A 288,358-nucleotide genomic window follows, 5' to 3' on the forward strand; every position below is an offset into this window, starting at 1 on the left:
TTCTGCATACAGGTCTTTTGTCTCCCTAGGTAGGTTTATTCCTTGGTATTTTATTCTTTTTGTTGTAGTGGTAAATGGGAGTGTTTCCTTAATTTGTCTTTCAGATTTTTCATCATCAGTGGATAGCTATTTAAAAAACCTTTTTTTATTGAAGTAGAGTTGATTTACAACATTGTGCCGATCATTGCTGCACAGCAAAGTGACGTAAACTCTTTTGGCTTAAAGTGTGTCCTTATCATTTTCAAATCTCCACCTCCCTTTATGCTATTTGAACCTAATTTAAAATAACTTCTCTTTTGGAATGAACAGACTAGGTAGGTTTTAATGAATGATGTAACTTTTTTTTTTTGAGTTTCCATATTACACAACTGATCACATCACTGTGCTATTTTATAGTTGACTCTATAAACACTACTTTTGTGAGGTTTTTGTGGGTTTCTTTTTTGTGTTCTGTCAGATCTTGACATCAAGATCAGTGATTTTTCAGCCTCTGTATAGCCGTATAATCCCGTTATACCATGATTTAATTACACAGACTGTTTTAACTGTGGGTGAAATTATTATGATTTTCATTATTATACCAAAAATCTGACAAAGAATAATTTTCCTATAGCAGCTAGGTTGGGTTCTGTTCCCCTACTGGAGTCATAAAGGACCCTCTAGTCCAACTAGACACTTTGGACTTGCATTGTGTTCAAATTTTCTTTTTTTTTTTAATTTATTTTTTTTATTTATGTCTGTGTTACGTCTTCGTTGCTGTGCACAGGCTGTCTCTAGTTGTGGTAAGCGGGGGCTACTCCTCATTGGGGTGCGCGGGCTTCTTGTTGCAGTGGCTTCTCTTGTTGTGGAGCACGGGCTCTAGGAGTGTGGGCTTCAGTAGTTGTGGCTTGCAGGCTGAGTTGCTCCACAGCATGTGGGATCTTCCCAGACCAGGGCTCGAACCCATGTCCCCTGCATTGGCAGGCAGATTCTTAACCACTGTGCCACCAGGGAAGTCCCGCATTGTGTTCAAGTTTAATTACTGGGTTTAAATTGTCTTTTTTTAAGACTGGGCCTACGCTAAAATATCAATAACATGATTGGGTAAACAGGGGACTATCTAATCATCTGATCGTTACTTTAAGAGTTTGGCAATTGTTTCCACTAAAATGACTGATTTTTGGACAGGTTATTTTAGAGTCAGCCTGACTCGGCCCGTGTGACCCTTCTAACTCCAGGACTCTAACTGCTCTCCTAATGGGATGCCAGTAATGCCTTGGGCACACCACCTGCCCCAGCATCAGCTGCTGTTCAAATGGCTCTGTGCTCCCAGACGCTGCACCAGGTAAATTACTAGCTTCGTGTTCACAAGGTGCTGCTCTGTACGAGCCAATACCAGCACCTGGAGGCTTGTACAGATGCTGCTGCAAAATGTTGGAAATCCCACGTAAAAGTAGCACTTTCCTTTTTTTCATTTTTTAATGCGTGTGTGTAAACCTCTAACAGTCTACTACCTCTTAGGGTTTGAAACCCTAAAGACAAACAATATTTCTTTGCCCAATTTACCATGCCTTATAAACTTAGTGGGGAGGCAGACCCAGGAATTAAAGATAACATATGAAGTTACATACAATGTCATGTAACAGTGAATTGCAGGACTCACTGGAATTGCTCGGAACACGGGATGTCGTGCATTCCAAACTCTGCTAAACCAGGAGGCTTAGAGAGACTGTACTGGAATTCAGGGGTGCAAGATCCATGATTATACCATAAAGATAAGACAACTTTTGACTTGTAAACTACTTAGCAGTCTGGTTCGCTCCATTCAGTTCAAAGCAATTCAATTCCATTCTGTTTCATTCAATTCAATTTAGTGGATCCATTTTCATGGGTGTTTATGGCCCACTGTTTCTGTGCCGGGCACTGAGGGGGATACAAAGAAATGTAGAGCTAGGGAAACCTCTGCTGGTGCTGGTACCACTCCAAATCTACACCCCCTTCTTCTCCACCCTGCTCTGCACCCTGGAAACCTGGTTTAGATGGACCACGTCACTGTACTTCCTTGTCCTGTGGCCTTGGATTTGTTCAGGCAATGGAAGACACCAACAGGAGATGGGGGTGGAGAGGAGGGAGAAGTTCAGGTGTTCATTCCCTGACTCCCTGCTGAATTGCAGGTTCATATCAGCTTTGCTTCTGATCAGGTATCCTTCTCTGTGCAGCCCTATCTCTGAGTAGATCCTGACCGAGGCTCCCTCCTGTTCCCCTTTGTGCCTTGGGGTGGTAAGTGCTTCCTTAGGTACATATCTTAGGGTGCTGTTCCACCCTTGCTGCTTTCCTTAGGCTGTGCCCACAGTTTGGAAAAAATACACCTTTTATTCAGTTCTTTTTGATTATTCAGCTTGTGTCCTGCAGAGGACCATGCCAGATACCCTTAAGCAGCCTTCAATCCAAGTTTAGGAATTCGTTTATAGTCAAATCCTCATTATGTATTTATTATTCTGGGTTAGGTGACTAGGTGCTAGGTCTTGAGGATATAAACTCCTGTAAATATGGCAGATGCAATTCTAACTCTCAGCAGAACTACGGCCTACGAGAGAGCACAGAAATTAAATCAGTGATCGCAAAATAGTATAATGAGTGTATGACAGGTGATGGAAGGGTCCACGGGGCCCTTGCCCTGTCTCAGGAGGGGGACCTCCCTGAGGGATTGTAATAGATTAGACTGCAATCTGAAGAATGGGCAGACACTGATTAGGTGAAGGGGGAGGCGGATGTGATAGGACTGGGCGTGGCTGAGCGTACATTGGAAAAAGGGAACACGTGTGTGGAGACCTAATGGGGAGAGTATGGCTAGTTGGAGATGGGTAAACATTCAGTGTAGCTAAGATGGGACAAGAAGTGGAGGACCAAATGAAGGCAGACACTAAGGAGAGACCAGATGCCATTTCACAGCCCCGTGAGGAGCTTTGGAGCTTACCCTCAGGGTGTGGGAAATCACTCAAAGGTTTTTAAGCAGTTGGGTGTGGGTTTTAGAAGGAGTCCTTGGGCTGCAGGGTGGAGAATGAGTTGGAGGAGAGTGGGAGGCAGGGAGCTGGAGGGCGAGAGCTCATGGGGACAGGAATGAAGAGAAATTGAGGTGTCCAGAGGCATTTAGTTGCCTGCTCTGTATTCTAACTCTTTCTCCACTCCCCATGATGGGTAAGCCCCGGAGACCTCTATCCTGAATGGCTTAGTTGCTCGGATAGAAGCCTCAGAAACAAAAGGCTCTGGGAACATCAGAGTGGCGGAGAGGAGAAAGGGTGCAGAAGAAGTGGGTGCACGGGCGGGTCTTGCAAAGCAGGGAGCCATGTGAAGATGGCTCTGCGGGTTCCACCAGTGGAGCCTCCTGGGCTCCTTGCCCCTCAGAGAGGAAAAGCTGGGTCCATATGAAGGAGAGCAGCTGGTATCCCAGGAGCCACCACGTCCTTTCCCACCTCAACCTAGAAAGAGCAAGTGCAGACCACGGCCCCCTCTCCATCTGAGGGCCTCTAAGCTGGGGCATTGCCTGGGGTTGGAGCTGGAGAGAGCCCCAAAGCAGAGAACAGACTCTGTTTTAAAATGAAAAGACTGAGTTTCCAAATCACTGAAAGAATCCAGAAATTATGGACTCTGCCTAGGGTATCAACATGGGAGGGAAAAGGGAGATTTGACAAAATAAGATAAGAATGAAATGGTTTCTTATTTATGCCCCATTGAGTTTAAAATTCTCAATAAACACACACACGAATACATACAAACTTAAATGTGCAAAATTAAAAAAATCATTTATGTGTATGTATATATATATATACGTGTGTGTATGTATAGCAATATATGTGTTTATATGTATGTACATACACACACATTGTCCTGTAGATACTCACTGTAAAAATTTGGAAAATATAGACATGTATAAACAAAGAAGATGAAAATTATCCTACCACCTAATAACTGCCTTGTGTTTTATCATATAAATGTAATGTATTTTTAAAACACTTCCCCACTGAGACAAGTTATAATGACATTTCTTAAGGTGTTTGTTACATATTATTAAAGTCTTTGCTACAGAATTACTCAGTGCATTCAGTGTTGTAATAGTATTGATACAACTAAAAAACTTTTGTCAATGTGGTGTGTGAAAATAGAAACTCATAGTTTATTTAGTTTGTATTTCTTTTATTATTAGAGAACCTGTATTTTTAAATTAGATGTATTCTTCCCCATCTATTACTTCTGTGATTTGACTGTACGACTGTTGACTATATTTTTATATTGAAGTGTTGATTAATTAATTTTTCTTTTAGAAGAAATATGTATATACTAAGACTATTTATCTTGCATAATGTATTTTGGAAATATTTTTCCTGTTTGTCTTTGGATTCAATTCATAGTACTTTTTGTGCTACAGATGTTTTTAATTGGTATGCAGTCAAATATATCAATAATGTCCTTTAAGATGCTTCCTTTGTTTAGCTTAGAAAGGCTTTCCCCACCCTGAGATCAGAAAAATCTTGCCTATATTTTATTCTACTTGGTTATTGCTTCATGTTTAAACATTGAACTCTTGAATCTACCTTGAATTTATGTTGATATATGTTCAGTGGCAGAAATGTACCCCTCCCTCCCATAGTTAAACTGTTTATTATCAAGTAACGTTTATTAAAAGTGTTTTCTGATTTAAGTCCATTAAGGGTATGTTTCTTCCCCCATTGTAGAGGATGGATATGATGTGGGGTAAAGAACATAGACTTGGCATTCCAAACGATCTGGTGTTGCATCATCTTGTTTTTCTAATTTGTTAGCTGAGACACAAGACAATTTACTTGAAATTCTCATTTACTTCATAGTGTTAAATAAGCCTAATAGTATCCCAGATGGCTATGGAGAGGATTCAGTGAGATAAGGGGTCTATAATACTTCATTAGTAAGTGTTAAAGCATTTGGTTTTATGCTTTTGTGTGTTGTTTACTTAAAAGCATTCTGGGCTGGAGCCAGAAAATCTGAGGACATTTACAATGCCATTCTTTTTCTAAGCACCTCATTTCACTTTTTTCTGTGTTCAATAGCTATTTATGTCACAGAGTTGGAGAGCTGTTTGTTTTATTTTAGTCTCAGTTGAGAATGATTCTCTCTTTCTCTATCCCTCTCCACACACACACACACACACACACACATACACACACACATGCACGTGTATATATGAATGCGTACTTATATATATGCACATGCTCTGTGTGTGTGTGTGTGTGTATGTGTGTGTGTGTGTGTAGAGAGAGAGTTCTTTAAAGCCTGGGAAGTACCGCACAAATATAATGTACATTTACAAAGATTTCCTTGAAGATTGGAAGCATAGACCATCTTTAGAGACCAGTTACATCCTTGAGTTGGCTTTATTAAACTGAGAAAAAAATGAACCTATTATGCAGCTGCTTGGTTTCAAGTATCAGAAACTGACTCTGGTTAACTGATGCAAAGAAGGAATTTATTGGAAGGATGTGGAATTACTCGTGGAACAGAAGGGGGGCTGATGAACAGGACAACAGCGTGTGTCTGTGTGTGCTGGGGGCAGTAGAAGGTGGATAAGTGGACTCTTTAGAGCAGGAACTGATAATGTGTCTTCCCCTAAACAGTCCTCTTCCTCAAGAAAAAAAATCTGTGTTCAGTTTTTCTAATCATGCTGCTGAAGAGTAAAATTTGGGGGCAGGAGGGTATGTGGCCCCAGCTTATGTCACGTGCTCACCCATTGGTTAGAGGTGGGCAGGGTGATTCGTTGCCAGTTGCCAGTCTGTGTCTAGAGAGGGTAGAGGGAACTCCTTAAAAGCCTATTGAGGTGACATTCGTATAAGAAGAAGGATATGATTATTGGGTAGCCTACATACAGTAAATGTCACAAAGTACCCTCAGGCCTGTTTTCCTGCTCTAGCTTTAGGCTGGCCCAACAGAGAGAAGCAATCAGGAGAGGAGACCTAGAATAGAAGCCAAGAAGCTCTTAACCTATAGCTTATCTAATGAAGTTCCAGCCCTAGGATGTAGCCAGCATTGCCCTTGACCCTGACTCAACAACACACTGCCTCTTCAAGAAGGTAGAGTATGGGTAGAGGGATCTGTGATGCTGATGCTGTGAGGCCCATGAGGTCCGAGCTGAAGGAAGGTTGGATGTTGGGATACTGTAGCCTAGGAGCATGGCTGCAAGCAAGTGTCAGATTCCCCACAGCTGAGAAATGGCAGAGAGGGAACACAGTTGATTGCTGTCTTAGTCTTAAGACTCAAGACTTTTCTGCTTCAGCATAATTAAATCTCCTTAAGTCTGTTTCTAAAGAGAAGAAAAGAAATGGAAACAGGAATTCATAAGGCTGCACCTTTCCCCCTGTGCGTATTCCCCCGGGAAGGTGATCCATTAGAAACAGAGGCAGACATGCCAAGAGCAATAAAGGGGCAGGCTCTGTGGGCTAAGCAGACTGTAGTTAAAGGCTTTCCCTGAGATTCCTGCTCATTCATTAATTCTAGCCTTGGAAGTGGGCCAAGCCGTGTGGTTTCACCACAGCAAGGGGCAAGATCCTAATGATTAAATGCTCTTTGTTGCCTTGCATTTCACTTTTTCTGGTAATGCACTTTGAAGAATGGAAAATTGAGTTTTCAATACTTGGTTGTTTGTTGAAGCTAAATCTAGAGGTAATTGAAGCCAGTTGAAAGCTCAGGGGAACAGCCAAGGTAAAGCTTTGAGCACAGAGGAGGCTGGAGGACTCAAGTTTGGTGCCTCAGTGTGTCATGCTATCGCCTTCTGTGCCATTTTCCCCTCTTTCTTGTGTTGGAAACTGTAGTGAAATTCGTGTTTGGAGAATCAGGTTATTCATTGGAGAATAAATTCCTTTCAACATTCTCTTTGGATAAATACTTTTTTTTTTTTTTTTTTTTTTTTTTTTGCGGTACGCGGGCCCCCCACCGCCGCGGCCCCTCCCGTCGCGGAGCACAGGCTCCGGGTGCGCAGGCTCAGCGGCCATGGCTCACGGGCCCAGCCGCTCCGCGGCATGCGGGATCTTCCCGGACCGGGGCACGAACCCGCGGCCCCTGCGTCGGCAGGCGGACTCTCAACCACTGCGCCACCAGGGAAGCCCTGGATAAATACTTTAGTGTGTACAGAAGACATAGGACCAGAGTAATAAGAAATAGTTTCTCAATGGACAGTCAAGTGTCATCATTCTTTGCTTAAAAATCTTAAGCAACTAGAGTATGCTTTTTACTTTTTCTGGATAGCTGACCAGACCTTAATTTAATTAAATTTGCATTCCTATTTGATCTCCAGGAGCACATGAGGGTCATCTTGAGGAGATAAAATGCTTCTGTTTGATGTGGTCCAAGTAGATCAATAATTTGAGTATATGCAACACTTGGACTAGTGCTTGGCACTGAGTAGGTGATCTAAAAATACTAACTAAATGAATGAATAAGTTATGTTTCTTTTCTTAAACAACCCATAAACACCGAGGAAAAATTCATTCAAACAATGGTGTGACTGAATAAGTCATTAAAATCTTTTAGTCTGGTCACCTTGTTAAAACAACGTTCTGATCTTCAGACTGTTTGGTTGTGTATGGAAGAGAGTGTGTGTATTTGTAGGTGAGAGATTATTGCTTATTTAGACCAAAGAGCCAGCCAGCAAGGGGTCTAGTTCCTACACGAATACCTACTGCAAGAAAAATGTCCCTGCTTTCAACGTCTTTAGGTTGGCTTTGGCACTTGATTCAACTTGATATCTGGCTAGGAGGGGAAGGAAAACTCTTTGGCAATGGCAGGACATTTCAGGGGAAAAGCTAGGCTTCTCTATTTTGCTCTTCATTCAATAGCTACATTTTGAATGTTTATAACACACAAACCAATATATTCGACATCCCAGCCAGGAACCTACAGTAGATGTAGTTACCATTCAATACACACATACCTAGTTTTATTGTGTTTCACAGATATTGCGTTTTTTACAAATTAAGTGTTTGTGGCAACCCTGAGTTGTCAGACGATGGTTAACTTCCTTTAGCAATAAATTGTTTTAAATTAAGGTACGTACATTTTTTTTTTAGACACAATGCTATTGCACACTTAACAGACTACTATAGTGGAAACGTAACTTTTATATGCACTGGGAAACCAAAAAATTCATGTGACTTGCTTTATTGTAATATTCGCTTTATTGTGGTGGTCTGGAACCAAACTTGAAACATCTCTGTAGTGTGCCTATATATTCTTTGTAGACAGCTTTATTGAGATGTAATTTACATACCATACAATTCACCTGTTTTAAGTGTATAATTCAATGGTTTTTAGTGTGCTTACAGAGTTACGCAGCCATCATCACAATAGAATTTTGGAATATTTTCATTACCCCAAAAGAAACCTCGCACCAGTTTACACCTCATCTCCCCGCCACTAGTTCTTGGCAACCACTAATCTGTAGATACTTCCAATATCTGTAGACTTGCCTATTCTGGATATTCCATACAAATGGAATCACACATGTACATACTGCCACATATAAAATAGATAACCAACAAGGACCTACTGTATAGCACAGGGAACTCTACTCAATATTTTGTAATAAGCTATAAGGGAAAATAATATGAAAAAGAATATATATAAAACCTTTATATATGTAACTGAATCACTGTGCTGTACACCTGAAACTAACATGACATTGTAAATCAACTACTCTTCAGTTAAAAGAAAATGGAATCATACAATATGTGGTCTTTTGTGTCTGGTTTCTTTCACTTAGCATACAGTTTTTGAGGTCCATCCATGTTATAGAATGTATTAGTACTTCATTTCTTTTTATTGCTGAATAGTATTTGATGGTGTTTATCCATTCATCGGTTGATGGACATTTGGGTTGTTTTCATATTTTGGATATTATGACTCAAGCTCCTACAGACATTTGTGTACATGTTTTTGTGTGGACATATGTTTTCATTTTGGAGGGAGTATTTACCTAGCAGGAGAGTTGCTGGATCACATAGCAATCCTATAGTTAACTTTTTGAGGGACTGCCAAACTGTTTTCCATAGTGATTGCATCATTTTACGTTTACATTGACCATGTCTTTATTTGAAGAAAAAATGAGAATCCGTTACAAGGCTTAAAGGATTTCTGTACTCACCGAAGACTTATTATGTTTATAAAATGTTTAGCACAGTGTCTGTCACATCAGATTTAATCCTCATAGTAAACCTATAAAAGTGGTATTGTTAGAAAGCTCATTTAAAGATAAGAATGCTGAGCAGTGGAGAAGTTCAGTGACTTGCCCAAGGCCACACAGAATGCGGGATTCTTAATATTTGTCTATCTGGCTCCAAAACTAAGCTTTTAACAACTGTACTATAAAGCCTTTTTCCCTCTTTTAGTTCTGGAGGTACAAATTAGCCTCACACTAATCACATGCTGGGTGAACAGGATAAACCTATTTGGGGGGATATACTTTCTGGAGCCATGGGCCACCCTCGTGATATAGGATGAGAGGCAGATTCTACCCACAGGTTGATCATCATACTGTAGTGATTGATGGGCTCAAGATATTAGAAAGAGGAAATTTCTGTCTGATCCATTATGCAGGCCCTAAATCTAAGAAAACGAACGGGAAAATAAAATGCCTTCTTACCTTACACAATCCAGGGAGTGTTTACCAAGCACTATGCTGAGTGATCACATCGGTTACCCTCAGTCCTTTAATCTCCACAGCAACACTCTAAGGCAGGCGCTGGATTTGTCCCCATTCTACAGATTGGGAAATACTGGCTTAGAGAAAGTAAATCCCTTTGCCCTTGTTGCACAGCTAGCGGGAGTGACAGAACTGGAATTTAAGCGTATGCAACTTGGCTCCAATGCCTGGGCTTGTAAGCACAATGACATGAAATCCTTTCAGAAGCAGCAACCCCTGTGAAATTTACTCTGATATGAGGCTCCACTGTAAAAAATTGGTCTGTGGTTACTTTGAAAATAGAGGTTTTTAAATCTATGTCCAGTAAATGTAATTTTAGTTTTCAACTTCAAAGTAGTATATGAATAGAATTATAGCTTTTTATTCTTGACAGATGTCACCATTTGATGGTAAACTTTTAGGGAGAAATGTTGTGTTCCAAAACCTGCAAGGACATTAAATCTTTGGGTCAAAAGCCAAAAACCTTTTTCTCTCCGTAGGGTGTTTTATTGTGGAATGCCTGGATAACCCACAGCAAGGATTATCTAGAAAGTGAGATAATCTAGAGACAGCATCGTACAGGCCAAAGTAACAGCCCATAGGTTGTCTTGCCAGCAAAGGCTGGCATCCTGGGGGACAGCTCAATTCTGCTCCTGGGATAACTGGTAGAAGACATCCTTTGAGGCTGATCTCAGAACTTGGCTTTAGGGTTGCACGCAGAGTTGGAAGGGTCCTGGGAAGTTGTCAGGATCAGGGACTGGGTGGGGGCAGGTTCTGATCAAACACACACTCTAAAGGGTGTTATTATAAAGCCCATTTAAAGATAAGAATGTTGAGCAGTGGAGAAGTTCAGTGACTTGCCCAAGGTCACACAGAACAAGCTGTTTGATCCTTCTGGGTCATGTTTTGTCTATCAAATAATAGGACTCACTTCATAGAGTTGTTTTGAGGATGAAGTGATTTGAAACATGGACAGCATGGGGCAATACTGAGCTCTTGGCTGGCTCTGTGATTACCAGTGTTTAGAAGCATGGACTCTGGAGACAGACAGACCTGGATTGGAATCATGCCTTTGGTACTTACTTTTTGTCTAGGGAAGACTGAAGACACAAATATTTGTGCTTCCATTCCATAGGACAGAATTATGCACAGGAGGTGGCTGCCCAGCCAGGGTCTACATTCCCCATTTCTCCCTGGAGTTAAGAGTGATCACATGTCTAAATTCTAGACTATGGAAAATTAGCAGAAGGGATGTGCACCACTTTCAAGTCTGGCCCACTAAATCTCCCAAAAGTACCCTTCTTTTTTTTTTTTTTTTTTTTTTTGGCGGTACGCAGACCTCTCACTGTTGTGGCCTCTCCTGTTGCGGAGCACAGGCTCCGGATGCACAGCCTCAGCGGCCATGGCTCATGGGCCCAGCTGCTCTGCGGCATGTGGGATCTTCCCGGACCGGGGCACAAACCCGTGTCCCCTGCATCGGCAGATGGACTCTCAACCACTGCACCACCAGGAAAGCCCTCCCACGTACCCTTCTAAATCCTCTTTCTCCTCCCTATTTTATTAGAATATACATGTTGACAGAGCTTCTGGCAACCTGTGTCTCTGCCTTCCTGTTCGCCTACTTAGTATTATTATGTAAGCAAGAGTGAAACTTCTCTTGTGTTTGTGACATTACACAATTTCGAGTTTATTTGTTAGAGCAGTTACACTTGACATGTAACTTGGTTACACTTAGAGTTGGAGGAGGTTATCAAGAGGATGAGACTGCTGGTTGACCAGAGAGCTGGACCCGGGCAATCAGAGGCTCCTCACCCCTTCTCTGTCCTTGAAATATACATTCCACCCATAGTTCCCATAACTGGAGCCATTTCAGGGACTGAGCCTAGAGAGAGTTTAGGTATCGGGACCATCTGCCTGGTATATGTGACTGAAACTGGTTAAGGCCTCTCTCTCTATAAATAAACTTTTAAGATTTTGGAAGGCGGGTGCTGAGATCTACGCATCTTGTAGCCACCCAAGACGAGCCTTGTATGTAGGTTCCCTTGATTATTACACCTGCCACGTACCAATCTGGAGGGCTCTGTCTCTTTCTTTGGTCTCCCTTTGCCCTCCGTATATGGGGTCACTTTCAGATTTTACCCAGGAAGCTCCCAAGGTTGTGAACCAGCAATTGAATTCCTTCAGCCGGGAGACAAGAAATGGGTCTTGGGATAGATGCACCCACAGGGAAAATCCCGAGTTGGCCATCAACCTCTATGTGGGGAGGGGTGGCCAGTATGTCAGATGTTTGTGGACCACTGAGCAGGTATTGGGATGTCCCAAAAATGTTGGCTGGTTTGATGTGCTTGTTTGAGGAACTTCAAGAAGTTCTTTGCAGGAAGGCAAAGAAGGGAAATGCCTGGCTGGGCGGTGGGCTGACCTCCACTGTGGGCAGTTTTGTGGCCACTGATGCCCAACTAGAGGCTGAAGATCTTGTGAGAAGGTTGGAAGAAAAGCTGAGGTTGGAGAAGGACCTGCAGTGTCCAGCGCTCTGCTAGCTTTGGGCTGGCAGACAAGGTGGGAGAACAGGCTGATAAGTCAGAGACCTCGGTGTGCCAATTTGCAAAGCTAGGAGGGCGAAAGCCGCTCGGATTAAGATCTGAGCCCTTGTGACACAGCCTGATTGGGATGCCAGGAGGTGGAATTCCTGGGAAAGTGAGGAGAACAAAGGGGAAGATGCTGTGCTGGCCCCAGGCCATCTGATTTCTAACACAAAGGAAAGGAAAAGCACAGCAACAACCGTGCCAGCCAACAGGGCAGTCCCTAATTCAGGAAGTGTTCATGATGAGAGAATATACTCCCGCTGAGCTTATCGGCTTAGCTGCCAAGTTCCAGCAAAAGGCCAGGGAAAGCATCCAGGCATGGTTAGTGCAGTTAAGGGATACACTTGATATGTGACCTCGGGCAATTATTTATCTTTTCTGAACTTCAATCTGTAAATAGAGGGTAACTATACTTGTTTTGCAATTTTGTTGTAAGGATTAAATGAGATCAAATATAGAATTTTCAGCATGGTAAGGTTATTATTACTATTATTATTTGTATCCAAATTACATCCAAGAGCTGAAGTGTTAGAAGCCATTTAACAGTCCATTTACATGGCTGCTGTAAAAATTCTTTTTCTCTCAATTGTGTGCTGGTCCAGAGCTCTGAAGGAACAATGGAGGGAAAGTGTAACTATCCCTGTTATCATTGTTACCCAGATTGAGATCCTTTCTGCCTAGAATCTGAATTCTATGAGGGATTGGGTCTTGTCTCTCTTCCACAGCAGCTAGCTGAGTTTCTGGCATAAAGCAGGTGATTAACAAATGTTTCTTCAGCTTTCTTTATTTTCTAGTATTTATTGAGTATTTACTGTGTTCCCACCACCATACGTGTGTTCCATTTTCTTGCATTATCTTCAAACATAGCATCTCATGTGAGCCTCACAGCAATGCTGTAAAGTGAGCTGTATTGTTTTCCTATTACAGAGCTATAAAGTAATAAGGCATTGAGCAGTTAAGTTACATGTGGGTCACATAGCAATGATGGAAGAATTAGGATGTGATTCTAGGTAATCTGGCTTCAGAGTCACTCTTCTGCCTCTTGTAGATAAATAATGTAATATTTAGCTTATTGAGTACATATCATGTAAACGCTAAACTCCCTACATGTGTAAACTCATTTCATACTCATTGCAAGAACTGTACATTAGGTGAAATTGGGTTATTAAAAAATGCAAAAGGATGCCTTAGTGTGTGTGGTCTTTGCAAAAATACCCACATCAGAGGAAAAAATCTACCCACGAAAATTGGATAATCATATGGAGAAGAAAACTGGCTGTGCATCCTTTTACGAGAACTCTTAAATTCTCATTCATTCCTTCATCGTTGAATGAGCACCTACTGTGTGTCAGGCGCTGAACTAGATGCTGAAGATACAACAAGGAAGAAGTCAGTCCCTGACCTGAAGGTCTTTTCTTTCTAGTGGGAGAGGGACACATATACACCTAGTGAACCTAAAGCATATCTGAGCCAGAGCCAGCCGAATTCCTTATGCCAGAACAGGTGGACTTAACATGGCCAGTTTGCACCATCAGAAGCAGCCTAGTAGGAGGTAACCACTGTGCTTATACATAAAATGGATGATTTATGAGTGTTTTTTGTTGTTGTTGGGGGCAGGGAAGCAAGAAAAACAAATGTGATTTACAAGTATTTGTTGGGTTCACTTATTTTAACATTTCCCATATGCTCAGAAGACAGCATACATGGAATATATTTTCTTGGTTACATACTGAAGGCTCTGGCAGGTTTTCCTATTTACTCCTTGTTATGATGTCTGCTAATATTTGTTATATGTTTGTGCAAAAACTGACAACAACAAAACACATACACACAAGGATGACAATTCAAGTGGTTTCTAATCCACATTTTTCTGGAAGTATATTTGCTATAAGGAAGTAAATTAATTCTGTAGGATTAAAAGTTACAGACCACTAAGGTCTGTAGCACTGCTAATAAGATCTTTGATTTCTAGAGCACTTTGGAGCCCCTCAAGGCTTGCTGTGTACTTGTTCATCTCCTGCCCCATATAATGATTTTGGGAAGTTTGCAAAGCAAATAAAATTATGTTCATTTTCAAGGAAACAAAATCTCAGAGAAGCTAAATTACTTGTCTCAGATCAGATTAATAGTAAGTTGCAGAATCACGATTTGAACCAAAATCTTTCTATACAACTTTGTTCTGATGCTGCAGTTATATTGATTTGAATTATGGCCAGAAACCAGTGTTTTAATAATTGTCATCTATTTTTGTATCAAAAATTTTACGATTTTAAAAAATATTCCTCCTAGACAAATGATGCTTTGGGTATTTAAACAGATCCTGCAAGGACATTAAAATTTTTTTTTCCTGCTTCCTACCCATCTATCAATTAAAAAATTGATGCTTTCCTTAGTCTTTTCTGGAAATTATGTAAAAAGATTTTCTGGGTGAGTTCACCCAGTTTGCCCAGCTCTTGGCAAGGATTAGGTGTTTCAGACCCATCTACACCTCAGCAGCCCAGCAGTTTGACTGAAACAAACATGGGCAGCTCAGGGTAGGTCCTTCTGTTCTCCACCATGACAGCCATGATTGTACCTTGCTGACAGCTCCCCTGTGGATCTTGTTAGTGGGGGTCTGTGCTTGTTCATTGCTTGGCAAGGCACAAGAACAATCTTTCTAATCTTGGCATTGAGTTCTCCAGGAGAGCTGCATGAATATTTATAACCCATCCACCCAAGTTCCTAAGAGGGTAAATATTATGTTAAGTTTTCTTAGCGCACGGGTGCACACACACACACACACACACACACACACACACACAACACACATACGTGCTACTAAAGAGGGGCAGGAGGGAACTTTAGGAAGTGATGGACGTGTTTATGGCCTTATTGCTTTCATGGGTATATATTTATCCCCAAACTCGTCATGTTGTATAAATTAAATACGTACAGATCTTTACATGTCAATTGTACCTCTCAATAAAGTGGTTTTAAAAAATTAAAAAAAAAAAGAAATACGTGCACTCTTGGCAATTCTTTTTCATTTTCAAAGAAAATGCACTGCAGTGCATTTTCCATCTGCAGTGTCTTCCATCTGTCTCCTTTCTATCTGTAGCCTGGAGCCCCAACTTCTTACCCTTGGACGTTATTAACTATTTCCTGATAGTTTTCCCTGTCTCTGGTCCGTTTCTTCTCTGATCCATTTGCCACATTACAACTGGAGTTATTTTTCTCTCTGGAATCCTAGAACTGATTATATAATTCTCCTACTTAAAAACCTTGGAAGGTTTAGTATATCCAAATCAAGATAAAGTCCAAATTTAAGGAATTCAGGCTCCCAGGACACCCCAGTAATTGACCTTAAATGACCTTTCTGGGTTCATCACCACCACGTCACCTACAGCACTCTGCATTCTAATCACTGTAGCTTTCCTGCCTCTCCTCTATCAAAGCCAACATTCTCACATCACAAATTTTTTCTTGTGTTGTTTCCCAGCCGAGAATGCTTTTGGTCACCCTCTCTCCCTATAAAAATGTCTTCACTCATTTAAAGTCCAGTTTAACTACTTCCTATTGTCAGTTGCTTACCCTGATTATCCTTTAGAATTACATGTCTATACGATAAGTTGTTACTTGTGCAGATGTTTAACATAAGTTCTTTGTTGCTTTATCAGGTAACTAACTTGTGTCTATGTCATCCACTAGATTATGAGGGCTGGCTTTCATAGACATGAGTTGCACAGTACCCCGTGTTTAGAAGGACCTCACACTTAGTTGAATGCTATGTTATCACCATCTTGAAAATCTTAAAAATTTTCCAACAAGTGGTCCTGCATTTTCATTTTGCACCGAGTTCTGCAAATATTGTAAGTGGTGCTGTCCATATGGAGAAGGGCTATTTCAGATTCATCTTTATCTGTACCAGCATTATGCCTTTCTCCTAGTTGCTGCCTATTTTAAAATGCTTGTTGGAAAAACCATGGAAATGAGTAGTCAAGTAACTTGCTTAATTAAAACATGTCAAAGCAGAAAATAGGCTTTGAACCCATCCGAGAAGGCTGGCTATCAAGGGAAATAAGATTTCCCAAGGTCTAGTCTCTATGGCATTAAGTTCCAAGGATTTTCCAAAAACCACATTTACTACTTATTAGGGAGCAACATATTTCTACCGGAAGCAAATAACAGGCTTCAGAATGAAGCTACCTCTGGGACTGCCCAGTGAAGCTCTGAGGCATGGGATTGGAATCACTTGTAAAGATGGGAGGCAATGATTTTCCTTCCAAAAGCTCACATGTTGTGAGAGATTCTTGGCATTCTTCTTGTAGTAGCTAGCCACACATTTGGCCAAACTAGCCCACACATTTGGTTTCCTAAGGAATCATCTTTTGACTGTTTCTAGACCAAGTTGCTTCAGGGAGATGGAATAGAATTATTCCTAGAAAGGATTGCCTCTGGGTGAGGATGAGTATGAAGTATAGGAAGCAGGAGATAGAAATCTGTAAAAAGAACAACCATTTTATTTCTAAACAGCATAAACATTCCTCTCAGTCATGTCTAAATTACTATCCCCAAGATGAACACAAGGATTTCCCTTTGCCTTTCAGAGTATTTGAAATTTAATGTTCTTGCTGTCAAGAAAAGGGAATTAGTTTTTTTTTTTTTTTTTTTTTTTGCGGTACGCGGGCCTCTCACTGTTGTGGCCTCTCCCGTTGCGGAGCACAGGCTCCGGATGCGCAGGCTCAGCGGCCATGGCTCACGGGCCCAGCCGCTCCGCGGCATGTGGGATCTTCCCGGACCGGGGCACGAACCCGCGTCCCCTGCATCGGCAGGCGGACTCTCAACCACTGCGCCACCAGGGAAGCCGGGAATTAGTTTTTAAAAGCAATTGCTAATAATTCCGGGTGGTTCTTTAAGAGACTATAAAGATGGTGATTTTTTTCAAAAAAGGGAAAAAAACTAGACTGTTTGGAGGGATACAGAGATTTTGTGTTGCGGTCTGGGGGAAGGAGGCACTGTTCAGGAGAGCAAATGGGATCCTGTGATACAGTGGTGGGAAGCAACCATAGACAATATGTAAATGAATGAACGTGACTATTTTTTAATTAAGCTTTATTTACAAAAACTGATGGCAGCCTGGATTTGGCCCTTGGGCTGACTCCTGCTCTAGAACAACTGACAATGATACACTGGGAAAAGCTGTACAGAAGTGCTTCTTTTAATAATGATCATAAGAACAAGGATCTCAAATGGCCACATCACCAGTAGAATGGTTACATATGTTGTTTTATATTCAATCGGTGGAATGCTAGATAGCAGTGAAAAGAAGTGATCTCCAGCCACATACATCAATGTGAACTAATTCTAGACACAGCGTGGAACAAGTGCAGTAAGGCACACATAACATTATTCTACAGTTCAGAGCAGGTAAGCCGACTATAAGTGTATTTAGGGATACATATAGGGGTGGGGAAACTATAGAGGAAAGGAAGGGAATGATTAAGAGAGGCTTTGAGTTACCACCACGGAGGAAGGGAATATGAGAATGGGTCAAATTCTAGAAGCTTCAAGAGTACTGTTCAGATGTATAAACTGATGTGTATAAAATTGATGACTAGTAAGAACCTGCTGTATAAAAAAATAAATAAAATTAAATTAAAAAATGAAAAAAAAGAAGGTGGACTTTCTTCTAGTCTTAGGTAGAGTCAAACCTTTTCAAATCTCATGTTTCAGACTCTTCTGATAGAGGACGATAAACTGTCTTTTACACACAGGTAGTTCAAGTGCAGTCGCATGGTACAAAATAATTAATACATAAAGTCTGAATTCAGAATCAGAGACTGAAGTGTTATCATTCCTTCATCACTCAATCTATCTCCTAAATCAGTGATTTAAACCCTCAAATCACATAGGCTTCCGTGGTGGCACAGTGGTTAAGAATCTGCCGGCTGATGCAGAAGACACGGGTTCGAGCCCTGGTCCGCGAAGTTCCCGCATGCTGCGGAGCAACTAAGTCCGTGCGCCACAACTACTGCGCCAGCGCTCTACAGCCCGCGAGCTACGACTACTGACCACCCCACCCCCCCACAAAAAAAAAAAAAAAAGAAAGAGTATTGATCAGTTCCATTTCTTAAGCTGGGAGGTTGAACAGAAATTTATTTTTTTCCTTTAAGAACCAGGGCTCTTCCTCCTTCCTCCCCTTCCACCTCCCGGGCTACGGCGGGCGAAGGCTGAGTGCTGCTGTATTTTGTCCCACGAGGCGACCCGTTCTCCCGCGGAGGTTGCGCGAGGCTGCAGCGGCCGCCATAGCGGCCGTGGCGACGGAGACAGTGGAGCGGTGACAGCAGGCCTGGCCGCCCACCTGCCCCACCCTGTCGCCGGGGGCGGGGAAGAAGCAGACACCTTTAAAAATGCACTTTTGGGTAGATATATAGTTTAAGATAAAGTAGGGCTAAGTACACTCATCCCTTGGCCGGCGGGGGATTGGTTTCAGGACCCTTCACAGGTACCCAAATCCGAGCATGCTCAAGTCCCTTATATGCAATGACACAGTACAGAAGGCGCTCTTTATCTGCTGGTTCTGCAACTGAGGATACGGGGTGCTGACTGTAACTTTTTGGAGGCTTTTTAACTAGGAAGTGGCAGAACTGGGATTTGAACTTTGGTCTGTTTGGCTCCAAAGCTCAAAATCGTTCTACTCGCTCCTCATGTGCCTGGGTTTCAGCCAGTATTATTTTATTGTAGTCCTTGCACTTAATCACTTCTTTATATCTACCGAGATACTACGAAACAGATTTGTACAGTCTCCATTTCTACCCGAATCAGTGAAGCCTGTCAAGTTAATTGGTTGTGACACTCAGCTTCCAGAATGTGTAATTATCAGCTGTATTGAGTGGGAAGCTCAGATGACAGTTAATAGTACATGTAGACGGAAATCTGTGTGTTGCAGTAACTGAAGAATGAGCCAAGAATGTAACATTAATCAAAACGTCCATATAGTGTACCAGAAAGTTTCTATGTGGAAATGCAAGCCAGAGCGTTTCTATATCTATAAACATTCCTATTTATAATTCACAATTAATCTCGGTGCATCTTGTTCTCCTTTGAACTGCAGATATGGAAGACCAGTATATCCAACTGGGCACAGATGGAAAAATATCCCTATCCCAGCTTCACAATGAAACCAGTTTTTGTGCTTGACACCTGCAGCAGCTGATAGGTGAGTGTGGCTGGTCAGTCAGCTAAGCAACTTTTCAAATACGAGCAGCCAAAGCTCTGGAAATAGCATCAGGCACTTGATAATGTGTCAGGAGTTCTTGTACCACGTGCAGTGGGTGGAATTTTGCAGCTAGACAACTAGAGTTTGTGTTCTGGTTTTGCCACTTGAAAGATACGTGCTCTTGAGCAAATGACTTCACCTGAGTCTGTATTCTCAGTGGTAAAAATTTGTAAAATAGCTCATAGTTTTAATCCTGGCTGCTCGTTAGAAGTTTTTTTAAAAACCACCCAGACAATGAATGGTTTCATCTGCCCTGGACCAATGACCAGTTTGGGGAGAAGAGGAGAGTCCTGGGTATTGGCATTTTTGGAAAGCTCAATAAATTTTATAAAGTGGATCAGAACTTCTGCCTTATGGATGGCTGTGTGACTCCTACCCTGGAAGAGAGGACCTTACAAAAGTGTCTGTGTTGTTTCTCTCCTTTATGATGGGAAAGTGACATCCAGAGAGGTGAAGTGACTCAGCCAGTGTCCAAGCCAGTTAAGTAGCAGAACCAACGCTAGACCAAAGGTCTCCTAACCTGTAGCCTTATTATACTCATTAGAGAGATGCTGGATCTTCAAGCTAAAAACACCAATGAAACAGTATACCTTCTCACTTTCAAAAATGTCTGGTTTGGGTGATAAATTATATGTTACTTATATGTTAAAAAATGCATTATAGGCAAACAAGTAAAACATACTAAGTGCTTGTGTTTGTGCATATGTATGTGTGTGTGTGTATTTGGGAAGTACTAGCAGTGAGAAATAGGACTTGAGAAGTTTTGAAGAGAACTGGTGTATATTAGTCAGCTTGGGCTGCCATAACAAAGTACCATAGATTGTGTAGCTTAAATAACAAATATTTATTTCTAACAGTTCTGGAGGCCGGGAAGTCCAAGATCAAGGTGCAAGCAGGTAGTTTCATTCTGAGGCCTCTTCTCTGGGCTTGTAGATGGGCATTGTCCCTCTCTGTGCTCATATGCCCTCTTTATTTGTGGGAGTGTGGAGAGGGAGAGAAAGCAAGCTTTCTCGTGTCTCTTATAAGGGTAGTAATCCCATCGTGGATGCCTCACCCTCATGACCTCATCTAATTAGGTACTGATTCCGTCTTGCAGGCCCCACCTCATGACCTCATGCAACCCTAATTACCACCCAAAGGCCCCATCTGCAAATACCATTATGTTGGGAGTTAGGGCTTCAATATATGAGTTTTGTGGGGGGGGGGCACAAACATTCAGTCCATAAGAAATAGTATGTAAATCTCCTTATTTTCAGAGTGGTTTGCTAGACCAAAAATTATGTCTATTATCCTGGTCCATGGAATATTATAAAAAATCCTATGTTAGTGATTCTCAATCTTGGATGTAAATTAGAATAACCTGGGAGCTTTTAAATAGTGCTAATCCTCAACACCTCTTCTCCCAATAACTGAATCAGAATCTTGGAAGAGGGTTGGGGACCAGGGTTGAGGGTTACAGCCGAGGTTGGGAACCACTGATCTCTGGGCAGCTGGGCCCTGGAGTAGAAGGAGGTAGTCAGTGACTTGTCACCTAGTGACAAGAAGGAAGTGAGACTCATATGCCATAAATGTCTGAATAGAAGGGGAGAAGTTTCTCCAAAATCATCCCTCCTAAAAGAGGAAGGATTATGTTCCAGTCCTTACAAAGTTTCTCATGTTATTGGGCACTCTCTCATTTGCTGTGTTCTGTGCGATGTTGGTTTTACATCTGTCTTAACGCTATGCAAATTCAGTGGCTTGGGATTGCTTTATATTTAGACATATATGATTTATATTATCACCAGACTTTCCTTTCTGTTCACCACACTCCTTAACTGACACATTAGCAGGTTATGTACCGGTCCACAGACTTTCAGGACCTTGAGCAAGTTACTTCTCCTCCCCGGGCTTCAGTTCTTCTCCTCTCAAAAAATGAGGGCATTGAGCAAGACTAAGGAATTGATAAAATTATAGAAGCCCCCAATCGTAGTAACTCTAACTGTACCCTTTTATCTCTTCCACACACATGCCTCAGGCACACCATTTATATCATTTTATTTTTTCTTTATGTTTGCCATTGTTCACTGTGGAAGGCTGTATTTTATTCAAAATACTTGCTGCCCCTCCTTGGGGGCAATTATACTTTCTCACCCTACTGAACTCAGGAATGGATATGAGACCTTGCTTTAGCCAATGAAAGGTGGGCAGAAGTGACATGCATCATTTCTGAACAGAAACTTTTAAGAGCCAGCTTGTGTGTGTTTTTGCAACATCTCTTTTTTTCTTTGCCAGGAAATCATCAATAACCCAGATAGGAAAAGTGACACATGATTTATTGTCCAAACCAGGCATTTTTGAAAGTGAGAAGATGAACTCTTGAGAGTGAAAAGATATGCTATTAATAATTACTCTGGGACATAGACATAAGCTAGGACTGTGTTGGATAAACTGGAATGTGGAGTCCAGATAGAGGCTGCTTTGTCAGCTTAGTTTCTGGAGAGAAGATGGCAGGGAGCAGGGCCAGAGCCGGCCATAATGGACACACATGAGAGAGAAATCGCCCTCTGTAAGTCAGTAGGATTTTGGGGTCCATTGTTACTACAGCACAGCTCAGCCAACTGGTAACAGAAGTTTAATCAATACAGCTGATTGATGCAGAAAACTCATTGAAAAGTGGCCTTCTGTTGGCCTGAGTAACTGGGTCATTCAAGTGACTGCTGAACACTAAAGATATGTTCAGAGGTTTCTGGAGTTACTGGCAGCTTCTTCCAATTTAAAACAAGGAAAGCTATCCCCTACTGTCTAAGTGGGCCTTGTTATTATGTCCTGGACAGACCAAATTTGAGAGTACCTGCATCACCCAAAATATCATTCCCAGGGATTTCTTTTGTAAACATTGATGTTGATTCATTTGACCAGTTTACTCTGGCCAGAGCTGATAGAATCAGGGTAGAGACTCAAGTGTGAGCAATCTGCAGGCTGGCCAGCAGCCTACTTAGTGGCATTGTGTAAATGCTTTGCTAATCAGACAAGATGTTACCACTGGAGTGTTCAGATCCTCCCTGGAAAATATCTGACCTAGATACATGAGGAGATAATGTAATGAGTTTGCAGAAGTTGAAAGTCACACAGAAAAAGGGGCAAAGGATATAATTGAGCCATGCTAACAGTGGTTAATAGAGCATGGTTTAGCAAACTTGGGCTGCTGAAAATACAAGCAATTTACTTGACTACTAGAGATGTTGCTAAGTGAAATCTATGTATATCCTGATCTTGGTGAGGCCGTCATGGTGGTTCTTCCTGGGTTCCCATGAAACTTGACTTCGCCTCTTCCTTGCTCTCCCTAATGCTGGTAGCACAGATAAGATCCTCGTCAGTCTTCCTTCTATGCGTCCTTTCAGTGCCATCCCTTCCCCTTTCCAAAATATGAACCAGTATGTCCCTGTTCTTGAAACCACAAAATGTTCTAACACAGGCCAGAAAGGACAACAAAGGCTAATTACAAATATCGTAATTGACAATAGCAAAACCACACATGTAAAGTTAAAATTCCTGTCTATTTTGAGAGTGGAGCTTCTGGGTCCAACTCGGCAAGAACCTTGCACCATTTGCCTTCCCCTAAATGAAAGTGCTTTGCATTGGAATGGACTTTTACTTTGTCTGAATTTTGTTTTGTTTTGTTTTGAGGGGTTGGCTCGAATCTCCTCATAAAAAAAGTATTTCCTCTTACTTCATGTGGTTTGTCCCACATCCAGAGAGTATCCTTTTATATTGTTTCTGAGCCAATATTTCTTTTTCTTATGTCTTTAAAGCTGTTGCTTAGAAATGCTGTGGCTCTTTCCTCCTGGCCTCAGTTAGGAAAGGGATTCTTGTACCCTAGAACTTCATTAGCATGTGAATTAACTCTTGCAGCTCACAGAGGCTTAGGTCATTGGTTAGCTTGTTGATCTCTTTCAAGCCCTATAGAATGTTAGAATAGGAAGTGATGTCAGAGATCCTTGGGTTTAAGAGTACTGAGGAGGAAAATTACACCTTTACAGCAACATGGCTAGTGAACGGCATAGATGGAGTAACGCTCAGGTGTATGGATTATTAATGCAGTGCTCTTTCTCCAAATCAGATTCTTACTCTCCTTTGCAACTTTTACATTTGTTTAATTCATTCATTCGTGCTATATGTACTTTCTTTCAGATACCTTTTCTAATCTTCATAAAAGCTATATATGCCAGGTAGAGTGCCAAGCACTGGGGTTACAAAGATAAAGATAACACAACTTTTACTCTGAGGAACGGCAGGAATTGAAAAATAGATATCACAATTCAACGTATCAAGTGCTGTGGGAACTCAGAGTAGAAATCAACCAACTGGGCTGCTGGGAGTGGGAAAAAAGAGCTTTTGTAGAGGAAGTTACATTTAGCAGTATTTTGAAGAATGTGTAAGAGATTGACAGATGGGGTAGGATTGGGAAGAGGACGGAAGAGCAGCTTGTACAAAGGATCGTGAAAGGAATGGTGCTGATGTCAGGTTGGCAGAAGTATAGACTGTGATAAGAGAAGTGAGCTAGATGCACTTGGAAAAGAAGGTCAAGAGGGTGTCAGGCCTGACCTGTCATTTAAGGAGTTTGGAGTTTATTCTACAGGAAATATAGATGAGAGATCCCTAAACAGGAGAGAGGAGAGGTAGAAACAGAGGGGCCAGTTGGGAAGATGGTACATACAATTAAAAGGTAAAAAGTTCCAGCTCTCCTAAACTACCCGTGGTAGGTAAGGTTTGAGGCAGGGGGCTAAACTCAATCAACCTTGAAACAATGTATTATGGGTTGAAGGGGAGAAGAGGATGAAAGATAACTGACGATATGAATTTTGGGGACCTGTGTGGATGATGGCAGCACACTGTGAAAAAAAAGGAGTGGAAAGAGCAACAAAGTTTGGGGCAAAAATGATCAGAGGTTTAGATCTGTCCTAAAGGAGGTGATGCTGAAGTGGTAGTTATAATTATTTGATTCTCATTTGCTGAAAAGGATCAAAATAAGATCTGGATTGAAGGAAGCAGAAATTAACATTTTAGTTTTGGTTCTAAATTTAAAAGGAGAGAAATAAAGATACTTGAGTGTTCTTCCAAATTTCCCAGGTTAGGTCACATAAAAAGGAAGGAGAAAAGGAATTTAGGGCAGTTTGTACAGTGGCTAAGCATAGGAAAGGACCTTAGCTTAAAAACTGCATGGTCTTTAAGTTAATCACCTCTCTGCAATACATTCCAGGCCGGTGATGAGGATTAGTAGAGACATCAGAAAGGAAAGTGTCCTAGACAACATAGGCTCTGCTCCATTGTGGTAAACAGACAAACAAAACCCAAACTGCAGTGGTTTAAGATAACCAATGTTTTCTTTCACTTAATAACTTTATGAAAAAGGTAGATCATCTTCATTTTGTAGAAAAAGAAACAGACTTGTTCAAGAGCATATAAGAGGGAGAGCTCTGAGATCTCTCATACTCCAAAGGCTGGGTATTCTCTTTCCATTCCATTGTGCAGAAATGCCTCTCACAAGGAGGACACCCCCAGTCCCAGACTATGTGCTCCTGGCCAGAATGGAGCTCTGAAGCTGAAATATCTACACTATTTTCTTTGTGTTTCCTAACTGTGAAGTTCTTCCCTGGGCAGAGAGGGAGGAGAGAATTTATCTCCCACCTCCTCTGTCTGATTGCTTCCCAAGGAGGAGGGCAGGGTAGGCCAGTGTCCACAGAGTTGACAGGGTAAGTTGACATATTTGGGTTTAAATCCTGATTCTAGCTGCTTGTCAGCTGTGTGGACCTAGATAAGATACTTAACATCTCTGTGTCTCACTTTCCTTGGCCTCTGTAATGGGAGTACTAATGGTATTTATTTCAAATGTTTATTGTGAGGATTAAATGAAATAATACACCTAGAGGCCTTAGCACATTGCTTAATGTATAGTAAATAATCTGTTCATATTTGCCACTATTATGATGACTGTTTTAGAAACTCTTGACCTCTTGCTTTCCATTTCTGTACATGATGATTTCCACAAACCATTGACCAGAGAATGCTGAATTGCAGACAGTTCAGCTTATATTTATAAGTGTTTTTTTGGAAAAAGGTGGTCTTGTGGGTATGGAGTATGAAAATGTTCTGTGTGGATGGGTGAATTCCAATCATACTTATGTTTACTCTAAAGTCACAGAGTTGGTTATATGGAATCCATGAGTCTTAATTAGAGGTGTGAAGAAGGATGTGGATTTTTGTGTGTGTATTTTTTATGGAGGTATAAACTACATTTCGTAAACTGAACAAATCTTAAGTTACAACTTGATTAGCTTTTACCTAAAGTGAACGTATTCGTGTAATACTCAAGTGATACTCCCGATATAAACAGAGAATGTTGCCCATACCACAGAATATCCCCGTGCATCTCCTGGTCAGCCCCTTCCTCCACCAAAGGTAACCACTCTGTTGGCTTCTATTGCCCTAGATTAGTTTTTCCCCTCTTTGAACTTTATAAAAAAGGAATCATGGAACATGTATTTTTGATCACTATTATGCTTGTGAAGTTCATCCATGCCATTGTGTATAGCAGTAGTTTATTCCTTTTTATTGTTGTTTGATGCTCTATCATATGAATCTACCACCATGATTTTATTTTCCAATGTTTATGAGCTTTTGCATTGTTTTCTCATTTTTGGCTACTACAATGACTCCTTTGAATATTCTTAAATATACCCTTTTCTCTTATGTGGACACATTCCTTTCTATTAGGAATATACCCTGGAGAGGAATTGCTGGGTCATGAATATGTGTGTCTATTCAGGTTTAGTAGATAGCATCGAATAGTTTCTAAAGTAGTGACAATTTTCACTCCCACCAGTGAGATAGGAGAGTTCCAGTTTCCTATACTCTCTAACACTGATCCATTCCATTGTTACTGTTAAATTTTAGCCATTTTAATGGGTATGTAGGACTTTTTGACTGTGATTTGAATCAGCAGTTCTCTAATGCCTTGTGATGTTGAGCATCTTTTCATGTGCTTATTGGAATTTAGATTTCCTCGTTTGTGAACTATCAAAGTTTTTTACCTATTTAAAAAACTTGGGTTGTCCTTTCCTATTAATATAAAGTAGATTTCAAAAAAAAATCTGAATTTAAGTTCTTTGTCAGATTTATGTAATGCAGATATATTTTTGTAGCTTTTTCACTGTCTTAGTGATATCTTTTGATGAACAGAAGTTCTTAATTTTACTAAAGTTCAATTTTCAATCTTTCCCTTTGTGATAGTGTTCAGTTGTCCTGTTTTGTATGCTGGATATTAGACACTTGTGAAACAGCTACGGCTGCTGATGGGTGATTGGAATAAAAGGGAAGAGAGGAAAATGTTTGATTAAACTGAAGGGAGTGAGAATATACTTTTGAAGCCAGAGGGGAAGAACATCACAAAGACCAGAGGGGTCACGATTTGGGGTCAGGGAGATACAGTAGAACAGGACAACCTTGAAGAGACTGTAGAGGTTCCACATGGGCAAGGATATGATTACTCCTTTATTTTGCCAAAGAGAGACATTTTCTAAGACTTTAAGACAAGACCCTGGATAGAGTCCAGAGTTATGGTTTGATTTTTCTCTTTATTTTTATACTTGTGCCCAATCTATGGCAAGGTGGTACAGTGCTGATTCAAAGCTTCTGAAGTCTGAGAGGTTGCATGTGGTGTAAAACCAAACCTAAATTGCTTTCAGGATCCAATGAATTAGCGGAGGTCATGTTTTCATGCATTATATGCTTAGTAAATGCCTCTTCCTTTCCTTGTACATAATTATATTAACTTAAGTAATAGCATGGGGGTGATTTAGTATTGTGATTGGGCGAAAGCCAAAATAAGGTTTTTGTTTTTTTGTTTTGTGCGTGTGTGTGTGTTCTTCTTCTTTGTTTAATTTAAAGCATGGACCATAGTTTCCCTTTTATTTTAAAAAAGAATCTCACATTTATTTAATTAGTATTACTAATTAGTATTACTAATTTTACATGTGTCACCTAGGTGCTTTCACATAGGTTATCTCATTTAATCTCCACAATAAAGGGTGTGTTATTGTCACCATTTTACAAATGGGAAAGTAGAGGCTAAGAGAGATGAAATCATTTGCCCAAGAATGCTTGACTAGTAAGATATTTAAGAATTCAGATTTAAGCTGTATTTTTATAATGAAAGTCCCTGTCACAGTTTTGAATTTTAGGATTAAGAATTATTCACTTTAAGGGAGGGTGGGAGAGAGACGCAAGAGGGAGAGGATACGGGGATATATGTATACACATAGCGGATTCACTTTGTTATACAGCAGAAATGAACACACTGTAAAGCAATTATACTCCAATAAAGATGTTAAAAAAAAGAATTATTCACTAAAATAGGCCTCTATTTTATTTTTATTTATGAATAACAACTTATATTTTCAATTATTTGAATATTCTAGTACCATTAATAAATTATTTTTGTTGTATTTCATAGGCTCCAGAATACAAGCATGAATGTGAAATAGAGCTTCACTGTATAAAATGTAGGAAGAATAACTTTTAAACATATGCTGAACTCAATGGTAACCATATATCCATGGATAGGTAACTTTTTAGGAAGACGTATCATGATAATAGGGGAAATTCTGGAAGAGTTCTTATACCTTGCTTGGAACATCAACTCAATAGGGAGAAATGTAATACACTAGTAGGTCAAGTGTCGTTCTATAATTACAGGGACACATATAGTCCCAGTGGTCCCAGGGCTGACTTTTCCCTAAAAAAAGTAGTTGGGCTGGATTTTGGTTGTCAACTTTGCACTGCTGTCACTCACTTCTAAGTTTTTCTCTGCATTCAAGAAGCATATTTGAGCAAGATTTCTTTACAAGATAGTTATGAGTTAGGATTTCCCAATGATAGGTATTTGAACAATACTTGGAAGGTACAGAGAAAGGAAGTCTGTTATTCTCAGGAGATTACTGAAACTTCGCACTCATGATGGCATCTCAGACATCTCTTTCAGCTCCTATTTTGTGGCTTGGATGACCAGAAATGGTAGCTTTTCAGACTTCTCTGCAAGCTACCATTTTACTCTTTGGTGGCCAGATGTGGAGGCATCTCCGATTTTCCCATGAGCTTCCACTTCAAGGACACTGTAGGCAAACACAATAGTTTTCTGATTTCCCTGGGCCCTAGCATCTCTACTTGTGCTTGTGCATTAGTAACTCTATGTCCACTATTTTGAACAAGCCTCTGTTTTACTGCACTGCATTTCAAAGCACTCAACTAAGAGGTTGAGTCCTCAGCTAAAATTCTCAGTTGCTGACTTATGGTGATTTAACTAAGCTATTCAGCCTCTGTACCTCATTTTCCTTAATTGTTAAATGGGATTCAATAATGCCTACCTTAAAAAGTAGTTCTACAGGGAGACCTTCAAGATGGCAGATGAGTAAGATGTAGAGATCGCCTTCCTACCCACAAATACATCAAAAATACATCTACATGTGGAACAACTCCTACAGGACACCTACTGAACACTGGCGGAAGACCTCAGACTTCCCAAAATATATATATATATATTTTTCCTTTTTCTCTTTTTGAGAGTGTGTATGTGTATGCTTCTTTGTGTGATTTTGTCTGTATAGCTTTGCTTTTACCATTTGTCCTAGGGTTCTGTCTGTCCATTTTTTTTTTTTTAGTATAATTTTTAGCTCTTGTTATCATTGGTGGATTTGTTTTTTGGTTTGGTTGCACTCTTCTTTCTTTTTTATTACTTTTTAATTTTTAATAATTTTTATTTTAATAACTTTCTTTTTCACTTATTTTTTTCTTTCTTTTTTCTTTTTTCCTCCCTTTTTTTCTGAGCCGTGTGGCTGATGGGTCTTGGCACTCCGGCTGGGTGTCAGGCCTGGGCCTCCGAGGTGGGAGAGCTGAGTTCAGGACATTGGTCCACAAGAGACCTCCCAGGTCCATGTAATATCAAATGGCGAAAGTTCACTCAGAGATCTCCATCTCAAGCTAAGACCCAGCTCCACTCAACAACCAGCAAGCTACAGTGCTGGACACCCCATGCCAAACAACTAGCGACAGGAACACAACCCCACCCATCAGCAGAGAGGCTACCTAAAATCATAATAAGGTCACAGAGACCCCAAAACACACTACCAGACGTGGTCCTGCCCACCAGAAAGACAAGATCCAGCCTCATCCACCAGAACACAGGCACTAGTCCCCTCCACCAGGAAGCCTACAGAACCCACTAAACCAACCTAAGCCACTGGGGGCAAACACCAAAAATAACAGGAACTACGAACCTGCAGGCTGCGAAAAGGAGACCCCAAACACAGTAAATTAAGCAAAATGAGAAGACAGAGAAACACACAGCAGATGAAGGAGCAAGGTAAAAACCCACCAGACCAAACAAATGAAGAGGAAATAGGGAGTCTACCTGAAAAAGAATTCAGGGTAATGAGAGTAAAGATGATACAAAATATTGGAAATAGAATGGAGAAAATACAGGAAACGTTTAACAAGGACCTAGAAGAACTGAAGAGCAAACAAACAATGATGAACAATACAATAAATGAAATTTAAAATTCTCTAGAAGGAATCAATAGTGGAATAACTGAGGCAGAAGAACGGATAAGTGATCTAGAAGATAAAATAGTGGAAATAACTACCGCAGAGCAGAAAAAAGAATGAAAAGAATTGAGGACAGTCTCAGAGACCTCTGGGACAAGATTAAATGCACTAACATTTGAATTACAGGGGTCCCAGAAGAAGAGAAAAAGAAAGGGACTTAGAAAATATTTGAAGAGATTATAGTTGAAAACTTCCCTAATATGGGAAAGGAAATAGTCAATCAAGTCCAGGAAGCACAGAGAGTCTCATACAGGATAAATCCAAGGGGAAACACATCAAGACACATATTAATCAAACTATCAAAAATTAAGTACAAAGAAAAAAATATTAAAAGCAGCAAGGGAAAAACAACAAATAACATACAGGGTAATGACCATAAGTTTAACCGTTGATCTTTCAGCAGGAACTCTGCAAGCCAGAAGGGAGTGGCAGGACATAGTTAAACTGATGAAAGGGAAAAACCTACAACCAAGATTACTCTACCCAGGAAGGACTTCATTCAGATTTGACGGAGAAATTAAAACGTTTACAGACAAGCAAAAGCCAAGAGAGCTCAGCACCACCAAACCAGCTTTACAACAAATGCTAAAGGAACTTCTCTAGGCAGGAAACACAAGAGAAGGAAAAGACCTACAGTGACAAACCCAAAACAATTAAGAAAATGGTAATAGGAAGTACATATTGATAATTACCTTAAATGTAAATGGATTAAATGCTCCAAAAAAAGACATAGACTGGCTGAATGGATACAGAAACAAGACCCATATGTATGCTGTCTACTGGAGACCCATTTCAGACGTAGGGACACATACAGACTGAAAGTGAGGGGATGGAAAAAGATATTCCATGCAAATGGAAATCAAAAGAAAGCTGTAGTAGCAATTCTCGTATCAGACAAAATATTCTTTAAAGTAAAGACTATTACAAGAGACAAAGAAGGACACTACATAATGATCAAGGGATCAATCCAAGAAGAAGATATAACAATTGTAAATATTTATGCACCCAACATAGGAGCACCTTAGTACATAAGGCAAATGCTAACAGCCATAAAAGGGGAAATCACAGTAACACAATAATATTAGGGGACTTTAACATCCCACTTTCACCAATGGACAGATCAACCTAAATGAAAGTAAATATGGAAACACAAGCTTTAAATGACACATGAAACAAGGTGGACTTTATTGATATTTATAGGACATCCCATCCAAAAACAACAGAATACATTTTCTTTTCAAGTGCTTATGGAACAATCTCCAGGATAGATCATATCTTGGGTCACAAATCAAGCCTTGGTAAATTTAAGAAAATTGACATATCAAGTATCTTTTCTGACCACAACGCTATGAGACTAGATACCAATTACAGGAAAAAAACTGTAAAAAATACAAACAGTTGGAAGCTAAACAACACACTACTAAATAACCAAGAGATCATTGAATAAATCAAAGAGGAAATAAAAAAAAAAGTACCCAGAAACAAATGACATTGAAAACACGATGACCCAAAACCTATGGGATGCAGCAAAAGCAGTTCTAAGAGGGAACTTTATAGCAGTACAATCCTACCTCAAGAAACAAGAAACAACTCAAATAAACAACCTAACCTTGCACCTAAAGCAATAGAGATAGAAGAACGGAAAAAAAACCCCCAAAGTTAGCAGAAGGAAAGAAATCATAAAGATCAGATCAGAAATAAATGAAAAAGAAATGAAGGAAACGATAGCAAAGATCAGTAAAACTAAAACCTGGTTCTTTGAGAAGATAAACAAAATTGATAAACCATTAGCCAGACTTATCAAGAAGAAAAGGGAGAAGACTCAAATCAATAGAATTAGAAACGAACAAGGAGAAGTAACAACTGACACTGCTGAAATACAAAGGATCATGAGAGATTACTGCAAGCAGCTATATGGCAATAAAATGGAAAACCTGGAAGAAATGGACAAATTCTTAGAAAAGCACAACTTTCTGAGACTGAACCAGGAAGAAATAGAAAATATAAACAGACCAATCACAAGCAGTGAAATTGAGACAGTGATTAAAAATCTTCCAACAAACAAACGCCCAGGACCAGATGGCTTTACAGGTGAATTCTATCAAACATTTAGAGAAGAGCTAACACCTATCCTTCTCAAACTCTTCCAAAAAATAGCAGAGGGAGGAATACTCCCAAATTCATTCTGTGAGGCCACCATCACCCTGATACCAAAACCAGACAAAGATGTCACAAAGAAAGAAGACTACAGGCCAGTTTCACTGATGAACATAGAGGCAAAAATCCTCAACAAAATACTAGCAAACAGAATGCAACAGCACATTAAAAGGATCATACACCATGATCAAGTGGGGTTTATCCCAGGAATGCAAGGATTCTTCAATATATGCAAATCAATCAATGTGATAAACCATATTAACAAATTGAAGGAGAAAAACCATATGATCACCTCAATAGATGCAGAAAAAGCTTTTGACAAAATTCAACACCCATTTATGATAAAAACCCTCCAGAAAGTAGGCATAGAGGGAACGTACCTCAACATAATACAGGACATATATGACGAACCCACAGCCAACATAGTTCTCAATGGTGAAAAACTGAAAGAATTTCCTCTAAGATCAGGAACAAGACAAGGCTGTCCAGTCTTACCACTATTCTTCAAATAGTGTTTGAAGTGTTGGAAGTTTTAGCCACAGCAATCAGAGAAGAAAAAGAAATAAAAGGAAACCAAATCGGGAAAGAGGAAGTAAAACTGTCACTGTTTGCAGATGACATGATACTATACATAGAGAATCTTAAAGATGCTACCAGAAATCTCCTAGAGCTAATCAATGAATTTGGTAAAGTAGCAGGATACAAAATTAATGCACAGAAATCTTGCATTCCTGTACACTAATGATGAAAAATCTGAAAGAGAAATTAAGGAAACACTCCCATTACCATTGCAACAAAAAGAATAAAATACCTAGGAATAAATCTACCTAAGGAGAGAAAACACCTGTATGCAGAAAACTATAAGACACTGATGAAAGAAATTAAAGATGATACAAACAGATGGAGAGATACACCATACTCTCGGATTGGAAGAATCAACATTGTGAAACTGACTCTACTACCCAAAGCAATTTACAGATTCAATGCAATCTCTATCAAACTACCAGTGGCATTTTTCACAGAACTAGAGCAAAAATTTCACAATTTGTATAGAAACACAAAAGACCCCAAATAGCCAAAGCTATCTTGATAAAGAAAAATGGAGCTGGAGCAATCAGGCTCCCTAACATCAGACAATACTACAAAGCTACAGTAATCAAGACAGTATGGTACTGGCTCAGAAACAGAAATATAGATCAATGGAGCAGGATAGAAAGCCCAAAGATAAACTCATACATATATGGTCACCTTATTTTTGATAAAGGAGGCAAGAATATAAAATGGAAAAAAGACAGCCTTTTCAGTAAGTGGTGCTGGGAAAACTGGACAGCTACATGTAAAAGAGCGAAATTAGACCACTACCTAGCACCATACACAAAAATAAACTCAAAATGGATTAAACACCTAAATGTAAGTCCAGACAGTATAAAACTTTTAGAGGAAAACATAGCAAGAACACTCTTGGACATAAATCACAGCAAGATCCTTTTTGACCCACCTCCTCGAGAAAGGGAAATAAAAACGAAAATAAACAAATGGGAACTAATGAAACTTCAAAGCTTTTGCACAGCAAAGGAAATCATAAGACGAAAAAAGAACCCTCAGAATAGGAGAAAATATTTGCAAATGAAGCAGCTGATAAAGGATTTATCTCCAAAATTTTCAAGCAGCTCATGCAACTCAATATCAAAAAAACAAACAACCCAATACCAAAATGGGCAGACCTAAATAGACATTTCTTCAAAGAAGATATACAGATGGCCAACAAACACATGAAAGGATGCTCAACGTCACTAATCATTAGAGAAATGCAAATCAAAACTACAATGAGGTATCACCTCATACCAGTCAGAATGGCCATCATCAAAAAATCTACAAACAGTAAACACTGGATAGGGTGTGGAGAAAAGGGAACCCTCTTGCACTGTTGGTGGCAATGTAAATTGATACAGCCACTATGGAGAACAGTATGGATGTTCCTTAAAAGTCTAAAAAGAGAACTACCATATGACTTAGCAATCCCACTACTGGGCACATACCCTGAGAAAACCATAATTCAAAAAGAGTCATGTACCACAATGTTCATTGCAGCTCTGTTTCCAAGAGCTAGGATATGGAAGCAACCAAAGTGTCCATCGACTCTTGAATGGATAAAGAAGATGTGGCACATATATACAATGGAATATTACTCAGCCATAAAAAGAAACGAAATTGAGTTCTTTGTAATGAGGTGGATCGACCGAGAGACTGTCATACGGAGTGAAGTAAGCCAGAAAGAGAAAAATAAATACCGTATGCTAACACATATATATGGAATCTAAAAAAACAAAAATGGTTCTGAAGATCCTAGGGGCAGGACAGGAATAAAGATGCAGATGTAGAGAATGGACTTGAGGACACAGGGAGGGGGAATGGTAAGCTGGGACGAAGTGAGAGAGTGGCATGGACTTATATATACTACCAAATGTAAAATAGATAGCTAGTGGAAAGGAGCTGCATAGCACAGGGAGATCAGCCCCATGCTTTGTTACCACCTAGAGGGGTGGGATAGGGAGGGTGGGAGGGAGACGCAAGAGGGAGTGGATATGGGGATATATGTATACATATAGCTGATTCACTTTGTTATACAGCAGAAATGAACACACCATTGTAAAACAATTACATTCCAGTAAAGATGTAAAAAAAAAAAAAAAGCTACTGCTTAGAAAAAAAAATGTATCAAGATGGTAATTGTCTATGTTCAAGAAGAAGCTACTTAATAAAGTACAGTAAAAACAAACAAACAAAAAAGTTCCACATTTGTTTATTCTTTCATTTCCTTTTTCATGCACATATGCATTCATTCAGTCACCCACAACCAAAGGATGAATGATGTCCTTTCACAGCATTGCCATCAAATTACAACTTGGTCAAACTCCTTAATGTAATGCTTAATGATTGTTTGTGGTCTAACAGGTTTAGGGTTGCATTCAACATGCTTTTCCATATTTTCAGCTTCTGCCATTCATATCCTTTTGTCTATTGTGTATTTTTTTAAACCCAGCGTTCCTTGTTCTGTGTTTTATTTAGATAAGTTGTATTTAGAGAATTAGTCCTCTTTAACTCTCAGTCTATATCATGTGGGCAGAGTTGACCCTATCCTTGGACTCCAGCCATAAGTACATGGCTCAATCCTGACCAGTCAGAGCAATGGCTGCATGATCTTGGCCACAGTGATTGGTTCAGGGATGGGCAAATGACACAGGCGGGGACAATAAGAGGAAATCCACAGACTTACGAGCTAGAATTATTGGAAAAGAGGTTTCTTTACTCACCAGGCTTGCTAAGTTTATAGAATATAAGTTTGAAGCTGCTTGAAACCCATTTTGCTAGCTCCAAATGGGAACCTATCTGAGAATGCAGCCAAATACAGAGGAATGCTGAAGCAAGGCTGGAGAGACAAGCAATATCTTAATGATATTTTTTGAGGCGTTGGGTCCAGTGATTCTTAAAGTTGGGCACATCTCTTAAATATATCACTTACAAGAGGCAATCATTGTTTCAGCCAGTTTGAGAAAGCTTTCTGTTACTTGAAACTGAATGAGTTAAAACCGGTGGGCTTGTCTTCGTGAACACTGGGATGTCCCATTTCTTCTCATTTCAAGGTCTTGTTTTTTTTTACCATAACACTTAGGAACTCAGTGTCCACTGATGTCACTATGCTGTGCCCCCTGTTATGGTTACTACTGGCTCTATCGGTGGAAAAGCTCTACCTGAATGATTATCAGCAAAACATGTATTTATCATGTATGTTCCTGACTGAAGTTGGTGAGAGGCATGTTTATAAAATTAGACTTAAAATGCACAAGACTTACCCAGTCTATAACTTGATTTAGCCAATTTCAAATCCTTGCTCAATTGCCTATTTAATGTTCAAATCCTTGAAAATAAAAGCCATCAACTGTTGGGCACCACGTACAATCTGTTGTGCAATCTGTTGTCCTGCGATGGCACTTCTTACCTTTCAGTTTGTAACTGGGTATTTAACATGCAGTCAGAGTCTCAGTTCATCTGTTCATTTATTCAACATTCGCTAAATGCCAAGTTGGTACACTGGGGACACGTAGTGGTAACCCATAGTGCTTGCCCATATGGGGCTAATGTTCTGGTTATAGCCTCTTGCTTTCAGAGTCTCATGCAGCAGGTGTATCTCTCTGTGTGTATGTGTGTTGCAATGTGAAAATTTATATTTTTGGCAGGGATTGGCAGGACATTGGCAATTGGAAGGACAATGGCATTGGCATTGGCATTCATTTAAATAATCACAGTCATCTTAAAGCTCCAGGACTCTGGTCAGTGAAAGGGCTGCAGAATAGATACTGAGAATCTTCTTTTTGTTGCAGTAGCTTTGTCACCAGGATCTCTGTCTCTGCCTTTCATAGAGGGAGTATTGCCTAGTTCTTAAGAATGCAGCCTTCCATAACAGGCTGGATTCAGCTCTCAGATCCACTACTGTGTATACCTAGGCAAATTTACCTAACCCTGGCAACTCTCAGCTTTTGCCTTTGCAGAATGAGATAACATGTCTACTTATTTGGGTAGCTGTAAGGATTAAGTGAGGTAATGCATCTAAGCACTTTGCACTGTGTCTGGTAATAGTCAATTCCAGCTAAATGACAGCTATTGCCTTATTCCTACCATTCTTATTATTTGACTAGGAAGGTACTAGTCTGCTTGTCCTTCAAGAACCAGCTTAAATGCTCTGTCATTTTTAAGGAAGTTAGTTGTATAATTCTTCATCATTCATTCTGGTCTTACCTTTATTATAGTGGATATAATGATTTTTCCATAAATTTTTCTGTTTTCTTCACAAAACAGGTACAATGTCTTTGTTATCACTTTAACACCAATACTTGAAATTGTGTACAACTTATGGTAGACATTCATTTAGTTTTAAATGTAATGGACACTTAATTTACTTTGAAAGGATGGCTGTGACTCTGTTGTGCATGGACCTGTGTGGGTCAAGGGCAGAAGCAGGAGACAAGTTAGATTACTGCACAGATCCAAGGAGAAGTGATGTTGGCACAGCTGGTGGTGGAGGTAGAAAAAACTGGTTGTGTTCTGGATATGCTTTGGAACTGGAGCTACATATTTGGAAGAAGAAGAATGAGAATAACAAAAAAATAAGAATAGTAAGACATTAAAGAAAAAAGCCTTCCTGTTCTGTGATGACTAATTCAAAGAATGAGTTTTGTTTGATGGTAAATTGATATGGCCTGTAGATGGCTCCATTTTCCTAAAGAAACTTCAGGATTCTTTGTGTGTGTGTTCTAGAGTATTTCAGTGCTGCTGCATGTTTGGTTTTCCCAGACTGATATTATGGCTTCACTGTAAATTAATAAGCAGTTTTGACTTTCTTTGTTCAGATAGAATTATGTATATTGGCTCACATATTTAACGTAAATTCTTCATTTTTGAGCCACTATTTAAGAACCACTAAGAAACTTGAGAAGCCAGGGAAACCTTGTATAGGTTGCTTACTTTAATGGGTTTCAAAATGTTTTCATTTACTCATTCATTCACTTATTTATTGAATGACTTCTGTGTCATTCCAGGCACAATGTTAGAGGCAGTGAAAAATATTACTATGAATAAAAATATATTTTCTGTCCATCTATTATGCTTTCAATAAAAGCACCAAGATACATGTTTTTAGGTAACATTTATTAAACATACACCATGTGGAAAAAAAAAAACCATACACCATGTGTAAGGCACATTATCTTAGCACTTTGAATGCATCCTTTCATTGAAATCTTCAAAACAACCCTATGAGGTAAATGTTGTCCACATTTTACAGATGAAAAAACTGAGGAACAGAGAGATTAAGTAACCTGGTGAAGTTCAACCTGGGAACTTTATTGTGGAAACCAGTCCTGATTTACCTGCCTCTGAGTCATTCTCTCTAAGGTTGTGCAGACCTGCAAAGTCTGAGTAGCAGGGGTAGCTCCTCTGATCAATCCTCACAGAAGCCTGACTCCCTTCTGTCCTTCTTTATTCCTTTGCATTCACCTCAAGTCCTACTTCTTTTGTAAAACTATTCCAGATTATGTGAGTTTTTCGCCCTTCTCTGAGCTCTTCTGAGCTACTACTGCACAGACGCAGAAGAGTCTCTTTATTTGTGGCATGTGTGTCTAACAGAACAATGGAGAATGAGTCAAATCATTGAAACTTCCAAGTGGCAGATGGGCTTTTCTGTAATTTGGGAGTGTCCTCTTGGGAGACGAAAGGGAGGCCTCGGTGTAGAGGGAACTCTTCCTAATGAGCTGACAGCTTCAGGGTGTCAAACTAAAAATCAGCTCAGGAGAAGGTTCCTACCTAGTCATTAGCATTGCTTCTCTCTGTGGTTTTTACTCCTTTTTCCTCTCTTGGCTCCTATTCTGACCTAATGAGTAATGGTAATAGAGACTGCTGATTCTCCATCACTATACATCCCTCTTCTTCTTTAGTAATAGAACACCGCAGTCTTAGCTAGACACATGGCTACACAAGTAGCAGCTACATATTCCCACTATCCTTGCAACCCCGTGTGGCCATGTGAGTAAGTCCAGTCCAATCTGATGAACATAGAAAGTATATATTTCTGTGCTTATCATTAATATGAATGTGTCTATGCTGCCTTTACCCATTTCCTTCTTTCTGTCACTTGGGAGGTGATGAGAAGTAGAATGGTCACTTTTAGACCTAGAGTTGAAAGTTGCATGTCGAAATGTCAAAGCTGCCTGATTGAAGGACTGGACTGCTATGTAAGAGACAAATGAACTTGACTCTTGCTCAAGCACTGTATTTTGGGTCTCACGTAATTGAGTTTGTTTTCTACAATGAATATAGAAATCGATACTTAAAACTGGGCCACTGTCCTGACATTTAGCTTAACATTTGATCTTAAGGAGTGGGGCACACACGGTAAGCTAGAAAGCTGGTGATCTGTGTTATGCTTTAGTAAAACGTTTGATAGAATTCTCATCTGCAATACCTTGGAAGGCAGACCATGTGCCAACAGAGTCTTTATCTAGCTAAATTTGTCGGAAAAATTACACTGTTGATGTGTGCTGGCTTCTTTTTGCTACATTTAGCAAAGTTCTATAAGAGAGAGTTGAAGTTGGGCTAGTTATTAGGGGTTGTCCTGATGAAACCAGATTTACAGGGGTGGGCCTCAAGCCTTTAACACTTCCCTATCATTACATGTTATTCAGAAACTGGCAGACAACCCAGTGCCAAAGATCAGATAAACAGTATCGACTACCCACCTAAACCCACTGTTTCAAATCATCTCAAGGTAGAAACAATTATACTGAGAGCAAGAGAGATGGGAGGGAAACTTCTGGCTGTGGTTACTTACACAGGAACTAACTGGAAACAAATAGGTCAAATGCCTACAAAGATTATGAGGGAATATTACTACCAAAGAAACCAGCCTGGTCTGAAAAAGCCTGTGATTCTTTGATGAAGAGGCTCCCAAACACACACAGTCTGTAGGTGGGATTGGGGCTAGTGTAGAAATAGAAGTTCTTATAATGTATGCCATTTAAAATTTATAAATCTAGCTAACAAAAATATTAAATAGTGCTTTTTCTATTCTCTTACCTTGAAAAACATATCTTCATAATGACCTGGATATCCAAGTCAGAACTTAGAACCTGAAACTCACTTGGAGCTTCACTGCAACAGTACATGGGTAGCCACCCCATGGACCACAGTGCGTTCCCCACTCTTCCAAGTCTTATTTCTGTCCTGCATCACAGGGCCTTGTAAGCACATGTAGATGTTCTGTTCCTTATGCCTGCATCCAAGACCCATACACAACCCTTGTCTCTTCCACCACCAGAAGTAGCTTAAATGCTTAGCAAATTACCATTAATGGTATTCACGTGGCACACATTTCTGAGTAATGTCTCAGGACTACTTACTATACTTGGTTTCTTCTTCTTTCTCTCCTCCATTCTACTTCGTCCTTGTTATTACCATTACAGCCATCAGCAGCAAAAAGTGCATTTGTTCTCCAAGGAGGTATACACATTTATCATACAAATTTTGTTTATACGTCTTTTGCATCACAAAAATTTATTTCCGCATCTCTGAAATCTATGAGTTTCTTGAATACAGGGCTGATATGGGTGTATTCATGCCAGAATTTTGCAGGATCAACTATCTTTTCTTACACAAAGTATTCAGTGAGTACTAGTTGATAGTACATGAAAGAATGAATGAATGCATGAATGAATGAATGTGTCTTCATATTGCTGGCTCTATGCAATAAATTGGAAACTTATGAAGGCTTCTAGGGTTTCGCATCTAAGAGAGATTACACTAAACATTGGATAACTAGATTAAAGTAGAAGGTTTAGAAATGTGTCATCCATGCAAAGACCTGAAAAATGGGCAGCCCTGTTTATATTTCAAATTGCCCAGAAATATTTGGTTTTGCTTCAGTTCTAGGAAGGGCTCAGGTTTGGAGTGAGGTCACATTTTTATCAGCAACAGTTCACTTAATATTGCTTATACAAGCTTTCTAAAGCAATGACTAGAGCATATGTTTAGATTTTCCCAAGTGTTTGGACTAAAGAAACCATATATATGTTAGTGTAGTGATTCTCAGTAGTTATTCCAGAGGCTCATAAGGTAAGAGGATCACATTGTATGGTTTAGTAACACTGAAACCTTTCCATGCCACTGTCATTTTATCTTTGTTCTCTTAGAAAAACTCAGAATGGTACAAAACATATCTTTATTTTCACATTTCCAACTTTCTTTACACACATATACTGAAACCATCTGTCTAAATTGTGGCAAAATCTGCCAGCTCCAGATTGGCCTCATTAGTCATCTGAGAACACATAAACAGAGGAATTATGGAAAAATAAATAGATCTTGGATAGATCATCCTGGTCTGGGAAGGTTTTTCTCATCATCAGCATCATTGCCAGACATGAAAAGGCACAGGTTTGCATCTTTAAAACATTTGGAGGAGTTTTTGCTCTAGAAAGTGGATAAAAATTTCTTAGTGACCCACTTGATATCCTTTATCATATGACCAAGTCACTTCAGCTATGAACCAAAGGGAAAAGTAACATCTAAAGGAATTGGCAAGGTCTTTCAGAGCGAAACTCTATGAATGTTGTTCTAATAGAGAGGAATATATCTAAGAGGTGAGAGATAAGGAGAGTGTGAGAGTGCATGAAAGTAAATTTTGGACATTATCATCAAAGGTAGTGTTTTTCTAAGCTAGTCATAAGCTCACCTCCCCAGATGTTTGCATGTGCTCCTACCAGCCATCTCTTCTCTATGAACAGTAGTAGTTTAATTGTGAAATTGAACTGTCAGAAATATATATTGTACAATTGAATCTCTGCCACAGTAGGAAGTCTGGTCATCTGTATTTTCCTTGGGACTAACGGAGCCCAAGGAACTAATAGACATCATCAGGAAGATGTCCTAAGTAGGGAGAAGACTGCTAACATGGTATAAAATGAGGGGGAATTTTCTCCTTAATCTACAACAAAAACAGCAACAAAAAAATCCCTATCACCGGGCTTCCCTGGTGGCGCAGTGGTTGAGAGTCCGCCTGCCGATGCAGGGGACACGGGTCTGTGCCCCGGTCAGGGAAGATCCCACATGCCTCGGAGCACCTGGGCCCGTGAGCCATGGCCGCTGAGCCTGCGCGTCCGGAGCCTGTGCTCAGCAACGAGAGAGGCCACGACAGTGAGAGGCCCGCGTACTGCAAAAAAAAAAAAAAAAAAAAAAAAAAAAAAAAAGTCTTTATTAGTCAGGATATTTTATATTATAGTGTGTTTAAATCTCAGTGACTTAATGGATTATAGGTTTATTTTTCACTCAAGGTTCAATGAAAATCAAATAGTTTCCCTTCAAAAAGCCCCGAGGGGTCCATGCTCCTGTTTTGTGATGTTGACATCTTCAGCGCATGCTGTTGCTGGGGCAGGGGACAACAAACTACAGCGTAATACGCTGCACTTGGAGGCACCGTGAATCTAAGCCCTTAGATTCCACCTACCTACAGGGAGGCTGGGAGATATAGTTCTGTTTCATGTCCAGAAAGTGAAAGTAGGATTAGTGAATATCTAGCTGGTTTCTGCTACAAAGACTGTTGGATTTATGGTAGATTGGAAGCATAGGCATAACATTTTCCAGCTCTTTTTATTAAGAGATGAAGGCTATAACCCTACTCTCTCAACCCAGGCTAACCTTGGTGTCTTGCTTTTACCAGTAGAATGTAGTTGAAGCGGTGTTTGCTATTTCCAGAATCTAGCTTTCCAGAGGTCTTGTCACTTCTGTCTTTGTTCTCTTGGAATGCTGTCTTGGGACTTCCATGTAAGGATGTAGTCTACTGGACAACGAGAGACCACAGGCAGGAAAATCAAGTCACTCCAGCCAACAATGAGCATCAATTGTCATACATGAGTGAGGCCAACTTGAACCTTCAAACCCAGCTGACTCTTCCTGAAGGCAACTGCATGAGTCATCCAGGTAGAAGGAGAGGATAAGCTGCATAGCGAATGAACAGAATCGTGATAAACAATAAATCATCGTTTCAAGTCACTGAGTTGGGAATGATTTCTTTTTTTCTTTTTTTTTTTTTTTGCGGTACGCGGGCATCTCACTGTTGTGGCCTCTCCCGTTGTGGAGCACAGGCTCCGGACGCACAGGCTCAGCTGCCATGGCTCACGGGCCCAGCCGCTCCGCGGCATGTGGGATCCTCCCAAACCAGGGCACGAACCCGTGTCCCCCGCATCGGCAAGCGGACTCTCAACCACTGCGCCACCAGGGAAGCCCGGGGATGATTTCTTATTGTAACATTAGACAACTGATACAGGTTTAAATTTTTTCAGATTAAAATTTTCCACCTTTGTAAACCTCAAGCTAATGGCTTATAAAAGATCCCACTTTAATGTCATTTCTGGCATTTCTAATGTGTGTGTGATTTCATGATTGTATATGTCTTAGGCTGGGTTCCCCCAGAAGCCGACCCTGAGGAAAGGATGTGGGTGTGAGTTGTTTATTTGGGAGCACTAGTGGGTGAGTGGGAAGTGATACAAGGAAAAGAAGGAAGCCAATGCAGGCATATTATTGAACTTGTTATTACTAGACAATTAGGTCTCAATTCTGTAGCAGAACTCTGGTGGATAGAGTAGATCTTACCTCAGAGTTATCCCAACAGAGAGGTGAGGAGCTGAGGTATCTATCCACCAAATCCCATCAATTTTTGATAGAGGGCTTTTAGGGGGTGAGGAGAGTGTCTTAACTCCTCAGTACTTCTGGTCTGCTGTGCCTTGTGCACTGGCTGAGTGGGCTCTTGTGATTAGAGAAGGCCTTCATGGGAAGAGTTACAGGGCTCCTGTTTAGAAAAATTCGAGTTGCCCTTTTTTGAAGTATGAATGCTTATGGCATTTGGGTGGGGTACCAACAGTAACGTTTGAATTTATTGTCAATATCTGAATATTATAAATATTAATATCTAAATATATTGTTTTTATTTCAAGTAGTAAATTGTCAAGCTAGATATAACTTGCAGTGAAAAATCTCCTTAAGTGTTCTTCTTGTTAAAATTTTAAAAGTCCAGTGAAATATAAATGTATATTCATCATTAGAAAACTAAAATGCTGCAAGTAAATTGTGATGATTTTCAAGTGTGTTAATTTTATGAAAAAAAATGATTAAGAACTTTAAAAGAGTTAAAAAGTAAAATATTGGAATTTAATATGAACATTGAGAGTGTTTGGACTGGATAACTTGGAAAGGATACTATTTTTGAATCAAAAATGTATGTAATATTTAAATAATACAAAACCAAATAATAGATCATGTGATATCATATTCTGAAACTATCTGAAATTATCAAGTGTATTAGTGTCCTTAATGTTAAACAATGAACTGCTGAGAACTTCATTTAATTTTTAGCTACTTTCATGTATGGATTTTATGAAAGAATATCTTGGAATAATTCACAAATAAAAATAGACTATCGAGTGTCCTTGCCCCTGTGGTGAGCCACAGCTGCCCCCCGCCTCTGCGGGAGACCCTCCAACACTAGCGGCCATGTGGCTAACAGGATCTTGGTGCTCTGGCTGGGTGTCAGCCTGAGCCTCTGAGGTGGGAGAGCCGAATTCAAGACATTGGACCACCAGAGACCTCCCAGCCCCACATAATATCAATTGGTGAGAGCTCCCCCAGAGATCTCCATCTCAACGCTAAGACCCAGCTCCACTCAATGACCAGCAAGCTACAGTGCTGGACACCCCATGCCAAACAACTAGCAAGACAGGAACACGACCGCACCTATTAGCAGAGAGGCTGCCTAAAATCATAAGTTCACAGACACCCCAAAACACACCACTGGAGGTGGTCCTGCCCACTAGAAAGACAAGATCCAGCCTCATCCACCAGAACACAGGCACTAGTCCCCTCCACCAGGAAGCCTACACAGGCCACTGAACCAACCTTAACCACTGGGGGCAGACACCAAAAACAATGGGAACTACGAACCTGCAGGCTGTGAAAAGGAGACCCCAAACACAGTAAGTTAAGCAAAATGAGAAGACAGAGAAATACACAGCAGTTGAAGGAGCAAGGTAAAAACCACCAGACCAAACAAATGAAGAGGAAATAGGCAGTCTACCTGAAAAAGAATTCAGAATAATGAGAGTAAAGATGATACAAAATATTGGAAATAGAATGGAGAAAATACAAGAAACGTTTAACAAGGACCTAGAAGAACTGAAGAGCAAACAAACAATGATGAACAACACAATAAATGAAATTTAAAATTCTCTAGAAGGAATCAATAGTGGAATAACTGAGGCAGAAGAACGGATAAGTGACCTGAAAGATAAAATAGTGGAAATAACTGCCATGGAGCAGAATAAAGAAAAAAGAATGAAAAGAATTGAGGACAGTTTCAGAGATCTCTGGGACAACATTAAATGCACCAACATTCAAATTATAGGGGTCCCATAAGAAGAAGAGAAAAAGAAAGGGTCTGAGAAAATATTTGAAGAGATTATAGTTGAAAACTTCCCGAATATAGGAAAGGAAATGGTCAGTTAAGTCCAGGAAGCACAGAGAGTCCCGTACAGGATAAATCCAAGGGGAAACACATCAAGACACATGTTAATCAAACTATCAAAAATTAAATACAAAGGAAAAATATTGAAAACAGCAAGGGAAAAGCAACAAATAACATACAAGGGAATGCCCATAAGGTTAACAGCTGATCTTTTAGCAGAAACTCTGCAAGCCAGAAGGGAGTGGCAGGACATATTTAAAGTGATGAAAGGGATAAACCTACAATCAAGATTACTCTACCCAGCAAGGATCTCATTCAGATTCGATGGAAAAATTAAAATGTTTACAGACAAGCAAAAGCTAAGAGAATTCAGCACCACCAAACCAGCTTTACAACAAATGCTAAAGGAACTTCTCTAGGCAAGGAAACACAAGAGATGGAAAAGACCTACAATAACAAACCCAAAACAATTAAGAAAATGGTAATAGGGACATACATATCAATAATTACCTCAAATGTAAATGGATTAAATGCTCCCACTAAAAGACATAGACTGGATGAATGGATACAAAAACAAGACCCATATATATGCTGTCTACAAGTGACCCCCTTCAGACGTAGGGACACATACAGACTGAAAGTGAGGGGATGGAAAAAGATATTCCATGCAAATAGAAATAAAAAAAAAACTGTAGTAGCAATTCTCATATCAGACAAAATATTCTTTAAAGTAAAGACTATTATAAGAGACAAAGAAGGACACTACTTAATGATGAAGGGATCAGTCTAAGAAGAAGATATAACAATTGTAAATATTTATGCACCCAACATAGGAGCACCTTAGTACATAAGGCAAATGCTAACAGCCATAAAAGGGGAAATCAACAGTAACACAATAGTAGTAGGGGACTTTAACACCCCACTTTAACCAATGGACAGATCATCCAAAATGAAAATAAATAAGGAAACACAAGCTTTAAATGACACATTAAATAAGATGGACTTAATTGATATTTATAGGACATTCCATCCAAAAACAACAGAATACACTTTCTTCTCAAGTGCTCATGGAAGATTCTCCAGGATAGATCATATCTTGGGTCACAAATCAAGCCTTGGTAAATTTAAGAAAATTGAAATCGTATCAAGTATCTTTTCCGACCACAATGCTATGACACTAGATATCATAAACATAAACCATGATCAAGTGGGGTTTATCCCAGGAATGCAAGCATTCTTCAATATGCACAAATCAATCAGTGTGATAGACCATATTAATAAATTGAAGGATAAAAACCATATGATCATCTCAATAGATGCAGAAAAAGCTTTTGACAAAATTCAACACCCATTTATGATAAAAACCCTCCAGAAAGTAGACACAGAAGGAACTTACCTCAACGTAATAAAGGCCATATATGACAAACTCATGGCCAACATCGTTCTCAATGGTGAAAAACTGAAACCATTTCCACTAAGATCAGGAGGAAGACAAGGTTGCCCACTCTCACCACTGTTATTCAACATAGTTTTGGAAGTTTTAGCCATGGCAATCAGAGAAGGAAAAGAAAGAAAAGAATCTAAATCGTAAAAGAAGTAGTAAAACCGTCACTGTTTGCAGATGACATGATACTAAACATAGAGAATCCTAAAGATGCTACCAGAAAACTACTAGAGCTAATCAATGAATTTGGTAAAGTAGCAGGATACAAAATTAATGCACAGAAATGTCTTGCATTCCTATACACTAATGATGAAAAATCTGAAAGGGAAGTTAAGGAAACACTCCCATTTACCACTGCAACAAAAAGAATAAAATACCTAGGGATAAACCTACCTAAGGTGACAAAAGACCTGTATGCAGAAAGTGATAAGACACTGATGAAAGAAATTAAAGATGATACCAACAGATGGAGAGATATACCATGTTCTTGGATTGGAAGAATCAACGTTGTGAAAATGACTATACTCCCCAAAGCAATCTACAGATTCAATGCAATCCCTGTCAAACTACCAATGGCATTTTTCACAGGACTAGAACAAAAAATTTCACAATTTGTATGGAAACACAAAAGACCCCGAATAGCCAAAGCAATCTTGAGAAAGAAAAACAGAGCTGGAGGAATCAGGCTCCCTGAGTTCAGACAATACTACAAAGCTACAGTAATCAAGACAGTATGGTACTGGCACAAAAACAGAAATATAGATCAATGGAACAGGATAGAAAGGCCAAAGATAAACTCATGCGCATATGGTCACCTTATTTTTGATAAAGGAGGCAAGAATATACAATGGAGAAAAGACAGCCTCTTCAATAAGTGGTGCTGGGAAAACTGGATAGCTACATGTAAAAGAATGAAATTAGGACACTTCCTAACACCATACACAAAAATAAACTCAAAATGGATTAACGACCTAAATGTAAGTCCAGACAGTATAAAACTCTTAGAGGAAAACATAGCAAGAACACTCTTGGACATAAATCACAGCAAGATCTTTTTTGACCCATTTCCTAGAGTAATGGATATAAAAACAAAAATAAACAAATGGGACCTAATGAAACTTAAAGGCTTTTGCACAGCAAAGGAAACCATAAACAAGACAAAAAGAGAACCCTCAGAATGGGAGAAAATATTTGCAAACGAAACAACTGTCAAAAGATTAATCTCCAAAATATACAGACAACTCTTGGAACTCAATATCAAAAATACAAACAACCCAATCCAGAAATGGGCAGAAGACCTAAATAGACATTTCTCCAAAGAAGATATACAGATGGCCAACAAACACATGAAAGGATGCTCAACGTCACTAATCATTAGAGAAATGCAAATCAAAACTACAATGAGGTATTACCTCACACCAGTCAGAATGGCCATCATCAAAAAAAATATACAAACAGTAAATGCTGGATAGGGTGTGGAGAAAAGGGAACCCTCTTGCACTGTTGGTGGGAATGTAAATTGATACAGCCACTATGGAGAATAGTATGGAGGTTCCTTAAAAATCTAAAAAGAGAACTACCATACAACTTAGCAATCCCACTACTGGGCACATAACCTGAGAAAACCATAATTCAAAAAGAGTCATGTACCACAATGTTCATTGAAGCTCTATTTACAATAGCCAGAATATGGAAGCAACCTAAGCGTCCATCGACAGATGAATGGGTAAAGAAGATGTGGCACATATATTCAATGGAATATTACTCAGCCATAAAAAGAAATGAAATTGAGTTATTTGTAGAGGGGTGGATGGACCTAGAGTCTGTCATACAGAGTGAAGTCAGGAAGAGAAAAACAAATACCATATGCTAACACATATATATTGAATCTAAAAAATAATGGTTCTGAAGAACCTAGGGGCAGGACAGAAATAAAGACAGAGATGTAGAGAATAGACTTGAGGACACGGGGAAGGGTAAGGTTAAGCTGGGATGAAGTGAGAGAGTGGCATTGACATTTATACTCTACCAAATGTAAAATAGATAGCTAGTGGGAAGCAGCTGCATAGCACAGGGAGGTCAGCTCGGGGCTTTGTGACCACCTAGAGAGGTGGCATAGAGAGGGTGGGAGGGAGACACAAGAGGGAGGGGATATGGGGGTACATGTATACGTATAGCTGATTCACTTTGTTATACAGCAGAAACTAACACAACATTGTAAAGCAATTACACTCCAATAAAGATGTTAAAAAAAAAAAGACTATCAACCTAACTATCTAAAATTTTTAAGAGTTGGAAAGACCTCAAACTCATTTGTAAAACATCTAGGATATACATCTTTGATCCAAAAATAATAAAAATTTCAAAGGCAGGAAGAAAACCTTCTTTATTTCATGAAATTCTAACAGTCCATTGATATATAAATGTAGATTCATTATTGTAAAAGTAAAACCTGCAAGTGTTAGAGGAAAAGGGTTATAACAAAACACATATGAAAACACATTTTGTTCACTCAACTCAAACTTCAAAACAACAGGCTTCACAAGAATGCTTTTAGAAAATTTCTTATTGTTTTGAGTCCATGGAGGATTTATTTTGGTTATGATGGAGAGGAAGAAAAGCTTAATCACTCTGTGGCAACTTACCATTAGCAGCACTCTGTACCTCAGAGCCAGCCAAATCGCTCCCCTCCCCAAGGCAACTGAAACTGCACTTCTATTTTGTTTTTCTAAAGTGCCTTCAGTAACCGTGGGTGCAGTCAGGCAGCTGACAGGGCTGAGAAATCATTTTTCCTGTACTGTAATGTCAAATCCATAACCTTGGCCACCACTACAATGTGTAATAATCAAATGGTAATAATGACAAGGAAAAATTTATATCACATTTCAGATTTATTTCTGTATTCCAGAGGTTCCTTCTGTGATGGTGATTCAGCTCTCGTTCGGCTGTGGTGCAATATTGATTTTAACTCTTTGCCCTTTGGCACTCAGGCAAAAAGTATTTTCCACACAGCTCTACTCTATGTGTGCATGTGTGTGCATGTGTTTTGCAACAGCAAGCATTTATTCTCTTGGTACATGTTGGCAACTACAAGTTAACTGATGTGGCTTCACTTAGCTTCCCAGTCTGTCTAATGTTACCCCAGGTTAAAGGAGTAGTTCTGATGTGGGACGTGTAGGTGCTTGTCCTTGTCCTCATAGTTCTGAAGACCACAGTTCAACATCAAGGTGTTGGCAGGTTTGGTTTCTTCTGGAGCCATTCTCCTTTGTTTGTGGACGTCCACCTTCTCACTGTATCCTCACGTGGTTTCTTCTCTGTGAGAGCATGTCCACAAAGAATGTCTCTTTGTATGTCCAAATATCTCTTCTTGTAAGGACATCAGTCAGATTGGTTTAGGGCCCACCCAAACAGCCTCATTTTAACTTAGTCACCTCTTTAAAGGCTTCATCTCCAAATACAGTCACATTCTTTTTTTTTTTTTTTTTTTTTGCGGTACGTGGGCCTCTCACTGTTGTGGCCTCTCCCGTTGCAGAGCACAGGCTCCCAACGCGCAGGCTCAGTGGCCATGGCTCACGGGCCCAGCCGCTCCGCGGCATGTGGGATCTTCCCGGACCGGGGCACGAACCCGTGTCCCCTGCATCGGCAGGCGGACTCTCAACCACTGCGCCACCAGGGAAGCCCTATAGTCACATTCTTAAGTACTAGGGGTTAGGGCTTCAACATATGAATTTTTAGGGGATGGAATTCAGCCTGTGACGTTCTTACAGTTTCCCCTAGGACTTGGCATAGGTCACATCTGCTCAGATGCCATTGGTCAGAGCAAGTCACATGATAATGGTTGGAAATGTAATCCTCTGAGGATTATTGTAATTTCCAAGATCACCTTGGGATTTTCCAGGATGGGTCTGTAGATTTGTTGCAAAGGGTCTTTTACTTCGTGTTTAAACAAATATTTTCTGTATACCACATTAGTAACACAAGTTTCATGCAAATTGTTAGTAATTACAAAATAATTCAAGCATCAGAAGCATATAAAAAATAACACAAGACACCATCTGGTGCCTACTATCCAGACTTAACACTGTATCATATTTGCTCTAGATCCCTCCCCGCTTATCTTAAGATGTGATGGGGGGTTAGAGGATGAGAGAGGAGGAGGGAGGGAGATGCCTTGGCTCAATTCTTAGTCTTTGGCCTAGAGTCTGATCACTTCCAGTTATCAAGGGCTAGATGTCCTCTATTCAACTCACCTGTTTTTTTTTATTTTTATTCTAAGACCAAATTAATTCTTTTAAGAGCTGACTTTTCCTTCTCCTTGGATAATTTATTTTGCCCTGGAACTTCTTCCCCAACCATCCTGCCTGGGAAGACTTAAGGAGGAACAAAAGAGTACCCTTAAGTGTAGATGCTGGTCCTATTTCAGGTGGAGCGGTATCTGAAAGCAGAGTGTGAATGTTAACTATATCTTATGTATTTATAATGTATATAAAATAACGATAAATTGCAATGTAACAACAGTTCTAATGTGTTTAATGTTTATCACTTCATGTGTGTTTCTGCAATATATGTATCATCTAATTTTAGTTATGTAATTGTGTCTTTTTAATTTCCACAAATATTATAAAATATATCTATTCTTCTTCCTCTTCTCCATCCTCTTCCTCTCCTCCAACTTCCCCTTCCTCTCCCACTTTGCCCTTCTCCTTCTCCTCCCCCTCCTCTTCCTCTCCTCCTCCTTCTCTTTTCCCCTCTCCCCCTCCCCTCCCTCTTGCTCTCCTTCTCCTTCACCACCTTCCTCTTCCTCTTCTTCCCCTCCTCCTCCTCCTTCATTAACCAGCACAGCAATGTTAACATCCATCCATTGGATCGTGACCTTTTCCACATTATATATATCTATTCTCCCAGTGACAGACAAACTGATAATCTCCAACTCCCTGCCTCCACCACAATTCCACAATGAGCATCCTCATTGCAGTCCCATTTAGGTGACAATGTCTTTGGGATATAGATCTGAGAGTGGAAATTCTGAGTCACAGGGGAAGTGTCTATGCAATTGACTAAGTTGCACCAGCGTTCATCCGGAATGGCTGCACTAGCCTTTCTTTTACACTAGCAGGGTTCAGGCACTCCTGTATCCCACCATCCCTTGCCATTAGTCAGCTTTCTAATATTTGTTAGTCTACTGTGTGTTTGGTTACTGTCAAAAATCCATTGTTTTTAAGGGAGAGTTTCATGAACATAAAGCAAAAAGAAAGTCATTAAAAAGGAAAAGCATGGCAAAGCGCCATTGTTTTTCTAAGTATCTTAAACATACAATTTATAAGTTAGCTGATGGTCATAAATTAATAATAAATTAATAAATTTATTTTGAATTGATAACTAAAGTGAAACATTTTCTTACAGAAAGTAAATATGGAATCAATAAATTGGTTAGACAATGAGGACTGACTTTGCCAGTTAGGTTATGTAGTGGATAGTTTCCATAAACTGAATGGGTTCAATTTGTAGTGCCAAGGTTTTGAGGAAAATATATTTAAGCCACATGATAAGACAAAATTATTTTATTAAAAATTAGTATTGCCAAAAGTGTATTGAAAATAGCAATATTTTGATTTTCTCAAACGTTTCTGAGGATATTGGGTTAAACAAGGTGCCGCTGTGTGAAAGACCAAGAGTCATTTAATAAGACTTGGTAAAACCTTTTTGGTATATTTCCCAGAAACTGAGAAAGTGAATGGCTTTCATGACTGGATAACAAATCATTTCACAGGTCAGGTACTTTCCAGTTCTTGGCTTTCAACAAAACTGAAGGAGGAAATAACTAAGTTGTCAGTTGAGAGACTATTAAAAATAATTTTAGGTGATAGATCACTACATGAATTTTGGCATATACCTTGGAGGAAATCCAAAGAAATGGGTGATATGTAATAGAAAAGCTCTTGCATACCATTCAGTTTATTGTAAGAACAAATTTTCTCAAAATTTACGTCTATAAAAATGAAAAATAAGAATAGACACGGTACTGAAAACTGTCTTATTCTAGAGACATCCATGGAGACATGAGCTAATTGCAAAAAACAACCTTTTTAAGAGATAAACTTCCAAAAATTTATCTTTTGGTTTAATGAGTTTCAAAATTTTAATTTTTTTTGTTTAATTGTGGACTAGTGATAATTATAATTATGACAGGATTCAAACAAAATTGGTTAGTATTCAAGCATTAAATCTTTGTTTTAAATTTATATAAAAGATTTTGTTGTAGAGTATGAAACGTATGACAAGTATGATAAAGTAATAACCTCTTAAGCATAAAAGTATATTATCCTAGGGTACTGTGTGTGTGTGTGTGTGTGTGTGTGTGTGTGTGTGTGTGACAAGGGGAATGGGAAATAGGTTCAAGGAGATCAAAGGGAAAAGAAATGAGATAAAATTCCTAACTGTTAAGGAAGAGATTTCATATATGTTTTAAACATATGATAGCAAGTATCTATCATTATGATATTAGATTTACTGGACACATTTTAAAAGGTAATATAACCATATTATTTCTAAATAGCAATATTTACAATATACCAAAAATCACAGACATGGTTCCTATTTAAACTTTTGATTTCAAAGAATTGAGACATTAACTTAAATTTTGTGCCTTTGGGGAAGAATGTAAGTAACACATTTTGAAGACCACCAGGCTAATTCACACAGGTGGCGGGAAGCAGAAAGGGCATTTAAAGTTAGATTTTTGACTCCAGGTTGCAGTATTTTGTATCTGTTATAATTCAATGAAAGGAAGATCATATGGCTGTAGGAAGCAGCTTTGTTTTAGTTATTTTGTTTTTTCACCAACAAACTCAGAACTTGAAGACAGGCAAGAGTGGAATCAACATGCCCAGAGATCTTGGGAAAGACTGTCAGAGTCACAAATTATACATGCATGCTTCTGCCTAGTACAGTGCTTGCCGCATATGACTAAGTATTAATAAAAGTTTGTTGAATGAATGGATAAGTATAGAGTCTAGGGCTTTTTCCATTAATTAATAAAATTTCCTTAAAGACAAGGGTTTCAGTTTGTGATTGTGTTTTTAGGTCTCGGATCAACTCAAGGATTACTACAAAACTTGTATTAAGTTTCAGTAATGACAAAAATATACCCCAAACAAATAACAACAACAACAAATCCCTGACACCTTTCTTCCAGACTGGTGCCTATTTTTAAACCCAATCTTATATCAGAATTAAAGGTAGTAACTTTAGTGAATAATCTAAATGACTAAGTATGAGCTATGTCCACCCTATATTCAGAACAGGGTCAACTCAGTCCTTAAATAATACAAGGTAGTTTATACCTAATTGACAAGAGAACGTTGCAACCAACTCTTGTTTGTTTGTAGTAAGTGGAAATGGGCTAGAAGTGATTGAAATCAGTTCATAACCTCAAAATAATTTAAACCATATGCCTGTGTATTTATGATTCCTTATCCTTCACTTCTTTTTACTCTTCCACTTTTTCTTTTCTAAGCCAAAAGAAAAGGGTTGAATTTTAGCTACTTTAATTTTCAGAACCTTTTTTGGAATTAGGAACGTTTAGAACAGAAATGGATTTACCGTGAAGATACTGAAACTTACACTTTAGGCCCCTCATTTAATGGGATGTTTTCAAGCTCCTGGGAGGATCCCTGGCAATATTTTCACATGGTTATCTATATTTGATATATGTTATATAATATATATTTAATATATACACATATATATAATATGAAAAAAGTAAGATACATTTAACTGGAGTTTTGATTTTAATGGGCTAGATTTATGTGATTGGCAGTCTCTTCCAGCTATTGTTAAATTATTGCTAGCCATCTCATAATAGGAATGGTTTTCAGGAATATTCCGACCAGCCATTTTTCTGATTCACTCAAAGGTGCCAGAAATAATGTTGCATTAGATATGTATCTATAGCATCTGGCTTGGGTGTATGTGGATAGTAAAGAAGATGCAAAGTCTCAAATATATGGAGTCAGAAGCTGGTCTGTGGAAGATTAGTCTGAATCTTACAGCTTGTATAAAAAAGACACTGGTTAGATGTTCCCCCAAATTTGACAACATATTAAATGTTTACATAAAGTTATTAACAATGGGTTGTGAAACTGAAAGAAACTTTTCTAAATAATAAACTGAACAACACAAATTATGATCAGCCCTGCTAGAGGAAAGACTGAATTGCCTTTCTCTTCTATCTGTAGAGAATAATATTACAAAATTATAGGCAAATGAAGAGTCAGTCAAGACTATGCAGCTAAAATATGTAAGGAGATAAGTAATACAGGGATGTACCAGGCAATTATTATTTAAAATATTATTTCAGTTTTCTCTATTTTTGTGATGTCTATGGTATTTGTCATCCTTTTAAAATTAGTAATTTGTTGTTATTCCTTACTATAAATAAATGTTTTTTTATATCTAACTTTGTGTTCATAATTTTGAATTTATTTTCTTGTAAAGAGTCCTTAAATTGTATACACTTCAGACCTCATAAAACCTAGATTTGTCCCTGGACTTAGGTATTATTTGGTGCAAGACTCTTATTATATAGACAAAAATACAGGTTTCGAGATAATTTCTTACTTTTTGGAATCACCTGTTAAGGACAGGATTTAACAACAACCCAGATCCCTGGGCAGTGAGTCAAATCTCTCACTATCCATTTATAGATAGAATAATTTAAGTTTTTTTGTATATATGAATCTATACCTAGAATTTTAGCTGAGAAAACGTATTGTAGAGCTAAACTCTAGGACTCAAAGTCTGCTATAAATACAGAGATTGTGCAGAAAAAAACATGTAAGCACTTGTGCATGCATTTCTTAGAGAAAAAGGCATTTGTCAAAGTGGCTAGAAATGAGGAGGGAACCACTTTGGGGTCTGCCACTTCTTACCAGAAAGTCCCAGAAATCTTGGCCAGGAAACTGAAATTTAGAGATGCAAATCCAAATGACGTGCAATAGTATTGTTGAATAAAGCATGAAAGAACCGGATAATGTGAGACTCATTTGTTACTGATTAAAGTGACATGGACTGTATTCATATTCCCTAAGGCTGAATTCTCTCTGAATCATACACAAGGGAAACCAGAGGATGTTTGCAATCTTGGAGAGTGAGAGGGAAGTTCATTAACGCAGGTCTGTCATTGGCAGTCTCACCACAAATGTGGTCTAGAAATCTCTTTTAATTATATTCTGTAACTGTCTCTGCACAACTAAAATAAATGTATATTTAGGGACCTCCAATTACTAACAGTGTGCAGAAGGCAAACAAAATATTGGTTTTGTTTTCTAACAAGACAGATACTTTGAATGTGAAAAGCAAATAAATCAGACTTTCTCATACTGATGAAGACTAACTGGACCATAATAGAGTTTAAACCCATAAGTAGGAGTGATTTACTGAGAAGGCTTACAGTAGCTGTCCCAAGGATATTAGACTGCCATTAAAGACATGCTTTCCAGGCTAAGCTGACTTTATAGTAGGGTACTATACAGCCTTCTCAAATTTCAAAGGCAATTTGAAAGCACATTTAGATGCTAGGTCAGACGGAGCCCCTGACGGAGGAAGAGCTGTCTAACATTTATTCCTTGTCTTTGAACTCAGGGGAAAAACTGGGTGTTCACTCTGTTTCTGTTGCTTTAAAGGCAACTGGTCCCTCCAAGCATCTCCACGTATCAAGTGTTCTCTTGGTATCGAGAAGTCTCCTCTCCCATCCTCAGTTTGAACTTTTGTAAGAACTCCTGACTTTGTTTGAACTCCTAGAATCCTCTGTCCTCAGTAGAGAAATGAGAACAGTGAAAAGGAAAATAAAGCAAATCCTAGTAGAGGTGGTTAAAAAATTACACTGATAAGGATTTATACCACGGAGTGGAAGCTACAAATTGGCTGGCTGTGGGCGAATCAAGATGGTGGATGTATTGTTTGGTTTGCATATGATTTTTAAGAAAAATTTGAACCCATATTTAAAAATCTTGAATTAGACATAAAAAAGTGGATTTTCGATTTCTTCAGAAATATTTGGGCATTAGGCACACTTTCATAAGTAATCTGGCCCCTCGTAACTGCAGTTGCTAACTCGGGTCAGACTTGCAAGAGCCCGTGAGGGGAAAGGGAGAGAGAACTGCGGGAAGTTCATTAGCTACCTACCCTGGCAGGGATTTGAAATGGGTATTCTCACAGCCCCTATACCATCCTGGCAGTTTAATTTTCCCATGTCCAACTGTTTCCTTATTTCCCAAGCCATTGTTGGCATTGTATTTGCTTCTTTTGTTTCAAGCCTTAGAACTTTAAGTCCATGGTAACTATGTTCTTTTGTTCTTTAAGCTATGAAAAGCTATAACAGGAACAAAAAAGAACAATGACACAGTAATAAACATTCAAAGATCCAAGGGTTATATTTATATTGTGATGAAAACTAATATTATCGTCATTGACAGATTTAGACTCATATTCATTTATTTAACAAATATTGAATACTTACTATGTACCAGGCATGTAGAACACACGTGAGGACTCTCAAGTTACCCCTCGGAGTACCTCTAGCCTGTTGGTTTGGAGAAATACCGAAGTAATAGACTTTACCAAGATAAAAGAATAAGGCTGTAGTATTTCTTTTTCAAATATGTCAATACCTAAACGATTTTGCTACCAAAACATCTTCCATGAATATAGACAGTTTTTTCTTTCCTCTCAGCTGAGAGGTGTCCTGACTCCAGTGGGCCATTTTTGTGCTGGGCACTTCCCTGGCTGGTGATGACATGCAATTTTATTTCCTTTCCTTGTTTTCCAGGGAACAGTTTCCTTCCTTGTATCACTTTACGTCCCTTCTTAGGTACTGGCTTTGTTTTCAGCCCTTCCACATCTTTCCACATTATACCAAATAATGGGCAGCTGATGGGAGCTAGGCTGTATTAAGGTTGATGGGTGGTCCCATGTTGGGGGGGAGATCTCTGGGACATCCTGATATTTACAACCATGGCATCAATCAATCCACACGGTGCCAGCATTGTGGGAAACAGAGAAGAAAGATGTCATGACTCTGTTCTTGAATCCAGCTGGGACAGAAAGAAACTTCACATCTTGCAAGTTACCTAGCATGTCCTAATTATCACGTCAAATTCTAAATGCATTTCAACTTCTAAATATGAATTTTAAGCCCAGAAATTATTCAAAATATGGAGTTTCATTTAATGTTCATTGTTTTCCCTCTTCCCGGCTGGAGCCCAGTTGTGTCTGGCAGCTTGCATTGGGAGTGAGGGTGTGGTCACTCTCTTCTTCACCTTTACTCCACTAACTAGCTACTACTCTTGCCCATCTAAATAAGGAATGTAGGCAGGGAGGAGGAGACAAAGAAACTGAATTAATTCTTGAATTGTGCTGTCAGAATATAACTTTGCCCTCTCTGGCCTTGCAGATCTATGAAGCTCACTTTCTCTCTGTGTCTCTGTCTGTCTGTCTCTCATCTTCCTAAAATCTTCCAGCTGCAGCTCCTCCATTCTAAGGGCAATGCCCATTCTGTGGTTGCATCCTTACAGTCCTTGGTTCTTCAGAGGACCTCGTGACCGGTACTTTCACTTTTGGAAGCCAGATATTCTTTCTAGAAGACTGTCTTGGGCAGAACTTTAAAAAAGGCTCTAGGCTCATTTTCTCTTCCTCAAAGCCACGGTCCACGGAAAGCATGCAGTACTTTCAGACCACCTCTCAAAGGGAAGTGCAATTTCTTTTCAGATGCACCTGACCAAAGCTTAGCTGGTAATGTAGCTTGCCCACTCACCTCTCCTGCCCTCCTGCTTTCCGGGCAGGAGTCAGATTTCAACCTACTATGCCTACCAAACTCATCTGAAGCTCTACAAGGAGACCTGGTGAGGCTTCTCTTGCTAGGCGAAAGGCGCAATGGTGGCCCCCATGTGATTCAGAGATGGTGGCAACTCTGTTTAAAGCCTTTCTCTTTACTCTCTCGAACTTTTACATACTCAATTTGGGACAGGTATCATTATGCATACAGGGACCAAAGTTTGCGAAACCAGTCTAGAACACTAACGTTGGCAGTTTCTGTTTTAGTCTGGCACTTTGGAATGCTGTATTTGTTTATCTTGGTGTTTCCGTTGAAATACCAATGATGTTATTCTGTTATGCTACCTATAAAGCATTTGATGTGCTAGTAGTCTCTTCTCAGTTTCTCATTTGTAATTTTGGTATAATAATATCAGCTTTGTGAGGAATCGATAAATAATATATGGGAAGCACCAGCCACAGTATCTAGCACACGGTAGCAATTTAATAAAAGTTAGTTCCCTTCATCCCACTCTTCCACCCTTCCCCACTTAAATAAAAAGGCATTGTATTTTGTTATACTGAAGAGAAGTTTGGGGCCAAAGTCATTTTACAAAAATAGTCAAAATTGACCTCTGACTCATGACTCAGTGATACCTTTCCAACAGATTTGTCTTTTAAAAAATATTTAGTGTGTGGCTATATAGTGTCAGGTATAGTGATGGGTGTCTTTTCTAAAAGCAATGTTGGTTAGTAATTATCAACAGAATGCAATGAAGATTTCAGCACAGAAGTGAGAATCTGAGCACAATAAACCTAATTTTTTTCAACCTATTTTGTTGTTTCCACCAAATCACAAATTTATTTTTAATCACATGAATAGTCACAACACTACTCAGTTGACGGTAGGAAGTAGAATTCTATTTTATGCAGACTGGAAAAATTGATATTCATAAATATTTATGAAGAATAGTAGGAGCTTTTTTCCCATTTCTGTTATATCTGAGTCTCTTTTTCCTAGTATTACTAGGGGTGAATATTTTCATGACAATCTCTTTCATGATCTAAAACTGAATAATAGCACATGAATTGCTACTTGTTTTTTCTTTTTGTATAACTACAAACATAGATTTTGTTATACTCTAAGGAAGGCAAGAATTATTCTGTTTTGGAGGAGTGTACACTTTTATATTTATATCCAGAATAGGCAAAAAAAAAAAAAAAAAGAGAGATGGAACAGCTGTTTCATTGTTTTTTCTCAATCATTTACTGTGTAAGTCCTGGCTTTTTCACTATCTCCTTTTAGTTTCCAAAAGCATATAACCTTCTTATTTGCCTGTTTCCTTTTTGTTTCTTTATGTTGCATTTTGATGTGGTCAAGCTAATGAATTACAAATGAAGTTCACACACACACAAAATTTATTGCCCCCAAAGAGTATTTATTTCAGATTGAGAATTGAGACACATCAATAAATACCTACTTTTCTCCCTTTGCGGTTGTTTAAGAACTCATTGCTTCTTCTCTGTTGCATTTAATTTTAGTATAAAGAATAATGGCTTGCATTCTAAGACTGAAGGCTTCTCCAACCTGTTCTTGGTTCTAGACAGTTTTTCAGTTTAATTTAAGGGTGGTTTAATCCTTCTACTTCAGCACTGCAGAATCAAGAACTTGTAAGCTGACTGATTTGAAAAGGATAGATTTCAAAATATGTTGAGGATACATATCCTCACTTGACTAGAAAACCCAAAGTTGAAGAAATTTAAATAGAGAGAAGATCAACAAAGGGAACATGAAATGTGTCTATATGTTGGTAAAATATAGTCAATTTAGTCAATACTTTGAGTCAAGCCGGATGTTTGATTGACTAAAATAAATAAAATATTTTTTGCATTATAAAAACAAAGTTTAACTTAGGTTATAAAAAGACAGTTCAGTATGATACTATTCATGGAATAACCAGAGCAACTGGTTAATTTTTTTTCTTTTGTGGTGGGGGATGGGGGAGGAAGATGAAGAGGCATTAATTCATTTGCAGTTCAATACAATGTGACAATTTTTTATTGAATACCTATTGTATTCTACACCTTTTGCTAATCACTGAAATTGAGCAATGTTTAAATCAAATAATTTATGACTGAATTTTATAGTTTCAAACAAATTGATTTTGTTTTAAAAGAGCAAAGGAATTCTGTCGCCTGGGACAGAGATATTAGGTACAAAATCACCCTGTGACCCACTCTACTCCATCCAAACTCATACGGCTGTTCTCACATAATTCAGATTCACTGAGCAACTAGAATCTATTATGTCACCTTTCTCTCCCTGTTGAGAGAAATGCTGGCCTGAGTGTGTTCTCGCTGGACAGCCCATATGAGGTGACATTGTGTAGGAGAGTTTATTATTTTAGGTTGATGCCAATAGTTAAATCCATAATTAAGCATTGATGGACCTACACTTAAGGAGGAAGCTGGATTTTGCTCCTTTCCTGTTTCCAAACATTCAAGGTCATTTAATAGTCTACAGTCTAAAGATGCACATCCAAATGCGTCTTTTCTCCCCTAAAGGCATCACGGTAATCTGATCTTTCCTGAGAACATTTTTCATTCATCACTTTCTATAGGCTCCCCTGCCGCATTGGAACAAAATGTGTGGCTACTGTTGTGGCCGAGGCAGAGCCGTTTAACCTTTGAGGAAATGCGTATCCTGTTCCGTAACATCTGTTCTACTCCGTACAGAACTGTTTTCTTTTATCTGTAGACACTCTTGGAGTACTTATTAGAGACAAAAGATAATAGTGCTACTCTGGATTTACGGAGATGATTCAATCTGACCCCTGCTCTGTTAGAGTTCATAATGTAATACGTATGTGGAGATCTGCAAACAAATAAAACAATACAAGCAAATAGAAATAGACACTCTAAGAGGGGTACACAGTGCTTTGAGAGTGATGAATTACCCCACAGGAATGAGAAAATCTCCCTACACAGGTAGTATTTGAGGTTGTTTTTGAAGGATGATAGAGTTTCTTTTTTATTCCCTCCAATTTCCTGTGTGTGCAGGTGTGGAAGGCATTGACCAGGTGGAAGGCATTTCTGGTGGTAGGCTGAACAAAAGTGTTCAGGAGTAAGGTGCCACTGACGACCCTTTTCAGAAGTCATATGTGTCAGAAAGGCAGGGAGGATGAGAGGATTTAGTTGGGAATGAGTCTAGAAAGGTAGATTGGGACCACATGGTGATGGATTTTTCTGGAGTCAGTGGATAGTTCTTAAATATGGAAGAAAGGTATCTGCCCTGGCAGCAGCCTAAAAATTGGATTAGATTGTTGAGGAACTAGAGGCAGGAAAACCATGGTATTAGTCCTTGGAAGAGGTGATGAGGGCTTTAATTAGAGGAGAATGAATGAAAGCAAGAGAGATGTGTGAGCCAATGGAGTGTAAGTATGTGTATAAAGTAGTTATCCAGAAATAGTCAAGAAATTGAGACTATCCAATCCTGTAATGAAGTTCCTCTCCTTGAATCTCTACCTATGAGAGTGGTGGAGGGTGTCATGTTCAGGAGACCTTGTTTACACTGGGAATATGAATCATTCTCCTGTTATGTACAAATTATAACAAAATGAATATTTTTCTGTTATATATAAATATATATCTGATATATATTGGATATCTACTAGCAAACAACAGGGTTATCTCTGGCTAGTTTAATTAAAAAGACAGGAATTTATTAAAGCCCATTTAGAAGTTATAGAGACATGGACTCCGAAGCTGTGAAACAAGGCATGATGTAGAACAACGTGGCAGGATCTTCTCAGGGTCACTGCTGTCCATCTCCTTTCACTCCGGACAGAATGCAGGACATCCCATCAACTGCCATTTCTGAAGAACTAAATGTTTCTGTTCCAAGTTTGCTAAAAATCAATTTCCCTGAATGAAGCTCCTGTAGATTGTTGCTTCATTCTAAATTCAAGTCTCATACAGTTGTATCAGGACATAAGTCACCTGTTTGCATTTGCACTGAAAGGATGTGTTCTAAATTCTACCCCAGCAGAGCAGGATTCATAATGTGGGAAGTGATTAAAATATAGGGAGGCTGTTCAAAATATATAATACTATTACGTATGAATGATGCACAAATGAAATATTATTATATATTAGTAATTCACAAGTGAAATATATCTACTACATACACCAGGATTACTCATTGTAATGCAAATGTAATGCAATGCGCATTTTTTACTTCTGAAAAAATTGAAGTGGCATTTGTATGCATATCATATTAAATGTAATAGCTTTCCTATATATTACTGATCAGTTTTTGTTAGGTTAGACTGTGATAAAAATGACTCAAAAATCTCATTGTCTTAAAACAACCAGGTTTTCTTTATTACTCGTGTTACATAACCTTTATGTGTCATCTGTAATTCTATTACTGCTCACTTTGAGATGGTTGTGATTCTGGTCCACGTGTTTCTCCATTGGTTGATCCAGGCTAAGGACATGCCAGTATCTTGGACATGATGTTTCCATGGAAGGGGGAAAAGAGAAAAAAAAAAGAACCATATAATCGCTCTAAAAGTTTCTGCTTGGATGTGGCACACATCACTGCTAATTTCATTGGTTAAAAAAAAAAATGGAATTGTTAAACCTCATACCATCTGGGTAGGAAAATATAATATTTTTATGGAAAGGATAGTGAATACTTGGCCATAATAGTAAACTATTTCAGTTCTCCTTCATCTTGTCAAACAGTTGTTTCCCAGACTTACTTGAAAAACATTGACCCTGTCTATCAGGTATATCCACCAGATTTGCACCCAATCACACCAACTGGCCTAATCTAGGATATTGCAGTAATCTGTGCATCAGATTTTAATGTGAATCTCTTTGTGACCCATGAACAGAAAAAAGTATTTTTCTGACCCCACCTTTGTGAGCTACGTATAAAGGCATATTTGGGAAAGGAACAAATGGGAAGTATACAGTAATCACTGTTCCATAACAATTCTGAAATCGTACAGGGCAGACAATCAGAGGCCTCCTGTGAAATGGATTTTTTAAAAACCATTTTTTTAAGATCCAGATTCTGCTTCTTGAAATTAGTTCATCAGTCCATTGTTCTGCTTGACTCTGGCTCCACTTACTAGAAGATTCCTCTTTTTCCACTCTTTTTTCTTGCCCATATTTGAGGAAGGAATTGGGGAAAATGCCTTCCCTAGGGGCTTAATAGGTTTCTCATTCTACATTTGTTTATAGAAGGTGGAAGTGGCAAATGTCAGTTTAAGCCTCAAATGGTAGTCTCTTTTAATCTAAGTTGTTGGTCTCTTAGAATTACAACTCTTCTTATCTATTTTATTCCAAGAACCCACACACAAAATTCTTTTTGAAACATATCTCTATACCTCTTTAGACATGCTTATAGGTAACTCAAGCCTATGACATTTCCAGGGGAGAACCACAGCTTTCATCTCTTTTCTCTGAGTCATTTTATCTGCCTGAAACATCTTAACAGGAACTATTTTAATGAATTGAGGGGTTATATATATGGGCATAGTTTTCTCACTCTTGTATTGGACATATTGCCATGACTAATGACATTCATTAGTCTTTGTTTCTCAAAGTATTTCTCAAATTGCTCTTATGCTAGTAGATGAGAAACAGTTTCATATTACAACTCTTCTAACTGGCCAGTTGTTATTGACTTCTTTCTTTTTTCTGGTAGTTCTCTGTCAAATGCAACTTATAGCAATTACTTACATAAATCTAGCATTCTGTTTCTTACTCTCTTTTCTTAAAGCCACAGATCATTTGATACATTATTTTCCATTATTGCAAACAGTTTATCACTACATAATATGGGTCATCATTTTTCCAGCCTTCAGTAAATTTCTTTTTCATTCATTCCTTAAGCAACCAATACCCTCTATTTTAGCTTTCTTGTCATGGAAATACCTTACTTAAGAGCTTTTTGTATTGGTCAGCTTTTTCTAGGTTGTGCTGCTATAACAAACAATCCCCAAATATCAGTGGCTTACCACAATAAATATTTATTTCCCACATATACCAAAAGAACTTTGGGTTGTCAGTATCTCGGGTATAGATGCATCTGTAGTTGTCTGTCTCAATTATAGATGCTTTGCAAGTGTTTCCTTCAGAGTTCCAGAATTGAAAGAGAAATTCTAAATTAATCTTAAGGAGGTGGAAAAAAGAACAATGATGAGATTACCTGATGGCTCTTAAAGTTTCTGCTTGGAAGCAGCTTATGTTACTTTCACATTTCTTTTGCCAAAGTAAGTGAAATGATCAAGTCTGTCGGTCATAAGGCAGAAGTAGATAATCCTTTCATAGAGAAGACAGTGAATACATAAAAATAATGTAATCCACCACATATATCAACCTTCTAATACTGACTTTTTATTTCTTTGTTTGGGCATATTAATTTTTCTTGTAAAAAAAATCAATTGAGATAGAAGGGTTAATTTAAGTAAATATATATCAGGATCTCTCTGAAAAAAAAGTACCTATACTTGATAACAGTGTATAATATAAAAAAATATGAATCTGATTCTCACAAGCCTTATAAAATTATTCAGAAAGGATTGGTCAACAATGTCAAACTTTTTGAGAAATATGGTGTTATTTGAAAAATGAATTCTCTCCAAGTGTAACTACATAGAAGTATTAATAATAAAATGATGTAATTATAATAGCTAATATCTCTTGAGTGTATACTGCTCCAGATGCTGTCTTTCATTTCATTTCAACTTTATTTAAATGAGAAAACTAAAGTTTGACCCAGTCATGCAGCTAGAAGGCAAAGAACAAGAATATGATGTCAATCCTATCTGACTTAAGAGACCAGTTCCTAATCATTAGGTTTGGATATACAAGTTGCATATATGTACCCTTATTTCATATACATTTCAAATCCAAATTTAAAAGTGATATTAAATGAAGTGATCAGTAGTGGATTCTGCTTGGTTAGGGTGTAATTCATCTGGTGGGAAACTTTTGAACCCATGCTAATAGCTGAAATTCCTATACTCTGGGTAAGGAAGGAACTAAAAATAGAGGCAAACATTAAAATAAGTCTTCAGACCTTACCTAAAAAATTATCATCCAAAGAACTGAATATGAAAATTCTGCCTACTCCTGGGAGGTGCTACAGGGTGAAAATATGATGGTCTTAAAACCAGAGCTACATTCTCATGGTCACATCTAATGCTGCTCTAGAGAAATACACATGGAGCATTTGCCAATGGTCTCAAGTCTGGGACTCATGCTTTGTTCAAATTGAACCTTCTGTTAACAGAAGATGAGTGAGTCATTTTTGCATACAGATGCTATTGCACGATAATTTGCATCTGTGACACTCTGGCTTATGATGATTTAATAGAAAATGGAATCCTAGGGATTCTGTATAATATCTGTTCTCAGCCAGGTAGAAATGCCTCCAGGAAAGTCTTAGCTTCCTCTAAGCCTTAACTGATCCTGAGACCCAAAATAGGAGAACTCAAGAGGCAGGAAACAACATTAAAGGGGTCTTGTGAACAAGCTTTGTCGGCCCTCTTTATTATGTCTTAGCTGGCTGCTTTGCTCGAGTAAGTTGAAATTTCCTTATAAGGCCAGTTACAGTTTATCATTTGCCTGTTAATCCAGACCTGTGAGCCTTGGAGGGAATGGATTGGAAGGGATTCCTTCCCCCACCCCCAGCTTTATTGATATATAATTGAAAAATAGAATTGTAATATATTTAAAGTATACAAGGTGATGATTTGATACACACACACACACACACACACACACATTATGAAATGATTCCCATAATCAAGCTAATTAACACATCCATCACCTCACACAGTTACTTTTTTTTGTTTTTGTTTTTGATGGGAACATTTAAGATCTACTCTCTTAACAGATTTCAGGTATACAATGCAGTATTATCAATACAGTCAGCATGTTATATATTAGATTCTCATAACTTATTCACCTTATAACTAAAAGTTTGTGCCCTTTGACCATCCTCTCCCCACTTTTGCTACCCCACAGCCCCTGGTAACTACCATTTTACTCTCTACTTCTATGAGTTTGACTTCTTTTTTGATTCTACATGTAAGTGATACCATATAGTATTTGCCTATGTCTGTCTTTTTTCACTTAGAATAATGCCCTCAAGTTTCATCCATGTTGTCACAAATAGCAGAATTTCCTTATTTTTTAAGGCTGAATAATATTCCACTATCTATCTATCATCTATCTATCTATCTATGTATCTATCTATCCTATCTATATGTTTACATTGAAAAAAAAACCCATTAATCCATCAATGGACATTTAGGTTGTTTCTGTATCTTGGCTATTGTGAATAATGCTGAAATGACGGTGGGAGTGCAAGTATATCTTCAAGATAGGGATTTTGTGTCCTTTGGATAAATGTGCAGAAGTAGGATTGCTGGATCATATGGTAGTTCTATTTTTAATTTTTTGAGGAACCTCCATACTATTTTCATAAGGTGGGGATTCCCTTTGATTAGCTGCCATATGGTCAGTGGGATCAGGCAAAAGCCAACTAAGTTGTATTAAAAAAATCTGTAGTCCATCTCAGCTACCTTTGTGTGTGTGTGTGTGTGTGTGTGTGTGTGTGTCTTTGAGACACGGAGTATTCTGTGACATTTTGAAGACAGTAAGATTGACAGGTGGTCTTAGATTACTTAGATTATTTGGTTGGATATCAGTAGCCTTAACTCCTTCTGTCAGCCATTTAACTTGAATCTGACATAGCCATAGACTCTGTAGTATTTTAGGGATTTCCAAAGCAAAACATTGAGACACATTCCTTCTTTGCATTAAATCCTAATTTCTGCCTACATATGTTAGAAATAAAAACAGGCAATCAAGTTCAACCCTCAGCACAGTGCATATACAGCCCCTCGATATCTGACATAGCAGGTAGGAAGAAGGTGAAACATGGATTCAGTGTTTGGGACCCAGATGTTGGGCTGTCTGTTTCCAGCTGGGTAAGTATGGGCTCTGCCAGCTGGGCTAGAATGCAAGGCTTTGTTGCATTGATTCTGAGTTTCCGTCTGGGGGAAAACGCTTTCCTTTTTGGTTCTTCAGACTGTTAACAGATGCCCTGGAGCTTTGTAGGGAACCTATTCATTTTTCCTGTTTTAATAACTCAATTATACTTACAGTTTAAAAAATCAGATTGATCCTGAGAAAGCGTTCTCATTGGTATGAAAATCAGTGTTTCCTTTCTGCCTCTCTCCCAGTTTTGTCCTCTCCAGACACAACATCTTTCAAGTATTTTAACTGATTCTTTAGTATTTTCCTTTGTATCTCTATATAATTTGCTTATATTACTTCTTGAAGTTTTAGTTTTAAGAATTAGTGGCTGATTTTCCCACCATGGAAGATAAGGACTTAGCTTTATTTCCTCCCCCTGCGTTCTTTTTTTTTTGCGGTACGCGGGCCTCTCACTGTTGTGGCCTCTCCCGTTGTGGAGCACAGGCTCCAGACACGCAGGCTCAGCGGCCATGGCTCACAGGCCCAGCCACTCCGCGGCATGTGGGATCTTCCTGGACCGGGTCACGGACCCGTGTCCCCTGCATCGGCAGGCGGACTCTCAACCACTGTGCCACCAGGGAAGCCCTCCCCCTGCATTCTTTATACATGTACTTTCTCTGCCTTCCTATCTACCAACCTCTTAATATATTTATTTTAGTCAATTCAGTCGTTAATATTTACATTTTATGACGTGAAATTAATACTCAGACTGAACTTGGATTTGATATCCTCTGTGTGTTCCATAATATGTACATAATTTTAGGAACCATCTAAAGTGAGGGATCAAGGCATAATTTTCTGCATTATAGTCTATGGTAACTTTTTTACCCCCTCTGAACAGCTTTATGTTTTTTCTGAAGGTTTTTTGTTTGTTTATGCATTTGATAGTTTTTTATCTACCCAACACAGTGCAACGCCAAATTAAACACTGGTGTTCTACCAGTTTGCACTGTTAATGGAGTTTCTTCCAGAGCATTCTTTCTGTTCTATTCTGGACTGGTTGTCTGTCCCTCAGCCTGATTCATAGCTCTCTTCATTTTTCATTGTCCCTCAGTGGTTTCCTTCATTTCCTCCCTGTGTTGGATCTTTTACCTGTAGTGGTCATCTTAACTCATTCTTTATCCCTAAGTTGATCACTCCCAGATGTGTCTCTGACCCATTCTCACCTCACAGGGTTGACTGCAAGATTAGAAAAGCTTATTTGTTTATTGGGTAGATCTCTGGATCTCCCTAAGACCTTTTTGATGGGGTTAACATATACTTTACTTCATCCTCCTCTTTTTAGAAAGATACCTATGTTCAAAAATGTACCTGATGTTCTTCACATAAAGACTCTTTATCCCTTCTTGAAAATAAACCTCCAAAGTTTGGCTAGTCCCCAGATTTGTGAAATTAGGGACAAGATCTGGATATCTTTCCTCAAATTGACTTTCTATCAACCGTCTTTATTATGCCACCCCCTTTCTTCTCCCTTTGGGAACTGTTAGTAGTTCCTAGCCTTTAGGGAATTCTGGGCAAGTCAAGTGGAGCTTTCCCCAGTTGTCTATTAATGTTTAGTTTTCTTGAATTCACTAAGGCATTTACTGCTAATATATCTACTTTCCATCTTCTAATATTTTATTATCATTTTCTCCTCTGTTATTTCTCCTCGTCCTTGTGGATTTATGCATTTAAAAAAAACCCTTTACTGGCATTTTATTGGGGTTATGGAAGAGAACAAGAGTAGATAAGTATATTCATTTTCCATTTTTTTTTGCTAGAGACCCATCATATTTACATATTTTAAATATACTCTTTTTCAATCAAAACAACTAAAACAAAACATTAAAATCTGTCTGCCTTATCTCTCATCAGACAACCAACTTCAAACCTGAACTGCTGCAGAACCACAAAGGAAGTCCTTTCTTAAGATATTTGTTAGACTTGAAATATTTCTTGTGTCAGTACAAGATGTTAATCATCTCAAACTACATGTTCTTAATAATCAAGATTGTTAAATGACCTCTGAAAATAATCACTTGGGGAGGCATTACAAAATATTCTGCCAGAGGCATACTAGCCATTTAAAAAGAGATTTTCCTGTATTCCTTGGAGAAAAGGGATGTCATGTGTCATATATTATATGGTGCTGAAGATGTGGGGTGGATTTTTCTGTGGGGAAGTGAGTGCCATAACACTGGAAGTACTCAAAGAGAGGCTGAGTAACATCTATCAGATACTCCAATTTTTTGTTTGTTTGTTTGTTTTTGTTTTTAATATTTTTGGCTGCGCAGCATGTGGGTTCTTAGTTCCCCAACCAGGGATCGAACCTACACCCCTTGCAGTGGAAGTGTGGAGTCTTACCGCTGGACTGCCAGGGAAGTCCACTCCAATGTTTTTATATGAGATTAGAATAAGAAAAGTTTAAAATCTCTTCCTGCATCTATGCATGTGAGACTCTGATTTTTGGTGAGAATTTCTCTTAAATTTGCATCCTTAAACATTGGCTTCGTTATGGTGTGATGACCTTATGCTGTGGTTGGAGGAAACAACTAGTCTTAGATGCTTGGTTCCATGTGAGCCAGTTCTGTGTCCATTTTATGTACTACTCTGTCCCTAGTGGCTAACATTTGTGATTGCACATATGATGCTCAAGAAATATTTAAAGAAAGAGAGAAGAGGGGGAGAGGAGGGGAGGGGAGGGGAGGGGAAAGGAATTAAAGAGAAGAGCTCAGAATGCTAAAGCATTCCAGAAAAACAGCAGCAGTGACAACAGTAGTGGTGAGTTGTAGTGTTTTATTATAATTTCAACTGAAGGTAGGGTCATTCCAAGAGAGAAGGTCATGAGGCCCAACATCAACTTTAGCAAGTCCAGTGAGGGCTTTCTTCCTGGGTTCTCCTTCTCCCACCTAAAAAGTTTTAGTCCATATTGAGATGTTGAGATGGAATAGCAGTCTAATCCCAACATTACCACTGTGCTTAGATTTTAGAGCCTTTTTACCTAGCCCTCTATTTTATAGATAAGATAATTGAAGCTCAAAGAGTTTACGTGACTTGGTCAGATAAACCAGGGCTCAGAAGTTGAGTACAATAGGTCATTTGTTCCCGTATCATGAAATTTTTCTAGTTTTGTCTCCATTGTCTTTTAAAGACAATTTTGCAGGAAAAAAGAATTAAAGACTCCTCAAGATAGTCTGAGGGCTCTGTGAAACACTGACTTGTTAATGATGGTGGTAGTGATGGGAATAAAGCTTATGAGAGTTTCCTTTGTGTTCTGTTGTGATGTGATTACTTTAAGCAACAGCTGGCAGTTGCTCTTCTGCCTGGAGCCCTGGAGCCTTTATAAATCATGCCGTCTTCTTCTTGGAGAAGTTAGAGTTGGGACTTTCAGGCCAATGACTGTTCTAAGTTTGAGGGGAGATTCTGTGAAGAGGAAGGGGAAATCCTTTTCTTTCACAGAATAAATCAGTACCTGGCAACGACATATTTTAGATAACTTCTTCCCCTGTCTTTTGAAGACTAAGTCAGTGTGTACCCATGTATCCACATAGGAGTAGGAGAAGAGGTGAGAATGATTGAGAAAAAGGTGATTTGGGCTTTTAAGAATGACTTTGATAATGATGTCTATATAGGAGATTTTATAGTTAATATAATATACCTGGGAATGTTGTTATCCCATAACATTCCCAGACATTTTATAGGGTGTCTTAATCAATAAAAGAACTCCAGATTTTTGAGAACTTTAAAGTCTCTTAAATAGCCTAAATTTGACAAAACTCTGAATGTTATTTGTTCTGAATGTTAATTGGAGCTTCAAAATTTTAAGCAATTATATTTGGGTTTCCCCTGAGTTTCCCAAAGACTTGCAAAACTTGTCTGCATCAAGTTATGGCAAAATAAGACTTTGGCTTCAATAAGCTAAACCAGGAAATCCCCATGATACATTATTTCATTGTTTGTATTTACTGTGTCGTCTTTGTGTGAAAGTTCCCTTTATTTATCAAGTGTTAATTGAGAGGATTTTATTGCTGTTAAATTGTCCGTGACCCATAGTAAATGTTAAATAAAATATTGCTCTTGACTTTTTGTAGAGTATCCAGTTTGATCAATCTGGGTAGTTTCTTTTAAGGCTGTTTTTTCTTCCTGCTTTCCATATCTTGACCAAGAACATCATTTTTTTCCCATTTCTCGAAGTTGGAAATTAAACTCTTGTTTCATCTACATCTGGTTGCTTTTTAAATCTTGTTATTTCTTTCCTAAATAAAGGTGCCTTATTAATTCCCTCCCTTTTAACTCCTTTGTTTCTGTTCTTGTTTAAATCCTCATCTACTCAAGCCTAGGCTATTTGATAGTATCTTAATCACAGCCTGCATTTAGGCTTTTCTACTCCGTCATCTCTATGTCTCATAACACTGTGATTGTGTGTGAGGAAGTGCTGTAGATCACAGTGGCTATAAGAGCATCACTTGAGCCTCAGTTCAGCTGTATTCTCCTGGCAAATTATTTAATCTCTCTGTGCCTCTGTTTCATAATCTCTAAAATGGAGGTAATAATAGTGAATGCCTCCAATATTGTTAGGATAATTAACATGACTTCATACATACAGTACCCAGGATGTCATAAATGCTCATTGTATGTTAGCTGTTATTATCGCTTTTCAATACCTGTCCCACCATGTTTTTTTTTCCCAGCATTTTTAACCTTGAATTTATTTAATGAGCATCAACTATGTGACAGGGACTCTGTTAAGCATATGTGTATTGTTTCATTCATGTATTGCTCTTTTAAAAATGTTTTTATTTATTATTATTATTATTTAAAACATCTTTATTGGAGTATAATTGTTTTACAATGGTGTGTTAGTTTCTGCTTTATAACAAAATGAATCAGCTATATATAACATATATCCCCATATCTCCTCCCTCTTGCGTCTGCCTCCCACCCTCCCTATCCCAGCCCTCTAGGCGGTCACAAAGCACCGAGCTGATTTCCCTGTGCTATGCGGCTGCTTCCCACTATCTATTTTACACTTGGTAGTATATATTAGTCATATGGCTATTATTATCCTCAAATTGCAGATTAGGAATTGATGCTTCAGAAAGTTAAATCACAAGCTCAAAGTCCCAGAGCTGGCAAGGGATACATTTACGATTGGGATACAGATCTCCTTGACTCCAGAGCCTGTGCACCTACCTAACAGGTTGCTCTACCTCTACATGTAAGCTTTGGTCAATCACTTAACCTATCCATTGGTAAAACGGCCATAATATTGTCTTCAACAGAGGATTGTGTGGAAATTAAATAAAATGTTTATTCCAAAACCTGTCAAATAATAGTTCCTCAATAACTATTGTTACTATTGTTATACACTATTACTATTGTTACTTCAATGTTTTCAGTAATAGAAGTAAACTATCTGTAATATTAAACATTATATTAATTAGTCTTCTTTTTCAAATTTTTCTTAATCACATCAATTTATTATTCTAGCTTAATTTTAAAATTATTTCAACAAGCTACATGTCCCCTCTAAAAAATTTCATTGTTTGTTTGCCCAGAATTAGGTTTAGACCACAAACTAATTTTAGAAGAGGTGACTTCTTCATAGCAGTTTTCTTATCAAGAAACATGGAATGTCTTGAAATAATAAGAAGTGTTTTTAATTCTTTTGTTCTTTTATGACCTCAATAAAATTTTAGAGATATCTTTATTATAGGCTCTGTATATTTTCTTAATATTTTTGTATTTTATGCTTTGATTCATATTAAAAGTGCTATCTTTGCTTCATTTTCTTTAGCTTTTGTCATCTTTACTATTTTTGTGTATGTTACTTCGGTAGTCTACCATTTTCTTCTGCTCTGGAACTGTACAAGTAAGGAGTTAAACGATTCAAGTGTTTCACTGTACTTGTATAGAATGCTTCATTTATTTTTAAAAGTGTGTGTTATATACTCATTTTTTTTGTACATTTATGTGTACTCATCCACCAGGTCACATGCTGCTCTCTTTATTTGGCTGATTAGGATGTACATGTCTGAATATGACATTGAAAGGCAAATTTTTGCAAAATTTGGCTTTGGTTTAATAAATCCAGGAAACTGGATTTCTCTGATTGGATACTGGGAAGGCTCTGTGAAGGTGGTAAGCTTTGAAGTACTGATAGACTTTAATGAAGAATATTTAACGATTATGTTAAGAAGGGATAGGCTAGAAGTATAAATATTTTATGTGGTTAAACTCATGCCTTAGGGAAAAGATGGAAAATAGGGTTCTTGTGTCAACCCAGGACAACTGATCGAGAGTATCTTGTGTACTGTGTTGTGAAGGATTCTGGGGTGAAGCCTGAGCTCTATGAACAAGATGTCAAATTTGGGCTCTAGAGGAAGGAGTTTTGGCTTATTTGCCACATATTACTGTCAGTAATTTCTAGGAATTGATTGAAAACTGTAAGCAAGTTCCCTGGGGATAAACTAAATTATGGGAGTCCAGAGGAGGAAAAAGGTGGTTCATAAAGAGGAAACAAGTTAACCACATATCAGGGAAAAAAATTTCCCTATGGTACTATTTTGCCTAAACTGGCAAATACATTTCTAATATTGGTGGTATTTGTTGGTAGTATGATTAATTTTGCCACTCAGACCCTGCTCTTCTCTTATGGCTAATATTCTGTTGGTAATAGTATATTTTCCTCCTCCTCTGTGTCTCTCAGGCCTGTTGTGTAGCAGAGCACTGCCTGGCAGTGGCATATTCTGCATATGTTATGAGGTGGAGACTTAGAGCCATTTTAAATTAACTTGTTCTTCAGGGCTTGCCCCAAGTTTAGGTCTCTGAAATGGGAGATTTCTCTTCCACATAAACTTGGTGACATTGTTCTTTCCTTAAATTCTGAAAGTCAGACTTTCATTTCCTCTTTAGAGTTGAAATTTGCTGACTGAGAAGAAAATCTTATGTCTGAGAATTCTAGGAATTGATTTGATAACTCAGGCTCTGGGTGTCTGATAAGAATCTATGCAGTAATGAGATAATTTTCAAATTCGTATTTTCCATGGGAAAATGTTTTTCTCTCACGTAACTTTTCAAAATGATTCCCCCCAAAATTCTTAATGTTATGTATGAGATTTTTGTTTGTTTTGTGCTTTTAAAATATAGTTTGTTCATGGTAAAATTAGTGTATAGAAGATATTTCCAGGATATGTTAAGATGGAAAATTATGTTTGGTTTCTTCTTCCAAAAATTGTGTTTGAAAAGAATATTTTGAAGGAAATGAGTATTTTTCAGTTTGTTTTGTATGCCAGTCTCTGTGATTATATAATTCAAGAGAAGAGTGTATGGTAGGTTCCCAGTAAATGTCAATGGATAAAGAATGAATTGCTTTTTCACTAGTATTAGCCATCCAAATGTTGGAACATTTTCTAGTATTTCCATCATAGCTGAGCTTTTTGTTTTGTTTTTTAGTGTTAAAAACTAAGCTTTTATTTATTTTTATTTTACTTATTTATTTTATTTTTTATTGGGGTATAGTTGTTTTACAGTGTTGTATTAGTTTCTACTGTACAGCAAAGTGGAGTTCCCTGTGCTATACAGCAGGTTCTCATTAGTTATCTATTTTATACATATTAGTATATATATGTCAATCCCAATCTCCCAGTTCACCCCTTCCCCCTTTTCCCCCTTGGTGTCAATACATTTGTTGTCTACATCTGTATCTCTATTTCTCCCTTGCAGACTAGTTCATCTGTACCATTTTTTCTTTTTTCTTTCTTGATTCCCATGATGGAGAGGATGAGCTAGCAGTCGGAGTGAGAAAATATGGCTAAAGCGTTGCCAGGGATCTGAGAAGATCTTCAAGATTTTCTCCTGGCTGGTCCTAGATGATAAGCCTAAGGGGACATGCTTAGCTCGAATCTTAAGGCAAGGTGGAAACCTTGTAGAAGACATACTCATCACACAGTCAAGGCTTAGAGAGAGACTCAGGGAGGGTGATTACTGGTCCTGTTTTGGCAGCCACCATGAGACAAATGGACATTTCCAGACTCAGCTTGCCTGGCATCAACATGTGGTTTAAAATTAAATACTATATTTGTATTTTGTATCCTAAGATATTTGAAAGTATGAGGTTTAAGGGGTTTTTCTGAGACAGAGTAAAGAGTAAGAAGGGATGGTGGCACAGTCTTGATGGTTCTGTATAAACTGGGTGACAATATAATTTATCACACAAAGCAGGATACTTCTGAGAATGAAAGGGCTTATTATTAATAATTATGCCTGGAAAACAGGTGGAAACCTAAACTTTTCTGGACATAGCTGGACATGTGGTCACCCTGTGTATCACAGGTTGTTCTCAGTACTGGGAAAATAAATGCTAGATTTGGCTTCTTCTTCCACATCTCCATGGAGACCACTCCCTTAATGCACTCCAGTGTGTTATTTGTGGTTAAAACACTGGACATTTTTCAGCAGTAATCTTTAAAAAATGATTTATGATAGTGTTTCCTTAGTTTTTTGGCATCAGGATCTCTTTACACTTCAAAATTTTTTGACAACCTCAAAAAACTTTTATTTATGTGGTTTATACCTATTGATGTTTACCATATTAGAAATTAAAACAGAGAAACTTAAAAATATTTATTCATACATTTAAAGATAACAATTAGACTTCTAATTTTGTGAGGATGGAATACACATACTTTTCCCTATCTCTCCCACTAAGTACAACTGAAAACCCTGTGCATTATATATAAACTGTACACAAGAAGGCTGAAAGTTGAAGAGAAGTCTGACTAGCTTGGTACCTCAGAATCCAAGGAACAACATGGTGGTGTGTTTCCTGGGTTTTCTTTTTGCTTCGTACAGATTCTGGATACCAGAGAAGCCAGCAACCTAGAAATGCCAGTGGACACAGACACACACACACACAACCCAACTCTAATAGAAACCTGTTCTCTTTAGCCAAAAGACCAAGAAAGGGATAACCTAACAAGATGAAAAACTGTCACAAATAATTAAATATGAAATAGATGATTTAAATAGCACTATAACTATTAAGGAAATTGAATTCATAATTAAAAACCTCCTAGGATAGAAATTTCAAGGCCCAGATGGTTTCGCTGGAGTAAATGGATGTCCATAGGGAAAAAAATGAACCTCAACCTATACCTCACACCTGATACAAAAGTTTACTTAAAATGGATGAAATTTAAATGTAAAATGTAAATTATAAAACTTTTAGAAGATAACAGGAAAAATCGTTGGGATCTAAGGTTTGGTGAAGAGTTTTTAGACATAAACATATAAAGCATGATCCATAAAAGGAAAATAATCAATAAACTGGCTTCATCAAAATTGAAACATTTTTTGCTCTGAGAAAGACCTTATTAAGAGGATAAAAAGATAAACCATAGATCTAGAGAAAATATTTGCAAACCACATGGCCAGGAAAGGATTTATCGTTAGGATATATAAAAAACTTTAAACTCAACATTAAAACATCCCCAACACAATCTCAGTAGAAAATGAACAAAAGATATGAAGAGCTTTTTCACCAAAGTGGATATAGAGATGGTGAATAAGTAGTTGAAAAGATATTCATCATCACTAGCCATTAGGGAAATGTGAGTTAACACCATGATGATGAGATATCATTACGTACCTGTTAGAACAGAGGAAAAAAAAAACAGTGACAATACCAAATTTTGCCTAGGATGCAGAGAACCTGGATTTCTTATATGTTGCTAGCGAGACTGTAAAATGCTACAAGCGTTCTGGAAAATAGTAAAGCCATTTCATAAAATCTAAACCTATACTTACCATAGGACTCAGCAATTGAACTCCTAGGCATTTATTCCAGAAAAATGAAAACCTATGTTTCCAGAAAAACTCATGCACATAGTGATCACACATGGCATCTCTTGCCTCTCAGTACTCCCAGCCCCAGCTTAACTCCAAGAGAGTTACATGCAAATTTCCAGTGGTTTGACTCTAACCTAAATGTGCTTTGTCGTGATTTTCTTCCCACAGTTATGGTGTTCTTGTTGCTTTGAATAGGGTTCTCTTCAGGTGAGGCTGGGTTATTAGAAAACAAGGAATGATTAGGAGTCTGAATTATTGAGGGAGAGAAGATGAAATTAGAAACAATGGTATGTTCCTCCCATTTTCACACAAAATGATGAGGAGGAAAATTGTACCTTTGTCGTTCTACTGTTCCTTTTAATATCTCTTTCTTTTCTGCTGTTATGTCCCTGCTCCAAACCAGTTATGCAGCCTGTATTCCATTCCCCTGGAGGGGCCAGCTGAGTGCTCTCGGGGGATATTTGCATTTCAGTAGGGGTATCCTAAAGAATGGAAAACTTTAAGACTCAAGTAAATTAATTTCTAAGGATGGAATTTCAAGCTAATGGAGAAGAAGGTTCGGAACAAGGAGAATTACCCAACCCAACCCTACTAGCCTAGTGTGTAGCCGATCCATTCCTTCTAAAAATATGAAAACTTTTGCTCCTACACCCATTTCAGTAATCCTACAGAGTTGCCTCACTGGCAAGGAATAATTTATCTGAGGGAGAACAGACAAATCTTCTTGGGCCAGAAGACAGGTTAAGTGAAATAAAATTCTTTGAACCTCGAAAGAATGGTAACAATTTAAAAGTAGAATGTAAGACAGTTTCAACACAGAGTCAAGTTAGTTTAGGATCAGCATACTGTTGTAGTGGGTACTTTTAAGTCACATAAGTTTTGAGGAGTGTGTCCATGTTCAAGTTTAGTATCTTGGCAGGTCTCCTTCCACTTGGCAGACCATTCACTCACACACAGAGGAGAAAGAGCAGTGCAAATCAGCATGGGAAGCATGGCCACCTGTTTGCAGGGATGTGTGGGGAATCAGCAGCCCAGTAAACAGTTTTACTTCAAAGAGACATTTGCTAAGTAGGTGTGCTGACCCTTTGCTTTGTGCTTCGATGACCACTAATTAAAGCTTTTCTTTTCCAGACTCAGTAAGAGTACTCAGCATTTTGTTGCCAAATTTTTTGAGACCTCTGGTCATTAAGCCTTCACTAGCAATCTGTTCTAGCCCTGAAAGTTTAGCCCCATTGCAAATGGATTGTGACGTTAATAGTCAACATGCCTGGATGAAGAATGGGCCATGTCCATTCTTATTGGAAAGATTTGGGAAATTTCCCTGAGAATTGTGTATGGTTTGCACTTATTTCTCTAACTCTGAATTGTTGTTTTTCCAAATGTTGCCAAATCTTCTAGTAATGCCTTTCACCTGTGCAATTAAGGAGATTAAAACTGACAGCACTTTTCTTGTTGAATTAATGATGGGTTTTAATTTGTTCAGTTTTAAAAAATATAATAACCACCTTCTTACGCAAGAACAGTATCAGAAACAATTGTATGATTAAATCAAGCAGAAATGCAAGAGAACAGGTGGAAAAATATCAATATGATATTATGATTATAATGGTTTGTGTTTTTATTGTCTCATATTCTTAATTTGGCATTCAAGACTCACATAAATCCAGCCCTAATTTATTTTTCTGATGTCATCCCCTGATATTTCGTAACACATATTTTTTACTTTAAACTAATTTGTTGAGTTTCTTTTAACTTTTTCAATATTTTCTTCTCCTTATCTTTCCATATGCTCTGCCCTTTCTGCATTTAATATAATACCCTCCTTCTTTCTTACCAAGTCTAGGAAATCCTTCCTATTTCCCAGTACTCAGCAACAATGCCCCTTCTTGGATTCCACCATTGGACATAGCCTCTTTCTCCTTTGAACTCCTTTATTCTTACTACATGTATGGAAGCAGGTTCATTTTGTTATTGGTAATTGTGTATAAGCCTGTTTTTTACTTAAGAATTGAAGCAATAAGGATATGCAAAATACTCAAGGGAGAATGTGTAGATGGAGAAAGAAGAAAGCTGAAAATGGATTTCTAGAACACACCAATGAAAGCATTTAGAATTAGCTCACACGCTCCCCTTTCACTATTTGTTCTCTCTCCGTTTAGTGTATGGACAAATATTCACCTTTCTTTTGTCTATCTCAATGGACCACTTAAGCTAGTTGTTATGTATTAATCTTGTCTATGTTCCTAAAGCAAGGACTTTCTACAAGTGAGCCCCAAACTGGTGACTGTTAGGGTGGTCCCATTTCTCGAAAATTGTCTTATTTTCTAAACGTGCTTTTCTTTAAGATACAAATACATAATACATGGGGACACATGCATGCACTGACCTTGTTCTCTCACACTACTGGCCATTTTGATTAATGAAATGAGAGGGTATATCATCAGTTTTTATACAAATGGCTTCATATTTTTTCATTTTAATTTTCTCTTCTTTCCCTCTACCTTCTTTTTCTTCCACAAACTAGTTAAGGAAAAGGATTTTATATAGAGAGATGTCTATTTTAGGGTCACTATGGCCTCAACTCAGGATAGTCCTGACTTTGTGATGAAGACTAATTCTGACAAAATTGAGTCATAGTATTACTGAGCAATGAATGCAACCGGCAGCCAGAGAAAGGGTAAGAGCAGGAGTGGAAAAGACAATTTACCATAAAGATAAAGTGTTTATTTATTTCACTTGGGTAAACAGCAGAGGTAGGGAAAAAATGACCCCTTCAAAATAAAAATAATTCTTTATTGTAATAAAAGTAATAGACTTATCAAAAAATAGTTTAATACTATCAACTATTATTCTTACCATGGTTAACATCTTGTCTGTTGTGCTGTATTATACAAATTTAATCTCTGCATACAATTTGAAACTATTTCTGTTAATATGTTGAGAATAAACCATAATATACCAGGAAAATCTTAGTATATCATAAATGTCAATAAATATAGGAGCATATAAATATTTGTGATAGCTGCATATTTCATTGAATGAACTATAAACTGTACTGTAATTTATATAACTAGTGCTCTATTAATGTACTCTAGTTTACTAATTTTTCTATATTTTAAACAATGCTATAATGAACATCTCATGTTCATTTTTTTTTTTCCTTTGTGGTACCTTTTGAGATAAGAAGTATGATTACACTCATTTTACAGATGGGGAAACTGAGACCCACATAGCTATTGGGTTAAAAAAAAAAAAAGCCATATTGAAATCCTGAATATCTGGCCCGAACCTTTTATTTTTTTTTTGCGGTACGCGGGCCTCTCACTGTTGTGGCCTCTCCGCTGCGGAGCACAGGCTCCGGACGCTCAGGCTCAGCGGCCATGGCTCACGGGCCTAGCCGCGCTGCGGCGGCGTGTGGGATCTTCCCGGACCGGGGCACGAACCCGTGTCCCCTGCATCGGCAGGCGGACTCTCAACCACTGCGCCACCAGGGAAGCCCTCATGTTCATTTTGTTTAACTTGTCTGTCTTAAGATAATTTTTAGAAATTGACTTGATGTGTCTCAGAATATGCACATTGAAATGTTGCTATATAAACATACAATGGAATAGTATTCAGCCTTAGAAAACAAGGAAAATTTGCAATATGCTACAGTGTGAATGAACCTGAGGATATTATGGTAGGTGAAATAAGCTAGTCGCAAAAAGACAAATACTGTATGATTCCACTTACATGAGGTACCTGGAATAGTCAAATTCATAGAAATACAAAGTAGAATGATGGTTGCCAGGGGCTGGGAGAAAGGGGAAATGAGGAGTTGTTGTTTAATAGGTATAGAGTTTTAATTTTAGTTATGCAAGATAAAGTTCTGTGGATTGGTGACCCAACAATGTGAATATTCTTAACACTACTGAGCTGTACACTTAGAAATGGTTAAGATAGTAGATTTTATGCTACATGTGTTTTACCACAACTTAAAAAATTAACAAGCTGAAAGGCTTAAAAAACCTGTACCCCTCCATATCTCTAAAGAGTCATTTTCTTCATACTTGATTTATTAATTTAGATGTCACCTAGAGACTTCTAATAATGTTGGATAAAGATTTTCACTCTTACACCCCACTGCCCCTCTCTATTCTATCATGATACTTATTTTATAATTTTTCTTAAATCCATATTTAGTTTTCATTATTATGATTGAGTAAAAATCAAACACTGCTAAATTATGTATTGTATATGAATATATTTACATTCCTGAACAAGTCTGTTTTTCTGGGATTGCCTCTGTTTTCTTCCCTCCCTCCCTTCCTCCCTCCCTCCTTCCGTCCATCCGTTCCTTCCTTCCCTCTCTCCTTTCTTCCTCCCTCCCTTCATTCCTTCTTTCCTTCCTTCCTTCTTTCTTTCCTGTCTGTCATCTAAGTCCTCCACTTTCCTCTCGATTATCCATCTTGCAGTCCTCAGTCCTTCTGCTCTAGGCTGGGCCATTTGTTACCTGTGACTGCTGCACAATGTGGAGAATGGCAGTCAGTCCTGCACAAACCTGTTGAGGAGCCATGTACGTGATGCCCCAGAATTGTCTGCAGAAGGGATAGAGAAGGAAAAATGTATCCACTGATTCCTCAGTGATCTTCAGTGGTCAGGATTTGCCTCATGGGTTGTTAATCTCCTCACATTTCCTCAATATATGTATATGAGTGCTGGGTAGATTCCTCACACCAGAGTATCAGACAAGCTCTGGGAAGGAAATTGAAATATGTGGTGCAGCTGAGGTAAGGTGTGGTCAAGGTACATGTATGTACATGTTGCATTGTTCAAAACTAGTTACTTCAGCATTGACTGGAATCAAAGGCTGGGCACACAAGAGGCGTACAATACAGGCCACCCCTTGTACATTCATTAAGTTCAGTCTGTCACAGGACTTCAAGGTAGCAGCTGGCTATAATCTCCGTAAGACTTAACAGAGGAGGTTAGAGGAACAAGCTACTTTATTCCTACTCCTAAGTGACCAGGTGATAGTCTCAGCCGTAAGGTTTTCCAGTCCTACATCTTTGATCCAAGAGTTAGGACCTCTAACCCAGTGGAGTCCAAGTTCGTGGGGCTGGGAAGCAAAAATTCTGCAGGTGGGTGACTGAGGCTGATAGGGAGAGAGGCCAATCCTACTTCCACTCTTGGACTTCCAGACTCACGTATTCTAATGACTAAGAAACAGTAGGCTATATCTGCCTTTGGTTTAGTGTACATCCCGCATCCTGGATGATGCTGCACCTGAGCCCACGTCTTGGTTGAGTTTAGTAGGCCATTCCATTGTTCTGTTAGGCAACCGCTTTTGAGTAAGGAGGTATAAAGTAGGTCCAGTAGTCACATGCCTTACTGTCATACTACTTCGGCAGAAAAAATAAGCATTTTGTTTTGAGGAAATGTGGTGGGATTCCATGTTGGAAATCAGGCATCCCGTGTAGGTCTCTTTCTTGATTTTACTGCTTTGTATTATTATTATTATTATTTTTAACATCTTTATTAGAGTATAATTGCTTTACAATGTTGTGTTAGTTTCTGCTGTATAACAAAGTGAATCAGCTATATGTGTACGTATATCCCCATATCTCTTCCCGCTTGCGTCTCCCCCCCACCCTCCCTATCCCATCCCTCTAGGTGGTCACAAAGCACCAAGTTGATCTCCCTGTGCTATGCAGCTGCTTCCCACTAGCTATCTATTTTACATTTGGTAGTGTATATATGTCCATGCTGTTCTCTCACTTCGTCCCAACTTACCCTTCCCCCTCCCGGTGTCCTTAAGTCCATTCTCTACGTCTGTGTCTTTATTCCTGTCCTGCCCCTAGGTTCATCAGAACCATTTTTTTTTTTTTTTTAGATTCCATATATATGTGTTAGCATACGGTATTTGTTTTTCTCTTTCTGACTTACTTCACTCTGTATTGACAGACTCTAGGTCCATCCACCTCACTACAAATAACTCAATTTCATTGCTTTTTATCTGCCTTGTATTATTAATCAACTTTTTGAATAACTTCCTGAGAAAAGTTCTGTGGGAGGCAATTTTTTGGAGCATATCTAAAAAGGTCTTTATTCAGATTTCACCATTGAACGATACTTTGATTTTAGAATTCTCAAAATCACATTGGCTTTAGAATATTAAAGTTCAAAGAAAAATGTCTTCTAGGCAATATTTCTTTGAGAAGTTTATGCCATTCTGATACCTTTGTATGTGACCTTTCTGTTTAAAATTTTTTTCTAAATTTCTGATGTTCTGAAGTTTCAAGATGATATACTTTAGTATGGATTCCTTTTTTCCTAAAAATTTGGTGGACTCTATATTTTGGGAAATGTACTTGCATAATTTATTTGATATTTCATTTTTGGAGTCTTGTTAGTTGGATATTGGATTTTCTGGATTGATCCTTGAATTGTCCTTTCTTTCCTATTTTTGATATTTTCATCATTTTATTCTACTCTCTGGAATATTTACTTGTCATTGTCTTCTGTCCTTTTTGCTGAATTTAAGTTTTGATCATTTTTTTTTTAGTTTTCCAGGCTAATTCTTATTCTCTGATTATTAATTTTTTGATATAATATTCTTACTTTTGGATCCACTTTTTCTTATCTCATTTTTAGATGTTTTGCCCTAGCATTGTCTTTGTTTTCCTCAACTTCCTTTTAACATTTCATTTTCAGCCTTTCTCATGTCAAAGGCTTTTCTCAACAGTTTGGTAATCCTTGGCTATTCATTCGTTTTTTAAAGTAAATTTTATTTTATAATATAATTTTACAGTGTTACGAAATCCATTCGTTTGTTCATTCATTCATCCATTCAACAAATAGCTATTACATGTTCTCTATATACTATGAATAGTTCGAAGTGTTGGAAATACCACTGTATTGTGGTATAAGAATAGCTGTCTGTTCTTACAAGAGTGAGGCATTAAAATGTGAGTGACAATTAGGCTGATTGAATGGTAGGGGTATCAGTGGTGAATTTGGCTATTTCTCTTTGGAACTGCCCCCATCTCCTCCAGCAAACATCAGTATCACTAGGCCTTCCCTAAGGAATGGTTCAACTTTTCTAAAGACACTTCCTCCAGTCTTTTGCCAGTGAGCTATGGGGGTTGAGTGATGATAAGTTTGATACCTAGGTGGGAGCTGGTTGTCTCACTGTTCAATATGTAGTCTTTCATTATTTTCCTTTTAAAAATCTAGGTCCTCACCTTTACTCTCCTCTCTGTCTTGTGTTCCCAAGTTTAGGGTCTATCTGGTTCAATTATTCCACATATTATAACCCCCATATCCTTCCAGTTGGACTCAACTCCTTGGGGTGAGGTTGGAGAATTTTGGTATATAATTTCTATTTTTGCAGATTTTCAAACTTGTTTTTTTCTGTTATATATATCTGGTGCCTTACATCTCAGAATTTCTCCAGGATTATGTAGGCAAGCAGTTGACGTCTCATCTGTATCCCCACCTAGGCCCTTATATTTGACCTTTTTCTGATCTTCCAAGTTGTTTGCCATATCTCCATCACCTTATCCATTAATAGTTCATCAAAGAAATAGCTTGTGTTTTTCTTTCTTGTTCTCTTTATTTTGCATTGATGGGTGGAAGGATATAATGTTTAGAAATGTCTTTATCCTGCTACCTTTAGACCAGAAGTCCTATAAGCCTCTCTCCATTTCTCTCTGTAGCTCCTGCTAGCATGTGACTCTGTGAGGGAGTTTGTGTCGCCAGAGCTTGACCCATAGTAGATTTTATTAATGTTTTCTAAGCTGAGTGACTTAGATCTTGAGACATATGTAATAGTCCACTAAGTAGGGAGTAGGGTCTTGGGAAAAAGGTTGTTTTAGAAAGAAAAAACAGCATGTTGAAAGGAAGAATGAAAAGGAGAGCACAGTGCATTTTTGCAATTACAAGGAACATTTTGTGCTTGCACCTTAAAGTACGTTTATAGGTATAGCAAAAATAAACTATGTCTTTCTGAAGGTTACCTTGTCATGAATGCCATGTGTGGTAGAAAGAATTCTGAGATGACCTCAAAGATTCCACCTTCTGCTGTACTATCCTCTTTCCTTGATTGTTGGCAGGACCTATGAATAAGATGGGATATCATTCTTGTGCTACACTGTGTGGCAAAGGTAAAGGGAGTTGCAGATGTAATTAAGATCTCTAATCAGTTGACTTTAAGCTAATTAAGAAAGAGATTATCTTAGATGGGCCTGACTCAATCAGGTGAACTCTTAACATAGGTCAGAAAGATTCCAAGTGAAAAAGATTCTCTTGCTGGCCTTGAAGAAGTAAGTTGCCCTGTTGTGATAGTATCACATAACTAGCAACTGAAGGCAGCCTCTAGGAGCAGAGTGACTCCCTCAGCTGACAGCCAGCAAGAAAAAGGGGATCTCACATGTACAGCCACAAGGAACTGGATTCTGCTACTAACCTGAATGAGCTTGGAAGAAGACCATGAGCCCCAAATGAAAACTCAACCTAGCCAACACCTTGATTTCAGCCTTGTGAGACTAAGCAGAGAACCCAGTGACACTGCGCCCAGCCTTCTGACCTATTGAAACTGCAAGATAGTAAATGTATGATGTTTTTATTTGTTTGTGTTAACTGGTCATACAGCAATAGAAAATTAAAACACTGTGCTAAATGCTTGATATGGACAATTTTTGACTATGACTACTAGAGAACTTTTTATTCCTAATTCAGGTAAGAAAAAAAAAGCAAGCTTCATCATGTACAAAAGAATTTACTCTAGAAATATGCTCAGAAAATCTCAGGCTTAATTCTGAAGGTGGAATTTGAGAAGATGCTAAGTTAAATTGCTTCAAATAATAAGGGAACATTAATATTAGCTCTGGAAGCCCTGGCTATAAGAATTTGAGGACTCGAGAAGGAAGAAGAGGTTTCTGGAGATGGAGTAAACAATGACTTCTGCACATGGCAGAGGACTCAGGCATATGGGAGATGAGCTGTAAGAGGGGCCTAGCTGGGAAATGCCCAGTGGACTTTAGGAATAGTGAAGTCTGATATCAATATTTCACTGTTTCCTGTTTAGTGTTATAATTTTTCTGTTATTCCTAATATTTGGCAAATTCTGTTTTGCACTTAAAAAAGTAAATGTGGTCTAGATTTGAGTTCATACATGCATTTCATATATATATATATATGAGTGTGTGTGTATGTGTGTGTGTACATATATATATATATATATATATATATATATATATATATATATATGTATATGCTTTCGAGAGTAGACCACCATGATGTGTTAGAAGTTTGGCCTCACAAGTCAAACACATTTCCAGCTCTCCTCAAATATCCTATACTCATGATCATCTGAACACATATGGTTGGGAATATAAAAGTCAACTTATTGAAAACAGCCTCATTGCAAACCACATTGCATAGAATGAGCTCTGATATAAATTGACCACCCTTTATGTAGATGCCTCGCATACAATAAAACTTCATTAACTTCAAATACCAAGCACCAGAATATTAAGGCACTCTGAATAGAAAGAGAATGAGTGGATCTGGTCATCTGGCGAGTAACAATTTTTTGCATTGCATTAGACATAGCTTGCAACAAATTACCATTCGATTAATGAGATTTAACGCTGGCTGTGTGGCTATGTTTGTGTGTGTGGAGGGACCATGAAAAATGAGCAGATTTTTCTGTCTGTCTGGGGCAAGAGGAATGAAGCTGATCACAGCAGGGTCTATGAACTCTGTTTAACTTACAGGAGTTGTGCTTTCAAGGCCAGCCAGTCAGGCTTGGACTGTCCTCTGTGGATCTAGCGCAAGCTGCTTCATGGCAGTATGTATTAAATTAAGATCAGCTCCAAGAAAAAAAAATACAAATATAAAATCCTTGTGTGAGGTTGAATCTGCAAGCAGAGTATTTAACAATTTAAAGGCGAGGTGTGATGATGAGGTAATATCACCTGCAGGGGTTTCATATGAGCACCAAATATTCAGAAAACGTTGGAACATTGTCCATAGTGACATGAGTCTTTCATCCAGTCATTTGTACCATGTAGAAAAAGCCTGGAACTGTCAGAGATTGATTTCATTTAAAGATATTATTTTGAGAATGATTGATAAGGAGTAAAATGGGAATAATGCATTCAGTGGAATAGAAATGTAAGAAAAGTTTGTGCATTTTTGAATGATGAGGTCAAATAAATGAGATTTGACTAGGAAACATGGTTTTAGCTGTAGCACTGTAGGTAAACAAACTACAGTGTTTTCCTATGACATGAAAGCAAGACTTCTGATGGCAAGGACAGCCTCCAATATTTCCAAGAACCTCAACTAATAGCCAGCATTTAGTGAGTGCCTTCTGTATACTATGCATTTTACATTCCTTATTCCACTTAATCCTCACAACAACCATCTGAGATGGAAACTTTCACCAGCCCCATTTCAAACAGGAGTCAACTGAGAGTAATAGTCACATATAATTAGGTAAAAGTGGGAATCAAATCTCAGTAGTGAAGTCAAGAGCACTGTTTTTAATCACTACTTATTGCTTCCTCCCAAGAAAGTATGTGGCAGTTTGCAAACACTCTGCCGACTGAAAAAAATGCACAACCTAAAGGTTGAGAATTATGTTTTATTTGGTGGATTTTCTGAGAACTTAAGCCGGGAAGACAGCCTCTCAGATCGCTCTGAGGGACTGCTTCGAAGAGGTAAGGGAGAAGCCAGTGTATACAAGGGTTTTTGCAACAAAAACCAGGTAGTCAGAACATCAAAATATTACTGTTTATTAAAGAAAATCAGACATCTGAAGTTAGTGGATGTAGTGCTTTTCTATGTATGGGGAGATGCAAGAGTTTGGGCTCAGTGAAATCATTCCTTTGATATGCACCTAAACTATCTAGTGCCAGTATCCTGTTCTTTCACATCCTGCGTCCCCTCAGGGGACACTGTTGGAGGTGGCTGCAGTGGTTGATGGCTTGATGACCACAACATCCTTTGTTTGCTGATATGGCAGGAGGCATTCTTAGTTCCCAACCCTATTGCTGACTTTCCATGTTAGGGTAAAAATTGCTGAAGCATCTCAGATTTTTGCGATGCAAATGGAATGGGGTGACTGTTGACTTGGTGATGGATTATTTTTGTCTGTGATTAAAAAAAAAAAGGCAAAGTATCTGCACTCTTAGGTCTCATAGTTGGTGCACTAAGTGCAATTGTCTAAGGTGCTGTTGTCCAATTGCCCATGATCATCTTTTTTTACCCAACTGTGTTCAAGAAACCCAGTCCACCGTCAAAGCTGCACTCCTGCTACCGGGAGCAGTAAATGAGGCAGCAACCTCCTTGCCACAGGACTTCATTTTACCTCTTTCTCTTGGTACTTCATTCTTTTGACATTATTTTAATGATAGAGTTTTCTATCAAGGGTGGTTTTCCCTAGGTATTTGACATTCAGAAAAACATGTCTAATTCTTAGTCAGATGTAGTCTTAATGGAAAGGTGGTAGTGGAGTTGATTATTGATAGGACTGCCTAATATGAAAAGTAATTTGATCATTCAATCAGCTCCAAAATCAGGGGCTTCCAGAAAGTCATTGAAGTACATTTACATCTCCATGGCACCTAGAGGTGAGCAGAGACCACATACTAGGTACCATAGGGCAAGTAATAGGAATATTTGCATTAAAATCTTCTGACTACTTTGAGAGTCAATTGAGTAGGGTAATAGGTATCTAAAAGGATCTACACATGTAAGATCTAGAAATAAAATTTGAAGAACACCAAAAGTCACTCAAATTTAGGATAAATTCACTGCCATCTCCATCTAATCTTCCATGTCATTCTGACAATTTCAACTTGCCAAGTGGCCATACCAACAAGCTCTGAAATGGTATGACCCTAGGTGAGTTGAGACAGAGTAAACAGAGCTGGTGCTGAGCTATTTCCACATATTACCTCTGCTTAGAGAAGTAAATCTCATTGGCTGCCGAGTTCTGTGTACATGATCTGAAAGCTCCATAGCAGGGAGGAGCCTGAAATAAAAACAGAGCTCCCCCACATTATTCATCACTATAGATTCGGGCCTCCTTGTTGGAAGAAAACTTTGGAGATCTTAAGAGTGGAGAACTATGAATAAAAAGTCCCAGATCAAAGGGTAGAAACATTTATAGCCATGAATACTTTTAAGTAATCCATAAAACAGCCTTTACATCATACATGTTGCTTAATTTGAACATGCTGTTTCTGATCCTATAAGGGGTCTGTGGGTTAAATAGGATGTGAATATTGGCAGTTGTAGTAAGCAGTGTTCTACTGGAGGACAACTTAGAATGGTGAAAGTAGTCATTCTGGAGCACAAAGCAGAAACTATAAAATAATTTTGAAACTATAAATTCGACATAGCTAGAGCCTAGGCCATTGGCAAATGCCCTTATAATATAAGCTCCTATTTTTTTGTTAATTTTTACTATTTTATGGAATTGTGACTCAATGAAAATAGAAGAACAATATGGTAGAGTAAAAGATACCTTCATTTTAGGAGCTGAAATTTCTCAGTTTTCTCAATGTTTAACTTATTTGTTAATTCATTCATTTATCTAATAAACATATATTGAGTGTCTATAAATGTGGTAGACATTTCAAGTGTTGCCTTGTTGTAAATATATGATCCTAGACAAGACATTTGAATTCTGAGACTTAATTTTCTCTTCTCTATAATGGAGAAAATACCTAAAAGATTCTGTGTATGTATATGTGTGTTTGTATCGTAATAAATTTAGTTACTATTTAGAATAATAATTTATAAAATGCTGTATTACAAAGTACACACTAGTAGCATAACTATCTTAAAGGAAATGAAAACACTATCTCCCAAACTACTTTCCTAAAGAGACATTTATTAGGATAATACTCAATAGTATGTCTTTGTATTGTTTGGGTTGATTTTGTACTTGAAGTCAGTGAAATTTTCCATTGGTGCTAGTGTAGAAGAAAGGTCTTTTTGTGAACTGGATTCCAACGGCTTTGACCATGGGTTCCCATGGCGGTTCCTTTCTTGCCCTTCGTTGATTGGCTTTTCACTAGTTAACAGCGCTCTAATTCACAGTTGGAAACTTTGACTAAAATTACTGAGTCTAGGATTATTGCTATTGCTGAATGGATCCCTTATATTTGCAGATCCACTTATACTTAATTTTGGCTGAAGAGTTTCCTACTTAAATCTGGGAGGTTAGGCGAGGTGTTACTATCCCATCTTATAGATGACAGGGCTGAGGCTCAAGAGTGTCATGAACCAGTAAATGTTAATTTCAGGCAAGGAGCTCAACACTAAAAAATTTCACTGTTTATTCCACTACTTAATGATTCTCAATGAGGTGCTGTACCTCATTATGGGAGTGCATTAGAACCTCAGAATGTGGAGGTATATGAACAGTTTGAAATTATGAAAATACTTTATAAAACTGTAATTTATTTGCTTTTAACCGTATTTAATTTATTTGGAAATATCAACAAAGAATGAAATTTTTAAAGTTTATTAAAGGTGTATAGATTAAGTCATTTGTATACAACCTTAGTAATTTTTGTCATGTAAATCTCATATCTATATTATAATTTACTTGATATTTTTCTTTAAATGTGATTCCCTGCTTTGGGTTAAATATATTTTTAAAAGAAACTTTACATTATTCCTGTAGATGAAAAGCTGGAATAGCTTGCCACAAAAATAAGGTAGCCAATTAATAAAGGAATAACTATTAAAATGAAATATAGATGTATCTAAAGACATCATACAATTGTCACTTGTTCACTTTACCTAGAGTGAACCATACTTGAAGAAATTTTGGGGTTAAAAATATGGGAAATATTGTGTTGTCATAAAATGTCTCTCCTGATAACTTTCAATATTTCCATACCTCATTAAAACTGACTGAAATTTACAGAACCCAGAATTTTTTTGTTCTTTAATTTGTGAAAATTGCTTCTTTATTTCTACACATTGTGGGGTGTGGTGTTTTCTCATAACTGTCCTCTAAAATCCATTCTCTTCCTATTTTCAGTATTGGGTTCTTCCCCATGTCACCAAATTTTAACTGGACACCTAAGCTAGTTAACCATAAACTACATTTCCTAGTCTTCATTGCAGTTAGATGTTGCCATGTAAGTTATGGCCAGTGAGATGTGAACAGAAGTGATATGTGTAAACTTCACAGTATCAGCTTAAAAGGAAACTATTTGTGTTCTGTTTTTCCTTCCTTTTCCCCAAAAAATGCCCTAACTAATAAATTTAGTATTCTCATTTTTTTAGTGAAGAGATATTTATTAATGAGAAAATATTTGCAAGAGAAATATCTGATAAAGGACTGTTATCCAAAATATACGAAGAAATCAAACTCTACCATAAAAAAACAAAACAACCCAGTTAAAAAAAATGGGCCAAAGACCTGAGCAGACACCTCGTCAAGAAGATATATAGGTGACACTGGTCAGAATGGCCATCACTAAAAGTCTACAAATAACAAATGCTGGAGAGGATGTGGAGAAAAGGGAACACTCCTTCACTGTTTGTGGGAATGTAAGTTGGTACAGCCACTATCGAAAACAGTATGGATGTTCCTCAGAAAACTAAAAATAGAATTACCATATGATCCAGCAATCCCACTCCTGGAATATACCTGAACAAAACTATAATTCAAAAAGATACATGCACCCCTATGTTCATAGTGGCACTGTTTACAATAGACAAAACATGGAAACAACCTAAATGTTCATTGACAGATGAATGGATAAAGAAGATGTGGTACATATATACAATGGAATACTACTCAGCCATAACAAAGAATGAAATAATGCCATTTGCAACAACATGGATGCAACTGGAGATTATCATACTAAGTGAAGCAAGTCAGAAAGAGAAAGACAGATATCATATGATATCACTTATATGTGGAACCTAAAATATGGCATAAATGAACCTATCTACAAAACAGAAACATATTCATAGACATAGAGAACAGACTTGTGGTTGCCAAGGGGGAAGGGGTGAGGGAGAGGGATGGACTGGGAATTTGGGGTTGGTAGATGCAAATTATAACATTTAGAATGGATAAACAGCAAGGTCCTAATATATAGCATAGGGAACTATATACAATATCCTGTGATAAACCATAATGAAAAAGAATATAAAAAAAGAATGTATATTTGTGTGTAACTGAGTCACTTTGCTCTACAGCGAAGATTGGCACAACATTGTAAATCAACTATACTTCAATAAAAAAATTTAAAAAAAGATATACAGGTGACAAACATATGAAAGATGCTCCACATTATATGTCCTCAGGAAAATGCAAAACAAAACAGTGAGCTATTACTAAACCCCTATCAGAATAGTTGAATTCCAGAATACTGACAACACCAAATACTGATGAAGTAGACCAACAGGAACTCTCTTTCACTGCTGGCGGTAATGCAAAATGGTACAGCCCCTTTGGAAGATGGTGTGGCAGTTTCTTACAAAACTAAACATACTCTTACCATACAGTCCAGCAATCACACTCCTTGGTACTTGGTAACAGAATAAGTATGTGTATAAGAGAAAGACAGGAGTCAAGAACGACTTTAAGATGGTTAGTGTGAGCAACTTGATGAATAAAAGATGCTTATGGGGAGTGGATTGGGCCTGGAGATATAAATTTGGGAGTCATCAGTATACAGGTGACCTTTAAAACCATGGGGTTCAATGATATCAACTAGGGAATAACTGATTATTGTAAGCAGTCAATAAATGATAGCTGTTATGGACAAATACAAATTTACTTCTTGAGGAAAATGTTGACCCTGTTTGATGATTCCCCAGAGGGTGACACGTCCCACTGTCCTTGTGAAACATGTTTAACATCCAAGTCGTACAGCTTTTCTCAAAGTAACAAGTCAAAAATTTAGTCTGATCTTAAGGTTCTATCAGAATCATGATTGACAGCATTGGAATTAGAAAAAGATAAACATAGAGATAGGCTCCCTGTCTGTGGCTATGGGAAATTTAAACAATAAAATTGTATCAAGCTAGATAAACATTAATTCTTTTTATAGGTCATTTATTTAACAAATATTGAAAACTTTTACCCTGACATAGGCACTTGGAATATAAAAATGAATAAAGCACAGTCCTTGCTTTCAACAAGCAATGACTCTAGCAGCAGGAAAATTATGATACAACGATAAAGGCATATACTTACGATGGAGGTAAACAGTGGTTCTATGTAGTATGTTGAAACATGCCTAACTCAGCCTGAGGGACAAAAAGTTAATTAAGGCAAGCTTTGAGAAGGAGACAACACCCACAGCAAATATAAACAGACGAGTGGAAATTAACTATGTGCAGGAGGTGGGTATAACATTGAAGTCCAAGAGGATATACAGGCCAAGACTGCATATCGTAGCCTTCTAAAGAGATGCCTTATCTAAAAAAGCCCTCAATGTTAGACTCTGATTTTTAAACTTATGGTTTTTACAGGAAAGTATTTATATAAAGAATGCTTCTGCATCTGTTTCAAGGTTGCCTTTTTATATGTTTTATTATCTTTTGAGTAAATATATGATAAATTCCTTCCCAGGAAAATTTTTTGTTTCTCTTGATGAACTAGCATCTTCTGTTATTTAGACTTTGAGTACCTTTTGCCTTGGGTGTCAAGAAGCCCAGAACCATGTTTAATGCTCAGTCATAACTATAACCCATATTTCTCTTCAGTTTATTTTCCCTTAGAATCTATGCTGTTTTCTGTTTCTACTGTTAAATAATCTGATTATATGCTTGTCTTTCATCGTAAGCTAACACAAAATCTTTTTGAAGTAGGTTGAGGATAAACTATATATATAAATATACACAGAAATACTACATAGCCTAGATGGAAAGCAGGCATCATATGATGATTTTGGAGCTGCAAAATTCATATACATGTTAGATGGTAATGCATTCTAAGGTTCACATTATACAGCTGTTGAGCCATGCAAAAGCCCATTTGGCATTGTTCCTTCTAGTTTATGTAACATTTTTGTTATTTAGCTAATTTTAATCTCCTTTTCCTCTTCCATTGAATCACTAAATGTCTATCCTGCTCAAAGTACTTGGTATGTTTTTCCCTTTGACTGTCACCTGCTCTGTTTCTAAGGAGTTTCTCTAGTAACAGTCTCTTCCCGCTCTCTCCCTATACTATTCCATCTCTATGGTTACTCTGAGAGCCATCCTATCAGTACAGCCTGACTCCCTGGCTACAAAACATGGGTGCATGGGTAGCTACCTTTCCCAAGATTGGAACATAAAAATCTTTATGACGTTGGAAATAAGAGGTTCTAGTTTAGTCTGCTGTTTACAGTAGAATAAATGAAAATTCAGGCATTGTTGGCTATGTCTGGTGTGTAGCAGAAAAAGTTGGTTAGTGAGAAGAATGAAATAGGTGTAGAGGAGGGGATAGAGTTGAAAGTAGTAGTTCTAGTGTATGAGATTGCCAGTTAGGCTTGTTGACCTCAAAAGTGGGGGTGGTACCATGAGGAAACATATAGCTCACACAGGAATATGAGACTAGAAACTGCATTTTACATGCCAGGTTGCCACAAGCCATTTTCTCATCCCCTGCACTTTCCTCAGAGGTAGGACTCCTGCAGTCAGAATCTGGACTGTCCGCCTAAGAAAGAGGGATTTTGACTTATGCCATGGAAATACACTCAAATTACAATATTTTGCTAAGTGAACAGTCACTTTCTGATGTATAAACATCACCAAACTTTTGCAGAGCACTAAGGCATAAGAGTGAAGCAATAAACTTAACAGAATCCCTAGCTCCTCATGAAAGAGATTTAGCGTAGAAAATGGAAGGAAATATAAAGATAGGTATAAATAATACTTGTATAAATATTTGAAAGAGTAACCCATTCTTAAAAGTGAACAAAAATGGATCCCTGCAAAAGGAATAGTCAGTCTTTATAATTAAAAACATAAATGATGAAATAAAAACTTAATAGGTTAGTTGAGTAGCATGCAAGACAAAAGAGAAGATAAAACTGATGAATTCAAGATTTTTGTGTTAGGTAAACAAATCCATCAAATTCAGTTATATTCTCCTTGTGAGACACATATGCAAAAGAAAAAAACAATAAAAAGTAAAAAAGTGATTGATACTTTGTGAAAATGGTAACAAAAAGAATGGAGACATATGTGACAAAAGAGAATTCAAGGTGAAAAATATCACATAGAAAAAAACAATAATTTTTATAGATAAAAATTATAATGCATTATAAGTACTTATGCTAATTTATAAGAAATACATATATAAAAAGCTATTAGAAACGTAAGCAATAGAAAAGAATTCATACCACCCCTGTCTCAGAAACCAATGAATTACATATTTTTAAAAATGTAAAGATATAGAGAAGATGGATGAATCATGCTAGAAAGTTGATTTAATTTTATTCTATTCAATAAGGAGAGAATATACTTGGTTTTTAAATACCAATGGAATAGTTTTAAAGTTATCCATTATAAGGCTACAAAGAATATTAAAGGATATTTTAAAAGCACAAAGTTGCATTAGCAACAAAAGATAGCAAACAAATGTCAATAAATAAAATTCAATTACATAGAGATTAACAACAAAAACATACTGACCTCTTCTGAACTTTTGAGTCTAAGAGGAAGTTAAAACTGAAATCACAGACTATTAAGAAATGAATAACAATGCAAACTAACAGGATGCAATCAAAGTGATTTTCAGGAAAATTAGTATTAATGAGGACAAATTAAATGAGGTAAACTTTAATCTTAGAAGCAAATAAAATAATAAGTAAAAGCAAATGAAATATATGGGAAGAATTATTAAATATAACAGCATAAATTAATAATTTGAAAACACAATTATTCTTTGAAAAATAAAGTAAAACAATAAAAATTTGGCCTGTGTGGGAGAAACAGAGAGAAAGAAAGAATGAGACAGAGACAAAGGACGGATGTACTGAAGATAGAAGAAGAAGCATAAGTACATTTATGGTGAAGATTTTTTAAAAGAAGACGACTCTTTGGTGCTTCAGATCGCAGTTGAAACTGGTAGCCTTCTAGGTAGCCCAGTAAATGGGTCTAAACTTAATAGTAAGTGGTCCATCTTTCTTGATGGTACAAATTGTAACATGCAACAATTTGAGCTATGTTTTAATATTTTTTCTTTGTATTTAATTTTTGATAGTTAGATTAATATGTGTTTTGGCATGTTTCTCCTTGGATTTATCCTGTATGGGACTCTGCACTTCCTGGACTTGACTATTTCCTTACCCATATTAGGGAAGTTTTCAACTCTAATCTCTTCAAATATTTTCTCAGTCCCTTTCTTTTTCTCTTCTTCTGGGACCCCTATATTTGAATGTTGGTGTGTTTAATGTTGTTCCAGAGGTCTCTGAGATTGTCCTCAATTCTTTTCGTTCTTTTTTCTTTATTCTGCTCTGTGGTAGTTATTTCTACTATTTTATCTTCCAGGTCACTTATCCGTTCTTCTCCTTCAGTTATTCTGCTGTTGATTCCTTACAGAGAATTTTTAATTTCATTTATTGTGTTGTTCATCATTGTTTGTTTGCTCTTTAGTTCTTCTAGGTCCTTGTTAAATTTCTTGTATTTTCTCCATTCTATTTCCAAGATTTTGAATCATCTTTACTCTCATTACTCTGAATTCTTTTTCGGGTAGACTGCCTATTTCCTCTTCATTTGTTTGGTCTGATGGGTTTTTGCCTTTCTCCTTCATCTGCTGCATATTTCTCTGTCTTCTCATTTTGCTTAACTTACTGTGTTTGGGGTCTCCTTTTCACAGACTGCAGGTTCATAGTTCCTGTTGTTTTTGGTGTCTGCCCCCAGTGGCTAAGGTTGGTTCAGTGGATTGTGTAGGCTTCCTGGTGGAGGGGACTGGTGCCTGTGTTCTGGTGGATGACGCTGGATCTTTTCTTTCTTGTGGGCAGGCCCACGTCTGGTGGTGTGTTTTGGGGTGTCTGTGAACTTATGATTTTAGGCAGCCTCTCTGCTAATGGGTGGGGTTGTGTTCCTGTCTTGCTAGTTGTTTGGCATGGGGTGTCCAGCACTGTAGCTTGCTGGTCATTGAGTGGAGCTGGGCCTTAGTGTTGAGATGGAGATCTCTGGGAGAGCTGTCACCATTTGATATTACATGGGGCTGGGAGGTCTCTGGTGGTCCAATGTCCTAAGCTCGGCTCTCCCACCTCAGAGGCACAGGCCTGACACCCGGCCAGAGCACCAAGACCCTGTCAGCCACACCGCCAAATGGATCACCAACTACAAGGAATGCAACATCACTGATATCAGCATCCTTTAAAATATTATCTGCTTCCTGTTCCAATTCTTCTCTATCAGCGAGAATCAATTTTCTTCCATAAAACTCTTCCAGAACTTCCTTCCCTACAGTCAGGACTGAGGTATAGGCTTCCAGATACCCTCGGCTGTAGCGTCTTAGAACTTCAAGGCCCTTGACTGTGATGTCCTTGGCATCTCCCAGCCCCAAACCGATCATGTAAAGCATTTCAAAGTCCAGGAGGAGGGCAACCTTTGAGAGAATCGTAGCTGGGTCTTCCACAAACTCCTATCTGCCGCCATTTCCCAGAAGCAGCTGCCTAACCCGAGGATTTGCACAGAGTGAGGATCCACGCTGCCGGCCTCACCTACGGTCTGAGCTGTATTTTAGCCAGGACTTAGTACACTGGTGTGGTATTCTGCGAACTGTGAAGACAATTAAGGTTACTGTGAACTGTTCTGGGGTAGAGCACAGCAGAGTTAGCATAGTCCATAGCAAACAGTGAATATTAGTTTTTCTCTATATGTAAAAGCAAACTGCTTTTATCCTCCTAATTTGTGGGTTTCAAGAAGAATGCATTCACCAGACCGTTAGGTGCATAGCAAATACAACATCTAGCACTGTAGTTGAGCCTGGGACTACCACCTGATTAAGATTATGATAGTTGGCCATCATCTATGATGATCCATATGGCTTTTGCAGAGACAGGACAGGTGAATTGAATGGAGATAAAATGGAGACTATCACCCCTTCATCCTGTATAATTCCCTGTGTAAGTCTTTGATGGTAGCATTAAGGGCAGTTCCTCTCAGGATGAAGTATTCTTTCTGATTGTCTATCAGGATTAGGGATGAAAGAGTTGTTTGTTTGTTTGGTTTTTTTCAGAAGCTTCCACTTGGTCCTTCCTATGATAACAACTTTAATTTATAGAGCAGAGAATTGAAGTGAAGGTTCTTCTACCTATTGAATATATCTAAACCTAACTATACACTTGACCAGGGGAATAACCACAGGATGGTTGCATAGACCCATTAGAACAATGTAAGAGAGATTTGGGCAAGACTCCACTTATCACCTGGCCTCCATACATTCCTTTTCTAGCAGTGGAAAGCATGGTGGTGTTTTGGTTCACCTGGAATCAGTGTCAGCTCAGACACTACATCTTAACAGTTATTGAAATGTCTGAGTACTGCCCTTCTCCAACACAGTTACCTTGGCTAACAGGCATATGTCACTTTGGGAGAAGGATTAAGGGGATTTTGCCATGTGTTATTCTGTGGCATTTCAGGGTCCTTTTGCCCCTTCAATAATTGGCTCAGTCTGTGAATTGACTTGAATCTGGAAACTGGATGAAGAATCATAATTTTTCATTGTGTTAAAATCCTTTGTCAAACCTGAAAAGTTCTAAATCCTGTGTCAAACCTGAAAAATTCTATGTCCAAAGAATCTGAAAGAATTATAATTTTTCATTATGGTTGCTGACATAGACCTTTATTTATTTGAACTTGATTATTTTTCTGAATTGTAAGAATTGAGTAACATAGTAGTCAGTTGTCCTTTTATCTTGCCCTTAGGCAAGAGACATTAGCTATTGCCGGATTTCTACAGGTCCTGCAAACCAATCTGGTGTACTGTACATTGTTAAACTATATCCAGTTAACCTTTACAGAAGTTTAAGTGTGCCAACTGGACCCTGCTGTTTCAGGATCCATTTATTCCCAGTGTCAAGATCTCTCACCATCTATGCTGCCCCACAGAGGACAACCACTATCAATCTTGTCAAAGATATACCCCTTATTGGTGAGTTTCTTATTGTTATAGTGGAAGTAATGCCCTCTGAGCCCTTCTGGTTTCACAGAATAAATCCTTTCTGATATTCTTACCTCTTAGCTTTCTAACTCTTTCTCAAGACTATGCCAAGGAGGTCCTGCCATCTACTTGGCCAACAGTATGTCAGATTTCAAGGAGTGATCCTGGAAGTGTTTCTCTGCCAGAATAGGGATGCCAAGCCAAGTGTGAATGCTCCAGTTTGAATATATCCCCCAAAGAAGCCTATCTTCTGACCCATCTTCTATTCTGACACCCCCAAGACACACTTTTACACCCTATTCCCACAATCCCTACTAATATACCATTCCTGCTAGTATACAGGATATTCGTTTTTTATTGCTGCTGTAACAAATAACCACAGATTTAGTGACTTAAAATACCACAACTTTTTCACAGTTTTGTAAGTCAAAAGTCAGTGTGGGTCTCATTGAACTGAAATCAAGTTGTCAGCAGGTTAAGTTCCTTTCTAGAAGCTGTAGGGGAGAATATGTTTTCTGCTTATTTGGGTTGTTGGTGGAATTCAGTACCTTGTAGCTATAGGACTGAGGCCCCCATTTTCTTACTGACTGTAAGATGAGGACTGTTCCCAGCTTCCAAAGGCTGCCACATACCTTGGCTGGTGGCCCTGTTTCTCCCTCTTCACAGCCAGCAAAAGTGAGTCGAGTCCTCCTCTGGTCACACTGCTCTGACCTTCTCTTCTGCCTTTCTCTTCCTCATATGATTAAATCAGACCAATCCAGAAAAATTTCCACATTTTAAGGTTTTAATCTTAATCACATTTGCCAAGTCTCTTTTGGCATGTAATATTCATAGGTCTCAGGGATTAGGGCATGAACATTTTGGGGCGCCATTATTCTAACACACACAGATTCTATTATTCCCTTGGTATGTGTGCTGTTTCCTCCTAAAGAAGGGGCTATGATTCCCTGCTTGATCTGTGTGGCCTTTAACAGTACAGGGTGTCCAACTAAGGGAAAACTATTCTCTGGCAAGAGGGAGGAGAATGTTCTCGCTGGCGTGGAAGGTCCAGGGAAATCTGGAGGTTCAGGATTCTCAGGCTTAGATGAATGTATAAACAAATTGTGGTCTACACAATGGAATGCTATTTAGCAAGTAAAAGAAACAAACTAACAAAAAGGATGACTCTTAAAAGTATTATGTTAAGTGAAAGAACATAGACATAAAAACCCTCATACTATATAATTCCACTTATGTGGCATTCTAGAAAAGGTGAGGCTCTAGGGATAGAAAACAGATCAATAGTTGCCAGAGGCTGGGGATTTCGGGAGGGGGTTGACTGCAAAGGAACATGAGGAAACTTTTTAAGGATGATTTTGTATCTTGAGTATGTTTGGGGTTGCATGAGTGTGTGAATTTGTCAAAACTTATTGCATTGTACGCTTAAAAGAGGCAAATTTATTGTATTTAAGTAATCCTTCAATAAATCTGATTTTACAAAAAAAAAAAAAAAATAATCTCGGGCTTCCCTGGTGGCACAGTGGTTGAGAGTCTGCCTGCAGATGCAGGGGACACGGGTTCATGCCCCGGTCCGGGAAGATCCCACATGCCGCAGAGTGGCTGGGCCCGTGAGCCATGGCCGCTGAGCCTGCGTGTCCGGAGCCTGCGCTCCGCTGCGGGAGAGGCCGCAACGGTGAGAGACCCGCGTACCGCAAAAAAAAAAAAAAAAAAAAAAAAAAAGTCTCACGCTTATTCATTAAATGTCCCCCTTCCAGGTCACACAGTTACACCTTTTTTTTTCTACCAGGTACCAACTTTGACATAAGAAATCTGTTAAGGTTTGCACTTAATCTCTGTTAAAGGTCTGCCACCCTTACAGTTAGATCAGGGGCCTGATTTTCAGCACAACCTGCCCTGCAGTTGCAGGAGAGTAGAGTCTTCTTCCTTTGTAGAGGACCTATAGCTTTCCTAGCTGGCCCTGAGCTGAAATTGGCAATTATGTTCTTATCTGCTTTTCATTCAAGACTTCCAACAAATAAAACCAGTCTGTTCTATAATTATTATAATTATCATTGGCTCCATATACCATTTATCTGCCACAGCCACTGTATAATCCGATGTTGTACCTTCTACTGGCACTTTATCCAAAACAACAGGTAAAATTCTTAGTAATTCTAATTCTGCTGAATTCCAATGGTAATCCTCACCCCAACTACCAGTAGGAAATAGGGATTGTATTGCCATCTGACTGGTGAGTGATCAGGCTTCAAAAATTCCGCCTTGAGAGTCTATTTTCTAGGCCACTCTTGGTACTAATTGGATTATTAACAAGTTCCCCAGAAATATGAGTCTGAGACAAAGTTTTATTAGTGAGAGGTGTGAGTATATTTTTGGAGGGTATAGTCCCAGGGAGGAGGAATAAGGAAAGAGCAGTGAAGCAGAGAAGAGAGAGCCAATACAAAGATACATGACTGAGTTGGCCAGTGCTACAAGCTGCTGGTTACTTAATTCTGCAGTACTGTCTAAGAAACCATATGAAAAACCTTTCATCTGTCCATTTGGGGAAAAAATTAATCCATCAGCTCCCAATTGTCATTGAATAAAGACTTGCCTAGAGGTCAACTCCTTTTTATTTCTGGATTGCATATGCAGGCTTTGTGTCCTACTCTGGGGCATCAAAAGAGAAGTCTTGGCATTGGAGATAAAATAAACAAATGGAATGGGTGGTGCAATGGACTGAATGCTTGTGTTCCTCTCAAATTTATATGTTGAAATCTAATCCCCCAATATGATGGTATTAGGAGGTAGGGCCTTGGGGAGATGATTAGGTCATGAGAGTGGAACCCTCATGAATGGAATTAGTGCCCTTAGAAAAGAGACAATAGAGAGTTCCCTAGCTGGGTCGTCATGTGAGTACCCAGCTAGAAGATGGCTGCTTATGAACCAGGAAGCAGGTTCTCACTAGATTACCTTGATTGGACTTACCAGCATCTAGAACTGTAAGAAATAAAATCTCAGTTGTTTATAAGCCACCCAGCCTATCATACTTTGTTATAGAGCCTGAAGTGACTAAGATAGGTGGCCTGAAGCTAGATGCTATCAGCTGTACACCATGAAGCTAGTAGAAGTCTTGGCAGAGCTGGTTGCTGTAGTTGTGGTGGAATACTGGGCAGGAGAGACCAAGGGAGTGTGATGTGGTAGTTGAAAGGTGTCCAGTGTACCATCTGATAAAGTTGTGAGGATTATATGAGTTAATATATGTAAAACAGAAGATTGCTCAGCATGTTGCATGCATAGCCAATAAGTCTGTTCTGTTCTATCAGTTCTGCTCTATATCATCATGGTGGACCTAATGAAGTTGTAGAACTTGGCTATCTTGTTTGATCTTTCTCCTAATTGCTGGTGCTAATGTTCTATATCTTGTTTTCAATCAAGAAAACACTTAAGGTATACAGATCAAAACTGAGGAAAAATAATGAAAGCCTTCCTGCCTGAGGGTTTTCTCCATGTGGTCAGAGCTTGGGTAATGCCTGTTAAATTTACTGCAACCTTTTCTTACAAGTTAACTATTTTTTAAGACCTATGAATCTTTAACTTAATTTACTTCTAGCAAGAATCTCACTGCTTAGTATTATTCTTAGTGTTGTGGGCAAAAGAATAGTGTTTCTCAATCCTGCCAACCTTAAGGATCCCTTTCCAGATATTTATTTCAAGAGAGTACATTTCTTCATTGTGTAAAATTACCCCAAAATAAAGAAATGGAAGCTCTGACACTATGAATACATCACTATATGGAAAACACACTGCATTTTAACAAATAAGGTAGGAAATCATTTTTTTAGGAAGAAGAGAAGGAATTGTGTCACTGTAATGATAGCAAAAATTATGAAGCAGTTACTGTTCTACACTCTGTGCTGAGCATATGACATGCAATTTGTCATTTAGTCCCCACACAACTTATGAATAAGTCTGGCTTGTGTGGCTTTCCTGCTCTTCGTGACCAGTATACTTACTGATTGATCAATGCCTGCACTATATTGGCCATTAAAAGTTTTGAATATCAGCCTTGGGAGTATCTATGTATTATAATTTCCATTTCATAGAGAAGAAACTGAGGACTTGGTAGATTGTCACTTAATATAATAGATTAGGCCACTTAGTTGTTACCTGGCAGAATAAATCCTTAAATTCCTATTTCTTATCTTTCAAAGCTTCTACCATATCCTGTTGCCTCTGACATAAATATATCATGCTACTGTGCAGGTGGCTGGAGCACAGAAAACATCGCATGGTGGGTTAGCCAAGCATATGGGTGAGAATTAGGCTAATAAAAATTCACTGAAAGTGTTTTGCCCTGAAGAAAGCAAGGTGCCTGGCATTTTTTGGAGTTTATGTGTTGACAGTGTAAAGAACTGGTACAAAGAAGGTTGCCTTGCTTCTGACTTTATAGCCTCCATCTGGTCAGGAAAGGAATAAATTGACCACATCTGCTGCAAATCTGTGTCTGTGTTATTGGGCCTTGCAACTTTGTCACTGGCTTTCACAGTCTTTTCCTGCAGATCCAGGATACTATATCCCATATAGAAGTTTGCCAATTTTCACACCTTTTTTACTCTTTAGCATTTTTCAATCTTAGATTCTCTTGGGCATCCATTATGGTAGCAGTTGGAAGATCTTTTTCTTTAAAGAGACAGATAGTAAATATGTTAGAATTTGTGGACCAGTTAGACAAGTGGAAGATAGTATAAATTTTATTGATATTATATGCCAAGAAAGAAAGCACATATATACAAAATTTTTAATGGTGAAACTCAAAATATAATACAAATAATTAAGTACAAATTTATTGGTAATATAACTCTATTAGTGAAAAAATGGAATTATTTTGGGGGATAACATTTCACTTTAGGGCTCAAAATCAGTATTCTCTATTATCTAATTGATTACAAATATTCATCTGTAAAAGCCATTCTTAACACACGGGCTTTACCAAAACAGGTAGTAGGCCAGATTTGGCTTCACAGGCCATAGTTTTCCACCTCTTACTTTAGGAAATGCTTGAGCTTCTATTGGGAGACAAGCAAAAATATGTATATTTAATAAGCAGGAAGGCATCATGAGCAGATTGCTGTAAAGAGTCTTATTAAGGTTTTGTGTGTGCAAAGGCAAGGAGGGAGGAATTTATATTTTGAGGATCCAACGATACTTGCTTCAGTGATTGGTTTCCAGCTCCAGCTCCATGGAGTTAGGTCTGTGCATGTAGATAGTGGGGCATCATCAGATTATAGAGGCATATTGTCGAGGGGCTTTGTGTTACACAGGAAGTACAAGTATCTTTCCATCAGTGCCAACCTTAGTGACAAATTGTGGCCTAGAGTGAGGGAGAAGGGATTTTCCACAGTTTTCCATAAACACTGGGTGGCCAGGAAGAGTAAGGATGCAGAAAATACAAGTTTGGGGGCAGTGAGAGGCAGTGGCCTTTCCACAAATATCTGTGTTTCTGCAGAGGGCACCAGCTGTGTTGGCAAAGTGAGACCTCATCTTCAAGTAACTGTAGGATAATTAACAGTTTAAAAGTCACAAATATACTACATTATTGCATTCTACAGAGTCAACTGGGAATTTTTTGTTTTTAATCTTTATTGGAGTGTAATTGCTTCACAATACCGTGTTAGTTTCTGTTGTACAACAAAGTGAATCAGCCATATGCATACATGTGTCCCCATATCCCCTCCCTTTTGAGCCTCCCTTCCACCCTCCCTTTCCCACCTCTCTAGGTCATCGCAAAGCACCGAGCTGATCTCCCTGTGCTATGCTGCTGCTTCCCACTAGCTAGTTTACATTCGGTAGTGTATGTATGTTGATGCTACTCTCACTTCGCCCCAGCTTCTCCCTCCCCCCATGTCCTCAAGTCCATTCTCTATGTCTACGTCTTTTGATGCAATGTTACTACACAAGAATTCCAGGCAGATCACTGTCTCTTTAGATATCTTGGAATGGTTAAGAAGTAACACATTGGTGAGTTGCATTTCCACATGACACCATGAGGAGCTCTGTGGATCCACTTCCATGAGAAACAAGAAAAACTTGCAAAAACTATTAAAAAAAAAAAAACCCAACAACGATTTAAAGTCTTTGTACATTATCCTAAGGTAGTAGACTTATTCAAGAAAATCTACTAACTCTTAGTAAGAACCATGAGAGTCTGTGGCATTAGAGCCACAACCTGCTTTCTCCCCACCCCCCATACCCCCTTCTGAGTTCAGCTTGAGGGAAGCTCCACTACAGGCAGAAGAAGCCTCCCACTCCCCTCAGCTCCCAATCAAGGCTTCTGGTATCTGAACCGGAGAGGCAAACTGCCAGCATTTCTCATCCCCTCTACCCCCAAATTGAAGAGACTAAATTCCTGGTGAGTGAAGCTAAAAGATTTGGCATTCCTTTCCTCCACCCAGATCCTATTCATTGTACAAAGGCCCTGTTCCACGCTGTTTTCAATATTCTCTCTTTGTCCTTGGCTTTTTGGCACTTTGATTATAACGTGTCTCAGTGTGGATCTATTTTGAATTTATACTTCTTGGAATATATATGTAAAATATGTAGAGTAGTTTTTCTTAAATATGTAGAATAGTGTCTTGTGAAATTTGGAGGTTTTCAGCTATTATTCCTTTCCATATTCTTTCTGCCCTTTTCTCTTTCTCCTCTTCTGATGGGATTCCTGTTAGGCTTATGTTGGTATGCTTGATGGTTTCCCAATGTCTCTTAGATTCTGTTTTCTTTATCATTTTTAAATTTCTTCTCCTTAGACTAGATAATGTTTTCTTTTAGCTTTGCTAGTTCTTTTCTTCTGCCTGCTCAAAGCTGGTGTTAAACTCTTCTAGGTTTTCATTTCAGTTATTTTACTTTTCAGCTCCAGAGTTTCTCTTTGGTTCCTTTTTATAATTTCCATTAACTGATAGTCTCTATTTGTTCATACATCATTCTCCTGGTTTATAAACAAAGCTCTTTGTTTATTGCTTTCTTTAGCCATTTAAGCATATTCGAACTCCCAGATTCTCTTGATACTTTTGAGATGGCAGAGTGATCCCCTACTCATTGGATGCACACTGGGTATTGTACAGCAATTGGAAGCAGCAGATAAGTTGTACATATAGCAACATGGAGGAACCTTCAACTTACAGACCTTAGTGAAAAATTAGGAAATGAAATAAATAATATAGAATAAAATAAGCAACATAAATTATATAGTTAAAAAATACATGCACACAAAAATTACACATCTTATATAAAAGTTTTTTAAAAAGAGAGACAATATTAAACAGCATATAATGGTTGCCTCTGTAGGGAGACTTCCAAGTGAGAAAAGGGGATAAAAGTACTATAGCCATTATTTTGTAATAACTTTTAATGGAGTATAATCTATAAAAATACTGAATCACTGTGCTGTACACCTGAACTAATATAATATTGTAAATCAACTTTACTTCAATAAAAAAGTACATAATACATAGCAAATGAATGAATATATGAATAAATAATATTTATTTATTTTATTTAATATTTATATTAGTATTCCATGTTGCTATATGTACAACTTATCTGCCGCTTTACTTCAATAAAAAAGTACATACATAGGGGCTTCCCTGGTGGTGCAGTGGTTGAGAATCTGCCTGCTAATGCAGGGGACACGGGTTCGAGCCCTGGTCTGGGAGGATCCCACATGCCGCGGAGCAACTAGGCCTGTGAGCCACAACTGCTGAGCCTGCACGTCTGGAGCCTGTGTGCCACAACTACTGAGCCTGCGTGTCTGGAGCCTGTGCTCCGCAACAAGAGAGGCCGCAATAGTGAGAGGCCCGCGCACCGCGATGAAGAGTGGCCCCCGCCTGCCACAACTAGAGAAAGCCCTTGCACAGAAACGAAGACCCAACACAGCAAAAATAAATAAATTAATTAATAAACTCCTATCCCCAACATTTTCTTAAAAAAAAAAGTACATACATAGCAAATGAATGTATGAATAAGTAATATTTTATTATCTTTGGTTCTCCTGAACCAAAGACAATAAAGTGTTATGAACTGGGGAAAATGATTAACTCAACCTTCTGCACCTGAGGTCCATTAAGAAAAAGAATGCCCTACAGAAAACTCTTGAAACATATGACAAATTTAGACTGTCCAAAAACGGAACTGGAAATTTGGAATGTGCCAGTTGGCTGACTAACAGTGAGTGTCTGGGGGCCGGTCATTTCCAAGGGAAGCTATTCCAAGGAACAACTGGCAATGGTTCTTTAATAGAAGTTTCCCATCCTTTTGGGGCCTTCTTTGCACCTGGATGTGGATGACCTTCACGATATGTGGACTGCATGTATTAAGAGACTCTTGGATTTCTTCAAACTCTGAGGGATAGGGTACCCTTTTAGAGGTAACATCCTGTCTTCCTCTCTGACACTTCGGAGTTCTTCATTACAGTAATACTCAGGAGCATAAGATGGGAAGAAAATTGGATATAGGAGCCTGGAAATCACTTTCAAGCCTATTTCTCCTTGAACAAGCAGCATTTCTCACATATGATCTGTCTGAGCCAGGGAACAGAGAGAAGAGGAAGATGGCTCTGGAGTGTATAGTACTCTTTTGTACTTAACAGCTGCTTATCCAGTTGAACCTGGAGCGAAGGAGATGCTAGTGATGTGAGCCAGAATAGTTATAGCTCCGTGGAGGCAGTGGAGTGATGTCCTGAGGATAAAGTGGTGAAGCAGAATGAAGTGTGAGGATCTAACAAAAGCTGGGCTGAATCCCTGAAGCTCTGCACTTATAGAGATTTTCCTTAGCCACGGCAGGGAGAACATGTGGAAGCAGCACGGGCCAAATTCACACGCTGGAAATACTGCAGCCTCGGAAAGAACAGGGTAGAGAATGAAAAGTGAACAGGAAATGGGGAAATTCACTTCTGCAAGTTGTTTCATTTTCCACTTTTGTTCTGGTAGGAAGGCCTAGCATCAAAATCTGTATTAGTGCCGACCTTTCATCACACATTATCTTGGTCTCACTGCAAGATCAACTCATTTTATATTTCATCTCAATTTTGTTAGTTTTGGGCTTCCTTGGTGGCGCAGTTGTTGAGAGTCCGCCTGCCGATGCAGGGGACACGGGTTCGTGACCTGGTCTGGGAGGATCCCACATGCCGCGGAGCGGCTGGGCCCGTGAGCCATGGCTGCCGAGCCTGCGCGTCCGGAGCCTGTGCTCCGCAACGGGAGAGGCCACAGCAGTGAGAGGCCCATGTACCGCAAACAAAAACAAAAACAAAAACAAAAAAACAAAAAACAATTTTGTTAGTTTTTTATTTATCTGGAGCTGCATTGTCCGCTATGGGAGTCACAAGCCATGTGTGGTTATTGAGTGCTTGAAATGGAGTTAGTGTGACCCAGGAAGAAAAAAACTTAATGTTATTTAATTATAATTAATATATTTTAAAATTTAAAAATGAAAGTAGTATAAAAGAGTTATCTCTTAAACACAACTTCATTGTTTTTGTAGGACTATGTTCCATGTTAACCATTGGAAATTTAACATCCAAATTGAGATTTACTGTTAAGTGTAAAATATATACCAGATTTTGAAGACTTGATTCAATTAAAATAATGTAAATTTTCTCATTAATAACTGTTTATATTGATTAAATATTAATATGATATTTTGCATAATTGGGTTAAATAAAATGTTATTAAAATCATTTTACTTAAAAATATTTTTTAATATGGCCACTAGAAAACTTAAAAACAAGTGGCACTCATTATATTTCTATTGGACAATTCCATTCTAGAACATAGGTTTTTCCAAACTTGCATTGTCTAATACCAGAGCTACTAGCCGTAAGTGTGTTTACATTTACATTAATTAAACTAAAATAAAATTACAAGTTCATTTCCTTAGCACTAACTATTTCAAGTGCTCAATAGCCGTATGTGGCTAGTGACTGCCCTCCTGGATACTACAATCTAGGACTTGAAGATAGATTGAGTTGTTGGCCCTTATTCTTAACCTCTTCCTGAATCATGCCCTCTGCCAGGTAAATTTTCAGTTTTCTTAATAAAAAGTAGATTATAGAATATTTCTATTATTGCAGAAAGTTCTAGTGGAGAGTGCTGCTCAAGTCAGTGAAACTCCTCTTACTGTGAAAATTCATTTCAGAATTGTACTAATATACCAACAAGGACCAGACTGCCAGCTCCAGAGTGAGATACAGCTCTTGAGCAACTGTCTGTTGACCGCAGAGTGACATCTAGATTCCTTAGCATGTCCCTCACAGCATGGGCCCAGTTATGCTTTTATCCTCAAGGTCTACTTTGTCTCTTTGTGCCCCATCATGTCCACTCTAGTATATTCTTTTGTGGAAGCCTTCTCACCTGCATGAAAATGATAACCTTCTCTCCCACAAACAGAAATAGGTAACATAAGAAATTACAAGTAAATTCCCAGGAAGTTGGGAAGATATCTACATGAAAGCAGGTCTGAGTTCTTTCACCATAAGTTTTCCTAAACAGTATGCTTGCTATGCTTGCTCTTTTCTGTAATCATTAGAAGGAAAAAAAAAAAAAAAAACCTTAAATTAATAAGTTTTAAAAAGCAGAGGAGTTGAGCAGGGATTTCTTTTTTTTCTGTTCCTGCCTTATCCCTGGTCTGAGAACACTGCTTGCACATAAGTAAGCACTTAACACATGTTGCTGCTCTTCTTTAGAAGATAAATAAAACTCAGCGGTCTGCAAAAGAGAGACAAGAGTAACAGGTACCTGGCCCAAGTGAAGAAACAGTTCTCGAGACCTGAAGGAAGTTCTCTTTATGACAATGTTTATTGCATTAGTTTATTAATACACTATTGATATTACAGGCATTTAAGATTAAAGGTAAATAAGCCATGATCCCTGCCTTCAAGAGGTTTATACCCTAGAGCAAGGTCTCATCTCAGACTTACTAACATTTTGGGCCAGATAAATTTTTGTCGTGGGGCCTATCCTATGCATTGTATGATGTTTAGCAGCATCCTTGGTATCTACCTACTAGATGCCAGTATCACCCCCACGCCTGCCTCCCCCAGACCCTGCCACACACACACACACACACCAGTTGTGACAACCAAAATTCTCCAGTCATAGCTAAATGTGTCTTGGTTGAGAACCACTATTCTAGAGAGAGAGAGTGAAATAAATGTATAGATAGGGAAGGGTTATGTTATAATAGGGGCTGTGGTCGAAATACCAATAGGGTAAAATGGGGGCATTAAGAAAGACTTTTCCTCCCTGTGAGTGTAGTTGGTCAAGAAATACTTCATAAAAGTGTTATCCCAAAAATTCATTGCCCAGTGTTTTTCCCATTTACGTCTAACCCTGAGGGAGTAAATGCTAAGGACAAAAATGCATGTGGATGTTTTTAAAAGTTATAATAATTCTGGTGGTGTAAAATGTAATAGCTACCAGTGCTTAACTTACTTCATGAGTTAATATGGGCTTTAGGAGAAACTATTTTAAGGCCAGAAGTCCCCAAATTTAAAGTTTGATACTGTAATCTATTACTATACAAGTGACTTTGGAAAAGTTATCTTGTTATTAATCAATACTTTTACACATCTAGTTTCTATGTGCTTTAGAGATACACAAAACTATGACTCGTATTAACCATACTCCAGTTGTAGAGTGAAGACATAAATATACAAATATTTAATAACCATATGGAATTTAAAAACTATAATGTGATTGGGTTTCATCATTCTCCAGTCCCACCCAGTTTCTAGAACTGAACTTTACATTGCACAACCCTCCACATCATCTCCTGGGAATTAAGGTCAAAAAAATCCTTTTTTTTTTTTTTCCCCATTTAGTTGAATGAAGGGAGGGAATCCTTCCTTCTGGACCAATTTCATAGCATCATGCAATTCCAGGCTACAGTTCTCATATTGTCTTCGACCCTTGACGAAGGGCGATGATCAGTTCTAGTGGTGTGCAGGAAAGCCCCAGGGCCTGGTGGATTTCCTTCTTCTCGATGATTCATTGGCAGCTAAGATGGCAGTTGACAGATGGTCCATACCCTACTACCATGAAGCCACTCTGATTTAGCTTCTTCTTTAGGATGACATATGGTACTTCCTTGAATGACCCAAAATATTCACATATCACCTTGGTCCTGGCCATTCAGGCTGGGTAGCAATCCCAAGATGCTGGCTCTGCTGATATCTCCATGTGGTCCACCCATAGTTTCCCTTGAGTACAGATGCAGGAATTAAGAAGTGGATTATCTGATTCTTTTTCATTCTATTTTCAATTTTATTTTTAATAGCCTATATTTTATTTGGTACTTTCTTTAGATTCAAAAGCCTATTTTGAAGTATACAAATGTGAACAAACAATAAGTCTTTCTTAAATTCTTCATTCTTGTTCTAGAATCCTACTTTTACTCAAGGTAAGATTGAGGCCTCTGAATGACCAGGATAAAATTATTGGGACAAAAATGAAAGAAAAGAAAGTTCAGAGTTTAATATGATAAGAATTTGGTTTTGCTATGTAAAAAGTACAGGAAGGTGCCCCAGAGAAAGTACTCTATGGGCTAGAGGGAGCAGAGCAGTCTTCTCAGATGAGGAAGGACTTCAGTTTGTTCTTTTCTGGTGGTAAGATTTTGGATAGATAGAAAGTCATGAGGAGGGGGCTAAGGGGCATTCTAGGCAGGAGGATCTGTATGAGAAAAGGTCCAGGGGTGAAATGTGTCTGGGAAGAGGCCAGCCCAATTCTAATCTGACTCTATATAACTGAAATTTAAGGAGAGTTTTTCCAAAGAGCCCTGATAGGCTTCTGATCTCAAGTCCAAAGACACAGATGTGAGTCTTTGCCACTCACTAGCTATGAGATATTGAGCAAGTCATTTAGTCATCTGCTCAGTATCGGAGTCTTCAGAAACAACTTATAATATATTCTGTTCTTCCCATCCCACAGAATCAAATGAGCTTCTGGCAAGAAAGAGCTCTGTGATTTCTCAAGCCCACTAGATGGGGAAGGCATCAGTTTGCTGTGGGAATACCATACTGTTAAAGGTGTTGAAACTATAGAACTTTTACGATGTCTCCATCTCGGAAATGAAATGAAGAATGAATTTTCTTCCTCAATGGCAACAAATGAAATTTGTAGCGAAGTTTCATTTCAAGTATTCTTTGCCCTATGTTCATTTTTTATTTGGGAGACCAAATTCTATGTCATGCCATCCAAGGTCCATCAAAGGCCCTTCCTGATCTGGCTCTGCTTTACAGCTCCAGCTGTGTGTGCCATCACTTTTGCATGCATGCCTTGCAGTCTAACTTTGGCAAACTATTTTAGATTCCTAGAAAACAGCATACTAGTGTGTCTTTGTGTCTGTTGTTCCCTTTGCTTCAAATTCAGTTCCATTCCTTATCTTCTTGAACAGTAAATCTTCAAGAGTCAGCTTAAGTATTATCTCTAGTGTAAAACTTTATGTTAAGGGTCAGATAGTGAAGTCCTTTCTTCACATTTAAGTACTATCCTATTCTTAATTCAGTAATGCTAAAGGCAGTAAGATCTACCATTTATAAGATAACTGTTATGGGATGGACAATGAGTAAGGTACTTCATAAATGCTCTTGACAACATCTCCTGAGGCACTGCTTGTATTTCTTTTGTATTTATATTAATATTTTTTACATTTTAGTATTTTAGGAATTATGGAGTTTTACAATCGTGTACATTTAATATAGTTTTTTTCCTTTCCTTATAACGAATTATTAAACAACGTGTTTTAAAACCAACAATGCTTTAAAATCAAGGTACTCTAGCCTTATCCTTATTTCCCAGATTTGGAAACCGAGACACACAGAGGATACAGAGATGAACAAAGTGAAGCATGGGCTTGGGAGTGTTACTGGGTTCAAGTTCTTGGTTTGTCACTTTTAAAAATATGGGACTTGGGTAAATTACTTAACCTCTATACTCAAGTCCCATATATTTCTTTTAAGCAGTGAATCTCATTGTTTTGAAAATACTTGCTTTCTGTTACTGCAACAAAATCATGAACTTGTCAAGTGAAGGAAATAGCCTTGCTCATCTCTGTTCCCTCTGTGCTAGCCTGTAGACTCATGAGATAGTCATTGGATAAGCATCTTTTGAATGAAAGAAGTGATTGTTTTCTGTCACTGCCTATGTCACATTATTATAGCAAAAGCTTGAATATAACAGAAAATATTCCTTAGCACTTATTCCCCTCAGGAGATATGAGTAGCCAAAAAATTGGTTGCTGAGTGTTTAAACTGCTTAGACAGAGAAAAAAGATGGAGGGAAGAGCTTTCTTAAGGACAAAACTACTTATTTTGTTTTGCCTGTTCCAGGAACAGAAAAGGCAGGAAACAGTGGAAGACAGAACTTTCTCATACTCTGCCCACCTTCTCCTGGGGGTGGGAGACTGCAGATCCTTCCTGGAACACCAGCATATGAAAAACAGCTGCAGTTTAAACATGGAAAAGCTAAGTTCAGTCTCGTTGGGAAGTAGTTTTGATTAACTGCAGAAAGAAACACCCAACTTAACTACTATTATTAAAACCTGCAGCAGGGAACAGAGTGGGTCCAAAGCTGCTTATTCAAAGAGGGGGAAGTATAGTTACATTTAAGCTGTAGTTCTCAGATTATTACTGATTTTTGGTTTTCATAATCCTTAGCTCTATTTTAACTTTATGATGAAAAATAATGAATAAGGTGAGCAGGGAATAAAAATTAAAAATAAATGAGTCTCTGTGAACTAAGGTTTAGCTATTTTTATTAAAGAATAACAAGGCATTTAAGGGAACTAGCAGTTGCTTTGAATTATCCACTAGTTGGAACAAACTCACATCAGAATAATGAGATGTTGGTCTATTACACAAGGCTCATAAGCTATTTGTAGCTTCTTTCCCAACATAAGATTTTTTTTCATAATTCACTTTAAATAGAATTCAAACACCAAAAGTCTGCCAGCAAAATCAAGGACTTCCTGTTTTGTCTTTAAAGTAAAATACAACTACTTTAAATAAAATTGTTAATGTCTTCATCATCCTTGTTCACACACTGCAGTCCAAACTGCAAAGGCTGGAGGACACATGCCAACTAAAATTGTTTCCTGAAAAAAATTAGGAATCATTGGCAAAAGTGACTTGAAAGAGTCTACAAATAGTATTACATCTGTCATACATTTTTTCTTTTCTAAATTTACAAATGAGGATGCAGTGGTTCTGTGACATGTGTGTCAAAAACATGAGGTCTACAAATTTAGAAACAGGTGAATATCTTATGTGTTCCATGATTCTTGCCACACAGTGTATATGTACAAAATTGGTTCTCTAACCCAGAGCTTTCCATAAAGTGTATCAGTTATACATGTGCTATAGATAGATATTGATGTCCGTGGGCCCTGGGGAAGAAGGCAGGGCCTAAGGTGGCCTAATCAGGGTGCCTGGTTTCAAACAGCAAGCATCCTCCTCCAATGTGTATACCTGTGACAAGAATTTGTGTATAAGTGATTTTTTGTGTGTAAGGAGAAACCTGCAAAAGAGTGGGGGAAACAGGATATAGAAGGGACAGCAGCTGAGCAGGTGGACATTTCTTAGTGAAGTGCCAGACTCAGCTTGATTTTTCTGGGAGCTCTGGAGCATAAAATACAGCTCAGATTTTGTCTCACCTTAAAGTGAGAAAGCTGAACTTTCCTACTCCTGCAAAAGTCAGTCATTGGCTGTAGGCTGCCCCTGAGGGACACAGTTTACCAAGCACCACTGGCTCTTGGTAAGTGAGGGCAGTATGGGTAAAACAGCACAGTAGCTCAGGGGTAATCCTCTGAATAAATGTGCAGGGTGTGAGCTCTAAGAAGCAAAGCCCATAGACGTAGGAAGATGGGAACAGAACTGTAAAAGAGATCTAAGGGTTTCAAGGTAGGACAACTAAAGTCTCTATTATATCCTCTGGTTGTAGTCTTGAGGAGTGGGGTCTGGCGGTACTCCCTCACTGTTCCCAGTGGCAGCAAAAAATATGATGAGCAATATGTGGTCTCTAGTATTCAGCTTTGTTGTATAGAGACATGCTACCCACCAGCATCAGATCACCTGGGAACTTGGACGGAAATGTCGAATCTCAGGCCTCAGGCTGTATTTACTTAATCAGAATCTGGATTTCAACAAGATGCCTGGGTGATTTGTATCAACAATAAAGTTAGAGAAACACTAGTGTAGAACATGCTCAAATAAGTGCTTTGCCTCTTGACCATATTCCAGCAGCAAGCTTCAGAGTTGCCACCATAAATGAGAGATCCTGGAGCTGCTGGAGAATTTCATGTCCCAAGTGCCCAGGGAATATGGTGCACAGATAATATGTGCTGCATGCAGGAGCTCCGGGTGGGTGACACTCCATGAGGCAGCCACAAATATTTGCCTTCTCATATATTGGCCCCTGTTGTGCATTTGCAGCTAGTGTGCCCATCTAGTAGCATCCATTCTCATTTGCAAAATTCATGCACATTTTGCAAGTTCAAGATATTTCATTGTTTAAAAAAATGTGAGGGAAAAGTTTGGAGCCAAAGTTCTTTTGAAGTATCCCCCAATTATTCAACATGGCATTTATCAAAACAACTATTAGAATCTTGAAATGTAATTTCAACTGTTATACACTTTTGAACAGTTCTAAAATTGGTTTAAAATGTTTTATTTACTACTTGGGTGAATGAGTTTTTTTTGTTGGTGATGACTCAAGAAGATTATAATCAGTGAGCCTTAGATTATGACTGGTGTAGAGTCATTGTGCTAGGCAGCCTCTAAGATGGCCCCCAGTGATCCTCACTTCCTGGTGTTCACACCTTTATCTACTCCCCTTTTGTAGAGTGTGGGCTGGACTCATTGATTCACTACTAAAAAATAGAATGTGGCAAACAGGATGAGATGTCATTTTTGAGATTACATTGCAAAAAGACTGGTTTGCATCTTTGCCATCCTCTCTTGCTTTCTTGCTTGCTTGCTCAGAGGGAAGTTGGCTGCCTTACTGTGAGCTGCTCAATGGAGAGGCCCACCTGGGAAATAGCTTAGGGAAGCTTCTCACCAGTAGCCATAGAAGAACTGAGGCTCTCAATTCAACAACCTGAGAGGGACCATATCCTACCAACAACCACATAGGTGAGCTTATAAATGGACCTTCCCCCACCTGATGCTTTAGATGAGACCGCAGCCCTGGTTGACAGCTTGACTGCAACCTCATGCGAGGCATTAATCCAGAAATCCATCCTGGATTTCTGACCATAGAAATTGTGAGATAGTAAATGTTTGTTGTTTTAAGTAGTTACATTTTGGGGTAATTTGCTATGCTGCAATAGGCTAAAAAAACCAAACAAAAAACAGAGTGCCACATCAGACATAAACCTACTATAAAAATACGTTAATGAAGTGAACTCATTTGTATTTCATAATTTAAAAAATTTAAAAATATTTTATTGGAAGATTTTGTATGACTTCAATGTGTAATATTTTCCTTAATATTTTGTATATTATTTTTCTTATAATAATAAAATATGAAGAAAATATGAATTTTTTTCACCAAGTTTGATGTTCCTAAATCATCTCTAGTTTACTTAATTATGAGCTTCCAAAGATATTATAAAATATTCACTTAATCAAAATGTATGGTAATTTAGAAAGGAGACTGAGAATAGTAAAAACCATAGAGTGACCTTTCATTTGGGAGAGAAGTATGATTTTAAGAGCATGGGCTTTGGGGTCACACAGACCCTGGTTCTAACTTTGGTTCTAACCCAACTTTGCTGGTTTCTAGCTCAGTGACTTTGGGAAGAAACTTAACTAGTTGAGCCTTATATCCTTATCTGTAAAATGATAATAATAGTAAAACATATATCATAGGCTTGTTTTAGGGCTTCTGTGAAGTGCATAGTATGTATTTGCTGGTATGCAGAAAGTGTTCAGTAACTTTTAGTGGTTCTTGTTATTGCAATTTAAAATAATCTACTTTCCAAACACTTTAACCTTCACTTATAAATTAGTTTGATATTTTAACTGAAAACTGTTCCTGTGTATTCATTAAAACATGTCTTCAAGCAATCTCTACTTACTAAACTTTGCTGTCCTATTTCAAGATACTACAGGGACTTGAAAAGAAAAGAGCTATCTTCTTTTGTGAATACACCACAATTAGAATGTCACCATTTCATTTCATTTTCATCCATTAATCTGAATCAATAGTTTATTGTATTTTTACTAAATCTTTCTTAAATTTTATATTTTAACCCAATATGTCTATTACAAATAAATGGAAAAGCTGTAGAGTTATGTAGAATATTGCTAAACCTGAAAAATTAATGCTGATGTTTTCTAAAATGCTATTATACATATAATTCTAGAGGTTCTAAATTCTGAACATTGGTGTTCTTTACTGCTGCCTTCCTGTTTTCCCTCCCTCCCTCCCTCCCTCCCTTCCTTCCTTCCTTCCTTCCTTCCTTTCTTCCTTCCTTTCCTCTCTACTCATATTGAAATGATTTGAGTTCTTTAAACGATAATAGGGTAAAAATAGATAAGGACATCAAGATAAAGATAAAAAAGTTGAAGCAAGGATAGTGCTATGTACAGAAATATATAAAAAAGATTTTGTAGGAAAAGAGACATGGGATCAGTTATAACATTCATAATGTCAGCAAGATAAGTTGCTGAGGAAACATAAGTTTATACTGGCATTAAAAAATAAAAGTTTTTTCTTGAGAGACATCATAAGAGAAAATACTAAAAATATACACCCAGGAAATAAACGCCAATTTCCTATGACTGCTTGTTATAGCACTTATTATGGATTGAATTATGTCCCCTCCAAAATTTATATATTGAAGTCCTAACCCCCAGCACCCCAGAATGTGACCTTATATGGAAACAGGGTAGTTGCAGATGTAATTAGTTAAGGTGAGGTCGTAGGGGGGGGCCTTTAATCCAATATGATTAGTGTCCTTATTAAAGGGTAAAATCTGGATGTAGGCACACACGGGGGAATGCCATTTGACATGAAGACAACCAGAGAGAGAGGCCTGGAACAGATCATTCATTCACGGTCTTCAGAAGGAACCAAGCCTGCTGGTACCTTGCTTTCAGACAATTTTTGTTGTTCAAGCTGCCCAGTTTGTAGTACTTTGTTATGACAGCCATAGCAAACTAATACAGAACTCCCTTAATTATACACTAATAACATAACATCAAAAAACAAAAATTATAAAGAGGATTACAGAAAGCAGTCCAAAATGAAATGTGTTTGATTGTCATTTAGTCACTTATTTATACATGATTTTAACAAGCATTTATGAAGGCCTGGTATGTTCCAAAGGTTATGACAGGCATTGGGAATTCAAAGGGTGATATATTCCCCAGCATCCGTTTATCATCAAATGATTGGTCTAAGCCAATCAGAGCAATCTCATTCTGCTTGACAAGGATTAGATCAGGAACAACTGTTACGACCCAATGGAACTTGAGGGAAAATCTGGGGCTTCACATATTTCCTCACTTTGAAGGAGATATAGGAAGAGATCATGTTATTTTCTTCATTTTCACATGTTCTTGCCTCAAAGTGTAACCTGGGAAGAACTGAACCTATATTGAGACTAAGAGAGGAGTCAGCTTGAGGGCAAAGCCAATTTGCAGAAGATAATAGATCAGAGAGATGAAAATAATCTGGGTCCTAGATGATGTTTGTTGAGCCATTAAATCAATCCACGTTGGAGTCTGCGCTGATATTAAACTTCTTATGTGGGAAAATGGATGTCCTTATTATTTCAACAGCTTTAGTTTGGTTTTCTGTTACTTATCGTCAAAGCATTCCAACAGACAGTTTGAGATACAGTCCCTTCTCGTGGTATTTGTTAGAGATCTTCATAAGCTTTCCATGTCTTCTCCTTGTGGCCTGTGATAGGATTGCATTTCCTTTACTAACCCCGCAGCACCTCACCTTGTAGTTTGGCATGGCCTCATGACTTTCCTTGACCAGTGAAATATGAGCAGGAGGGATGTGAGTCAGTTTTAGGGGAAACATTTTAGAACCAGAATACCATTCACTATTTTCTTTTTCCTCTGCTGCAGAGACAAGAAACATCCATCATGATGGCTGCTCTACTAGCCTAAGTCCCCAAAGAGAGAATGTTGAAGAGCAGATCTCTAGCCAATCCACTCCAGACCCATAATGAGGGTGACAAATAAGTCTTTGTTGATTTAACCCCTAATATATTGTTGTTGTTGTTGTTGTTTCTTCTTCCTGCAACAGAATCTAGCCTATCCTATAAGGGACTAATATATTTCATTTATTTGCTTATTTGGTTATCATCAGTCTCTGACGTTGGATTATAAGTACTTTCAGGAGAAGGACTATGTCTGCTTTGCTCCGCATGCAACAACTTATGCCCAGCGTGGTGCATGAATGTAGCAGATTTTCAATAAATGTTTGCTGATTCAATAAATCAAATAGGAGACAGAAGGATAAAAATAACTGTAATCTAACCTAATTTAAGCACATTAACTGTTTCTGCTAAACCAACTCACACACTACCCCAAATTTCCTCAAATATGTTAAATAGATTTCAGTTATATAGAGTCTTAGAAATCACTATAGAGTCTTAGAGATCTACATGCATATATTTGCATTAGGAGAAAAGCCTTCATCATAAGGAAGGGTGGAGCCAGTGCTGGCTACACTGCAAATACATTGACAAAGGAAGTGAACTGGATTATACTTTAAAAACAACTAATGTAAAACAGCTTTTGAGATTTATGAATGAGAAGATGAAAGGAAATAAAGTGTAAGCTGAAGAGAATATTTTGAAGTCAATGATTGACAAAAGGAAACCTATTGAAAACAGAAGGCCTTACACTACACCAAGCAAAAATGGAATTCATTTAAGAAGAAAAAAGACCCTAAATGTCAAAATAAAAGATGGTCCAATGCAACAGGTGCGGCATTTAGAAGCAGGGGGATATGTGGCTGGATGGGGCTCTGATGTGAGTTCTGGGGAGCGCCCTAGCTCCAGCTGGGTTTGGTGCGTTCTGGAAGATAGGCTGAGCTGGGATGAAGTTGGCTGGGCTAAAACGCTCTGAGGTAGATAAGGTCTACTTTTTGTCATGTTACCCATTATCAGCATCGTTGTGAGAATTAACAGTCACAGCAATTGTAAGTGGAGATAATTTAGTAAAAGGCAAAAGTACTGAATATCAGTGGGGAAATTAAGAGCAAATGGTGCCAAGGGCAGAACCACAGGCATTTGTCAAAGCAAGCTGCCAAATGCTCATCCTATTTCTCCAGGCTGAGCTTTATCTTTGGGGTCTTGTGTGATGGATCAGCAAGAGTTATTGCCACTACGGTGAACACAATACAGGGTGGAGGTGCCTTGAAATTTTAGGTTACTGGGATGATTGGAGGAAGATACCTTAAATATATGTTTACAAAAAAGAAAAGGAAAGGAAAAGAAATTCTCTGGCAATCTTGTGAGAGGGAAGAAGGATAAACTGAGGTCCTAGGGCAGATACTAGAAGATGACTCTGACAACAAGGGCTTGGGGTCCTAGAAGGAAATGAAAAGAATGCCAGGAATTACTGAATGAGAAAGGGTATTAAAGTAAGATTAAGGAAAAGGACAGGAAGTGTGGGAATGGGTCACTGAGAACCAGGGTAGAAATGGCAATACGTTGATAGCATCGTTCCCATTTATAAGTCATGAAAACTAGGATTATAGAAATTTAACAACTTGCCCGTGATGACATAGCACGTAAGTAGATTTGTGGGGCTGTGCCCCACAGTCCTGCAATCCTTGCAACTGGCCAGCAGCGAGACCAAAGAAAACACCTGGAGTCAATGACAGAGACATCGATGGTTTATTGGACAGGGAATCTTACAAGTGGGAGGCAAAGCTTCTGGAGTGACACCCCACAGTGTGGCTGATCGCAGGCAGGACACGGCAGCAGTCTTCATTATTAGGGGAGGAGGAGGCTACCAGTTGTAGGGGGAATGACATCAGAAGGGCTCCCTGGTTACCATGAGGCTGAAGGAATGTGTCGCCTACAACTTTCTGGGTTAGCGACCGTCATGAGGGCTGACATTTCTCGTTGATAACTGAACATAATGGAGTCCTTCCGGTCCAAGAGATAGAACTATCATTAATTGGGGGTTGGGCTGATCACACCAGTAGTTATTGATTGAATGCTAAGGTTAGGAGGGTATGCCAGTAAGGTGAAGGTGAAACAGAGCCTGGTTGGGCAGGGGATGTACGAAGAGCAAGAGAGCAGCTATCTTGTGGGTCCTGCTCATACAAGACCTCTCTCTGCTTTCTTCTAGTCTTTATCTATTTAAAATTCAGTCATCCCTCAGTATCTGCAGGGGATTTGTTCTAGGACACCCACAAATACTAAAATCCACGGATGCTCAAGTCCCTTATATAAAATGGTGTAGCATTTGCATATAACCCCAAATCCTCCTGAGTACTTTAAACCATCTCTAGATTACTTATAATACCTAAAACAATGTAAGTGCTATGTAAATAGTTATAAATGTAGTGTAAATGTTATGAAATTAGTTGCCAGTGTTCTGCAAATTCAAGTTTTGATTTCTGGAACATTCTGGAATTTTTTTTTCAAATATTTTTGATATCTGGTTGGTTGAATCTATGGATGCAAAACTCAGGGATAAGGGCTGACTATATGTATCCAGTATTTACTGATTAATTTGCATTATCAATTTCTTCTTTTATTATTAATATTACTACAACCGATAATAATAATAGTTAATATTTGTTGAGTCTTTGCTATATTAAAGATGCCTTTCTTAATCCTTTACATATGTTATTTTAGTTACTTTTTATAACAATCTTATGAAATATGTATGACCACAGTTACATGGCTGGAAAGGGGGCTATGTAAATTTCTCAATCTGAATGTGAGACTGTGAAACTTTGTCAGCTGCCTTCAGTGTTTGGCCTTGGTCTAGCTGTGTAACTTTGGCAAGTCATTCTGACTTTCAAAATTGCAGTTTCCTCATCTGTTAAAGATAGTTCAAAATTACATGGTGATTGGGAGATTGGGATTGACATATATACACTATTGATACTATGTATAAAATAGATAACTAATGAGAACCTACTGTATAGCACAGGGAACTCAGTGCTCTGTGGTGACCTAAATGGGAGGAAATCCAAAAAAGAGGGGATATATGTATAGGTATAGCTGATTCACTTTGCTGTACAGTAGAAACTAACACAGCATTGTAAAGCAACTATACTCCAATAAAAGTTTTTAAAAAATTACATGGGGATTGTTTTGAACATTAAGTGAGATAGTAAATGTGAAACTGCTTTGTAAATAATATGATGATATATAAATGTTTATTGTTCCCACTATTACCATGATTATTCTATGGTTGAATTAGGAAGAGGGAAACCTTTTTGATAAATTTGTAGTCAGAGAAGGCCTCTGACTATCATGATCAATAGTGCTGATTTACAATCATGAGAGACATATGAGCCAGGCCTCTATTAGAGAAGCAGAACGCTTGTGATTTATTATAGGGGTCTGACCTTATGCAATCATGGGACCTTGTTAAATAGGTTATGTAGGGTCTTCCCTGGTGGTCCGGTGGTTAAGACTCTAAGCTTCCACTGTAGGGGCCGTGGGTTCAATCCCTCGTCAGGGAGCTAAAAAAAAAGTCTGCTTCCTGTCCTTCAGAACCTCACAAATGAATGGACAGTTACTTACACCAATAATTACAGGTGGTAAATGTGTACAAAGCACTACAGGAGCGGAGAAAGTAAACAGGCTTCGGTGGGGGTCAGGGAAGGATTCATATATGAGTCAATATGCGAGGTTCATCTGTGGGGGAAGCAGAAGGGAAAAAGAATAAGAGAATTTCAAGCACTGAGTACAATACAGATATTTTGAAGTGTTTTATATGTTCAGGTCTTCCTTTATTCTTTTTTTTTTTTTAACATCTTTACTGGAGTATAATTGCTTTACAATGGTGTGTTAGTTTCTGCTTTATAACAAAGTGAATCAGTTATACATATACTTATGTTCCCATATCTCTTCCCTCTTGCATCTCCCTCCTTCCCACCTTCCCTACCCCACCCCTCTAGGTGGTCACAAACCACCTAGCTGATCTCCCTGTGCTATGAGGCTACTTCCCACTAGCTATCTTAACGTTTGGTAGTGTATATATGTCCATGCCACTCTCTCACTTTGTCATAGCTTACCCTTCCCCCTCCCCATATCCTCAAGTCTGTGCTCTAGTAGGTGTGTGTCTTTATTCCCGTCTTGCCCCTAGGTTCTTCACCACCTTTTTTTAATTTTTTGTTAGATTCCATATATATGTGTTAGCATACAGTATTTGTTTTTCTCTTTCTGACTTATTCACTCTATGACAGACTCTAGGTCCATCCACCTCACTACAAATAACTCCATTTCGTTTCTTTTTATGGCTGAGTAATATTCCATTGTATATATGTGCCACAACTTCTTTATTCATTCATCTGTTGGTGGACACTTAGGTTGCTTCCATGTCCTGGCTATTGTAAATAGAACTGCAATGAACATTTTGGTACATGACTCTTTTTGAATTATGGTTTTCTCAGGGTATATGCCCAGTAGTGGGATTGCTGGGTCGTATGGTAGTTCTATTTGTAGTTTTTTAAGGAACCTCCATACTGTTCTCCATAGTGGCTGTACCAATTCACATTCCCACCAACAGTGCAAGAGGGTTCCCTTTTCTCCACACCCTCTCCAGCATTTATTGTTTCTAGATTTTTTAATGCTGGCCATTCTGACTGGTGTGAGATGATATCTCATTGTAGTTTTGATTTGCATTTCTCTAATGATTAATGATGTTGAGCATTCGTTCATGTGTTTGTTGGCAACTTCCTTTATTCTTTATTGTGTCAGCTTGATATTTACATTCAGAAACCCTCAGTGAGGTGGCAGGGAGTAAAATAGTTTGGGGCTCCGTAACATAAGTGTGATTTCAGATCCATTCGTCAGAAATCCATAACCCTACTATTTACATTACTTACTTCTTTAGCTGATGATTCTATCGTAGCAGCTGTTTTTCTCATTAACATGTAAATCTCTGTACGAGGGAGAGAGAGTACCATGAAACTTACTTAAATAATTTTCCTCCCAGGGAATCAGTTTTTGGAATCCTTTCTTTAGAATAGGTCTAGATAGAAGTAGAGGAAAGACTATGAGGATCCTGGGTGCCCATCTGTTGGGGAAGAAGACTGGGGTGGAATGAATCACGGAGTGGGGACAAGTACAGAACTTAAGGGCAGATTCTATTACATTCTTAAAGTGGTCATCACGGTGAAACTTCTTCCCAAAGATAGATTACTGACTAAGCTAGACTTGGCCAAAATTCTCTTGCTGTTCCTGGTTTGTTTCAATATGGTTGTCTGAAATCTGTGGTCAGCGTGGGTTTATTGCCTCCCATCCTTTTCAGTGTCCGAGATTTTCCATGCCCTCAATTTTTTTCCAGATGGGGAGCCAAGCTAGTGGAGTAAACATATGGGCTCAATGCTTAAAGCTGCTTTGCTTCCCATTAAGTCCATAGATGTTGCCAGATGAGGTATACTTCTTTCAGTACACCTTGACCAGAGAGACTCTTACCAAGTCCTGGAAAGTGGCTGTAATGTGTTTTGTCATCAGAGGAATATAGAAATTGGAAAATTTGATCAAAAACATGTGTGTGTCCTGGTCTTGTCCTGGTATCACATGTGTTTTAGGAGGCTGACATAAGGCACATAGTCCACAGACCATGAAACTGTCTTTTTTTTTTTTTTAATTTTGAAACTTTGTGGGGGGGGGTCAGGATCAGATTTTTATTTCATAAATTTTTTTTTAATTTTAAAATTTGTTGGAGTATAGGTGATTTACAATGTTGTGTTAGCTTCAGGTGTATAGCAATGTGAATCAGTTATACATCTATATATATGTCCACTCTTTTTTTTTAGATTCTTTTCCCATATAGGCCATTGCAGAGTATTGAGTGGAGTTCACTGTGCTATACAGCAGACTCTTATTAAATAGTTATCTATTTTATATATAGATCAGATTTTTTAAAAGATATTGCTACCTGGCCATTAAAGTCATAACCGTGATTACCTTTGCCCAAATGCTTGTGTTAGTTCTTGAAAGTAAAACTGTAGGAACAGCTTGCTCTTAATATCTCTTCTAATGTTCTGGTAACTAGCTGAATCCTAGAGTCAGAGGGATCTTGGATTTAGTGCTAGCTCTACCAAACCCCATTTATATGACCTTGGGTAAGGTGCTCTTTCATCATCTCAGTTTCTTTACCTGTAAAGTAGGAATGTTAATAGTTTCTCCCAAATAGCACTGTGGGAGGAAAAAATCAAGCAAGAATGTAAAATGCTTTTTAGAATTTCTGGTGCATAAAAAACCTCGTACATGGTATTTATTATTATGTTTGACATAAAAGGCTCACATACAGGCTTACTTCATTGTCATTTCAGTCCTATGAGGCAAGCACAGGAATTATTGCCACTTTTGATTTTTTTAAGTAAAGAAAAAGAAGTAGAAGTTAGGGACTTGCCAAGTATTGCATCCCAACTCAGTGGCAGAGCTAAGGCTTAAACTTAGATGATCTCACTACGCCACTGCTCCGACTTGACCGAGAACGCCAAGGCTTCAACCCGAGGTATAAAATTCAAAATGTTTATCAGCAGGGAAGAGGTTCAGGGTATGGCTTTTCACTAACAGATATGAAAGTATTTCACAGTAGTAGTGGATTTAACTACAGTGAATATTTTCACTGTAGTTCACCATCTTAATACCACTTCCATCAATACTTGTACCATTTCCTGTGATGTAGAACTTCAGGGATTTTAGATTAGTTACATTGTCAGTCTCTGAGTCTCTGGTTCTGTCTAGCAAAGGGTTAATCTCAAGAAAGTCATCTTTAGTTGGAAAGTGGAAAAATAAGACAAAGCCAGAAGATTCTATTTTTTCGTATCAAGTTTGTCTCATAGTATAAGATTCACATCCAATACTATTATCCTGTGGGGCTCTAAGGCACCAGCCTATAAGTAGGTATCCACTCATCTCTACATCTTAGTGCAAAATATATTTGTGGAGGGTTATTAACAGCGTTTAAACATCTCCGAATTATGTGTGTTTGTGTATTTGCTGCTTTCATCATTTCCAGTTTTATAGTAAATTATATAATATTTAGCCCTTAGCTCATGTGAGATGGCTAATGAGCACCTTATGGTCGAAATAGGGCTCTGCTATTAATGGGGGTACTGGGTAGGGACTCTGGAAGGAAGCAGAAGGAGAGAAATGGAGAAGGCTACCATGTTGGTGTTAAAATGGTTCAAATTTAACCATACGTTCTATGTAATCACCAAGACAAAGGACAGGATTCCTTTTCTTTCCTCTATGTATGTACTGCAAGCAGACCTTCTTTGTCATAGTCCCTCCTTTTGGTGATATTGTGACATAATAAAAAAATATGTATTTGGTCTTTGACCCCATTCCAGGCACAGTACTCCTCTAACACTTAGAAATTCCTAAACAGTAAGAGTGATAAAGGTGTCTTGGTGTTCATAACAAACCCCTTTCCACTACACCTGAGTTTGTGTAAATGAGGTGACTTTTGTAAAGCATATTAGGAAGGGGGTTGTTTGCCAGGGGAACCAGCCATGTGATTAGTGGGTTGGAACTTTCAGTCCCATCCCCTTGTCCTCCGGGGAGGAGAGAAGGGCTGGAGTTGAAGTAATCGGCAATGGCCAAAGATTTAATCAATCATGCCTACAGAATGAAACCTCCATAAAAACCCCAAAGAATGAGGTTGGGTGAGCTTCTGGGTGGGTGAACACATGGAGATGGGGGGAATAGAGAGAGCATGGAAACTCTGAGCCCCTACCCACATACCTTGACCTCTTCCTCTCGATGTTCATCTGTATCCTTTATAATACTCTTTATAATAAACTGGTAAACGTAAGTAAATGTTCCTCTGAGATCTGTGAGCTGCTTTAGCAAATTAGTCCAACCCAAGGAGGAGGTCATGTGAACCTCTAGTTTATAGCCAGTGGGTCAAAAGCACAGGTAACACCTGGATTTGTAATTGGCAACTGAAGTGGGGCCAGTTTTATGGGACTGAGCTCCTGACTTGTGAGATCTGATGCTATCTCCAGGTAGATAGTATCAGAATGAATTAACTGTTTGGTGGGTTGGAATAAACACATATATAAGTCTTTCACATAGGAGATTTTGAGGTTAAGGGTAGAAGAATATAGGTTTCAGAGCAAAGAGGAAATAGATATAGAACCCTGGATACAGCAACATCAATGATTGTTTGTTGAATAAATATATGGATCAAATTTAAAGAAACTCCTCTCAAAATTCTGATAATAAACACTTCAGAAATTTCGCTATTTCAATAACCATTAAGTTATCCTAAATTCAAATGAAAATGTCTTTGTTTAGTGCATTTGACAGATCATACTATTGATCTGTGTATTTGCTGCACCTCCCTGGGAGAAGATTACACATCCCACCAATTTCTACCTCACTGATGTTGAACTTGGCCATAAAATTTGTTTTGGCCAAGCTACTTCTTGTTGTCTGACTGGAAGTGATATGACACTCTTTTTTGCAGAACATTTAGGAACCACTGCATAGTTCTGCTCTCACTCAGCCTAGACCATGGGATAAACAGAGTTGCAAGCAAATCATCACCAAAATGTAGGGCAAGCAAAAAAATCAAATTTAGTTTTGATAAACACTGTAACTTTAGAGTAATTTGTTATTTCATCATAACCTAGTGAACTCTGGCTAACACACTATGGAAACATAAAATAAAATAAAAATTAGAAATATCTCAAATTTTCCTGGACAGCTTTTTAAAGGAGACCTGGGCTTTTATATCATCCCCTATCCAGCCTGACACGTAGATGACAAGACTGATTTATATTATGGCCCTTTGAGACTGGGCAGCTACTGAGCTAATCTCATGAACAAATGGCTGGTCATTTGCCTCACCTTCCCTTCCATGAGGGATCCATAACATGGTGTGGTATAATGATGACAGTCATATAAATTAGGAATTTAGGTGATGATCTTGACTTTGCTGAGGCTTAACATTTAACAAAGGGCAAATCGCTTAACCTCGCTTAGCCTCGATTTCATTCCCTGTGAGGCTATAATCATACATTTCCTACCTCAGATCTTTGCAGAGGCTTTTTCAGTTGCCTGGAATGCTCTTATTTCCGTGCATCCCCAGCTGGCTTCTCACCCCTCAGGATGTCAACTTCATCCTTTTCTGATTCTGACCGCGGTATTTAAACCAGCTCCCCGTCCCCAACTCTGATAGCCCTGTTTGGCTCCTTTTCAGCATATATTTCAATTTGTAACTATTTATTTATTTGTTTGTTTCTTTGCATATTGTCTGTTTTTCCAAGGTTCTATGCTCCTTGAGAATAGATGTGTATTTTATCTTGTGTATCACTGTAAGCTCAGCTCAGACTACAGTGTGTGCCATACAGCAGGCACTCAGGAACTTTGAGTGTGTAAATAACAACAGCCACATTTTATAATAACTTTAGATGGAGTATAATCTATAAAAATATTGAATCACTATGTTGTACACCTGAAACTGACATAATATTGTAAATCAAGTATACTTCAATTTTTTAAAATGGTCCATACTTAACACGAGCAGGCACTGGTCTAAGCATCTCACATTTATTTACCTCACGAACACAGTTATTCTCAAAACACCCCTGTGAGGCAGAAACTATTATTACTCTAATTTTATTAATGGGAAATAGAAGCTCAAAGATGTTATGAAACTTTCCCAAGATCACACAGCAGGTAAGTGGCAGAATCAGGGATCAAAACTAGTGAGTCGGGTTTTGAAGTTTATGTGTGCCTTTAACATATACACACATTGTCTCACAGGGTGGGAGTGACTGAACATAAAAGCAATAGTATGTGAAAGCGGTTTGCATAAAAGGGAATGCAAGTACCATAAAATAACTATTATTTGTAGCCAACTTGTTTTTGCCTCCTTTGTTGTACCTCAGTTAAAATCAGAGAAAAGGTGCTGTCTAGAGCAGTTCTTTTCCAGAGGTTCTGAATCAAAAATGAAAAAGCCAAGGTTTACTTTGAATAAATTTTTGCAATTGTATTGATGTCAACACAGAAACTAGTTTCTGGTAGCTCTGTTCAACATTTAAAAAAAATTAATACTAGGTAACAACACAGGGTGAATTCATTTAAAATGTTTTGCGTGTTCCCATGTGTGTTGGATTCTGGAGATTCAAAGATGAGCAAATCACAGGCTCTAGTGTCAAGTAGTTCACAGTTGAGAAAGGAAATATACAGGGAATTATATATATTTTTTTAGTCAAAGTGTGGTCCACAACTGGCAGAATCAACATGACTGGGGAACTTGGAGAAAATGCATATTTTCAGATCTCACCATCCCAGCCCAAGTGAATCAGAATCTGCATTTTACCCAGACTCCTAGGTGATCTGTATAAGCATTAGAGTTTGACAAACTCTAAGTTTTAATTGGTGTCGGAAGTGGCATATTAGCATATATATAAATGATCATAAAAGCGTAGAAATTGGAACACCAGCCTGGGGTGAGGGAGTGTGGGTATGGGTTCTTCCAGAGGAGCTACAGTGTGGCTGAGGCTTGAAGGATGAATAGTAATTATCAAGGGGGATCTAGTAGAAAAGTACTATCCTAGAAGGAAGAGCAGAGCTTGGCAGACAGGCAGCGGTTGTATATTGAGTTCTGAGAACTTCTGAATAGTTTAATACATTTGGAGATAAGGGAGTATAGGTGTTAGGAGTTGAAGAAGAAACAAATAAGGGGCAAACTGTTAAAGTACTCGAGTTTCGTGCTAGGCTATTTGTCATGATGGGGAACCATATTTAAGTTGTGGATGCATAGAGAATAACAAGATCAGATTTTCTTTAAGATCACTTTGGTTGCCATGTGGTAGATAGATTGAATTGAAGCAAAGAGAAAGAGGAGATATTTGTGAAATTTTCAGATGACATAAAGCTGGGTGGAATAGTTACAATAATGGATGACAAAAGCAAAATTCACAATGATTTCACCAGATTTGGAGATTGAATCCAACCAACAGGATGAAATTAAATAGGAAAAAATGACAAAGTTCAGCATTTGTGCTTTAAAACAAAATACAAACAAACAAAAAACAAACAGTTGAGCAAGTGTAAGAGAGAGGCAAATGGTTCTGACAGTTTGTAAAAATATCCCCTAAAACTTATGGTAGTTGCTGTGGGCATGATTTGGTTGACCACAAGTTAAGTCTGTGCCAACAGTGTACGAAAGAGCTGAGTCTTCAGGTTTATGTATAGGAACAAAATGGCCCCTGGAAGTAACACCTTCTCTTGTCTAACAGCCTTCTTTCAGCTATGCCTTTTCCCACCCTCTACTCCACCACTTTATCAAAAGGCAAATCTGTAAGTCTCTGATAGTCTAAGGACCAGCACATGTTACCCTTGGACTGGGTGTTAGGAAGAATGGAAATTTTCCCATGATGTTTTTTTTTTTTTTTTTTGGCCGCACCACGCAGCATGCGGGATCTTAGTTCCCCGACCAGGGATCAACCCCCGCCCCCTGCAGTGGAAGCACAGAGACTTAACCACTGGACTGCCAGGGAAGTCCCCATAATGACTTTTTGTGTATTGAACTCTATACAATCTTTTGACAATACATTCTAGTGATATGCTTGCTGTTGCCTGCCTCCACTGGACAGATAACACAGAACCCTTTGAAGAAATAGTTTCCATTCCTTTTTGTGTTCCCTGACACAGTCCAGGCACTTAGTATCAATGAGGGAATGAATGAATGGATGAATGAGGCGAATTAATCAGAGCGTTAATGTGAAAGAGCTAGCACATGGAGATATGCATTCCACATAAGGTATGGAGAGGAGTTGTAACAGGTCTTAAAATATACAACCCTGTTATTGTCTTCTCTAAGAAGTGGTCCATTAGCAGCACTTTAGTTCTTTCTACAACCCCAAATCATACGTGCACACCCAGCAAAACTTTTCCTCCTGAGCTCCCCAGCAGCCTTGACTGCCTTTCCCTGGAGCCTCCCTCCCCTGTGATCTGGGAGGGATTTGTGTCCCTCCCTGGGGACTGTTCCCTGGGAGAAGTCACTGGAGCGATGCCTCTGGAGTCCATTCTTCTGGCGTCATCACAGCTGGGCATCAGATGTCAGAGCCCCAGGATGGATAAACATGCGGTCTCTCCCTGTTCAGGTTAAAAAGCTGTGAGCGCCCTGTCTGGCAGCCAGAATAAGGGATTGTAAACCAAGAACACATGATGAAAGCTCTGGTTAAGGGATGAGCCCTGAGCTCCATCCTGAAAGTCAGTGGTGTTGGGCTCTGAAAGCCCTTCTCTGCACAGCTTTGTGTGGACAACCAGAGAGGCCTGGAATAGCTGTCTGCTCTCCAGGGTCAGGGCAGCCATTTCTATTCCACCATCCTGCTATATAAAGAGTGCTTTATTACCAGTCAGTCTAATTGTCCTGTGTTTACTCAAGAACACAAAACAAAAGCATGGATGCTAAATACATTTATGTGACATTTTAAAAGCCACACAAGCAAAATCAAGCAAGGGTTATACAGCCAGTGGACATGCCGTGAATTGCTATTGGTACCAAGGACTGGTATGAAATTCTTTAATGTTTAAAATGATACTCAGCCTTTGCTCTATTGAGTGTTTTGACAATAGAGTGTTCCTTGTCTTTTTTGCATAGCACAAGCTTCGGGGCAGGAATAAGAGTGGGCAGTTCTTTGCTTTTAGAATAAGCCAAGCCCATAGCCACAATTGTACCAGGAAGATGTGTTTGCTTTCCTCTCCGAGAGTGGCTAGAAATGTCTTCTAGATCTACATTCTGCGAGGATGAATGGGAATAGTCACAAAATATATTCTCTATCCTATGAAACTGGAGAAGTCAACTTGTGAATTAGTTTTTATTATTCCTTTTCCACTTGGCCTCAATTTAATTATTTTTTTTTACAGCTTGCTTTTGCTCATCAGAAAAAGACAAATGGCCTCAGTTACTATCATTGTTAGTGGTACTGGTAGTACTAGTCATTTATTCTGTTGGATAGGTATTCAGTGTAGGCAGTGTGCTATGGACATTATATAATAATAATCTAACCTAATCTCACAAAAATCCTATACTCAGAGTCAGGTTTATTAATGGTCAGATTTTCATCATCATAATAACTCAGTTTGAATCAATAAGTCTTTGCTATCAGCATGTTCAAGTGTAGCATAGCAACAGGAGCTCCAAATAGTGGGTTATGCTCACATTTAAGTAGAAGTGACATTTTGGTTCTGAGTCATCTGTAACTTTCTTTAAGGGACTATGTCAGACAACTTTCTACTGGTACTCAGCCTCATAGCAACTTTTCTCTTTTAGTACTGCATGAGCTAGATGCCTGAAAACTACATTTCTCAGACTCCCAGCCAATTGAGTATCAACAGGTCCAGTTTGCCTGGGACTGAAGGTTTCCAGGGACATGGGACTTTCACTGTTAAAACGTGGCAAGTTGTTGGCAAACAAGGATGAATCGTCACTTTATTTGATGGCTATATTTCTGTTAGCTTAGTGGCAAACACTCACATGGGATTAGAAGACCTGAGGAAGGTAGATTCATTTCTAACACTGGTAGCAGCATTGGTATGTGTGTGGACTCATGGTCTCCCGATTAGCAGTGGGAAGGTAGCCTCCTACTGTGTCATTGGGAGTGCCGGCTCCTGCGATCTCTAGTGAAGGCAGAGGCTCCCTGTAGTTGCAGATGTCTTGGCAACATGAACTTTCCTCTCTTGTTTCTTAGTTCTTCTAATATTTTGTAAATAAATCCCTGTATTATTCATCTCTCTCTGCCTAAAACACCTACAGTGGTTTCTACTTCTCTGATTGAACACTGACTGATAGCCCGAGACAAGAGTTAGTGGGAAAGTGAAGTGCTAATCAGAGAAACTGTAGAAAACGCCTAATCAAATAGATTTTTTCTAAGATGGCAGCAGTCAGGAAATAGGAATGATGTGACTTGGAGAACACATGAAAAACCATGTTGCTAGCAATGTACCAGCAATATAGTCTAAGTCTTCCTAGGTCTCCATGAAATAAGCTTTGGATACCCTTCTGAGAGTGACACTAGAATCACAAGGGCCCTAGTCCGATTGTTAGGGCCCATTAACCATTAGAACTGTGAGGAAAAACGGAAGATGAGATTGATTCCACATCTTTGCTGCTTCCTCAGTTTAGATAAATCTTCCTCTGATGGGGTAGGTGGCCTTCTGTATTGCTCCTTGGAAATAGCCTTTTCATAGTCCTTCATCATATACAATAATATTTTGACTATATGTCTGTTTTCAAAATTGGATTGTCAACTCCTTAAGAATGTAATGTTACATCTTCATGTCTAAATAGTGCTTGACATGTGGTATGGTGTTCAGTGGTGTCCCATTTCATTCAAGTAAAATTCCAAACCCTTACCAAAAGCCCATATAATAATGAAATCTGGCCACTGCTCTAAACTCATCTACTAGTTTTTCCCTTAATCACTTTTTTTTTTTTTTTACCACTGGTCTCTTTGGCATTTTCAACCATACCAAGCTTGCTTTTATTTCATAATCTTCACACTTGCTTTAAAAAAAAAATGTTTAATCTGCCTGAAATACTTTTAAACCATTATCTACATTGCTCGCTCCTTACTTCCTTCTGATTTATGCACAAATGATATCTTTGCAGTGAGGCCTTCCCCTGACCACACAGTATAAAAACTAATTAACTAACTAACTCAACAACAACAAAACTTGCTCTCTAGTACTCTTGTTCCCCTTGTGTTGTTTCATTCTTTCCCATAGCAATTTTCAGCATTAGACAGTATATATATATTTAACATTCTGTTATTATTTTTTATTCCTTTTAATAGCATGTATTATGCCTCTTAAAGAGAGGTAGGCAGTAATTACATAAGTATAGCATTTGGGGTAACAATAAAAGTTAGAGACAGCTAATTTCCACACAGAATCTAGTTACAGATAAAAAAAAAATTACAACTAATTACTTCTAAGTTATTTAGCACTCAAATGCAGACTCTTAGAGAGCACAATAAACTTAGATTCTAAAGAAATGGTAAGTACTCTTGATTCCAACACAGCTTTCCTTGGCATACTAATAATCCTGGTGCCTAGATTTTACAGAAATGAGGTATCATATTTATGTGTACATTCTTTCATGCATTCCATAGATATATAATGAATGACTATCATGTCGCAGGCACTGCACTTGCTGAACAAAAATAGATGTTGTTCCTGTCCTTAAGTCTAATCCGATAGACAACCAATCAAGTCATCACACAGATAAACAAGAAATTAATGTTCTTAATGGTGCAATGATGAAGTAGACAATGATGCAGAAGTTAGGAAAAGTATCCCTAAAAGAGTGATAATCCAAGAGATGAGCCAGAGATAACAAATTGAAACCAATCTGACAGCCATTCATTAGGATAGCAAATGCTAGAAGACCAGCCTATGTGGAATAATCATAAGTTTGGTATATTTTGGACATGTGAGGCAGGCTCTGCACTACACTAGTGTGGGGTGGAAATTAACACTCAGATGTATTTAAAAATATGAATATATCTAAAAAAGAACATGATGGGGGGCTTCCCTGGCAGTCCAGTGGTTAAGGCTTCACCTTCCAATGCTGGGAGTGCTGGTTCCGTCCCTGGTCGGGGAGCTAAGATCCCACATGCCTCGGGGCCAAAAAACCAAAACATTAAACAGAAGCAATATTGTAACAAATTCAATAAAGACTAAAAATGGTCCACAACAAAAAATCTTTAAAAAAAAAAAAGAATATGATGCTATGACAAAGAAACCACTAGAACAACAACAAAAAATCTTAATGAATTAGACTATGATGGTTGAAAAAACTTAATCAGGGGAATGTAAAATAAAATCAATGAAATTTTCAAGCATATGGAGCAAAAAATGTAGATAAGAAATATATACAAAATATTAGAATGAATAAGAATAATTCTGTGAGTCAATATCCTATAAATAGGAGGTACAAAAAGAAAGAATGGAAAAAATGGAAACATGGAAAAAATTATTAAATTATGGAAGAATTTCCCAAAGTTAATATAGGGTACTAGGACACATTTCCAAGCACCTACCTCAGGTCTATTAGGAGGGAACACTTAATCCCCATATATGATACTTATTTCTAGGCAAAGAAAAATTCTTAACGTTCAAGCCTCTTTCCACCTCTTCCTCTGCCGCAGAGGACATGGAGCAATTCATACCATTGGTAACTTTGTAATGATAAAACTTGCACTGCTCAGCTCTGTTGTTTTACTTAGGAACAAAATCTCTAGATAAAGCAGCCTTTCTTCTGGCTCCTCCGTGAAGAGATGCTGACATTGTGGTGGTGGGGTAGGGTAGGCAGTCCCCAGACAGTACCAGTGACGAGGTCCTCCTGATTTCCGCTACTGTATTAGAAAGCCATTTGATTCTGATATTCAAGTGTATTCTCTAATGAAGCCATAATATTGTAGTTTCTACCCAGACTTTAAAAAGTTTCTGTTAACTGAGAATCTGCGTGAGGAGATGTGTTATTAATTGGCTTCCTAAGAGACCGCAACAGTGCCTGACAAAATAAATTAAAAAAAGACACACACGCCTAGGCATATTCTGATTATTTATCAGAACACCAAAAATTAAGAGAAGCTCCGAAAATTTTCCAGACAAAAATAATGAATCACTTCCAAAAGAGCATTAATTAGACTAATATTATGGTCCTTATCAACAATACTGGATGTGGAAGTCCGTGGAGCAATTTATTAAAATTTATGAGAAAAAATATTTTCAATCTTGGAATTCTGTGTCCATAAACTATTAACTAAGTGTGAGAGTGTAATAAAGGCATTTGTGTTTTACACAATTTGCTTTCCATGCATCCTTGTCTTGGAAGTTACTTGAGTATGGACTAAAAATATCAAGGTTATTAAAAAAATTATTAAAATATAGCAGATCCAAGCTACAGCAAGTCTAGTTTAGGGGAACATTGAAGGGACACACGTATCAGGATGATTTTTGTCAGATCAAACAGTTTGGATAGGAGCAGGATGATGGTTTTCTGGGAAAAGGAGAAAAATATTTTAAGAAAAGATGTGATTCAACAAATTAGAAAGTGCATTTAAAGTTTTGGAAAAGCTGAAGATATGGTAAAGACAAACAATGGTTTTAAAAAACAATGGGAAACTCCAGGATGAAGAAAAAGGCATTCAAAAAAGTCACTGTCCAAATACAAATATGAATTTTAAGCAACAGTTGGGTATAAGGAGAAAAAATGATATTGATGATAAATTGTCTTTTAAGTGGTTCAAGAATTATAACATTGAATATGCAAGGAAGGAAATAATATCCTAGCATGTAATTCCCTTTAGCCATAAGTAGTACTCACATATTCTCTTTATTGATATTTTAATATTTAGGGTGAATTTCTGAATAAAGCTGAAAACTTGGTTGTAGTTGCAGGGTAAAGAGTAAATGTCAATCAAGTATAAGTGTAGCTGTCAGAAAGTAGAATAGAATTTGTGTGTGTGTGTGTGTGTGTGTGTGTGTGTGTGTGTGTCGGGGAGGGAGTAGAGGGTGGGGGGAAGTGTGGAGGGTAGGACAAGCAATCTAACATCTTCACCTTAGGAGGCTGGCTCTGGTTGAAAACCCAAGTTTCATACCAACTAGCCTCTCTGAGCTTCAGTTTCTTCATCTACCAATTGGCCGTGCTCCAGGTTTATTGTGAGATTGTATTAAGAAAATAATTGCAAAAATCACCACATGATTTGCTATAGGATTGTAGTTGTTATTTACCTAAAGGCAATGTGTCATTTTTATATTATGTAATTGTTATACCTCTGCTTTTGTAAAGGCATTGTTGTGAGCTCGACAGGAGATACAGAGGTGAAAAGAATGTTCAAGAATCTTTTTTTTCCTAGCAGACGTATGCTTACAAACATGAGAGGGAAAAAAAAGTATGAGATAAATGCATAAAATCAAAATTCTGTGAAAAAGGGAGACATTGCTTTTAGTAGAGGGCCTCAGGGAAAGTATCATGGACAAGGCAGGAACATTGGCACTATACCTTGAAAAATGAGTAGACATTTTAAAGATTTGGATTGTGGCCAGACATTCTGAGTATGGAGAACAGTGTGGCAAAGAGGATACACAGGATACTTGAAAGGGAATGGATAGAGTTAACAATAAAGTGAAAAACAGAGGCTGCACTCATGGATGAACTTAAGTTATAGGTAAAGTTGGTGCTATTGAAGTTTCTAACATGATTGGGGATTGATTTTAGAAAAATAAATTCACCTAGATGTGCAAGAAAGATTTTAGTAGGAAAACTAATAGTAGGGGAAAGAAATTACCAGATAGGCTGTTGCTGTAGCATGGTCAAAGTATAGATAAATCGAACAGAAAGGATTTTCCAGAAATACTGAATTATTTATGTAGGAAAATACTGATAAATATTAAACTCTCTTGAGAGACAGAGTACAGAAAATTACCTTGAAAATCATTGAAAGTAGTCATTCTAGAGAACTAGTTGGTGAACTTATAATTCTTTGGGTCATCATCCTTGGTAAGTGGTAAATCACCTTGGAACTACCAAGAATAGTATCATCAGAAAGATTGATGGGAGCATAACTAGGGCACAGAGTAACATCACTCGCTAGTATGTATTGGATTATATTTCTTTGTGTGTGTGTGTGTGTGTGTGTGTGTGCCGCATGCACGTGCACGCCTGTGAGTATCTAAAAGGAAAAGTGGCCATATTCCAGAAATACAAGGGAGGATTAAGGGCAACTGAGGGTAGAGAGTAGAGATATAATAGTTTGAGCCTATATATAAATTTTATATAAATATATTTATATATATATTTTTTATATAAATAATATAAATTATTCTAATGAAGAGACCCCAAAATATGATTGTCTGGATGTCAGCAGGTATCTGTCTGAGTCAGGTAAGCATCTCTGCTCCATGGGATCACTCAGGAGCCCAGATTTCTTAACAGATGCTACTATACCATCTCCCATGATGCTATGCTCTTTTGCATGATTGAAACTGGCCCAACATTATTTGTATTGTCTAACTGAAGTGAAACAGGAAGGAGAGAAATAAGTAAACAAAATATTTCCTTTTCAGGCAGTGATGCACAAGTTGCCTGTATCACTTGTGCTCCCATTCTATTCGTGAGAACGAAGTCGTATGGTCATACAAAACTAAAAAAAGACAAGGCAATGGGCTGTCTGGCTGGGAGACATGTACATTTAGAAATCTCATTCTCTGACACTGTAGGGAAGGTGGTCAGGGCTTTGGGTTCTTCAAGTGAGAGGCTCTCTTGACACCATGTTCCAGGTTCAGTGCTGTTTGAGAGAGCTAGGACCTATGGATTAAGGAGAGTACAGCTGTGAACAGGTGCTGTGCTAGAGTGTGGAACGAGGAAAGGGATAAAGAACAAGCCAGCACTGTGTTTCAACACCCAGCTTTCTCTGGTTAGCTGCTTTCTGCAGTTTCATCCTTGCTCTTTCTGTGTTTGGAGACGTTGCTTGCTAACATTCCAGTGGTTAGTTGTTGCCACATTACACACCTCAGCAAGACATAGATGCCCGTTGCACATTCAAGGTCTATGCATTTGAGGAACTTGGTGGGGGGTGAACATAGGCTGGAGATGAATGGAACTAAGTTGATGTACTCAAGGTAGTGACAGCAAGAATTATGACTCCCTTTCACATCGGAAATATTTGTATCTGAAAGAACAGTAACCAAAAACAATGAGGAATAGGGGAGTAATGTAATATATTGATGAAGTAAGAAATTACAAACCACAAATCTGGGGGAAAAATGAGCCAATCCTTATTTTATGCTCTATTTATTATTTATTTACTGTTTTGCATCTTGCAACTTTTCTAAATTGGGTAATACATTATAATAAATAATGATTGTATTTATTATATTTATATATTCATATGTTATAATCACAAACATAATATATTAATTATATATATATATTTTTGATCTCATACCTACTAAATGTAGATCTCTGGTTCTGCCCATGTTTGTTCAAAAAAAAAAAAAACTCCACATATGATTCTCTGAACTTGTGAACCACAAGTATGACCACAGAACATACCCCAAGAAAGCTCCAAATGGATTAAAGAATTAAGTATAAAGTAAAGTGAAATCATGGAATAACTAGCAGAAAGTAGATTGGAGTAGTTATCAGATCCCTAGTGGGGCACCATTTTAAATGATGAAGTAAAATTTTTTAAAAAATCAATTGATTCAGTCATAAAACTTTTAAACTTGGAAGGAATAAGATTAAGATAATACTATATAAAATTTATATAAAATGATAAAGGTTTTGATTCTACATTACATAAGTCATGCAAATTGATTACAATAAAAAATAGGACCTCGATGGTTAAATTAAAAAAAAAATTATGAACAATTTACAAAAAGTATATGCAACTTAAAAATGGCATTGAAAATATTTTATTTTATTAATTTTTAGCTCATGTACTCTCACATTACTTGAAATGCACGTTATGCAACAAGTCTAATGCACAATATAATGAATCCTGTCCTTTGACGTAGTGCTGAAAAGAGACATAAAGAATGATGAATTATCATTTTAAGAAACAAAAATTGAAAACAATGTAATTATCCAATAATAAGAAGGTGATTAAATAAGAAAGGGTATATTGACCTCATGGTTATCATGCAACCATTAAAAATAAAAAATTATAAACACTCTATATATGGCAATGCTTAATATAATTTTTATATTACATATCATTTTATATAAAAATCTTTTGTTAAAAGGTAGAAAATAAATTTATGTGTGTGAACTGATTATATGAAAACACCATCAGTTATGTATATAGACTGAATTGGTAGAGGACTTGAAAAAGGAAAATTGCTGAGATGTTTGGATCGTAAGGGCTTTCCTCCTTAAGATATTTCCTTTGTACTTGTTATAATGCTGTTACAAAGCTGGAAAAAGTAGTAAGAAAATAACTAGAGATGTTTGTTCAGTGGTGAACATTAGGATCTCTAATCCAAGCTTCTTTAAAAAAAAAACTGCAAAAAAAATGTCTGTTGAAAAATATAATGAAGTCTTAATTCTGGAGCAGGAAGAAGGAACAAGACCAACAAAAGAAGATTGAATAGGCTTATTATGGTAAATGTGTGTGGAGAAATAGAAGCGTTCAAAGGAGATTGAAGACTTGAGCATGAATGACTGGAGAAGAGAGATGCCATTTACCAGAAATAGGATTTCTTACGACAAGTCTTGGTATAGAGGTAGTTGCAGTCTGTGTTGTGGTTTGATGGGACTTTCCACTTTTCAGCATATGAGCAAGTACCTAGAGGTACGATTGCTGCCCAAGCTCCTCAGTATCCATAGGACAGAACGAAATGTCTCTGCTTTGAAATCTTGACTAGAAATATGATACATCTGCCAGCAATGACTATGGGTGTTACTGTAGTGCACACAGCCCACTGGTCCTCAGTAACATTATTCTCAAACGATAATGTTAGAAAGAAGCAAAAGTTTCAAGTGATCTGCAGTCTCCCAGACTACTTTCATAATTGACTTTTTTTCTCTTTTTTTGGCGAAATATGTTATTTCATTTTTGGCCACTGACCAAAAGGCAGGACACTGTTGCTGAATTTGTAGCTCTTCGATTTTACATACAGCAACATCTGAGCAGTGAGTTCACTTTTGTGTTTCTGTCTTTGACACTGAGCTGCAAAATGTCATCTTTAGTTACCCAGAAAAGCAGCCAACTTGGGAAAAGAGTGTGGTTTTGCAATGTCTGAGTGGTTTGATTTCTTCTGCTGATGCATTAGAAGAGGCAAGAGCAACCTCCCGCACAACTAGGGGAGAAAACGCCCCTCATTAGCATGGTGGCCAAAACGACCTTATTTGTACCTTAATATACTGTTTTACTCAGGAGAAAATTTTAAAAATAGGAAAACCTAAAGTCTGAAATCAGGTGCTCTACACAACATCTCAGGTATTGATTTCCAAAGCATATCTGGAAACACTACCTAAAGATTAGAAACTGTATAGTCCATAGACTGGATGTTAAATAGCATTTATCTCAGCCAGTGATGCTACCAGAACTATACTAATTGGATGTCACAGACAGATTCATCATTTTCTTACAAACCCATTTCCCTTGGTTCATTGTGCTCCAGCTGGCCTGTCACGAAATGTGCAGTCCAAGCCTGCTTAGCATCATCCTCTGGCCAGCCCACTAACATCACGGAGAAAACAAGACTACATTAAGTGGGAGATCCTCAAATTTCAGTCCAACTATAAAGCTTATGTTTTTCCCTCAGAAGAGAGGAAGAATTTTATTATGGAAATGGCAAAAATTTTAGAGGCAGACCTCTGTAAAGCCCAATTTCCTGTGACCTTTATGTAATAATTCCTACCTCATGACATTGCTTTAGTAATCAAATGAAATGAAATGAAACACCTTGCTGATACCAGAATTCAGTAAAAGTTTGTCAGCCCTGTGACTTTGGCTAAGTTACTTAAACACTCTATGCCTTAGCGTTCTCATCTATAAAATGGATATCATGCTTTTTACCTCAGAGGCTTGAGTGAGGATTAAATGACTTAATAAATGACAGGCTCTTAGAACAGCACCTGCTAATAGTAAGTGCTCAATAAATGTAGTTGTTGCTCTCATTATTATTCAGTGTCTGTGTGCTAATAAGATATTTCATATAAAGAGAATGACATGAGCTCAGAAGGATTTAAGGTATTATGCACATATTTTGTTCAGAGGGTGGTGGGTAAACAGAGGAATGAAGCTGATGTGGGAGCTGCAAAATAGTGCAAGATTAATAAAGAGCACCAACAAAAGTACTAATGAGAAGCCCTAATAAAGCACTTTAGGTTTCAACTGTGAAGGATGGCGAAGACTTATCAAGTACTTGGGCTTTTTTATTTGAGGAGATGGAAAGCCAGAAAATGTGACATCAGTAGGTCATAGGACCGTATCTGTAGTTTTGAACAATGACTAGAACAGGATGATAAATAAAGGGAGGGTGATGAGAAGCAGGGAATACGGGAAGTTACTGCAGAAGGTGGGGTACTATAAACAAGACAGCAGTGACAGAAAAGAGGAAATAGCTGCAGGAAACAATGCAGGGGTAAAAACAATTGGATTTGTCGGCTAATTGCATGTGGGGGTTAAAGCAAAGGAAATAGCTAAAGCTGTTTGGAGGTTTCTAATTTGTGAAAATGGTTAGATGATGAAACCAAGATGGACAATGTGAGCACATGTTGGGACATGATGAGTTTGTCTTTATGGGTCATCCAATGATTGGAACCATTGGTGTGAAACACTACCTAGAAATCTTGGTTAGGAAGGAAGAGAAGAATGTAGAACATGGAAATTTGAAGAGTGCTTACATTTAGTGAGAGGACAGAAAATAGGAGATGTCAAGGAACAAGCACTGAGGAAGCAGAGTAGGAAGTGGGCAGGAGAGTGTAGCAGCATGGAAATCCAGAGAGATGTGCATTTCACAAGAAACAAAGGGTGAACATTTAGAGCTTTAGGAATACTTAATCATCATTAAGAAAAAGGTAGTCTATTTAAAATGTTTATTTAATGCTAAAAATGTCTCTCCCCTTTCATTTTTTAATGTTCTTTCTCTGTATTCCTCAAACACCACAAAGACTTCATAAACTCCCTTTGCTTCCTCAGTTCTCTTCTAAGCCCTGCAGTTCTTGGATGGTAGGCAGATGATCTAAATATTATCAAAGGGAAGACTAAAATAAGATGTGGGTGATATATGTGTATCTGGGTCTAGTGATCCCTGCCCACAATGATTCAGAACAGATCTCTGCTGTTCTGCATTGCATATTTGGACAAAAACTGAAAAATGCAGCCCTGTGTCTAGAAATGTTTTTCCATGTTTTAAAATACTTGAATCAATTAATTTTTTCTATTTGAAGATTGGAGTCATATAAATGTAACATTCAGGATAAGCTCCAGTTGGGCAAAAGAAACAAATCGCGCATGGTCAGTTCAGTGTATTAAAGGACTGGTACTGTTTTATGCCCGGGGGTGATAGTTTAATAATTTGTCTTTTATTCAACTGGCTTAAAAATCTGCCTGTTTTTTTAGTTACTTCATATTATATAATAAGTCCATTATAATGTAATATACTCTGTACCCCAAATGTCCCTAACCTTTCCAGTTTTTGAACATAAAGTCATATTGACATCAATAGTCCAAAGTTTCTTAACTTAGCTTGTGCCTCTAAGCTTCCTACTTTTGCCTATAGGCATTTACTTATTCTTTAGCATGTAGTCAACAGGCAGGATCTACTTAATCTTCCTCTTTTATTCTGATTTGATGTGGGCTGCTTGTGTCATTGCCGCCGTTTCTGGTGCCCACATGGGGATAACAGTGCCCATGTCTGAAGTGCTATCTCCCATTTATGAGGCCACCAGTTCTTGGAATGCCAGGGTGGTCCTAGGCTCTAAGCAGAGATGAGAAATGTATCTTTTACTTCCACTCTGTACCAATGTTGTCAGCTTGGCCCCAGATGAACATTATTTGTGACCAGGGTCTCCAACAAAATATCTCCTCCATTTGTTGGTCAAAAACCTTCTAAATAGTAGGGAAGAAGGATAGTAGAACAAGGGGTTAGGAGTGGCAGAGAAAATATTCCATACTTTTCCTCTTTATTATCCTTATTTCTCCTACTTTTCTCTCAGTGTTCTATTGACCCATACTCAAATTCTTCCTCTTTCCTTGGCTTTAAAACAAAAGGTTTGTATATTTCAGTGGACTCAAAAAAGATCCTTGGGGTGGGCCTCTCTACACTAGAAGTGTCTGTGTCCAAGCAATTTATTTAAATGCCCTATAATACTTGCATAAATATAAATCATTTTATTATAAGATATAGATATATCTCAGTTTCCATCGAGACACCAAAGGCCAAGAGCAATTCAATAGGTACCAAGAGCCATCCCATAAAACTGAGGGCTTGACTGCCTGCTCATGACATAATAAGGTATTGGGAAGGAAGTTCTGCTCGGGCTTACCCGCTCACTATCCAGTTCTAGGCGGACTATGAAGAAGCAAGCAAAAAGGATTATTTGTAAAAGTGTTACTTCTATCCTTTATTTCTTGTCCCTCCATATCTCTCAGAGGAGAAAGTGTTCTTTTGCCTTGACTTAAGCCAATGAAAAAAAAATCTAAGGATTTCTTGGAGTGATTCACACAACTTCTTGGAGTTTGATGAACTTAAGTGTTACGAATCAGGCTTGGATAGTCTAAACGTCCTAAGTTATGACTAGATTGCCCTAAGGGCAGCATGGGGAGCAAGTTATATTTCCACCATGGAGGGGAGCTAGCCTGGGGTCACTGTCCAATTCGACTGCCTGGAGGACCCTGGTGACCCCAGCAGAGGGGAAGAATGCTGGGACCCCAGGACTATGAGACAAGTTGTAGCATCCAACTGAGGGGAAGCACTGACCATATCATGGGGACTGCACATAGAGGATCTTAAAGAGCCCGCACAAACACCCAATGAAACAGACAGCCAGTAATTGCAACTGGCATTAAAGGGCACCAATGCCAGAGGTTCAACCCATAAAACAGCGCTCCTCCTCCGTGAGCCTGGCTAGATGGGAAATAGCAGCTATTGACATGGGGAAGTGGTAGTCAAGAAGTATGTAGAAATTAACCATATACCTGTGTCCCTACCCACTCCAGATTTCCAGGCTTGTGGTAAGACTAATTGGAGGGATAGGAGAAGTTAAAGTTGAATATCAGTTAAAAATGTTGAAAATATTCATTGGGGATATATATTTTTTTAATTATGAAGGAACTGAAAACATTCATGTGACCTGCCTGAGATTTCAACCAGAGCCAGAGAAAAACAATTTGCATAATATTTCACAAGGGGAGTTTGGTAGATGGAACAACGGCCTCCCCCAAATGCCCATATTTTAATCCCTGGCACCTATAAATACGTTGCATTACACAGTAAAGGTGAATTAAAGTAGCAGATAGAATTAAGATTGCTAATCAACTGACCTTAAAATAGAGAGATTATCCTGGATTATCCAGTGGACCCTGTGTAATCACAAGGCTCCTTAAACGTGGAAGAGGGCGGCAGAAGAGTCAGCGTTGGAGTGATGTGCCGTGAGAAAGGCTCAACAGACCATTGCTGGCTTTGAAGATGGAAGAGAAACATGGGCCAAGGAATACGGGCAACTTCTAAAAGTTGTGAAGAGGAAGAAAATGGATTCTCCCATAAAGCCTCCAGAACGAATTATAGTGATGTAAAAATGACTACTCTGGAATCTACTAGAGCAAATGCACTGGTTTTCTGCAGACAAAACTTTTATATAGAGCTGTGCTAATAGCCATACTAGCAAAATGTATTTACTACTGAGCACTTGAAATGTGGCTAATCTGAAATGAGATGTGCTATGAGTATAAAACACACACCGGATTTCAAAGACTTGGTACAAAAAATCAGAATGCGAAGTATCTATTTTTAAATTGATTACATTGCTTAGTTTATATTAATATCTTAAATATGTTGGGTTAAGTAAAATATATTGTTAGAATTAATTTTACCTCTTTCTTCTTTTGCTTTTAAAATGCAGTTACCTGAAAATTAAAATTACATTTGTGGCTCACATTATATCTCTGTTGAACAATATTGATAAAGAGAAAACCCTCCTGGAAATTTTACAATTACACTTTACGTTTGCATAATCTGTTGCACTTTATAAACTTCTCTAATAAACACTTAATTCTTGTAACTGTCATGTGTGATGAGTAAGGTACAGCTTATCACTCCTGGTTTTTAAAATGTGACAACTGAGGGTCAAGTAATGTAAAAGACCTACTACCCAAAATCACATAAGTAGCAAGTGACAGAGCTAAGACAAAATCTTGAAACATCTTTCAAACCAACACTTTTTTCCGCCTATCCCATTCTGTAGGTGGTGGAGATTCCAGTGTCTCATCTAGAGTTCTCATTTTCTCCAGGGGAGAGTTACTTGAAGGAAGGAGTCCAGAAAACTTGAGCTGACGAAAAAGGAGGGTCTTTTATTTATATATATTTTTATATATATATATATATATATATATATATATATAATATATATATATAATATATATATTATATATATATTATATATATATATAATATATATATGTCAGCCTAAGTGTTTAGATTAGCATTCACAAAACTGAACTCTGTAACCCACTGTTTCTCATAACTTATTAACGCTTCTTTATAAAAAGCATTCTGCAGTCATGTGGGTTTGAGAAGCAATGGATTTAAAGTTGATTTCTTTTAACCACAGGGTATTTAGATGCATTATTAATCTCTCAGAGGGAGTAGACTACAATTTCCAAAACTTATTTTCATAGACTGTGGTGTTCTGCAAAAGGCAATTTAGAAAATCTGCTCTACAACAAAAGGAAGAGTCAAGGACAGGTCTGACTCTTAGCTCCTTGCCATGTGTGAGCCGATCTCCAGTGTAGCAAGAGGATCTGAAGGAAGAAGTGGCAGTTTGTTCCCCAGCTGAGATGCATTTGCTAGCTTTGGCCACTGTCCAGGACAAAGATGGATGTTTAAAAGTGATTTTTAAACTATAGAAAATTAGAATCAGTTCAGTAATTTGTTTAGCATCTTAATAAGATTTAAATACAGAGCCAGATATCTGTTCCTTTAAACCACAAGAACACGTTTGAGTGCTTGGAAGTATTCCCTGACTTTCTAAATGAAATTGTAGTAAAATGGGAAAAGGTCATGTAATGACCAAAAGTTCAGGGAGAGAGTTTGATATTTGAAACTGTTAGATTTGCCAGTATTAATGACTATCAGTTGGTAATAAGAAATATGAATTTCGTTTTCCAAAGCAGCCTTTCTCCAATTAAGTGATTAAGAATATGCCAAAAACATGTATTAATTTACTTGTGTATTTCCTTCAGACTAACCAGAACCAGATACAGAGAACAGAAATATCAGTAGGAAGAACAGGACAAGAATCTGTTTATTCAACATTTGTGCTGGCTTTTATTTTAGATGCTGGGGATTCAGTGGTAACAAAATAAGACTATACTCCAGTGGAGCTTACAGTATTGAATTTAAGAAATAAATATTGTATGTTTCCAAGTAATTTGTTTATTCATCAAACATTAAGAAAATGAGCACCTCTTTTGTCTCAAATGCTGTATGTACTAGGTATTGTGGACATGAAGAGAAAAAAAGACAAAACTCCTGTCATGGAGGAATCCACAAAATAGTGCAGGAAGCAGACAGGAAAACAGTTAATTACCAAAGGGTGTTTCCTCTTATCTAAACCTATTCCAGCCACATTTTTCTGCTACTCAGTAATCTGGCACTCCATTCAACCATCTGCCCAAACTAACTAGCTTGGGATCCTTGACCACTTTCTTTTTCTTATAACGCACATCCAAACCATCAGCAGATCCCATTGTGCTTCTGTCAAAATATATTTTTAAAAAAGCCGACCACTTCTCACTATGTCCAATACTATAAACATGGTCTAAACCCTCATTATCTTTTGTAGTAATTTCCTGACTGGTCTATCAGCTTCCAATATTTTCTCCGTAGCATCTGTTCTAAATAGGGTATCCAGAGTGGTCATAGGATATTATTTCTCTGTTCCAAATCTTCCTTTAGTCTGCCTCAAAGCGTTTATAGCAACCTGCTATGTTTTATATGCTCATCTGTTCATTTGTGTATTGTCTGTCTCCCTCCTCTTGAATTTTAAGAGGAGTGAGTCTGTTTTTAATATGCAAATTACCATTTCATTTATTCTCTACAGTAATTTAGCATGATAAATATTTATACAGTGTAAGCAACAGTGGTGTCACAGATGACGGTTTGGTCAGTTTGCCTTGGGTTCATATGATGGGAAGATCAGGGAAGGTTTTGCAAAGGAATTGAAGCTTGTTTAACACGTCATCATCTGACTTCTACATCTACCCACTCTGCACAAGATCAACAGTAACCTCCTGTTTGATAAAATATTTCATCATCACTTACCCTAAATAGCTTCTTCCTTAAAACGTCTTTCTTAGTTTGTTGTTCATGTATTTCATAAAAATATCTTGAGGGCCCACTGTATCCAGGCCATGAAGAATGCAATCATTCATGAGATAAATATGGAGGCTGTTAGAGTGCAGTAAGGTAAGGGCCATGAGGAGGCAAGTAAAGCGGACTATGCATCTTTGAGTCTTCCATTTTATTTCTCCCCTCTTTCTCATCTGCATTCTACTTTCTGCTTAAAGTTCTGTGTTTCCCCAGTATACTTGCAAGCCCCCATTATCTGTAAAGTCAGTTATTATGTGGATAGATTTTGAGTTTTAAATGTAACCACACCATACATCCCTACTTGACTCGGTCCATTTCACCTGCCCTACTGAAGACCAAAAACCTGTTAAGTTCTATTCTCTGATTCTTAGAGGTGAAGCTGGAACCATTTTGCTTCACTAACCCACTGTGTAGTATGATGACCACATTGACAACAATGCTTATGGTTGCAAACAAATACTAGAAGGGTAAGGCAGGTAATGTAAATGAGTGAAGCAAACTGGCTATGATAAGAGTAAGAAGTATGTAGTAGGGACTACAGTGACCTGGAGAACCTCTGCTCAATGACCACAGATCCAGGAGCTATCGTTGCCACATGAGCAATATAGATAGGTCCAGGGGTGAAGAGAAAACCTCATTTCTCCCTCCTCCAAATGGAGGAACCTTCTGGCCTCTCTCCCTGCTTTCATGCACTGCTGCCTAGAGATAAGTGACTGATCAAGCTAGTTAAATCTGGAGGAGGACCTGGACTTCAAAGCTCAGCCTCTTTCTTGCTTTTCCTCTCTGGCATTTGCCTGTGTGAGGAGGTGCAGGCTTTAGTCTGCTCCTGCAGTAGTCCAGTGCTACCTGTGACTAGGTGCGTAAGCCTGGCTTTTTCTGGGGTTTGGCATTAAGAAGCTCATTGTTTCTGCTCACCCAACTCACATCTTTCATCTTAGACATTGTGAGCATTAATGAGATATTTTGACCTTTGCCTTGCCTGCCTTAATCTTTTCTTCTGTCATTTTTCAATTTATTCATAAACTCAAGTGAGAAGAACAAGAGGTGAAATTTATTGGGTCCCCACAAATCACAAGGCTGTTGTTGTTTGACTGTATAATTTTTAAAGAGAAATCAAAAGTTCAGATTTTTTTTTTTTGGTATGAAAAACTCCTGATTCTGAAATGTTGGCAAAGAACTCATACCTTTTTAAAATTTTGGGTGCCAATGAAATAGTATATCTAAGGGTCAATTTTCACCAGATGCCGCCAGCTTACATTTATACTCTAAACCCTGTGGTTTGGGGTCAGTACAAGTATCTAGGTTTCTGTCCCGGTCCCTTCTGATAAATCCAGTTCTCATGTGGAGTGTGGAGTTTAGATATGTAAACTACCCAGCCATCCCTCTCTAGCACCTTCTCCTGGAGGCCAGCCCTTATTCTCCTCATCCTGCTTCTTTTCCCAGCTACAAACTCTAGCTCTTCTTCAATTCAGCCACAACACCCAGCAGCCTCTGGAATTATTTCTCCTTGGAGATGGCTATAGTCTTGCCTCATCTACCTGATCTGAACTCTTGGATCAATGATCATATATTATGAACCCTTACCCATAAAGATTTATATAATTTGCCATCACCACTCCTTTCCTGTAGCAGGGGAAAGTCCAGTTAACCCACATTCCTCTCCATTCCCAGATTACTCCTCTCTCCCAATCTACCTCTTATTGAGATCCCAAAATGCATGGTATTAACATGTACCCTGTAAAATTTGGGTAAATTCTATTTGTTGTTTTCTCTGTCTTTCCTACTTGGTATGTGGCCACTGATAGGAATTTTTTTTCCTCTTTCTTTTATCAAAGAGGAATCACTGATAGAAGGTATTCTAGGTTCCTGTTCCCATTTCTCTTGGCACATTCTTTATTCTTCTTGCTTTCTTTCAAGTCACTGCCTCCACCGACAGTCTCTTTCCCTGGATCCCCATTCAGCCAATCTGATAGCATTCCTTAGGAAGGGCAGTCTGAATTAATTTAGTTTACTTGTGGATTATTTTCCAAAGCTTAGTCGAATCAATAAGACAACATCTCAGCCTCCCCTGGGACCACACATTTAGTCTTCGACCCAGATTCTTTGACTTTTTTCCAGCCATCTGTTTTACTTGGGCAAAGTGAGTCAGTTTAATGTCTACATGTTTTATCTTTCATCTATACTTTTGGCACCTTTAGTTCATTCACCTTTAACCCCAGAAGGGAAATATTTACCATCCCTCAGCAGCTGTTCAGTCCTCGAGGAGGAAGAGGAGAGTCTTGTTTCTCTTCCTATTGGCCTGTTCTCCCTTATTCTGGCCATAGCTAGTCCATCGTCCTTGCATTCTAGCTTGCCTGACACCTGGATGCACTGATTTGTACCTTGGAATGAGAATAAGAGCTTCTGAGTTCAACTCTTGTCAATTCATTTCTCAATGTATAAGAGTTCTGAATCCCAGTACATGGCCCAAGGCTCAGAGTCCAGAGGCTGGGCTCCACCAGTCATCATATAAACTACATCAAGTTGGACCTCACTTTCCCCATCTGTAAAATGAGAGAACTGATCTGTAACAGAGATCCTGAATTCAAATGTCTTTAGATATACACAGGTAAAGGAAAGCAGAAACTGCTAAGCAGAGAAACTGTCTACTCTAAGGCAGCTGGACATGACAGGGGTTTAAAACTGAGACGACGTGCCCTGCCTAAAGACATTTGCTGGCTCAGCTAAATCTATCTGAAAGCTCCTTGGCTGGAGACTAACTTTGGCTGACAATTTGTGAATATGATACCTTGAGTCCCAACATTCTGTAAACCCTAAGACTCCCATGTTATAAGTGCTTTCTCCTGGATGATTTTCCCTTAAATAATATTTAAAATAGAATATTTGATATAATGTGATGGGAGATCGGATATAATTTTATAACTCATACTAGCCAGCCCTTTGCTCACAGATGGAGATAACACCTTAGCATGGAGCTGATTTATTAGTATGGAGCAATCACTAGAATAGGACCAGATATATAAACACATTGCAGAAAGGGTATAACAAAACTTTTGTGGCCCGAGAAAAGACACATTCTCAAAACACTGTTTTCTTATACAGAGTGTAATTTGGAGAAGGCTGCATAAAATGTGCAGCGATGACAGTGACTTCAAGGAAGATGAATATCAGCATCTCCTATACCTTAATCTTCCCCATTATTAGATGCTCCCTAATGGTTTGGAATGGACTTAGCTGGCCTGGCTAGGAAGACCAAAAGAAGCATAAGAAGTCTTATCCATACACTTTGTCCCAAACATGGGCCCAAAGGTTTTGGAGGAGGACCATATAACACAGTATGCTGAGGTTGTAGCCATATTGACATGGAGGTGTGCTTGGTGGACAGTGGCTAAGGAGGTACGAATGAATAAAGATTAGTACTCATAAAAGCCAAACCTCAAGGAATTATATGGTTAGTACAGGGATCTACACCAATGATATCACAGATATTTGTAGGATTGTGTTGAACAGTCTTCAATAGCAACACGTCATGGCAGCAAGCCGCGGTAGCAGTAGTGGACTGGTCTTACTCTCCAGTTCTCTCACTACCTTGCATTTGGAAGGACAGCTAATCAATCACCATTTAAAACACATAAGTGCAGCTATTCTTGGAAAATTCAGAATGGAAAATGTCTCCAGAGAGGGGAAAAAGACATTGTGATAGTTTAGGAGTGTTGGTTAATAAGCAAAAATTTTAAAACTGAAATATGATGTGCCAATTATCTATTGCCACAATATTATTGTGTAACAAATAGTCATGGCATTTCAGTAGCATTCAGTAGTAAGCATTCTCACAGATTTATGAACTCACTAGAGTTCCACTGATCTAGGCTGAACTCAGCTATGCCACCTTGCTTCTCACTGAAAATTTCTGGGTCACACCTCCTCGAGAAATGGAAACCAAAATGAACAAATGGGACCTAATGAAACTTAAAAGCTTTTGCATGGCAAAGGAAACCATAAATAAGACGAAAAGACAACCCTGAGAATGGAAGAAAATATTTGCAAATGAAGCAACTGACAAAGGATTAATCTCCAAAATTTATAAGCAGCTCATGCAGCTCAATATCAAAAAAACAAACAATCCAATACAAAAACGGGCAGAAGACCTAAACAGACATTTCTCCAAAGAAGATATACAGATTGCCAAAAAACAAATGAAAGGATGCTCAACATCACTAATCATTAGAGAAACGCAAATCAAAACCACAATGAGGTATCACCTTACACCAGTCAGAATGGCCATCATCAAAAAATTTACAAACAATAAATGCTGGAGAGGGTGTGGAGAAAAAGGAACCCTCTTGCACTGTTGGTGGGAATGTAAATTGATACAGGCACTATGGAGAACAGTATGGAGCTTCCTTAAAAAACTAAAAATACAACTACCATATGACCCAGCAATCCCACGACTGGGCATGTACCCAGAGAAAACCATAATTCAAAAAGAGTCATGTACCACAATGTTCATTGCAGCTCTGTTTACAATAACCAGGTCATGGAAGCAGCCTAAGTGTCCACCAACAGATGAATGGATAAAGAAGATGTGGCACATATACACAATGGAATATTACTCAGCCAAATAAAGAAACAAAATTGAGTTATTTGTAGTGAGGTGGATGGACCTAGAGTCTGTCATACAGAGTGAAGTAAGTCAGAAAGAGAAAAACAAATACCGTATGCTAACACATATATGTGGAGTCTAAAAAAAAAAAGAAAAAGAAATTTCTGAAGAACCTAGGCGAAGGACAGGAATAAAGTTGAAGACGTAGAGAATGGACTTGAGGACACGGGGAGGGGGAAGGGTAAGCTGGGACGAAGTGAGAGAGTGGCATGGACATATATACACTACCAAATGTAAAATAGATAGCTAGTGGGAAGCAGCCGCATAGCACAGGGAGATCAGCTCAGTGCTTTGTGTCCAACTAGAGGGGTGGGATAGGGAGGGTGGGAGGGAGATGCAAGAGGGAGGAGATATAGGGATATATGTATATGTATAGCTGATTCACTTTGTTATACAGCAGAAACTAACACACCATTGTAAAGCAATTATACTCCATTAAAGATGTAAAAAAATAAATTAATATTCAATGAAAAAAAAATTTCTGGGTCAGCTGCAGCAGCTTTCTTCTACATGTCTCTCTTCCTTCTTGGACTGTCAGGATAGCTGAGGCATTGTTCTTCCAATGGTGTGGTAGAGGGGCCAGAGAGAATATTCAAATGCACAAGTACATTTTAAGCCCTTGTGTCATGTTTTCTAACATCCCATTAGCCAAAGAAGTTACATGGCTGAGCTCAAAGTGAAGGGGCATGAAAGTATATCTTTCCAATAGAGGAACGAAAAGTTATATGGCAAAGGCATGAAGAATCAAGGCCAATAATTGAATCTACAACAGATGTGAACATATTTTGTATCCTGAATTGAGGAAAAGGGTTTATCAGATAATTAAAGATTTGGATGAGCTTCAAGGATTTATATGTTGCTTGTAAAATAAAACACATTGCTTTTTGCTATAGTGATATGAGGTTGACAAATGTATAAAAGATCCTATATGAGATGTGCGTTTATGTGCATATACACACACACATGCTTATATCAATTGTAAGTTGAATTCTATGGCAGATACTCTAACTGATCATCAAAGATCCATGCTTTTCCTTTTTTTAAAAAAATAAATTTGTTTATTTGTTTATTTTTGGCTGCGTTGGGTCTTCGTTGCTGTGTGTGGGCTTTCTCTAGTTGCGGCGAGCGGGGGCTACTCTTTGTTGTGATGTGCGGGCTTCTCATTGAGGTGGCTTCTCCTGTTGCAGAACACGGGCTCTAGGCGCACAGGCTTCAGTAGTTGTGGCACGCGGGCTCAGGAGTTGTGGCTGGCGGGCTCTAGAGCACTGGCTCAGTAGTTGTGCCGCATGGGCTTAGGTGCTCTGCCACATGTGGAATCTTCCCAGACCAGGGCTCGAACCCGTGTTCCCTGCATTGGCAGGTGGATTCTTAACCACAGCGCCAGCAGGGAAGCCCCATGCTTTTCATTTAATTTAGAATTGTTGCTAAGAGGTGGATGCACACCGAGGAACCAGATTTTTTCTAGTTTTCCTTACTTCTAGGTGGTGCCAAGTGACTAGCTCTTGTCAATGAAAGGGAATAGAAGAGGGATAATCAAAAGCACAAGTACATTTGCTCAGGCCAGTTTAATGAGAAGTGGAGGTCCCTTTTCCCCATCTTCCCAGTGAATGCAGAAGATTCTGAGCCTCTGTCTGACAACTTAGTCTCCAGATGAAACAACTGTAGGTCTTTGAATCTTGTGGAAGACTACCTGCCCACCAGGAACACTGACATACCATTAACAAGATGAAAAAAAGAGCCTCCACTTGTATTTGTGTTATAGCACTAAATTGGGGCAAGAATTTCTTACACCAACTAAAAATGTCATATGGAGAAGATGTGGAAGAGCCTCTTCTCACTGTAAAGAATTTATAGAGAAGAATAAAATAATCAAAGAAAACATTTACTGTGCAGCTACCATGTGCATGGCTCACAGCTAATATATTAAACAGTTAAATGTTTCAGACCTGTGGTATGGTCTAATGAGTTACAAGAGTGTAGTAGAAAGAGAAGCTGATTCTTCCATCATCTGCTACACTGAGCTGTGCAAATGGTAGATGAATGAGTAGTAGTAAAAATCTTCTATTTTGACATGGTGAGACATACATGAAACCTGTAGAGCCATGTTATACAAGTCAGTAACAGAATAAGTTTAGGACCCTTTACAACAGAATAGAATACAATAGACTAGAATGTGTGAATGAATTTAAACAAAGAAGGTGCCCAGTTATCTCAGAGGCAGTTCAAATGTAACATATATCAATGTTATAAAAGTTAAGTAGTTAGGAGGGTTGGGCCACCAGAATCCTGAGACATTGTCTTAGGAAACTCACACTTATTTGAGATACCTCAACCCTAGACAACAGATAGGCGTGACCATATTGAAGGGGGAAGGTTGTGGGTTATTGGGCTGTTGAGGAAAGTGTTAGGAGTGGAGCAGATATTTGCAAAAGAGGAGTGGTAGTGTAAAAAATTGGTATAAGTGGTGGTGTTGATAGATATGCTAGGAAGGAACTGTGCTAAAACTACATGTATAGCAAGATAAGAGCTAAAGTATTCTTTTTGTACTTATCTTTCTTTCCCACACTTTCCTGACTTGTCCAAAAGTACGCTTCAAGGAGAATTTGCATTTTTATAGGAGGAATGCAAAAAGAAAATGAGTAATCTTGTCTTATTTTTCTTATCCAAAATAGACAAAGGCAAGCACTAAGTGAAGTGGATGGACCCTACAAATATATGAACGATGTGTGTGTGTGTATATATATATATATAATGTGTACACGGGCAGGATCAGGGAAGGTCTCTCTCAGGCTGAGACTTTGGCCGCAAACAGGAGAGTACTTGGTGTGTTACTTCATATAAATATTTTTCCAAGAACACAGCATAAGAAGTATCTGTTTATTCTGTTGGTAGCAACTTCAAGCTGAGACTGCCAGAGAGAGAGCTGGGGATTATCTTCTGTTTTCAGCCAAATAAACAGCTATTCCAGGCATTCTGATGTTAACCATTGCTTGTATGCTCTTTCTCTCTAGAAGAAAACCAGACAATTTGTAAATTAATGAAATGTGTCCCCACTAAAGCCGACCCAGAGGTTTGCTTGTCCTGAGTTCCCAGGACTCAGGTGGTTTTATCATTTTGCTTTACAAATAAGAAATCAGCCAACTTCATAGAGAGGGATGACATCATTCTAAAAACAATGTAATGGAGGGCGTTCTCATTTCTCCTGGTCATGCCTTTGGCTTTGGAAACTCTTTTGGACCCTTCAACAGAATGAGATTAACTGTGTCAGAGAGGTCCTCTTATCTAGTAGAAGTTTGAATTTTAAAGCAAATAGCCCAATCCATTTTGTAAGAATTCGGAGAGGTTTCCTTGGAAGATAAAGCAAGTTCACTAAAACAGAATATGTGATATCCCTTGCTAGGGGAATTTTCCCTTACGCATAATTGGCATAGACAATATAGTCCCTTAACACGTATGTAACTGAGATAGATAGAATAGGGAGTAGCAGTAACCGGCTCCACTATTTTTCTTCATTCCTTCTATTAGTTTCCTATGGTCATTATAGCTTATTGACACTAACTTAGTGGCTTAAAACACATACATTTATTATTTTACATTCTGAAGGTCAGAAGTCCTAAATGGGTCTCAGTCCTATTTAGAAAAGTAGCCTGGATTTGGCCTGTGGGCCATAGTTTGCTAATCTGATATACTGATAAACTGGTGACCATGTCATAATCATCCTTGTGTTCCTTGAGCAAAAAATAATGTGCACACATTGGAGACTCAGTAAATGTTATTTTGTTTAAACGATTTAAGATCTCTCCTCTAGAATATACCTGTAGTTTGGTACAGCATCTCTGGGCAGGCAGTTTCGCAATTGCTCTTAAAATTGGAACAAGCAATTGACTTCTAGGAACTTGTGGTCCAGCTGTATCCTGTTGATTCTTCTAAGAAATGCGAACAAAGGTATTCATTGCACTATTGTTGTAATAGCACAAAGTTGGAGATCACCTTCATTTCTTTCAAAAAAAGATTTCTTAAAACATTTCTTACTGCTTTAATCAAGATGTTAAGAGAGTGTATGTATTACGTCTTTTGGGGGGTTTAAAAAGGATAAGTGTGTATATTTCTATGAACATTAAAATTATTGTAAAGCTGTCCAATAAATGGTTAATACTTATTCTTTTTGGGTTTTGACTGGTGATCAGGAGTAAGGAATACTTTTACTTTTCAGTTTATATATTTTTTACTTTCTCTCCTATGTCCATGTATCATTTACAGTGTAAAAAAAAAAAAAAAAAAAAGATAAATTTCCTTATGGCAGACTTCCGTACCACAAACTTATCTCTACTGGTTCATATGACCTTAAAATATTCATATTCTCAGTTTCAATAAGTCTATAACTAAGACTACTCTTAACTGTTAAAGACAATATGAAAATGCATACTAATATATTCATTACAAATTATGACAAGTAAAAATTGATAAAAACTTTATTGTGTGGGAATAGCAGAATGGTAAATAACTATAAATCCACCTAATGAGAACATTATAATATTTAAAATTACACAGTGAAAAGCTTATAATATGGGAAATAGTTGTTGGTGAAAAAAATACACAAAATTATATATACAGTATCATGACAACCATATTAAGGTAAGATATACCCAGAAAAAGGACTACAGAAATATATAACAATATATTTAATGTTTTTTTTTGAGGCATAAAAGCAGAGATGCCTTTATTCAGAAATGTATAATGTTGTGATATGTTTCTTCTTACCCCTTTCACTTTGCTCCTTGCTTCTCTAATGAATCGTCTATCTCTAGTACGAGTTACACAAATTGCCAGGTGCAGGTCAATGGCTATATTTATGATAAGTGAGAGAGAAAACATTACATTTTATCTCATTAATCCATGGTGATAACGAAACAGGGCATTTTAGATTGAAAGAAAAGAGTGTCATTGTGTTATACTAATGAGTAGCATGTTTAAAAAAGAAAAAAGAAGAAAATCTCACAGTCATTTCCTTTCATTTCCTACAACACCCACTCTTTCATGGAGTTTGTAAAACTGGGCCTGTTTCACTCTCTTCCTCCAAAGTGCATTTAAGACTTCCCAACTGCAAGGGAAGTAGTAACTTGTTTTTCAAGTATGAGATTCAAGAGGTAGATATCCTAGACCATTTGTAGCCCAAACCTGGCTCACTGTTTGTTTTTGTAAATAAAGTTTTATTGGGTCAGTGTCTGCTTATTTGTTTACATATTGTACATGGCTTATTTTGTGCTATAATGGCAGAGGTTAGTAGCTATAAGATAGATTGCATGGAAAACAAAACCAAAAATATTTACCATTTGCCCTTTACAGAAAGGGCTTTTCCAACCCCTGTTCTAGAGATTTGGGCACAGAGGAGGTGGTAAATATTGTAGATTTATTAAAAATTAAATTCAGTAATATATTGGAACAGAGTGACCTTGAATTCTTCTTTGCTATATATGATACTTCCCCTCTCTTTTGTTTTGTTAGGTTTCAGCCAGATATTATAAAATATTTAGAGTTCAAATCAAAGTCAATCTTATATAGTAGTAATGAGAGATGCAAATGGAATCCACTGCTAAAGGCAATTTTTTTAATGGTAAAATAATGACTCATAAAATGAAGATGGTCACAGATTTTAATTAAATCATTAATTAACAAGATTTTACAACAGTTCAAAGATGAATGCAAAGGACAAATATATAAACATCAGGAATACTGAAAAAAATTACAAATAGTTGCAAAACTGGTAAAATTGTTCACTATACATGGGCGATAATCAGTTGCATTCCACTGGACATAATTTCCATTTTGATGGATAAGAACCTTTTGCCTTATTATCATTTCTCTAAAATTTATAGGATTATGAAATAGCTTGAAGGCAATGAAAGATTGAAATAATCTGAAAGCTGATTCAGACAGTATACTTAGTAATCTTTTCGATTCATTTCAAAGTTTTTCACAGTTTTTCCCCTTTAACATAAAACTGAATATAAAATGCAACACTCAGCCTGATTACATAAATGCGATGTCTTTCTTCAGGTATATATGTTAAAAGTAGATAAAGCTTCTGACTGTCACACACTTGAGTAGTGGGGACTTAGCTTGAGCCTGCCTTGTGAACCCTACTAAGGATCAGAGGTGAATAGGTAGGAGGCAGTCTTAGCAAAAATCTTATATTTGTGAACAAGTGAGAGCTTTCTTGGGAATTAACTCATCCTAAGGAAAGACTAAGCTAAGCACAACTTTGTAACAGAGAGGTAGGCACTGAAGAGGAGAGGTGATTCTGATTACGGGGGAAGTGTCTGTTTCTCTAATTTATCTCCTGGACACTCTCCCCACTTCAATTTTTCACATCAGGGTTCTGGTAAATTGGTAGCTGGGGAGGTAAAAAAAATAAAGGGAAGAAAATGTCATTAAATATAGGAGAATAGTTTGAATAGGCCATCAGATGCTAATATCCATAACGAGAGCATCTACTAAGTTGTCTAATATTCCATAGGGGGGAAATTGTATGTTGAAAATGTGGAAGAATGTGGAATATGATAGTATGCAAATTCAAGCAACCCAAATTGTAAAACACATGCTATGGTTTAGGTTGGTCTATGCTAATATGAAAATTGAAAATTTACATATTTCTCAAATTCATTCACTTCTTTCCATTTTCATTGTAATTATCCTAGAACAAACCACTATCTTCTCCCACTGGGACTAGGCAGAAAGCCGCCTCAGAGTAAAAGGAACAAATCATAAACTTAAAACTGCAGAAAACCTTTAGTGGCTTCCCATGGACTTTCAAATAAAGTCTTCACATGCCCTAGAAGACTGCAATCCATCTTGTCCATACTTGCCTCTCTATTCTTAGTACATCCACTTTCTCTCTTCCTTAATCCACTGTCTGTCTCTCCATCTCTCAGTAAATGGAATCTGCCTTCCTTTCTCCTCTCTCTGGATAGCTAGTTTCTCTGTTTAAAAATGAGTAGGAGATAGTCAACAGAAAGAAGGGGAAATAATGTACCAAAGTAAACTCCTACACCCAAGCTAGATGACGTGGTCCTGTGAAACTATACCATTCCTCTGCAGTTCGGCATTCTATTTCTTAAATATTTTTAATAATTCATATTGCAATTTCTGTTTCTCTATCTAGACTTTAAGTGTGTAAATGCAGGAATGCATGGAATTTAATAGGAAGGAATCAAGTGCAATATACATTGATAAAAATCAACATTGTGAAAATGACTCTACTACCCAAAGCAATCTACAGATTCAATGCAATCCTTATCAAACTACCAATGGCATTTTTCACACAACTAGAACAAAAAATTTCACAATTTGTATGGAAACACAAAAGACCCCAAATAGCCAAAGCAATCTTGAGAACAAAAAATGGAGCTGGAGGAATCAGGCTCCCTGACTTCAGACTATATTACAAAGCTACAGTAATCAAGACAGTATGGTACTGGCACAAAAACAGAAATATAGATCAATGGAACAGTATAGAAAGCCCAGAGATAAACCCACACACATGGTCACCTTATCTTTGATAAAGGAGGCAAGAATATACAGTGGAGAAAAGACAGCCTCTTCAATAAGTGGTGCTGGGAAAACTGGACAGCTACATGTAAAAGTATGAAACTGGAACACTCCCTAACACCATATACAAAAATAAACTCAAAATGGATTAAAGACCTAAATGTAAGGTCAGACACTATCAAACTCTTACAGGAAAACATAGGCAGAACACCCTATGACATAAATCACAGCAAGATCCTTTTTGACCCACCTCCTAGAGAAATGGAAATAAACACAAAAATAAACAAATGGGACCTAATGAAACGTAAAAGCTTTTGCACAGCAAAGGAAACCATAAACAAGACCAAATGACAACTCTCAGAATGGGAGAAAATATTTGCAAATGAAGCAACTGACAAAGGATTAATCTCCAAAATTTACAAGCATCTCATGCAGCTCAATAACAAAAAAACAACCCAATCCAAAAATGGGCAGAAGACCTAAACAGACATTTCTCCAAAGAGGATATACAGATTGCCAATGGACACATGAGAGAATGCTCAACATCATTAATCATTAGAGAAATGCAAATCAAAACTATAATGAGGTATCATCTCACACCCATCAGAATGGCCATCATCAAAAAATCTAGAAACAATAAATGCTGGAGAGGGTGTGGAGAAAAGGGAACCCTCTTGCACTGTTGGTGGGAATGTAAATTGATACAGCCACTATGGAGAACAGTATGGAGGTTCCTTAAAAAACTACAGATAGAACTACCATACGACCCAGCAATCCCACTACTGGGCATACACCCTGAGAAAACCATAATTCAAAAAGAGTCATGTACCAAAATGTTCATTGCAGCTCTATTTACAATAGCCAGGACATGGAAGCAACCTAAGTGTCCATCACCAGATGAATGGATTAAGAAGATGTGGCACATATATACAATGGAATATTACTCAGCCATAAAAAGAAACGAAATTGAATTATTTGTAGTTAGGTGGATGGACCTAGAGTCTGTCATACAGAGTGAAGTAAGTCAGAAAGAGAAAAACAAATACCGTATGCTAACACATATATAAGGAATCTAAGAAAAAAAAAAAAAGGTCATGAAGAACCTAGGGGTAAGATGGGAATAAAGACACAGACCTACTAGAAAATGGACTTGAGGATATGGGGAGGGGGGAGGGTAAGCTGTGACAAAGTGAGAGAGTGGCATGGACATATTTACACTGCCAAACGTAAAATAGATAGCTAGTGGGAAGTAGCCGCATAGCACATGAAGATCAGCTCGGTGGTTTGTGACCACCTAGAGGGGTGGGATAGGGAGGGTGGGAGGGAGGGAGACTCAAGAGAGAAGAGATATGGGAACATATGTATATGTATAACTGATTGACTTTGTTATAAAGCAGAAACTAACACACCATTGTAAAGCAATTATACTCCAATAAAGATGTTAGGGCTTCCCTGGTGGCGCAGTGGTTGAGAATCTGCCTGCTAATGCAGGGGACACGGGTTCAAGCCCTAGTCTGGGAAGATCTCACATGCCGCGGAGCAACTAGGCCCGTGAGCCACAACTACTGAGCCTGTGCGTCTGGAGCCTGTGCTCCGCAACAAGAGAGGCTGAGATAGTGAGAGGCCCGTGCACCGCGATGAAGAGTGGTCCCTGCTTGCCACAGCTAGAGAAAGCCCTCGCACAGAAATGAAGACCCAACACAGCCATAAATAAATAAATAAATAAATAAATAAATAAATAAATAGCCAAGCATTTGAAGCCCTTAAAAAAAAATGATGTTAAAAAAAATTAAAAGAAGAATTTGAGCACTATCTTTTCGAGGTATCCTCCACTGTCATATATATAATTATACTCATATCCAATCATTCTCTGTGTGACAATGTTCTGCCTACTTTTACTTATGTTAGGTGTAGTTTCCCTGCATTGGGTTATATGAAAGCTCCTTGAATCACAAGGAGTGGTGGATGGTCTATAATGACAGAGTCTATTTCTTCATTTTTTCAGTACTGATATACAAAAAGTTTAGATCTTCTGGGGTCTGAGTGATGCTGAATCCTTTCTAGTTTCCTGGACTTTGCCGTAGAAGCAAATGTAGTCTCTGGAACGAAAGCCTTCAATACTTATAAGTGGGTATAGAATCTGAGACTTTGAGAGGAGACTCACTGGCCGGGTCAGGAGATGTCCTTTTGTAAATTCTAGGCAGGTAGAGCTGTGAATGCCACGTGACAGCCTAGAGATTCCTCTGGACTTGGAATTAGGCAATCCTGCTTCAGAAGAGCTTGAGGCCAGGGAGTGAGTGACCTTTGGATGGCCCCAGTTCAGGGACCAAGGATTCACAGGCATGATTTCTGCCAGTAGCAGGAAATCTGTTGGGACACTCTTGGTACAGCTGTGCCCTATACTCACCCATTTCTGAATTAAAAGAAATATTATGTCATCCAATCCTAAAATTGCAAACTGGCAGCATATGGGCAAGGATTGGGCTTCCAGATGTATTTTGTTCATCTTGTACAGTATTTTAAGAATTGTTCAGTCTCATATAGAAGAACGCAGAGGGCTACTCTTTCTTGGAAAATTAGATGAGGCCACGTTGTCACAGGCAGCAGTGGGACAGTGGTGGAGAGTAGCTGCCTCCCTCATGCAGGGGCCTCAGTCCCTGCTGGAATACGTGGAACGCACCCAGTTCTTTTATAGGCAATTATTTTGTGACCCGTTTTCTAATCCAAGCATCTCATTTCACAATGAAAAAAAAAAAACCATCTCTTTCTGGGGATAGTTTTGGGGAAGGAGAAGTGGAGTGAGATGAACTGGCCACAGTAACACAGTGCAGATTTGGGGCTGGAGTCCCAGCCCATTTCTCTCTCTACCATAGCATAGCATACTATGGGTATCTCCATTAGGGCTCTGATGTATTAGCGGGTAGAATACGGGATGCTCCCACTCAAAGTTATCTCACCAGAGAGGTACCTTTCCTAAAGTCACACTGCTTATAAATGTATAAGGGTGACTGGTGTTGGAATTATTTCTACATCCCGCATAGTACCTAACAGTGCAAATAAATAGTACTTAGGAATGTAGCTGAATTAGATTGAATAGTGTAAAAAAATCATAATTAGGAATTGAATTAAGTTAGACTGAATACCCTGTGTAAAGTTTGTCTTATCAGGAAATTTTCTTCCTACTCCTCCTTTTCATTTGGTTACATTGGATCCAGCCAAACACATTAACCAGATGAGCAGGGTTATACATTGTTTTCACAGGAAATCCTCCCTTCCTCCTTCAGTTTACCTAAAAGGATGAGAAGTGGGGAGGGGGGGTTGCCAGTGTATACATACACATGCCGATGTATATATTTATCCACCACGCATATCCATACACACATATGTCTCTAAAACAATATGTGCTCACTGCAGCATCTGGCTTTCTGTGAAGTCTTGACCTATGCTCCCTCACAGCTGTGTTGGCTCAGAGTTTAGAGTAACGCTTACAAGACTCCCTGAAGAACATATGTTTCTAAGCAATCCCCTAGTTCTCTATCCTTTTTTTGGCAGAGGGAGTCATAAAAGGTTACTCCCTAGGACCTTGTACTGGTAGCCCTGCTTCCCGGAAGAATTTCTTATGGTTCAAAAATCATCCCCAAAAGACTGAGTGTGAAAAAGCATGCTCTGTAATCTCCCTATTTCACCTTCCCTCCCCAGCTTGTGCACAGAAGAGTTGGTAATGTTTTACTTTATAGCTGCTTATGCTCTTCTGATTGGCTGCTTTGTCCGGAAAAAGGAATTGGCAACTTTGGACAAGAGTGAGTTTCTTAGCCTCATTATTTCAAAGTAGCAGATAAAAGACTTCAGTGGCAATCCAAGACACTGGTTCATCTTCAGCACCTTGGCTGCCACTTCCACAAGTGCTGTCTTTGTAGACCTGGGTCTAGCTTGGTGGGTTTTGGGAGGTCCACCTTCGTTGAAAATGGTCTGCCAGTGTTACTTGACATACCTTCTCTGCACCTCAGGTGGGAATCAAACACCATGAAAGAACAGATGCTCCAGTTCCTGCTCTGCTTTTGTTTGGGGGGAAAATCATGTATTTGATGTTATAAATGGCTACATGGTAATATAATTTTAACAAATTAAAAATATATTTAAGACAGTGTGCTTAGGAAGGCACAGCTGGGCCTCCCAGGTTTTATAAGCTGGGTGATGTCTTAACATTACTTGAGACATTTGGATTCCACCAGCTGAGAGCTATGTAATGACTGCAGGGGAAGGGAAGGAAACTCATCAGTCCTATATTCAGAGCTTGTTGGATTTCGCACGTTTAATCCACCTCTTTTCTCCACTCTCCAACATCTTCTCTAGTCTTTCCTAGCCCAGTAAAACACTTGGAGTGTTCCTTAATTTCTCTTTCTCTTAGAAACTACATTCATTTAAAAAAAAATACAGTTGGCTTTATCTGCAAAATATAAACAGACTCCAGTAACTTCTTATCAATGCTTTCACTTCTATCTGCCTTTTATCACAGCTCTGGAGAAAGAATTAAAAAGAAATGAGGCATCACATTTAGCGTGGACTTTTTGCAGTCAGCATCCTAACTGATCTTGCTTCCAAGTCACCCTCAAAACCTACTCTTCAAACAGTAGCTAGAGGAATCTTTTTAAAAGAGAAGGCAGATCATGCTCTTCTCTATTCACAATCCTCCAGTGACTTTTTTATGTCGTTCAGTGCAAAATCCCAAGTCTAAGTTATGGCTTCCAATCCTGCAGGTTACTGAGTCCCCATTTCTTCGTTCACCTCACCTCCTGGGTGTCAGAATGACTGCCTTCCTCTTTGACTAAATTTAGGTCACTATTAAAATACCACCTCGTGGGCTTCCCTCGTGGCACAGTGGTTGAGAGTCCGCCTGCCAATGCAGGGGATGTGGGTTCGTGCCCCGGTCCGGGAAGATCCCACATGCCGCGGAATGGCTGGGCCCGTGAGCCATGGCCTCTGAGCCTGCGCGTCCGGAGCCTGTGCTCCGCAATGGGAGAGGCCACAACAGTGAGAGGCCCGCGTAACGCAAAAAAAAAAAAAAAAATAATACCACCTCGTCAGAGAGACCTTTTGTGACACACTGATGTACACCCTGCCCCTGCTCTCCATTCCCCCAGCCTGCCTTTTTTTCCCCATAGCATGTAAGACCATCTGTCATATTATATATTCACTTGCCTACTTGTTAATCTTTTTTATGCTCTCACCAGAAAACACCTTTTATGAAAAGAGGGACTCTTTCATTCACTGCTTTACACCCAGTTTTTCATACACTGACAGGTTCATAGTAAATGGTGAGTTAATATGTATGGAATGGATGAATGAGTTGGATTGGCTGGGTTGGGGAAGGGAGACTCACAGAGCCAATGGCAGAGCTGCCAGGAGAATATGCAGGATGCTTCTTAGCCCAGGTCTGGAGAATAAGGAAGGTGTCTGCAGGGCTGAAATTTAGACCTGGAGAGGTCAAAGCTGGTAAAGTAGGACCAAATTAAGTTACCAATCTAAGGACCGTAAGATAGTAGCCAGAAAGAGTATAGAGTAAAATTGGCCTGATGCTGAGTTGATTTTCACTGAGCAATTACTATAAACGTGTATTAGTTTCTTAGATCTGCCATAGCAAATTACCACAAGCTTGGTGGTTTAAAACAACAATAAAAAATGTATTCTTTCATCTCTGGAGGATAGAAGTCTAAAATCATAGTATTGATAGGGCAGTGCTCCCTGTGAAGGCTCCAGGGAAGAATCCTTTACCTTTTCCAGCTTCTATAGGTGTGGCTTCACCTATAGCAGCAGAATTCCAATTTCCATCTTTGTCTTTGCATGGCCTTCTTCCCTTGGTCTCCATGTGTTTTCTCCTCTTCTTATAAGGATACCAGTCATTGGATTTAGAGCCCATTCTATTCTAGTATGACCTCATTTTGACTTAATTATATCCGCACAGACCCTATTTCCAAATAAGGTCCCATTCTGAGGTTGCAGATGGATGTGAGCTTTGGGGGGGACACTATTCAAGTCACTCTAATGCTCAAACCCTTTATATGGTTTATATCCTCACAACAACTCTTTGATGATGAAATAAAATTCATATTTTAAGGCAAGACAAGAAAGACTTAAACATAAAATTTTTCTCGGCCCATTTAGGCTTCCTCCCTCCCCTCTAGTGTGCATCGTGCATCTGTATTATGCATTAACCAGAACTCCCCAGTGGCAGAAATACCTGCTCAACTATAAAGATCAATTTTTCTTCTTCTGACACCAGCCACGTAACTCCTTTCCCAGTCCTGTAAGGGGTCACAATGACCCACCACTTGCCTTGTATGTGCAGAGATCCTCGGTGAACTTTATGTAAAATGCCAATATATCATTTTCCTTAAAGATAGCGAACGGTGCAGGACAGACTGAGTTAGCTGACCTGGGGAGACACTGGCTGCGCCTGATGAAAGTTCTTAGCTTAAATACTTACTTATGACCTTAGTAATGTTACTATATTACTTGTATTCTGCCTTTTACAAGATTATTTTTACAAGATTATTGTTTTTTGCATTACCAAATGTGTGACTGAGACTATGATAAAAATAATGATAATCAAGCAACTTGAAATGATTGACCAAATATATAATTTTATAAGATCAGTGATTGTAATAGTGTAACTCTAGATATGGGAAGAAGCAACTAGAGGGATCCATGTCCTGGACCATAACAGACTAGGAAGACAGGCGGTCCAGAGGTTTTGGCTACTGTTAACAGGACCTAGTCCAGTAATAGCACATTGAGTGGCCTATCAATGAAATCCTCGCCTGACCTGGGAATGAGTATTCCTAATGCCATGGGACAAACTGGTCATGAAACACCTCCCAGAACTTGGTCAACGTTAAGACCGAAAGGGAGGGAGTTCTAAAATAAAGAATATTGCCCACGATCCAGTTCTACAAGAATCAAGTCATTAGTCACTGCAGTCGCTGAGCTACAATACACCCTGAAAGAAATTCAGAGCAAAGATCAGGTTGAGGCACTTTGTACTCTAGGAAAACTGGCAAAACTGACCCTCAGATATTTTCAGGAGAAAATTTTGTGAACCCAGTTTCCTCCATCTTCCCATACTTCGAAAAGCTCTAAAACCACTAAGATATCTATTCCTCTCGAATAGAGAAAGTTGCCCTCTACCAAGATGTGTGTTGATTGCCTATACCCCTTCTCCAAAGTCATATATTGTATATATACTGGTTTTCCCCCTTACCTGTAGAGCTTTCTGAAAGACCGCCTCCTGGGTTATAATCCTCAGCTTGGCTCAAATAAAATTTTCCATTTCTTTCTTAGATTGACTATTGATTAAATTTTTTGTGACCTTGGATAGATACTATTATGGACAACATTTTACAGACACAGAAACTAAGACCCAGAGAACTTAGGTAAATTGCCTAAGGCCATATAGCTAGAAAATGGATTCAGATCTAAATATATCTGACTCCACAACCCATCTAGTTTGATCCTTTGACTATACCATGTTGACTCCAGTCCTTACCACAATAATATGTTCAGAATATATTTCATGGTTAGGAAAGTTCTTATTTTAATAACCATGTATTTAAAACCACGGAACTGTGCCACTTTGCAAATACAACCAACACTTGTAACCGCTCATAGCACTTTTACAAGTCACTGGACAAACGTCCACATGTCACGAAGATGGGAGAGACCCAATCCGAGGGTTTTCTAGGCCTGAGATCACTGTACAGGGAAGTTCTCACTAGGGGTCTAGAAAAGAGGAGGAAAGTTTAGACAAGTCTGAGGAACCACTGCAAAGATGATCTTCACCTTGGACAGAGTGTGAAACCGAAGGCAATTGTCAAATGAGCTAGGACCACCTCGGGATCAGCTTTAGGCTAGATCGCGCTCAAAAAGAAACACAAATCATCACAGCACAGCAACTGGCTCATGTCTGCTCAGGATGACGTATTCACTGTGTATGGGTTTACTTGTAGTAAGAAGACAAAAAAATATATATACCATATCATGTTTTTTTCCCTGACCTTTATAAATAACGTGCACTGCAACTACAAGGAAAATTTTTCATGATTTCCCCTGTGAAATACTCTGCAACTATCTAGCCTGGGAATATATTTACGTCTGTGATCTAAATTCTCTCCCTGGTTTGCATTAGCTTTTACCAAACCTCTGGCCTAGAATTTATCATTGGTCGAAAGCCAGCTGGTCAACAAGAACATTTAAGAGTTTGTCCTTGTTTTGTTTCCCCTTTCTAGGAATTTAAACACAAATGAGACATTTCAATGTTCTAGATGGCATCTGTTTCTTTCTGCAGCTTCTCTCTCCTCCACTTCTTTTAGCTCTTCTCCCCTTACCCTGCTTCCCTCTCCTCCTCTTGTTTCCTTTCTCTTTCCTCATCCTTCTTTTTCTCTCTTCTGCCTCTTCCTCTCATCCCTGCCACTACCATCTCTCTTTATCTCTCTCCCCTCTCTCTCCAGCCTTTCTTAATCATTTTGATGTTTGTCAGATGCCTGTGGCCTTATTAAGCCAGGCAATTAGTTTTTTTGGTCTAATGTCTTGAAAAATAATTTCCGCCAACTCACTAGCTTCCAGTGTGCGTTGGTGCCAAGAACATCCAGAGTGTTTACTCTGCTGAGAAAATTAATTGTGACTTTCAGGCACAAACCCTCTCAACTTCCCTCCCAACTCCTCTGGCCTTTTGGATAATCCACACCCAGCCTTTCTTTCCTCGCTGGTATTTCAGAGATGTTCATCTCTTTCTTGCTTCCTCAGTTACCCCCCTCTATAAAGTTTTTTTTTTTTTTCCTTCTCTGCCTAGAAACGTTCTAAATATCTCTTACCTTAAAAATCTCTCCCTACCTTTCCTTTCCTTCACTACCACAATTCTTGAATTAGTAGACTTGACTCTCTGTCCTCTCTTTCTCACTTCTTTTTTCCCTTTATATGCTAAATACTAATTTCTGCTACCCCTTCTTCAAAACTCACCACTCTTCAAAAATGGCTTTTGCAAGGGTAATCAAGTACCTGTTGTCAATAAATCTGGTAGTCTTTTTTCCTCTCAAAGTAATACCACTTGAATTTTCTGCAGTTTAATGCTTTTATTGACCAATCATGCCAACTTTCTTAAAGGTATTTCATCTCTTAGCTTGTACAACAGACTTTCTCCTGGTTCTTTGAAATCTGTGTGCTTTATAATTCCTCCTCAGGTTCCTATAGCACTTTATTTAATTTGTTCCATTCCCTCAGCTTTCTTTCTTTCTTTTTTTTTTTAACATCTTTATTCGAGTATAATTGCTTTACAATGCTGTGTTAGTTGCTGCAGTATAACAAAGTGAATCAGCTACACATATACATATATCCCCATATCCCCTCCCTCTTGCGTCTCCCTCCCACCCTCCCTACCCCACCCCTCTAGGTGGTCACAAAGCACCGAGCTGATCTCCCTGTGCTATGCGGCTGCCTAAGCTTTATTTCTGATGATGCCATCCTTGATTGCTTCTCCTCTCCTCTCTCCTCCCACTGGTTTGTTTCAAGTGCTTCCACACCTTCAGTTATCATGTAGATTCATGTTCCCTAAGTACAGATCTGCACCAAAGGCACCTGGAGGGTTTGTGAGTCTGGGGACTTTGGGAAACAGAATTTTCATAGACATAACCTGCCACAGTGGCAGTAGATTTGGGTTGTGGTAGGGGAGTGGCAAAATGGAGGAAGGTATGCACTTTTCAGACGTACCTGTGAATTTCTAGACATACCCGATGAGAGGTGGGTGGGGATAGCAGGGAATTTCTAGGTGGCTGTATGTGCTTTGAAGAATGGGGCAAGAAATTTAGGATATTGTTTACAATATGATTTCATAGGGATCTACAGTTTGGTAAAGCTTAGGTAGAATCAGGTCACATTGCTCCTTTTATAGATATGCAAATCGAGTGCTCTTGGAGGATTTCAGTGTCAGGGCAGCTCAAAAGCATCTTGGCTGCCACCACAGTGGACAGCTCATAAACACCTATGAGGAGGGTTGCTGATTTTCCAGCTGGAGCTGCTGCTTCTAGGAAGGTTTGTGACAATGTCAAATCTTGGATTGCAGGGCTTTGTTTCTCAAGACGGGTTGGGGCTTGTCTACCATTGGCAAGAAGAGAACGTGGAGTGGGACTCAAGCCTTCATAGGAAGTCCATTGGAGATGAGTCTGTGCCCGGGTGAGTTCACCTGTGATGGCCCTGCACAGATGTCTGCTGCTGATCTTGTCTTCTTGTCAGTTATTTGTTTTTGTTGGGGTAGTGATTGTTCCTTTGATTCCTAGTTTTTGTTTTATTTTAACTAGACTTTGCTCACTGACACTGTGCTTCTAACATTAACCCCATTCAGACTTGGCATCTTCTATAGTTACCTAAGTAACTGCACTTTATTTTGCTAGTGCCTCAATAAATGGATATATTCTGCTGAAAAATGTTATTTCAACACAAGACCCAGGACTTTTCAGTGGCCCTAATTAACACCTAGGATATAACACTCCTTATGATCTTATAACTATAGTTGAAATTTCTCTAGTTTCTGTGGTTCTCAAACTTTAGGGTACATTACAATGTGTATGGAAAAACACATATTCTTGGGCTCCAACCTTAAAGTTTCTAATTTAGTGGACCTGGGATGGGAAGTGAAAATCTGCATCTCTAGTAATTTTCCAGGTGAAGTTGATGCTGCTGGTTTTGGCATTTTGCTAAGGATAACTGCTCTAGTTTATGAAGTTCCTTGGAAAATGTTAGAAACCATTGTTATCTCAGGTAGTAAAGGTTATACAGAGAAAACTTTTAAACAATTTTTTTCTTTCCTTTCTACCTTTTCTTCTCTTTTCTTTATGATTTTTTTTCTTTTCCTTTCCCTCTCTCTCTTTCTCCGTTTTTCCCTTCCTTCCACTAAATCCCCACAGAACATTTTCCTTCTGTCCAGCCAGGTACAGAGGAACCAATATCCGTTCATTCCTGGCCTTTAGACCCATCAACAGAAGATTCCTAGAACTCAGATAAATGATAGGTCCAAGTGAAACTTTTGAGGTTTTAGATCCAAGATCAATTAGTTTGATTTTCAAAGTCAATGTTACTGCATAGTCTTTAGGAGGGTTTTTGCTGTTGAGAGCAAATTTACCCTGAGCTTTCGAAACAACTTAATTCAAGGCTGGGAATCTGAACATGCTAAAATTCAAAACAGGATCCTCCAAGTTAAAACACATGCAATGTCAATGAACCATTTCTTGAAAAGTTACCCTTTGGCCTCTATCTGTTCAGTATAGTAAAGCCTTGATTAATCCTATGAAACCCACCAAACTGAGCCATTAATTGCCCAGATTTTTTTTTCCCACAGCATCTAAAGAAGGTCAATCTGAACAAACAAACTAATTTCAGAGATTTATTTAAAAAAATAAAAATATGGACCTTTGGGCCAGTTCACACTAAACTCAAGTTCTTACATCTTCATATATAATTTTGGGCAACAGAATTCAGAGTTACTAATACTCAGAAACACTGAACTAAAGTTTCAAGCTTTAAAGAAAAAAATTACCTGGATTTGACTCATTATTAAAACAAATAAACAAAAATAAGTGAGAAGTACTGGTGTAGGGGCAACACGGAGCTATGAATAGCATCCTTGGGACTGAACTAGTATACCTTCCCAGGGTCAAGTCCTCCTGCCACGGCCTTGGATATATTGTTGAATCATCTTTTCTGGCTTTGGATTTAATATCATTTATGACAGTATTATGAATGTCAAAAAGTATTGTTGTTGATAACCCTTTGTAAAGTGTAAAACACTGGAAATTGTGGTAGACATTTCTGAAATGGCTCCCAGAAATCTCACCTAGTGATATTTATGCCCTTGTCTAATTGTCTTCTCTTGTGTGTTATCTAGACATAGTGACTTCTTTCTAATAAATAGAATATAGCAAAAGTGATAGGATATCACATTTGAATTAAGTTATAGAAGACTGTGACCTCTCTCTCTCTTTTTCTGCTTTTCTTTCTTTTTCTTGTTTACTTGCTCTGATGAAGCAAGTTGCCATGTTGTGACTTACCCTATGAAGAACCCCATGTGGCAAGGACTGGAAAGCTTCCTCCAGCCACCAGCCAGCAGGGTACTGAGGCCATCTGTCAAACAACCCATGAGATATTGAATCCTCCCAATAACCACATGAGGGAACTTCAAGGTTGACCTTTCCCCAGTTGAGCCTTTTTTTTTTCAATTAAAAAAATTTTTTAACATCTTTATTGGGGTATAATTGCTTTACAATGGTGTGCTAGTTACAACAAAGTGAATCAGCTTTACATACACACACATCCCCATATCTCCCCACTCTTGCATCTCACCGCCACCCTCCCTATCCCACTCCTCCAGGCAGTCACAAAGCACCGGGCTGATCTCCCTGTGCTATGCGGCTGCTTCCCACTAGCTATCTATCTTACATTTGGTAGTGTATATATGTCCATGACACTCTCTCACTTCGTCCCAGCTTACCCTTCCCCCTCCCCATGTCCTCAAGTCCGTTCTCTACGTCTGCATCTTTATTCCTGTCCTGCCCCTAGGTTCTTCAGAACGATTTTTTTTTTTTTTAGATTCCATATATATGTGTTAGCATACGGTATTTGTTTTTCTCTTTCTTACTTACTTCGTTCTGTATGCCAGACTCTGAGTCCATCCACTTCACTACAAATAACTCAATTTCATTTCTTTTTATGGCTGAATAATATTCCATTGTGTATATGTGCCACATCTTCTTTATCCATTCATCTGTCAATGGACACTTAGGTTGCTTCCATGACGTGGCTTTGTAAATAGAGCTGCAATGAACATTGTGGTACATGACTCTTTTTGAATTATGGTTTTCTCAGGGTGTATGCCCAGTAGTGGGATTGCTGGGTCGTATGGTAGTTCTATTTTTAGTTTTCTAAGGAAACTCCATACTGCTCTCCATAGTGGCTGTATCAATTTACATTCCCACTAACAGTGCAAGAGGGTTCCCTTTTCTCCACATCCTTTCCAGCATTTATTGTTTGTAGATTTTTTGATGATGGCCATTCTGACCGGTGTGAAGTGATACCTCATCGTAGTTTTGATTTGCGCTTCTCTAATGATTAGTGATGTTGAGCATTCTTTCATGTGTTTGTTGGCAATCTGTATATCTTCTTTGGAGAAATGACTGTTTAGGTGTTCTGCCCATTTTTGGATTGGGTTGTTTGTTTTTTTGATATTGAGCTGCATGAGATGCTTGTAAAGTTTGGAGATTAATCCTTTGTCAGTTGCTTAATTTGCAAATATTTTCTCTTATTCTGAGGGTTGCTTTTCATCTTGTTTATGGTTTCTTTTGCTGTGCAAAAGCCTTTAAGTTTCATTAGGTCCCATTTGTTTATTTTTGTTTTTATTTCCATTTCTCTAGGAGGTGGATGAAAAAGGATCTTGCTGTGATTTATGTCATATAGTGTTCTGCCTATGTTTTCCTCTAAGAGTTTGATAGTGTCTGGCCTTACATTTAGGTCTTTAATCCATTTTGAGTTTATTTTTGTGTATGGTGTTAGGGAGTGTTCTAATTTCATTCTTTTACATGTAGCTGTCCAGTTTTCCAAGCACCACTTATTGAAGAGTCTGTCTTTTCTCCATTGTATATTCTTGCCTCCTTTATCAAAAATAAGGTGACCGTATATGCATGGGTTTACCTCTGGGCTTTCTATCCTGTTCCATTGATCTGTATTTCTGTTTTTGTGGCAGTACCATACTGTCTTGATTACTGTAGCTTTGTAGTGTAAGCTGAAGTCTGGCAGCCTGATTCCTCCAGCTCTGTTTTTCTTTCTCAAGATTGCTGTGGACATTCGGAGTCTTTTGTGTTTTCATACAAATTGTGAGTTTTTTTGTTCTAGTTCTATGAAAAATGCCATTGGTAGTTTGATAGGGATTGCATTGAATCTGTAGATTGCTTTGGATAGTATAGTCATTTTCACAATGTTGATTCCTCCAGTACAGGAACATGGTATATCTCTCCATCTGTTTGTATCATCTTCAGTTTCTTTCATCAGTGTCTTATAGTTTTCTGCATACAGGTCTTTTGTCTCCTCAGTTAGGTTTATGCCTAGATATTTTATTCTTTTTGTTGCAGTGGTAAATGGGAGTTTTTCCTTAATTGCTCTTTCAGATTTTTCGTCATTAGTATATAGGAATGCAAGAGATTTCTGTGCATTAATTTTGTATCCTGCTACTTTACCAAATTCATTGATTAGCTCTAGTAGTTTTCTGGTAACCTCTTTAGCCAGTTGAGTCTTGAGATGTCTACAGCCACAGTCAACAACTTGATAGTTCAAGGAGAGACTTAAAGCATAGGATCCACAAAATTTACTCCCATATTCCTGCTCCATAAAAATAGTGAGATAATAAATGTGTGTTGTTTTAAGCAACTATGTTTTAGAGTAATTTATTATGCAGTGATAGATAATCAATACAGAAATGAAAGGTGTTATAATTTGAAAATTTGAAGCTTTCTTGGGGAATAATGATAGCCACTTGGTTGCATTTTTGTAAATCTTAAATATAATACCAATAATTACACATCAGAAGTGATTAGCATGGTGCCAACTAATAGCAAATGTTTAACTAATGATATTCATACTTAGCATAAATCCTGCCTCTGAAATCTTTCCTACTCCAATGGTGGTACTATTATATATCCACACAGACTCTAATTTGTATTTGACACAGATCAGAGAAGGTTTTGCTTTAAGATGGATTGAGAGGAGTTTTCGGTGGGGATAAATTGCTGAATGAAATGGCACCTCTGATGCTTTGAGCTTCCCCTCGTGACTGTTCTCAGAGTGGGAGCACACATCAGCTGTATTTGTTAAAAGGAAGATTCTTTAACCTTGCACCTCTATATGCACCTGTTACAGTAATTGATGTATGGCTTGGCAGAGGACTTGAACCGATACGTCATAGATATCGTGTGTGTGTGTGTGTGTGTGTGTGTGTGTGTGTATGGCTAAGAAACACTTGAAAAATACCCAGTATCAATATTTAACAGGGAAAGACAAACTAAAATTACAACAAGATGCATACCCACCAGAAAGGTTAAAACCCACACTAATGCTGTCAGAAGCTCTCATGTATAGGGAAAGGAAAAATAGTACAACCACTTTGGAAAACTGTTTAGCAGTTTCCTAATAGAAGCAGTTAACTTTAGCAGTTAAAGCCACAGTTACTCTATGATGTAGCATTACAACTTCTAAGTATTTATCCAAGAAAAATACAACCATACGTCCACTAAGTTTGGTACAAGACTGTTCATAGCAGCTTTATTCATAATACCTAATCAGTTCATCATCAGAAAAATGGTTAAACAAACTGTAGAATATTCATATAATGGAGAACTACTTAACAATAAAAAAAAGATTCAGCCTAACAATATGAATCTCCACAACATTAGGCTGAGTGAAAGAAGCAAGATGCAAAAAGAGTTCTTACTTATGTACCTACTGTATGATTACATTTTGATGATATCTTAGAAGAGGTAAAACTAATCCATGGTGATAGAAACCAGAACAGTGGCTGCTTTTGTGTGTGAGTGGAAGGAACAGTGGAATTGATTGGGAAGGGGCATGAGGAAACCTTCTGGGATGATGGAAACATTTCCTATGTTGATAGAGGTTTGGGATATATGGATGTCTGCATTTACCAAAACTGATGGAACTGTACATTTAAGACCGATTTATTTCACTTTATGTAAACCATATCTAAATGTTAGAGATATTGACTTTGAGTAAATGCAGGCTTGTGTTGGGTTTTGAGAAGAAAGAGAAGTGTGTGTGTGTGTGTGTGTGTGTGTGTGTGTGTGTGTGTGACTTATCTTGCAATCATGAGAGAAACATTATGGTGATTAAATAACCATGCCCACTTGGGGAAAGAATGAAAACAGATAGAAGGCACTAAATATAACATTTTCTTACCTTAAAAATTTTCCTAAAAATCCCTTAAAAGCATAAAATAATTTTATTAAGGACACATAAAGATAACAATATCAGTTTTTGCTTTGATCTAGAGTCTTATTTGGCAAGTGTCTGAGTGTCAGGTGGAATAAACATGACCAGGTTGCTCTACATTATGGGAATTGACTGTTCTGCAATCATCTGAAAAATTTAAACAACCCAAATGTTACCACTGTAGTTAAGCCCAAAATGTCAATGTCATCTTGCTATCTTGTAACCAAAATAAAAAATCACAATTTTTTACCTTTAACATTAATTTGGTCACAATCACGTAAAGGTGCAAAAAAAGTTTTGCTCAATCAGCTTGCTTTGGTGGGCTATACAGATATAACACTGTTGCTTAAGACACTATGTGTGAAAAAGTTATATTTTGAAGACATTGATTTCTTCCCTTTGTAGTCTTACGATCCAGTGCTGGCTGTGGCATTATTGCTGTGCTTGCATCGATGCTGGTGGTTTACCATTAATGGAAGTATTCAAATGTCTGTGGGTGGACTCAAGAGAGAAGATGGCAACAGATAGCATGTGGTTAGTAAAACAAAGACGAATACTGTGTAGTAGAAACCCAAGCCCAACCAAAATAGATCTTTCCATGGAGAAAGTGGGTTTTTTGAGCCTCAGCTGTTATGTTTAGTCTGATTCTGCAAGATATCAAGGAACAATGCTTGGATATATTCAGCTGTGGTGGGCATTTGTGGCATTTTTTCCTTGCTAAAGAAATAATCTCGGGGTACTTGCTTACTATTATTACAAGCTTAATTAACTGTGGGTTCTGGTAGTAGAATCAGAATGTAGGATAGGAATTTTAAATGGAAAGCAGTCAATCAGGACAAATATTAGAGTTCAGTAAGCAAGTTTATACATTGATTAATACTTTCTTTTTAGTAGCCACAAGACTGTGATTAATATTATTCATTGTTGAGTATTGTCCATTCATAGCATTATGGCAATTGGGCCAACTCTGTACTGGGAAGTTGAAGAAAATACAATGAGAGGTAATTCTGAGTACAGGCATACCTCGTTTTCTTGCACTGTTTTATTGGTCTAGCTGTTTCTTCTTCACAGGGATGGAGAACTATAGTATCGATAATCCCCACATTACTGCTGCTTAATTAGCTCTGATGAACTCCAGTCCCCAAGAAATATTCTTTTCTCATCATCTGTTGTCATTAGCAGTGACAGGAAATGTAGGACTCTTTTCTTAGATTCTTGAATTTTCGGCAGAGCATTATGAAGGGAAGAGTCTTTTTAGTTTAATGTTTATTTGGATATAGTTATCTCAAAAAATAACCAAACGTTTCACAAGTCTGGACTTTTTGGGAGGGGATTAAAATGTACTTTATAGAGAGAGTCTAGGTAGTAAACATCCAAGTATTGAAAATATTTAATGGGAGATGTCCCTGGCACTGGGAAATTATTTAAAACTAATTTTCATCCTGTCATTTCATTTAGTGTATCTCTATTGAATGGATCATTTGAAACTGTCAGAGTTCTGTGAAACCCACTAGGGACAGTCTTTAAAGACCTCTTAATTATGTAAACTGAGATTACTATAGCTTGCCAAATAACACAGTACTTATTTAGAAAAAAAAATTCCTCAGGCAAGAGCACCCAAAATATAAAATCTTTTTCTCTCCACTGCAAGAACTGGAATTTTTGCCTGAGGCTCATCTTTTTTTTTTTTTTTTTAACATCTTTATTGGAGTATAATTGCTTTACAATGGTGTGTTAGTTTCTGCTTTATAACAAAGTGAATCAAAGGTCCCTTTGTTACCAATCACCAGCTGAATGAATTATGCTTTTTTTTAATAATACAAACCAAATCAATCCGTTCCAAAATGAAGGGCTTATTTTTTCTCTGATTATTTCTTCACTTTGTAACCCATCTTGAAGTTCATCTCATTACCCTCATCATTATCAAAACCATGTATTGCCGATGGGCAGTATAGTTACAAAGAAAGGGAAATAGGGAACAGATTACTCAGAATGTAAAAGAACATTTGGTTGACTAGGACGCTAATTGATTTTCACTGAACTCTCCCTCCACCTTTTGGTTTTATATATACTGATTTTGTTGATTAGGTCATTTCTCCAAGGGAGAACAATTGGTGCCAGAGGCTCATTAAAGATGTGGTAGCACATTCAAGGATGAGGGGTTTCTTCAATCCTTCAATCAAAGAAATTGAGGACATAGTGAGAACTAAGGAAAGGAGGAAGGACACTGCTGATTAATACAGTGTTTCAAAGAAATCATCAAAGACCCAGGACCACAAATCCCTTAAGCACATTGATCAGATATTGGCGGGCACATTGCTAAGAAAGAAATTAAAATCTTCATAACATTTGTGGCAATTACTGTCTTGATTCTTTTTTTTTTTTCCTCTCCAGGAGTAAATGAACTGATTCTAAACACAAGGATTAATTCCTCTAAATAATGCCACTTACTCCTTGGAAATCATGGTGTATTGTCCTGCTTCCTCTAAAGCAGGGTTTCTCAATCTTGGCCCTATTGACATTTTAAACTAGATAATTCTTTGTTGTGGGGCCTGTCCTCTGCATTGTAGGAAGTTTAGCAGCATCCCTGGCTTCTCCCCACTAGATGCCTATGTAATAGCTCCCTAGCTGTGACAACCAAAAATGTCTCAAGACACTGACAAATATCCCTTTGAACGTAAATTCACCCCCAGTAGAGATACAGAGGAAGAAAATACAAATTATAAATTATACCAGCCAGTCTATTTTATGTGTGACTGTGTGTCTTAAATGAAGAGCACAACTGATAATAATTTATTGGGTTCCTACAATGCCCCAGTCACCGGACAAACATGTTTTGTCGAGGAGTATTTGGTGGTTAAAAGCACAAAATTGAATCCTATGGAAAACATAAGCAAAATGAAAACATAGGAAATTCAGTCCTATGAAATGAATCATAGGATTGAAGACAAAGCTAAAGAACCAGATGTCAGAAAGACAGGGACCAATGAAGCTCCTGTCCTTTGGAAGTTTCTGTCTTCTAGGTGACAGGACATGATGAATTATCTCAGGGTACATGCATTAGGAAGTCATCTTGAACATTATTTTCAGTCTCAGTTGTCACTGGTTTTGAGATTCAAATTCCATGAAGAAAGCCTGACATCCTAGCCTGGGTCACCTGACCGTCCATTGACCAGGATCAGATGGCCCCTTGACTATCATGACTTGAAGACCTTACCTAATGGGGCAAAATTAGGTACTATCACCCCCGGAATGAATGTATTCTGGGAAGAACAATGACACTGTTGCTATTCCCTTCAACAAGGTTGGAGAGTAAGTATTATCATTATTTACAGATGAGGACATTTCAATTCAGTGTGTAAGTAATTCACACCAGGTCACAAAATTAGTAAATGGTTGAAACAAGATTGAAATTCAGATCTGCTTGACTTTGAAGTCTCTAGTCCTTCCTGCATGTCCCACTGTTTTTATATTTACAGAAGTTCTTAGTCATCCATCTATTTGATTAATCACACTCACAAATAACTTGATGTTTATTGAGGGCCAATGAGATCCAGCTTCATGGTATAAAGTGAATATACTATAAACAAATTACTAGGTAGTTCTAGCTCAGGAGAACCTGAATCCTAGTTGGAGAGACAAAGTTAACCATGAAGAATTGAGAAAATAAAATTGAATGCCAAATTATGTGATGCATATAGGTAAAAATCAAGGAACATATATATTAAGCTACTAATTACTTCAAAAGAAGGAGCTGGAGGAAAACAAGGCTGACATAAATTAGTTTTATTAGGCAGTATTATAAAGGAAGTAGGACTTGAGGTAATTAATAAATGACTTTTAAATTTAAATTTACATCAACCTTGAAACAAGGTATATTAGTTTCTGAGGGCTGTCATAACAATTGACCAGAAATTTATTCTCACAATTCTGGAGTCCAGAAATCTGAAATCAAGATGTTAGGGCACACTCTACCAGAGGCTCTAGGGAAGATTCTGTTCCTTGCATCTTCCAGAGTCTGGTATCTGTCAGCATTCCTTAGCTTGTGGCCCCATCACTCAAATCTCTGCCCCTGTTATTACATGGCTTTCTCCTTTTGTGTGTATGTGTGAGATCTGTCTCTGCCTCACTCTTATAATCACTCTCGTCATTGGATTTTGGGATTACCCAGATAATCCAGGATGATCTCCTCATCTCAAAATCCTTAATTTAATTATATCTGCAAAGACCCCTTTTCCAAATAAGTTGACATTCATAGGTTCTGGGAATTGTAAAACGGACATATTTTGGGAGCCGCCAATTAACCCACTGCACAAATTTTGATTTGCTTTTTGGCTGTGTCCTATAATTCTGTTTTTGTTCCTTGGGGAGATACAGCCCACAGACTTAGAGAAAGATACAATATAGTAATTAAGTTCACAAATTCTGGAATCAGGGAGTGAGTGTTTGATTTGCAATTCTGACACACACAAGCTGTGTCAATTGGGTTGTTATTGACCTCCCAAAGCCTCAGTATCTCATATGTAATAATCATGATAATAATGTTTTTGAGTGTTTATAATACACCAATAACTGTGCATTCATTACACCTATATTTAATCTGAAAAGAAATTCATTGAAGCAGATATTATCAATGTCATCATCTTAATGAGGAGGAGGCTGAAGCATTAGAGAGGTTAAGTAACGTGTCTAGAGTCATAAGCTGGTAAGTGGCATCAAACTCATATTTATGAACTATAACTGTCTTAATATTAGGTTATAACAATACCTAACTAGAAGATTGCTGAAGGTATTAAAAGAGATACCGTCTGGTGTATGAGTCCCTTAACAAGTAGTCATTGTTAAAACTAAACCATAACACCTCACCAAAGAAGATATAAAGATGTAAAATAAGCATATGACAAGATGCTCCACATCATATGCTCTTATTGTCCTTGATACAACCATAATACCTATCAGAACAATGTTTTCCAAGAACTGGTTTTGTTGGAAGCCTTGTGGCTTAACAGATAGTCAAAGTTCATAGGGTGAGGGAGTTAGATAGCAAACATGGAAGAAAGTGTGGGGAGGCAGGAAGAGAAGGCAATGGGAAAACAGGAGATCCTCTGTCATGTTTGTTTTAGTCCTTTTACACGTGTATCGAGTACTGACCACATTCTATACTCTGCACTAAATGTTTACATGCATTGTCTTTACAGTCTTTGCATCAATCATTGAGGATGGGGATGATTTGCTGGCATTTTCTGTGTAGACTCCAAGTCCCACACTGCCAACCAATGAGCAAATATCTCAAGAAAAAAAGCAGTAGAGAATGTGGGGCTAACGTCAATATATTTCCCTGTGCTTCAGGATATTTACCCTTCAGGTCCTAACTGTCTTGGCTTTTCTCTGATGTCTACAGTTAATATTTTGTATTTTATCAATATTTTGTAGTTGTTCTCTGGTAGAAAAGTGCACTTGAGATAAACACCTCCATTTTGCAGAAAAGGGAACTGAGGCTCAGGGTAATTACCTACGGTGAGGCAGCTAGCAAGCAACAAAGCTAACATTACAACCCAGAACTCTAATTCCAGTAAGTATACTTTTAGCTCATTGTTTTCACTGAACTCACTGGACACTTGCAAGTTTCAGAATATAGTGTACACTTTACATTTTAATTGGATATTTTTGTTAAATAAAGGAATTAGTAGTTGATTCAATTCTCCCATAAAACACAAATACCACTGCAAAATAGTATCCTATGTTAAAAGACTTTTGCCTTAAACCATTATCTTTTTACTTACTTGTTCTATTTTTAAATTACATCAGCATAAAAATAAAGCATATTCATTCAACACAGTAACCTATACTTAGTGATAAACATTAGGCAATTCTTAAACAAACACAAGGAATTACTAGGGCAACTGAAATAATATAAGCTTGCAACATGCCAAGAGGTCACATGCATTGAAAAAGAATGGGACAAATGAGTCTGTCTGTATTGTTTACTGCCACTTTTGTTGAAATAAACTCTGGATAGGCAATTTTTCCTGTGAGGAACTGTGGTTTTGCTGGTGGTTTTTTATGAATCTGTGCAGCATATAATTGATGGTTTTTCAGTTATGAAGAGAATTACTAATATGTACCCAAACACACTATATGAGGGTGAGAACGTTCAAGCACTGACTAGAAAATTGGGAATTTTCAAATATAATAAAGAGAGGAAGAATTTGTCTTTTAAAATTTAATTTATATACAGTTTCTATCATAGGTTAATTTTTAAGGCTTTTTAAAAACAGTTTTAGGTTCACAGCAAAATTAAGAGGAAAGTACAGGGATTTCCCATCTCCCTCTTGCTCTGGACAAATGCATAACCTTCCCCATTATCAACTCCCCCAAGAATAGTATATTTCTTACAATTGATGAACCTACGTTGACACATCGTATTACCCAAAGTTCATAGCTTACATTTCAGCTCACTTTTGGTGTTGTACATTATACAGGTTTGAACAAATGTATAATGACATATATCTATTATTACAGCGTCATACAGACTTTTTTCACTGTCCGAAAAATCCTCTGTGCTCCACCTATTCATCCCTCCCTCCGTAAACCCTGGAAACCCCTGATAGTTCTACTGTTTCCATAGTTTTTCCTTTTCCAGAATGTCATATAGTTGGAATCAAGGAACATTTATAACCGAGCTCAGCAAACACTTAGCATTTAACTTGGGAGTAAGGTTAAGCAATCCCCATTAATGCCACTTAGAAGTTCTAAAATATGATTGCAAATTTTTTGACACCCCCAATTGAGAGGTGAGGTCTGTGTCCCCTTCCTTTTTATTTGGGGTGGTGTAGACTCATTTTTCACTAGCAGAATGTAGTAGGAATTACACTATGTAACTCCCAAAGCTAAGTCAGAATACAGTTTCTACTTGGTTCTGTTGGAACACTCACCTTTGGAGTCCTGAAACAGTGTGGAAGAAGTCTGCCACTCTGTGGCTACCATGCTATGAGGAAGCTCAAGCAAGAAAGGCCACTTGTAGGTTCTCCAACTGATAGCCCCAGCTGAGGTCCCAGCTAATAGTCAGCATCAACCACTGGGTAGGTGAATTAAGATACCTCCTGATAATTCCAGCTCCAACTGTCCTGTCACACCCAACCATTGAGTTTTTTTCAGCTGAGGCCCTAGACATTGTGGAACTCTCTCTGAATTGCTGAACTTCGAATGTTGAATTTAATAAAATTGTTGTTTCATGTTGAAAAGTTTTGAGGTAGTTTGCTATGGAGCAATACTAATGGAAACAAACTCTCTTCTCTTCTGCTCCTAACTCTTGTGTTAGTAATAGGTTAGGTGTTTAGGGAGGTAACTGACTTATTACAACACATCAAGGGAACATTTATATAAGTGATCAGCAAACTTTTAGTGGTAGATCTTCAGTTGGAATTTAGCAAACTCCACGAATGCTACAGTGGATTGGTAGCTAACTTGGGAGCTGTCAAGGAAAGAGCAAAACTTTAACATCTGAGTCACTGTTTTCCTCTCTACCGCATATCCTGCTAATATCCTCAATGACTCAAGAATTAATGTAAATGACCCATCCAACTCCACTCTTAGGCATCTTTACTATCACAGCATTCCGTTCTGTGATCCACACTCTTAACTTATCTGGAATCAGTCCAAATCAGTCTCATCCAGCTTTCACAGATACTTGCTCTTCCACCTCAAAGAACCATCTATTCCTTGTCTTTCCATTTGTTTCTCTATGTGGACCCTCCTGGCTTCATTTTACTTCACTACTTAGCCTAGACTTCTTGGTTAATCATTGACACAACTTGGATACCAGCACTATCAACTCTTGCTCTTTTTTATTTCCAAAGCATCTGCCTCGCAAACTAAGACCCCAGATCAACTGACCATTTGCCTTCTCACCTCCTAAAATTGGACTATGAAGAAAATTTCAGGAAAATAATTACTATAATATATGAATTGGCACCACTATAAACGTATGATTTTTCAACTTCGTGTGGACATTAACCTTGGCCAGTTAACCCATCTTTTCACTTATCCTTGGTCATGATCCTTTTCCTTCTGTCAGCAAATATTCCAAAGTTCACCCCTTTCCTGAACTCAGAACACACATTCCCTTCCTCAGATGTCTTCACCTTCTACATCACCTCGAAAATGCACACACCATCACTTTTATCCTCTTACTTAATCTTTCTTCTTATCTGTATCATCCTTCTGGGAATCAGAAGAGGAGTTATCCCTGTATTGGGATAATTTGCATGGATCAGTTCTCCATCTATACTCTTATCTCCACTCATCTCTTTTGGGACTAGCTCTATATATGATTTCATTTTCTTCTGTATATTAAACCATTTTAATTCTGCTGTCTCTTTTTCCTCCCACAATCTAGCTTATCTTATCCTAAAAATGTTCATAAACCTTCCCTTGACTCTGACATCCTCTTTACAAACCCACTTGGTACTCTCTGTTTCCTCCAGTTTAAGCTTCTTATGAGGTCTTCTACCATTACTATCTCTGTGTCACTTCCCATTCATTCCTCCACATATCTCCATCAGCATGTAAACTGGTATTTTTCCCATCTTAAAATACAAACAAACTTTTCTTTACCCTACTCCTGCAAGTCTCCTCAATTTCTTTATACCCATTTATAAAAACATTTCTTAAAAGAGTTGTTTCCAATAAAGTTTTTATCATCACCGTTCCACTGAAACTTCTTTTGTCAGGTCCTCTAATCACTTCCATGATGTTAAATCCAATTGCCAATTTTCAGCCCATATCCTGACCTATTGGTAGCATCTGATGTACTGGACTATTCTCTCCCTCCTTCTACACATACTTTATATACTCAGCCTGTAGACTTCCAAATTTTCTTGGTTTTCCCCCTTCTTTCCCTGTCTTCATCTGGTTCCTCTTCTCCCCAAACCCATAGTCAATGGTCCTTTTCTGATCTACTCTTGCTGTCTTGTTAGTCTCAGCTGGTTATAGAGCTTTAAGTTCCCTCTATATGCCAATGAACTAAGTTTATAGCTTCAGCTTATATCTGTCTCTCAAACACCAGACTCACATAACAACTACCGTTTTAAAATCTCCTCTTGGATATCTAAGATTTATCTCAACCTTAACATGTCCATAACTGAATTCTGTACTTCCACCTAAACTCTGCTCCACTTACAGCCTTTCCCATCTCAGATGATGATCATTCCATCCTTGAAGTTTTTCTGGCAAAAACAGAGTAATCCCTGATGTCTTTCTGTTGTTACTCCTACATAGAATTTACAAGGAGATCCTATCGGTTCTACATTTAAAATACATTCACAGTTCAGCCAATTCTTACTTCCTCCACTCTTACTACCGTAGTCTGAGCATCATTATCAATTGCCTTAATAGTGTTCTTTTTAGTAACTCTGATCTGTTTTTGCCTGTCCTATAGCTTATTCCAAACATGGTGGCCAGAGTGCTTCATTCCTCTGCTTAAACCCTGCAATGGCACTCCTTTTCACTCAGAGTAACAGCCAGAGACAAGACAATGGCCTTTAAGTATCTCCATGACCCTCTATCATCACATCTTTGACCACTAACTTTTTTGTTGCTACTCAAACATTCCAGTCACTTTCTAGGGGCTTTACTAAGAAACTACTGGCTGTTTCTTAAGCCTGGAATAATCTTTTATCAATTACCCACATAGCTAACTCTCAAAATTCTTCGAGTTTTTGTTCAAAGGTAATCTCCTCAATGTGGTCTGATATGACTGTACTATTAAAAAGAGTCTGTACTCTCTTGACATTTCTTATTTTATAGGCTTGTTATTTGCCCCTTAAGTGTTGGAATTTCCCGGGATTTCATTCTTGCTCTATTTGTTTTTCCTCTCTTCATGCAATTTCTAATGACTCCCAGATACGTATCTCTAGCCTTAACTTCTTTCCAGTGTTTATGTGCTGAACATACAGAAAGATCTTTAAGGAGAGGTTTGCATTAAATATCCTTCTACACCTCCCTCCCTTTCATTTCTATTTTCTGGACCACTAATAGCCAATATTCCTTCTTCCAGTCAATTTATATCTAGCTTATCTAGCTAATATCATCCTCCTTAATATGAGTGCCTCTCCTGAGGAGCACTTAAGCCTGTGCATATCAAATGGTAAATCCTTATTCTTGTGGATCTGTGGTAGTACTGAGGCTACAAAAAAAAAAAAAAAAAACCATAACTTTGACACATATTGACAGAGCATAAATTATTCTCAGTGAAAAAATGTTGTTATTAAAATATTGTTTCTATACTAAAACTAACATAGGAAGGAAATATTATGCTCAACAGTCATCTGAGAAAAAAATTTATTTAATTTCTTTTTCTTAGGAGTACTTCTCTGAAGAATTAAGAATAATAAGCTTATGTTATTAGTCCTATCTGGAGTGATGTGCATGGTAATTTGGGATTCCTATGGAACAGCACAACTTTGAAGCAATAGGACTAACTCTCCATGATCAAAGAATTTCAGGCACCATAGTTACAGATAGGAGAGAAAACTTTAGTCAGTTTTTCTCGCAAAACATAGGACAGTTCTTCCTCTGCACATGTATAATTGAGACCTGGCAAAGATAAATAGCAAACAATTTAAGTTTTAGGAGTAATCCTAGACCTCTCTTTCCCTTGCCTTCACACCCTCTAATGTGTAGTCATTCAACTCCATTTTTTTTTTTGGAGTTTCACATCTGTCCTCTCCTATCTACTCCAATTGCTATAATCATAATCCAAACACTCCTAGATCTTCCCTGAAACACAGCAATGGTCTCTAACATCTTTTCCCTCTTTTTCTAGTGTCATCTGTTCTAATCTATTATCTACACTGACCACAAAATAATTTTTCTAAAATGCTAAGCTCCTTTCAGTGGTTTTTCATTACATACAATGTAGATCCAAACACTGGTGCCACATAAATTTGCTCCATGATTTTGCCTCTGCTGTTTCCCTCATCTTCTCGGTCATTGTTCCTTCACACGCCCTCGACTTCAGCCCCAGTGCTGTGCTTCATAGATCTGTGGAGCTGCTGGGCTTCTTCTCATGTGATTCACTATCCACATTCTACTCATTTTGTCTGGATGACCCTTTCTTCCTCCTCTCTCCTGTAATAGCTTAATAAATACAGAGGCTATATATATTTTCTAAGTGGGAAAGACAGGAAAGCAGGAAAAGAATAAAGGAAGGAAGAAAGGAAAAAAGAAAGCAAAGAAGAAAGGAAGGAGGGAGGGAGGGAGGGAGGGAGGAAGGAAGGAAGGGGGGAAGAAAAGTATCAGATAAATGTTTTATTGTAGAGTTAATCATGGGAATGACATCTCTGTCTTTTCTGATCTGGGCTTTTCTTTCTGCAGATATTTTAGGCTCCCGTCACTTTACTACTCTGGAATGAGAATATTTATCTGGACAGTAGGGAAGCTGCAAAACTTCTTTGGCTTCTGTGGTTGTGGTTATTTCTTTCTAAATACATAGGGGAGAAACTTCAGCTAGCTGCTGCCTGTGGTGTCAGCTACACTGTTTGAAGTCCCTGGTGAGGAGACAGCTCGATGCCACAGTGGCAATTAGGAGCCACAGAGAATTGTTAGCTGAACTTGATGTTCTAGTTGGCAAGTTTAACACATACTCTACTCCCAGATAATTGGGTAGCGTTATGATCACATCATACCACCAGCCCTGGCGTTATTATAGATGGGCTTTTTCATGATAAGAAGGAATGGGTAGCTTCCTCACAATTATAATTTTGGCTAGACTAGCTTCCCTTCCTCTTAGGCTCAAAGTGAATTAGCCATAGAAATACTGACATGTCTGAGAAATTTATTTCACTTGGATTTTTTTTCCAGGTTTGACATAACTGGCTTCATATCTGCTTAAAGAAGGAAGCATTCATGCCCAATTTCAGCTTCTTGCTGTTAGGAGTATAGTTGGTTTATCATCATTTCAGTGTCAGAAATATCTCAGTGATCTGAAATATGCAGAGATAACACTACTTTTTTTACTTAGAGTAAGAAAGCTGGAAGGAATCTTGAACATTGCCTACTTCAAGTTCCTCATTTTATTTTTAAGGGAGCTGGAAAGCAGAATGGTTCAGTGACCTGCCCACAATCACACATTAATCAAGTAGCAGAAGAACTAGGATTAAGTTTCCAACCAGCTTTCTTTTCAGTTCATTGTGTTATAGCCAAAAGTTGTCTAAAGCACTCAATGTTTTCTTGTTTTCTCAAAATGAAAATATCATTATCTGATGATAAAAATAATACATTTCCATCATAGAGGATAATAGTATACTTAATGAATGTTGACCAAAAAGAGTGAAGCCAGTTTTGAAGATAGGTTCTAATGATGTGAAACAGGGTTTTGTCCTTAGCCTTGTTCTGTTCAAGATTATTGACACTGTCTTGGATGAAGGGATAAAACGTATGCTTGTCAAATATGTAGAAGATATTAACCTGGGAGAGAGAGGCAATGCTGTGGTTTGCTTTAAATAATCAAATAATGGCTAATGAGAATCTACTATGAACCAGATAGAAATTAATCTTCATAACCGTCCTACAAGGTAGCTATTCCGTATCAGTCATGCCCCAGTCAGGAAACCAGAATCACACTAGGTATTTTGTCGAGAAGAATACTGAGAATTGATTTATCTGAAATTTGAAGTCTGAAACAGCAAAAAATGAAACACTGAGATAACACAAAAAGCAGCATTCATTGCTAGGCTGGAGAAATAAAGGGAAGGGATTGGGGTTTTCAGAATCTAGAAATGCAAATGAGGGACTTGCAGAACCAGAATCCAGACCTCTGAGGAGAAGTGGGTACTCCTCCTCCTCAGGAACTGGAAGATGTCCCTGTGCGAGCTAAGGACTCAAGCTTTGGGGGAGGGAGTGCCAGCTGGCTGTTGCTGATCCCTCAAGAGTTTGGAGGAGGGCCCTTGTAGAGCTAAGGCTCAGACCTCTGAGCGGGGGTGCTGTCAGCTGCTGCTTATAGCTCTGAGAAGACGCAGTAAACTGGTTCCGGGCGTACCAAAGAAACTGAAGACCAGAACCAACTGCTGCTGTTGGGAGAAGGGTGTGGCTGGTCTGACGCTGAACGGAATGGCAAGCTCAAGGAGGATATCCCTCTTTCCTCGTCCCCTCTTCCAGTTCCCTCTAGTGGCCCCTACTGACAAAACATAATAGGAACCCAACAAACAAAGGAAGATGAAGTTTTCAGTCTCAGCCTCTCATCACAGCATAAAATACAGAGGGGAAAGATTTTGTCATTCACTTAACTTTCAATAAATGTTTGTTGAGTACCTACTATGTGCCAGGAATTACCGTAGGTCTGAGTTCTGAGGTCTGAAACCTCGTTTCTTCTTCTGTGAAATGGGGATATTTGTGCCTCCCTCAGAGAGATAAAGATTAAATGCTGTACATTTATGATAAAAACTCCCCAGAAAGTGGGCATAGAGGGGACCTACCTCAACATAATAAAGGCCATATATGACAAACCCACAGCAAACATCATTCTTAATGATGAAAAACTGAAAGCATTTCCTCTAAGACCAGGAGTGAGACAAGGATGTCCACTCTCACCACTATTATTCAACATAGTTTTGGAAGTCCTAGCCATGGCAATCAGAGAAGAAAAAGAAATAAAAGGAATACAAATTGGAAAAGAAGAAGTAAAACTGTCACTGTTTGCAAATGACATGATACTATACATAGAGAATCCTAAAAATGCCACCAGAAAACTACTAGAGCTAATCAATGAATTTGGTAAAGTTGCAGGATACAAAATGAATGCACAGAAATCTCTTGTATTCCTATACACTAATGATGAAAAATCTGAAAGAGAAATTATGGAAACACTCCCATTTACCATTGCAACAAAAAGAATAAAATACCTAGGAATAAACCTACCTAGGGAGACAAAAGACCTGTATGCAGAAAACTATAAGGCACTGATGAAAGAAATTAAAGATGATACCAACAGATGGAGAGATATACCATTCTTGGATTGGAAGAATCAATGTTGTGAAAATGACTATACTATCCAAAGCAATCTACAGATTCAATGCAATCCCTATCAAATTACCAATGGCATTTTTTACGGAGCTAGAGCAAATCATCTTAAAATTTGTATGGAGACAGAAAAGACCCTGAATAGCCAAAGCAGTCTTGAGGGAAAAAAACAGAGCTGGAGGAATCAGACTCCCTGACTTCAGGCTGTACTACAAAGCTACAGTAATCAAGACACTATGGTACTGGCACAAAAACAGAAACATTGATCAATGGCACAGGATAGAAAGCCCAGAGACAAACCCATGTACCTATGGTCAACTACTCTATGACGAAGGAAGCAAAGATATACAGTGGAGAAAAGACAGTCTCTTCAATAAGTGGTGCTGGGAAAACTGGACAGCTACATGTAAAAGAATGAAGTTAGAACACTCCCTAACACCATACACAAAAATAAACTCAAAATGGATTAGAGACCTAAATATAAGACCGGACACTATAAAACTCTCAGAGGAAAACATAGGAAGAACACTCTTTGACATAAATCACAGCAAGATCTTTTTTGATCCACCTCCTAGAGTAATGGAAATAAAAACAAAAATAAACAAATGGGACCTAATGAAACTTCAAAGCTTTTGCACAGCAAAGGAAACCATAAACAAGACGAAAAGACAACCATCAGAATGGGAGAAAATATTTGCAAATGAATCAACGGACAAAGGATTAATCTCCAAAATATATAAACAGCTCATGTAGCTCAATATTAAAGAAACAAACAACCCAATCCAAAAATGGGCAGAACACCTAAATAGACACTTCCCCAAAGAAGACATACAGATGGCCAAGAAGCTCATGAAAAGCTGCTCAACATCACTAATCACTAGAGAAATGCAAATCAAAACTACAATGAGATATCACCTCACACCAGTCAGAATGGGCATCATCAGAAAATCTACAAACAACAAATGCTGGACAGGGTGTGGAGAAAAGGGAACCCTCTTGCACTGTTGGTGGGAATGTAAATTGATATAGCCACTATGGAGAACAGTATGGAGGTTCCTTAAAAAACTAAAAATAGAATTACCATATGATCCAGCAATCCCACTACTGGGCATATACCCAGAGTAAACCATAATTCAAAAAGACACATGCACCCCAGTGTTCATTGCAACACTATTTACAGTAGTCAGGTCATGGAAGCAACCTAAATGCCCAATGACAGACGAATGGATAAAGAATTTTTGTACATGTATACAATAGATTATTACTCAGCCATAAAAAGGAATGAAATGGAGTCATTTGTTGAGACATGGACGGATCTAGAGATTGTCATACAGAGTGAAGTAAGTCAGAAAGAGAAAAACAAATATCGTATATTAATGCATGTATGTGGAACCTAGAAAAGTGGTATGGATGAGCCAGTTTGCAGGGCAGAAGTTGAGACACAGATGTAGATAACAAGCGTATGGACATCAAGGGGGGAAAGTGGCTGGGGGTGGTGGTGGTGGTGTGATGAATTGGGAGACTGGGATTGACATGTGTACACTGATGTGTATAAAATTGGTGAGTAATAAGAACCTGAAGTATAAGAAAACAAACAAACAAAACAACTAATACTAAACTTTCTTTGGGTTATTTGTATGGAAATATGTTAATATAAATGTTTCAGATATTACATGAAATTTCTAAAAATCTTACGTGTTCTGGTATAACGTTATAAGTCATAATTCTAGTTAGTACTTTAAAATGTATATCTCAGAAATAACTAAATTTCCTTGTCAATTCCATTATTATGAACTTTCATAAATCTTTAACTGTGGTCATTTTTAAGTCTTTTGTCATTTACAGACAGTTCTGGGTGTACTCTGTTGCTTTTGCAAATATGTTCATATAAAAGGGTTTCATCTTCAAGGAATTCATGGAAAAGACTCTGACAAGTACAGGTTTCTGGTAAATGACTATACTGCTGAACTGAATGAATAAGCATTTTCAGAACTCTAATGGAAAACTGTTGAACTCATAAAAGTGCTAACAAAAGATCAAGATAAAAAAAATTAATTACATGGGACTGAGTGAACTGATGAGGATGATTATAATTTTTGTGACTTTCTGTTTGAATAAAAAAAAAAAAATCCCAGAAGGACTCAGAGGCAAAAAATATACAAATCAATTTTCACTGCAAAGTAAAGGAGCTGTTGCAGTGGAGGATTCCTGGACTGAATGTCAATATTATGACATGTTATGAGTGCGTTTCATGTTTGGTAATTGCAATCATTGTTGCTTTTGTTGTGGTCATACATTTACAATGCTTGGTGTCAGTCTATTTATCTCTTGTAAAATAAAATACAGTGTGTGTGTGTGTGTGTGTGTGTGTGTGTGTGTGAAAAAAAAAAGAAGTCACCCAGAATTGGCCTAAAAATAAAATAAAATAAATAAATAAATAAATAAACTGGGAAAAAAAAAGATTAAATGGTGTAAAGTATTTGAAGACTTTACATCGTGCCTGATAATGATTATCTACCGTAGCAGAATGAAACATGGCAGGTCCTTGATATTCATCAAATATTGCTGATATTCAAGAGACAGTAGACCTTGACCTTATTCCACCATGGTGTTTTAAACGGTGTGATTTTGAATTTCATTGGATGGAGAATACCCTCTTCATCTTTCAGTCTCCACCACTCCACATTGGTTCATCTTACTATTTTACATGTTTAAGCCTGGCTCCCAAAGGCTTTTGAGTTTTGGAGATCTGTTCTAGAATGAAATTCCATACTTCATCTCCTCCCTCTCAGGTAACTAATTCAATATTTTAGCAGCTTTGGTTATCAATTTTTAAAATTTCTTCTAGCTGTGTGTTTATCCTTTTCAAGCACTGAAAAACTAAAAAGTGGTTTCTACTCTCTTTAGGAGAATAAACCAAAATCCAAGAGCAAGAAGCCTTTTGGCATTTTTTGGAAAATTTAGCTATAAATAAGGAGACAAAGAATGACTACTGCATTTTTCTTTAAAGTATTTTTACATGTTCAGTTTGAGTATGGTAGTAGCTTGGGGGAATTAAAGCTATTTCAATGATGTTTTTAGATGTACTCTTTAGACATATTCTTTAATCTTTGCCATATTGTCAATTAGTATTTAAATACCCTCTGGCACAAATACATCATTTCTATGTTGATTTATTTGGGAACTGATCTCTCTAAATTCTTGGTCACTGAAATCATGCTAATAAAGCACCGTATTTAAGTGTTCTGTTCTTGTATTTATGCGGTTTTTTGTTAGTTATTTTTATTTAGGAAACATTTTCTAGAGCAATGAACCATAGAATAATCAAGTAACCTGCTTGATAAAATGCTTCCAGATGGTGTTAGATACATGGAAAAGGGTGTTTTTTTTTTCAGCCTACCCAGAATGTTCCTAAATAGCCAATTCTAGTTTTTATAAGTCAGTGTTTCCAAAGCTGCTACCTGTTTCAAACATAAGGGGGACAGGCTTATGGGGTATGAAGTGGCTAAGTATTGGGATCAGCTGGGACTAACTAGGTGCTGTGAACGTTAACAGATTAAGGAGAAGTATGTGAGAAGAATCCTGCTGTAATAATAGGTTAACCAGTTCATAAATCCAGCTGCGGAGGAATCAGGTGTAAATAGTTCTGAAAGGCTCATGCCATAAAGGGTCTCTGTTTACCTTACAGGGGTGTCCACAGTCTTGAGCCACCTCTCAGATATGTGGAACAATCTCTCTTCTGCAGCTCTACTGGCCACAACGTGCAAAAATCACTTTTCATGAAAACAAAATAAAACTCACAGAAGAAGTATGCAATAATTGGCCCTGGGACCCAAGCAAATCAACTCAGGATTCTTTTGCAGGATTGCTGATTAACTTTTGGGAAAAAGTTTGCTTCTGCTGATATTGCTACATTAGAGGTTATGAAGTTGGGTACTGTTACCATTTTCAGTAATATTCATATAAAGCCAAGCAGAGACAATCAGAGATTAACAATAAATGCAGTCAAAATGAGAAAGTCCTGATGGGCTGAGTCTGTTGAAACCAAGCCCTGTTCCCTGTATCTCTTTGATTCTCTGGGCAAATCTAGTATTCTTCTCAGCATATGGGCCAATAAGCCCTGATGTTAAATTTAAACTTGTTTGAATTGGGTCTCTGGCACTTGAAATTGAACATTTTTCCCATCATGAGATGAGATAACTTTAAGAAATGTGTTAGGAGGAGTGGGAAATGGTAAAACTCTCCTTCAATAGATTGCAAAGCAGGAGTTTTCAGTCTCTTCTCTGTTGAGATACAAATGATGAATTACGTCCTTTAGTGAGACATACTCCTATGTGTAGGTTCCAGGTTAATAGTAGCTGTCATTCCATCCCTTTATCTACCATTCTTAAAAGCATATTAAAGTTCTGATGTTCTGGTTATCTGATACATAACAAACCACCCCAAAACCAAGTATCATAACACAACGAACATTTTATTAGTGTGCACCTGGATACCTTCTCTGTTCCGTAATGTCTGGGACCTCAGCTATAAGGACTCGGATGCCCGGGAGTGACTTGAATGGCTGGAGCATGGAATCATTTGGTGCCTTCTGCCGTCATGCCTTAGGAGGTATGGCAGAAAGAATAAACTCAGCTGGAACTGTTAGCCAGAATGCAAGACTTCTCCATTATGGTGGTTTCGGGGTAGTCAGACCTCTTACATGACAGTTCAGGGACCTCAGAGAAAGTGTTCCAGTAAGTAAGAAGGAAGTTGCTTGACCTTTAAGACCTAGCTTCCGAAGTCACATAAAGATATTTCTGCCATATACCATTGGTGGATGTAGTCACAAGCCCATCCAGATGCAAGGACAGTGAACTTATCAATAGGAGAACTGTCAGAGATTTGCAGCAATGTTTTAAAACTGCCACAGCTAGTGAGTAGAAAGGGTACTATTATAGATATGACTTTGAAGCAATTGTATGTATATATATATTTACAAGAGAGCATTAATAGCAAGATAAACATATCTTGTAATTTTGTAAAACTCATTACAATACTTGGATTGCAGAACTCCTGGACTAAGAGTGGGATTCAGGGTTCTATCTATATGGATAAGGAGGATAAGATTGAAAGAAAAATCCAGAAGTAGAAAGAACTTAAAGAGATGGGAATAAGAGGTTGGCAAATACTAACACCAAAGATGGCAGGCATTCTAATTTTTCCAGAGTTATCTCTAGTAATTGTGTTCTTTCCATATCCCTGATTCATTTGGTCTCCCTTGGAATGTAGGGAACGACCTCTGTGGGCAGAAAGCACTGCCTTGTGTCCCAACCAGCTACAGATGGTCTGAGATTCTCTGGGCAAGGTCAGACAAGTTGCCTTGAAAAATAAATGACAGAAATGGTAGAATAGTTTTATTTTTTAACATCTTTACTGGAGTATAATTGCTTTACAATGTTGTGTTAGTTTCTGCTATATAACAAAGTGGGTCAGCTATATGCATAAATATATCCCCATATCCCCTCCCTCTGGCATCTCCCTCCCACCCTCTGTATCCCACCCCCATAAGTGGTCACAAAGCACTGAGCTGATGTCCCTGTGCTATACAGCTGCTTCCCACTAGCTATCTGTTTTACATTTGGTAGTGTATATAGGTCCATGCCACTCTCTCACTTTGTCTCAGCTTACCCTTCCCCCTCCCTGTGTCCTCAAGTCCATTCTCTATGTTTCTGTCCTTATTCCTGTCCTGCCCCTAGTTGCATCTGAACCATTTTTCTTTTTAGATTCCATATGTATGTGTTAGCATACGGTATTTGTTTTTCTCTTTCTGACTTACTTCACTACGTATGACAGACTCTAGGTCCATCCACCTCACTACAGATAGCTCAATTTTGTTTCTTTTTATGGCTGAGTAATATTCCATTGCATATATGTGCCACATCTTCTTTATCCATTCATCTGTCAGTGGACACTTAGGTTGCTTTCATGTCCTGGCTATGGTAAATAGTGCTGCAATGGACATTGTGATACATGTCTCTTTTGAATTATGGTTTTCTCAGGGTATAGGCCCAGTAGTGGGATTGCTGGGTCATATGGTAGTTCTATGTTTAGTTTTTAAAGGAACCTCCATACTGTTCTCCGTAGTGGCTGTATCAATTTACATTCCCACCAACAGTGCAAGAGGGTTCCCTTTTCTCCACACCCTCTCCAGCATTTATTGTTTGTAGATTTTTTAATGATGGCCATTCTGACTGATGTGTGGTGATACCTCTTTGTAATTTTGATTTGCATTTCTCTAATGATTAGTGAAGTTGAGCATCCTTTCATGTGTTTGTCGGCAATCTGTATATCTTCTTTGGAGAAATGTCTGTTTAGATCTTTTGCCCATTTTTGGATTGGGTTGTTTGTTTTTTGATATTGGGCTGCATGAGCTGCTTGTATATTTTAGAGATTAATCTTTTGTCAGTTGCTTCATTTGCAAATACTTTCTCCCATTCTAAAGGTTGTCTTTTTGTCTTGTTTATGGTTTCCTTTGCTGTGCAAAAGCTTTGAAGTTTCATTAGGTCCCATTTGTTTACTTTTGTTTTTATTTCCATTTCTCAAGGAGGTGGGTCAAAAAGAGTCTTGCTGTGATTTATGCCATAGAGTGTTCTGCCTATGTTTTCCTCTAAGAGTTTTATAGTGTCTGGCCCTACATTTAGGTCTTTAATCCATTTTGAGTTTATTTTTGTGTATGGTGTTAGGAAGTGTTCTAATTTCCTTCTTTTACATGTAGCTGTCCAGTTTTCCCAGCACCACTTATTGAAGAGGATGTCTTTTCTCCATTGTATATCCTTGCCTCTTTTGTCATAGATTAGCTGACGAGAGGTTCATGGGTTTTTCTCTGGGCTTCCTATCCTGTTCCATTGATCTATATTTCTGTTTCTGTGATATTATCATACTGTCTTGATTACTGTAGCTTTGTCGTATAGTCTGAAGTCTGGCAGCCTGATTCCTGCAGCTCCGTTTTTCTTTCTTGAGATTGCTTTGGCTATACGGGGTCTTTTCTGTTTCCATACAAATTGTGAAATTTTTTGTTCTAGTTCTGTGAAAAATGCCATTGGTAGTTTGATAAGGATTGCATTGAATCTGTAGATTGCTTTGGGTAGTATAGTCATTTTCACAATGTTGATTCTTCCAATCCAAGAACATGGTATATCTCTCCGTCTGTTTGTATCATCTTTAATTTCTTTCATCAGTGCCCTATAGTTTTCTGAGTACAGGTATTTTCCCTCCTTAGGTAGGTTTATTCCTAGGTATTTTATTGTTTTTGTTGCAGTGGTAAATGGGAGTTTTCCTTAATTTCTCTTTCAGATTTTTCATCATTAGTGTATAGGAATACAGGAGATTTCTGTTCATTACTTTTGTATCCTGCAACTTTACCAAATTCATTGATCAGCTCTAGTAGTGTTCTGGTAGGATCTTTAGGATTCTCTACGCATAGTATCATGTCATCTACAAACAGTGACAGCTTTACTTCTTTTCTGATTTGGATTCCTTTTATTTCTTTTTCTTCTCTGATTGCTGTGGCTAATTCTTCCAAAACTACATTGAATAATAGTGGTGAGAGTGGGCAACCTTGTCTTGTTCCTGATCTTAGTGGAAATGGTTCCAGTTTTTCACCGTTGAGAACGATGTTGGCTGTGGGTTTGTCATATATGGCCCTTATTATGTTGAGGTAAGTTCCCTCTATGCTTGCTTTCTGGAGAGTTTTTATCATAAATGGTGTTGAATTTTGTCGAAAGCTTTTTCTGCATCTATTGCGATGATCATGTGGTTTTTATCCTTCAGTTTGTTAATATGGTGTATCACATTGATTGATTTGCATATATTGAAGAATCCTTGAATTCCTGGGATAAACCCTATTGATCATGGTGTATGATCCTTTTAATGTGCTGCTGGATTCTGTTTGCTAGTATTTTGTGGAGAATTTTTGCATCTATGTTCATCAGTGATATTGGCCTGTAGTTTTCTTTTTTCTGACATCTTTTTCTGGTTTTGGTATCAGGGTGATGGTGGCCTCGCAGAATGAGTTTGGGAGTGTTCCCCCCTCTGCTATATTCTGGAAGAGTTTGAGAAGGATAGGTGTTAGCTCTTTTCTAAATGTTTGATAGAATTCGCCTGTGAATCCATCTGGTCCTGGTTTTTTCTTTTTGTGGGAAGATTTCTAATCACAGTTTCAATTTCAGTGCTTGTGATTGGTCTGTTTATATTTTCTATTTCTTTCTGGTTCAGTCTCAGAATGTTGTGCTTGTCTAAGAATTTGTCCATTTCTTCCAGGTTTTCCATTTTATTGTCATATAGTTGCTTGTGGTAATCTCTCATGATCCTTTGTATTTCTGCAGTGTCAGTTGTTACTTCTCCTTTTGAGTTTCTAATTCTGTTGATTGAGTCTTTCCTGTTTTTTCTTGATGAGTCTGGCTAATGGTTTATCAATTTTGTTTATCTTCTCAAAGAATCAGCTTTTAGTTTTATTGATCTTTGCTGTCATTTTCTTCATTTTCTTTTCATTTATTTCTGATCTGATCTTTATGATTTTTCCTTCTGCTAACTTCGGGGTTTTTTTTGTTCTTCTATCTCTAATTGCTCTAGGTGTAAGGTTAGGTTGTTTATTTGAGATGTTTCTTGTTTCTTGAGGTAGGATTGTACTGCTGTATACTTCCCTCTTAGAACTGCTTTTGCTGCATCCCGTAGGTTTGGGGTCATCGTGTCTTCATTGTCATTTGTTTCTATGTATTTTTTGATTTCCTCTTTGATTTCTTTAGGGATCTCTTTGTTATTTAGTAGCATATTGTTTAGCTTCCAAGTGTTTGTATTTTTTATAGTTTTTTTTTTTCCTGTAATTGGTATCTAGTCTCAAGCATTGTGGTTGGAAAAGATACTTGATATGATTTCAGTTTTTTTAAATTTACCGAGGCTTGACTGTGACCCAAGATATGATCTATTCTGGAGAATGTTCCATGAGCACTTGCCAAGAAAGTGTATTCTGTTGTTTTTGGATGGGATATCCTATAAATATCAATTAAGTCCATCTTGTTTAATGTGTCATTTAAAGCTTATCTTTCCTTATTTATTTTCATTTAGGTTGATCTGTCCATTGGTGAAAGGGGATGTTAAAGTCCCCTAATATTATTGTGGTACTGTCTATTTCCCCTTCTATGGCTGTTAGCATTTGCCTTATGTATTGAGGTGCTCCTATGTTGGGTGCCTAAATACTTACAATTGTTATATCTTCTTCTTGGATTGATCCCTTGATCATTATGTAGTGTCCTTCTTTGTCTCTTATAATAGTCTTTATTTTAAAGTCTATTTTGTCTGATATGAGAATTGCTACTCCAGCTTTCTTTTGATTTCCATTTGCATGGAATATCTTTTTCCATCCCCTCATTTTCAGTTTGTATGTGTCCCTAGGTCTGAAGTGGGTCTCATCTAGGCAGCATATATACGGGTCTTGTTTCTGTATCCATTCAGCCAGTCTATGTCTTTTGGTTGGAGCATTTAATCCATTTACATTTCAGGTAATTATTGATATGTATGTTCCCATTACTATTTTCTTAATTGTTTTCGGTTTGTTATTGTAGGTCTTTTCCGTCTCTTGTGTTTCCTGCCTAGAGAAGTTCCTTTAGCATTTGTTGTAAAGCTGGTTTGGTGGTGCTGAACTCTCTCAGCTTTTGCTTGTCTGTAAAGGTTTTAATTTCTCCATCAAATCTAAATGAGATCCTTGCTGAGCAGAGTAATCTTGGTTGTAGGTTTTTCCCTTTCATCACTTTAAATATGTCCTGCCACTCCCTTCTGGCTTGCCGAGTTTCTGCTGAAAGATCAGCTGTTAACATTATGGGGATTCCTTTGTATGTTATTTGTTGCTTTTCCCTTGCTGTTTTTTTTTTTTTTTTTTTTTTTTTTGCGGTACGCGGGCCTCTCCCTGCTGTAGCCTCTCCCGTTGTGGAGCACAGGCTCCGACGCGCAGGCTCAGCAGCCATGGCTCACGGGCCCAGCCACTCCGCGGCATGTGGGATATTCCCGGACCGTTGCACAAACCCGTGTCCCCTGCATCGGCAGGCGGACTCTCAACCACTGCGCCACCAGGGAAGCCCCCTTGCTGCTTTTAATAGTTTTTTTTTTGTATTTAATTTTTGATAGTTTGATTAATATATGTGTTGGCCTGTTTCTCCTTGCATTTATCCTGTATGGGACTCTTTGCGCTTCCTAGACTTGATTGACTATTTCCTTTCCCATATTAGGGAAGTTTTCAACTATAATCTCTTCAAATATTTTCTCAATCCCTTTCTTTTTCTCTTCTTCTTCTGGAGCCCCTATAATTCGAATGTTGGTGTGTTTAATGTTGTCCCAGAGGTCTCTGAGACTGTCCTCAATTCTTTTCATTCTTTTTTCTTTATTCTTCTCTGCGGTAGTTATTTCCACTGTTTTATCTTCCAGGCCACTTATTCGTTCTTCTGCCTCAATTATTCTGCTATTGATTCCTTCTAGAGAATTTTAAATTTCATTTATTGTATTGTTCATCATTGTTTGTTTGCTCTTTAGTTCTTTTAGGTCCTTGTTACATGTTTCTTGTATTTTCTCCATTCTATTTACAAGTTTTTGTATCCTGTTTACTATCCTTACTCTGAATTCTTTTTCAGGCAAACTGCCTATTTCCTCTTCATTTGTTTGGTCTGGTGGATTTTTACCTTGCTCCTTCATCTGCTGTGTGTTTCTCATTTTGCTTAACTTATGTGTTTGGGGTCTCCTTTTCACAGGCTGCAGGTTCGTCGTTTTTGTTGTTTTTGCTGTCTGCCCCCAGTGTGTAAGCTTGGTTCAGTGGCCTGTGTAGGCTTCCTGGTGGAGGGGTCTGGTGCCTGTGTTCTGGTGGATGAGGCTGAATCATGTCTTTCTGGTGGGCAGGTCCACGTCCAGTGGTGTGTTTTGGCATGTCTGTGAGGTTAGTGTTCTTTTTAGGCAGACTGTCTGCTAATGGATGGGTTTGTGTTCCTTTCTTGCTAGTTGTTTGTCATGGGGTGTCCAGCACTGGAGTTTGCTGTTCATTGAGTGGAGCTGGATCTTAACATTGAGACCGAAAACTCTGGGAGAGGTCTTGCTGATTGATATGATGTTGGGCTGGGAGGTTTCTGGTGGTCTAATGTCCTAAACTTGGCTTTCCCACCTCAGAAGCTCAGGCCTGACACCCGGCCAGAGCACCAAGACCCTGTCAGCCACATGGCCAGGTACGTGGGGAGTTTCTTGCCTTTTGGAAGGTCTAAGGTCTTCTGCCAGCGTTCAATAGGTGTTCTGTAGGAGTTGTTTCACATGTAGATGTATTTTTGATGTATTTGTGGGGAGGAAGGTGATCTCCACATCTTACTCCTCCGCCATCTTGAAGGTCTGCGCCTCTCATCCTCTTTAAACCTCTTTATAGGTAGTTTGCTATTCTTTGACCTCAGTAACGTTTAGGAGATATGTCCCATATTGCAGGTAATGATCATTAACTGGAGTATTCAGTAGAAATTCCATTTGTATACTGTTTACTTGCCTCTCTCAGTATCCAAAAGTTTTCTCTAATTCTAGTTATGTGGAATTTAACAAAAGTTCTTGAGATCATAAATGATTATAGAATGAATTAAGGTCATTTGTTTAGATACTTCCACAGTATTAGAACATAGTGAATATGAATGGAACTCTTGGAACAAAAAGAATTGAGTTGGCATCCCACCTCTACTACTCACTAGATCAACAAGCCAATTATGTAGCCTTTCCAAGCTTTAATTCTTGTGTCTGTTCATTGGAGAGTGTACTAGTGCCTACTTCTTAGTGTTGTTAGTATTATGTGAAATCATGTACTAAGAAGTGCTTGGCAATAGTAAGTCCATCTCTTACTCCTTCTCCTCTTTCTTCCTCTTCATTCATCTTGCCAGTATGGCAAGTACCTCAGTTATTTATTTTGACCCATACAATAGGTTCTTTATGTTTCTCATCATTTAATTTCTGATTATTTCTTTCTTGAGAGAAGCTGATCTGGTCTACACATGGTATTCAGGAAGGAGTAATAGGGTGAAAGAATTTTATACAAGAAGTAGATAATTTCTAATGCTGTATTATGGTCAGTTTCTCTGTTAAAATGCATAATTCAGCCATTCCTTTAAGGAGGGTGATAATGTCATGTTGCTTTGATTTTAATGAGATCTTTCCGAAAGGTAGAACTCTTTGAGGGCTCCTTTATGAAACACCAACCCCAGCTGTGTTATATTCTGCAGGTGCTATGTAAATGTCAAATATTAATGTTTTACTATCTAGTAAAAGAGATGAAATAAGATTTTTGTTGCTGCTTGTTTCATAGGCTGCAAATAAGACTGGATCATTGTCCTTTTGATTATTCAGCTGCAAAGTTTCTTTGCTTTAAAAAAGCACAGTGAAAATAACTGCCAGGAATGCTGTCATATTAATAATAAGAGTTAGTATAGTTAACATTTAGAGAGTACTTATTAGGTACCAGTAGGTACTAAGCCCTCTTTGTGTGTTGTCTCTTCTAATGCTCACAAAAACCTATGAAATGAGTCACAGTCTTAGCTTTACATTGCAGATATAGGAACTGACATTTTAAAGCATAAAAGACTCAAACTTGGTAGTACAAAGCCAGTGGGTGGCTGAGTGGAGAACTGAATCCAAGTTGGTTTGAAAACAAAGTCTCTGCTCTTAGTCATCTGTCCAATGTCTAACTCAAGAAGGATCAAAAAGCCATTTTCTAATTAACCTTATTTCAGGAAAGACAATGAGAATTCCTTAAAATAAATTGTAAGATATTATGAACATGGAAAAATAGATACGGCATGTCTGATAGGGTGCGTTAAAAAGTATTGATGAACTTCTTGGGACCTCAATTACCTCCTCAGTGTATAAGTAGTTCTTGAACCTAGATACTTTAGAATCATTTAGGAACTTTTTAAGAAGAAAATTCTATCACCATAGATTAGTTTTGCCTTTCTTTGAACTTTGTAAAATGGAAAAATATAGAATGTATTCTTTTGTGCCAGCTTTTTAAGTTCAGCACTATTTCTGTGAAATTATCCTTGTCGTTGCATACCAGTAGTTCATCCTTTATTATTGGTGTAAAACATTCCATAGTATAAACATGTCATAAATTATTCATCCATTATCTGTTGATAGACATTTGGGCTGTTTCTGGTTGGGGGCTACTCTATGTAATAGTGCTATGACAGTTCTGATCTGTTTCTTAGAGTAGACATGTGTACTCATTTATTTGGGATAGATATGTAGAATGGCTGAATCATAGGGATTTTGCATGTTTCATTTTAGTAGATATTGCCAATCAATTTTCCAAAACAGTTGTTCCAAACAGCAGTGTATGAGAGTTCCAGTTGTTTCCCACCCTCTCTGACCTATCGTATTGTTAAAAAAAATTTTAGCCTTTCTGGCAGATGTATCATGATATTTCATTGTGACTTTAACTTGCACTCTCCTTCTGGCTCTTGATATTGAGCACTTTTTTCAAGTTCTTATTGGGTATTTAGTTAAGCTCTTTTTTGCCTTGCGTTGTTTTATTTTTTTATTAACCATTATTTTAATTGAACTGTAGTTAATTTAAATGTGTATATAGCAAAGTGATTCATATGTGTGTGTGTGTATATATCTATATATACACTTATTTTTCAGATTCTTTTCCATTATTAGGTATCCTTTTTCATAAGATGCCTGTTTAAGATTTTCCTCATTTAAAAATTAGGTTGTTTGCCTTGTCCTTATTTAGCTTTAGTAGTTCTTTATATATTTTGGATACAAGTCCTATGTTGGATATATGTATTGAAAAACTCTTTTCCTTCTCTGTGAACTGCCATTTCATTTTCTTTGTTGTCTTCTGATGAAGACAATTTCTCAATTTAATGAAATCTAATTTATCATTGTTGCTCTTTATGATTAGTGATGTTTTGTGTCCTGTTTAAGAACTCTTTGTCTGCCTATCCCATGGCCATTAAATATTCCATGTTTTCTTCTCCCCCCCAGCCAAAAACAAAAAGTATTGATAAAGACATTGACTGTTGTTGGGAGATGGGATGTGGCAAGGTAGGTGTGTCCACCTATGAGAAGGGACAATTCCAACAACTGAGTGGGGGCAGATTAATTAGGCTAACAGCAAACTGTTCTTTATGGCTCGAGTAGGGGCCTTGAATGCAGATGTCTGCAGAGGTTTAACAGGCAATGAAAATGAACAAGGCTGGTGTTTGCAAGAGTCATAGGGGATTATGGAGTCTGTGGAGAACTGGAGAGGGTCTGACTATTGAAAGGGAACAGCTGCTTCTTGATGGTACTTGTGAATATTGTCACACAAGAATGAAGACCCAGCATTGCTAGAGATTCTGAATTTTTCAAGAAAAACAGAAATCCAGATTTTTGTGTGCTCTATTCTGATTTTTAAATGTTGACAACTCATATTTCATTTTCAATAGTACTGAGTCAAAATATTTTAGAAACAACCCAGTCTAGACATTGTCTGTTTGCTTTTCTGAACTTGAGTATGAGGAACTGAAAAGTGAGTTGGGTCTAGACTGTAGAAGTCACCCAACGCCAAGCTAAGTACTATTTTTAAATTGTTAGGCAAAGAGAAGCAGCAGTTGAAGGCTTTTCAGCAGGAGGGTAGTATGGAGGGCGCTGTGCTGGAGAAGGATTAATTTGGTTTGTGGATGAGAGAAAGAAGAGGCAAGATGGCCACGTTGGCCGCAATTACATTCATTAGAGTAGCCGAATGGAATGGAAACATAAATAACTGTGATTTGTACTAACAACAGCTACCTATCACTATTATCAAATATTCAATTCTACTTTTCAGAATACATTAGCAAAGAAAAAAACTAAGAACAGGGGTACCCCACTTTGTGGGATCCTTCCTAAACTTAATCAAACAAGAGCTTATCAAAGAACATGGATATCCTTGATCTCCAAGGTCCCATGATACATCCCTGCCTCCTCATGTTCCCTTGGCTTAATGTACCTTCACAGTTAGACCCTGCTCTCAAACCACATCTTGTTACTCCAGCCAGACTGTGAAAACCACTAAGGGGGAGGTCCGTTCTCTCAACTTAGAACTCTCTATAAAAAACTGGGATATAAGAAAGAAGAAAAATGTCACCCACAGCAAAGTATCCCACACACAGGGAATGGGTTGAGATTTTAAGGTCAGGCCCAGAAAATTTAAGCATCTTTTTAAAAATGGAACATGCCAGATTCATTTATACAATTATATATTACTTTGAATGTCTGTATTGTGCCAGGCAATGTGAGAAATTAAAATATAAATAAGACAAAAACCCTGTCTCACAAGGAGAGGTTAATTATTTGATTGTTTATTGGTGATGTTATGATATGGGAATAAAGTAGTACAATCCAAAAGAATAAGTGATACATTTTAAAATGGAAACTGGATAAAGTTCTGGACCTGTGCCTTTCAGTGGAAAGATTAAATCTATTTACGAGAATTAGGAAAAACTTTAAATAAGAAGAGATATTGAAAATAAGCTTTGAAAGATACATAGATTTAGATATTATGAGAAGGTGAGGGTGATATGATTGAAACGTGATATGACTTCGGGAATATTAACCCCATACTAACTCTAACAGGGTTTCCCAAAGTGTGGTGTAAGTGTCATTGGTGGAATGCACGATAATATCAGGTGGTTCACGTATAAAGATTTCCTTAATGGATCCATATATATTTTAATTGTTAAGTTTACAGAGTTACAAGGGTATTTATATGTAAAAATAAGAATTGAGAAAGAGGGGCTTCCCTGGTGGTCCGGTGGTTAAGAACCCACCTTCCAATGCAGGGGTTGCGGGTTCGATCACTAGTTGGGGGACTAATATCCCACATGCTGCGGGGCAACTAAGCCTGTTTGCTACAACTGCTGAGTCCACGCAACTCAACTAGAGAAAAGCCCGCGCGCTGCAATGAAGAGCATGCGTGCCACAACTAAGACCTGATGCAGCCAAAAATAAAAATTAATTAATTAATTTAATTAAATATTAAAAAAGAAGAACTGAGAAAGAATGGGATCCCAACAATTGGAATGACTAGATCAAAGAGGTTTTGGAAATGTGGAGGACACTGAAATTCAACCTCCCTACCCCAGAATCACTCCCATTTGTGTCCCCTTACCTGAGGAAATAGTTTATTTCTCGTGGGGGAAAATTGCCTCTCTCTTTCCAGGAAAATATAAGATTGTCCCTCATGTTCCACCCTTTGTTGTTGCTTGACCTGGGATAAGAATCCCAGTTTCTACAGTTTATCAGGTATCAAGCTAGATGCTGGGGTGAGCAAAACCTGACTTGCCTTCCTGGAACTGCTAGTCTATTGGGCAAGACATGCATTAAACAAAGAAATGCAAAAGAAATGTAAAATTGCCACAGAGTAAGGCATACAAAGGAAAGGTACGCCGGGATTTCAGATACAGGTAAATTTGTCTTAGTCACAAAGACAGGAAAATCTTTCTTGAGAAAGTGACCTTTAGCTGAGTCTGAAACCTGAGGATTGAACAGAAATGTAGGAAGGGGATCTGGAAGAGCCTTACATGTAGAGAAAACAGCCTATGATAACCCAGATGAAGAGGAGCCAGGATAATGAGAAACTAAAAGCTGTTCACTGGCTGGTGTCCACAACCAGGAGACTGTGTTGGGAAGGCCAAAGAGTCGATTGGTAGAGTATGCCCACACAGGTTTTAAAGACTCTGTTAGAGAGTTTTTTAGTGCTCATTTTAAAAATTAACTTTTGGTTAATTTTAATTTTAAAAATTGAGTAGCAGTGTTTTGTTTACTCATTGTATGATTTACTTCTACTTATGGCTTTCTGTTTATAATAGTGAAAAAGTTGTTTTAAATAAATTAATGATATTAAAATAAAGGATCAATTTTAGTAAAAATATGGATTCACAAAATTTCTGCAGGTGAGGGCTTCCCTGGTGGTGCAGTGGTTGAGAGTCCACCTGCCGATGCAGGGGACATGGGTTCGTGCCCCGGTCTGGGAAGATGCCGCATGCCGCGGAGCAGCTGGGCCCGTGAGCCGTGGCCGCTGAGCCTGCGCGTCCGGAGCCTGTGCTCTGCAACGGGAGAGGCCACAACAGTGAGAGGCCCGCGTACCGCAAAAAAAAAAAAAAAAAAAAAAATTTCTGCAGCTGGTATATGCATGACTGATATTTGGGAAACATGAAACTGACTTAACTTTCTTGTCAATGATGACACATCACAGCTGTAGTGTCCAACTGTAATAACCAAAGTCTTGGAGAATATATCTCACCAGGCCAGTCCTAATATTGAATACAGTTTATTCTGGCCAAATTCTGTTACAGTCTTTTCCAAATAGTGTTATCCCCTGTTAAAAAAGTACACAATGTGAGAGCTGTGAGTTAAGTTTTACTTGGGGCAAAATGAGGACCATAACCTGGGAGACAGCATCTAGGATAGCTCTGAGGACCTGCTCTGTAAAGGTGTCTGTGACAGGGAGGTCAGTATATATGGGATTTTGGTAAGGGGGGTTACGTGCAGTCAGGCACACAGTTTGGCAAGGCTTGTGGCCAGTCACGAGGAGCAGATGTCCCCGTTTATGATTTGAGTGCTTTTCTAGATGTGAGAAGATGCAAGATATTGGGCTCATAACATCTTCTGAAAATATCTACCTATCTGAAGGCCTCTTCTGCCAGTTTCCCCAAGAGCACAGAGAGCCTCATTCCTGATCTCCACCCTGAACTCCTTTCAGGCTGTGTTGAAGGTCAGTGGCTGCAGTGGCTAGTGACCTAATCCTTGTAGAAGCAAATGGCAAGTGACAATTTTTAGCTGGCACCCACACTTGGCAAAATGAATTTATAGTAAACCCTTGCCTTCCAAGTACATTGCTTAATCTTATTTTGTTTCAGATGCAGTGGCCAAACTTCACCACGGGTGGTCATCAATATCTCAGTTCTTCCAAAGTATGAGCTTTGGCCATTGCTACACATGGAACAAGATATGAAATCAGGGGCCAGAACAACAGTGATCCAGTCATCATATTGATGGCAATTACGTTCCATACTAAGAAATTCTGATGTTCACACTGGCAGCTCAAAACTTCCTCTGAAGACATTGTTTTGCCATGAGGAAGAATCTGATGAAAACTATTGCTTTTTAGTGTATGGAATATTAGAGTTTGAGAAAAGCAAGGTTTGTCTACTCTCACTTCATGCAATTTACAAAGGAAACACCTGAGATTCGGGGAAATGACATAGGGAAAGGACTTACCCAAAGTCATATAACTAGCTCATGTCCTGAATCAACCCTCCATTTCACACCATGTCAGGCAAAAGAGCGCTAACAGAATCTAGGAAGGAGGATTGGAATGTATGTTATGGTAAGACTTGTACAGAACATGCATCACCAGCCTGTCCTCGCTCACTGGATTCTGCACTCCATAGTACATACACAACCACTGTACGTATTCCATGCTTGATACTTTGAAGCCCTGGGACAAGTTCCCGGCTCCAAAAGAAGTGAATGAAAAGAAGAGCAGATAGAAGTTAAAGGCTAACTTCTCTTCTGTTTCTGAGTCACGTGCACAGTTGACCATCTCCACCATCCACCTGCTGCCATTCAAGCCAGATTTCATCTTGAAAAAGGATGGCCTGTACAAAGACATTTGGTTCTACTCATTAATTATGGAGAGCTCCTTTAAGAAATCGTATTCAACTTTGGGAAAAAACTTCATTTGCTTCCCAAGATGCAAATGATGTGGTCATTTTGGCTAAAAAGCAAAATATGTTTCCTGTTTAAAAAGTGGAACAGAAGAGAGGGCCCTTTGAGATTTTTTTCTTCTAAAGAATTTAGATCACTTATTGCTTGAATTATAATGCAGACCCAACAAGGCTTCTGTGGTAGGAAGGGACCAGCAATTGGTTTTTCCCAGGAGCAATTTTTTGTACTAGAGCAGAGAGAGAGAGAGAAACTAGCTTTATCACAGTGTCAATTATTTAATTCTTCTATTTTAGGCTCCTAGTTTTAAACAGGAAATTTCTGGGGCATAGTTGCATACCAGTATGGTATGTAACCAGGAAAAGGCACACTAGTAATGTGTGATAATAAGAAAGAAACATTTCTTTGTAACATCTTGAAATAAGATTAATGAAGTGAATGATTAATCATATTAAAAAAGGGATTCTTTGTCTAACTGAAGAAATCACTACACTTTCCCTTAATTCATCAGTCCTCCTAGTACATTGAAAAGAGACTCTAATATTCTCTGTCTACCAGCCAACTATGCATACAATAAGACTGAATAATCAGGAGCTTTCTATGCTTTTCCATTTGGATGAAAGCATCCTGTATTTTCTCCAGGCTTCGCTTCACCATGTCTGAGAGCCTGTCTGTAAAAACCCTTTGATTGTTGGGCAGACTTAACCTAGGAGGAGACATGCTCCCCTACCTTTCCAACCTTTTTTTCCTGACTTACCTTGCAGGAGTCAATACAGTCAGCCCTCCTTATAGGTGAGGTTTGAATTTGCATCTACAGTTAGTTGAACCCAACCCGCAGAAGCGGAATTTGCAGAAGCAGACAGCTTCCTATACTGCACACATTTTATGTAAGGGACTTGAGCATCAGCAACGTTTGGTATCCCGGCAGGGGTCCTGGAACCCATCCCCTCAGAAACCATGATTGTACACATTTATGGTATAATTTGCCTGTGTTCTGCCAGCTGCTCAAAGGGAGAAGGCAGTAAGATTCGATGGGCAGCTGACATTTTGCAAGATCATTTTCCTCAGCTGTTTTGAATCCAGAATAAGACTAGTGCCATTTTCTAGGTTTATGGTGATGAACATGGGCTTTGGCGCCAGGCTTACCTGGACCAGTGGATCCAAATCCTAATTTTTCCACTTACTAGCTGTGTAATCATGGGTAACATACTTAACATCTCTGAGCCTCCTTGTTTTTCATTCATAAAAATAAAAATAATTGCTTCCCTTGCAGGATTTTTCTGAAATTTAAATGAAATGAAACAGTGAATAAATAGCTGGTAAAAGTTTGAAACATAAAGCTGTGTAACAGCTAATAGTCACTGTTTCAATTTAAAAACTGTTTCCTAAATTCCTGATAACAATAATTTAGTTCTGTACTCTCAACAGCACCTAACAAAGTGCTTCTGCACGAAATTGTGGCTCAGTAAGCATTTGTTGCATTCACTTCAATTCACAAGTCTGAATGAGCAATAAAAGTGACACATGCTGTGTCTGCCAGGAAATGCACTGGCAGGGCTCAGATTGTTCACATGTGTTAGTTGGAAACGGCCTGAAAGATGAGAGAGAATCCAGGCCTTTAAAACAGCACTTTGGAAGCTATCCAGCAATCAGTTTCACTTATCTTGCAGGAAAGCACAGGACAGGAGACTCTGTTTGTAAGCTTTTCGGTAGCCTTCATTGAAACCAGTGTCCAGAGAGGCTGGTCAAGACTCTGTTCTGTAGAACAACTGGATCTTGTAAGTCTAATTTATTTCTTATCAGGATTAAAGCAGGCAGAATCAAGAGAGAGACTCTCTTTCAATGACATAATCAATACAAAGTGTTACTATAAATAAATGAAAATAATGATTCTTACATACCAAAAAACAAACAGAACATATATATCTAAACAAGTGTAGTTAAGACAGATCTGACACAGAGTAGGTACTTGAATGCTTTCAAGGGTTGGTAGGAAATAAATTGTGTTCTCAAAATGGCTTATTTGAAGAAGGTTTAACAAGGTGTAGGGAAACCACAAGTTGATAGCAAAATGTCCCTGGGACAGTAACACCACAGTGCTGTCATCGCCTTAAATCAGAGATGATGGGAACCTGGAATGAGTCATGTGGAGAAGGCTACTTTGACCTGAATTGTGACTTTCAGGTGAGGGATACAGTCAACTCCCCAGCAACCATTCAAGAAAATGGTTCATTCAGGAGGGAAATACTCTAATCTTACTTCCCTTCCTCCAGTCTCTGCCAGTGTTTCCATTTGGAGCCAGAGGGCAAAGACACCCGTTGATGTAATTCATACAAGGGCACAGAGTAGGGAGGAGCAAATAGGGTATAGGTTTGGAGGGGCAAATTAGATGAATCATCTTTGAAACCTAATGCCCAATGTGATGGTATTTGGAAGTAGGGCCTTTGGGAGGTGATTGGGTAATAAGGGTGGATCCCACATGAATGGGATTAGTGCTCTTATAAAAGAGGTCCCAGAGAGTTCTCCTGTGCTTTCCACCACGTGAGGTTGCGGTGAGAAGACAACTGTCTATGAACCAGTATATGGGCTCTCACAAGACACTGAATCTGCTGGCACATTTATCTTGGACTTCCAGCCTCTAGAACTGTGAGAAATAAATGTTTGTAGTTTACAAGGCACCCATTCTGTGGTATTTTGTGATAGCAGAGTTAACAGACAGACAGGGGAGTTAACAGCTCCCATTTAAAGTGAAAATGCACTTATTAGGAGTTCTGGTGTACTTTTTCTTTGCCTTCTAGTACAGAGATTCAGAATAATGACGAGTTGCTTTTCCTTCTACTACCCTAACTCCTCCCTATCACCCATACTGCCCTCTACACTGTCAAATATGCATTTCTAATCATTACTACCCATGTTTTATTGACCAAGTTGGAATCGTACCCTGGTATAAGTTGACATCATATCTGTATTTATGGGTGTAGGGTAGATACTACCTGCCCATTCTTCTTTTGCTATACATGGGTGTGAGTTTGGGTAAGGGAAATGATCATTAAATTAAAAAAAATACTTTGGGAAATGAATAGAATATGATTTAGCTATGTGGTCAGTCTTTATAAATGCACTGCAAAGTAATACTATGTTACAGGTTTTTAAGAGTTTACAAAATTCTTTCCATGTTATTTTCGCTCCATTTCTAAAACATGAGGACCCAAACTCAGAGAGGTTAAGTGGCCATCTCAAGGTCACAGAACCATTTTGTAGAAGAGTGGGGACTTGAAGCTATATCTAATATATGCAAATCCAGAACTGTGTTTACTACACTATATCAGTGTGCATGGTATGAACTGAGGATCATTGAGCATCTTCTTGCAGTCTCCAAAATCTCTTACCTTCATGTTTCCACTTACATATGTCTTTGAGATAAGGTCTTGAAGATGCCTATTAAATTGGCAGTGCTTTCAGAGAGGAGAGACCTCATATGGAATGTTGTAGGTTTATCAGATTTCTGGTAACCCTTTAATAGGAGGACATGGAACACAGAAATGTTAAGTTTGTACGGAAGCAGATAAAAAAGGTATTGGACAGGAGATCCTAAGCAGCCGTGGGACAACATTATACCAGGCACTTTGGGGAGCTTTTATCTTTTAAAAACAAGGGTGAGAAGCTCATCCCAGTTTGGGACTGAAAGCCCCACATCCCAGGAAACCTCTCAAACCTGGGTAAACAAGGAAGGTTGGTCACCCTACAGTTAAGTCCTACGTTATTCACTATTTGGAGAGCATTGCTTTCATGAAGGAATCATAGCCACTTTTGCTTACATTCCCTTGGCCAAAGGATATCACATGGACACTCTTGGGTTCAGTAAGGTGGAGATAACATAACCATTCTACTGGGAGCAGCTAAACTGGACCATTTGGCCAAGGGTAGTACAATCCACTATGACTGGTAATTAGTACATCTCATGATCCAACCTAGAGGGAGTATGGGAGAAACATGGGAAAATCTTCAGAACTCTAACTTCTACTTGTCATGGAGGCCCAGGTTATTAGTCACCTGCCTCCTTTAAGTTTTTACCAGCATTTAGATTTGGGTTTTATAACTGGAAGGGACCTCAGAGAAATTCTGGTTCAGCCCTCTGTCTTCGGACTGGTAAGGTGTGACTATCATTGTCTTAAAGGTATGCTGTCTGATGCCCAGGCAGGTGGATCCCTAAGGTATTAGGATAAGCAGTGGTAGAGGAAAGGCTATGGCCTGATCCTTCTGTTTTACAACCTCCCTCCTTCTTCTATCTTTACTGCACTATGGATTGGAATTTGCCTCAATGTACTTTTGTTACATCTCCAATAGTTATTTAATAGTCTTCACCTTTAAAGTGAGGCCAGCAACACCAAATCTCATAAATATAAATACCCCAAATTATAGTATTCCAAGCAAAGCTTTGTTTCCTTGGCTTACTTTTTTGATTATCCTAGTAATTTTACATATGAAAACATGATTACATTATTGGGTTCATCTCCTAGTTAGTATATAAAACATTTCCCCAAAATAAATGATATAAAACTATTGCATTGGGCTTCCCTGGTGGCGCAGTGGTTGAGAGTCTGCCTGCCGATGCAGGGGACACGGGTTCGTGCCCCGGTCCGGGAAGATGCCGCATGCCGCGGAGCGGCTAGGCCCGTGAGCCATGGCCGCTGAGCCTGCGCGTCCGGAGCCTGTGCTCGGCAACAGGAGAGGCCACAACAGTGAGAGGCCCGCGTACTGCAAAAAAAAACAAAAAAAAACCCCAAACCCCAAAAAACGATTGCCTTCTTTCCGTAATTGGTCTTGGACATAAAATTGACTATTGGACATTACATGATAGTTTTGTTTAGGTGTCTCCACTTCTTTATTCAAAAAATCTCCAAATTATATTGTCTTGAACTAGATCCAGAGGACTAACGAGAAACTCAGAGGCGGTCAGGGCATATGATAGAGGAAGCTGTTGTGAATTCCTGAATTTAAGAGGTGAAGACCAAAGAAGAAAGGCCACTCTTCCATTCTCTTGGGTAAATCTTCAAGCCGAAGTAAAATGACATACTTACATATTTGGCCTTTAGTGTCATCCAAATACAATGAAAGATATTTTCAAATAGCTAAGGGCCATGTCATTCTTAAGTTAAATTATTTCATTTTGATCAATTTGGAAGCCAGAGTGAGCCAGCAGGAATAAGTGACAAGCCATGTACTTACACAACAAGCTATGTAACGCCCTTCGAAGTCTTCTGCATATTTACGTTTTACTAATTCCCATACCCTTCTACTTGCTCTAATTCCAATTCATTCTTTACACTAATATTCTTAAAAACACTTCCTTGACCAAGAGCCTAAATGACTCAATTTCGTCATACAGTAAAAATATCTATTCTATGTGAGTTTTGAAACCCTCACAGCATAATCCCACACTGCTTATTTATCCTTTGTCTTGGTTTAGGCGGGTAAGTGTGTGTGTGTGTGTGTGTGTGTGTGTGTGTGTGTGCACATGCGTGCTTGTTTCCACGCTTCTTATGTTTCCATGGATGGGGATGTACTGCAGCATTGATGCTCCTGGTGCCTCTAGGTCACTGTCCGTCCCATCTTTGTCACCCTTCCACACTAAAAAAAAATTGACTTATCATATTTAATGAGATTATGGAGGGTCTGGCATATATTGGACCCCTTGTAACAGCAGCTGCATCATCACAGTGAAGTGTAATAGTATACTCTCTCTTTTTTTCTTATCTTCCACTCCTCAAGCATACCGCCCTATTCTCCTCCATTTCCTGCCCTCTTACAGTAGGTAATGAAATATTTAACCTGAGGAAAAAGGAAACAAAATACCACTTGAGTTTTTGATTGTCTGAATGACTTTCAATCATTCTCCTACTTTGTCTACTTTTTTATTTCCTTACATGTAAAATAAAATCAGTGGGGTTTCAAGTAGTTCTCAAATGAGTTCTAGATGTTCTATTATGCTTCTCTAGATGTAACAGTGGAATATGATAGGAACAGGAGGATAGAGTGGATTAAAATCTGGACTCAATCCTTCCAAGCAGAACAAAATTAAAATTTGAAAATGAATGAATCAGACAGTTTTTAGGTCTCTTCTAGCTTTACAATCATGTAACTGCATCATGTTATTGTTTTCTTCCTATTTTATGACTGTCATAAAAAGATTTTTCAATCATTTTTAGAATAGTAGTTTCCCCCAATCATCAGAAATAGGCAAAGCACTATCTAATTCTGAATGAGATTACACTAACTAGCTGGGTGATTTTGCCTTACTCATTAAATATATTTCTCAAATTATAGTTATATACATACAAGAAATGCAAGTATTTGCCATTAATTGTTTCTCTTTAAGGGATCAATAGACACTTTTCAACTGAATTCTTTTTCTTACTGCATTGACCAACTTTGATTAAATTACTGAAATTTGATATCTTGGAAATAAGTAATATGGCCTCCAATTTCCAAGGAATTTTGAGAAATACAGTATATTTTTTGAGGAGAAACATGAAAAATCACCTGTCTCTTTAGCTCAAGCAAGCTTGTCATTGCCACTGTCAGGGATTTTAACATTTGTGTGTGTGTGTGTGTGTGTGTGTGTGTGTGTGTATGTGAAGAACTATAGTTCATTCACTTAAATACTTGAGATCATCTAAGACAAATTTGATTATGTTCAGATATACAATATAATGAGTTGGAATGTGACGTAACAGTTTTTTCTCTGACTCTTCTACTTATTTTTTTAATCTAATTTTCTTCATCTGTAATATTAGGAATAACTAAAATAAGCATATTAAGTGCCTGGAAGGCAGTGAGAACTCAACAAAAGGTCGTAGGAAATAGGAAATGGAGCAGTAGTAGGTGTGGCAGCAGCAGCAATAGAGATCTTAGTAGTTAAAAGATCCCTAAGTGAAGAAGCAAAGGGTGCCCTCATCAGCTCTTTTCCTCACCTCAGAAAAGGGCTGTGTGGGGTGTGGCAGAGACTGCTAGCTGATCACCAAAACCGCACGTTATACTCTTTTTCCTGGCACTCAACTAAAATACATTTCCTGTTCTTCTCTGTAGTGAGTGTGGCTGTACAAATAAGTTCTAGCTAATAAAATATGAGCAGAAATGAAGTATGCCACTTCTAGGCTTGGATCACAAACCCTTCTGATACATCCTCCATGCCCTTTTTAACTTCTGGGCTTGAGGAAATGAAGATGACTCTCAGAACTTTTAAAAACCAAGCAACTTCAGCTTGCTTGCCTGCCCAGTCCTGTTGAAGAGGTTTGAACTATCCTACATGTTGAGGTCTCCTTGTTAAAGCAGCTAGCCCTCACTTAGTAGTGCTACTAAATTTGAGTATGTATCTTAAATGTGTACCGTATCAAAAATCTGTGGCGTTGCCTTAATGGCAGTAGGCAACTGAGAAACGAAATACGTACTGGAGACTATAAAGGTGAAGACACACTTTATGCAGAGCGTATCATCAGTTAAGTATTGCTGTGTAACAAACCACGCCAAAGCTCAGCAGCTTTGACAGCAATCATTTTTTCTCACACACCTGTGGGTTAGCTGTGGTGGTGTTGTAAAACCTTGACCTGCCTTGAGTTGCTAGAACACCAGATGGATATCAGGGTTGGAAGAGGAGTTACTTATTAGTGGGAGTCAAGGATAGAAAAATGAGATAACAGAGCCTCTGAATAAATAGATATCTGACATTTAGATTTATATATGTAGCATCCTTTAGAAATTTAACAGTTTCTACAACTAACCAGGCATTTCTCCCTGGTTATAAATCACCAGGTGGAGGTCAAAGATGTATTATTCTCAGGCCTAAAAATTTGACACAAAATTAAATTGATTTAGAAAATTATTTTTCATCCTAAAGTTTGTTTCTTTTTCCTCTTCCATAAATTTGGACAGTGAGAGTCAGCTGATCTTGGAGGAGAAGGAGAAGCACTAACATTAACTGACTATCTTTTAGGAGCTGTAATTAGATTAGGGCCTTTACATGTGCTTTGCCAATTAATCTTCAAAGCAACACTAAAAAAAGTATTATTTATTTCCCCCATTCTAGAATGTGGAAAGTGAGCACTTAATTCATTAGAAAGTGGCAGGGCTAGTACTTGAATTCTAAACCTAGAATTCCATCTTTCATGCTTATCTCATTATATTGTGCAGCTAATATGCTGAAATAGCTTCAATAACAATTAGGTTGGGGTGATACATGTGCTCCTTCCTTTTCAGAGTGATGAAAGAGCCAAAAGCTTGCCTGCAGCGCCCATTTCTGTACATCTAACCATGTTTCTATTGGTTTAGGAAACTTCTAAGGACATTTTCAGGGGCCATGGTTAAGTTAACTTCTGGTCCAGTTAGTGTTACTAAGTTCCATGTCCACTTATTGCATGCTTAACCCCACCTAAGCATGAGTCCTTAACCACTGGAGAGAGTGGTTTAGAAAGTGTAGAAATTGATTACTGAATTATCTTTCACTAGTGGGTCAGGACCATTAGTCTTGGTAAGACATTAGACAGGTTAGAGATTTTACCACTGGTTTGATTCTTATTTAAATGGTTTCTTTTCAAAAGATATTTGCAAGGACATGATTTTCATTCTAGATATGAGAAAAATAGAGACACAGGGAAGCAAAATGGCTCATTCAAATCCCCTGTCCTGTGACAGCTTTATGACTAGAGCCCAGGTATTTTACCTTGACCCAGAAATAATTTCACAGCAACATACCACCTCCTAAAAATCAAAAAAGTTGCAAAATGGTAGTATAAGGGATTTAGGATTATCTTGTCCATAGAACACAATAGTTTGTATGTCAGAGAGGAAAAGCATTCTCAACTAGAACAGCCACTCAGCTGATTTAATATAATATATATTGAGTGTTTGTGCCAGGCATTGACTGAGGGCTTACATCATTACTGCATCTAATCTTCAGGAACCCTGGATTTAGGTATTAATTTATCCCTCTTTTGCAGCCAAGGAAACTGAGCAGTTAGATATCTTTTTCCAGATAGCTCAGCCGAACCTAGGGATTCATGTTCTATCCACGGGTAGGAAATACTTGGACCTTGTTGGATGGAACTTTCTGGAAATTGCTTTATTTTAGAAATTCATCACCAAATTTGCCCTGAAGGTATTAGGAAATTCTGAAACAAAGAAGCAATGATTCCAAGCCACAGGAATTTCTCTTTCCATTCAATTAAATTCAACAATTTATTATCCCAAACTGAGGGTACATTGTTGGAAAACTCTTAAAAATGAATAAAATAGTGGGCAAACATATTCAAACAATCGGAAAAATGATCTGTAAGGGTTTAATTTCATAAGTATTGAATCAGTTTCCTCTTTTGTATTTTTTGGTGAAAGCTCAGTTCTATATAACACTCTGCACCCATTCCATGAAAACAGCTGCAGTGCCTGTTCAATTTATTTCCCAAGTTATGGACATGGCTTGGTGCTATAATTGTGTTCTTCCACAGATAGGACATTGCCATTTTAATCGACTCAGACTCAGTCTGTATAACAGTGGCCCTGATCCAATCTCTGGCTCTAGGTATATTTCCTTAGCAGATTCTGCTGTGATAACTTTTCTTCTATACTTTCCAACAATATTCTATGGAGAGCAATTCCACCTAGGCCAAGTACAAGGTGACCTAACCAAACTAGTCTCTTTCTCATATGTTTGATACTTAGTAATATATTGGAGATTCTGCAAGTGAAATAGGAACACTGTGACTTCTGTGCAGCCAGAGTAAATTATTGTCCTTGTTATTCTTATTGCTATTTGCACACAAGTGAATCCTGCATTTGCTTTTGAAGTATGTTAATTCCTTTGAAGTTGTACCAGACTGGTTAGGGTATTAAGCTTAAAGGCTGACTCTTCTTTGTCCCTAAGATGACCTGTTTCAGTGGAATGATCATAAAATTTCCTACAGCAGGGGACTTCCCTGGTGGCGCAGTGGTTAAGAATCTGCCTGCCAGCGCAGGGGACATGGGTTAAAGCCCTGGTCCGGGAAGATCCCACATGCCACGGAGCAACTAAGTCCGTGCGCCACAACTACTGAAGCCTGCGCGCCTAGAGCCCATGCTCCACAACAAGAGAAACCACCGCAATGAGAAACCCGCGCACAGCAATGAAGAGTAGCCCCTACTCACTGCAACTAGAGAAAGCCTGGGTGCAGCAACAAAGACCCAAAGCGGCCAAAAATAAATAAATAAATAAGTTAATTAATTTTTAAAAATTCCTACAGCAGTAAATTCTTATTTTCATGAAATATTTTACATTCACTATAATATTCATTAAGAAAGGAGATCTTAATGAAAATTGCTGTTTAGGTAAGTAAGCTCACTCACAGATGTGCCGTTCTTTTCTCCTCTTCCCTTACCTCTAATTATCTTGAAAATTATAGGCAGTATATGCTGCTGTTTAAGGCAGCTACTCTGGAACCAGAATGCCTAATCCAAATGTTGGCTCCACCACTTATGAGATGTGTGAAATAGATCAATCACATAACCTTCCTGAACCATAAACTCTCCTCTGTAAATAGGTAATAATATTGTTACGAATCTCAAATATTATTGCCAATCTTGGGTAATAATATTATTATCAATCTCATTCTGTTGTACAGATTAAATGAATTAATACAAATAAAATAGGTGGTGGTGGGATGAATTGGGAGATTGGGATTGACATATATACACTAATATGTATAAAATAGATAACTAATAAGAACCTGCTGTATACAAAAATAAATTAAATTAAATTAAAAAAATAATTAAATAACATTTAAAAAATACCTAACAAACATAGAAAAGAACAGTTTTTGATGTCACTTATTATCATCTATTTGAAATAAAAGCTTGGTGGCTTGATAAATTCCTTGAAACACAACTCAAACATATCTGAAAGTATATACTTTGCATTTGATTGGGTTGATTTTGTTCAGTAGTCATTTATTTGAATATTCATCCACAAAATCGATGATAACTTATCCATGTGTCCACTCCTTGTTTCTCTTGTTCTCACCATTCTCTCAATGTCTCTCCATTGGGAAATGGAAGCTTGAACTTGTTCTACTAAATAATATTTCTTCCAGAAATAATAATGTATGAGTTGGAGAGAAGGGAAGATTGGTCTGTTTTTTGGATGAAGGACTACCCCTTCACCTGGTCTATCCAGATAGGAGCCAAATGCGTTCCCTAAGTAAGTTCTGCTGAGTAAATGAGAATTTCATTGCAGAGTCACATCTCATCTCTAAGTCCATAATAATGCTACATGTAATTTATTGAGAGTTTATTCTGCACAAGAAACTGAACTAAACTCGGCAACTAACTTATTTATCCCATATCACCCTCTAAACAATTTATAAAGATAGAATTATTAATCCATTTTTACAGATTATATAAACAGAAAGCAAGAGAAGTAAAGAGAATGCCCAAGTATGCAGAGTGAGGCAGTGGTAAAACGTAAATCAGGACTCAGACCCTTGGTTCCCAGTTTCCTTCCTTCCCTCCTTCTTCCCTTCCTTCTTTCCTTCCTCCCTCCTTCCTTCTTATTTTCTTCCATTTCTTTTTTTTTAATTAAAAAAAATTATTGAAGCATAGTTGATTTACAATGTGTTAGTTTCAGGTGTACAGCAAAGTGATTCAGCTGTATATATATTATATATATATATGAATATATATCTTTTTCTGATTCTTTTCCATTATAGGTTATTATAAGATATTGAATATAGTTCCCTGTGCTGTACAGTGAGTCCTTGTTGTTTATCTATTTTATGTATAGTAGTGTGTATCTGTTAATCCCCAACTCCTAATTTATTCCTGCCCCCCCCTTGCCCCTTTGGTAACAATTAGTTTATTTTCTGTCTCTGTGAGTCTATTTCTGTTTTGTAAGTAAGTTAATTTGTATTTTCTTCCATTTCTGAATCATATCACATATGGGATATGTCACTGAACGTGGAGTTGGTGGAGTTTCTCTTGGGTCAGAAAACTTTTTCAGCTTCATGCCCAGGTTTTTAAGGGAAATCTCTCACTACCAAGTTTTGGCAGGGTTTTCCTGAAGGAATGCAATTTGGGGAGATGGAGGGTGTGTGACACAGCTCTGGGAAGTCCTCTCAAAAGGGAAAAAACAGGAAATAAATGTAAAATGACTCTCAACTACTTACCTGCCCAGGCTAAGTAAAGGCAATTGAAAGCACAATTTGCTTGTTAACCAAATTAGGTTGGAGAAACGGTCAGAGAGCACAGAAAGGGAGGAAAATTGCCATTACAAAAATTGGCTAAAAAACTAGCTATTAAACTCCCTCTTGCAGTTAATGCTTAGAGCGTGTATAATACGACCCTTTGTAATTCTATCTTTTATACTTCTAAGGAGAAAAGAAGTATTAGTCTAGAGGGTAATGCCATATATTGGCTATACTGAGGCAGTGTGGCTATAGTTTTAATTCCACTGGAATCTTTGACTTTTTTGTGACCGTCTCCATTTTAGACTTGAATACTGAAAGGTAAGATAAGGAAAAAAAATAATGAACTTAGACATTTAGTACCAGACTTACCAGTCTCGACATGCTTTAAGGCAATACGGTAAGGAGGGGAGGTGGCAGGCTTTGCAGCCAGCAGACATATGCTATTTCAAACCTAAAATCCTCTACTTTGTAGCTGCACTGATCATCAGTAGGTCACTTAACTTCTTTGGCGTTCATTTGTTTCATCTTTATATGAGAATAAGTAGCACTTGAGAAAATTCTCTTATACTTTGTTCTCCTGGAGCTCTGCCCTCAGGAGCTCTCCATTCTTAAATTGCCCTTTTGTTTAGCATTCCAGAGGATTTTACATTCCTGGGTAGCTCACCCAAGAAACATTTCAAAAGAAGGTGAGATAGCTTTCATTGTGTAAGCTAAGCAAAGGCTGATTGTGAAAGATAATTAGAGAAGGTAAACTCTGAGACCTCTAGTATCTCCTTGGGCAAGTGAGGTAAACAAAGAGTACAGAGTAATTGACCTATTAGAATGTGATTCCAGTAAAACTAGCCTTTCTGTAGTCTTCCTTAGGAAGCCTTTGAATTCCCAAAGTAGTTCCAGTAAGGAGACACTGAGCTGGATGCTCTCTAAGGTGCCTCAGAGCTATGGCATTATTTGGTCCCAGGAACTGACTTGAAAATAAAGTGCAGGGTAAAAAAGGGATGGAAGACTCTTCCTAGGTTCCTAAATCTCTGGGGTGTTGCAGATGTGGATCAAGTGCTGAGGCTCAAGATATCAGTGTGTTTTCACAAAATACTCTTTAAGTTTGCAAATATGAGTTAGACATTTTCTTAGCAAAACCCAGAAGAGAATTCAGGCATCCTAAGATGCTCACATTTGAGTGGAGAAGCAGACCATTAATTTCTGTACTCCTTTTCAGGAGCAGGAAACGCCAATTCCCTTGTGATTTCTACAGAGCCAACTAATCATCTAATGGTTACAGCTGCTTGAAAAGGATTCAAGGATCTTTGGTTTGTCAGCTCCAAAACTCCAAATGAGTAAGACCTACCTTTACGTTTTCTTTTTTTTCTTTTAAAAAATCTTGTCCAGAAAAAGAAAATCAATTAGCTGAGAGTTAACCCAGTTAACCATTTAGGGGATTTATATAGTTGTGGTCTAGTATCCTGACTCCCAGGATGTGGATTTCAATAAGCTCAACAGCATAATATACACTTGATTCTTTTTAGCTGTTCATTCAAGAATATTTGGTGTTAACTAGACTTTAAGCTTTGGATCCTCTGGATACCTTGGAGTACAAGCTCAAGATTGTTATTTGATTTCTGTAATTCTCACTTTCCTTAACAGGGGAAATAGGAATAATAATAGCAGCCCAGATTCCATGGGGTTGTTTTTGGGTAAACATTAAAAAATAATGCAAATAGAGGATTAAGCATACCTCTTGGCACATAGGAACAGGTCCAAACGTTGTTGTTTTTATCCTAACTCTGAAAGGGGAAAAAGTAGACTAAGCATCTCAGAATTTCAGGAAAAACATAAAAGAGCATTTTGTGAAGCAACTTAAAATTTCTGCAAAGTCCTTTCCCCCCATCCTCTCTCTCTCCCCTACTCCCACTTCCTGCCAGGCAGCAATAATTTAACAGGAAAAACACTGGAGAAACTCTAACCTAACTGTGAAACACTGAGGCTGTTAGGCACGCATTAAATATTTTAGGGCTTCCATAAAATAATTTGCTTCTGAGAATGAGATTAATTCTGCAGTGAAAGGATGGTATTCACTTCCAGCCCTGCGTATATCAGTGTACTTATAAAGATTCTCAAACAAAGATGATGTATTTTGAGATATTTCATGGATAGCAAGACAATACATGTCACTGCAGTGAAATAACCCAAATATCTGCTCCATTGTTTTCAGCCTCATAAATGTAAAAAATATATTTTTTAAAAGCATTTGTTGAAAATTTTGATGTAAATGAATTCCTCTCATTGTATGGTCATCTTTACGTGCCCTTCTGTAGACCTTAAACTTGATTGGTGAATCTACTCCATTTGGATGAAGCCTATGATGAGACTGTCAAAGGATTAGCATCACTTCAAAATCAGTATTTATTAAATAAAAATAATAAATATAAATAGCATATGTGATAAAATAATAAGCAGAGCAGTAACTGCCTTGCTGTACTGTAGCACCATGACTCTATAGCAAAGTATCATTTTAAGTTGGATGTTCAGCATAAATTATACATTAAAAATTCATCTGAACTTGAAAACTTTTGCAATTGGATCCAATCGTTTCCTTGGAATGTGTGAAGTGTTGCAAATGCTGCCTAATTCTTTTTGAAGCTCAAGGCAAAGGCAAAAAGTCCTGTAACATACTGGAATGATTTGAATGATTGTACCATAAAATGGCTTGGATTTGCTCATCTGGCTTCAAGTTCAGAGGAATGACCAACCAACTGACATGTTCTCAGCAGTGTAGACTCTGAAGGGCCTGAGCAGATGTTGAAGGCTTACTCCAGGCCAATGCATGAGGTTTTTTGTGGTTTCTCTTAAGTGTTTGCTAATATCTACCACATTGCAAACTCAATGTCCGTTTTCAACTGGCCTGACTGCTCATAATATAATACAGATGATTTCATCTTTTGCGGAGCCTTTTTGCTACAGTGAACTCAAGTCTGCAGGGCTCAGAATTCTCTAATAACATACATGTTTCTTTAAGAACAGGAAAATCCCTTCCCCTTAAACGTTTTCCTGCTCCGTCTTAGGTTCTATAGTACAATATCATGTGTAATTCCTGTTTAAATAATACCCTAATTTTCCTCCAAGTCTTCATTTAGGCTTCTGCTATTTTACAATTTTTCTAGATAGGCTGTACTTTGGTAAACACAAAATACCTTTCCTATTAGAAGACAATGCCATCACTCAGATGGGTTAGGAATGCTTCATTTTACAGTAATCAGAATAGAAAGGCTCTCCTTATTCTGTGTTAGATGCAAAGTAAACAGTCCTTTCACACAGACAATGAAGAAACTGTATGCTTTTATACCCTTAGAAAGAAGAAAGAAAAGTCATGGGCAGTCTGCTCCAGTTCTGATTCTGACCTCATTTTCGTTGCCTTTCACCTTTTCTCACGTTCAATAGAATCACTTGATTGATTCTTGTGTTTGTACCAGCTTTGTTTAAAGGCTTAGTTGAAGTAGACATTGCCTTTAATTTCAGCATATGAGGGCATCTTAGAGGACACTGATAATACTTTCCTTTTAGATTTCCTTTTAGATTCTCAGAATGATTAGAAGAAAAGGGCCATTGAAACCTATAAAAGTTCCCTCTGTTCCTTTCAGCTCTACTCCTATAAGCCTTGATAAGTGTAAGCTATGCTGAAGAGTGGCCCCAAGATCTATCCTTCCACCTTAATGAGGTCAAGAATATACATGTAACAAGATGTCAAATTTGTCATTTCATTTTGTTTAGGAGTGCTTAACAGAAGCCCTAAAGGCTGAAAAATATACCCCAGGTGCCAGAATACCCTTCATCCTACAGTAAAGTGCTAGTGTGGTAAGACCATGCCATCTAGATCAAAGAATTGTTACTAACTTTCTGAAAAACACCTCCCATATGCTACCGGGCCCTGGTAAAGAGATAATGCTTGACCATGGGACAGCCAGCGGCTGTGCAACTAGAAATGTTTATCGTGAGTAGAGTTCAGACAGACTCACCACATCATAATGTTGGCCTGGCCAGCTGTAATCCACTGTGAGAAGAAAGTGGTATAGCTGGGATCAGACAAGAATAGGGCTAGAAGTCATAAGTGAGATTCACTAGCGGGTGGCCCAGACCTAGACCCTCATGGTACCCACCACTCTTGTATAAGCCCTCTCCCTCAGCTGACACGTGCGAACATATGGGGAGCTTCCTTATGACCAGCTGACAGAGGAGGGAATAAACCAAGCTTCGGTCATGAATGGGTCAGCTCAGTATATAGATACAAACTGAAATTGGACAGAGGTATACTATAGTCCATTCAGGACTGACACTGAAAGACATTTTAAGGGAAATTTCATCCCAAAGGCCAGAACTTTGGGCAATACACCTAGCTACCCATTGATACTTTGTGTGGAAAGAGAAGTAGCCCGAGGTAAGAATAATACAGACACATGGGGCGTAGAAAATAGCCTGGTTGGTTAATCAGAAGCCTGGAAGAAGAAAGAGTAGAAGATTGGGGATGAAAAATTCTGGGGAACAGGCATTTGGACAACTGATGGGGAGTGGTCGTGAAGCGTGGTGGACTTTCTACTGCTTAGCAATGCCAGTTAGAGAACATCCAACATAGAAGAGACACTAGACAACCAAGTAGTCTGAGTGACTCAGCCAGTTGCCATCAGCCATTCTAACACTGGCACACTGGGCACATGAACAGAGTAGGCATCAGCCAGACTTTATGGATTCCATTTACCGAGGCTAATCTAGTGATTGCCTTTACCAAATTTCAGTCTGCTAACAACAGAGTCCAAATCTGAGCCCTGAATATTGCACCAGCCCTTGAGGAGACCAACCAGCTCCTTGATAGCAAATTGATTATAATAGGGCCCCTTCCACCCTGGGAAAGGCTGCCATTCAAATTAACTGATATGCATACCCTTTGGGATATGAGTTTGCCTTTTCTGCCAATAGGGCTGAGTCAGCTCCACAACTGAAGAACTTGCAGGGTATTTGCTCCATTGACATGTGAGTCCATATAAGGTAACATCAGAATAACTGACCTGCCTCATGGCAGGCTAGATCTGGTATTAGCCTATCCTCTTGCGATCTCTTGGCGCTATTACAAACCACATTTCCCAGGAGCTGTCAGTTATTTTAGCAGTGGTACCGCCTGCTGAACAAACACCTGAGGCTTGGAGAGGACACCTTGGGAAATACTGTATATACCTCAAGTTAAGAGCCAAATATAGTGCTGTGTCTTCCAAAGAGAGAACACATTGATCCTAGAACTAAGCAGTGAAGATAAAAGTAGCCTATTTAATTATCACTCCCAGTGACCCACTTAGAGAATTTGTGTTTCTTATTCTGACAACTCTGAGCCTTGGTAACCAGAGGGAGAAAGCTTCTGCCAGGGAACTCAGAAAGAATCCCATTAGAGCTGAAGCTTTGGCAATTGTGCAGTCACTTGACTCTTCTTGTGTCGTGAGAACAGCACGCAAGGAAGGGAGTCATCAACCTGGCGAATGATTCTGATCATCTAGAGGGGGTAAGACTGCTTTTATACGGGCAGTAAGTAATGTGCTTGGCACTCAGATGATCCACTTGGGTACCTCTTGGTACCCTTGCCCAACTTTGATAACAAATGGACAAGTTCAGTGGCTAAAGCTTGAGAAGGGCATGGTAACCGTTCAGGAATGAGGGTCTGGGTTCCTCTACCAGGTGAGGCTAACAGCAGTGTAGGTGGATGGTGAAGGGAATCTTGAATGGCTGGTGAAGCAGGAGTACAATGAATATCAGGCTTCAGTACTGGCTTCCCTGTTGCTGCCTGTAGTTCATCTCATTAACCAGCTCCTCGTAAGCTTCCTCCAGGAACAGTGGGACTGCTCCCAGAACAGATTATATGATGTATGTGGAATTGAAAGGCACAAGGTGTGGACTGGAGTGGACTCGGTGGTGTTCACCCAGATCGCATTCCAGGACTGAAGAACTAAACTCTCCAGGTCCTGGGAGTGTTTGTGACTGTTATCTCTAAGCTGAGTCCCTCTCTGGGACTTATCCTCAGCGAAAGAAAGCCACCTTGCTTTCGGGGTTACCCTCCTTCACTGGGATAGCTTGGGACAAGTCAATATAGGGGTATAAAAGGCCTGCCTCCTTGCCTTAATGGGAGAAAACAGTGAAGGGCTAAGCCAACTGCAGAGCTCCCCATAGGATCTGCTGAAGTTTCTACTACAAGTGCATCACAGTTCAATTCCTTCCTCTGCTCAATCCTGATTCCTTCACTTCTCTATAGCTGTTAATGCCCAAAGTACTCTTGCAAGCTAATCTGCTCCTAGAATTCTACATCCTGGGGAACCCAACCTCAAATATCCTTTTTTAAAAGTTTAATATGATATATCAGTTAATCTTATTATTTCTATTAATGTTTTATGCTTATGTAATTTCTGTATGTATGTGTTTATGCTTACACACATGCATGTGTGGTTTTTTAAGTCTAAGGACACTTCTCCCCCTTAGTAGAATGTATCTTTAACTTTATTTCAATGTCACTTGCGAAACAAGATTAATTAGGTAGAAATTAAATTTCCATGAAAACTTTCTCGAAAGGCTTGTTGGAAAGAGATACCTGGAGAGCCATGATCAGTATTGAATCTGGTGGTAAATTTGTGGGTAAGAGTCTGTGAGATGTGTCTCTCTCAAAATGATAGAAAGCACAGATCTGACCCTTTAGCTTCAAAATTTCCTGAACAAACAACTTGGATTACCGGAAAATGACCCTTCAGAGCTGACTGTTGTTCTCTGTAACAATCACATTTTACAGCAGTGAAGAATAAGAGGAGTCCCTTACCCCTTTGAGGTGCTTTGTGACTTACACATAGGATCTCACAGCAACCCAAGGACTTAGATAAGGAAGATATTATTATTCTCCTTTCCTTATGCTAAAATTGTGCTGCAGAGAAACTAAGTATGTTTCCCAAGTGTACACAGCTAATAAGTGGCACCCTGGCATCTCAGAATCCTGAAATGATCTGGCCCCCCTTTGATATTTTTAGACACCGCCTCATTAAAAAAGGAAAGAAAGGAAAAGCCAAGTCAACATGAGACAACTGTGCTACATTTTCAATGTTTATATTTAACACATAAGGTATTTTCCATGTCAAAACAAAAAGGAAAAATTAACATCAAATAATATACAAATTAATTTGTAGATATTGTCATTGTGTAACCTTTTATGCATATAACATACAAATAATTAGAAGTTTGCAACACCTTTTACAAATAGCAGTTCTGGTCAAATAGCTTTCCTATGCTCTGCCCTCCTGCTACCGCTCCATTAAATTCCAAGCTCTGATCCAAACGCAGGGCTCTTTCTGTAACATTCTATGACATTCTTCTCTGAATTAAACTTGGGTTTTCATTTTTGACCTCCAGTTTTCCTTTTTATGTAAGCTTATTTTCTTAAAAGAGGATTTTTTTTATTATTGGGATTGTGTTTTCTTTCATCCTATGAAATACTCATTTTTTTCTCTACCTTGTAAAAAAAAAAAAAAAGCAAATCCTTCACCTTCTCTCCCTCACCTCCCTCACTATTTCTGCACAAGTACACACACACTTTCCTATTTTGGGTAGATTTATTCCTTTGAATGGCTTTGGCTATGATGAACTTTACTTAAGACATTAATAATTCTTGACAAGGACTTCTTTTGTGTTTTAGCTTTGAAAGGAAAACTTACTATGCATAATTGCCCTGTTCTTAACTGTGTTATAGATTAAAAGCAGCAGAAGCTGATAACAAACAGCTTTGCCCCAAATACACAAACTTCATGTCTGCCTGTTCTTCTTGCAGAATCTAGTTTTTACCTATACATGAAGAAATTTTGAGTAAAATTAGGCTTGGGGACTAAGAGAAAAAGGAACAAAGAATTTAGAACTGGATTTAAAGTCTCAGGAATCAAGCCCAGTGTTCGTTATACTTGAAGAATAAAGTAGATAATATTAAATAAATATTACATTTTAATCAAAAACAAATTATAAAAAACAAAAAAATGCAAAATTTGCATTTTGCCTTTGTGGGTACTGTAAGAGATTCAAATATGGTGAGGATAAAAATTATTATTTTAATAGGTATCAGAGAAATTTTTCCTGAAAGACTATTGTCTTTCATTAAAAACACAGTTTAGGGGCTTCCCTGGTGGCGCAGTGGTTGGGAGTCCGCCTGCTGGTGCAGGGGATGCGGGTTCGTGCCCCGGTCCGGGAGGATCCCACGTGCTGCGGAGCGGCTGGGCCTGTGAGCCATGGCCGCTGAGCCTCCGTGTCCGCAGCCTGTGCTCCGCAGTGGGAGAGGCCACAGCGGTGAGAGGCCCGCGTACCGCAAAACAAAACAAAAAAAACACAATTTAATAGAAGTGTTTATAAAGATAAGGTCTTCTGGGAGTGGCAGAAATGGTTCAATAATGGAGATAAAGTTATAAATCCATTAATCAATCAATAAAACAAACCTATCCAAGAAAGCTACCAGACTTTTGAAATGTCAATCAGTGTGACTGGCAATATTTTTTAAATTTTTTATTTTATGCAATGTGGTTTTTAATTGCTTTTCCTATATATATATATATATATTTATACAGTGTTAAAGGTTACAATCCATTTATGGTTATTACAAAATATTGGCTATATTCCCTGTGTTGTACAATACATCCTTGTAGCCTATCTTACACCCAATAATTTGTACTTCCCTTGCCCCACCCCCACTGGTAACCACTGGTTTGCTCTCTACTGTGAGTCCATTTCTTTTTTTATTATTTTTTAAATTAAAAAAATTTTTATTGAAGTAGAGTTGATTTACAATGTTGTGTTAGTTTCAGATATATAGCAAAGCGATTCAGCAAAGCAATTCATATTATACATGCAAATATATCTTTTTCTTTCAGATCCTTTTCCTTTATAGGTTATTACAAACCACTGAGTATAGGTCCCCATGCAATACAGTAGGTCCTTGTTGGTTATCTATTTTATATATAGAAATGTGTATATGTTAATCCCAAACTCCTAATTTATCACCACCCCTTTGCCTTTGGTAATCGTTAAGTTTGTTTTCAACATCTATCAGTCTATTTCTGTTTTGCATATAAGTTCATTAGTATCATTTTTTTTTAGATTCCACAGATAAGTGATAGCATATGATATTTGTCTTTGTCTGGCTTCACTTAGTATGATAATCTCTAGATCCATCCATGTTGCAGCAAGTGGCATTATTTCATTCTTTTTTATGGCTGAGTAATATTCCGTTGCATGAATATACCACATCTTCTTTATCCATTCATCTGTCGATGGACATTTAGGTTGCTTCCATGTCTTGGCTATTGTAAATAGTGCTGCAGTGAACTTTAGGGTGCATGTATCTTTTCAAATTATAGTTTTCTGTGGATATATGCCCAGGAGTGGGATTGCAGGATCATATGGTAGCTCTACTTTTAGTTTTTTAAAGAACCTCCATACTTTTCTCCATAGAGGCTGTACCAATTTACATTCCCGCCAACAGTGTAGGAGGGTTCCTTTTTCTCCACACCCTCTCCAGCATGTATTATTTGTAGACACTTTGGTGGTGGCCATTCTGACCGGTGAGTCCATTTCTTTTTTGTAGAGTGACTGGCAGATTTTCAGGTATGGATGCCTGTGTGGCTGACTGGATTCTCCTACAATGGCTGCAATAATATTTCTTCTCTCATTTGCTCTTCAGCAAAGTGACTGTGTCGGTCCTGTGACTACAGTGATGCTCTGCCAATTCCCATGTAACCCTTAAGTGGCCTCCAAGTGTCTGTTAACTGTGCCTTGGAAATGTTGGGGGGGAAACAGAAGTCAGGACTGAAAGGAATGTATCAGTTCATAAATATAGAATTAGCTGATTTTATCATTGAGCAAAACAAATGCTCCAAATGCATGTAAATCACCAGCATATAATAATTTGTTGAATTGTAGAGTTCAAAAACATTAACTCTCTGTGTCAAACCATTATTATAATAATATTTTATTTCCTCAAAGTGTCTTTTACTCTTTAATCATTTTCCATTAATATGCACAAATCTTTAGCTTAGAGGTGACTTCTTAAGTCCTTAATTTCCAACAACACTTTAATAGGACTCTTTGTTGAAGTTGGGGGATTCATGACCAGGGACACTGTCTAAGGAAAACAAAAGATTACTAAGATGAGTACAGGTGATAAGGATACACTTTTCCTATTTTATTCCTTGGAATTGAATGATATAATATCATTAAAACACTCTGGTGCATGAGTAGGTATCAATAAATGTTAATTCATTTTATTTCTAAAATCCTCCCTGTTCACATATCAGGTCAGTAATGGAAGCAAAGATTCAGTTAGGAAGTCAGTCTCCAGTCTCTCACAGAAATAATGAAATTATCTGTCCGTGTGCTTCACTTCTCTTCTGGAATAGCAATACCTCAGAGAATGGGCTGTACCTGTTTCATCATTGAACTTCCTACCAAGCATGGTGCCTGGCACATAGTAAGTGCTCAGTAAATATTTGTTCAGTTAACCCAAACTTGGGTACCCAACCACCGAAGTGCGATTTTAAAGTGGTAGTGTGGAGTGGGAGAAGGGTCGCTATCCCACAGATGAGATGAGGGGAAAGCTGGGGGATGAACCTATGCATAGGTAGAAACACAGATATAGGGAGGAAGTTCACACCTGCCACTCAGTTTTATTTTGGTGGCTCAACTACTCTAGATTTAGCATATTGTCATAACATGGATGTTAGACTAGAATCTTTTATTGTTACTGAGAGAAAAATCTTCTGCTCCAACATGCATTTCAAAAAGGGCCGTTCTTTTGAATGAACGCTACTGTGTGATAAAATATCAGTAACAACAACAAAAAAATGATCATTGTTTGAAAATCTCTGCCCGTTGCCGAGAGGGGATTTGCTTTACTTGGACATTCACTTTGTCACATTTTTTTCCTTTTTTTTTAGAACTCCATTTTTATGTCTTTTTTTCTTTTCTTTTTTTTTGTTTTTGTTTTGGTTGGTGGCAGTAAAGTGTATATATCCTTAAATGTCTGCTGTATGAAGTGTCAGTTTTAACCTGTTACATATTTCTACTTAATTTAGCAAGCATAGGCTTTCTGGTTAGTTGTCTTTCCAACATTGCTCTCTTCTTTCATCTCAAACTTCCACACTCTGTTCATTTTCTAATGCTGGTAGCAAATTACCATAAACATAGCAGCTCAAAACAATATACATTTATAATCTTACAGTTTCCATGAGTTAGGAATCTAAGCATGGGTTAGCTGTGTCCTCTGCTCAGGGTCTCACAAGACTAAAATTAAGGGGTCAGCTGAGCTGCATTACTTTCATCCACCAAAAAGGTAAAGGTTCCATTTCAGGCTTATGTGATTGCAGACAGAATCCAATTTCTTGCAGTTGTAGGGCAGAGGCATCCATCATACTGAGGATCAGTTAAATGTGATGAGCTGTTTTCTGTATTCTGTACTTGGCTTTGTCTTTTGACTGTTTGATACTAATGTGTCTAGGTTTGAATTTCTTTCAGTTTGTCCTATTTGAAGTTTGTTGAGCTTCTTGGATGTATAGATTCACGTTTTTTCTCAAGTTTGGGAAGTTCTATTTTTTGTGTGTGTGTGTGTGTGGTACGCGGGCCTCTCACTGTTGTGGCCTCTCCCGTTGTGGAGCACAGGCTCCGGACGCACAGGCTCAGCGGCCATGGCTCATGGGCCCAGCCCCTCCGCGGCATGTGGGATCCTCCCAGACCGGGGCACGAACCCGTGTCCCCTGCATCGGCAGGCGGACTTTCAGCCACTGCGCCACCAGGGAAGCCCGTTTGGGAAGTTCTTGACCATTATTTCTCCAAAAATTCTTTCTGCCCTTTTCTTGCTCTGTCCTTCTGGGATTCACATTACACATATGTCGGCATGCTTGATGATGTTCCATAGGTCTGAGATTCTGTTAACTTTTCTCCATTCTTTTTTCTTTCTGTACCTCAGGCTGGCTGGGTGGTCTCAATTAACTAATCTTTATTCTGCCGGCTCAAATCTGCTGTTGAACCCCCTAGCGAATTTTTTATTGCACTTGTATTTTTCAACTTCATAATTTCTGCTTGGTTCTTTTTTATAACTTTTGTCTCCTTTATTGATATTCTCTATTTGGTGAGACACAAGTCCCATGTATTCCTTCATCTCTTTGGACATGGTTTCCTTTATTTCTTTGAATATATTTAAAATAGCTGATTTAAAAATCTTTGTCTAGTAAGTTCAATGTCTGAACTTCCTCAGCGACAGTTTCTACTGTGTACAGGCCATACTTTTTCTATGTATGTATCGTGATTTTTTGTTAAAAACTGGGCATTTTATATAATGTTGCAGTTCTGGAAATAAGTTCACTCCTGCCCAGGGCCTGCTGTCATTGCTATTTATCATTGTTGTTATTGTTCTTATTGTTGCTATATTTGTTTAGTAACTTTGCTGAACTAATATTGTGAAGTCTTTATACTTTGTCACACATGGGCAATAAAATCTCTGCTTGGTTACCTTAGTGGTCTAATGACTAGGCAGAGATTTCCTTGAATGCCCGGAAACAATAAATCGCCCAGCCTTTGCCAAGAGGCTTTATGTGCCTGTTGGGGCATGCCTTCAGTGCTCAGGCTTAGTCTTTATTTCCTGCGTTTGTAAAGCCTTTTGGAAGTGAGAGCCATAGCCTTCTTAGATCTATTCTGGACCTGAGCACAGGGCATGCACACAGCTTCAATGTTAATTTGACAAAGACCTCCAGGGAAAAGGCTGCTCGCACAATGAGCTCTGGATGAAGAAATATCAATATAAAGACAGGTTCTGTGAGTGGGGCTTCCCAGAGAACTGCCAGACAGATCAAGTAATGACAGTTCTCTGAGAATGGTGCTGTTGGGAAGGTTCAAGTCTGTTATGCCCATTCTAGTGGTTGCTAAGCTACTGGTTTTCCCCATGACTGTGAGGCTACTCTTTTTTAAGGCTTCTGTCGAATTGGGGAGTGGGGTATTGGAATAGGCCAAGTTAAAATGCTGCAGGGCTTGCTTTTCTTACCAAGACTCAATCGTTTTTCTTGAATAATTGGCTCCCTAGCTTATTGCAAGTCTCTGGTTTATTTCCAGAGTTCTAAAAAAGTTGATTTTGGCAATTTTTACCTGTGTTCTCACTGCTTTTATGGAGGAGCAAATTTTTGGATTTCCTTACTCTGGCATTCCTGCTGATGTCCTTTCCATGGTGTCCTGATGAATAAAAGATTTTAATGTTAGTTTATCCTACTTTATCAAATTTTCTCTATGATTTTTGGAAATTCTTTCCTACCATGAGCTCATGATCTGAGACATAGTACAGAACCTCTTTTTCACCACACTCTTGGGTTCAAGCAAATAATAGTTGGTAAATTGACATATTAACTCATATTAGAGACTGTTGTAGCATTATTATCAAGTTGATTGATGACAGGTGGTAAGTCATAGTGCCATAATTTATATACCAAATAAATCTAAAAATTATATATTCTTCTTTTCCATTTTTAAATCTTGGATTCATGGAACCAGAGGGTCCTTAAAGATTAGCTAATAAATATGTTTCATTGGGCCAGGGACCCTTGGAATATCCCGCCTGGTAACACAGCCTTTTGGTCATTTGTCACATGGCAATCTTTTAAAAATCGTCACTAGAGAGCATCATTCGTCAAACGTTTGGAACATTTGTTTCCTACCGTATTTATATAAATTATTAAAAAAAGAAAGGGAACAAAAAGGATGCAATTTTCTGAAGTCTTTCTATGTCATGAGTATTCTGGCATTCTTGTTTCTTTGAAATATCTGTGTTTGAGCAGCCTGTCTTAGGAAAAATTGTGATTGGATATCATATCATTAATCATTATGAATATAAAAAGGGTACAATAAAATTCTCCACCCCTATCTCCCCCAATGAAGAAATGATCATGTTATGTCCACCAAGCTTGACTTGGATGGACATAACATGGATGAACCCTCTTTGTTTGCTCCTAAAACACACACACACACACACACACACACACACCCCCCACAACTGGAGAGATTCTTTTGAATCATATCTTTAAGATAAGAAATCATAACTGTAAAGGGATGAAAAAGCTCCTGTATAAAATTTTAACAGCCGAATATCCCAAACATCTGAGACCGTAGTCAAAACTTATCTGGGTTTGGAGGAAATGCTCACTATCCTGTTGGTAAAGGCATAAAACCAATTTTTGTTTTAATTTTATTTTTATTTTAAGAAAAAATAGCCTCTCAGTGGTTTGATGGGTTTTCATGAACACAAACCGGCAAACACTTCCTGATGAGGGCCACCTGCTTTCTCCTTCCCAAGAAGGGTTCCTAGGCGGCTCCCCACATCCACTCTTCTGTTGTTCATTATGTGGCCCGTGTACTCAGGAACACCAGTGGAGATCTTCCCCAGCTGGTGCTTCCTGTTTTAATTGTCTGGGTCTTTTCCTTTACTAGCTTGGAAGAGTTTTATAAGCTTCTCCCAGGGTGGTCAAATGTAACTGTTTTTTCTAGCAAAGCATTCAGTTCCTACTGAATGAGGCCCTCCTTTACCAGTTGCTTATTGCTAACACTGGAAGAGAAAACTGTCAAATGTGCTGTATATTAATTCTTTTCTTGTCCACACTCCTTAGCTAGAATACTTTATAATTTCTGTGTCTTGCTCACTCCAGCTTCTCTCTTCTTTTTATACGTAATTTTCCACTTCACTGACTCAGGATTTTTACTTGATACATTACCAATAACTAATTTTTAAAATTTGCGCTATCGCTCAAGGCTTAATTTCAGTATGAGTCATAAAAACTCCTGTGATTTCTAAATGATAGCCAGAGCAAAGCATAATTGTTAAGATAAAGACTTGTATGTTTCCTTTTGTCCTGTGAAAACTGTATAACAAATCACACATCTTCCTTTGCTGTAATTTTTAGGAAGTTTAGGGCTATTTTTTCTTTTCAAATACCTCATTCCAGAACTCTGGTACAATAGTTATTCAGTTTATTCTTTAACCATGATTTGTAACATTTTATGTATCACAGAAATGTTTGAGAATATAAACAAAGCTATATACTCCCAGAATCATGCGCACATGAACACAGATTTTGCATTTAATTCAGGAATTTCTGACATTCTTCTGTGGAACCCTAGGTTTTATATGTTCTCTGATCTTTCTCTCTAATTATAATTTTATTTTTTGTATTGTGTAGGAAAATGCTTTAACATTCTGAATTTACAAAAGCAGTATTATAAACTTCACATTTCTTGGTGACATAGCCAGAAATTTTGAGTAAATGGGGAAGTATGTTTTGCTTGAAAGTAAAATAAAATCAACATTTTGAAGAATGCATTTTAAAATTAAAGCTAGATAAATTGCTATGGGCAAATGAATTGATACAACCACTTTGAAAATCAATTTGGTATTATGTTATAAAGTCAAATTTTCACACACTTTATGAGCTGGCAATCCTACCCTAGAGTACAAACCCAAGAGGAAGAAACTCCTCAGCCCCTCACACTTGCATCAAGGTATAATACAATATAATACAACACAATATAAATTTATATTCATATATATATATATATATATATATATATATATATATATCCTGGATTAGTGAATACTGAACCATTTATCCTAGGCAAAATACAGAGTTAGGTTTCTGTGAGCCTCTAATCACAACACTCATCAACTGATCAATACATACCTTGTTTCATGTGTGTTTCTGTTTAAGGACACCCAATTTAATTTAGTTTGTTGCCTTGTTAACGCTGAAATCGTGGCCAGTATCACTCTAACTCACGCCTGACTGAAGCTTATCTAACACACTGTATTTTCTCTGTAAGGCCTTCTTCTCACACTTAGAACATTAGACAGCATTTCAGCACTATGTTTGGGGGTCATTCTAAACAGCAAAATCACCAACAGAAAGCACAAAAATGCAAAAAAGAATAAAAAGGTGATATTAAACAGACTATGAAATGGATACTTGTTTACAGTATGAGAGCTGACCCAAGAAGGCAGAATCACCTTGTTCTACCTCATCCAGGAGTGTGCACTTTGGGTGATTGCACATGCCTGTGAATGACCATGAGAGTTCAGCAAGTATTGATTTGGGCTTATAAGCAGATTTTAGGGAGTAGGTGAATTAGCAAATATAGAATTCGTGAATAATGAGTATCAATTGTGTATAGAGGTTAATAAACATAAAGGCTATCTATGTTCCACCCCAGACATGCCAGAAAAAGACACTTACTCTGTGACCAATTTCCACAAGAAATCTAATCGCAGTCAGATTTTAGGTATATTAATTAGGTTTGCTGAAGTATCTAGGAGGTCATAGAGATACACTGCATTTGCACCACACAGCCTTCCACCAACCCTCCTTACCTCCTCTACAACTCTCCTTATCTTCTCTACATCTTTCTCTATTCCATCCCTCTTATTTCAGAGAAGTTAAATAAGTCCTCTTTTTTCTGGAAGCCGGGATCTTTCTGAAGCATTTGATCCTGGTCAGAGTCTCAGGATTTCTGATTACCTAGGGGGCCATACGAGCAATTTCTTTCCGTCCAAATATAGCGATCTCTTCTTGAAAGAAATCATTTCTTTTCTGCCTCATTAAATTTGTGTAATTTATTATAATACTTAAAGCTGTTTTTTTTCATGACTACAACCCATTCATTCTGGGGTTCTACCACCCTACACTTCTGAGACTTGCCCATCTCATGAAGTGTACGCTGGTATCATGAGAGAGTGTATTTACAAAAAAGTCATTAGGTATTGAGCATCTGTCTACAATGTTCAAAGCTCTGTACTAGTTGTTGATGGGGTTGTAAATATGAATATAGCACAGTCCTTGCCCATGAGCTTACCATCTACTGGGAGAGGCACACAATTAAAATGAAGCAGTTTTACTCCAAAGCACATTATGAGCAGTGTTAAGTTAGAAGTATGAGGGAGCAGGGATAGTGAACTGTTAAGTCTAGAAGGCTGCCGATCATGAAAACCTCATTGAAGGAGTGATGTTTCAGCTGGGACTTGAAGGGAGATCAGAACTGTGCTATAAGATGGCAGCCCTTCATATCCTAACAGTGACGCCTTAGCAGTGCTCTCTTAGGGTTCTTCTAAAGCAGTGCCTGAGACATAGGCTTGGTAAAACTATTTTATTTTGGGAGCGATACCAGGAAGCAGGAGTAAGGCAGTAGCGAAAGTGCAACAAGAAAGGAGAAAAAGTAAAATGAGAGAGTATTATTAAGGTTGCTGCTATAGGTAACAAGGTCTTAATTTTACTCAAACTTCTGAGAAGTGTACGTAATTGACCTTGAACTATCTGCTCGAAGGGTGGGAAGCTGGAGAATTTATTCACTGGTTCTAGTTCCCCACAGGTTGAGAGATGTCCCCGGGTTTTTATTTTTTAAACTCTTTTGTATTTCTGGATGCACTTGTGGGAGTAACTACTGAGCTCTTTTTTTTTTTAATTTATTTTTATTTTTATTTATTTTTGGCTGCTTTGTTGCTGGTCACGGGCTTTCTCTGGTTGCGGCGAGCCGGGGCTACTCTTCGTTGTGGTGCACGGGCTTCTCATTGTGGTGGCTTCTCTTGTTGCGAAGCACGGGCTCTAGGTGCACGGGCTTCAGTAGTTGTGGCACATGGGCTCAGTAGTTGTGGCTCGCGGGCTCTAGAGCGCAGGGTCGGTAGTTGTGGCGCATGGGCTTAGTTGCTCTGCAGCATGTGGGATCTTCCCAGACCAGGGCTCGAACCCATGTCCCCTGCATTGGCAGGCTGATTCTTAACCACTGCACCACCAGGGAAGCCCACTACTGGGCTCTTAAGGCATCAGAGAAGGCACCTCAGCAGAAAGCAGGGGGAAGGGAGGAGGGTGTTTAAGGAACAGTGTTGTCACAAGGTTGAGTATGAGCTCCCATGGAAGTATCCACTGGAGCTGCAAATGAAACCAGTGGTGGCTGAAGGGCTATGGCATGAAGACACCAAGGGCACCTGCTAGAAGTACAAAGGATGTTCTAAGGTGTTTAGGGTTGGAAGCAAGGAGACCGGTTAGAATATGAAAGTAATAAAGGACGCACCCCTTTGTGTCTTTTCAACCTTTTCTCTCTCCCTGAAACACTTTCCCCTCATTGTTTTCTTATCTCTACCTTTTTTTCAAAACCCAAGTAATAGGCATAGCCTAGAATAGTGCCTGGCACAGAGTAGGTGTTTAGTACTATTAACTGAATAAACAGCTAGCATATTTTTGTGATCTAAAATGTGCAAAGTCATTGAATTTAATGCCCATAAAACCGTTATTACATGCGGTAATAAATGAATATGCCTCCGTTTTATAGGCATATTCATGTGTTAGTTTAAGAAAGCTTACGGAATGTCAAACACTGTTCCGGGTTATAGAAGATGGTAAGGAAATCCATCCCCAGGAAGGTTAAATCTTCAGCGAAGAGCTCACAGTAAGTGGAAAGGAAGTGAACTCAATGATGTTTTCCTGCATCCCTTCTTGTTTTTTGATTCATAATCATTCCAGTTAAGCCTTATAAACTCCCAGCCATCTCATCAATCTTTAACTCCTGTACCACACTGTGATTTTTCATTTGTCACAGAGTTATGATACTCTACATTTTCACCTTTTATATTTATCTTTGTCTTTTCTCTTCAAATGATCCTCTTGAGATCAAGAATTATGATCTTATGATTTTCCATCACTATATTGTACACCTGTAACATATAATATTGTACAGCAACTATACTTCAATAAAAAAATTTTGACTAAAAGAATAGCTAATAGCAATGCAAAAGCATAGACTTGTAGACAAATAATCTTTTGTAACAGTTTTTTGGGGAGTGAGGTTTGACTTCAGAAATTTGGAAGTGGCTAGAGGAAACCATGTTTAGTAAAAGACATGCAACCTTGGCCATATCCAGACCCATCCTATCCACCTGTTGTCACTCCACTCAATGTAACAGTCTCCAAAGTGCCTCTAGCAAATATGTCTAAACAGCACTGTCCAACTGAAATATAAAGTGGTTCTAAAAATGTAATTCACATGGGTGATTCAATTTTTCTAGTAGCCGCAAGTAAAAAGAAATGTGAAATTAATTTTAATAATATACTTTAACCCAATATATCTAAAATATTATTTCTGCTTGCAATAAATATGAAAATTATTAATGAGATATTTTACATTTTTATCACATTCAGTCTTCAAAATCTGGTGAATACTTTATACTTTTGGTGCCTTTCAATTTGGACTACACGTTGTAAGAACTCAGTAGCCACATGTAGCTAATGGCTACCATTTGGATAGATGTAATCAGTCTAGATTTCTAGACTGATTTCTACAGCTGATATTTCCTGTGTGTGTTATGTGTTTGTGTTTCTGTCATACATTTTTTCAGCAGCTTCCCTATGGTCCCTCATTCTTTTGATGTTAAACTTCCAAAATAGGAACATGGACCTTAGCCACAATATGTATGTATATTCAAATGGCATCACATATAATTTTCTGTGCAGAATGGGCTCTCAGTGAGTGTTACTTGACTGATAAGTGTCTGCATGTGCCCATACAGGAATATATGGGGTTTTCTGTATTCAAAAACATCTAAAAATAAACATCTATCTCTTCACACAGAAAGACCTTAAGGAAATGGGCACCGTGTACGGTTTCAGGGAAATGATATTTTTATAAAAATTGTGTTTTATTCTTTAGGTAGTGATAAATGAAGACTTCTTATTTCTTTCTTAATTCATGACCTGGACAGAGCATGTGAGTGGATTTTTCTGTCCTTTTTGCTGGAGCTCTAGTTGTGTACTGGGTAAGACCAGGGTCTTGGAAACAGATGGGCTAGAGATTAAATCCTGTATCTTCACTTTACTAGCTCTGTGACTTTGGGTTTTTTCTTTTTTCTCTATAAAAAGAATGGGTTTCCTCATTTGTAAAGCTGAGATATTCCTGTTGGTTTTACTCTTAAAAGCATCTTGAATGCCATTCTTTTTCTGAGACTCTAGCCCTGCCACCTTAGGTAAGCAATTGTCAACTCTTTTACTAATTTTCTAAAACTATAGACCTTCCTGTATTTACTTATCCCCCACCTACAAAGTATTCCTACACAGTACAAATCTGTTTTTCGCATTGCTTCTCAATGACTTTTAGTCGAGATGGTCCACTTGTTTCTATTGAGAATGGATTTTCATTTTAGCCACCAGGAGGTGCAAGTGATCTATATATCAGTTAAACCCCACTGGCTCTTCTTCACCAACATTTTTATTTCCCCTTGATTATTATTATCGGTCTCAAGAGAAGCAATATTGTGTAACTCTAACTTTGAGTAAAATATCCTTTAAAATAATTTTTAAAACTAGCCAATTTACTTCACTGATCATAGAATACCTAGTACTTCTAACCCTTTTTCAGACGTTAGAAGAGGATTCTAGACAGATGATTAGGAGCAAAAATCAAATCATTTCACTTGTCTGTTGAAAATGCACAGTGGTCCCTCACACACTTTGGTCTCATTCTTTGCCTATTCAACTCATCAATCCCCACAACTGGACCCAAGTTCTGTGTCCCTCTGAGCTCATCGCCTGTTCTTTCCCAAACAAGTTGTAATGTTGACTTATGTTTTCCATCAATTCTTCCTTGATTATGTGATTTTACTCTGATTTCTTCTGTTTTAGGTGACCTATATAACATCATTTCATGCCCATTTGCCTCATATAACCTGATTCAATCTTCCATTCATGAAACCATCACTGAATCAAATTCTATGACTGTTACTGTACTACCAAGCTCTTGTCATCCATCTCCAAATACTCAGTTGAACTATTTTGATTCACTGATGGGGATGTTATATTGTACTATTTGTAAGTCTTTTTATGTGCTTACTGTTGTCTCCCCTAAGGAATGATAAATTCTTAAGTGGCACAAAAATTATCTCTTTTTTTTCTCCTTTTTTTTGTGATGTGAGCAATTCCTTGAAGATTGTTCTACTCATCATAAGAACTTACTATTTTGGGAATGAATGTATCATAGTTTTGAGTACCCATTATTTCAGGTGAATAAATATAGAGTCCCTTCCTTCCTTCCTTCCCTCCTTCCTTCCTTCCTTCCTTCCTTCCTTCCTCCTTTTCTTCCTCCCTCACTCCCTCCCTCTCTCCTCTCTCCTCTCTCCTCCCTTCCTTCCTTCCCTCCCTCCAACTTCCTGACTTCCTTTTCTCCTTCCACATTGTGCTAATATCTTAGGCTAATGGAAGAGGATGTGTTTCTTTCCTCATAGAGCTTGAGAAGAGAAGCAGTAACAAATGAGTCACCAACTAATAATTATTAAGAAGACAGATCTTATCAAAATAGAGAGATATGCATGGTAAGCAGAACAGTGGTTCCTCAAAGACATCCTAACCTATGAATATGCTACCTTACGTGGCAGAAGAGACCTTGCATGATTAAATTAAGGATCTTAAGCTGGAGAGACTATCATGGGTTATCTGTGTGAGCCCAATATAATCACATGGGCTTTTATGAGGGAGGCAGAAGAGTCTGAGTGAGAAAAGGACATGTGACGACAGAAGCAGAGACTGGAGTGATGTGGGGTCATGAACCAAGGAAAGCAGGCAGCCTCTGGAAGTTGGAAAAGGCAAGAAATGAATTCCTCCATAGAGAAGGAAGGCAGCTCAACTGACATCTTCATTCTAGCCTAAAGATGCATTTCAGACTTCTGTTCTCTAGAAGTGTAAGAAAATATGTATGTATTGTCTTAGGTCACTAAGTTTGTAGTACAGGAGCAATAGGAAACTAATATAACATGTAATGTTTAAGTTTAGATTTCTGATTTGTGGAAAAAAAAATTTCCTTTCTCATTTTGACCCATTATTACCACTCCCCAGAAAGCATAACTAATGCAGAAAATACATACACTGAAGAAAGGCCCACTCACACACACATGTTATAAAATTCATATATATTCTCTTACACAAATGATACCAAATCATTCACACTTCTTCATAATTTCTTGTTTTTAAACTTCAGAATCTGTTGTGGACATTTTTTTTTCTATTTCAGTAACATATCGAGTTATCTCACTCCCCTTAAGAACTGCATATTCCTCTGTAATATGGATACAACATAACTTTGCTAAACAGTTTTCCTGTTGATGATCATTTAGATTGCTTGCAGTTGTTCAAATGATTAACAGGATTCTTCAATAGACATTCTATGTCATTGAGAATTCGTGGAATGATAATCAAGGAAAAACTGTTTAGAAGAGCAAAATGAAAATATTTATTAAACATTTAAGTGGTTTTAGAATGTTCATATCTTGCTAGTTTACATTAATTTTTCCTTCTACTTGCTGGAAAACACAAGGAATAGTCAGAAAAAAATACAGCTTGATAACTAGGGTGATCACATGAGAGAGATGGCTGGACAAAATGCAGAGGGTAAAGTTGGTTATCTCAAGATATGATATGCATGGACTATTTGATCAAACCATTGACAATATGATGTGTTAGATATTTCATACATGTATACGTGTATGTGTGTCTATAAAATCTTAATTGCATAAAGTTTATATATATATATATATATATATATATATATATATATATAATTTTTCATGTACTTACAATAAAACTAAGGCTTTTAAAGATGAGGATGTTGCCCAGGAGAATACACAGCTGGTGAAGTTGTGCAGTTGTGAGCTAAACCCAGGTTTGAGTGATACCATATTCTGTCCTCTTTGGGCCTTTCTTCAGTGGTTCCAGACTGGTTCAGAGTTGGGCTTATCCATCAGGTGATGAATAGGTACTTTCTTCCAATAGAACAAAATGCTGAAGAACCTAGATGTTGGAGTCAGGTAGACATTTGATGTTGGGAGTGTGTGTGTGTGTGCATGTGTGCATTCATATTTCTGAGCCTTTCATGGCAATTTTGTAATTGCTTATATCTAGCTCCCATTGACCTATAATTCCCTACAATTCCCTTTTCTTTTGCTTATTCCTCCCTCCTTTCTCCCTCTTTCCTTTCTCCTTCTTGCCTCCCTCCCTGTTTCTCTCTTTATTATTAGCAGATATTCATTGTTGTTACCAATTACATTTTCCTGCTGGTAAGAATCAATGGAGAAGCATATATATATAGCCCCTGCTTTTTTCTTCCACTTTGGCATTAGCCATATAAGCCTGAGTTTTAATGATCCATTGTATTGTATGGTGAATTACTTTGTTAGATGTTACCTTGGAAATACCTGCAAAACTGCAATCTCTACAGAATAAATGTAATAAGCACCACATAGTAAAAAGTAGAATGAGGCCAATATATGTGATGAAAGCTAAGTGTATTTATTCTGAATCAAGTGTCCGCCTCCAATATTTCGACTTTGAAAAGGATCTCAGAAAGTAGAATGTTCCACCTTGAACCATAGGGTCGAATGGATCCATTCAAAATATATCTTATTGTGGGATCTTGGTTGCTGAAAACTTATTGATTCTCTTCCCAATAATCAGGTGTATCTTGTGAAATACCAAGGTGCTCAGCTGATCAGACAAACACATCTCCTTACGGGCCCGTCCTTTCAAATGATCTTATTGTACTTACACCAAACAACTCGCCCTCTATCATTTTCCTTTGTGTTGTAATTGCTAAGGCTGGAATTCTGGTTTCAGACATATCTGTACTTAATCCTGCTTCTGACACTCATTGGATGCTCATCAGCCATTTATTCATCCTCACTAAACCCCAGTTTCCACTTAAGTAACTCAGAAATGTTAGCCCTGCTTATATTAGACAGTCTAAACTCCCAGCAATTATAGGAAGCATGGAGGAAATGTCTCTGAGTTTGTCAGAGTTGCTCTTAGCCCTCTCTTGTGCAAAGAGGTCATTGAGTCATGTCTGAAATATGACCAGGTAAGGACTGTACAATTGCTTTGCCATTTTCAGCCAAGCTTTGCTCATGGCTGTGTGTACATTGACAGTTTCCTTCTTCCTCTCCCTCGTACCCTGATCTCATACAAAAAAGGTATATAAAGACTATAATACAGAGAACCAGCCCTTAATTAGCTCATCATCTATAACATTGATGTTTTCATTGCCAGCTGTTATTAAATCCCCCTCATCTGTGAGACTGGCCTTCCATAAAGAGCCAGACTGGATACTTTTAGGGATCACCATTTGGGACAAACTATGCTGTAATTGCACTTGGCCTGCCACACACATTCTTTCACATCCCAGATCTTACATCTTCTCTACCTCTTGGGAGTAGCATCTTTCTCTTAGGATGCAAATACTTGAAAGAAAAATTGAACTCGTGATGCATGAACAAAACCTCAGAAAGTTCTATATTTGAGTTGTGGGTGTATATATGAATATGTCAGTAATTACGAGCCTCATTTATTATGAATCATTTTATAGATGTGGGCAGAGGGAAATTTTGAAGGTAAAGAAGAAGCATACGGAAAACAGATGCTGAATAGTCAGGATTTCTGGGTCCCGATAAAAGCTTGTGAATTATTAACTACAATGACCTGTTCGTGAACCTAGAATGAAGGTAATAAGAGTGACAATATTTATTGTGCATTTAGTATACACCAGATACTGGGCCACACAACTGAAATATATCTGATCCCCACAGTGATTCTGGAAGGAAGGCATACTCATCATTAGATATATCCCTACTTTGTGAACAGGTAAATTAAGACTCAATAAATTGATCACAGTCACAAAGATGGTGTTGCTGGGATTCAAATGCTCAAGCACTTTATGACCCTGACACTGGATTCAAAAGGAAAAAGAAAAAAGTATGAAAGCTAGGACATTGAGAGAGTGAAAGAAGATAGAAACCTGTCACAGCCACCTTTTAATTTTTCTTCAGAACAGGACCCAGTTCGAAGTGAAATGTTTCTATGACAAGGATGAAGTACAGTTATGAGAACAAAGGCAATGTGGGATTAAGGAGAATGATTTAATAGAGGAACTAGGATTTAGCAGCATCGAGAAACTGGCCTCGTCTTATAAATAACAGGGTAGAGCATTTACCAAAAACACATAGTTAAACAATAGAAAGGATGCTAAAGAACCGTGAGCTAGGATGTGCATGAGTGGGAGAGTTAGTAATTTCAGGGAGGCACACACGTGGAGCCAGCTGCAGACAGGAGGATGACTGACAATGATTAGAGATGATTCCAAGGTGTATTAGAAAAAGTCTTCACTTTTTCCGGCAGGAGGGAACAGCAGAGCCAGCTCTTGATTAGGCTGGAACCAGTGGTGTCTTTTGTGGATTATCCAAGTTTCTGTTGTGCTTCATTTTTCTGTTGTTGTTGTTACCTATTTTCTTTGCCCTTCCTCTAACAAAGGGTCTGACAAAAGAAGAAAAACCCAAGTTTCAAGTTAATAGCTTTTTAGGAAGTACACATAATTGTTAAGTGAACCCAGGACCCATTGGCTCTATCATGAGCGAGATATGGGGATGTGGGGTAGAAGTTTGAAATGTACACACTTAATACAACACAGAGTTGCAAAATGAAGAAGAAGAAAAGGAGGAGAAAAAGGAGAAGAAAGAGTAACGTTACACTTCTCTATATTCAAAGTAAATTTCCTCAATCTCCCTTTAAAACCTTATTTAGAAAAAATAACTTTAACATACCAATTCAAGGTAACAGTCTCTTCCACTTTGTAATACTTTCATTTTACATTAATATTCTTTCAATTTAAAGTTCAAATTTCCTGTCAGAGCTGATTTTTCTCCTCCTCATAAGTTGCCTTGTTGCAATGGGTAAATTACTTTATCTCTGCCTCAGTGTGCTCATCTGTAAAATGCCTCAGAGGATCTCACCAGATAGCTTCAGTTAAATATCCACAAGCATCTTCAGGATTCAGAAAACTTGCCTGTTTAGCATGTACTTTCCATACATTTTTGGACTTAAGTAAGATTGGAAGAGTATAGTGTATAACCAACTCAGTGCATGCTGTTTTTCTTTCTCCTTTTCTTTTCCTGGAATTAAGTCTTTCACCTCTCACCGTGTTTTTGAAGAAGATTAGGGAAGGGGGTATGTGTTGAGGTAGAACCAGGTTGAAAGAGCAGCAAGAAGTAGAAATGTAGGATTCAATTCACCAATCTGATAAACTGGGAGGAGTTCTATATTGCCAGTCTACTGATCAAAGCTTCTAAAAGTGTGGTTTTCCAAAGCTTGTGGTTGATACTTTACTTAGGGATGTCTGTAAAAAAGGAGGGGCCTAAAGCCCTCAAAGTAATATCTACTACCCACAGGACATCTTGCAGCTTGGAAAGAAAATCTGATGATCAAACTAAGCAATTTCAGGGAAGTCACACACATGGAAGAGACTCCAGAAAGGAGGTCATCAGTGATTAGAGTGGATCCCAGAAGTGTATCAGAAAAAGCTGTCACTCTTTCCAGCAGGAGGGGTACAATAGAGACAGCTCCTGATTAGCCAGGGGCCAGTGGTTTTCCCACATCTGGGAAAACACTTCAATTTCCTCTAGCAGAATAGGTCATTGCTAACCTTTCCATGAATCAGTTTCTGTATTAGTTAGCTAATGCTGTGTGGTAAAAAACCACCTCAAAAGTTCATGACTTGGGCTTCCCTGGTGGCACAGTGGTTGAGAGTCAGCCTGCCGATGCAGGGGACACGGGTTCGTGCCCTGGTCCGGGAAGATCCCACATGCCGCGGAGCGGCTGAGTCCATGAGCCATGGCAGCTGAGCCTGCGTGTCCGGAGCCTGTGCTCCGCAACGGGAGAGGCCACAACAGTGAGAGGACTGCGTACCGCAAAAAAAAAAAAAAAAAAAAGTTCATGACTTAAAATGACAAGTGTTTATTTGGTTCATGATTTGAATCAGGGATTTGGGCTATGTTACTGGACTTGGCTGGGCTCACCTGTGTGTCCAAAGTCAATCTCTAGGTCATCTGGGAACTGGTAGGTCTAGGGGGAGAATGTGGCATCCACCTTAGTTATGAAATTTAAGGGGGCACAATAACGTCTCAGTAGTTGAGATAAATAATACTATAATGATGGGTTTTAAAATATTGAAATTCATGCAAAAAATCCATGATGAATACAATATAAAATTTTAAATAAAAAAAGGGTCAGGAGTACTCATTTTTCCTTTTGTCTCAGGTTTTTAATATGGCTCAGCGTGGAAACATTTTATTTAAACATCTAATATTTGTTTGTCATGATTTTTAAATTATTTTTTATTAAAAAACATTACATTAAAATATGATTTTTCTTAATTACTGAGTTTTTCGTGCCCTTTTAAATTTTGCTTAGGAGGTAAGTAACTCACTCATCTCATCCTAGGATGTGGGTGAGGAAGTAACCTGATCTGGTAGTGAGTAAGCACGAGGGTTTTAGATCCAGACTTCCTGCATTACACCTCACTTCTCGGTGTTGTTGCTCTCTTTATTCGTGCTGTCAAGCTTTGCACAAATTACTTAATCCTGGATTCTCAATTTTCCCCTCTATAAAATGGGAGTAAAAAATAGTAGTCCCTTAGGGGAGTGTAAGAATTGAATGGGTTAATGCATGAATATATGCAGAATGAATAGAACCGTCCCTGGGACATAGCGTGTACTTAAAACGTGTTAGTGCTGAGGATTAAGACTATGTCTGTTCTGATGCCAACCTAAGGCAGATGTGCAGAGTACCTCTGTATTAGGGAATGATCTGCTTAGTACCTCAGCATCAGGTACTGCTCTGTCTAGTACTTCAGCATCAGGTACTAGTGTGCCTAGAACTTCACTATCAGGTATTGATCTACCTGGTACCTCAATGTCATTAAATGTCAAATACCTTCTTCTCACATATGTTCCTCTTACTTCCAAATACGTCTGTGAAAGACATAGTTTCATTTCTGATTTTGTGATTTGTAACTTCCATGTGAACCTTTAAAACAGTGTTTCTAAACTGGCTGAGCATTAGAGACATCTAGAAAGATTTTTAAAATCCTGATGCCCAGGCTGCACCCCAGAAATTAACTAGACTCTGTGGGAGAGCCCTAAGCATCAGTATTTTATTGTCAGCTTCCAGGTTAATTTGGGACTTACTGCCTTAGGGGCTGCATGTTATTCCACAGGGTACAAGTGTGGGGCTCAGGCAGACAGGAGCTCCTTTCCAAGTTCTGCCTCTTGCTGACTGGGTGAACTGGAGCTTAAAGAGTCTGAACCTCTTTCCTCTATGATAATAAGAAAAAATATTGGGGTAAGGATGTGGTATACAGTAGGTGTACATTCTATGTTGCTTTTCTCTGTCTTCTCCACATATACTATCCTCCCTTCCTCGGTCCCTCCCTCCCTCCTTCTCACTCCCTTTCTACTGTTTTTTCTCTTTTTCCCTTCAGTCCTCAAGCATTTATTAAGCACCTACAATGAAACAGGATTTGTACTACGCCTTGAGAATGCAGATGAATGACCCACACTGTATGATCTCACTGAGGGAGGGGAAATACAGGATAATGAATACCAGTGAGGAAGTATGTTAAATGCTACAAGTAAAATGGTTCTGATATTTCAGAACCTCTTAATGTAGACCCTTGTGGGAAGTCAGACAACATTAAGATTTTTCTGAGCCTGGGCAAAACTCTCTTTGAAATAAATACTGAGAAATAGGCAAAGGACTGTTTCCATTTGGGGATAAACCAATAAACAGCAAAAAAGGATGATAATCTTCTCCCACTGTTTGAATAACAGAAGAAAACACACAGTCAAGAGTGAATGCGGGGACTTCCCTGGTGGTGCAGTGGATAAGACTCCATGCTCCCAATGCAGGGGGCCCGGGTTCGATCCCTGGTCAGGGAACTAGATCCTACATGCATGCCGCAACTAAGAGTTTGCATGCCGCAACTAAGGAGCCCGCGTGCCGCAACTAAGGAGCCCACCTGCTGCAACTAAGAACTGGCACAACTAAATAAATAAATATATATATTTTTAAAAAGGAGTGAATGCAATAAAGTACGAACATGGCTCTGTTATTTATTTCTACTAACAGATTGTGATGCTATCAAAATTACAAACTGGGGGTACCTTTGGTGAGAATTTCCAGTGAGAATTTGAACACAATGAGTTAAATATTAATATGGAATTAAATAAGGAAAATCAGTCATAAAGAAGTAGCTACAAATATAAAAATAGAATTTGGAGAATGCTAAAGCATCAAAAACCATCAAAAATGTGCCTACTAAACACACTTATGTCAGTTGACTATATTTGCCCAAAAGGAATTTTAAAAATACTTTGGTGTATTCTGTTTTTATTTGGAAAAAAATTGTCGTGGGTCCTGTATTTTAGATAAGAAACTGTATCTTTCTTTTAAATGTGGAAGATGGGATCATTTGGAGAAGCAACATTCTCTGTGGACCATTGGAATTAATAATAATAGCTAATATTTATTACATGTTTACTATGTGTAAGGTACAATGCCAACCACATATTTTCGTAAATATGTTATATAATTGGTCCACAAGCCTGTGAAGTTAGTACTGACATTTTCTTCATTCTCAGATGTGAAATGGACCAAGAGAAGTAAAATACATCAACCAAGATCACACAGAAAGGGAATGAAACTGAGGTGGAATTCCAAGCCACACAGTCTAAATCCAGAGTCTGAGTCCTAGTTCTTAAGTCTAAAAGCTGTATTACCTCATTCTCTGGAGTCTTGCTATTCAAAGTGTGGCTCGTGTCAGTATCATCACCATCAATTGAGAGCTTGATAAAATGCAGAGCCTCAGGCCCCAACTTGGACCTAGTGTACTAGAATCTGCACTTTACCAAAATGTCGTGGTCACATTAAAGTTTGAGAAGCACTGCTACAGAGCAGTTCAGAACACTACTAATTTTGTACTAGATTGTAACATGTCTCTACTGAAAGAGAACAATCTTTGTTGGAAAAACTCTAAATTCTTTTCAAGTCTAATTCTCTTCTTCCAAACTTATCTTGTCAGCGTCATCATGCCACAATGTTCTTAAGTCCCTTTAGGAATCATCATTCTCTCAATTTTTAAAGTGTTGCCTGAAGGCGGTGCTGTCTCTACTCCTAAGTGGGTTTTGAGACAAGAACCACCCTGGTACACTCTGGTACTGTCAGAGCCCCAAAGCAATAGACCCAAAAGCAGAAGTCATGTGGCAAGCTTCACTTTGATCCTTTCCTCTTCAAAAAACTATAGCAAATATTTGCACAGTTTACAATAACAATTTTACACACACAGAAAAATACATATTTGATTAACTCGAGGTTGAAATGCTTCAAATTGGAGTATTTACTGAGGATTACAGTCTCTCAGGTATCTGCAAAGTCCTCCGTTTGCTTATGAATCACTTCACTGCCCTTACATAAACTACTGGCAATGAGCTGTTGAAGGGAATTTATGTGGCTCTGGACTTCAAGGAACTATTTCAGAAGGCAAAGGAAAGCAGGCTAAAATCAAAGAAGAGAAAGTTGTATCTGTCAGCTAGGGGTCTCAAAGTTTATATCCATTGTATATTTCCAGCTTTCAGAGTTTAGAATCTTAGATCAAAATTTAGACAACTATAGGGCATGAACTGAACGAGTATATGCACTAAGTAACATATAAATATTAGCACCCTCAAAGAAGTAAATGTTTCAGGCTGTCTCCGGAGGGGCATTCAGAGAATACGTACTGGACAAAGAGGGCCCAGAGGAATTTTTTTTGCCAATTAGTAAGGCAGCTTCTCACAGATAGTATTTAAGTACCTTCTTATATAGTATAATGCTTCTTATTGAAAGTGAAGTTTGTATTCACCAAGCCTATCCTGAGTGAGCCTTACAGGACCAGAGATAAATAGAACGAGACACACTTACCCTTGAACCTTAGTTCCGCCTCTTATAAAATTCATGGCCTTAGTAGGCTGCTGCATGTTTTAAGCTTCCATTTTATCATCTGTAACAGTGGGAATGCTAAACTCCTAGGTTTACTGTGAGCATTAAATGGAATTTAATGCACCCTGGATGGCATATAGTAAGACCTCATTAAATTCATTCCCTAAATATTTGTGAGCACCTACATGGTGGCAGATCCTAGCCCTTTTTAATAATAAGACAAAATACTCACAGAGAAGCAAATATAAAATTGTTCTGAGAGCTGATTACAGGATTTGACCTGTTAACCAAGACTTGTTAGAATTAAGCTAAAGATTCTAAATAATCTCAAGTACTGCATATACTGCAGAATATACTGAAGATGGAGAAGCAACACAGGTGAAAGGCAGAAGGAGTTACCTTGAACACAGCATTCACGCGTGAGCTCTGACAATTTCTTTTGTAGAAACTTCCCTTGTTTGTGAGTTAGGCATCTGAGCTATTATCACATAGTAAAGAAAGCATAGGTTTTTGCCAAAAGATTTGTGCAGTTTAAAGATGGGGTGTGTCTACTTATGACTGCATTTCAGACGTGTGGGAAGGGGGAAGTGAGTGATCTCTAACTGTTCCCTGGCCCTCTCAAAGAAAAGAACCTTTTTATTATGTCTGCTCTTTCTGAGGATGTAATGTGGTGGCTCTCCTCATTTTTTTTTTATTTTTATGATTTTTTCCCCCCAAAGAAATGAGGACAGGAAGACTGCCCTTCTGAACCTTCTCTCTGTCAAAGGACTTGTAGGGATTTTCAGCATGTGGAGGAAGATCAGAAAGTCTCTGCAGAACTTCTGCCAAGCGGCTGAAGTCACAGACTCTTCCCACACTCCCCCGGGTCTCGTCAATTCTTATCAAGGATTCAGGGGTGGCGGCAGCAGCCTTTCCACTTCAGCAAAGGAAGCAAATGAAGCATGGGAAAAGAAAACTAACGCTGAGAAGCACAGGGCTCCTATCAAATGTCAGTTATTCTGTCTCTGACCATCAAAGAGGCTTAGGTTTGCGTGGAAGTGGACGTCGAGGGTAACAGCTCTCGGCTCGACGGGTGTCACGGGGAGGAATGTTTATTTCTGGGTACGTTTTGCAGAAGTTGCGTGGTGGGGACCCAGAAGTTAAGGGGAATAGGTGGAGTCAAATTTTCAAAACACTTGACCTTCCTTAGTTCTGTCTTTAAAACCTAGTCCCATGCATTCAGCATGTTAGGTCCCCGCATGGCTAACAAAGCCCGACCTCCTGGCTCAGTGCACTGAAGGCTTCTTGGAGGGCGTACAAAGCGTTTTGAATAGTTAAATGTAAATGAATCAGGAACACATGGATTCAATTTCCCTGGAAAATCACATGTGCTTGGAAATGAAGGGGGGCAGTGTCTGGCCAAATGTGCTTTGATTTATCTGACCCCAAAATATAGTCCTCCGCTCTCCTGTCCTCCCCTCAGAATCATTCAAAACTTTGGTTAATGTCAAACCATGGCTGGGTTCTCGAGACCCTTGAAACCTGGAGAGGTTTGAGTTCCTGGAATGCCCCACTGAGATAAAAAGGGCATTCAGGGAGCCTTATTCCACTCCCCGACCCCAGCTAAAGGATCTCGCATGGTTTTCTTCTATTTAATGGGTTTAAATTAAGGCAAAGATGTGATGATGTTAGTTCAGTCACAGAACTAACCACTTAATACAATCCATGGAAGTCTTTGCTTCCTGCAGTGAACATTTTTATTCATAGGACGTGGCCCTGCAAATCACTTCTGCCAGGAAAAATCAGGTTTGCTTTATCTAGGAAACCACCACTTAGATGAAGAAGTAGAATTATATACAACTATCATCATCGTCGTCATCACCACCATCATTATCCTCATACACCGAACATTTGTCAAGTGTTTTAGAAGTTTCAGAACACCTTTGAAAATAATTATCACATTTAATAGCCATGACTGACCCTTGCATGGAGTGTTAAAGATGGAATTGTTTAAAGCCTGTTTAGGATGGCCAGGCAGAGAGACCCCTTAGCGGAGGAGCTACGGCCTGGACAATAGAAGCCTTTTCAGTCTCATAAGTTGGACTAAGCATGCTTTAAACCCAACTCTTCTGGTTCCCTTCTTCCTTAGGAATTTCTGATAGGGTAGAGAAGGGAAAATACAACTTTTAATCTGAGTCTCATCACAGACAAGGATCGGGCTGTTGTTTGTCAGAGGCTAATATTGACTGCAGTAATTATTCATGTAATTAAGAAGAAGCTGGATAAAGCATCCATACTTTTGGTCCTTTGTCAGCATTGATCAGTTTTGCCCTGTCCTTTTCCTCCTCCTTTTTCGGCCAGTTGGAGACCACAACCTATTTAGGCATGCACTCCTTCCTGGCTCACTTTCTGTCTACCCACCTGCCTAACCTTGTTTTCTTGGTGTCTTCATAAGGGTTATTCCATTGGTTGTGATTTTGTCCTATGAGAATGCGTGACCATTTAATAACTGAGGGCAGAGCAGGAAGACATTATGGGTGACTGCTGACTAACTCTCCAAGGGTATCATGGACCAGGCTCAGCTTTTCTTGCTATGCGTTAGCTGTCACTCATTCCCTTCTTTTCCTGCCTTTTTTTTTTCTCTCTTCTACCTAGAGTCACTGCTCCCAGCATGTTGGATGACTGACTTCTCCTAGAATCCTTAAAGTTCTGGTTTAAGTGTTAGCATCTCAGAGGTCTTTCTAGATCAATGAAATGAAAGCCCCATACTCCCCCAAACTTTTGCCTGTGATATATAATCCCGTTATTTCCTTTATTGCAGATCACGCTCTGCAATGACCTTGTTTATTTATTTGTTAACTGTCTGTCTCTCCTGCTAGGACTGAAATTTCTTGTGGCTAAGGATACCTTCTGACTTGTACATCACTGTTTCCCAGTGCCTAGAAATACCTGGCATATAGAATCGAATCAATAAAAATGACTGATACATGGATTACTCTAGTGAGCAGTCCAAATGTTGAGAGTAGTATCTCTTTGGAGGACTATGGGGCCAGAAACCCATCACCATAGTGAGCAGTGAATTTTATAAAGACACAGTACTTTAGCAGTCATCTTTACTCATACCAAGTGAGCAGCCATTCAGTTCTAATAAGGTACTATTTATAAGGTGACCACTCTTTAACCATGTACACTTTGCAACACTGAGATAAAGCATGGGACATGACAGATTCCATTTATGGTGTTATCATTGAATGTTCTAGCCAGTGAATAAGGTAGATAGCTCACAAGTCTGATGAGTGTGACAAGACAGGAAGTATTAAGATAATACCAACTGCAATGATGGTAAATTCCTATGTGAAGTAAATGATCACAAATGTTATCAAACAATCTTGCATTGAGTTCTATAGGAGTGTGTTCAGTAAATATAATAATTAGCTTGTTGTTTAGTTAGTGACTATTTTTAGATGAGTAGATAAAAAAGATGAAATATTTCAAGGATAAATGGAAAATAATATTTTTCCTCTTTGGGTACATAAAGAGAGAAAGGGAAACAAAATCAAGAAAAATAAGAAAAAAGATGGGTGGAAGGTTATATTTCACTACTCAAAACATATGCCATAAATTCTTTGATATTTTGCTAAAGTCGGTTGTAAGTTTTGTTCTGATTTTCCTAGCAGCCAACATAATGAGTAAAATATGATTTAGTATGTGATTTATAGGCAGGGCCAGCTACATAATTTGCTGGCCTCAGTGCAAAATGAAAATGTGGGGTCCCTTATTCAAAAAGCAGGAAAAATGCCATTAAATGTAATAAAACATGAAACTTTTTCCTTTCTTCCACACTCTCACTCTAGACCTGTCATGGTGTTTTTGTTATTTAATGCTCGCTCCCGGAGGCTGGGGATACTGGCTGGTAAAGCAGATCTCAGCAGACACAGGGAGCCTCGCCCCTGACTTGGCTCACCTGGCCTGCCTGCTGCCGGGCTCTCCTTCCTGCAACCTCCAGACCTACATACTGTGCCTTTTCTCGGGGCAAGAAGCCAGTCTGCCCTTCCTACTTCCTGGCTGCCCCAACCTGTTAAAAATAGGCACCCCCCAAGAATTCAAAATCCTGTGCCTAGATGTGATCAGTCCCTGGATTGGGGATGAGCTAGAGGCTTGCCCTACTGAACACGTGGTATTGCAGCCTGGGGCAGAGACCACTGTTGCTGTGCCCCAACCCTGAGATGCTACAGGGTCTGCACCCACAGACTCTGACCCTCCCCACGGCCCAAGCTCATGGACAAATTCTCACCTGGAATAAAGCAGGCACTGGGCTTGGAGAGCGAGAACAGGCAGTGCCTGGGGTGCAAAGGGGCAGGGAGTATCAGGAATGAATGGGTGGGGCTGGGGAAGGGGAGGTCAGGTGGGCTAGGGCCAGTGAAGGCAACACCATGGGAGGCCAAGAGTCCATCCCAGCGAGGTGGGCAGACGGCGGGAGGTGGGGATGCATGTGAACTGAAGCTCCAAACCTGCTGCATCCTCCATTGTCCCAAGGTGCTTCCCATACAAAATACAAATTTAAAAATAAAATTATTAAGCATTTCAAAACAGTGGACAAAGAACATTAAACCCAAGCAAGAGACCTTTTTGAGGATGGGGCCCTGTGGACCTGAGCCAGTCCCCTGAAGTCAAGCCCATGTATAGGTCTGTAGGTTAAACATAAAACATAACAAAGCACCTTAGTTGCTAAAGAGAAGCACATCTAACATTGCCACTGAGAACTGAAAACTCGAAGAAATTTCACCTAGAGGTATACATAAAGACGACACTGTGTGATATAATTGAGAATGTCCTTAGAATCTTTCATTAACACAATGAAACTAACATTTTAAAGTATCTACCATGCATCATCATGATACTTTCTAGTAGGAAAAGCAGAAAATAAACATATAAGTAAATAAACCAAAAGTCTCCAGATAGTGACTTCACAAGCTGTGGAAAATGTTGGGCTCCTTGTTTGGACTCTGGTCACACCTTTCTTATCCTGCACCTACCTAGCCATCGTTCACTCCATACCTTCCCATGTTTTATATTTCAGCTCAAAGTCTCCTCTCTAAGGAAAGCTTTCCTATTCTCCAGACTAAATGAGGTGTCTTTGGCACTCCTCGTATTCCCTTCTTCTTTAACTTCATAGCACTGTTGAGAGTTTGTAATTATGAATTGGTTTATATTGTCATTTGATTACTGTCACTCATCCTTGGCTAGACCATAGGCTCAAAAGAGCATGGCATGCTTTGTCCTACCTCCATTATATGTTCCTAGCGGCTAGCACAGTTATCCTAGAATTTTTGGAAGCTCCATCTCCCTGCAGTGGGCGGATTCAATAAAAACCGTACTGACTATCACTTTTTTTGTGTCAGACATATCACTAAATCCTGGGGATAACATAATGAACAAAACTCATGATCCCCGTCCCCTCGAAACTTACCTGTCAATATTTGCCCACCCTCTCTCTGCTCTAATCATATATTTTGCTTATTGTTTCTTGAACATTTCCATCTAAGTCCACTGCAATACCTTTGATCAAAATGTCATTCTTCCAGACACTTACTTTTTTTTCCTTCCTATTTTCCTGAAGTGTAGATTGAAGTCCATGTTTTGGAAGATTTCTAGGAGTCCCCCAAACAAATTCTTCAAAATAGTTACAGATTTTAACAGAGTACACAACATCCTCCCTGCATTTCTTAGCCTCTCGTGGTTGGGTGTGGTCATGTCCCATCCTCTCCAGTGAGTGAAGTGGCGGCTACAGCTTCTGTATCATATACTCAAAAAGGAAATTGTTTGCTTTCTACTTCAAATCTGTTTGCTTCTTACCTTGACCAGGAATGTGAACAATTATGATGGAAACCCATCTTCAACCATGCAGGCAAAAACAAGTCTCCAAGACGGAACAGAGAAACAAGATAAAGTAGCACTTGCTTATCCTCTAGCCTTGTCGTCAGACTCTCTGGTGAGTTAAGAGAGAAAATTCCATCTTATTTAACATGCTATATTTTGGGGTCCCTTTGTTCTCATAGCTAAATCTGTACCCTAAAATATACATATGTTTTCCTAGAATTCTGAACTGGAAATGATCAATTCTAATCCCGCTGGGATAGGCAAAATGCTTCTCCCCTCCCAAAGATGCCCATGCCCTAATCATTAGAACCTGTGAATATGCTATGTTTCACGAAAAAAGGGACTTTGCAGATGTAATTAAAATTATGGACCTTAAAATAGGGAGATTTTTGATTATTGGGGTATGCACAGTCTAATCTCACAAGCCCTTTCCAGCCAAGAATGTACTCTGTCTGGAAGCAGAGGAAAGTCAGCAAAAGAAAAAGTCAGAGAGATTCCAAAGTGGGAAGGACTCAATGTGCTATTGCTGGTTGGAAGATAGAGGAGGCAAGGTGACAAGGGACACAAGCTCGCAGGACCTGCATGCACGTGAGAGGCTCCAGGCTAGAACAGGAACCTCAGTCCTACAGTCACAAGGAACTGAACTCTGCCGAGAACTTGAACATACTTAGAAGTGAATTCTCCTCTGGAACCTCCAGATAAAAGCCCAGGCCTGCCAGCACCTCAATTTCAGACTTGGAGCAGAGGAACCAGCTGAGCCTACCTGGACTCATTGCAGATTTCTGACCTGCAGAACTGAGAGAGAATACACGTGTCTTGTTTTAAGCTGTTAAGTGTGTGGTCATCTTTTATGACACTCTGTGTTTCCTAAGGCTGCAGTAAGAAGTGACTACCACCTTGGGGGCTTAAAACAACAGAAATTCACATTGCATTTAGGATTGTATGTGGAGTCCACTGAGATAATCCAGGATAAACTCTTCTTCTCAAGATCCCTCACTTAAACATATTGTTTGCCATATAAGGTAATATTTATAGGTTCTGGGTATTAGGAAGTGAATAGATATGTTTGTGCGGCAGTTTTGGGGTTTTTTTCCAGCTTACCACAAGCAGCAATAGAAAATGAAGACCCTGCTCATTTTACAGGGTAAGAAAACAGTGACCAAAAATGTTATATGACAGGTATACTGTCACATGGCTTGTTACGGAAAGAGAAAACCATAGGATGAGTTGAAACAATGGCTCAGTCACCTATTCTGTGCAGATACTTAGCTATTTTCCTATCTGTAAAATAGAGCTAATAGTATGTACGTTTCAAGACTGTGGTACACTAAACGTGATACTATAAAGTACCTTGGAGTATACTTAGCATATAGTAGATGCTTAATAAATGGCTGCTATAATTGTCATCATCTGATATGAAGGAAGATGACAGTTTTTTTGTAACTTCCCATTCCTCTGATCATTTGTATAACTGTGGCTCTACTCATTACACCCTACTATTTACTCTACTTGGTAAACATCTAAGCACTGTTTGTGGATCATATTGATTTAATGCAAATAACTCTGGATTGCCCTGGGGGACAGTCTCTACCTATTGTACTCAATAGAAACAGATTCAATTGCAAAAGCATTGAAGGACAAGGCAGATTAAAACAGAACAAAACAAAGCAACAACTGGGGGTATACAGTGAGATTCCCCCTCACACATCTTTGGCTTATTTATCTCCCCAAAACTCCTTGCCTCATGACCACTGCTTCCTTCTTTGCCTCTCTTTGCTCCAGACTCTAGCTTGTCTCATTCCGTTCCCTTCTCCTTCTTTCTCACTAATTTTTTCTTCTCTAGAAGCTCCATGGTTTTGTACGATGCAAGTCAATTTAAATAGTATCTCTCGAATTTTCTGAATACATGTCTCCACCACTGACCAATATCAGCATCTCAATGGGCTGAGCAAAGCAAGTGAATAATTCTTTAGAAGAGAGATGAGTCAAAATTACAACTTTTGTTTTTCTGTATCGTTCCTGTCATAGTCTCATGTGTTAAAAAAATATATATAGAAGGTGAGGAACAGAAACTCAGGATACCAGTGTTGCCGTAGGGATTGTTGAAGCGCCAGCACAATCTGAATAGACTTCTTGGGAAGACGTTTTGTTCTGGGCAAAGGTATGGTCTTAGTGAGCACATTATTTTGTTGGTTTTTCTTGAAATCCTAGACTGTATGGGACGCCTGATAAATCCACCAGAATCATATAGAGCTTGAATACTGGAATAAGCATGTATAAAATAACCTTCATATTAAAAAAAAATTACATACACAGGAAGTTACAAACCAATACTTTTCAGGTAATTATAGAATCTTGTGTGTGGTTTTATACACTCTGGAAGAAGTGGGGGAGTGGGAGGCAGAATAATGACCTCCCAAATATGTCTGCATCTTAATCCCTGGAGCCAGTGAGTCCGTGTCAGAAGGGAAATAAGGTTGCTTATTGAAGTAAGGCTGCTAATAAGCAGATAGGAAGATCACCCCAATAATGCAGCGGGCCCAGTATAGTCAGAGGGATCCTAAAAGGTAGAAGAAGGAGACAGAGGAGAGGCAGAAGATGTGAATACAGAAGAATGGTCAGAAAAATGCGATGTTCTTGGCTTTGAAGATGGAGGAAGAGGCTCTGATGGAAAGACCGTGGGTAGCCTCTAGAAGCTGGAAAAGGCAAGGAAATGACTTCTTCTAGAAAGAAAGGTACCCCTGCCAGTACCTTGATTTTAGCCTAGTGAGACTTGTGTCTGACTTCTAATCTACAGAACCCTATAATAATAAGTTTATGTTGTTTTGCCAACAAGTACGTGGTAATTTTTTAGGGCAGTCATAGAAACCTACCACTGAGGACTTAGTCTAAATTGTGTTATTTAACTTAAGTGACTTCCTGTGCTGCTTTAATTAGGGATATCCTATCTTTATACAATTCTTCTCGCTCATACTAAACACTGTTGTTAATAATCCATTTTTCTATGTATGACATATTGGAGCAATGTCAGAATAACAGAGTCTTCTTTTGAGAAAATGTGATAATTAATTAACTTATAGTTGCAATAAAAATAGAATCAGTTGAAATGATCCTGGAGGTATAGTCTTTCCTCTTTTTAACAGGATGGGGATGAGGAATCTGACACATATCTGAGGTATTTCTACAGCAGGAGATCTTGACCAGCAATGGATGTACCTACTGTACCACCTTAAAACAGCATCCCTTATCATGATTGCATCCGAGATCAGACAGAAAGCTTTATTGGTAAAATAGTGAGCCTTAGGGAGTCTCTTTTCTCCTCCTAACCCCCAAAGAAAGAGCTGACTAACTCTAAACAGTATAAGCTTTTCTTCCTGTGTCATTTTCCTTTAGCAACACTAGGTCATTGGGTATAGTCATTTAAAATCCTTCACTCTTAGATTTGAACTTCACTTTTGTCAAAGTAGGAGCATGATGGAGACAGAAAAAAGCATCTTTGATTTACTGCCAAACTTTTTAACCTACTGATCTTATTTAGTAGAATAATTATCAACTTCACTATTCCAGAGCAGGACAAACCAACAATAAACCCATAATTATTTCTGTTGAAGGGACAGACTCCCTGGAAACAATGGGCTGGAAAATTATTATTTATCAGTGCAACAAAGTATAAATTTAAAAAAGGTGTCATTTGAAAGAAATAAAAGTATAGGGATACTTTCATCTGAGAATCTTCCCACTAGAGGAGCTTTTTACAGGTAAACTAGAGGTTTGAATGCAAGAAATTCTTCAATTCCTGCTCACTCCCAAAATATCTCCCAGCCTTAAAAATTGATGCTCTCTTTCTGTCTCACACGCTCCTCTCCCCTCTTCTCATACTGCTTTGGGAAACTTTAGTGTTAACATCCTGAGATATTGTGATTTATAGGAAAAATATAAATTTGGTCATTCAGATAACCAAAATATATTTCTCATATATATTTGGCCTTTGTCCAAGGTTCCTCAGTCACAACTCCCAAAACCTTTGGCATTTCCTAAGTGTGGAGAGTGAGGAAGGTGTCTCTTGTTATGTTAATGTTTTAATGAGGTAACTTTGGACCCCACCCAAGGAAGGAGGCCGGTTGTCAGGAGGACCAACATTGTGATTAAAGGGTTGGAACTTTCAGTCTCCCTCCCCTTTACTTTAGGGAGAAGAGAAGACCTGAAGGTTGAATCAGTCGCCAATAGCCAGTGATTTAATCAATCATAACAGTGTAGGACATCTCCACAAAAGCCCAGGAGGACAGGGTTCCAAGAGCTCCCAGGCTGGTGAACACACGGAGGTGCCTGGAGAGGGCATGGGAGCTCTGCACCCTTTCCCCATACCTTGCCTCATGCATCTCTTCCATCTGGCTGTTCTTGAGTTCCATCCTTTTGTAATAAAGCAGTGATCTAGTAAGTAAAATATTGCTTTGAGTTCTGTGAGCTGCTTTAGCAAATTAATTGAACCCAATGAGCTGGAGCCCCCAATCTATAGCTAGTTGGTCAGAAGCACAGGTGACAACCTAGCCTTGTGACTGGGATCGAAGTGGCTGTGGGGCAGTCTTGTAGGACTGAACCCTCAACCTATGGAATCTGATGCCTGTTTTCCCGGTAGGTGGTGCCAGAATGGAGTTGAATTCTTGGACACCCTGCTGGTATCTGAGAATTGCTTGGCGGTGCGGGGCGGGTGGCGGGGGGAAACCTCCATGAATTTGGTGACCAGGGGGAAGTAGCAAAGGAGACTCACAGGAAAGGATGACGTAGTAGAGGAGAGCTGGATTTATCCGCATATAGCAAATGGGAGACTGAGGTTTTTCCATTACACATCCTCTCCACACTGACTCCTTTTTTCTAACTGGCCTCTGAGCCTTTGTTCACTCTCCAAAACATTATTTACAAGGCCCTTTGTGATCTCTCCCCTGCCTGCCTTTCTATTCATTCACAATCTGCCACTCTTCCCAAGTACACCCGGGATTTCTTCCCTACCTTCTTCCACGGCAGTTTTTCAAATGCACTCTTCTTCCTCCGGAAGACTCAAAGTTATCCCATGCTCCACCCACTGCTTTGATCCCAACACCTTTTTTTCTGGCAAATTCTTATTTGTTCTCCAACTCTTGGTTTTTCTTCCAGATACTGTCTTTGTCCTCCTTTGTCTCATATCCTTTCTATGTATTCTGACCTTGGGAGTTTTACCTATATGCTCTCCTATCATATTAAATTGCAGTCATTTGTTTATTGCCTGAAGCTTTTCACAGACCCTGAGTAACTTGACAGCTGGTTACTGTAAATCTTTTTTATCACCAAAGCTTAAGATACCACCTTCACATATAGTAGATGTTCAATAAATGCTGAATTAGTAGGTGAACAGGTGAAACAAAAGCTGACATAATATTTTTACATTTCTCTAATTATAGACTTAATCCAGGTTGTTAGTAAATGTCAATTTGTGGAAGAAAAATAAGGCTCAAGCCTATTACAGCCAAGTACTTATCTTCCTCTATAGTTTCAAAGTTCTTTTAAAAGAGGCATTAGCAGTTCTTTAATACTTCAGCACTATAATCCCCTTTCCAAAAATGCCAGAGGTCACCTGGAAATTGAATGGCTGAGCAAGGATTAAAATGTAAGAATAGGGGGACTTTGGTTAAGTTAACTGGATCACTGCTTCCATGTCCTTGTTAAATATGCTTTCTGGACCATGACAAGAAAGCATCATGGGGGGGTCACGGGTTGAAGAGGTTAAGGAGGAAAGAAGGTTTATTGATTGATAGTAATCAAGTCATCTTATACTGTGCTTCTCTTCTGATTACCCTGCTTATATTCTTCAACCCGATAACCTTCATTAGTGACAGACAAGAGTCCCGTGTCGCCAGATTTCATGATGCTTATTTCTGTTACATAGATGCCCTGTCAGATCTCTAAATACTGGCAATCCCCATGTAAGCAAAAAATCCCCAGAGTGTTTGAAAAGAGTGGAGAGAGACTTAACTTTTCTTGAAGAATAAAAGATGATATGAAATATTGTATTCTTCTTTGGAATTAACCTTTTGCCCCTGCCAAAAGAGATGTTTTGTATAGTCCACAAATTTTCCCTCCATTTTTAGACTGAAATCTCCCAGAAAAGCCACCAAAATCATTTCCCTAGTTTATTGGCTTATATGGTAGACTGGGGGAAAGTGATGGCATTTTATATAGATAATGACCCAGGCTTATGTCTTGGTGAACCTTGGTAGATTTCAAATAAGAGAACTAAACTACAGGCCTGAGTACTTTATGTAACTTTTTCTGCTGGTCATCTGAGCTAAAACTGTGAGATGCAGAAACAGAAAGAGTAGCTGCCTGATGACTAACTTTTTATTTACATTTAGTCTAGCCATACTTCTTGTTGGGTTCCATGAAGTCCTCTGTATCATCAGATAGAGCTTCCGTTTTTTTAAACATCCTTGAGTGAGGGGTTATAAACAAATAGCAAAAGAATGTAGTACGCCAAACAATCTTCCTATGTTCTTAGGAGACAATTAATATGTTCCTATGTTCTTAGGAGACAATTAATACGTACTAGGCACTTACTGTGTGCCAGGTACCATGCTTGGAACTTTACATTTTATAACATATAAGAAGAATATTAAAATGTATATAATGTATTCTAAAAAGTTCACTGATAAAGCAGGCATTTTTGAAGCCCATTTAACAGATAAGGGAACTGAAACTAAAAGATGTTAAGCCACTTGCTCAAGGTCTTCTATCTAGAAATTATAGGAGAGAGAATTCAAGTCTTTTTTTCATCTCACAAAACTTATGTCAAAATTGCCACCACTGTCAAAATAGGGTTTCTTGAAGGAAATAAAAAAGACACTGAAAAACATAGATAGAATGGAAAAGAATAGTGAAATTTAAAAAAAAAATGAGTATTGAGAAAAATTAAGTCCATTCTAGATATAAAACAGACCGAAGTTGTGTAATTGGGGGTGGGAGTGGGGAGAACATGAAGAAGAGGAGGAGGAAGGAGAAAGATGGAGAAACAAGAATGGTCCCATGATGGAAACTGTTCTGAATCTGGGTATGGAGGCGATTACCAAAGCTGAATTTTTTGAAAGTACTTTGACAACAAATAGAACAAAAATGCTTCTCTCACTTAAAATTAAATGACAAAATGTAGTCAACAAAACCAACTGATTCTTTAATGCCTACCTTTTCCTCATTATACTTTATAAAGCAAAACAGGATTCTTATACGACTGATTTAAATATATCCAATTCTATGGTGGTTATTACATCTAATTTCCTTCATATCATTTCCTTATTGTCTGGTCCACAGCTTCCAAGTCTAGATTCTTAAGCTGTTCCTTTCTTGCCTTGAACTTTCATGTATATGCCTCAAGATAAGTGTTACCAAATTTAGTTTCATAAATATAGTTTGGTAGGTTATAACAAATACACAGGAGCTATGATTATTTGTGCTTGGAAAATAAAAGGTTTAGCAAAGTGAGATAGTTTTTTTCCTCTTGATTATTAAATTATGGAACTTCTCAGAGCCCATTCTGAATTTTCACATGCAGGACTTAAATATTTTTGATCCTGGTTTCTTTTTTTAAAGGGAAAGCTCATGATACCAGTGTTTCGGGAAACATAATGGAAACTCTGTTCTTGATTGAAAGTCCACAATACGTGGACCTGGAAATATCAGTTGATCTTCAAACCTTGCCTAGAGAGCTGCTGCTTCCTCTCGCCTATGCCTCGTTTTAGGGTTGATTTCCACTAGAGAGGGAAGCATGGCAACCATTATCCCTTCTCAAACATAAGCAACTTGCTCTCTGAGAACCCTTGTTTCTTCCCCAAGGATCCAAAAGACCAGAAATATTAAAAGTAGCTTCTCTTCAGTGGAAGTTTGAGAATTCCTCTTTTGAAGTCAAGGAGATACAATAGATACAATTTGAAATCTGTTAGCATTGGTTGGTAACATTGTGAAATCCAACTTGTTACTTTACTTTTTGAGACTCAGCTTTCCAAGCTGTAAAGCAAAAATTACATCTACGACACAGGGGTATAGTAGGAATCTATGACGCAGTGGTTTCTTTCTTAATCTATCTAGACACAGACAGTACAATAAAGATGCAGTTGTCTTCTCCTCTTTTTTTGCTTAATCTCCTGAGTGTCTCAGGGTATTATGCCTTGCTGGATTGATCCTCCAGGAATCTGAATCAATACTGGAACATGGATTTCTCATTGGATAATATCTTTGCAATTATTACCTTATCAAGTTGTGTGTGAAAAAAATCCAGTCAACTGGACAATGAAAACTAAATGAAGAATTCGGCCATTCAAAACAAGGTCTTTTTTCCCAAGGAACTCATATAGAGTTGAAAACACTTGACAAATTCACGTAGAAAGAATATTAATAGTAAAATGCAGTTCATGATACTCAAAGAAGGAGAAAGAATAAAAAGGAAGGGCTATAAAATTTCAGAGGAGGGAGAAAATGAGGGCGTGAGACTTGAGTTGTGAATTCTTGAAAGGGTAGGGCCTTCCCATGGAATCTGCAAGGCTATTGAGTTTGAGGCTATCTATTGAGATCGTTTTAACTCGCCTGTGCTCTTTCAGTGTGCACATTTTGGGTGGAGATTTCTGCCCCTGAAGCATATTGAGCTTCTGGGTGATCTAGATATGAGTTCTTAGCATGAACATTGTCATAGGTGACAGGAGAGAGGGAGGTTGTGGAGGACGGGGCAGAGAAATAATAGTATGCCCAAGGCACCTCTAAGATTGTAACTATACACCAGCCCCTCTACCAAAAAAGAAAGTACAGTGGCCTCAGAGACTGTAACCACTCCTTCCATGTCCGTTGTTCCTCTTTTTTATCTGGTTTCCCAAACATGGGGTGTAGAAGTAAGGTCATGAGGGAAAGTTTGGCTAAAGCCAGCAACTGGGCTATTTCCTAGATTTAGTTTAAAATACGGAAACAAAACAAAACCTTGGAAAACAAGAATTAAACGACTCAAAACAATGAAGTTTTAGAAGTCTCCTCAAAAATATGTCATGCTAATTTAATATAACAATATTATGCTTTTAGAGTTAAGAGCCATGACATATGGTGGTGAGACTTGATGCCAAAGAAAACTATGAAAAGCCCTGCTATTCACCAAATGGTCACTAGAGGGGGAGGTAGCACACAGATAGGCTTCAGTTCCTTAGGCAAGCAGCTCATCTCAACAGTGCAGATTATTTCCCACCTCCTAGAGAGGGTCAGAGGTTTTCGTTGCCATGGGAATCCCTAAAAAAGGGGTAAATATGTCGACAATGCCATAGACAATTTTATTTTTCATCTTTTTTTTAGTGCATGGCCGTCTTAGAGCACTCCTTCTGCAGCCTGATGTTGTTCACTGGGCTGTTAAGTCTTGGCTTGTGGCGGCACAAGCCATCCATTATTGCTAAATGGTATCACAGCACGCAGCTCTGTTCACACACTGTGGTGCATTGTAAAGGTCCCTGCTCTATGGAGAGAAAAAAAAATACCTCTTTTTTCCCTCCCTCTTTTCCCTAGCTTGCTCCCCCTTCCAAGTGCAGCTGAATCTTCAAATGTGGACAACTCCCGAGTCTGTCTGTATCAGGCTAGTAGATGCTCAGGGTGATTAAGCATGGAGACAGCCAATTTAATCTGGGGCAAAGAAGAACTGGAAGAAAGGCATCCGATTTATTCTTTGGTTCTCAAAGGTAGATGTTTGAGGTGACTAGATTATATTTCAAATAAATTGACTTCCTAAAAGATATTCCTTTAAATGGAGTCTGTTAGGCTAACAATAGGAATGCCTGCGCCATAACTGAGCATGTGTCAGGACAGTCCCCTTTGTAGGAAATAGCTCTAGGCCATCCGGAAGACCGCTAGCCAGGGAGGTAAACCAGCAGAGAACGGGGCTGTATTACCAGAAGCAAGTTACCTAGCAAGTTATTATCTCTGTCTTCCCACAGTTGTGCTCATCATTTACTGGGTACCTACTAGGTGTTAGGCGCTCTCCTGGGTATAAGTATTAGTAGAGGTGACCCTGTGCTTGAGATGCTTACAGTCAAGGGATCTCTTACCCCCTGAGAACTGGACTGGATCCGAGGGGAAACTAAAGTTGCTATGGCAGTAACACAGGTTCCTAACTCACAATTAGGGCCCTCCTTTCCACCAGTCCCCCTTCTCATGTTAAATAAAGGAAGCGTTCCCTCACAGAATGACTGGGAGGACAAACAGGGCTTTGGACCTGGTTCCTTGAGGTCAGGAACCAAGTCAGCTGGTTCACAGAAGTACCCATTGTGGATATGTCTGTGTGTGGCACATGAAAGACCTTCAATAAATTTGTGCTCAGCAAATGAAAACATAGATGGAGGGATTGATGGGTGGAATAATAAAATGGGTGGGGCACTTTGAGGATTCTTGGGGGATACGTTTAAAATGGATATGTTTAAAATGGAAAAATGATGAACACTCACTGCATCATAGAATACCAAACCTGAATAAAAAATTTAAAAAAAGTTCAACATTCAGTCTTTCATTTTAGCTTCATCTCCCAAGTTTTATCTTTCACTGAGCTAACATTTCTTTTATCACTTTCAACATTAGAATATTTAAATAATAGCAAATAAATATCCATTTTTAGGGTGGTAAAAATTCATTTGTAAATTATTAAGAAGGAGAAAGGAAATGAAATAATCAGCTGTCGCATTTCTGGGAGGGGGGCTCCAAAGGCCATTCTTGTCCCATTTCTGGGAGGTGGGCTCCAAAGGCCATTCTTGCAGAGAATTGTTGGACTTTCCTTGAAACTTTCATTGACAACTTGGGTTCCTGGCACATGGGAAATTCCCATCTCCATCTGAGATTTCCCGGAGGGCATATCCCTGGGAGCTTCAAGGACATAACACTAAGATGACTGAAGGGGTCCCTAGATTGTGAGCCGCTATCATCCAGACATTGGGGTTGCTGCTATGATCATGTTGGCCAGTGTTGGCTTCTTCCCAAAAGGGCCCGAGGGTATCTGTTTAACTGGAAACACACTCTGCAGTTACAGACCTTTCCCCAAATGGTTCTTGTTTTGTGATTCAGCATGTGAGTCATTCAGCTAATAACAACTTCCTTTCTGTCCCAGACATTCCCTGGGAAACTTTGATCTCTTCTGATCTGGGGATGAATCCTTGGATCAGCTGCTAAGGCTGCTGGTTTGAGGTTACTCATCAATGAAGTGGAGACAACAGAGGCTTGCTGTAGCTTACTGAGCTGCAGAGGAGCTGGTGGCCTTATGGTAAGAAATCAGACCTTGGCATCAGAAGGTGGCTTGTCTCATAGACAATTTTGAAATGATTGCAGAAGAATATTGTGCTGTTATCTACTAAAAATGGGCATATGCGATTGTTCTGCATGGAAAAATCCATTCGCACATCATACATGTCAGGGACTTAGCCCCCCACATCCACTCCACACCATCTTTATTATTTAGTAACTATAGAGTTGAAGTTAGAATGGACCCACCTCCAGTTCTGGTGGTGGGCCTTAAGTGCATCAGCTCATCTTACGCCTCTTGCTACAATGCCCAGGTTAGGAATGGATGCTTAACCAGGCTTCAGTTAACCAAGTCAAGGCATTTTCTTTGTCCTCGGGAATCTAGGTCGTTCCCATCAGGGTGAAGTGGCAGGTATTCCATGAGTTGAGGAAGGGTCCTATTTTTTATTTTCTGGGTACGGGAAAGCCTGTGTGCAGCTCTGTGCTGTGACTATCTGGGAAGCTGAGCCTCAGGGTGAGCTCACAGGAAGAAAGGGAGCTGGAAAGAACTGTTCATAGCAACAAGCTCCTGGGTGAAACCAAAGACCATTCTTCTGCTGTATTTTGTTTAATATAAGCTGAAATATTTCTTTTATTACTTAAACTACTTTGAGTTGGGTTTTCTATTACTACTGACAGAAAGACTGCCTACTGATATAATTAATTAATTGCTCATTCAGTCACTTTTTCTATAAATCCTTACTGGTTATCTGCTATGTTCAAGGTATAAAGACAGAGGTAGTCCTTTCCCTCCAGGAGGACAGAGTATACTGGAAAGGCAGTCGTATACATGGAACATAAATGTATAGCATGGCCAATACTAAATGCAGGCAAGAGTATACAAGGTATGGTTGAAATAAGGAGGAAGGAACCCCCCAAATTTGCCTTCGGAGGCAGTCAGGAGAGCTTTGGGGAGGAGATGGCATAGGAGATAACTATTAGAGTAAGATCTGGAAATAAGACAGGTGAGGGCAATCCAGGAAGAGGGAAACATACGTACAATGAAATTTGGGCACAAGAAGACATGGCTTATTTGAAATAGGTGGAAAATAAAAAGCAAGGAAGGGGATTGGCCATAGATGAGTCTGGCCAGGGTTAAACGTTAAAGAATCTTTATTTAAGGTCCGAGGTTTTGTTTTGTTTTGTTTTCTTGTTGTAATGGAGGCCCAAAAGAATTTTGACCAGAGTTTCCATTTCGAAACCACATATCTTATGAGTTCTTGGCCTCTGTATGATGGAAAGCAGTAAAACATCATGGTAAAGAATATGGACTGTAGAGTAGAGCTCCTTGGTCTTAAATCCGGGTTCTGCTATCTCCCAGTGCCTCAGTTTCCACATCTGAGAAGTGGATGCAATGGGGCTGTTGTAAGGTTTGAAGAAGTTCTTAGTACAGAGGCTGACACACAGTACTTAAAATATATAATTTTTTTAATCCAAGTTTCCTCTTGCTGATTTCAGTTCCTAACAATATTATGAATAAGTTCCCTTTGTCATGATGAACAAACTAAAGCATGGAAAAAGTTGTCACCCAGCTGCTTTGTAATACAGTGTATAGTCTCAAACCTGAGACTTTGTTTTAAAAGTTGGGCATCCATTGTTTCTTGCAGTTTAGTGAACTCTTTGTCCAGGCTGGGTTTTTTTTGTTTTATGTTTTTTGTTTTTCGCAGTTTGGCTATTTTTTGTAACTCTGGAGCAATGAATGCATACCCATAGGTAGGGTACCCATGTAAAGATAAATGTACTATATCCTCTCCCCCAAAATATCAATAAAACATCTCCATACATTAAAGATAAGGTAAAAGATAAAGATGTAGTCAGAGGTGTGCAGTAGGAGGGTCGGAGGTCCATAATAGCTCATAATAGTTCCATGAATTAAACGAAATGGGCTGTCTATGTAAGATTTCGCCTAAATGGAAATGCCAGGTGTATGCCAGGTGCAGTTGCTATTCCGCTGGTGTCCACACAGTATGACAACACTGGTTATGTATTATTAGTGTCTTTTCAGAGGTCAGGCATTCTGGTTAACCAAGGGTTGAGCCATAGTATGTATTAAGTATTTTGAATATCATCCTTGCAGCTAAGGTTCCCACTCTTTATACCTAAAACTCACAGGTAGGAAAGAGAATAATTGGTAGGCAAAAACAGTGGGCTCAGTCAGTAGTTGTTGTGTGGGAATTGAGTTCAGAGGAATAAAATTCAACAAATCCCAGATGAAGCATCTGAAAGAAGGACTGTGGTAGCAACAATGTTAATACTATGGGGGTGTGGGCATCAGCTCACCAAAGAACTAGACAGACCTAAGTTTGCATCTCACTTTATCTTTCTAACCATATGAATTTTTTCAAATGATTTAACTTCCTTGGGTCTCAAGTTTAGATAGAGAATGCCGGCAATGATCCTGACCACAAAGAGTTTCTGGGAAAATTAAAAGAGATTGTTATCTAGTATGGAATGTGGCACAAAGACTGAATAAAAATGATATCTGTTATTGCTATTGGTTTCCGACCAGCAGAAAGGGGAAGATATCACTTTATATATTTATGACCTATTTAGGCAAGAAGTATAGATTATGGATATCTACTAAAATTTACCTGCGGCCCAGGAAGTTTTTAAAAATTTCTAAGAAATATTTCCAGGATAGCCCATTCCATCTTAGTATGCTATATTATTCAGGGGCGATATATCACAATTTCAGCAAACTGTTGAGGTTAAACTTTGCTCAGATGGGAGCAAACACTAATTCCAGTACATTTCACTTTACTCTGTCATTGTATCCCCAGACCTAGCACAGTGTCCTGTACATACTGAATGCTCACCGAATGTGTGTTGACTGCGTGAATGCATGGATAGCCTGTAACTGATCAGTACTGGATTTCACGCACTGCTTAGAAGATGTTAACTGTTCTTTTCTTGGCATGGTTTCACCCTCATTTTAATGTCTTTACTCTGGTAATTTTCTCATCCATTTCTTCCATGTGATAAGATTATTTTGTTCTTGTCTTATATGCCCTACTGAGTTATAAGCCTCTGAAATCAGATCCTGTGTCTTACTTTCTCTATTCTAAAAGTTCTAATGGACAATTGATTCTCAACAAATGTCTGCTGCATGTTGAAGTAACCTGTGAAGTATTGTATTCAGTTTTAAGATGACTTGACCTTCGATAGGTATATCCACTAAGACCATATCATCTCTTTATTTGAGACATGATACCTGCTCTCAGTTTCAATGGCTCTCTGTTAGTCACAAGTGCTTTACCTCTCGGACTGGCATGAAGAGTGAGAGAGACTCAATTCTCAGAGTCATACATCTCAAACTTCTGATGACAGTAGTCATCTGTTCTGAATCACACTAGCCTCGGCTGCCTCCCCATATTCTGCCAGTGCCAGCAATGGGACAGTCTTCATGGCTTATCAGGCAGTACCTTGCCCAGTGTTTGCCTCCTGTGAATTGTACCATCTGAATCATAAAGAGCATCTTCCTTGCTTCCGTTTACATTGATGGAGCCTTGCCATGGAGTGCTAGCTATTGTAAAATATATGATCAGGGCAAAGGGCATGCAGTGATGTAGGGCTGCCAGAAGGTAGGAAAGAAAGCACTTCACTTGGCTGAAATGACATCCAGAATCACTTCTGAAACCCTACTGTGTCCTTGATGTTTCTCCCTCCTGGTATGTCCATTTGACAAAGCACTTTCACTCCGACATGTGATGAGTGGAGAGAGTTCTACATCCCAATACAGCAGAATCTTGTGAATTGCTGACATTTAGTTCATAACGGACACCAGTTGCGCAGAAGTTAGTTAATACAAGGTCTCACGAAAGAAAAGGGGATGAGCCAAGGGAACTTGACCCCATGTCCCTGCTCGCTGATGCTCTTGTTTTCTACCTCTCTGCTTTTCGACTTTTCTTTCTCAGATACGGCTTCTATCAATTTCTTTTCTTCTCAGAAGAAATTCTCTGCTTCTTGCTATGTCTTTGGATAGGAAAATGTCTCTTTTGGAAGTTTCACAAGCATATGAAGGCAGTTTCTAACACTTCATGTATTCTCTTGGCCAACCAGGAAGTTCCCACTATGCCAAAGAGAACTTGGATCATAACTCTAAACTCAAGTTGTGGAGAAGGGGAGTTTCATCCTGCCATTTACTCATTAAGAGAATCAGTAGTTAAATTATTGCCTATTCTAACCAGATTCAAAGAGACTTGGGTATTTTTTCATTTTCCATTTCATCTAGGAACAGTATGTTTACAGTTAATCTGAGTTATACGTGAGGCAAAACTAAAATAGCTTGAAATGAAGTAAACCAGGAAAACTTGTGATGCCTAATAGAGTGTCTGTATTTTTATATAGTGTTTTATTGAAATAAAATTGTATCATCTTTTTCCTATAACCGTATCTTGCTCTTCTCATCATCATATTTATTCCCACACATAAAATACTTAGTTATTGTAAAATACATTTTATGATGTAAGGATAAACAGGAAGATCAGCAGAGGACTAATAGGGGTTTTGTGCCTTCAAATAGTATTTTCAACATTTTTGTCAACAAGTAGTTTTGAACCATGTTAACCAAGTAGAAAATGTCAGGCCATAATGCTTCCTAACCATCAAATTATCATAAACAGGAAGACTAGTTTGAGCAGACAAAGCTGTGCCTTTAAATAGTATAAATTCTCCAGCATGTTTCATTTTTATATGGAACAAGTCTTGTTCTTGATGCATAAGAAGAGTTCTGGGGTATAGAACAGAACCAGATAAGACAAAGCAGAGTAAACAGGGTTGAATAACATGTTTCTCAGACCAGACGGTGGAAGACCTCATTGTTAATAATAGAGGAAAGCATAGGGGTCAATGTGACTGTCGGGGTAATTGGACTATGTTTAGAGCAACAATTCAGATAATTTTGGTGCAAAATATTACTTGATGCTGTCTTGTGATGGATTCCACTGAAACAGATTCTGAGATGGAGAGTTTTGTGCAAAAGTTTATGGAGGAGTGGTCTTGGGAGACATACCTGTAAGGAAATGAATAATGTGGGAATAAGCAGGGGGGAAAACTGGACCCTAGTGCAATTGAAGCTGAGACCTCAGCTGATCCCATGATGAGCTCTGTAACTGGGATTACCCTTTAGATGATCTCAAATTGAGGCAAGTTGGGAAAGCCTTTGTTTCCCTCCTTCAGCAAGTAGTTTTCTTCATGCCAGGTTACTGGCATACCAAGTTCTTGGAGGGGTCAAAAAATTGGAAGAGGCTGAGAGCAGTTTCCAACGAACATAGCAACTGTGCGTGGTCAGTAGCCAATAGTACCACTTGGGGGTGGGGGATGGGTGCATTGGCCTTGAAGAAGGGATTTGGAGCACTAGAATATTGATACTAGAGTAGTGGTTCTTAGAGTTAAGTACCCAGCAAGCAACATTAGCATCACCTTGAAACATGTTAGAAATGCAAATTCTCAAGACCTATCCCAGATCTACTGAATCAGATATTCTAGGGCTGGAACAGAGCAATCTATGACTTAACAAGCCCTCCTGGTGATTCTGATGCACATTAAAGTTTGAGAAGTGACACATCTATTATAACCACCCAATGAGAGTGCATCAAAAAAGAAATTTCATTATCAGAATAAATTCTTTTTGTGTTTAGACCTTTCTTTCTGATAGAGGTGGTTTGATTTCTGCATCTGTTTTTTGTTTTTTGTTTTGTTTTGTTTTGTTTTTTGCGGTACACGGGCCTCTCACTGTTGTGGCCTCTCCCGTTGCGGAGCACAGGCTCCGGACGCGCAGCCTCAGTGGCCATGGCTCACAGGCCCAGCCACTCCATGGCGTGTGGGATCTTCCCAGACCGGGGCACGAACCCACGTCCCCTGCATTGGCAGGCAGACTCTCAACCACTGCACCACCAGGGAAGCCCCTGCATCTGGTTTTTTTTGTTACTTTACAGACTGAAAAATCAGACCTGATTTAAGGCTTCAGTCAGTTTGGTTATTATGGCCCATTGTCACAATATTCCAATGTCAGGGAAATGTGGGATACTAGCCTCTGTCATGCTGTGGGAGCTCAACCAAAGGAAATAGCTAAGAGGAGTGAATGAAAAAGACAAACAGAGGTGCAGACATCATCTATGTTCTTTCTTGTTTCATACTGTGAAAGTTCAGCATTGTGAAAACCTCTTACTTGCCCTGGGATGAATGTCTGCCATTTTGCTTTTGAGAAGAAAACAAATACAGTTTTCCTGTTCTTATAGAAAATTTATACAAACATTGATTGGCCATGAAGTTAACACCAATAGCCAAGGAAAAAAAATACTGCCAAATGGTGAGTGATATGGTGGATTGTCTGTGGACCATGAAAATCAGAACATATTTTTAAAATGAACAAAAGAGGAAACTAAAGATGAAAGTGCTTATTCATTAAATCTCATTTCTGAGTTCAGTTACAAACTTCATTGCAAAGCTGGTATCCTTGCCTCCAAATATGATGCAGAATGCCCATGTTTTAGAAAGCTCTGAGATTTGCTGTGAGTAAACCTTATACACTGCTGTAGTTTATCCAATCTGGGTTTCTGTATCTGCCTCTAAGAACTATTAGAAAAAAAATAGACCCAAGGGGCAAAAGCTCTCTTCAGCTTCTCCCATCCCATCTTGATCACTAGTTTGCCATTTGTATTGATACCACCTGTGTTGTTCACCTAACTTCCCTTCTTTGGAATAGCAAATGTCTCAAGCATACATACTCAACAACCAAAGGCTTAATCCTCTCTTCTTTTCAAATAGCATTTGGACTTCATTTACTTTTCCAACTACAGCTCAGTTATTAACTGGGCTGTTGTAGCTTCCAAAAACCACTTTTATTTTGTGAGTGGGAGGCTTAGATAACCAGGAATCCTTAATTAAATGCAATATATTTTTCCAATAAATCCTCTATGGTGCTTTCATTTTTAATACATCTTAAGCTTTAACTCTAGGACAACTTGTCTTGAATGGACTAACAGGCAGACTCATCACAGAGACACATTAAGTCTGCTAAGTCCAAAGATGCTCTCGAGTGGCTCTACATATCTGATTGTATTTTTCCCCTTGGGTTCCCAGTCACTTGGGGAAAATTAAAATGTTCTCACTGCACGGAGGCTGTGTTATAAACTTCAGTCACAAGAGCTTCTCAGTTGATGTCACAGGAATCCCCTTGAAATACTAAATTCTGGAATCCTTTACTAGGGAGAAAATTAATAACAGTCCCGTGGCTGGTATTTTTTTTCCTTGAGACTTTTAACTAAAATAATTAAACTTCTAATACATTTGAAGGACTTCCTAAAAGATAGGATATTCACATTTATCTCAAGGAAAAGCTGTTTAAGTATCTTTCATATGGTGGCTCAAGTTCTACTGGCTGAAAGGAAACTACGCTTTCATTATTGCATGTATAAATAGAATAATGATAGTTAATTATTTCAGAGTTATTGTTAGTTAACATTTGCCCAGTGTCAGCAACGAGCTGGATACTCTGAGAAACACTAAAGGATAGCCCCATTAGTTTCTTTTTTAAAATTTTTATTATTTATTTATTTTTATACAGCAGGTTCTTATTAGTCATCAATTTTATACACATCAGTGTATACATGTCAATCCCAATCTCCCAATCCATCACAACCCCCCCCGCCCCCCCACCAGTTTCCCCCTTGGTGTCCATATGTTTGCTCTCTACCTCTGGGTCTTTATTTCTGCCCTGCAAACCGGTTCATCTGTACCATTTTTCTAGCTTTCACATATATGCGTTAATATATGATATTTCTTTTTCTCTTTCTGACTTACTTCACTCTGTATGACACTCTCTAGATCCATCCACGTCTCAACAAATAACCCAATTTCGTTAGTTTTTATGGCTGGGTAATATTCCATTGTATATATGTACCACATCTTCTTTATCCATTCGTCTGTCGATGGGCATTTAGGTTGCTTCCATGACCTGGCTATTGTAAATAGTGCTGCAATGAACATTGGGGTGCATGTGTCTTTGAATTATGGTTTTCTCTGGGTATATGGCCAGGAGTGGGATTGCTGGGTCATATGGTAATTCTATTTTTAGTTTTTTAAGGAACCTCCATACTGTTCTCCATAGTGGCTGTATCAAGTTACATTCCCACCAACAGTGCAAGAGGATTCTCTTTTCTCCACACTCTCTCCAGCATTTGCTGTTTGTAGATTTTCTGATGATGCCCATTCTAACTGGTGTGAGGTGATATCTCATTGTAGTTTTGATTTGCATTTCTCTAATGATTAGTGATGTTGAGCAGCTTTTCATGTGCTTCTTGGCCATCTGTATGTCTCTGGAGAAATGTCTATTTAGGTTTTCTGCCCATTTTTGGATTGGGTTGTTTGTTTTTTTAGTATTGAGCTGCATGAGCTGTTTATATATTTTGGAGATTAATCCTTTGTCTGTTGATTTGTTTGCAAATGTTTTCTCCCATTCTGAGGGTTGTCTTTTCATCTTGTTTATGGTTTCCTTTGATGTGCAGAAGTATTGAAGTTTCATTAGGTCCCGTTTGTTTATTTTTGTTTTTATTTCCATTATTCTAGGAGGTGGATCAAAAAAGATCTTGCTGTGATTTATGTCAAAGAGTGTTCTTCCTATGTTTTCCTCTAAGAGTTTTATAGTGTCCGGTCTTACATTTAGGTCTCAAATCCATTTTGAGTTTATTTTTGTGTATGGTGTTAGGGAGTGTTCTAATTTCCTTCTTTTACATGTAGCTGTCCAGTTTTCCCATCACCACTTATTGAAGAGACCGTCTTTTCTCCATTGTATATCCTCGCTTCCTTTGTCATAGAGTAGTTGACCATAGGCATGTGGGTTTGTCTCTGGGCTTTCTATCTTGTTCCACTGATCTATGTTTCTGTTTTTGTTCCAGTACCATATTGTCTTCATTACTGTAGCTTTGTAGTATTGTCTGAAGTCAGGGAGTCTGATTCCTCCAGCTCCGTTTTTTTCCCTCAAGATTGCTTTGGCTATTCGGGGTCTTTTGTGTTTCCATACAAATTTTAGGATTTTTTGTTTTAGTTCTGTAAAAAATGCCCCTGGTAATTTGATAGGGATTGCATTGAATCTGTAGATTGCTTTGGGTAGTATAGGCATTTTCACAATATTGATTCTTCCAATCCAAGAACATGGTATATCTCTCCATCTCTTGGTATCATCTTAAATTTCTTTTATCAGTGTCTTATAGTTTTCTGCATACAGGTCTTTTGTCTCCCTAGGTAGGTTTATTCCTAGGTATTTTATTCTTTTTGTTGCAGTGGTAACTGGGAGTGTTTCCTTAATTTCTCTTTCAGATTTTTCATCATTAGTGTATAGGAATGCAAGAGATTTATGTGCATTAATTTTGTATCCTGCAACTTTACCAAATTCATTGATTAGCTCTAGTAGTTTTCTGGTGGCATCTTTAGGATTCTCTATGTATGGTATCATGTCATCTGCAAACAATGACAGTTTTACTTCTTCTTTTCCAATTTGTATTCCTTTTATTTCTTTTTCTTCTCTGATTGCCATGGCTAGGACTTCCAAAACTATATTGAATAATAGTGGTGAGATTGGACTATTATCATCCTTGTCTCGTTCCTGATCTTAGAGGAAATGCTTTCAGTTTTTCACCATTGAGAATGATGTTTGCTGTGGGTTGGTCGTATATGGCCTTTATTATGTTGAGGTAGGTTCCCTCTATGCCCACTTTCTGGAGAGTTTTCATCATAAATCGGTGTTGAATTTTGTCAAAAGCTTTTTCTGCATCTATGAGAGGATCATATGGTTTTTATTCTTCAATTTGTTAATATGGTGTATCACATTGATTGATTTGCATATATTGAAGAATCCTTGCATCCCTGGGATAAATCCCACTTGGTCATGGTGTATGACCCATTTACTGTGCTGTTGGATTCTGTTTGCTAGTATTTTGTTGAGGAATTTTGCATTTATATTCATCAGTGATATTGGTCTGTAATTTTCTTTTTTTGTAGTATCTCTGTCTGGTTTTGGTATCAGGGTGATGGTGGCCTCAGAGAAAGAGTTTGGGAGTGTTCCTTCCTCTGCAATTTTTTGGAAGAGTTTGAGAAGAATGGGTGTTAGCTCTTCTCTAAATGTTTGACAATTCATCTGTGAAGCCATCTGGTCCTGGACTTTTGTTTGTTGGAAGATTTTTAATCACAGTTTCAATTTCATTACTTGCGATTGGTCTGTTCATATTTTCTGTTTGTTCCTGGTTAAGTCTTGGAAGGTTATACCTTTCTAAGAATTTGTCTATTTCTTCCAGGTTGTCCATTTTATTGGCATAGAGTTGCTTATGGTAGTCTCTTAGAATACTTCGTATTTCTGCAGTGTCTGTTGTAACTTCTCCTTTTTCATTTCTAATTTTATTGATTTGAGTCCTCTCCCTCTTTTTCTTGATGAGTCTGACTAATGGTTTATCAATTTTGTTTATCTTCTCAAAGAACCAGCTTTTAGTTTTATTGACCTTTGCTATTGTTTTCTTTGTTTCTATTTCATTTATTTCTGCTCTGATCTTTATGATTTCTTTCCTTCTACTAACTTTGGGTTTAGTTTGTTCTTCTTTCTCTAGTTCCTTTAGGTGTAAGTTTAGATTGTTTATTTAAGATTTTTCTTGTTTCTTGAGGTTGGCTTGTATAGCTATAAACTTCCCTCTTAGAACTGCTTTTGCTGCATCACATAGGTTTTGGATCGTTGTGTTTTCACTGTCATTTGTCGCTAGATAGTTTTTGATTTCCTCTTTGATTTCTTCAGTGATCTCTTGGTTATTTAGTAACGTATTGTTTAGCCTCTATGTGTTTGTGGTTTTTACGTTTTTCCCCCTGTAATTGATTTCTAATCTCATAGCGTTGTGGTGAGAAAAGATGCTTGATATGATTTCAATTTTATTAAATTTACTGAGGCTTGATTTGTGACCCAAGATGTGATCTATACTGGAGAATGTTCCATGTGCACTTGAGAAGAAAGTGTAATCTGCTGTTTTTGGATAGAATGTCCTATAAATATCAATTAAATCTATCTGGTCTATTGTGTCATTTAAAGCTTCTGTTTCCCTATTTATTTTCATCTTGGATGATCTGTCCGTTGGTGTAAGTGAGGTGTTAAAGTCCCCCAGTCTTATTGTGTTACTATTTCCTCTTTTATAGCTGTTAGCAGTTGCCTTATGTATTGAGGTGCTCCTATGTTGGGTGCATATATATTTATAATTGTTATAACCTCTTCTTGGATTGATCCCTTGATCATTATGTAGTGTCCTTTCTTGTCTCTTGTAACATTCTTCATTTTAAAGTCTATTTTATCTGGTGTGATTATTGCTATGGCAGCTTTCTTTTGATTTCCATTTGCATGGAATATCTTTTTCCATCCCCTCACTTCAGTCTGTATGTGTCCCTAGGTCTGAAGTGGGTCTCCTGTACACAGCATATATATGGGTCTTGTTTTGTATCCATTCAGCAAGCCTGTGTCTTTTGGTTGGAGCATTTAATCCATTCACGTTTAAGGTAATTATCAATATGTATGTTCCTATGACCATTTTCTTAATTGTTTTGGGTTTGTTTTTGTAGGTCCTTTTCTTCTCTTGTGTTTCCCACTTAGAGAAGCTCCTTTAGCATTTGTGGTAGAGCTGGTTTGGTGGTGCTGAATTCTCTTAGCCTTTGCTTGTCTGTAAAGCTTTTGATTTCTCCATCGAATCTGAATGAGAGATTGCCGGGTAGAGTAATCTTTGTTGTAGGTTCTTCCCTTTCATCACTTTAAGTATATCGTGCCAGTCCCTTCTGGCTTGTAGAGTTTCTGCTAAGAAATCAGCTGTTAACCTGATGGGAGTTCCCTTGTATGTTATTTGTCGTTTTTCCCTTGCTGCTTTCAATAATTTTTCTTTGTCTTTAATTTTTGCCATTTTGATTACTATGTGTCTTGGCGTGTTTTTCCTTGGGTTTATCCTGTATGGGACTCGCTGCTCTTCCTGGACTTGGGTAGCTATTTCCTTTCCCATGTTAGGGAAGTGTTCAAGTATAATCTCTTCAAATATTTTCTCTGGTCCTTTCTCTCTCTCTTTTCCTTCTGGGACCCCTATAATGCAAATCTTATTGCATTTAATGTTGTCCCAGAGGTCTCTTAGCCTGTCTTTATTTCTTTTCATTCTTTTTGCTTTATTCTGTTCCGCAGCAATGAATTCCACTCCTCTGTCTTCCAGGTCACTTATCCGTTCTTCTGCCTCAGTTATTCTGCTGTTGATTCTTTCTAGTGTAGTTTTCATTTCAGTTATTGTATTGTTTATCTCGGTTTGTTTGTTCTTTAATTCTTCTAGGTCTTTGTTAAACATTTCTTGCATCTTCTCGATCTTTGCCTCCATTCTTTTTCCGAGGTCCTGGATCATCTTCACTATCATTATCCTGAATTCTTTTTCTGGAAGGTTGCCTATCTCCACTTCATTTAGTTGTTTTTCTAGGGTTTAATCTTGTTCCTTCATCTGGTACATAGCCCTCTGCCTTTTCATCTTGTCTATCTTTCTGTGAATGTGGTTTTTGTTCCACAGGCTGCAGGATTGTAGTTCTTTTTTCTTCTGCTGTCTGCCCTCTCCCCATTAGTTTCTTTATGAAATGAAAGTGGTCTAAGTTACAGAGTGAAGAGATGTATGCTAATTTAACTTGGTGCCCTCAAAAATTGTTTAGAGGCAAATTCAATGCAGCTCACATAAAAATTTGAGTAGAAAGATACATTAAATACCCTTATTGGTATAATCTATGAAGAGTTTTTTGTTTGTTGTTGTTCTGTGATTATTAGGAGCATAGCTTCAAGGTTATAAGCCCAGACTCATCTGTGTCCCTTCTTGTTTGGAATTGTGAGGCTACACCACTTACTGGCTGTTTGACATTTAGAAAGTTACTTAATCTCTCTGTAGTATTGTTTAGTCTTCTGAAAAATGGGGGATAACAAAATACCTACCTCACTGAGTTATTTTGGGAATTCAGTGTATTGGAGTATGTAAAGGAGTTGGACTAGTGTCTGGCACATTGTGAGTGCTATATAAATGTTAGCTTTTATTATCATATTATTATCACATTGTGGCAGAAGCAACGCTGTGTGCTCTCTACACCACTGCGACACCAGGAATGTGGTATTTTCTAGGTTCCTCTGCAGGAAAGTTGTTACCATATGACTGAATTCTGTAAAACACAATGTGAGTGGAAATGATATACCATTTCCAGTCTGAAGCATGTATACAGTCAGTTTGCCTTCTTGATTCTTCCCTTTTCCCAGCATGGAAGTAATGTATTATGGTGATTCTGTTGAAAAACCCATCACCAACATAACTGTTGATAAGGTAAAGCTGAATTCATTGCTTACTCCCATAAAAGAGACCACCTCACAATAATAATTCAATAGTCCAGAATTCATGAAAACAGCAAGGTAAGGATGTTGAGGCAAAGGAGTCAAAAAATCTTAGGTCATGGTCTGTTGATACTTTCCACTGAAGAGTTGATGGGATTTAGGGAAGTTCCTGTAATGAACAATCAAACCATTTGCTTTCCCAGGACAGAAGTGGAAGAATAAAGAAATGCTAGTGATAAGAGTGAAATATCAGTGTCATGGTAATTTAATGGTGAGGTGTGATTCAGTTCTCAGTGTCTGGGCTAAGTGCATGGGTAGATGGTTTGGTTCTTAGTGGCATCACAGATTGAGCAGAACTGGATCCCAGAGTCACTGGATGGAAGAGAGCTTCTACTAATTGGGCATCAGACTTAAGGTGAACAAGAAATAAGTTTTTGTTTTATTAAAATGATAGATTTTGGAGTTATCACAGTCTAGCCTAGGTTACATTACCTGGATGAGTATATGTCAAGCATATGAAATAGTATATGTGAGTGAAAAATGAAAACAAATGTAGGATATTGTTATGTGCTGGAGAGTGTATGTGCCTCCCTGGCAGGTAGCAGAGGACTGAAGCAGAGTAAGACTTCAGCATACCCATTAAACTGGCAGCATTCACACAATCAAAAGATCTCTATATGCAAAGACTTTTGAAGACACATTGAGAGAACAAATCAAATTTGTGTGATTTTTTTTCTTGCTTCTGAATTTACAGTTTTAGCTTTCCAAAGACAAAGCTTTTAAAATAAAGCAAAAAGAAACAAAGACTAAAAATTAAAAAACCTAGGAAAATGTCAGTGAACCTAAGTTCTGCCATTGTTTATGAAAATACAATCCCTCGACCTCTTGTATTAACACAAGAGCGTCCACCTCTTAGGTTAGTACAGGTTCATAGTGGGAGCTATGAAAATAGGTGCTATGGGAATAGCTGTCCCATATACCTTTCCCCAAAAGATTCAGTCAAGTCAAATGGTGACAAATCCAAATGACTACAGATGAATCCAGAGAAATTCAATTTATAATCCAAGGATTTAGCTATAATAGAGCGTTATAGGATCAGACACAGTGGTTGCTTCCTAGAGGATTGATACATTAAATATGTATAAGTGGGTAACAGGCACCCTGTTAACACTTCTAGAGCATTCAAGGATATTTGACAAGACTGGTCACTCTGTGCAGTCAAATTCCATGTGTTAATGCTAACTTCATGACCAATCCACTCACTGTAACTTCCCAAATGTAGGTCGTAGGCTTGCCTACAGAGTTACTTAGGAGTTCTTAAAGAACTATCAGCAGTCTGTATAATTTTAATATATAGTTGCTGCCTATGATTTATAGCTTACAAGTTCATTTTTTAAAATTATTGAAACCAAAGGAGCTCTTACAGGCTTTCCCAATTGCCTGATAATAAAGCATTTCTCACGACCGTGTCTGAAGGGAATGCGTGAAAAAATTATACTAATAAAATATTCAGATACTTTAAAGAAATTAGTCTGTAAGCTCAGGGCTGAGAACATCATGTGTTTCCTTTGTACACCAGCACCCAGAAATTGTGCCCTGTACCCCAGGGCCTGTCATAAAGTGGCAGTGTCATAGCTCAGTGTTTAAGAAGATAAAGTAAAATGGGTCTAAAGACAATTCTCGAGGTTTTGTGAGTTACGAAGTAAGTTATTGAGGTAACAGGCAATACCCTAAACAGTGAGAGCCGTCATTTTCATCAGTGTTCAATAAATGCATATTGAGTAAAAGAATAACCCATACAGGCTATCCTGCAGTTTATGAGCCCCGCTGTACCTGCAGGGGCTCTGAGTTTAATGATGAGCAAGAAGACAAACTTCTGGATAGAAGCTGTGGACCTAAGCCTTTGCCTGAGGCTAAATGTTTTTTATTTGTTTTCTGCTTCAATATTTTTGATGAAGTCACCTTCCTATACTCCTGAAGAAACAGGAGGATGGCAGTAAAGGGACTGACAAAATACAAGGTTTTCCATGAGATCTCAGATGATCTAAATCTGAATGAGATCAGGCGTCTTAAATAATGCCGGGTGCATTCTTCTGACATAGATAGCTTCTTAAGCAATTAAACTTGAGTGCAGCAGGAGTGAACTTTGCATCTGTCTGGCACGGTTGCCTGTGTGTGTCTGACTCCAGTATCAGAGTCTAGTCCCAAGTAGGATCTAAGTAAACCGTTTCACTGAATTGAACTGCAGAGCAGAATGTGGCAGGCAGGCTGTTGTTGACCTGGCACTGTCACAGCTGCCTCCTCTGCTCTGTATCCCAAGGGAAAAACCTGGGGCTGCGTGTCCCAGATCTCTTTCATCGGATAGATTTTGCCAATTGAGAGGTGTGCTTATGGGATCTAGAAGGTGAATGAGAAGGAGAAGCCGCTGTTCCTGGCTGCCACTGCAAAGAGACGCGTGGGCAGAGAGCAGACCACAGTGGCACAGCAACGCTTTGCTCCCGCAGGCGCTGATATTGAGGGGCAGGCTCTACTGAGGTTCCTGAAATTCACAGACTCCTGGGAGTCACAGACATGGGTTCCATAGGCAACCAAGATCATCATCATTTTCCCTTAGATCTGATCATTCTTGATGTCAGGAACTCGGGCCGCAGCTTCCCCAATTCTTTCAATATTTGCATAAGCTTTTAATTTCCTGTATTATGTATTGCCACTTGGCATACAATTAAGGAGTTTTGTTTTACTTATAAAACTGATATACTGAGGGATAGAGAACCAACAGAAGAATTAATTTGGAGATTCTTCAATGCTATATGCTCCTACATATTATAAGATTAAAAAAAAATTCTTGGCAGTTTCTTGCCTTTTAGCAGCAATGGTTAGCTGGTAGCTACAAGCTAATGTTTGTACCATTAGGCAATAAGCAGAAGAGACCAAAATAAGTGCAGAGCTAAGCACAGTAATACGTGCCTTTTCACCAGCAACTCTTATACAGCCAACTCTAAGCCTGCCATTTAAATTCTTCCTGGATTGCCAGTTAACTGAGGAAGGTCTCACAGAGAAAAAAAGGACATTATGTCACCTTGCTAGTCAGAGATATTGTCACTGGCATCACCTGGGTGTTTGTTAGAAGCACAGAACATCGGGTTTTTTTTATCAGGATCCTGAGGTGATTCGTATGTCCATTAATATTGAGAACCCCTACTAGCGAGGATTTGTTAAAACCGAGATTGCGGGTCCCACACCCAGAGTTTCAGATTTAATGTGTTTAGGGTGTGGCCTAGGCGTCAGGATATTTAAAAGCTCCTTAGGGATTATTCCACTGTGCAGCCAAGTTGGTAAGCCTCTAGTAGAGCTCTTCTAGTAAGGTCTGAATACCTGCAGGAGATTTGGCATGGCTGGTGAGTTAACTGTAATGGAATTTGTTTCCCTTTGTCTCCAGGTGCGTTTTATCCTAAATAGCTGCCCTGAATATAAGTCCTGGGCTCCTCTACAATGACTGGGGTGTTTGGACTTTAGCCAGCATTCTCTAGGGTTGCCTGGCTAAGCTAGCACTCCACTGTCTATTTCCTCCTGAGCACTACGGTTGCAGTTTGGTTATAACTTCAAAGTAAATGGATGCTTTTTGGGGGTGGGGACATAGCTTTGTGTTCTAAAGAGCTACTCTTTCTTAGAACACGGGGTATTCGTCCCCTGTTACTGTTGTAAGAAATCACCACCAGTTCAGCGGCTTAAAACAGCATGAACTCATTACCCGTTTTTGGAAGTCGGGAGTCTGAAATGAGACTTACAAGGCTCAACTCAAGGTGTTGTCAGCGCCGTGCTCCTTCTGAAGGCTCCAGCAAAGAACCCATTTCCTTGTCTTTTTCAGCATTTAGAGGCTGCCAGCATTCCTTTGGTTCATGGTCCTTCCTCCATCTTCAAAAAGCATCCCCCCAACCTCTGCTTCCACTGTCACATCTCCTTTTTCTGACTGTGACCCTCTTGCCTTCTTTTTTTTTTTTTTTTTTTGGCGGTACGCGGGCCTCTCACGGTTGTGGCCTCTCCCGTTGTGGAGCACAGGTTCCGGACGCGCAGGCTCAGCGGCCATGGCTCATGGGCCTAGCCGCTCCACGGCATGTGGGATCTTCCCGGACCGGGGCACGAACCCATGTCCCCTGCATCGGCAGGCGGACTCTCAACCACTGCGCCACCAGGGAAGCCCTCTTGCCTTCTTCTTACAAAGACCCTTGTGATTACATTTGACCCACCCAGATGATCCTGGATAATCTTCCTATTTTAAGATCCACAACTGAATCCCATGGGCAAAAGTTCCTTTTGCCATGTAAAATAGCATATTCATAGGTTCCAGGGATTTAGGACGTGGACATCTTGGGGGGAGGGGGGCACGCTTTTCAATCTACTACACACGATTAAATGTGTCAAAGGAATGTTGCACTCAGTATTGCTTTTTCTTAAAAAAATGCACTAATTTATTAAACAGTAATACATATGTAAACAATCATTGCAGCTTTTAAAAATACATACTTCAAGACTTACAGTAGTGTAACCGCTCCATTTCCATGCAGCTCGGGTTACTTATTACCAATCTTCGTTTTTCTTGCATCATTTTGCAGGAACTTCTCACCCCATCCCCAGTCACTTTCTTTACTGGGCATTATTTGCTGCTTAAATCTTTGATACTTTAACAGAGTTCAACTTGTCTTTTACCACAGGTGTTCATTCACTTTACTCTTTATTCTAGATTAGTGAGTTTTGTTCTTGGCTACACACAAAAATCACCTAGGGACCTCTGAAAAATCC

At 38.4% G+C, this 288,358-nt stretch overlaps 1 long non-coding RNA gene across 1 annotated transcript; it reads left to right on the plus strand.

Annotated features, from left to right (window-relative positions):
- Nucleotides 1–18,567: 18,567 nt before the first annotated feature.
- On the plus strand, nucleotides 18,568–223,464 carry LOC141276865 (uncharacterized). The gene is made up of 3 exons (XR_012327115.1): nucleotides 18,568–18,748; nucleotides 19,358–19,462; nucleotides 223,347–223,464. It is a non-coding gene; the product is annotated as an uncharacterized lncRNA (long non-coding RNA).
- The last annotated feature ends 64,894 nt before the right edge of the window (nucleotides 223,465–288,358 follow it).

This window comes from Tursiops truncatus, chromosome 17, assembly GCF_011762595.2.
Source record: "Tursiops truncatus isolate mTurTru1 chromosome 17, mTurTru1.mat.Y, whole genome shotgun sequence".
Lineage (NCBI taxonomy): Eukaryota > Metazoa > Chordata > Mammalia > Artiodactyla > Delphinidae > Tursiops > Tursiops truncatus.